Source organism: Haematobia irritans, chromosome 1, assembly GCF_050003625.1.
Source record: "Haematobia irritans isolate KBUSLIRL chromosome 1, ASM5000362v1, whole genome shotgun sequence".
Lineage (NCBI taxonomy): Eukaryota > Metazoa > Arthropoda > Insecta > Diptera > Muscidae > Haematobia > Haematobia irritans.
The window spans coordinates 240,379,479-240,667,836 of record NC_134397.1 but is presented as its reverse complement, the minus strand read 5'-3'; the positions used below and the strand labels follow the sequence as shown (position 1 = coordinate 240,667,836).

Here is a 288,358-nt window from a genome sequence, read left to right as displayed (position 1 = left end):
TTTTAATTGATTCAATTGATGTTGATTGCAAAACGCATTTAAATTTATTAATTAAAAAAAGGTAACTATTTTTAATTACTTAGTTAGATTGGCTTAGAGTTTTTATTTGGATTAACAAATGATTGTTTGAAATACATTTTTAATTAAAAAAGTAAAAAAAAAAAGTCAGCACTTTTTATAACTGAATTAGTCTTCCGAATTTGATTAAAAAGGTAATTTTATCAATTAATTTTTTAATTAAACATTTTAAAAATTTCAATCATTGACTTAATCAACTTAATGTTTCTATCATGATTAAAAAGTTAATTGTATCAATTAATTTATTAATTGAAAAAATTTTCAACTTCAATTAACTTTTTAATTGAAAATATTTTGGTGATATTTTTTTCTGTGTGCATATGGGACTATAAACCTTTATATAGCTCGCAACAAATTTAAAGGATTAATAATTTTGGTCCACAAATACATAAACTGTTGGTATCTTCTCATATTATGATGGGTATTTATATCATTATTTTATTTATTAAACATTGCCCTAAATTTGAAATATAGAGTTCAATTGGCATCTAATGTGAAATTAAGACCTTTTTTGCACACATAAATAAATACGATACTTTATATCGATCCACTTACGGTACCCCCACAGTAGAACTACAAATTAGTGGTATTAAAATGAGATTTAGTTATATTACCCGGAGTCGACTCCGGAGTCGGAGTCGAGCTGATGAAAAATGCTGGAGTCGGAGTCGAGCAAAATTGGCTCGACTCCACAGCCCTGCTAACAACCATGCAAAAATTGGTCCGATGTGGACCAATTTTTGCATGGTTGTTAGAGACCATATACCAACACCATGCACCAAATTTCAGCAAGATCGGATGAAATTTGCTTCTCTTTGAGGCTCCGCAAGCCAAATCTGGGGATCGGTTTATATGGGGGGTATATATAATTATGGACCGGTGCGGACCAATTTTTGCATGATTGTTAGAGACCATATAGCAACACCATGTACCAAATTTCAGCCGGATCGATAAAATATGCTTTTCTTAGAGGCACATTAAGCCAAATCTGAGGGTCCCTTTACATGGGGGCTATACGTAAAAGTGGACTGATATGGCCCATTTGCAACAACATCCGACCTACATCAATAACAACTACTTGTATCAAGTTTCAAGTCGATAGCTTGTTTCGTTCGGAAGTTAGCGTGATTTCAACAGATGGACGGACGGACGGACAGACGGACATGCTTAGATCGACTCAGAATTTCACCACGACCCAGAATATATATACTTTATGGGGTCTTAGAGCAATATTTCAATGTCTTACAAACGGAATGACAAATGTAATATACCCCCTTCCTATGGTGGAAGGTATAAAAATAATTAATTTATAATATTGATTTTTAGGATTGATTTTTATTTTAATTAAAAAATTTGTTAAATCAATTAGATTTTTAAATGAATGTTTTTGAAAATTAAATTAAAATTTTGATTGGAAATATTTTGTTGAAATTTTTTTCTGTGTACGTGATGTAAATATATGCCCTCTAATAACCTTGAAAAAATTGGTCCATATCGGTACATAATTATATGTAGTCCTCATATTAACCGGTTCCCAGATTTGATCTCCGAACCCTTTAGGAAAACTTTAATCCATCGTTACAATATCTGATTTATTTTAAAGATTATTTAAATCGTAAATGTTTTTCTTTACTATAAGGAAATGGACTTTCTTCATTTTAGGGAAATTTATTCTTAATATTGTGTGAAAATGCTTATCCGAAATTTTAGGTATTACGTCAATACTTTATTCAGCGCAGTTTTTACTTCCGGAGCCTCCATGGTGGAGGGTACATAACATTTGACTTGGCCGAACATTCGTTTTATCTTGAAGTATGTGTTATAACCAGTATTTGGAAAGTGACATTTAACTCCTCGTTAATAGTTTTGTTAACATATTCTAATTTCAATTTTATTTAATAGTATTTCAATATTTCTTTTTTTTTCAGTGCACTATGTCATTTTGTTTGGAATCCATGGCCACAGTATTATTTTCGGTGTAACTATCACAACGCAACTGCCAGACCATTCATGTCAAGAGCTTTATTTAATTGAAGTCAATTACACAGCAGGAGTTACTGAGACCTTAACGAACACACATACACACACACATACACACACATACATGCTCACCTTTAGCCAGCTTACGATTTGACAGACCTCAAAGGACCTTCGACATTGTTCACAGTTTAAATTTACGTTCGATGATGATTTCAAATTACCCGTGTTAATGCAAACCACTTTCAATAGAAACTTGAAATCATTTATCCTTAATCTGGGGCGCAACATCATTCATTCAGGACATTTCAATAGATAACAGGCGGCAGCCAGAAATGGAGGGGGGGGAGGAAAATATCAAAAGCTTTTAATTAACCACAACTATTGAAAAAAAAGCAGTTTCTTTGGTAACGAAGATAGAAGTCAGTAATCTGTGCAGTCTTAATAAATACTCCTAAACACTTTTAGATTTCTTAATACCCGGATAAGTTATCGAATCAAAGGAACTAACCAACAAACAACAACAACAACAGCAACGACATCGAAATATTCAACGATGACTAAGAGGGTGGTTGTGTGGTTGGGGTGATGGTGATGCCTTTGTTTGGACTAAATTAAGTTTTGTAATAATCTCGACCACAACAAAGACTACAAAATTAAAATCTTCTTACAAGGACCAAACTTTAAGAAGAGCAATACCATCATGTCATTAGCCTTGTCCTGCATTTTAAGTATGCTAAATATCTTTGTCAATGGATTTGTGATGATTTGTAGTATTTGTAGTATGGCATCATCACCACAACATTATCCCGGATAATACCAAAGTTTCAGGTTTGACGCATTACCTTCGAAACCAATGGCTGCTTTAAACTGGGCTCATTGTATTTTGTTAATTGTTTAAAACTTAATTTTCATTTTACCTCCTCAATGGAACCAGAGAAGAAACTCACGTTTTTTTTTTCTCCCAGGAACATGGGAATGTAAGGATAAACTTTTAACTTCTACCCCCTCTATCTCTCTCTTCTTTCTGATGGCATAGAAAATAATGCACCCTTGTATTTTAATAACAAATATGAAATCATGTAGACTTATGTATGCGGGCAGTTTCCATGCCATTATTATTTTTCACTGAGGTGAAAGTGGCCGAGAAGTTCGAAACAATCGTTTATCCCAGCAATGCAAAAAGGGCCAAAGTCCCACAGTGTTTTGAAGTACAAAATATTTAATATAATCGCAACAAACAAAATTTGGAAATTCTTCTTAAGGCACAACTTTAAAAGAACTTTCAAAAATGTCCTCCCAAAGATGTTCTTTATTGTAACTGCACAGGAAGTTCTTTTAATTCAACTTCTTATAAACCGCTTTTTTCATGTTTTTAGTGGGTACACGCAGAGAAGAAGAGAAAAATGTTATTTTTGTATGGTAACCATGTAACATGTTTGTCACTAAAATGTTATTTTCTCCTCAAATATAACCTGCTTGCCGAAATCAGATACATGATTTCCGAGATTTGGCGAAAACCATGTTACATGGTCACCACCCAAAAATAACATTTTGCTGTTAAAACATGTTTGAGGTGATCATATTCCTTCTCTGTGTGTAATTTGAACATTTTTATACCCATTACCATAGAACGGTGTACCCCCATCAGTTTTTCATTCCTACATATATATATATACAGTGAAACCTCTGAAAGGTGGACACCCATGGTCGCCTAAATTTTGTCCACCTTTGAGAGGTGTCCAGGTATAAGAGGTTAATTTTAATATATTAATGTAGCAAACTTCCCCAGACAAGTGTCCATTTTTAGGAGGTGTCCAGTTTTCAGAGTGTCCACGTTTGAGAGGTTTCACTGTATATAACAGGTTGGCTGATAAGTCCCCAGTATAACAAAGAAAAACACATTTTTTTTGTCAAAATTCGTTTTTATTATTCAACATAGTTCCCTTCAAGAGCGATACAACGATTATAACGACCTTCCAATATTTTGATACCATTTTGGTAGTACCCCTTCGGTTTTGCCTCAAAATAGGCCTCAGTTTCGGCGATCACCTCTTCATTGCAGCCTAATTTTTTCCCTGCGAGCATCCTTTTGAGGTCTGAGAACAAGAAAATCGCTGGGGCCAGATCTGGAGAATACGGTGGGTGGGGAAGCATTTCAAAGCCCAATTCATTAATTTTTGCCATCGTTCTCAACGACTTGTGGCACGGTGCGTTGTCTTGGTGGAACAACACTTTTTATACCCTGCGCCACACTGTGGAACAGGGTTTTATAAGTTAGTGCATATGTTTGTACACCCAGAAGGAGACGAAATAGACACATGGTGTCTTTGGCAAAAATGCTCAGGGTGGGTCCCTGAGTCCATATAACCATGTCCGTCTGTCCGTCCGTCCGTCGGCTGTCCGTCTGTCTGTGAACACATTTTTGTGTTCAAAGTCTAGGTCACAATTTGAGTCCAATCGCCTTCAAATTTGGCAGGAACATGTGCCAATTTGGGTCAGAATAGATTGATTTTGGAAGAAATCGGTTTAGATTTAGATATAGCTCCCATATATATCTTTCGCCCGATATGCACTAATATGGACCCAGCAGCCAGAGTTTTATACCGATTTGCTCGAAATTTTGCCCCAGAAGCCAGAGTTTTGGTCCAATTTGGTTGAAATTTTGCAAAAGGAGTACAATTAGTAATATAGTCATGTGTGCCAAATATGATTGAAATCGGTTTAGATTTAGATACAGCTCCCATATATATGTTTTTCTGATTTCGACAAAAATGGTAAAAATACCAACATTTTCCTTGTTAAATCGCCACTGCTTAGTCGAAAAGTTGCAAAAATGACTTTTTCCTAAACTTCTAACACATATATATCGAGCGATAAATCATAAATAAACTTTTGCGAAGTTTCCTTAAGATTGCTTCAGATTTAAATGTTTCCCATATTTATAAACTTCACCACTACTGTGGTACAGGGTATAATAAGTTTGTGCATTTGTATGTAACGCCAAGAAATAGTGGTCATAGACCCATCTTTTAGTATACCGATCGGATTAGAATTAAATTCTGAGTCGATTTAGCGATGTCCGTCTGTCTGTCTGTCCGTCCGTCCGTCCGTCTGTCTGTATATGTAATTTTGTGCACAAAGTACAGCTCGCAATTTAAGTCCGATCGTCCTCAAATTTGGCATAGGGCCGTTGCTTGGGACAGAGACAATCGCTATTGGTTTTGGAAAAAATCGGTTCAGATTTAGATATAGCTGCCATATATATTTATCCTCGATTTGGTCATAGTTAGCGTGTTTATCAACCGATTTTCTTGAAATATCGTACATCCAAATATTTTATGAATCTCGAAAATCTTGCAAAATATCAGCCAAATCGGTTCAGATTTAGATATAGCTCCCATATATATCTTTCGTCCGATTTAGACTCATATGACCAAAGAGGCCAAAGTTTACTACCGATCTTCGTGAAATTTTTCACAGAGGGTAGAATTGACATTCTACCAATGCTTGGTAAATTTGATTGAAATCGGTTCAAATTTAGATATAGCTCCCATATATATCTTACGTCCGATTTGAACTTATGTGGCCACAAAAGCCAGAGTTTCGCCGTGATTTGCTTCAAATTTTGCACAAGGAGTACGTTTAATAGTATCGTTAAGTGTGTCAAATTTTGTTAAAATCGGTTCAGATTTAGATATAGCTCCCATATATACCTTTCGTCCGATTTGAACTTATATGGCCTAAAAATCCAGGGTTTTGCCGTGAATTGCTTCAAATTTCGCACAAGGAGTACGTTTAGTAGTATCGGTAATTGTGCCAAATTTGGTTGAAATCGGTTCAGATTTAGATATGGCGCCCATATATATCTTCCGTCCGATTTGCACTCATATGACTAGGGGGGCCAAAATTATACTCCCATTTACGTGAAATTCCGCATAGATAACAGATTTATTATTCTAACTATACATGTCAAATTAAGTCAAACTCGGTTCAGATTATATATATAAAGTCAGCCCCGTCCGACTTTAGACTTTACTTACTTGTTTTTACTAACATTGTGTTTCATACCAGGGCGTTAGCCGATTTCAATTTTAATTTTAGAGATTTTGTATAAGTAGAAAAAAATTGTCTCCATTATAAGTATTTGTATCTGGAAATGCAAACCTTTATATAGCTCCCAGCAAATTTGAAGTAGTTGAGATGGTAACACAAATGTTTGTCTACATGGTGGTGAAGGGTATAATATAGTCGGCCCCGCCCGACTTTAGACTTTACTTACTTTTTTTTACTAAAATTGTGTTCCACCCTAGTGCATTAGCCAACTTAAATTTTGAGTCTATAGATTTTGTAAAAGTCTATCAAATTCCGTCCAAATCGAGTGATATTTAAATGTATGTATTTGGGACAAACCTTTATATGTAGCACCCAACACATTTGACGGATGTGATATGGTATCGAAAATTTAGATCTACCAAGTGGTGCAGGGTATAATATAGTCGGCCCCGCCCTACTTTAGACTTTCCTTACTTATTTCTTCTTCATATGAGGCCGTTTTGCCGCGATTTCGACCTTCAAACGCTCCAATAACGCCATATAATAGTCACTATTGATGGTTTTCCCTTCTCAAGATAATCGATAAAAATTATTCTATGCGCATCCCAAAAAAACCAGAGGCCATTACTTTGCCAGCGGACTTTTGAGTCTTTCCACGCTTCGGAGACGGTTCACCGGTCGCTGTTCACTCAGCCGACTGCCGATCGGACTCAGGAGTGTAGTGATGGAGCCATGTTTCATCCATTGTCACATATCGACGGAAAAACTCGGATGTATTACGAGTTAACAGCTGCAAACACCGCTCAGACTCATCAACATGTTGTTGTTTTTGGTCAAATGTGAGCTCGCGTGGCACCCATTTTGCACAGAACTTCCGCATATCCAAATATTGATGAATGATATGACCAACAGGTTCCTTTGATATCTTTAAGGCCTCTGCTATATCGATCAACTTCATTTTACGGTCATTCAAAATCATTTTGTGGATTTTTTTGATGTTTTCGTAGGTAACAACCTCTTTCGGGCGTCCACTGCGTTCACCGTTTTCCGTGCTCATTTCACCACGCTTGAATTTTGCATACCAATCAATTATTATTGATTTCTCTGGGGCAGAGTCCGGAAACTCATTATCAAGCCAAGTTTTTGCTTCCACCGTATTTTTTCCCTTCAGAAAACAGTATTTTATCAAAACACGAAATTCCTTTTTTTCCATTTTTTTCACAATAACAAAAGTTGCTTCACAAAAGACGCTCTATCTCACAAACTAATTGACTTACAGACGTCAAATTTTGACACGATTCATTTGAAGGTTGGTACTATATAAAAACAATATGCATTTAATACTAGCGACGCCATCTATGTGTCAGACCGGGGACTTATCAGCCAACCTGTTAATCGTTGTATCGCTCTTGAAGGGAACTATGTTGAATAATAAAAACGAATTTTGACAAAAAAAATGTGTTTTCTCTGTTAGACCGGGGACTTATCACCCAACCTGTTAAGAAGTCTTAAAAAATTTGTGCAAATCAGATTTTAATAAAATATGGGAACATAAACCTTTACTCCCAACAAATTTAAAGGATTCAAGATGGTATGAAAATGTAGATCTAGAAATGTCTAAAGTCTCCCCTGACTTTAGACATTTCTTAATTGTATTTTTATACCCACCACCATAGAATGGTGACGGGGGTATAATCCGTTTGTAATACATCGAAATATCGATTTTCGACTATATAAAGTATATATATTCTAGATCAGGGAGAAATTCTAAGACGATACAACCATGTCCGTCTGTTTGTCTTTCTGTTGTAATCACGCTACAGTCTTTACTAATGAAGCAATCGGTTTGGGGGCTTATAAAACCGTAGTTTTTATCCAATTTGCCTGAAATTGGAAATCTAGGAGAAGTTTAGGACCATAAAGAGGTGTGCCAAAAATGGTGAGTATCGGTCCATGTTTTGGTATAGCCCCCATATAGACCGATTTCCCGATTTTACTTCTTGGGCTTCTAGAAACCGTAGTTTTTATCCAATTTGCCTGAAATTGGAAACATAGAGAGAACGGTGAGTATCGGTCCATGTTTTACTATAGCCTCCATAAGAACGATCTCCCGATTTAACTCCTTGGGTTTCTAGAATCCGTAGATTTTATCGGATTTGCCTGAGATTGTAAATATTCTGGTATTTTAGGCTCACAAAAACGTGTATCGGATTAAGTTTTTATCGGTACATTTGGTAAGGCCTCCATATAGACAGGGTTGGCATGTCACAAACTGTGACTTTTGCGACATACATTTGCGACGGTATAATACGTATGTCGCAAAAGTCGTAAACCTACTGTAAAAAACCTAATTTTGAATAGAAGAAATCCTGAACATTTTTTAATTTAGTTTGACAGCATTCGCTGTGAGTTTCTGCAGAAATTTGTGAAAGTTTTCCCACGGTCAAGCCTATTTTCTTAGGTGGTATCGAAATTCCCGTTGGTGAGTGTGCAAAATACCTTGGAGTTATATTGGGCAGGAGACTGAACTTAAAGCTAAGAAAGGGCGAGAAAATCCACGGTTACCCTGTACTCGTGCAAAAGCCAATAGGGAAATTTGGGGACTGAAACCGAAAATTGGTAACATTCCTAAGAATTGAAACTTCTTCGCACATACAATCGTCTTGCATATCATCGAATTTGCTGCGTAGCTGACGCGACTAAACTATTTTGAGTTTGCCACTTTTGTTACTTTTTCTACATTTACGACGTGTATGTGACGTTTACAACTTTGCGACAGTCTCAAACCTAAAAAAGTTTGATACAGACCATCTCTGCATATAGACCGATTTCACTTCTTGAGGGTATAGAAGGTGCACTGATCATGAAAATTGCTTGAAACTCAATGTAAAATTTCCAGATTTTATTTCTCGGTTGAAAATCTACAGATTTAAGATTTCAAATCAAGACGTTATTTTATAATTTTCTAGCACACTTACAAGGGATGTTAATGATTCCTCTAAAACTCAAACAAAAATGGTTCTTATAAATCCAGTATCTGATATAGTTTTCATAGGTAAAATCTTTAAATTTATCTTCGGGAAGTGTACTGATTGAACTGCTCTGTTTGATCTGTCATCAAACCTTCCTGAAATTTCAAAGGAAACTATAATATTTGATTCATGGTGGTGGGTATTTAAGATTCGGCCCGGCCGAACTTACTGCTGTATATACTTGTTTTTTAACAATTTGCTCCGTCGCAACGCATTAGCTGACTTATAAAGGGTGATTCTTTTGAGGTTAGGATTTTCATGCATTAGTATTTGACAGATCACGTGGGATTTCAGACATGGTGTCAAAGAGAAAGATGCTCAGTATGCTTTGACATTTCATCATGAATAGACTTACTAACGAGCAACGCTTGCAAATCATTGAATTTTATTACCAAAATCAGTGTTCGGTTCGAAATGTGTTTCGCGCTTTACGTCCGATTTATGGTCTACATAATCGACCAAGTGAGCAAACAATTAATGCGATTGTGACCAAGTTTCGCACTCAGTTTACTTTATTGGACATTAAACCAACCACACGAATGCGTACAGTGCGTACAGAAGAGAATATTGCGTCATTGGACCGTATTTTTTCAAAGATGCTGTGAATGGCGATCGCTATCGTTCGATGCTAACAAACTTTTTGTTGCCAAAAATGGAAGAACTGAACTTGGTTGACATGTGGTTTCAACAAGATGGCGCTACATGCCACACAGCTCGCGATTCTATGGCCATTTTGAGGGAAAACTTCGGAGAACAATTCATCTCAAGAAATGGACCGGTAAGTTGGCCACCAAGATCATGCGATTTGACGCCTTTAGACTATTTTTTGTGGGGCTACGTCAAGTCTAAAGTCTACAGAAATAAGCCAGCAACTATTCCAGCTTTGGAAGACAACATTTCTGAAGAAATTCGGGCTATTCCGGCCGAAATGCTCGAAAAAGTTGCCCAAAATTGGACTTTCCGAATGGACCACCTAAGACACAGCCGCGGTCAACATTTAAATGAAATTATCTTCAAAAAGTAAATGTCATGGACCAATCTAACGTTTCAAATAAAGAACCGATGAGATTTTGCAAATTTTATGCGTTTTTTTTAAAAAAAAAGTTATCAAGCTCTTAACAAATCACCCTTTATCTAAGAGATTTTGTAGAAGTGCACACAAAATTTTTTTTTTGTCTTCAATCACGAAATTAATTGATCCAATTAATTTTTATTTGACATGTCTTCAATAACAGAAATGATAGTATCAATCACCAAAGTGAATTAAAATTTTTTTTGATACAAGTTTTGTGATTGATTTTTGTTTCAATTAAAAACTTTGTTGAACCAATAAAAGTTTTGATTGAATATTTTTTAAAACTCATTTAAAATTTTATTTGTAAATTTGAAAATTTTTATTTTCGTTATATTTTTTTCTATGTGTAAAAATATTGTTCAAATCTATTCAGATTCAGAATATATGAACAGTGAAACCTCTCAGAAGTGGTCGACTAAATTTTGTCCACATTTGGGAGGTATCTGGTTTTCAGAGTGTTCACGTTTGAGAGTAGAGAGGTTCTACGTATCTATGTATATATAGCACGCAACAAATTTGAAGGATTTGAAATGATATCAAAAATTTAAATATACAACAAGTATATACGGCCGTAAGTTCGGCCAGGCCGAATATTATGTACCCTTTTCAACCAGATCGGATGAATTTTGCTTCTCCAAAAAGCACCGGAGGTCAAATCTGGGGATCGGTTTATATGGGAGCTATATATTATTATGGACTGATAGGAACCAATTCCTGCATGGTTGTTGGATACCCTATACTAACATCACGTACCAAATTTCAACCGAATGGGAAGAATTTTGCTCTTCCAAGGTGCTCCGGAGGTCAAATCTGGGGATCGGTTTATATGGGGCCTATATATAATTATGGACCGATATCGACCAATTTTTGCATGGGTGTTTTAGGCCATATATTAACATCACGTACCAAATTTCAACTGAATCAGATGAATTTTGGTCTTCTAAGAGGCTCCGGAGGTCAACTTTGGTGATCGGTTTATATGGGGCCTATATATAATTATGGACCAATATGGACCAATTTTTGCATGGTTGTTAGAGACCATATACTAACACCATGTACCAAATTTCAGCCGGATCGGATGAAAATTGTTTCTCTTAGAGGCTCTGCAAGCCAAATCGGGGGATCGGTTTATATGGGGGCTATATATAATTATGGACCGATATGGACCAATTTTTGCATGGTTGTTAGAGACCATATACTAACACCATGTACCAAATTTCAGCCGGATCGGATGAAAATTGTTTCTCTTAGAGGCTCTGCAAGCCAAATCGGGGGATCGGTTTATATGGGGGCTATATATAATTATGGATCGATGTGGACCAATTTTTGCATGGTTGTTAGAGACCATATACTAACACCATGTACCAAATTTCAGCCGGATCGGATGAAATTTGCTTCTCTTAGAGAGTCCGCAAGCCAAATCGGGGGATCGGTTCATATGGGGCCTATATATTATTATGGACCAATATGGACCAATTTTTGCATGGTTGTTAGAGACCATATACTAACACCATGTACCAAATTTCAGCCGGATCGGATGAAATTTGCTTCTCTTAGAGGCCTCGCAATCCAAATTTGGGGGTCCGTTTATATGGGGGCTATACGTAAAAGTGGACCGATATGGCCCATTTGCAATACCATCCGACCTACATCAATAACAACTACTTGTGCCAAGTTTCAAGTTGATAGCTTGTTTCGTTCGGAAGTTAGCGTGATTTCAACAGACGGACATGCTCAGAACGACTTAGAATTTCACCACGACCCAGAATATATATACTTTATGGGGTCTTAGAGCAATATTTCGATGTGTTACAAACGGAATGACAAAGTTAATATACCCCCCATCCTATGGTGGAGGGTATAAAAAATTGCAGTCGGCTCCGTCCGACTCTAGACTTTCCTTACTTGTTTTCCTTTAAATTTAGGACACTAAGCTGTGAAATTTTCGTTACAATGAAAACCTGATACACCATACAAACCACTGTGCATATGCATAATAAAGTAGTAGTGTTTTTGTATCGACTAAAGTAAACTTTTCTGTGGTTGATGCAAAACACATATTTAATTATGTACCCAAAGGCCAACTAGATAACCATGTCAGTGGCGACCAGTCAGCCAACGGAAGAATCAAAAGTTTTGTTGTTTTTGTTTTTTTTTTATTTCGCAACGAAACATTACCAAAGCTACAGGTTGGAATCATCATTGTTGTGGTTTTTATAGCTTAAATATTTAATTAACTAAACTAAAATTTCATTAAAACAGGCCTGGAAACGGGGATTTATGATGGTTACATCAACAAAATCTCTCAAAATTGTTAACAAGGAAAACTTAATGGAAAAATATTGTGGTCAGTGGTGAATATAAGTTCCGTGAAAATTTCCACGAATTACCAAGGGAATTAGGATAAGGAAGAAATGGAGTAGCTAAAGGTAAACTAAATTTAGGCATATGGGACTGGATGATGATTAACCCAATCACCCACCACCCATGGTGAGTGGCTTAGAAAAACCAAAACCCCATAGTGGGCTACTATTATCCGGTTAACTTTGGAAAATTTAGAGAAAATTTCATATATATACCGCAATCATAATATGTATTGTTAATGGTTTAGTGGTCACAATCCATAAGCAGAAGCGAAAAATTAATGTGGATATTTATTATAAGAAAACCAAAATCGCGGTTAACTTTGGAAAATTTTGCAATGAAAATTGCTTTTATTGCATATCCCAGCAAAAAAAAAAAAAAAAAACTTCCAAAAAAGTAGTTTGGATCCCCAATCTGTGATCCGGAAGTAGTGCAATCTTTGATCATCTCCAAAGAATTTCACATGGGCTTGTCATAGGATCCTTTGCATTGCTTTAGAAGTTTTGCCATAGAAGTTCATTTCAATGAAGAAATCAAAAAAGCAAAAACAAATTTTTTCAACCAATTTCACTTTTTTTCATCCATATTTTTTATTGCACTATTATTTTCCTATTATCTAATTTTTACAATTCGAAAAACTTTTTCACTCCGACCAAGGCTTTTTGGCACCATAGCAGAACGCCCTAGCACACTCAGCCACAAACGACATTGAACACGAAGCGTCGAAACATCAATTCAAATGTGTGTGATATGATCGTAATACGACAGAAAGGAATAACATTCTAACTGCTTCTCGAGATGTTCGAAAAAATAAGAAACGCAGATTCAAATCTCACCAGCGGCATTTTTATACCCACCACCATAGAATGGTGACGGGGGTATAATAAGTTTGTCATTCCGTTTGTAACACATCGAAATATCGATTTCCGACTATATAAAGTATATATATTCTTGATCAGGGAGAAATTCTAAGACGATATAACGATGTCCGTCTGTCCGTCTGTCTGTCTGTCTGTCTGTCTGTTGTAATCACGCTACAGTCTTCAATAATGAAGCAATCGTGCTGAAATTTTGCATAAACTCGTCTTTTGTCTGCAGGCAGGTCAAGTTCGGAGATGGGCTATATCGGTCCAGGTTTTGATATAGTCCCCATATAAACCGACCTCCCGATTTGTGGTCTTGGGCTTATAGAAATCGTAGTTTTTATCCAATTTGCCTGAAATTTGAAATCTAGAGGTATTTTATGACCATAAAGAGGTGTGCCAAAAATGGTGAGTATCGGTCCATGTTTTCGTATAGCCCCCATATAGACCGATCTCCCGATTTTACTTCTTGGGCTTATAGAAACCGCAGTTTTTATGCAATTTACCTGAAATTGGGAATCTAGAGGTATTGTAGGACCACAAATATGTGTGCCAAAAATTGTGAGTATCGGTCCATATTTTGGTATAGCCCCCATATAGACCGATCTCCCGATTTTACTTCTTGGGCTTCTAGAAACCGCAGTTTTTAACCAATTTACCTGAAATTGGAAATCGAGAGGTACTTTAGAACCGTAAAGAGGTGTGCCAAAAATGGTGAGCATCGGTCCATGTTTTGGTATGGTCCCCATATAAACCGACCTCCCGATTTTGGGTCTTGGGCTTATAGAAACCGTAGTTTTTATCCAATTTGCCTGAAATTTAAAATCTAGAGGTACTTGAGGACCATCAGAAGGTTTGCCGAAAATGGTTCGTATCGTTCCATGTTTTGGTATAGCCCCTATATAGACCGATCTCCCGATTTTACATCTTGGGTTTATAGAATCCGTAGTTTATATATAATTTGCCTGAATTTGGAAATTTATAGGTATTTTAGTACCATAAAGAGGTGTGCCACAAATGGTGAGTATCGGTCCATGTTTGGGTATAGCCCCATATAGACCGACATCCCGATTTTACTTCCTGGGCTTCTAGAATCCGAAGTTGTTATCCAATTTGCCTGAAATTGGAAATCTAGAGGTATTTTCGGGCCATAAAGAGGTGTACCGAAAACGGTGAGTATCGGTCCATATTTTAGTATAGCCCCCATAAGAACGATCTCCCGATTTAATTCCTTGGGTTTCTAGAAACCGTAGTTTTTATCCGATTTGCCTGAAATTGTAAATATTCTGGTATTTTAGGCTCACAAAAACGTGTATCGGATTAAGTTTTTATCGGTCCATTTGGTAATGCCTCCATATAGACCGACTTCACTTCTTGAGGGTATAGAAGGCGCACTGATCATGAAAATTGCTTGAAACACAATGTAAAATTTCCATATTTTACTTCTCGGGTGAAAATCTACTGACTTAAGATTTCAAATCAAGACGTTATTTTATAATTTTCTTGCACACTTACAAGAGATGTTAATGATTCCTCTAAAACTCAAACAAAAATGGTTCTTATAAATCCAGAATCTGATATAGTCCTCATAGGTGAAATCTTTCATCTTCGGGAAGTGTTCTCAAGCCCTCCTGAAATTTCAAAGGAAACCCTAATATTTGGTTCATGGTGGTGGGTATTTAAGATTCGGCCCGGCCGAACTTACTGCTGTAAATACTTGTTTTTTTTTTGTTTGGTTACTTCCGAGGAATTCTTGTTAACCCCTTGGAACAAGAAATTATTTGGCCTCCAGAACGCCGCCGCAGGCACTTTTTTATCAAATATTTTTCTAAAAAATTATTTTTTTATATTATACATCGCTTTGTTTTTGGTATATATTTTAGTTTTAGTTTTTCCATTAAAATTCAGCAAAAAAATTAAAAATTATAGTAATTTGCAAAAACTCAAAAGAACTTCCATACAAGCGAAAAAGTGAAACGATAAAGGTTCAAATCCTAGCGGGAATCACATTTATTTTATTATTACTATCTTTTTTACTCTTTTATTAATTTTCTATTTTTATACCCTCCACCATAGGATGGGGGTATATTAACTTTGTCATTCCGTTTGTAACACATCGAAATATTGCTCCAATACCCCCATAAATTATATATATTCTGGGTCGTGGTGAAATTCTGAGTCGATCTGAGCATGTCCACCCGTCCGTCTATTGAAATCACGCTAACTTCCGAACGAAACAAGCTATCGACTTGAAACTTGGCACAAGTAGTTGTTATTGATGTAGGTCGGATGGTATTGCAAATGGGCCATATCGCTCCACTTTTATGTATAGCCCCCATATAAACGGACCCCAAAATTTGGCGTGTGGATCCTCTAAGAGTAGCAAATTTCATCCGATCCGGCTGAAATTTGGTACATGGTGTTAGTATATGGTCTCTAACAACCATGCAAAAATTGGTCCACATCGGTCTATAATTATATATAGCCCCCATATAAACCGATTTGGCTTGCGAAGCCTCTAAGAGAAGCAAATTTCATCCGATCCGGCTGAAATTTGATACATGGTGTTAGTATATGGCCTCAAACACCCATGCAAAAATTGGTCGAAATCGGTCCATAGTTAGGTACTAATTGTACTCCTATTGAGGGTTTCAAAGCTTCTCTAAGTGGACTGAATAGTCTAAGTGAGTCTGATACATCGGGCTGCCACCTAACCTAACCTAGTGCAAAATTTCAACCAAATTGGGGTAAAACTCTGGCTTCTGGGACCGTATTAGTCCATATCGGGCGAAAGATATATATGGGAGCTATATCTACATCTGAATCGATTTCAATGAAATTTGGCACACTTGACTATAAATAGTACTAATTGTTCTTCTTGTGCATAATTTTAAGCAAATTAGGGTAAAACTCTGGCTTCTGGGTCCATATAAGTCCATATCGGGCGAAATATATATATGGGAGCTATATCTAAAACTGAACCGATTTCTTCCAAAATCAATAGGGTTCTATTCTGAGCAAAAATACATACTTATGCCAAATTTGAAATCGATTGGACTAAAACTGCGATCTAGACTTTGATTACAAAAATGTATTCACGGACAGACGGACATGGCTATATCGACTCAGGTGCCCACCCTGAGCATTTTTGCCAAAGACACCATATGTCTATCTCGTCTCTTTCTGGGTGTTGCAAACATATGCACTAACTTATAATACCCTGTCCCACAGTGCGGCGTAGGGTATAAAAATTTAATTTCCCTGAGGACGGACAACGATGGTGTTCGAAATATTGGAAAGAATTAAAAATAAAACACTATAACCTCAAGCCTTACAAACTCTACAAACAAATTTTATTTCTATAGAAATTTTTGTCAAAATGTTATTCCTATGACAAATGTTGTCATAATTTTATTTCTTTAGAAAATTTTGTCAACAATTTATTTCTATAGAAAATTTTGTCAAAATTGTATTTCTATAGGAAATTTTGTCAAAATTTTATTTCTATAGAAAATTTTGTCAAAATTTTATTTCTATAGAAAATTTTGTCAAAATTTTATTTCTATAGAAAGCTTTGTCCACATTTTATTTCTATAGAAAATTTTGTCCAAATTTTATTTCTATAGAAAATTTTGTCAAAATTTTATTTCTGTTGAAAATTTTGTCCAAATTTTATTTCTGTAGAAAATTTTATCAAAATTTTATTTCTGTTGAAAATTTTGTCCAAATTTTACTTCTGTAGAAAATTTTGTAGAAATGTTTTTCTATAGAAAATTTTGTCAAAATTGTATTTCTATAAGAAATTTTGTCAAAATTTTATTTCCACAAAAAAGTTTGTCAAAATTTTATTTTTATAGAAAATTTTGTCAAAATTTTATTTCTATAGATAATTTTGTCAAAATTTTATTTCTATAGAAAATTGTATCAACATTTAATTTCTAAAGAAAATTTTGTCAACATGTTATTTCTATAGAAAATTTTGTCAAAAATTTATTTTTATAGAAAATTTTGTCAAAATTTTATTTCTATAGAAAATTTTGTCAAAATTTTATTTTTATACAAAAATTTGTCAAAATTTTATTTCTACACAAAATTTTGTCCAAATTTTATTTCTATAGAAAATTTTGTCCAAATTTTATTTCTATACAAAATTTTGTCCAAATTTTATTTCTGTTGAAAATTTTGTCAAAATTTTATTTCTATAGAAATAAAAATAAAACACTTGACGAAAACATTAAAACTAAGACTATTGAAGAGCCGGACCATAATAAGGATAAGTCATACAAACCCATGACTTACGTTGAAGGATTCTCAGAGCGTTTTTTCAAATCGGACGTATATAACAAGGACAAGATTCAAATTGCTTCACGCACATCGAGAACAGTAAAGGAATTATTCAGCAACACAAAGTCAAAAATAAAGAATGAGGACAGGAGTAACATAGTGTACAAAATTAAATGTAATGGAGACAAGTCCAACATATGCCCAATGGCATATGTTGGCACTACAATGACCAAACTTAAGACAAGACTTTCGTCGCATAAATCAGACCTTAAAGCTGTAGACAAATCAGTAGAGCAAAAAACAGCACTTGCAGCTCACTGTGCAACAACAGGACACAAGCCCAACTTCACAGACGTCGAGATACTTGCTCAAGAGAATAATCATAGACGAAGATACACTCTTGAGATGCTCAATATAATAGATCTCTCTCCTGACAAAAGAATGAATTTCAAAAAAGACACGGAAGAATGCGCCAGAATGTATCGACATATTATAAACAAGCATCGACACAAACGAAGTTTAGTGTAAGGTGAATTGCGAAACAAACAGCAGCACAAGAACTCAAGTTAGTTATTTTTCGATAAAATATATTTTCAATAACAATTGTGATTTTTGTGAACATTAAATGTAATTTAATTTTTGTATTTTATGTAGATACAAAATCCCAGAAGATGGTTAGTGGCACTAACCGAAATATTGGAAATAAATATTAAAACAAATCAATAATCGATTGTTTCTATGACCTCAAGCCGAACAAAATTAATAATCAGAATAAACATAAAATAGGTCAACAACACTCAAAAATATAGAAAATTTTGTCAAAATGTTATTTCTATAGAAAATTTAGTCAAAATTTTATTTCTATAAGAAATTTAGTCAAAATTTTATTTCTATAAAAAATTTTGTCAAAATTTTATGTCTATAGAAAATTTTGTCAAAATTTTATTTCTATAGAAAACTGTATCAAAATTTTATTTCTAAAGAAAATTTTCTCAACATTTTATTTTTATAGAACATTTTTGTCAATTTTTTTCTTTAGAAAATTTTGTAAAAATTTTATTTCTATAGAAAATTTTGTCAAAATTGTATTTCTATAGGAAATTTTGTCAAAAATGTATTTCTATAGGAAATTTTGTCAAAATTTTATTTCTATAGAAAATTTTGTCAAAATTTTATTTCTATAGGAAATTTTGTACAAATTTTATTTCTACACAAAATTTTGTCAAAATTTTATTTCTGTTGAAAATTTTGTCAAAAATGTATTTCTATAGAAAATTTTGTCAAAAATGTATTTCTATAGAAAATTTAGTCAACAATTTATTTCTATAGTAAATTTTGTCAAAATTGTATTTCTATAGGAAATTTTGTCAAAAATGTATTTCTATAGGAAATTTTGTCAAAATTTTATTTCTATAGAAAATTTTGTCAAAATTTTATTTCTATAGAAAATTTTGTAAAAATTTTATTTCTGTTGAAAATTTTGTCAAAAATGTATTTCTATAGAAAATTTTGTCAAAAATGTATTTCTATAGAAAATTTTGTCAAAATTTTATTTCTATAAGAAATTTTGTCAAAATTGTATTTCTATAAAAAATTTTGTCAAAATTGTATTTCTATAAAAAATTTTGTCAAAATTTTTTGTCTATAGAAAATTTTGTCAACATTTTATTTCTATAGAGAATTGTATCAAAATTTTATTTCTAAAGAAAATTTTGTCAACATTTTTGTCAATTTTTTTTTCTTTAGAAAATTTTGTAAAAATTTTATTTCTATAGAAAATTTAAGTACCTTCGTCTTAGAGAGGAATAGTTTGCAAAATCTACCAAAACGTTAAAATTCTGTAATAGAGCCAATGTTTATATACTTTTCTTCCAAACAAATTTCCATAAAACGAAAAGAAAATGTTAAACGATGCTTGTTTGTCTATCAATTCGTTTAGAAGGAAATAATTTTTTTTTTTGTGTGTAAAAATATCAGCACTTCTTAGACTCTTAAAATATTTGAATAGTTAAGATATTTTAATACCAAGGAATTATATTAATTGTTTAATTGTTTCTTGATTACAAATATTTCACCAACTCTCCTTTCCTGACAACGTTAGTTTCACTACAAAATTCTATAACCTAACTCAATTTTTTATATCATCCTGGTACTCAGGTGCTTACGAATTGCTCATCGACACCAAACATTTTCTGACAGACAACAAGAATTTTTCCCCGAAATATAATAAAAAAACCAAAGTAAATTCTTTGATAAATGATTGACATACGAGTATGTAGTCATCCGTCAGCCAATTTCAATGGGAGGGGACATACCACACACAGTCCATCACAAGTTATCCATCAAATGACAATCTCCAAAAACAAAACTAAAACGTTCAAAATAATTACAACACGATAAGGAAATTTATACTCAACAAATATTCGATAAAAGTTTATAAATACTTTGGACATTTGAAATTCATAGCTCCATTCTATAAACGAAAATTCAAGAAACAAGAACATTATTAACGAAATGAATACAAAGTGGTCTAAATGTTTAACTACCATATTGGTTTTTGCATTTCTAACAAATCATGTGAATAGCGCCGGTGAGTTTCAATTGCAAATATATATATGGGAAGTTTTTTTTTAAATTGAAATTTTCTTTAGCTGTCGATTTTGGAGATTTTACTGATGCATATGCTGCTGTGAATTTTGGCACTGCCTTGAAAATGTTCTATATGGCATTTCAACGTATTATGCCCTGTGGCTATCCTCCAATGAATATCCCTGTTTTGGCTCCATTTACCATGGATGTGTATAACTTCAATTTATCGAATGGCTATTACAGGTAGGTGAATACACACAAAAGAAAAGTTTCTGATTCAATCACGAAATTAATTGATCCAATTAATGTTTTAATTGAATTGTCTTCAATCACCGAAATGATAGTATCAATTAAAACATGAATTGACAGCCAATTAAAAATTAATTGACAGCCAATTAAAAAACAAATTGATACTATTAATTTGTGTGATTGATTTTTGGTTCAATTAAAAAAGTTGTTGAATCAATTAAATTTTTAATAGAATATTTTTTAAAACTCAATTAAGATTTTAATTGGAAAAATGTTCGTGAGTTTTTTTCTGTGTAGGTAGTTTTCAGTAGTTCTTATTCGAATGCATAATTTAACGACGGATTTGGCTGGGGTAGAAAAGGGTTTCGGAAATGTGGTCTAACAAGAGTCCACGGATTTGTCGGGCTGTGCGCAAAGTTGCCACTCGAGTCATATATATTCTTCCAAAAATTGGAGAAAATTTTACCAAAAAACAACCAATAAAAAATGTTATTTTGCAAAATTTTATTTCTATAGAATTTTGTCAAAATTTATCCCTATAGAAAATTTTGTCAAGATTTTATTTCTATAGAAAATTGTTTCAACATTTTACTTCTATAGAAAATTTTGTAAAAATTTTATTTCCATAGAGCATTTTGCCAATTTTTTATTTCTATAGACAATTTTGTGAAAATTTTATCTTTATAGATTTTTTTCAACATTTAATTTCTATAGAAAATTTTGTCAAAATTTTATTTCATTAGAAAATTTTGTCAACATTTTATCTCTATAGAATTTTTTTTCAAAATTGTATCCCTATAGCACTTTTTTTAACAAAATGTTATCTGTATAGAAAATTGTATGTCTAAAGAACATTTTATTTCTATACACAGAAAAATTTTTCACGAAAATTTTTCTAATTAAAGTCTTAAATAATTTTAAAAAAATATTCAATTAAAAATTTAATTCATTCAACAAATTTTTTAATTTAAACAAAAAATAATAGTATCTATTAATTTTTTAATTGCATCAATTCATTTTTTAATTGACTTTCAATTTATTTTTTACATGATGCTATCATTTCTGTGATTGAAAACACTTTAAATAAAAATTTAATTGAATCAATTTCGTGATTGAATCTGAAAAAAAAATTTGTGTTTAGAAAATTTTGCCAAAATTTTATCTCTATAGAAAACTTTGTCAAAATGTTATTTCAATAGAAAATGTTATCAAAATTTTATCGCTATAGAAAACTTTGTAAAAATTTTGTATCCATCCATACAAAATGTTATCAAAATTTTATATCTATAGATTTTTTTTCAAAATTTTATCCCTATAGAAAATTTTTTCAAAATTTTATCTCTATAGAAAATTTTGCCAAAAATTTATGTCTAAGAAAAAAATTTTATCATTTCTGTGATTGAAAACATTTCAATTAAAAAATTAATTGGATCAATTTCGTGATTAAATCAGAATTTTTTTTGTGTGTAGAAAATGTTGTCAAAATTTTATCGTTATAGAAAATTTTGTCAAAATTTTATAGCTATAGAAAATTTTGTAAAAATTTTATCTCTATAGAAAATTTTGTCAAAATTTTCTGTTCATAGAGAAATTTGTCAAAATTTATTTCCAAAAAAATATTTGGCAAAATTTTATTTCTATAGAAAATTTTGCCAAAATTTATTTCTCTACAACATTTTGTCAAAATTTGATTTCTATAGAAAATTTGGTAAAAATTTTATTTCTATAGAAAACTTTGTAAAAGTTTTATTTCTATAGAAAATTTTGTAAAAATTCTACTTCTTAGAGCTTTTGTCAAATTTTTATTTCTATAAACAATTTTGTCAAAATTTTATCTGTATAGAAAATTTTGTCAATATTTTATCTTTATAGAAATTTTTTTTCAACATTTAGTTTCTATAAAAAATTTTGTCAAAATTTTATTTCTATACAAAATGTTGTCAAAATTTTATCTCTATAGAAATTTTTTTCAAAATTTTATCCCTATAGAACATTTTTTCAAAATTTTATCTGTATAAAAAATTTTATCTCTATAGAAAATTTCTATAGAAGACTTTGTAAAAATTTTATTTCTTGTCAAATTTTTATTTCTATAAACAATTTTGTCAAAATTTTATTTTTATAGAATTTTTTTTCAACACTTAGTTTTCATAGAAAATTTTGTCAAAATTTTATTTCTATACAAAATGTTGTCAAAATTTTATCTCTATAGAATTTTTTTTCAAAATTTTATCTGTATAAAAAATTTTATCTCTATAGAAAATTTTGTTAAAAATGTTCCAATTAAAGTCTTAACTGATTTTTAAAATATATTCAATTGAAAATTTAATTCATTCAACAAATATTTTTATTGAAACAAAAATCAATCAAAAAAATTAATAGTATCAATTATTTTTTTAATTGGATCAATTCATTTTTTAATTGACTTTCAATTATTTTTTTAATTGATACTATCATTTCTGTGATTGAAGACATTTCAATTAAAAAATTATTTGGATCAATTTATTTCGTGATTGAATCAGAAAAAAATTTTGGTGTGTAGAAAATGTTGTAAAAATGTTCTATCCATAGAAAAATTTGGCAAATTTTATTTCGAAAGAAATTTTTGTCAAAATTTTATTTCAATAGAAAATTTGTCAAAAATTATTTACAAAAAATATTTAAAGTTCACCACATCATAGCTATTCTAACCTAACCTATGAACCACTATGAGCTTGAAATAAAACCGCTAAAGTTCGAAAGTTAAACTGCAAAAAGCCAAGGTGTTGCCTCACTTGCACGAAAATGGTCAGGTACCGTATTTGGTCCGATGAACAGTCATTCCAAATTGAGTAGTTTGTAATCGAAATTATCGAATTTACTTGCCAATAAAATAGGCTGCAAATTTACAGACAAGACTGGGCACTCAAATATTTCGGCCGCAGACCATTGACATGCCAACAGGATTCACCACGCGTCAACCAAGAACGGCTTAAGAAGGAGGTTAGGTTAAAGTGGCAGCCCGATTAAGTTTCAGGCTCACTTAGACTATTCAGTCCATTGTGAGGGAGGTTCCTCTCTTCATTTCAACCGCTCAATGACGGATCTATATCCTTTGGAATTTTGCGCTTGCGGCATTTTGGTGAATAAGGTTGGCGCTAAAAAATACCAATCTCGATCATCTCAAGAAAGCGCTGAAATGGGCTAAAATGTCGCAGGCTTTGTCGACCGTGAGAAGGCCATAATTCGTGCCAAAGGTTTAAATTAGGACAAAAATTTATAGATATTTGCTGAAAAAAATCATAGAAATTGGTTCATAATTTGGCAGCAAAAACAAACGTTCATAACAGGTTGGCTGATAAGTCCGCGGTCTAACAAAGAAAAACACATTTTTTTGTCAAAATTCGTTTTTATTATTCAACATAGTTCCCTTCAAGAGCGATACAACGATTATAACGACCTTCCAATTTTTTGATACTATTTTGGTAGTACTCCTTCGGGTTTACCTCAAAATGGGCCTCAGTTTCGGCGATCACCTCTTCACTGCAGCCAACTTTTTTCCCTGCGAGCATCCTTTTGAGGTCTGAGGACAAGAAAAAATCGCTGGGGGCCAGATCTGGAGAATACGGTGGGTGGGGAAGCAATTCGAAGCCCAATTCATGAATTTTTGCCATCGTTCTCAATGACTTGTGGCACGGTGCGTTGTCTTGGTGGAACAACACTTTTTTCTTCTTCATATGGGGCCGTTTTGCCGCGATTTCGACCTTCAAACGCTTCAATAACGCCATATAATAGTCACTGTTGATGGTTTTTCCCTTCTCAAGATAATCGATAAAAATTATTCCATGCGCATCCCAAAAAACTGAGCCCATTACTTTGCCAGCGGACTTTTGAGTCTTTCCACGCTTCGGAGACGGTTCACCGGTCGCTGTCCACTCAGCCGACTGTCGATTGGACTCAGAAGTGTAGTGATGGAGCCATGTTTCATCCATTGTCACATATCGATGGAAAAACTCGGGTGTATTACGAGTTAACAGCTGCAAACACCGCTCAGAATCATCAACACCTTGTTGTTTTTGGTCAAATGTGAGCTCGCGCGGCACCCATTTTGCACAGAGCTTCCGCATATCCAAATATTGATGAATGATATGACCATCACGTTCCTTTGATATCTTTAAGGCCTCTGCTATCTCGATCAACTTCATTTTACGGTCTTTCAAAATCATTTTGTGGATTTTTATACCCTCCACCATAGGATGGGGGGTATATTAACTTTGTCATTCCGTTTGTAACACATCGAAATATTGCTCTAAGACCCCATAAAGTATATATATTCTGGGTCGTGGTGAAATTCTGAGTCGATCTGAGCATGTCCGTCCGTCCGTCCGTCCGTCTGTTGAAATCACGCTAACTTCCGAACGAAACAAGCTATCGTCTTGAAACTGGGCACAAGTAGTTGTTATTGATGTAGGTCGGATGGTATTGCAAATGGGCCTTATCGGTCCACTTTTACGTATAGCCCCCATATAAACGGACCCCCAAATTTGGCTTGCGAGGCCTCTAAGAGAAGCAAATTTCATCCGATCCGGCTGAAATTTGGTACATGGTGTTATTAAATGGTCTCTAACAACCATGCAAAAATTGGTCCACATCGGTCCATAATTATATATAGCCCCCATATAAACCGATCCTCCGATTTGGCTTGCAGAGCCTCTACGAGAAACAATTTTCATCCGATCCGGCTGAAATTTGGTACATGGTGTCAGTATATGGTCTCTAACAAGCACGCAAAAATTGGTCCATATCGGCCATAATTATATAGAGCCCCCATATAAACCGATCCCCAGATTTAACCTCCGGAGCCTCTTAGAGGAGCAAAAGTCATCCGATCCAATTGAAATTTGGTACGTGGTGTTAGTATATTGTCTCTAGCAACCATGCCAAAAGTGGTCCACATCGGTCCATAATTATATATAGCCCCCATATAAACCGATCCTCCGATTTGGCTTGCAGAGCCTCTACGAGAAACAATTTTCATCCGATCCGGCTGAAATTTGGTACATGGTGTCAGTATATGGTCTCTAACAACCATGCAAAAATTGGTCCATATCGGTCCATAATTATATATAGCCCCCATATAAACCGATCCCCCGATTTGGCTTGCGGAGCCTCTAAGAGAAGCAAATTTCATCCGATCCGGCTGAAATTTGGCACATGGTGTTAGTATATGGTCTCTAATAACCACGCAAAAATTGGTTCACATCGGTCCATAATTATATATAGCCCCCATATAAACCGATCACCAGATTTGACCTCCGGACCATCTAAGAGAAGCAAATTCCCATATAAACCGATCCCCAGATTTGACCTCCGGTGCCTTTTCGAGAAGCAAAATTCATCCGATCTGGTTGAAATTTGGTACGTGGTGGTAACATATGATATTTAACAACCATGTGAGTTGAAATTTGTGGATGACAGTCTTTCGTAGAAGTTTCTACGCAATCCATGGTGGAGGGTACATAAGATTCGGCCTGGCCGAACTTACGGCCGTATATACTTGTTTTTGATGTTTTCGTCGGTAACCACCTCTTTCGGGCGTCCACTGCGTTCACCGTCCTCCGTGCTCATTTCACCATACTTGAATTTTGCATACCAATCAATTATTTTTGATTTCCCTGAGGCAGAGTCCGGAAACTCATTACCAAGCCAAGTTGTTGCTTCCACCGTATTTTTTCCCTTCAGAAAACAATATTTTATCAAAACACGAAATTCCTTTTTTTTCAATTTTTTTTCACAATAACAAAATTTGCATCACAAAAGACGCTCTATCTCACAAACTAATTGACTTACAGACATCAAATTTTGACACGAATCATTTGAAGGTTGGTACTATATAAAAATAATAATACTAGTGACGCCATCTATGTGTCAGACCGGGGACTTATCAGCCAACCTGTTATAACCGGGGTGACCAACTTTCATTACATTGAACCTATTTGTACACTCATTGAAGTTTATAAGGAATTTTGTTTATAACAAAATTTTATTGGGCTGTGAATAATTTCGAAAAAATACAATTTAATTATAACCAAATAATTTTTTTGCAATACAAATAACTTAAATTTTGCAGTTCTTTCAATGTATTAATGATTTTATTTTTGTGTTTTTTTTTTTTTCATTTCAGTATCAACGGCAATGTTTCCAATCTCATGGTTCTCGGCCTAAATGATTATCACTTTTTAAAGTTCACCTTTAATGAGACTACAAATCGTACACTGTTCGATTTCATCTTTCCCGAAATTAAACTCTTGGCTGAAAGTGAATTTGATGCCATGGCATATGTGGCTGGTTATCGTACTACAATGTCCGATTCTGGCTTACTGGATATGAAACTTGTCGATTTCCGTGTCGTTGGAGAGCTAACACTAGCCCCAAATCAAAATGGAGGCTTGCAGGTATCGAATTTTGGATTGAATTTCTATGTGGGCGATGCCATTTTCAACAATTGGAATAATATATGGGATATATCGGCAAATAATTTCGTTAATAAATGGGCTCGTGAGTTCCTATTAATGTGGTCCGAACAGATTCAAGTGCAAGTGAAGCAGATCTATGCCCAATTGGTGTTGCCCAATTTAAATGGAATATTGAATGATATATCAATGACTGAATTGGTGAACTATCTATTGCAGGAGACAATGACATTCAATTCGGCCAATTGTACTTTGTAAACAAACCAAAAAAAAATTATAAAAGATTATTTTTATTAAATTGGAACATATTATACATAAAAAAAAAACTTTAAAATCCTATTTATTTTCTTTTTTTTTAAGAGTTCACATACCCCCAAGTCACATGTGAACTCTGGCCATTGTACTTCATTTCAAACCAAGGGAAAAAACCGAAATATGAAACAATTCCTCCAGGACCAGCAGCTTTTGCCGGTGATGTTAAATGCAATCGGCTTAAGAAAGTATTACAAAACAAGAGAGAATGAGAAAAAGGGCAACGAAAGAGGTAATGTTACCGGAAACATAAATCTTCCGGTTTTTTTAGATGTGCTGGTCAACATGAAGATGACAGAATTTTACCTTACCAATGAACTCTCACAAAAGTTCAAAGGAATTTAACGAATATTTACACACACACACACTCATATAAATCTTAGCCATTTACCAAAAGCTCAGAAGCCGTTCTCTATGGTTTTCATTTATTTTGGGTATTGTTCCCAGTTCGATATCCCATGAAATTGAGAAGCATGGATCGGAATGGATAACGTTAATTGAATTTTGATTATAGCAATACAACGCTATACGTATCTAGGATTCACTTTTCGTATACGCGCAGTATACTATACATGCAAAAACCGCAACAGAAACCATTTCGTCATTATCCATGGAAGTAGGACACATAAGGGTAGATCGCATTTGCTGGGAAATTATAACCAGCAAAATAAATTTGTAAATATAGGTTAGCTGATAAGTCCCCGGTCTGACACATAGATGGCGTCGCTAGTATTAAATGCATATTATTTTTATATAGTACCAACCTTTAAATGATTCGTGTCAAAATTTGACGTCTGTAAGTCAATTAGTTTGTGAGATAAAGCGTCTTTTGTGAAGCAACTTTTGTTATTGTGAAAAAAATGGAAAAAAAAGGAATTTCGTGTTTTGATAAAATACTGTTTTCTGAAGGGAAAAAATACGGTGGAAGTAAAAACTTGAGTTTCCGGGCTCTGCCCCAGGGAAATCAACAATAATTGATTGGTATGCACGCCGGAAAGAGTTGGTTACCGACGAAAACATCAAAAAAATCCACAAAATGATTTTGAATGACCGTAAAATGAAGTTGATTGAGATAGCAGAGGCCTTAAAGATATCAAAGGAACGTGTTGGTCATATCATTCATCAATATTTTGATATGCGGAAGCTCTGTGCAAAATGGTTGCCGTGCGAGCTCACATTTGACCAAAAACAACAAGGTGTTGATGATTCTGAGCGGTGTTTGCAGCTGTTAACTCGTAATACACCCGAGTTTTTCCGTCGATATGTGACAATGGATGAAACATGGCTCTATCACTACACTCCTGAGTCCAATCGACAGTAGGCTGAGTGGACAGAGACCGGTGAACCGTCTCCGAAGCGTGGAAAGACTCAAAAGTCCGCTGGCAAAGTAATGACCTCTGCACCCAGAGAAGGAATATGATCACCTCAAACATGTTTTAAGAGCAAAATGTTATTTTTGGGTGGTGACCATGTAACATGGTTTTCGCAACCATGTTATTTTCTCGGAAATCATGTATCTTATTTCGGCAAGCAGGTTATATTTGACGAGAAAATAACATTTTAGTGACAAACATGTTACATGGTCACCATACAAAAATAACATTTTGCTCTTGAAACATGTTTGAGGTGATCATATTCCTTCTCTGCGTGTGTTTTTTGGGATGCGCATGGAATAATTTTTATCGATTATCTTGAGAAGGGAAAAACCATCAACAGTGACTATTATATGGCGTTATTGGAGCGTTTGAAGGTCGAAATCGCGGCAAAACGGCCCCATATGAAGAAGAAAAAAGTGTTGTTCCACCGAGACAACGCACCGTGCCACAAGTCATTGAGAACGATGGCAAAAATTCATGAATTGGCCTTCGAATTGCTTCCCCACCCACCGTATTCACCAGATCTGGCCCCCAGCAACTTTTTCTTGTTTTCAGACCTCAAAAGGATGCTCGCAGGGAAAAAATTTGGCTGCAATGAAGAGGTGATCGCCGAAACTGAGGCCTATTTTGAGGCAAAACCGAAATGGCCAACCTTAATGCAATGCAAAAACAAATATTAATCATCGAAAATAGCTTTATTGTTCTTCAAAATACTCTACATTAAGATCTATACACTTTTGCGTGCGTTCGAACTTATTAACCACTTTGGTTGAGGTATCTCCAAAACATGCATTCTGAACGCATCGACCGGTGTCGAACAGTCGACTACCGTTTACTTTCGGGTTCATACGCGTAAGTCTATCATTCATCACCTGTCACGATGTCACAGACGTGTTACGAAAAGTACAACGGATTGAGATCACGGTTGCCACTCCAGCCCAAAATAATCTACCAAAATTTTGAGAAAATTTTGCCAACATTTTATTTCTAAAGAAAATTTTGTCAAAATTTTAATTTCAATAGAAAATTTTGTCAAGATTTTATTTCAATAGAAAATTTTGTCAAAATTTTATTTCTATAGAAAATTTTGTCAAAATTTTATTTCTATAGAAAATTTTGTCAAAATTTTATTTCTATAGAAAATTTTGTCAAAATTTTATTTCTATAGAAAATTTTGTCAAAATTTTATTTCTATAGAAAATTTTGACAAAATTTTATTTCTATAGAAAATTTTGTCAAAATTTTATTTCTATAGAGAATTTTGTCAAAATTTTATTTCTATAGAAAATTTTGTAAAAATTTTATTTCTATAGAAAATTTTTTCAAAATTTCATTTCTATAGAAAATTTTGTCAAAATTTTATTTCTATAGAAAATTTTGTCAAAATTTTATTTCTATAGAGAAGTTTGTCAAAATTTTATTTCTATAGAAAATTTTGTCCAAATTTTATTTCTATAGAAAATGTTGTCAAAATTTTATTTCTATAGCAAATTTTGTCAAAATTGCATTTCTTTAGAAAACATTGTCAAAATTTTATTGTTATAGAAAATTTTGTCAAAATTTTATTTCTATAGAAAATTTTGTCAAAAATTTATTTCTATAGAAAATTTTGACAAAAATTCATTTCTATAGAAAATGTTGTCAAAATTTTATTTTTATAGAAAATTTTGTCCAAATGTTACTTGTATTTGACGTATTTGTAGTACCAAACCCAAATAATCTACCAAAATTTTGAGAAAATTTTACCAAAAATCTACCAAACAAACAAATCTTACTTTGGAAAATGATATTTCTTAGAAAATGTTGTCAAAATTTTATTTCTATAGAAAATTTTGTCAAAACTTTATTTCTATAGATTTTTTTTCAAAATGTTATTTCTATACAAAATTTTGTCAAAATTTTAATTCTATAGATTTTTTTTCAAATTTTTATTTCTATAGAAAATTTTGTGAAAATTTTATTTCTATAGAAAATTTTGCCAAAATTTTATTTCTATAGAAAATTTTGTCAACATTTTTATTTCAATACAAAATTTTGTCAAAATTTTATTTCTATAGAAAATTTTGTCAACATTTTATTTCTGTAGAAAATTTTGTCAAAATTTCATTTCTGTAGAGTATTTTGTCAAAATTTTATTTCTATGGAAAACTTTTCAACATTTCATTTCTATAACAAATTGTGTCATTATTTCATTTCTATAGAAAATTTTATCAAAATTTTATATCTATAGAAAATTTTGTCAACATTTTATTTCTATAGAAAATTGTTAAAATGTTATTTCTATTTGTATGTGTAAAACCAAACCCAAAATAATCTACCAAAATTTTACCGAAAACCTACCAAACAAACAAATCTTACTTTGGAAAATTATATTTCTTAGAAAATAGAAAGTTTTGTCAATATTTTATTTCTATAGAAAATTTTGTCAAAATTTTATTTCTATAGAAAATTTTGTTAAAATTTTATTTCTATACAAAATATGTTTTAAAAGACACATGGACCAAATTTGAATTCGATTGAACTAAAACCGCGACCTAGACTTTGATTACAAAAATATGTTCACAGACAGACGCACATGGCTAGATCGACTCATGGGCCAACCCTGAGCAATATTTCCATGTGTCTATCTCGCCTCCTTCTGGGTGTTGCAAACGTATGAACTAACTTATAACACCCTGTTCCACAGAGAGGATCAGTGTAAAAATAAAAAAAACATTGTGTTTTACTCTCTTGCATCACATATCAGCCACCATGTATATATACACACAAAAAAATTCATGAAAATTTTTCCAATTAAGATTTTAATTGAGTTTGAAAAAATATTCAATTAAAAATTTAATTGATTCAACAAATTTTTTAATTGAAACAAAAATCAATCACAAAAATAATAGTATCAATTAATTTTTTAATTGGATCAATTAACTTTTTAATTGACCTTTAATTAATTTTTTAATTGATACTATCATTTCTGTGATTGAAGACATTTCAATTAAAAATTATCAATTAATTTCGTGATTGAATCCAAAAAAAATTTTTTTGTGTGTACACACAGCATACACAGAAAATATTTCACGAAATTTTTTTCAATTAAAATCTTAGTTGAGTTTTAAAAAGCATTCAATTAAAAATTTAATTGATTCAACAATTTTTTTAATTGAAACAAAAATCAATCACACAAATTAATAGTATCAATTATTTTTTTAATTGGATCAATTAATTTTTTAATTGGCTGTCAATTAATTTTTTAATTGATACTATCATTTCTGTGATTGAAGACATTTCAATTAAAACATTAATTGGATAAAATTAATTTCGTGATTGAATCAGAAAAAAAATTTGTCTGTATTTTGTATGTGTGTAGAGGAGAGTATTCGATTTTCTACATTTTTTAAATTTTGCCTTTTGACCGGACGCATTTTACATATGAAGACTAGATCTAATTCTGAATTTATAAGAATTTTTGCTTCTAGATGTGCGAGACCTGGACAGATGTTTCCCATTTTCGAACTTGACATGATTGCAGACAAAAAACGAATCTGTGTCAAGTTTCAGGACGATAACTATATTATTGTAGGCTGTACGTGATTACAACAGACAGATATATTTTTTACATAGTCTTATAATTTCTAACTGATCAAACTTACTAGTCTCCCATTACCATCCTAGGGTCGTAGTTATAAAAACCTCCAAATTGTTGTTCGTTTAAAAACAACATTAGACACGGACAGCTGTTCTTTGCTGACTATACCACCCTAATAGTTAAATGTGAGTTAAAATAGTTGTTGTACGAGTATACCGCCACTCCAACATCAACATTTACATTGTGAAGAGTTCTTCCGGTTGCTACTCTTCCATTTTTTCGGGTTTCAATTTTCCGAATGTAAAGAATGACGTTTTTAAGTCAAACCGGAAATGAAGACTTTATGTTACTCTTTCCTTTACCTATGCTATAGGCCACTTATAGTCCCACAAAAGCAACTCATTCACATAGACATATGTTACATCCAGTAACATATGTCTATGTACAATCAAAAAATTTAACCCATCAGGAAAAAACTATAGGTTAATTATAGAATATTATATTTTTAACTAATGATATGATAAAAATATGTCAATATCGGTATTTACCAAAAATGGTAGACTTTTTTACTGTTTGGTAGATTGGTAGAATTCTTGATGTTTTGAAAGAAATTTCTCTCCAACTAAGAGGTACTTCAATTTTCTATATAAATGGAGTTTGGACCAAATTTTCTATAGAAATGAAAATTTTGGGAAAATTTTCTATTGAAATAAAATTTTGAGAAAATATTCTGTAGAAATAAAATTTTGAGAAAATTTCCTATAGAAATAAAATTTTCAAAAAATTTTCCATAGAAATAAAATTTTGGGAAAATTTTCTATAGAAATAAAATTTTGGGAAAATTTTCTATAGAAATAAAATTTTGGAAAAATTTTCTTTAGAAATAAAATTTTGGGAAATTTTTCTATAGAAATAACATTTTGGGAAAATTTTCTATAGAAATAAAATTTTCATTCGTTTTGTTTTGTTATTGTTGGTTTTGTTCTTTAAGCATTGTTGTTGTTTTTTGATTTCAGCTTAAAACCATGCATTGACTAAACTACAAGTGTAGCTTAACCAACAGAGGAAAAGAATATTTGTCAAATTTATTTGGGCAAAGCCCTATAGACTGCAAGATGGTTGGATGGACGCATGTTTCGGAATTACCACATTCCTGCAAGTAGGGGATCCTGACTAAACATTGACTAAACACTTGTAGTTTAGTCAATGCATGGTTTTAAGCTGAAATCAAGAAATAAAATTTTGCGAAAATTTTCTATAGAAATAAAATTTTAGGAACATTTTTTATAGAAATAAAATTTTAAGAACATTTTCTATAGAAATAAAATTTTCAGAAAATTTTCTACAGAAATAAAATTTTCAGAAAATGTTCAATAGAAATCAAATTTTTAGAAAATTTTCTATAGAAATAAAATTTTCAGAAAATTTTCAAAAATAAAATTTTGAGAAAATTGTCTATATACGAGAATATGTATATTTTCTCTATATAGGAATATAATTTTGCGAACATTATTATATAATTCAATATTTTTTTTAAAATGTTTATTTTTTGTGTTATTTCATACTATGAAAGTAGGGATCATTAATTCATTCCAGAAAAAAATCCTTTTTTTATATACTAACTACAAAGCTTTGATGAACACCTTCAAAATATTTTTTTTTAATTTGATAAATTTGGGTAAAATTTTCTTAAAATTTTGGTAGATTATTTTTGGAACGAGTGTCAACCGGATCACATTTTTATATCCTCCACCATAGGATGGGGGTATATTAACTTTGTCATTCCGTTTGTAACACATCGAATTATTGCTCTAAGACCCCATAAAGTATATATATTCTGGGTCGTGGTGAAATTCTGAGTCGATCTGAGCATGTCCGTCCGTCTGTTGAAATCACGCTAACATCCGAACGAAACAAGCTATCGACTTGAAACTTGGCACAAGTAGTTGTTATTGATGTAGGTCAGATGGTATTGCAAATGGACCATATCGATCCACTTTTACGTATAACCCCCATATAAACGGAATTTAGCTTGCGGATCCTCTAAGAGAAGCAAATTTCATCCGATCCGGCTAAAATTTGGTACATGGTGTCAGCATATGATCTCTAACAACCATGCAAAAATTGGTCAACATCGGTCCATAATTATATAGCCCCCATACAAACCGATCCCAAGATTTGGCTTGCGGAACCTCTTGGAAGACTAAAATTCATCCGATTCAGTTGAAATTTGGTACGTGGGGTTAATATATGGCCTCAAATATCCATGCAAAAATTGGTCGAAATCGCTGCATAATTATATATAACCCCCATATAAACCGATCCCCAGATTTGACCTCCGTAGCCCCTTGGAAGAGCAAAATTCATCCGATTCGGTTGAAATTTGGTACGTGGTGTTAGTATATGGTATCCAACAACCGTGCAGGAATTGGTTCATATCAGTCCATAATTATATATAGCCCCCATATAAACCGATCCACAGATTTGACCTCCGGTGCCTTTTGGAGAAGCAAAATTCATCCGATCTGGTTGAAATTTGGTACGTGGTGGTAGTATATGATATTTAACAACCATGCCAATAGTAGTCCATATCAGTCCATAATCATACACGCACAGAAAAACCATGTTTGGACATGGTTGCCGCATCCATTTAATGCTTATCTAGAGCCTGTAATTGTCGCGAAAACCATGTATTTTGTCTTTGTAAAAATAGTTTTCGAGCAGAGAAAAATGTATGGTGGCAATAAGCATTTGAATGGTTCTCAAATACCGCAAACATGTGCTATCATTTAAATGATAGAATTTGAGACCATTAAATGGTCGGGAAAATCATGTACCTGACCATTCAATGTTTTTACTTTTTTACAGGGAAAAAAGTATTTTTATAGGTTAAGTATAGACATGTCTGGAACCATTACATGGCCATAAAGACCATTAACATTTTTTCGCGAACATTTAATTTTTTAAATTTTTTGCAGCGAATAGAATTTTATAAAAATATTGAGCAGGTACACACGATTTTCATTTTGCGCGTCAGTCGTGTGTTGATTGTTTCTTGGAATGGACGTAGAATACGGATTTGCTGTGTTTTGTGTTAATTTATTTATTCAGAAGTGGCACGTGGTTTTATGTGAAGACAAAAAAAGGAAAGTGTAATTGAAAAAATGTAATGTATTTTTATTTGCAGTTACAGGATGTCTGCGTTTGTACATTTGATTGGCGCGATGTAAATATGGAATAATTACTGATTGTTGAAATTGAAATAAAAAAGATTGTGTAAAAATATATGATGTTTGCTTGAACGGCATTATAAATACAAATAAACAATGAATTAGTTTATAAATAAATAAAAACAAACAAATAAATTTAATTTTGTGTTTTCTTTTTTCAAGTGGCGTCCATTTTTCCACGATGAAAAAAGTTTTTTTTAGGTTGTGACCATGTTCTTTTAACTAGGAGAAAAACATTTTTAATGAATACCATAATATTTTAAATCGTGGCCATTGTCTTTTCATTCAAACAAAATTCTTTTTATTAATATAATAACATTTTAGTTGAGGACAATTATATTTTTATTAGAACCATGTTCACTGAGCCAACATGGTTGCAGGTTAAAATGTTACATGGTCGCCGCAAAAATAGCTCCTATCATATTATTTTGCTATTCGAATATGATTGTGACAATCATGTTTCTTCTCTGCGTGTATATAGCCCCGATATAAACCGATCCCGAGGTTTGGTTTTGGAGCCTCTTGGAGGAGCAAATTTCATCCGAGTCAGTTGAAATTTGGTACATTGTGCTAGTACATGGGTAATTCGATTGTGAATGACAGTCTTTCGTAGAAGTTTCTACTCAATCCATGGTGGAGGGTACATAAGATTCGGCCTGGCCGAACTTACGGCCGTATATATTTGTTAAGAACTTGAAACTTCTATTTGTTGGGGCATCCGCCCACCGTCCGTCCTGAGTTGGCACCGTGTAACTTCTTTTTATTCCCATACGTAAGAAATAAAACGAGAGGTTTATTCATTCAGAATGCATGTTTTGTAGATACCACAAAATGGCAAAACTGCTTCGACAATTGTTTGAAACGCATGCATTTCGAAAAACAATAAAGCGATTTTCGATGATTAATATTTGTTTTTTTTTTTTTTGCTCTAATCCAAAAATATAAAAGACAAACCTCATACTTCAAATTAATAAATATTTTCTTAATTTCGAAAAACAAAAACTTTAGACCAAAGATGCAAATTGTAAAAATAAATATTAGCCGATATTTGCAATTTTTAAATTTTTAATTCAAATATTTAATATAGCTGTTAATATCAAATTTATTTCTTTAAATCAAAAAGATGACTTTACTTTAAGGAAAATTAACCTTGCTTCAGAGACATACGAATTTAACGGACCCTCAAAATTTATTGAAAACAAGTAAGGAAAATCTAAAGTCGGGCGGGGCCGACTATATTATACCCTGCACCACTTTGTAGATCTAAATTTTCGATACCATATCACATCCGTCAATGTGTTGGGGGCTATATATAAAGGTTTGTCCCAAATACATACATTTAAATACCACTCGATCTGGACAGAATTTGATAGACTTTTACAAAATCTATAGACTCAAAATTTAAGTTGGCTAATGCAATAGGGTGGAACACAATTTTAGTAAAAAAAAATATGGGAAACATTTAATTCTGAAGCAATTTTAAACAAATTTTGCACACATGTCTATATTACTAATTGTACTCCTAATGCAAAATTTCAACCAAATTGGGCCAAAACTCTGGCTTCTGGGGCCATATAAGTTCATATCGGGCGAAAAATATATATGGAAGCTATATCTAAATCTGAACCGATTTCAATCAAATTTGGCACACATGACTATACTACCAATTGTACTCCTTGTGCAAAATTTCAAGCTAATCGGGATAAAACTCTGGCTTCTGGGTCCACATAAGTGCATATCGGGCGAAAGATATATATGGGAGCTATATCTAAATCTGAATCGATTTCAACCAAATTTGGTACGCATAGCTACAATACCAAGTCTACTCCCCGTGCAAAATTTCAACCAAATTGGGCCAAAACTCTGGCTTCTAGGACCATATTAGTCCATATCGGGCGAAAGATATATATGGGAGCTATATCTAAATCTGAACCGATTTCAATCAAATTTTGCACACTTGACTATACTACTAATTGTATTCCTAGTGCAAAGTTTCAACCAAATTCGGCCAAAAATCTGGCTTCTGGGGCCATATAAGTCCATATCGGGCGAAAGATATATATGGGAGCTATATCTAAATCTGAACCGATTTCAATCAAATTTTGCACACTTGACTATACGACTAAGTGTTATGTTTGTACAAAATTTCAAGCAAATCGGTATAAAACTAGTGCATATCGGGCGAAAGATATATATGGGAGCTATATCTAAATCTGAACCGATTACTTCCAAATTCAATAGGCCCAAACTAGGGATATGTGCCAACTTTAAAGCCGATTGGACTTAAATTGCGACCTAGACTTTGATCACAAAAATGTGTTCACAGACAGACGGACAGACGGACATGGTTATATCGACTCAGGGACCCACCCTGAGCATTATTGCCAAAGACACCATGTGTCTATCTCGTCTCCTTCTGGGTGTTACAAACATATGCACTAACTTATAATACCCTGTTCCACAGAGTGGCGCAGGGTATAAATATGGGAAACATTTAAATCTGAAGCAATTTTAAGGAAACTTCGCAAAAGTTTATTTATGATTTATCGCTCGATATATATGTATTAGAAGTTTAGGAAAATTAGAGTCATTTTTATAACTGTTCGACTAAGCAATGGCGATTTTACAAGGAAAATTTTGGTATTTTGACCATTTTTGTCGAAATCAGAAAAACATATATATGGGAGCTATATCTAAATCTGAACCGATGTCAACCAAATTTGGCACGTATAGCTACAATGCTAATTATACTCCCTGTGCAAAATTTCAACTAAATCCGAGTTCAAAATTGGCCTCTGTGGTCATATGAGTGTAAATCGGGCGAAAGCTATACATGGGAGATATATCCAAATCTGAACCGATTTCAACCAAATTTGGCACGCATAGTTAAAATGCTAATTCTACTCCCTATGCAAAATTTCAACTAAATCGGAGCAAAAAATTGGCCTCTGTGGGCAAATGAGTGTAAATCGGGCGAAAGCTATATATGGGGGAGCTATATCTAAATCTGAACCGATTTGGCTGATATTTTGCAAGTTTTTCGAGACTCATAAAATATTCGGATGTACGGAATTTGAAGAAGATCGGTTAATACACACGCCAATTATGACCAGATCGGTGAAAAATATATATGGCAGCTATATCTAAATCTGAACCGATTTTTTCCAAAATCAATAGGGATCGTCTTTGAGCCGAAACAGGACCCTATACCAAATTTTAGGACAATCGGACTAAAACTGCGAGCTGTACTTTGCACACAAAAATACACCAACAGACAGACAGACAGACGGACAGACAGACAGACGGACATCGCTAAATCGACTCAGAATTTAATTCTAAGACGATCGGTATACTAAACGATGGGTCTCAGACTTTTCCTTCTTGGCTTACATACAAATGCACAAACTTATTATACCCTGTACCACAGTAGTGGTGAAGGTTATAAAAATCCATGGTCTTAAGTTTCTTTTAATTTAAATTTCTACTTTTTAAAGAAAATTTTCCTTAACGTTGTGCAGATTGGATGTCCTAAAATGTAGGTTGCATAATTTTTCATATTAAGTCATTGTATTATACCCGCTATTGTTACCAATTCCATTGTCTTATTATCATTCTTCATCCAATTGAAATTCCAAAATGAAATTGGTCATAATTACAGTGGGATTTATATATTTTATTTATAACAAAATTATAATATACATAAATATTTAATAACAAAAACCATCTGATGGTAAATTTCACTTACTCTTATTTTTGTGACCCACTTACTATATGCATGTGTTCTATCATTTATTTATAAATTAATTATATTTTGATGCTTGCGCATTATATAAATAAAATGATTTTTTATTTCCATATACAATAAAAAAAATGTTTACAATATTTTTTGTTTGTTTCATGTTTTTGTTTTATTCAATTTATTATTATTTATTAATATAACTTCATTCGCTTTTATATTGTTTTCGATAACTTGTAGTAAATGCAAACAATATTTTATTTCAATTATAATAATATTGTTGTAGTGTTTTTATTTTTGTTGTGGTTGTTATTATTGTTGGTTGGTAGACAAACATCGTCATAAAAATAATACATAATAATATTTGTTTTCCTTTTTTTCAATTAATAAATACATAGACATATTGTTTTTTTATGTATTTATTTTAATTAATTTGTTTTTGTAGGTTTGTATAAAGGTGGTAATTTTGTATTTTATTGTTTTTTTTTTTTTGTTACTTTTGTACGGATTGACAATAAAATAATTCCAAGGTTATGAATAAACAAATGAGCTTTGTTTATATTTTTTTTAAATTCTCTGCATTAGCTGTTAAATTTTACTTATACAACAATTTACGGCAATAGGTACATATTATTTTGTTTTATTATAAATTTTTATTTATATATATATATATTTTTTTTGCATTTCTTGACTTTACTATTTATTTTTATTAGCTACATAATAAGTGAGTATGTATGTATGAATGTGGTGTGGTGTGTGTGATTTGGTTATAGCATGTGAGTATTATTCGATATTCAACAAGTCTTTATTGGATAAAAAAAATATAGGTGACCTTACGGATAAAAAAAATGCAAATATGGAAAATGTGAATTTTCACGAAAATAAAATGGCAAGACGTAAACCTTTAGTAGCCATATGAATAGGATACACCAGTGTAAAATCTACTTTAATCATGGTTACAGTACACATTAAAAAAAAAATATTCAATTAAAATTTTTAATTTATTTAATTAATCAAAATTTTTAACTAAAATAAAAACCAATTTAAAAATGTATTGTAAGACAATGGCTTTAGTTCCTAGTGCTATATTTTTTTATTGTAATTTTAATTACAATAATTAAAAAAAAAATAAAATTATTTCTTAAATAGATTTTTTTTTGATTAAAATAATTTTAATTTTTACAATTAATTTTTTTTTAATTGTAATTTTAATTACAATAAATAGAAAAATTAACATTAATTCTTAAATTGATTTTTTTTATTAAAAACAAAATCATTTGTTTTTACTATGTAGATATTGTAATGCGAATATAAAAATTGGTCTTTTAAACTTTTGAAAAAACCCTTTTTTAAAATTTTGTGGTTAATAAGCCTTTATCAGTTATGACAAATGCATGTGAAATCCGAATGAATGTTATTTAAATACACAATAAAATCGATCAAACACATTCTCTTTTCCAAAATTGAACAAATTAGAAAAATGCATGAATTCAATACCCAAAAAAATAACAACAACAAACATTTTCCAATTAAAATCTTAATTAAATTAAAACAAGTGAGTAAAGTAGAAAGTCAGGCGAGGCCGACTACATCATACCCTAAACCAACCCTACTGAATTAGAAAACATAAACATTTGTGGGTTATCATTGGTATAGGTTTGGGAGATAACCCGCATTTCCATATTTCAGAACATTAAGGGATACATGTTTATAGGAGTTTTATCACAATCTGAACAGAAATGTGTGATATTAGAAGCTATAGACTATAGTTCAGTTTTCGAACAGAGAGTATGCCACTAATATTGACTCCATTATTAAACAAGTAAGTAAAGTAGAAAGTCGGGCGGGGCCGATTATATCATACCCTAAACCACCCTTACTGAATTAGTAATCATAAGCATTTGTGGGGTAACATTGATATATGTCTGTGAGATAAACCGCAGTTAAATATTTAAGAAAATTAAGGAGTACATGTTTATGGGTGCTTTGTCTCAATGTGACTATAACTCATAGTCAGTGTTGCCAGGGAAAATGTTCGGTTTACCCTACAATGACAAAAAAAGTTCCTTACTTTCCAATACTTTCCCAAACAAATTTCCCTACATTTTTCGTTAAATTTAAACAAATTTTACAAAACAAAAATGGTTCTTAGTACACGCAAAGAAAAAAAACGTTTGGAAAACGTGTACCGAAAACGTTTTTCTTTTGTTAGAGTTTTTTGAATTGCTTCGAAAAGTATACACTTTTATAACCAAAAAAAAAATTCGTTTGTTACAAAATTTTTATTTTTTCAATAAAAAAAATATTTTTGAACCAACAACACAGACCATTTCGTTTATATCAAACAGTGTTTATACCCTGCGCCACACTGTGGAACAGGGTATTATAAGTTAGTGCATATGTTTGTAACACCCAGAAGGAGACGAGATAGACACATGGTGTCTTTGGCAATAATGCTCAGGGTGGGTCCCTGAGTCGATATAACCATGTCCGTCCGTCCCTCCGTCCGTCTGTCTGTGAACACATTTTTGTGATCAAAGTGTAGGTCGCAATTTAAGTCCAATCGCCTTCAAATTTGGCACATGTTCCTAATTTGGGTCAGAATAGAACCCTATTGATTTTGGAAGAAATCGGTTCAGATTTAGATATAGCTCCCATATATATCTTTCGCCCGATATCCACTAACATGGACCAAAGAGCCAGATTTGTGGCCGAATTTGGTTGAAATTTTGCAGTAGGAGTACAATTAGTAGTATAGTCAAGTGTGCAAAATTTGATTAAAATCGGTTCAGATTTAGATATAGCTCCCATATATATCTTTCGCCCGATTTGGACTAATATGGTCCTAAAAGCCAGAGTTTTGGCCCAATTTGGTTGAAATTTTGCACTAGGAGTACGATTAGCAGTATAGTCAAGTGTGCAAAATTTGATTGAAATCGGTTCAGATTTAGATATAGCTCCCATATATATCTTACGCCCGATATGGACTTATATGGCCCCAGAAGCCAGATTTGTGGCCGAATTTGGTTGAAATTTTGCACTAGGAGTACAATTAGTAGTATAGTCAAGTGTGCAAAATTTGATTGAAATCGGTTCAGATTTAGATATAGCTCCCATATATATCTTTCGCCCGATATGGACTTATATGGCCCCAGAAGCCAGATTTGTGGCCGAATTTGGTTGACATTTTGCACTAGCAGTACAATTAGTAGTATAGTCAAGTGTGTAAAATTTGATTGAATTCGGTTCAGATTTAGATATAGCTCCCATATATATCTTTCGCCCGATTTGGACTAATATGGTCCTAAAAGCCAGAGTTTTGGCCCAATTTGGTTGAAATTTTGCACGGGGAATAGATTTAGCATTGTAGTTATGCATGCCAAATTTGGTTGAAATCGATTCAGATTTAGATATAGCTCCCATGTATATCTTTCGCCCGATATGCACTTATATGGACCCAGAAGCCAGAGTTTTATCCCGATTAGCTTGCAATTTTGCACAAGGAGTACAATTGGTAGTATAGTCATGTGTGCCAAATTTGATAGCTCCCATATATATCTTTCGTCCGATTTGGACTTATATGGCCTCAAAAGCCAAAGTTTTGCCCTGACTTGCTCCAAATTTTGCACAAGGAGTACGTTTTATAGTATCGGTAATTGTACCAAATTCGGTTGAAATCGGTGCAGATTAAGATATAGCTCCCATATATATTTTTCGCCCGATTTACACTCATATGACCACAGAGGCCAGTTTTTAACTACGATTTAGATGAAATTTTGCACAGGGAGTAGAATTAGCATTCGAGCTATGCATGCCAAATTTGGTTGAAATCGGTTCAGATTTAGATAGCTCCCATATATATGTTTTTCTGATTTCGACAAAAATGGTCACAATACCAACATTTTCCTTGTTAAATCGCCACTGCTTAGTCGATTAATTGTAAAAATGACCCTAACTTTCCTAAACTTCTAATACATATATATCGAGCGATAAATCATAAATAAACTTTTGCGAAGTTTCCTTAAAATTGCTTCTGATTTAAATGTTTCCCATATTTCTTTACTAAAATTGGGTTCCACACTAGTGCATTAGCCAACTTTAATTTTGAGTCTATAGATTTTGTAAAAGTCTATCAAATTCTGTCCAAATCGAGTGATATTTAAATGTATGTATTTGGGACAAACCTTTATATATAGCACCCAACACATTTAACGGATGTGATATGGTATCGAAAATTTAGATCTACAAAGTGGTGCAGGGTATAATATAGTCGGTCCCGCCCGACTTTAGACTTTCCTTACTTGTTTTTTTCTGACTTTAAGTCTTTAATAAGACACATTTTACAGTTCATAGTAAAAATTTAATATAGTAGAATGTAATGTTGAACATTTTTTTGGAATCTTCCGACCATATCTGGAATATATGTAAAAAAAGAAAAAAAAACTTTAGTCGAAGCAGGGATCGAACCCACGACCCTTGGCATGTAAGTCGGACGTTGCAGCCACTGCTCCACGGTGACCAACTAAATGTATTTTTCTGTTAAATAAACTTTGTTAAATCGGCTCGTGGGCGCCGCAAGCTATTCTATATAAATATAACTTATATGGGTAATTGTCTATTGATGATAATAACGGCTATATACCCTCAAAAAAAAAGTGAACTCACTATTTCACTAAAGCCAATTTAACTATATTTTAATTCATGAAATTATTATATTTGGAGAAAGTTTCATTTACTCTAATAATTTTTTGCGTACGTTAGTTAAATGAACTAAAAGACGGGAAAAAATTATACACAAATGAAGTAAAAAGTTTTACTAAATTCGTACTTCTCACAAAATAATTCATTATTTCTTTAAATTTGTAAATTTTACTACAACAGCGTCCATCATGAACTTCGTATGTCACTAAAGACATTCTTGCAATTTTGAACTCCAATTTTTTCCTTCAAACCACAAAATTTTCTTTAAAAAGTGAAAAAAAAATATTTATGTCTAATAAATTTTCTTGAATTTGTCGAAAAATATTTACTTATTTTTGTGACATCGGCGTGATACCAGCGCTTGTAATACTGTTTAGTTAAAAATTTCTAAAACTATTCAAAATTTTCTAAAATTAATCAAAAGTTTTCTTCCTGGTGGTTCACTGTTTTTTCAGTGTAGCTCAGTGGATAGTGTGTTGGCTTACAAAGTGCATGGTCCGTGGTTCGATTCTCCGTCCAGGCGAAAGGTAAAAAAAAATTTAAAAATTTATAAAATCGTATAATTTCTTCTACATTGTTTGTATTACAGAAAAAGGTGCTATTAACTAAAAAACTTCATGGAAGTGAGAAAGGTGTGAGGGAAAATGCAATTAGCTAGAAAATTTTTTTTTGAGGTAGTCTTTATGAAATTGTGTTTACATCCTGGAAAAGAATAAACGTTTATCACAAAAAGTATATACTTTTCTTCCAAATACACTTCATTTCAACGAAAAGCAAATGAGAAACGAACTTTGTTTGTCTAAAATTTCGTTTGGGAGGAAAGAATTATTTTTTTGCGTGTACTTTATTATCTTAAAACATGAAAATGCAACGTATATAACCTAGAAAATAAATTTGTATTACCCTGACGGTTGCCACAGTTGGTAGAATTCTACCAAAAATAGTATTTTTTTTTTGTTAAATCTCTATAGAAAAAAAATTTTTGAAAAAGTTTCTATAAACAAATTTTTTTGAGAAAATTTTCTATAGAAATAAAATTTTGATATTAAATTCTATAAAATAAAATTTTGGGAAAAAATTTCATAGAAATAAAATTTTGAGAAAATTTTTTATAGAAATAATATTTTGAAAAAAATTCTATAGAAATACAATTTTGATAAAATTTTCTATAGAAATAAAATGTTGACAAAATTTTCTAAAGGAATAAAGTTTTGACAAAAATTTTTATAGAAATATTTGTTTGGTTGATTTGTGGTAATCTTCAAATTTTGTTAGATTTTTTTTTTTTTTTTGGCACGAGTGGTAACTATTGTTACCACACATTGTTAAAGATCAAGCCTTGCCGGCTTCTAATTTCCTCCTCTAGAGCCACCAAAATGTAAAAATTATTACAAATTGTGTTGAATGAAAATGTCCCTACATTGTGGCCCTACACGCAAAAAAATAATTCTTTCCTCCCAAACGAAATTTTGGACAAACAAAGTTCGTTTCTCATTTGCTTTTCGTTGAAAGGAAGTGTATTTGGAAGAAAAGTATATACTTTTTGTGATAAACGTTTATTCTTTTTCCAGGATGTAAAAACAATTTCATAAAGACTAACTGAAAAAATTTTTTTTCTGGCTAATTGCATTTTCCCTCACATCTTTCTCACTTCCACGAAGTTTTTTAGTTCTTTAGCACCTTTTTCTGTAATACAAACAATGTAGAAGAAATTATACGATTTTATAAATTTTAAATTTTTTTTTTACCTTTCGCCTGGACGGAGAATCGAACCGCGGACCATGCAATTTGTAAGCCAACACACTACCCACTGAGCTATGTAGCCGTTATTGTCATCAATAGACAATTACCCATATAAGTTATATTTATATAGCATAGCTTGCGGCGCCCACGAGCCGATTAAACAAAGTTTATTTCACAGAAAAATACATTTAGTTGGGCACCATGGAGCAGTGGTTGCTACGTCTGACTTGCATGCCAAGGGTCGTGGGTTCTATCCCTGCTTCGACCAAAGTTTTTTTTTTTTTTTTTTTACCATATATTCTATTCTATGTTAGGAAGATTCCGAAAAAATGTTCAACATTACATTGTAGTATATTAAATTTTGAACTGTAAAATGTGTCTTATTAAAGACCTAAAGTCAGAAAAGAACAGTGTTTGATATAAACGAAATGGACTGTGTTTTTAGTTCAAAAATAACTTTTTTTATTAAAAAAATTAACATTTTGTAACAAACGAATTTTTTTGGTGATAAAAATGTATACTTTTCGAGGCAATTCAAAAAACTCTAACAAAAGAAAAACGTTTTCGGTACACGTTTTCCAAACGTTTTTTTTCTTTGCGTGTATGTCCCTACAAGACGCTAAATATTAGAAAAACCCTACGTATAGGGAATTTCCCCTACTTCTAGCAACACTGGCTGTAGTTGATATTGCACCTACACCCTCAAAAAAATCGCTCCTGTAACATATGCCCCAAACACATTTTGCTTCAAGCATATATATTTTCAGGATTGGTCCAAACAAAATATTGTTTGTATTGTTAAAACATATTATGTTTTACCTCAGGCATACACTGGTAGAAAAAAATTATAATGAAATTTTCTTTGTGTATATATATTTTTAAGTCGTTAATTGGTTACTTCCATTATTTCACGTGCAGAATACTCTCTAGGTCTCTCCTTCTAAACACATATATGTTTATAGGCTATTTCTAAATTAATATATGTTTGCATTCAAGCATATTATATTTACAAACATTTTAAGTCCCAAACATAATATGTTCTAACATATTAACATATATGCCCCAAACATGTTATGCTAGTTTATGAACATTATATGTTTGCACTTAAAAATATTGTGTTAAAAAATTTGACTTCCAAACATATAATTTTTACACCTAAACATATGACAAACAGTCTTTTTCGTCCGTGTACGGAGTTAGTATGCCGCTAATATTGAGCCCATTATTAAAAAAAAAGAGAAAATCGCTCAATTAGTGTGGGTAATAAATCCAAATTTGTAAAAATCGAGCAATATTCTTATGTTAGAGCTACAAGTATGTATAAATACGATACGGCTAGTACATAAAAATTTGAAATTTGAGTAACATTGGTTAATAAATAAGAGTATTATGGCCAAATTTGGGAAAATCGAGCGATGCATATATATGGAAGCTATATGTAAATATGAACCAATTTGCATAATATTTTGCGGGTTTGATTAATACCACAAAAGGTTACCTTGTGCAAAATTTGTGTAAGAAATGAGGCCTCTATGGTCAAACATAAGGTTATTAGGGGCAAATTTTTCAAAATCGGGCGATACATATATGGGAGTTATATCTACATCTGAACCGATTTCGATGAAATTTTGCACATACCGTTAGTACTATAAAGGACTGGATCTAGTCAACTTTGAGTAAGATCGGATAATAAATAAGGCTTCTATGGGCAAATTTGGGAAAATCGGGCTATACATATATATGGGAGCTATATCTCAATCGGAACCGATTTCGATGAAATTTAACAAATACAGTTAGTGCTTTAGAAGATTACATTTAGCCAACTTTGAGTAAGATCGGTTGATAAATAAGGGTTTTATAGCCAAATTTAGAAAATTCGGGCGGTACATATATATGGGAGCTATACCTAAATCTGAACCGATTTCGATAATTTTTTGCACATATAGTTAGTGCTATAGAAGATTACATTTAGCCCACTTTGAGTAAGATCAGTTGATAAATAAGGGTTTTATGGCCAAATTTAGAAAAATCGGGCGATACATATATATGGGAGCTATAGCTAAATCTGAACCGATTTGGATGATATTTTGCACGTTTGGTTGATACCAAAGAAGGTAACCTTGTGCTAAATTTGAGTAAGATCGGGTAATAAGTAAAGATTTTATAGACAAATTTGGCAAAATCGGGCGATACATATATATGGGAGCTATACTTAAATCCGAACCGATTTCGATGAAATTTTACAGACTTGAAGCGTGATGAAAAAGATTGTCTTGTGCCAAATTTGACGACGATCGGTTAGTAAAAAAGTGCAAATTGATCAAATTTATGGTTTTATGGCCAAATTTGGGAAAATCGGGCTATACATATATATGGGAGCTATATCTAAATCTGAACCGATTTAAATGATATTTTGCAGGTTTAGTTGATACCACAGAAGGTTACCTTTTGCTTAATTTGAGTAAGATCGGGTAATAAGTAAAAGTTTTATGGCCAAATTTGGCAAAATCGGGCGATACATATATATGTGAGCTATACCTAAATCTGAACCGATTTCGATGAAATTTTACAGACTTGAAGCGTGATGAAAAAGATTATTTTATGCCAAATTTGACGACGATCGGTTAGTAAAAAAGTGCAAATTGACCCAATATGTCGAAATCGGGCGATACATATATATGGGAGCTATATCTAAATTTGATCCGATTTCTTCCAAATTCAATAGCGTTCCAAATTTCATCAGAATCTGTTAATAATTGCGACCGGAATCCGGCGAACAACAAATACATGGACAGACGGACGGACGGACACCAAACGCAAGATCGACTCAGGAGGTGATTCTGAGTCGATCTGTATATATTTTATGGGGTCTAAATCAATATTTCTGGTAGGCACAAAGTTATTGTACCCTAACCACTAGGCCCAGTAAAAAAGCGTCGCCAAAAAAGTAGTGAAAATGTTCTTTTTGGATCCGGAAGTAGTTCAAAATTGGCGCAGAAGCGATGAATTTAACACGGGCTGTCCACCATTTTGACAGCCGTTGCATTAAATTTGCAGCACTTCTTACTCTGTGATTCAAATGTTTTGGATGTGAATTAAAAAATGTTGTCATATTTTGACAAATAAACAATTTTTATAATTTTTTATGATTTTTAATACATTCTAACGCTTGTCCGAAATGTTTGAATTAAAATATTTTGAAAAATTCACAATATTTCTTGAATGGATTTTGAATTTTTTTTCGACAAAATTTCAATAAGCTTATTTTGTTTTTAACCTTTTTGAAACAAAAAAAAAATAAATTTACCCATTAAAAATAAGAAAAAAAGCGAGTTATAAATATTTGAATTAAAAGAACTTCATGTGTAGTTGAAATAAAGAACATCTTTGGGAGTACATCTTTTGGAAGTGCTTTTAAAGTTGTGCCTTTGGAAGAACATCCAAATTTTTTTTTGCTGGAATGTGGTTTATTAGGTTATAAAAATATTCGATGAAAAATTTTAATTTATTTAATTCATCAAATTTGTTTTTTATTAAAACAAAAAAACAATTACAAGCCAATGGCACATACATTGAACACACTGAAAAAAAACATGCCCTGTTACAAATATTTTGTCTTGACATTAATGATTTTGGTATTGATTCCGAGCCGAAGAAGCGGAGAATTGAAGTACACCCAGAGAAGGAATATGATCACCTTAAATATGTTTCAAGAGCAAAATGTTAGTTTTGGATGGTGACCATGTAACATTTTTCCCGCAAACATGTTATTTTCTCGTAAATTATGCGTTGTTGGAAAACATGTTATGTTTGGCGAGAAAACAACATTATTGCAATAAACATGTTACATGGTCACCATCCAAAAATAAAATTTTGCTCTTGAAACATGTTTGAGGTGATGATATTCCTTCTCTGGGTGTAAGGATACATCTAAAGGCCGGTATGCACCTCTAGCGAAATTTTTGGTAACCAAAATTTATTTAAGTCTACAACAAAAAAACAGGGCTGTGTACACAAATTTTAAACCAGCTAATCGTTTTTTGAAAATTGTTAATATATGTTCCAAATATTCCTCAAATAAATTGTTTATTATTTACAGACCTTTTAAAACTTTTACGCCCACAATGATTGTAATAAATTAAATGTTTGCTGCCAAAATATGCTTTTATATGCTTTTTTATGCATTAGAGGTGCGTACCAGCTTACGAAATTGAACACTACCGAAAATTTCGCAATGCATTTTTTATGGGAATGAAATTTTTCGCTAGAGGTGCATACCGGCCTTAAGACACAATTATGGTTTTTCAATTTTCTTCTTCAAAGTGATTTAAAACCGTGTTAATGACAACTTTAATTTCTAAACTTAGACCCGAATTTAAGTAGAAATAATGCTCTGTTTCAAGTAAAAAACGTATTTAAAATATGGTACTGAAAAACATCTATTTTTGAACGTGTTTTTTTTTTGCTTTTTAGTAAAGACGATTTCATTAATTTTGAAGTTTATCAACAATGAAATAAACTTCATGTCAGAGATATGCGACTTCTATAATAAAGAAAATTCGTCACGTCCATATTTTTTTAAGGTGACTTTCCGATTTTTGCAATGAAAGCCTGTTAGTCGCTTTTAAATAATATTAAAAGTCAACTAGACAATTTTCGAAAAATATCAAAATCAATTAGTCAAATATGAATATTCGAATTTGGAAAGTTGAAATGTAATCAAAATGTCTATTTTTTTCAAAATTTGGATAAGTCAATTTTTATACCCACCACCATAATATAGTGATGGGAGGTATAATAAATTTGTCATGCCGTTTATAACACATCGAAATATCAATTTCCGACTACATAAAGTATATATATTCTTAATTAGAGAGAAATTATGATCACCCATGTCCGCATATCCTCTTCAGTTCCACTTCTGCGATAAATCCACGACCGTGAAAATTTGGTGTCATGAATTCCATGATACTTTTTGAACTTTTCTGTAATCAGCTGGGTTGCACAAATTACCAAAGAATTCACTAGGGTGGAAATCAAAATGAATGGAATCAAGAGATTTTTTTTAAATAAATTTTTTAAATTTTTTTAAATAAATATCGTGTATAATAAATCCAAACATATCAAATTTTTTATGTCACTACATTTTTTAAGCGGAAATGCATCCATTACGGAAATAATTCAACGTTCACCATGTGAATTACTTTCACAAAAATTCCGATGAATATGGTGTTTAGGACACCAAAGTCGTGGAATTTATTCACACTCACGGGGAAGTGGATTTGCGGTCATGGACGAATATAACCATGTCTATCTGTCCAGATTTTAATGTAGCCCCCATACTAATCTCTTAAGCGTCTAGATATCCGAATTGTTATCCGATTTGCCTGAAATTCAAAATCTAGAGATAGTTTCGATCCGTAAATAAGTGTGCCGGATTTGGTGTGTACCGGTCCATGGTTAGGTATAGCCCCCATATGGGCCGATCTCCCGTTTGTTTGCCAGACTATCTGTCATCAAATACACCTGAAATTCTACATATTTTCAAGTAACCCGACGAAGAGTTGTCAAAGGAAACAATTATATGAATCATGAGGGGGGTATTTAGGATTCGGCCCGGTCGAACTTAAGTCCGTATTTACCTGTGTTTTTTTTCTTTATTTTTTTTTTAATTGGGAAAACCCTGGTTTTTGAGTTTTTCAAAGTTTTAAAAATACTTTTGACTTTCTTAAAATTTGGAAGAAATGGAAATTGAGCAAATACGCAATATAGCCTTTTAACTAATGGAGACGGCCATTTTTTTGTACATGCTGTTAGTACAATTAAAAAAAGAAGAAAAATTAATTTACGATGACAACCAATTTTAAACATCGCCAATTTGGTTTGGCAAAATTATCAAATCGATTAGTCGATTTTGAAAAAATTGTTTCGAAATTCGCTGACAAAAAGTCGATATAGTCGTAATAGTCGATTTTCGACTTTTGTATCCACATAGCATTCACGAACAATATGAAATAAAAGGACCAGTTTGCTACAGGAGGTATAATCTTACGGCGAGCCACCGCGGTGCAATGGTTAGCATGCCCGCCTTGCATACACAAGGTCGTGGGTTCGATTCCTGCTTCGACCGAGCACCAAAAAGTTTTTCAGCGGTAGATTATCCCACCTCAGTAATGCTGGTGACATTTCTGAGGGTTTCTAAGTGGTTTCACTGCAATATGGAACGCTGTTCGGACTCGGAGATCCCTTGTCATGAGCTTAACATGGAATCGGGCAGCGCTAAGTGATAAGAGAGAAGTGAACCTGATACATCGGGCTGCCACCTAACCTGACCTAACCTACGATTTCGTTTCTGTAATATGGTGCAACCCTAGTATAACCACGGTTGCCACATTTGATACGATTCTGTTTTTTTTAGATTTTGCAATATCTTCCTCTCCTAGTTGGAGGTACTTCAATTTTCTACATATAGAAATATAATATTGACAAAATTTTCTATTTGAATAAAATTTTGATAAGATTTTCTATGGAAATAAAATTTTGACAAAATTTTCTATAGAAATAAAATTTTGAAAAAAATTTTCTATAGATATAAAATTTTGATGAAATTCTCTATGGAAATACGATTTTGACAAAATTTTCTATGGAAATAAAATTCTGACAAAATTTTCTATAGAAATAAAATTTTGACAAAATTTTCTACAAAAATAAAATGTTGACAAAATTTTGTATAGAAATAAAATTTTGACAAAATTTTCTATAGAAATAAAATGTTGACAAAATTTTCTATAGAAATAAAATTTTGACAAAATTTTCTATAGATATAAAATTTTGATAAAATTTTCTATGGAAATAAAATTTTGACAAAATTTTCTATAGAAATAAAATTTTGACAAAATAGAAATAAAATTTTCTATAGAAATAAAATTGTGACAAAATTTGCTATAGAAATAAAATTTTCTATAGAAATACAATTTTGACAAAATTTTCTATGGAAATAAAATTCTGACAAAATTTTCTATAGAAATAAAATTTTGACAAAATTTTCTATAGAAATAAAATTTTTACAAAATTTTCTATAGAAATAAAATTTTGACAAAATTTTCTATGGAAATAAAATTCTGACAAAATTTTCTATATAAATAAAATTTTACAAAATTTTCTATAGAAATATAATTTTAACAAAATATTCTATAGAAATAAAATTTTGACAACATTTTCTATAGAAATAAAATTTTGACATTTTTTATAGAAATAAAATTTTGACAAAATTTTCTATAGATATAAAATTTTGATAAAATTTTCTATGGAAATAAAATTTTGACAAAATTTTCTATAGAAATAAAATTTTGACAAAATAGAAATAAAATTTTCTATAGAAATAAAATTGTGACAAAATTTGCTATAGAAATAAAATTTTCTATAGAAATACAATTTTGACAAAATTTTCTATGGAAATAAAATTCTGACAAAATTTTCTATAGAAATAAAATTCTGACAAAATTTTCTATAGAAATAAAATTTTGACAAAATTTTCTATAGAAATAAAATTTTTACAAAATTTTCTATAGAAATAAAATTTCGACAAAATTTTCTATGGAAATAAAATTCTGACAAAATTTTCTATATAAATAAAATTTTACAAAATTTTCTATAGAAATATAATTTTAACAAAATATTCTATAGAAATAAAATTTTGACAACATTTTCTATAGAAATAAAATTTTGACATTTTTTATAGAAATAAAATTTTGACAAAATTTTCTATAGAAATAAAATTTTGACAAAATTTTCTATGGAAATAAAATTCTGACAAAATTTTCTATGGAAATAAAATTCTGACAAAATTTTCTATAGAAATAAAATTTTGACAAAATTTTCTATGGAAATAAAATTCTGACAAAATTTTCTATAGAAATACAATTTTGACAAAATTTTCTATAGAAATAAAATTTTGACAAAATTTTCTATAGAAATAAAATTTTGACAAAATTTTCTATAGAAATAAAATTTTGATAAAATTTTCTATAGAATAAAATGTTGACAAAATTTTCTATAGAATAAAATGTTGACAAAATTTTCTATAGAAATAAAATTTTGATAAAATTTTCTATAGAAATAAAATTTTGATAAAATTTTCTATAGAAATATAATTTTGACAGAATTTTCTATGGAAATAAAATTTTGACAAAATTTTCTATGAAAATAAAATTTTTGAATAAAATTTTGATAAAATTTTCTATTTGAATAAAATTTTGATAAAATTTTCTATTTGAATAAAATTTTGATAAAATTTTCTATGGAAATAAAATTTTGACAAAATTTTCTATACCCGTGTAAAAATTGGAGGATCCAATCCTATCTAATAATATCAAATTGGATCTAATTGGATCTGTTCAGATATTAGTACAGACATAATTAGATATGCACAGATATGCTATATATGATGCTAGATCTGGTTAGATATAATTGCAGATCTCATCATATATAGTATAATATCTAATTATATCTGGCATATCTAATAATATATGCTTGGATAGGACCATATATAGCACTATATCTAATAAGATATGGTAGATATAACATCATATCTGACTATATATGGATTTAAATATGGTCCAAAATATAATAAAAAAAAATCATGAACAAGTTAAAAAGATATTTGAAATATACGTCTAAAAAACTATTCGAGATATATACACAAAGTTACAGATGGAAAAACTCCTTCACGTCAAATAGTTTTAACAATCTAAAGCAGTTAGTTTTGGAAATGGATATAATATGATCAGCGCCAGTTTTTAAATGTTTTATCGGATACTGCTGGTTGACGTCAAAAAGTGTAATAAAAATAAATTGTTGAAAATGCGCAAAGAAGCAATTAATAGACCCATTTAGTATTTGTCGTTCCCATGCGTTTGGAGTGTAATTAACATTTCATACAAAGCATTATTTAGTATCTAAAGTAGATTGCAAAATTAATTTTTATTTTGAAGTATACTCATATAAAAAGACTGCTGTTAATAGGATACACTGACTGCTGTTTTTTCGGTAAACAAAAAAGTGCTGTTTTAGCAGTTTTTCTGCTAAAGTAGCAAACAATCTGTTGGTTTGGAATAACAGACGTACTGCCAAAAAGTTAGTAGTTTGCTTAAATAATAGAACTTCAAACATTAAAATATATTTAGTAGATTTTGATTATGCTATAACATTTCTGAGCAAGTCGCCCTTTTTAATATATGTCCCACTCGGACATCACCAAACAGTCGTACCTTGAGGATGGGGCTTCTCAACAATACCATCTTGATTTTCTAAGCAATTTTGCTTATTGACGCAGGCACCGAAGTGGATGGAGCCTCATTAGTCAAGATGATTTTAATATTTATATTGTAAATTTAATTTAATGCGTTTTACTGTTATTAATTGCGTAAATTGTACTTGTTAAGTTTCAAATAACAAAAGTTTCTTCTTTTTACGTCTATCATACGTTCTAATAAATGGGTTCTATACATTATATACAAATTATGGGCTTTTATGCGTTGAAAGATCTCGAAAGATATAATTGTATCAAATAATATACAATTATATCTAATTAGATCTGATTAGATGTGTCTCATTTTTGAGATCTGATCAGATCCAATTTCATAGTATTTAGATCTGACCAGATATAACCATTTTTCGGATCTGCTCAGATCTGACCATGTCTTGGCTCAGATCTAATCATATCAAATCAGATCCCCCAATTTTTACACGGGTAGAAATAAAATTTTGACAAAATTTTCTATAGAATTGTTGCATTGTTTATTAGAAACGAAATCGCATTTAGTGGAAGTTTGTGGGATGAGTTAAAGGAATGGTCTCTGAACGCCAGCTCGACCTTGAGGTAGTAATGACTTATTTTTATGGTGGGTACAGGGGGACCCTTCCCAATAGAATGCCGACTATCCAATCTAAACGTTGATTTTCGACTTTTTAACACATAGAAATCTAACGAAAAATATGTTAAAAATTAATAGCACTTACCTTTTCGAAAAAAGTTTTTCTTCAACACAATCAAAAAATTTGCTCTTAATCATTGGTACAACGCAGCAAAACGTCTGCTGTAAAAACTATAAGAGTGACCCTCTACTGAAATAGTAATATTGTCCATAGATTGGTGTACAAGTAAACTCATAGTGATTTCGATTTTTTAATGGATAATTGTGGGATAAAAAAGACAAAGTTGGATCGGCTCTAGCCGCCGCTTTCCAGCAAAAACGATAATTTTCTGATAAATATTAAAAAATTATGCTGACATCGAAAGAAGAAAAGGGGAAATTTTTGCCCATAAGCTTACTGAAAAATTTTGTGTATACTAAAATTTGAATTAGAAAATGTTCGTAATATATTTCTCTGTGTAAGGATATTTTGGATATTTCATTTCTAATATGGATTACATAAACCAGTTGTGCACCATGTACGTACCAATTTAAGTATACTACCAAGCCATATTTGTGAGTATATAGTCTAGTAAGCATTTAAAACAACAAAAAAGAACACAAAAATTACTTTTGGTGATAATGTGTTTTATATTTTTTTTTTTTTTGGGTATGTATTTGTGTTGAATATGTTTTCGGCAAATGGACCGAAATGCATAGTTTTGTATGTATGTACTCTCAATTAAGAAAACTACAAATAGCACTATGTATAAAAAATTTTGAAAAAATATACAACATATATATGTAATAAGATTTTGTTTTATTAGTTTTTTTTTTTGTTTTTTTAATACATTATTAAAGCTCTTTTTACTTTGAAATTTTATGTGGGGATGTGTAAAGGTGAAGATTGATTGATGAATGTTAGAGGAAACAAACAAACAAACAAATCATTTGACTATTGGCTGATGCGATGTATGTCCTATGTGGATTGCATTTACAATATCTATACAAATTCAATAACCATTTTTTCAACTAAGTTCAACGCACAAATCACAAAACTTGAAAAATGTGTTAAAATTTTTCTAAAAAATCAGTGTAGATTTCCGTTATTTTCTACCAGACTTTGGGTGTGGGAAAACTCCGATCAAGGACTAAACGACACTTGTAAAACTGTAAAAACAAATCGACTAAAATGACTTTTTAAGTTGACATAGAATATGTAATCAGAATCGAAAAGTCGAAAGCATAAGCTTTTTGAGTCGATTAAAAAAAAAACAATAATAATTTATAATTTTTGTTTAATTAGACACCTTAATGTGCAACTTATCGAATTTTCACATTTAAAAAAAATCAATCAACGTTTTAATATCATAAAAACGTTTTAACTTTTTTAATACCAAAATTTGCGGCCATCGAATTTTCATAATTTGAAAATCATCTGAAATCGACCATTTTCCTGGTCTTTATAAATAGACCACATATTTCTTTTGCTTTCACAATATTTAAATCTCGAAATCGATTTTTTAGCAAACACTTAAATTGATTGAAAAATGTTTGAATTGACATTAAAAAAAGAATTAAAAACATTCAAAACTTATTTTTTTGTAAACTGTCAATTTTTTAATTTTTTTAAATATTAATAATCGATTTTTCAAAAATTAAAAAAAAAAATCTGTGCCCGTTATTTATATTCCATTTCGAGTAATCCATTTTTCTAAATAGGTGAACATTAAATTTTATCATTTATTGCTAATAAATCAAATATTAAAAAAAAAAGATTTTTAGAGAAACATTCGAAACTTTTTTTTATAAACTGTGAAAACCCAAGTTTAGAAACGAAAATATCAAAAATCGATTGATCAAAAAATAAAAAAAAAAAACAAATCTGTGCCCGTTAGTTGTTTTCCATTTTTCACAATATTCAAAATCCGTAAAAATTATTTTTTTTTTTTTTAATTTTGATTTTTTTTTTTTGTATGTATCGGTTTCTTTATTCTTCAATATTTCGCAATTACTGATGAAGCAATTCAATGTAATTGCGAAATATTGAAGAATAAAGAAACCAATACATACAAAAAACGATCTAAAGCTTGAATAATAATTTTCTATTAATTATAATTTTATTTTTTCCTAATAAATGGTATAAATAGGAAATATTAGAAAATCGCTATGGACGAGATAAATTCAAAATTTACATTTTTCAAAGATGCGAACATCAAAAATTCTAATTTTAGGCAAAAATAAAAATACAATATACACTAAAAAAAACAGTGAACCCGCCAGGAAGAATAATTTTGTTTAATTTTAGAAAATTTCGATTATTGTAGAAAATTTTAATTAAACATAATTACAAACATTAACATCACGCCGATATCAGAAAAAAAATAAGTAAATATTTTTCGAAAAATTCAAGAAAATTAATTAAACATAATTCATTTTTTTTCACTTATTAAAGAAATTTTTGTAGTTTGAAGAAAACAGTTGAAGTTCAACTTTACAAGAATGTCTTTATTGCCATACGAAGTTCAAGCGCATTTACAGTAAAATTTACAAATTTAAATAAATAATCAACTATTTTGTGAGAAGTACGAATTTAGTAAATTGTTGTTTCATTTGTGTATATTTTTTCCTGTTTTTTGTTTTTTTTTTTTTTGATAATTTAATAAATAATTTTTTAAAATATCAAAAATCAATTTTTCAAAAATTAAAAAAAAAAACAAATCTGTGTCCGTTTTTTATTTTTCATTTCGAGTAATCGATTTTTCTAAATAGGTGAAAATTACAATTTTTCCTTATAAATCATATAATTAGGAAATATTAGAAAAAAAGATTTTTACAGAAACATTCGAAACTTATTTTTTATAAACTGTGAAAACCCAGTTTTTGAAAATATCAAAAATCGATTTTTCAAAAAATTAAAAAAAAACAAATCTGTGTTCGTTAGTTGTTTTCCATTTTTTCACAATATTCAAAATCGCTAATAATTATAATTTTATTTTTTCCTAATAGATCGTATAAATAGGAAATATTAGAAAATCTCTATGGACGACATAAATTCAAAGAGTAGAAAATTTACTTTTTTCAAAGATGCGAACACAAAAATTCTAATTTTAGGCAAAAATATAAATACAAAATACACTGAAAAAAACAGTGAACCCGCCAAGAAGAATATTTTTGTTTAATTTTAGAAAATTTTAATTAAACTTAATTACAAACGTTAACATCACGCCGATATCAGAAAAAAAATAAGTAAATATTTTTCGAAAAATTCAAGAAAATTAATTAAACATAATTAATTTTTTTTCACTTATTAAAGAAAATTTTGTAGTTTGAAGAAAACAGTTGAAACAGTTCAACTTTACAAGAATGTCTTTAGTGCCATACGAAGCTCAAGCACATTTGCAGTAAAATTTACAAATTTAAATAAATAATGAAGTATTTTGTGACAAGTAAGAATTTAGTAAATTCCCAGCAAAAACTAGGTAACCACATCTCATTACAATTGACATTACCAGGAGTAAAGCTGTCATTACACGTTCATTACATTGCGGCGACTTATAATGACTACCTTGTAATGACAAAAATAAATACTTCTCGGTAATTTTGGAATTGTTATTCTCAAATTTTTAGGCAGTTGTAGTTAACGGATTAATAAAATAGAATAAATGATGGTACCATTAGGTATAATTATTCACATAATCGAGCACTTACATAGAATATCAAAAAGAATATGTAATTTAACGGTAATTCCGAAAAATTTTCCGTTTAGAAATTTTTATCACAAATATTTCATAATAATTGTGTTTAATGACATTATCATATTATGTTTTAAATAAATGCTTTCTTATACCTCATTCACATTACACTTCCAAAATGCGCTTAAACTCAATTTCAAATGCCATTTGCCTTATAAAAGAGACTTAAAATCCACTTTTAGTAGATTTCGAAACTTATGCGAATTGGCTATTGGATATATTATAACCTAATTCACGAATCCAACTCCCTTAAACAACCTACATTTATTTCTATTTTAAGTGTGAAATTAATTTGCGTGTAATCTTATTTAGATTATTTATTAGATTTTTTGTTTATTTATACAATATTCGTTTCTATTCAAGTAGTTCTCCTATTACAGCATAACTCGCCATATTTTGATCCATTGTAATCGGCGATAGAAATCAATATTTTCGAAATTTGGTTGGCTGAGACAATAAGTGGCTATTTTGCAAACTTTGGTGTATCCACGAATAAGTCATTACATATTAGGTGATTATATGCTTTAAATGCACTACTTATTTTATGGCCGAAAGTATGCCTGGGGAGAAGTACTTTCCTTCTAGGACATGCGTATGTAAATGTAATTCGAAGCGATGCCAATTAATAAGTGGTTATTAATTTTTAAATAGGCTTACCTACAAGATTTCCGGGTAATGAGAGTTTTTGCTGGGTTGTTATGTTTCATTTGTGTATAATTTTCTCACGTTTTTTTTATTCATTTAACTAAAGTACGCAAAAAATTATTAGAGTAAAGAAAACTTTCTCCCAACATAATAATTCCATAAACTAAAATAAAATTAAATAGGCTTTAGTAAATAGAGGGTTCACTTTTTTTAAGTGTATAAAAAATCGAAATTGATTAATGAAAAAAAAATTAAATAATCGGCTTTCAAACCCCTAACAAAACCGTCCTCATCATCGGCATTTTAAATAGGAGTCAAATTCATTTACAACATATCGATGTCCTCATTCCAGAGTACGCTAAGTCGACTTAGCATGTTTTAATGGAGTTCATTGTTTTTTATTCGCATTGATGTGAATTGCATCCAGTCAAAAGATCGAATTTATTGGACACTTCTATCAAAAGTTATGGTTAATATTGTACATAGCCTGTGACTAAAGTTTTAAAAATATCCAATCCAAAAAGGGCAAAAAGCTTTGTTCGGTCTAAAGTGGTCTAAGTTATTTTTAGCCATGTTCTATTGTCACTATTTTGAATTCGTACATACTAAAAACAATCTACAATAAACATGTTTTTAAGACCGAAAAAAATTGATTTTATATCTTAAGCTGGGTACTATGTTCAGTATTCAAGCTGATAACCGGCTTGTTTTCACGGTTACTTTTTTAAATTAATTAAACTATAAATATAAAATGGTTCACAATCAATTCCTTAGATCTTTTCCATTCATTATTTCACAAGGCTTTAGAAAAATATAATCGTCTTCATATAGATTTTTGTACTTTTAATTTAGTGTTTTGATGAAAAATACGAACGTAGAACTCACCTTTATACGGTTTTTGAGAAATTCAAAAAAAAAATTCTTTTAAACTTGTTTCCTGTAAAATCAACTTTTTAGACTTAGCGTACTTTGGAATGGAGACATCGAATTTATATAAACAAATCAAATTATTTATTTTTTTTTTTAATTCAAAAGAATCGAAAATTGTCAGTCTTCAGTTTTAGAGAGTAGAAATATTCCAGGGGGCTAATCACGGCATTCGATATCGAATTCATAATCGTATCGAAAAAATTGTCGATACGATTAAAAGTTTGGATCACGGCATTCGATCGAAATTTTATGCAATTCCTCAAGCATTGCCAACAGCAAAAAACGAAGCAGAACAAAATGAAATGACAAAATTAAGTTAGCGTCACAAAATAGAATGTAGAAAAAAACATATTTTTGGAGGTTTCAAAGTAAAAAGTAAATGGTATTACATTATATCTTATGGACCCATATCTCTTTTTACATTCCTTCGAATTCCTTCCGAATTGGAGGATGAGATGAAAATAAAAAAATTCTGCAACAAATAAGGAATACATGTGCACATTGTTATTGGTGTAAGTACATGGTTTTGAAATGGTATGCACTGTCAGAAAGTCACCTTTTGCAGGCTCAATGGACGATTTCGGCTGACGAAGGAGGCGTTCAAATGGAAAATAATTTTTGGTGGCATGTCAACGTCAATTCTATCGCATTACAATTGTCTGCCGTCTTAAAACTTTTTCGAGTGGAAGCCTTCACAATTAACTATTCTTACAAGGTGGTCCAGAAGCGTTATGTTGTCACGGAATGGTACGATAATTGGTTGATCACAATCTCTAGGATATCGATCTAGCATGTGCACTTTATATATGATTCTTTGCCAAGCTAGGATGCTCACTCCCGAACTCGACTATGACCAATTTTTGTTTAACTTTTATTGGAGTTGCATTAGTCCTAAATATTCAAAATATGTTAATTATATGTAAATTTACTACAAATTAGCAACAACTCGAACTAAAACTAATATATTTACTATTCCTATATGGCGAAAACAATGTAAAAAACAAGTGAAAAATGTTTTACGATTGCAATTTACCAATCGAAAAAATTGTCGATCAAAAAAACTCGATATCGACTCCCGTGATCCGAAAAATTTAGATTTCGATCAAAAGTTCTCGATATCGAATGCCGTGATTAGCCCCCAGTTTTTGGTTTTGTATACAAACATGCTTCAACAGTAGACAAACAGAGCAAAAATAAAAACTTTAACAATATATAAGAAAATCGAAATCAATTTGAAATTACTGAAAAAAAAGATTTTTCGATCACTAACCCCCATTTTTATGAACCTCCGTTAGATCGTACAATAAATATACATATCCAGCCTAAATTAACCAGCAACGAAAATATCTACAATTTAGTGTTTGTTAACTGACAGGTTAAAGTGCAACTGGACTACATGGGCTAAATGGCCGTAAGTTTTTTTTTTTTTTGAGAACCCGAAAGTTTTAAATTTTTGTTAAAGTGTTAAATTTTATGATTCTTAGCTTGAACTTAGTTAAAAGAACTGTGATGATTTAGTGATACCATTAAGAAATGTTTAATTTTTAATTTCTTTTATTTGCTTGGTGGTAGGTTTTATATGGATGAATATGACTGAAATAGTAATTTTGTGTGTTTTCGGGGTTCAACTTTTGTGCTAGTATTTCTGTGTATATTTTATAAGATTATAGACTTGGGTTGGGTTAGTTAGTTGGTTGGTTGGTTGGTTGGTATATGCACACATTTGCATAGTTAATAACAAACAAAACATCATCTCATCAATAATATACATATAATATACAGCATTAAGCGGCAAATTGTTTTTTGTTTTTTTTTTTTTTGTGCAGAATTTTTTTTCATATATATAAATATGTATATAATGTATATAATATGTATAGGTATAGTTTTTTTTTATATATAGCATTATGAAGAATTAACAAAAAAGAAAAAAAAATAAATTGGAAATTGTAAATGATTTGGGAGAAATTATAAATTATAGCTTAAACACTAGGACAAGGGGGGCGCAGGTGGACTTTTCTTCTCTTTCATCTTTTTTGTGGGTTTTTCTTTGACATATACAAAATACAATAATATAGAAAGTGTTGAATTGAATTTAATAATGTGACATACGTACATACTACTAAGGTCTTCTTCGTCAACATCGACATCGAATTCTTGGGATTATTGTAATATTCTTTGAGTTTTTGTTTGTTTTTCTAAATTTTCTTTAGGTTTTGCTTTGCTTTTCGTTTCCTTTTGTTTTATCTAGCTTATCCGTTTAAGGAGAAAAAAAAAAACATATATATATAGAGTATGTAAAACATTCGTTTCTGTGTTCTCATTTGTTCCTAGATAATATAAATATGTATGTAGATTAGAATTCACACTTCAACTAGTAGTCCTAACACCAATTTTTCTTTTTCTGTGGTAAAAAAAAAAACATCATCATTTTTGTTGCAACAAAGAATGTGAGTGTTTCGTGGAAATATGTATATATAATCTATGATAATACACGTATTCATTACTAAATGGCATATGGCTTGGACATTCTTCTTTCATTTAGGCTTCCGTTTCGGCGCCTTTTAATCGAAGACGGGCAAAATCTTCGAAGATAATGTCATCGTCTTGGGCATCATCATCGTCTAGTTGTATTAGATTTGTGGTCGGTACTTCTTGAATGCCGGTGGCTGTATTATTATTGGTGGTGGTGGCATCATCACCACCGACCAGTACTAGTTGGGCATCACCACCACGTATACTCTGACGTGGTGACTTGTCACTGAGTAGAGGATTCTCTTCCTCCTCCGGTTTGGGATGCATTAATGTGAATGGCAATTCGGCTACCAAATCGCCACCCATTAATGGACCACTTATCAGCAATTTCACTTTCACCTTATAATGGACAATGATACCCAGACTTTCGCGTTGTGCTGGATTTGTTATGAGTGTACTTGATGCTAAATTTGTGTCTTCATGTTTCAATTGACCGTCTAGGGCTAGACCCCACTTGTCTTTATTATTGGCAAGTAGAGGACACAGTTCGAATACCTTTGATAACGTAAATCCCGGCAACACTTGACATCCATCTTCGGATTCCGTTTCGGCCACTACCGATTTGTATTGGGCCGTTGAAAACAGGCAAATATCAGCAAATTGTCGAACACATACTTTAATCTTTTTCACCGTTCGATTTGAGTTATTCGCTACGTGCACATTTATTGAAATCTTTTCACCATGATGATAGAGTTCCTTGTCCAGACTTGCCTCCAAGTGAATTTTATTTGGTTTCATCATAAACTCTTTGCTAACTTCAATCGATGGTTGTTCGCCCGCCTTGGACGGTGCGTACATAACTTTGCGTATTGTAAGGCGTACGGAATTTCGTTTGTGCGGTTTATCATCGATATGTTCACCTGTAAGAGAACAATAGTTTTTAGAATCAATTATCAAGCGTATAAAACGTTAATAATGTAAACGAAAATTTTTAAGTTTTTCAGTCTCTGATTTTTTTTTTCTAAATACTTTCAAAATGCTTTTCATTTACAACAAATGTTCCCTATCGAGTCATTTATATCTTGACGCTCACTTCATACCGGCATACCGGTAAAATGAGGTTCCTTATCATTCGTTTTAAAATTAAATTTTACTAATTTCGTTTAATTTATTTCGGGCATACTCTGTAAAAGGCTGTTGTAAGTCAAATTGGAAATAAGTAGTGCAACTAAGGCTACGTTCACGTTTGCTAAATATTTAAAAGAAATCAAAAAAAGTTTTGTTTGCACAGAAAAACCACTATTTTTATTGACTACATAAATATCCCAGCAAAAAATAGCTTAATTGGATGAAGAAATTTAAAAAAACTAAAGAACAATTATTTTCGCCAATTTATTTATTTATTTATTTTTATTTTCATTATGTAATTTGAAGCCACATAGCGGCCAATTTATGTAAATTACAATGGACTACTAATCGTGACTAAAGTATAATTGAAGTTATGACAATGTGAAAATATATGCGAGTATATAAAAAGTATAATTACATATATAAGGTATAAAATAGATTAATTAATAATATGACAAAAAATGAAATATGACAATTATAATTAATAATATGATAAAAAAAAATATAAAAAAAATGAAATATGACAAAACATTTTTAGTTCCCATTATGATTGAAAAAAGACAAAATAAGAAAATATTATTTACTCAAACAAGCACAACAAAGCAGCACTACTAACTCGAGTTTGGATAAGCTTCATACAGGTGATCCAAGATGATCGAGTAATCTTTTACGATATGTCGAATCAGAAATCGAGAAGTCCTTTAAATTAGTAGGGAGACAGTTATAAGATCTGGCGATTCTAGCCTGAAATGACTTGTCCATATGACCTCTGGCAAGAGGTACAACAATCTGATTTCGCCGCGATCGGCCAAATGAAAATAAGTCCACGAGAAATCGAGGTGACTGAGCACTGAAAATTTTGTGGAAAAGAACAAGTGATCTGAAGTCAATAAAACTCGAAAATGGGCACCCCAGGAAATCCTGGACATGAGGAGATATGTGGTCATATCGACGCAATGAATGTAGATAACGGACTATTCTATGAATTGCTAGTTTAACTTTCCTTATGTTACCAGCATTTGTGCCACAAAAAACCTCAATGCCGTATAGAATATTGTACAAGTCTCTTTTTGAATGAAAAAGGCAGCATCAAATCAGAGTTGTACAATTGGCGTAGAGTCAAATTCGTTTGACTAATAACATTGTCTATATGTAGATCAAATGAAAGTCTATCGTCAATGGTAACCCCCAAACATTTTAAATGGTGGACGACTTCAATATCACACCCATTATAAGAAAGAGTTAGTCCAATATCAGGATGAGATGAAAAAATTAATGCTTTTGTCTTATCTGCTTTTGTTAATTTCACTTTTTATATTCTAATTATCTAATTTTTACAATCTGAAAAACTTTTTCGCTCCGACCGGGTTTTGCATCTGAGTTGTTGGCTCTATAACAGAATGTCTTAGCACACTTAGCCATAAACGTCATTGAACACAAAGCGTCGAGACGTGGAAGTGAAAAATTCAACAGACACAGGTTCAAATCCCCGCAGGGCTGAAAATTTTATACCCTCCACCATAGGATGGGGGGTATATTAACTTTGTCATTCCGTTTGTAACACATCGAAATATTGCTCTAAGACCTCATAAAGTATATATATTCTAGGCCGTGGTGAAATTGTGAGTCGATCTAAGCATGTCCGTCCGTCTGTTGAAACAAGCTATCGACTTGAAACTTGGCACAAATAGTTGTAGGTCGGATGGTATTGCAAATGGGCCATATCGGACCTCTTTTACGTATAGCCCCCATATAAACCGACCCCCAGATTTGGCTTGCGGTGTCTCTTTTTGGAGGAGCAAAATTCATCTGATCCGGTTGAAATTTGGTACGTGGTGTTAGTATATGGCCTCAAACATCCGTGCACAAATTGGTCCATATCGGTCGATAATTACATATATAGCCCTCATAAAAACCGATCTCCTGATTTGCCCTCCGGAGCCTCTTGATAGAGCAAAATTCATCCGATCCGGTTGAAATTTGGTACGAGGTGCAAGTATAAGGTATTTAACCTTGCAAAAATTGGTCCATATCGGTCCATAATTATATATAGCCCCCATATATACCGATCACCAGATTTGAACTCCGGAGCCTCTTGAAAGAGCAAACTTCTTCCGATTCGGTTGAAATTTGATACGCAGTGTTAGAATATGGTCTCTAACAACCATGCAAAAATTGGTCCATATCGGTCCATAATTATATATAGCCCCCATATAAACCGTTCCCCAGATTTGACCTCCGGAGCCTCTTGGAGGAGCAAAATTCATCCGGTTGAAATTTGGAACGTGGTGTTAGTATATGGCCGCTAACAACCATGCCAAAATTGGCCCATATAGGTCTATAGTTATATATAGCCGATCCCCAATCACACAAAAATTGGTCCATATCGGTTCATAATCATGGTTGCCATTCGAGCCAAAAATAATCTATCAAAATGTTTTGGTTTTGTTCTTTTTCCTCTACTCTTGTAGTTTAGTCAACGCAATGGTTTTTAAGCTGAGATCTAAACAACAAATATGATTGAAGTACAAACCAACAATAACAAAACAAAACTAAATTTTATTTCTATAGAATATTTTGTCAAGATTTTATTTCTATAGAAAATTTTGGTTAAATTTTATTTCTATAAAAAAATTTTGTCAAAATTTTATTTCTATAGAAAATGTTTTCAAAATTTTATTTCTACAAAAAAATTTGTCAAAATTTTATTTCTATAGAAAATTTTGTCAAACTGAATAATATACGTATATAATCGGCCTTTTTTAGTTTAATATATAGCACGTATGGACTAATTTCCAATAGACTGTGTTAGGAATTTTTAAGATACCTTGCCATCGGCAAATGTTACCGCAACCCAAGTAATTCGATTGTGATTGTGGGGTGATATCTCCGGCACTGTTTAACCTTTACCTGTCCTCGATTCCACACCCACCTGACGGCGTCGAGATTGTATCATATGCGGATAACTGTACAATCTTGGCATCTGGGCCCAATGTTGATGACATCTGCGATCGTTTAAATGTCTACTTAGCTAATCTTACCAGTTATTTCACTGCGAGAAACTTGAGGATATCCCCCACCAAATCCTCAGCCACACTATTCACTACATGGACGGTCAGTGGTAAACTATGCAGCGCCAGTGTGGACACCGCAGAGTAGTGATACGCAGTGGAATAACATTCAAACCTGTGAGAACGCTGCCCTTAGAACTGCGACTGGGTGTCTCCGCAGCACACCCCTGGATCACCTTTATGTGGAGACAAAGATCATCCCTGTGCGAAGACACAACTACATGTTGTCAAAGCAGTATCTCCTGGGTTGTTATCGCAGTAATCATCCAAACCACCATCTCATGGATGCACAACCACCACCCAGGAACGTAAGGGTTGATATACATAATCTAGAGCGCGAGATCCAGCGCTACAAAAGAGAACCTCTAGATCAAGCAGCGTACCAGGCAGGTTTGAACAGGATTCATGAGGATACTGTAGCTGAAGCGGCGAGAAGCTACAAGGTTAATCCTGTTCTCGGAGTCCGTCCACCGCCCATAGCACCGGAGGAAAGACATCTCCCATGGCAGGCTATGGTAGTTTTAGCCCAGTAAAGGTACTTTTTACTATATTGTTGATTTTCTATTCCTTTTTGCGACATTTAATTTTCCAAAATTTAGATTGTGGCTTTAAACCGCCAACCAGCGTATTTTCCAAGAGTGATCCAAAAGAACTTCATCGGAAGTGGAAACAAATTGATGGAGGATTCCGGGATGCTTCCAATTGTTTCCATTTTTTTTTTTTGTTGGGTAGCGAAAACACCTCCGCAAGAACGAGGACAGAAAAGACCAGCGTTGGCTTTTTCCCTGCTAGATCTGCCTTTTTTAACAACTTTTAGTGGATAAAAATTCCTGTCATTGTCTTTTTAGCTGGCAAACTGATTTGACGAGTCATCCGCCGTATAGTTTTGGCTTGGCACCGAATGAGTTCTTTTTATTCTCAGTACGTAAAACAAAAAATGAGAGGTCAACGTATTTCGACATCTAAAAAGAAATTGATGCGTTCAGGATGCATGTTTTGGAGATACCTCAATCAGAGTGGCAAAAGGGCTTTGACAATTGGTTCAAATGCTGGCAAAAGTGTATAGATCTTAACCCTTTCATTACCGATGTCCACTTATAAGGACATTCGAAAAAGAAATTCTATTTTTACCACTTAGTTTCGATTTATTTCTCGACGTTATTTCAAGTAGAGGTTTTAATCTAAATTAGCTCTAAATATTTTCCATATTGGTGAGCACTAAAATACATTTTTATAAACTTCTTTTTTCTACTGTATGTTTCTAGTAAATGGACATTTATACAAAAACTATTGCTGATACTATTGCGGGTTCTTTTTCGTAAGGCCATTTGGCCACAATTCAAGAATCAAGTTTTCAGAACAAGCTCATATAGCTCTTGAAGTAGTTGAGGTAGGTTCTCAAAATGACAATTTTTGTTCTACATGCTCTTAGTAGAAGTAGAAACAGTTTTAAGTTTTTAATATTAGGTTTATTTCGGTAGTGAAAGGGTTAATGCGGAATATATTTTGAAAAACAACAGAGTGGTTTTCGATTACTAATGTTTCGTTTTTTTCTCTAATCCCGAAATATAAAAGGCAACCCTCCTATAAACCTTTCGAATGATATGACACGTCAAAATTGCAATTGATTGTTGTTTTCAATAAATTGCAATCAATATTATTTTCCCATTTTGAAACAATATCGAAAGAAATATCTAATATACAGTACTTTCAACAATTTGCAATAAACAGCAAAGATTTTTCAATTGAACATAAAAAAATTCATTAATCGTCATGAGTATATAAAATATAAACAAAATTTGTTTATTATAAACATTGTACTGAATTTCTTGCCGTTCAAAACGTTCAACACGATGTAGCAAAAAGTTCTATCAGACATTGAAATGTTTTTTCCAACTATGTTCCATGTTCTAATCATCAAAAAGGCAACAATATATGGTCATATCCATAGATACAAAATAAACAGTTCCGGGCCGAATCTAATTTATGTGCCACCATATATTTTATACAAGAATTGCTTCAAGAGATAACGTGTTTGTTGTGTTAATAGAAATAAAGCTTCAAGTTGCTACACAGAAAAAAATATCATATACTCCCAATATATAAATTTGATTGAAGTTTAAACCATAATCAATTAAAAAACTAGCTGATACTTGTGTGGTTTGTTGTTGCTCTCGGCGATTGCAAGGTATCTTAAATTTTCTTAACATTGTCTTCTAAATAAATTGTATTTTACTATGTAAAAGGCAGATTAAATCCCTTTATAAGCCAATTCAGTTCTTGATCGGTTTATATACACAGAAAAATCAGGGCCGTGGAGTCGAGTCAATTTTGCTCGACTACGGCTCCGACTCCGACTCCAGCATTTCTTATTAGCCTCGACTCCAGAGTCGACTCCAGGTGATGTGCATAAATCTCATTTTAACAGTATTCCAATTGTAATTTCAAGGTGTAGTGTTCCAAAAATAGACCGATTTAAGTATTCTATTTTTCCATATGTGTTTATATGTCAAAAAGAACTCTAATTTTTGATACCACTCGACGACAAATCTCAGAATTTTAGGGGTGTAGAGAACTCTAAATTTTAATTTCGGGCCAATAAATTAAAATACGACACAAGACTATATAGAGACCACATCAAAATATGGGTAGATAACAACAATCTCCAGAATATGAAGTTATAAAAACATAAAATTTCAAAAAATAATTAAGCTTCCAGAAGTTTAAGAAGTAAATTCCTGGTATTGGTCTATTTAGGCATTTTATAAAAAATAAATCTACATAAAAAAGAAAAATTCACAAACATCAAAATGTCGGGCTAATCAGACAAAAGTTTAGATATCTAAACATATGTTAAAAAATATGTGTCGGACATATAAAACAAACATAAACTGCCATAAATTAGGGCAGGTGGAATTTTAAATAACCACTACCATACAACAGATGACAGTTACGAATATTGTTTCTATAGAAGTAAAATGTTGAAACATCGATTTATAAATGGTCTATCATGGACATTAGAGGCCATCAATTTAATGTAAAGAATTTCGAGTGGCTTTGATGAAACAAACTTTCTTCCAAAAGACCGGCTCAGATGGCAGTTTGGCAGAGGTTTAATTTAAAATTATATCTGCCAAGGACATCGGGTGTATATGGAGATTTCTCAAGTAATTATCTCCATATACAAAATATGGGCCGACGGGAATTTTCCGCATTTGTTTATGGATCTCAAATCTAAATTCAAAATTTCTGAGAAATCTTATGAAAATTTTAGACTGCGAAAAATGTCGTAAACCAAATGGGAAGATGGGTTTATATGTTAGTGCTGTATCACAAAATTGTCCGGTATGACCCATCTTCGAACTCGACATGCTTACAAAAAAAAAGAACTTTAGGTTCTAATGCTATAATGCCTTAAAATTGTACCTTTATCAAGGTACAAAAAAAGAAAAATTTCACGATTTCTTTTCCAATTAAAGTCTTAATTGAGTTTTAAAAAATATTAAATTAAAAATTTAATTGATTCAACAAATTTTTTAATTGAAACAAAAATCAGTCACAAAAATTAACCGTATCAATTAATTTTTTAATTGGATCAATTAATTTTTTAATTGACTTTCAATAATTTTTTTAATTGATACTATCATTTCTGTGATTGAAGACATTTCAATTAAAAAATTAATTGGATCAATTAATTTCGTGATTGAATCAGAAAAAAAAATTTTATGTGTATATATAGGGTCATAAATCTGTAGTTTTATATGTTAAAAATGGACAATACAATTGATCAATTCAGCCCATATTCTAGTAAAACCTACTATTTATATCATCGTGAAATTTCACCCATACAAATACATTTTGAATGGCCTGAAATCCAGTACTTCGTTTTTCATTGTTCGATTAAAAACCCTAATGGAATCTAATTTGTCGAAATATTTCCTTAATTACAAAGGTATGAAGTATTTTCAAATTTTGTTTCGCCGGAGTCGTAGTCGAGCAAAATTTTTACGACTCCGGCTCCGGCTCCGACTCCAGCAAAATCTTCAGACTCCGACTCCGGCTCCGACTCCACAGCCCTGAGAAAAATATCGCCAAAATATTTCGAATTAAAAATGTAATTGAAGTTTAAAATGTTTTCAATTAATAAACTATTTGATACAATCAACTTTTTAATCAAGTATAGAAACATTAAGTTATAAAGTCAGTGATTGACATTTTAAAATGTTTAATTAAAAACTTAATTGATACAATAAACTTTTTAATCATACTCGAAAGACTAACGGCCATTTTCATGTAGCTCCGTTAAGCTTTAAGTCTCAGTTAACAGAAAGAAAAATGGAAATATATTCTCTCCGGTTGCATTTAACTGGAAAATGTTCAGCAGTTAAGTGCCTAACTGGTATATGGAATATATAGGCCATATAACAGATATGTGCATAGTACGGTTTAAAAGTTCGTTATTTAACGTAATACTAACGGAGCTTCATGAAAATGGGGGTAAGTCAATTAAAGAAAGTAATGTATTTTTTATAGCCTCCACCATAGGATGGGGGGTATATTAACTTTGTCATTCCGTTTGTAACACATCGAAATATTGCTCTAAGACCCCCATAAAGTATATATATTCTGGGTCGTGGTGAAATTCTGAGTCGATCTGAGCATGTCCGTCCGTCCGTGCGTCCGTCCGTCTGTTGAAATCACGCTAACTTCCAAACGAAACAAGCTATCGACTTGAAACTTGGCACAAGTAGTTGTTATTGATGTAGGTCGGATGGTATTGCAAATGGCCCATATCGGTCCACTTTTACGTATAGCCCCCATATAAACGGACCCCCAAATTTGGCTTGCGATTGCTCTAAGAGAAGCCGATCCGGCTAAAATTTGGTACATGGTGTTAGTATATGGTCTCTAACAACCATGCAAAAATTGGTCCACCTCGGTCCATAATTATATATAGCCCCCATATAAACCGATCCCCAGATTTGGCTTGCGAGGCCTCTAAGAGAAGCAAATTTCATCCGATCCGGCTGAAATTTGGTACATGGTGTTAGTATATGGTCTCTAACAACCATGCAAAAATTGGTCCACATTGGTCCATAATTATATGTAGCCCCCATATAACCGATCACCAGATTTGACCTACGGAGCCTCTTGGGAGACCAAAATTCATCTGATTCAGTTGAAATTTGGTACGTGGTGTTAATATATGGCCTCAAACTCCCATGCAAAAATTGGTCCACATCGGTCCATAATTATATATAGGCCCCATATAAACCGATCCCCAGATTTGATCTCCGGAGCCCCTTGGAAGAGCAAAATTCTTCCCATTCGGTTGAAATTTGGTACGTGATGTTAGTATATGGTATCCAACAACCATGCAGGAATTGGTTCCTATCAGCCCATAATTATATATAACTCCCATATAAACCGATCCCCAGATTTGACCTCCGGTGCCTTTTGGAGAAGCAAAATTCATCCGATATGCTTGAAATTTGGTACGTGGTGATCGTATATGATATTTAACAACCATACCAAAAGTTGTCCATATCAGTCCATAATCATATATAGCCCCATATAAACCGATCCCGAGATTTGGTTTTGGAGCCTCTTGGAGGAGCAAATTTCATCCGAGTGAGTTGAAATTTGGTACATTGTGCTAGTATATGGTCGTTAACAACCATGCGTAATTAGGTCCATATCGGTCTATAGTTATATATATCCCTCAGATAAATCGATTTCCAATCACACAAAAATTGGTCCATATCAAGTTCATAATTGTATATAGCTCCCATATAATCGATCCCCATATTTCAATTCTGGCTCTCTACGTACCGTGCAAAATGTCCATATCGATTCGTAATTATTTGTAGACTTAACTATACATAACTTTTTTGTCTAATATATACCACGTATGGACTAACTCACAATTTAGAAAACGATGTTAAGAAGTTTTAAGATTCGATTGTGGATGACAGTCTTTCGTAGAAGTTTCTACGCAATCCATGGTGGAGGGTACATAAGATTCGGCCTGGCCGAACTTACGGCCGTATATACTTGTTTTTTTTTTTTTTAATTTTTAACTAAAAATTTAATTCAAAAATCAATTTGTTAATCAAACCAAAATCACTAAGTCAGTTATGAAAGTAATTAAAAATAGTTACGTTTTTAATGAAAAAATTAATTGTGTTTTGCAATCAATTAATTTTAGTTGAATCAATTAAAAAATTAATTGAAATTTGCAAATGAAATCAATTAATTTTTTAATAAAGTACCTTTTTAATGTCCAATTAAATTATGATTGATACTATCATTTTCCTGATTGAAGACATTTCAATTAAAAAAATTAATTTGATTAATTAATTTCGAGATTGAATCAGAAAAAAAATTTTGTATGTATGGTAATTAGGGAATCAAATTTAAAACGGATCAGATGAAATTTGCTCCTCCAGAATGGTTCGGAAATCAAATCTGATGATCGGTTTATATTGGGGCTATATATAATTATTGACCAATATTTGTAAGAATATTAGGGACCATAAATTGAAAGTCAAAAAAAAATTAATTGAAAGTCCATTAAAAAATTAATTGATTCAATTGAAAAATTTATTTATACTATAATTTTAGTAATTGATTTCTGTTTCAATTAAACAATTTGTTGAATCAATTACATTTTTAATTGAATAATTTTTAAGACTCAATTAAGACTTTAATTGAAAAAATTTTTGTGACATATTTTTCTGTGTATAATTATGGACCGATATAGACCAAGTTTTGCGAGCTGGTTGAATACTATACATTGACGTAACGTACCAAATTTCAACCGGATCGGAAAAAATTTGCACCTCCAAGAGGCTAGTACCCTAATCTGGGGATTGGTTTATAAGGCGGCTATACCTAAATGTGGTCCGATATGGCTCATTTGCATTTCCATCCGAGCTACGTCAATCACAACTTCTTGTACCAAGTTTAAAGTCGATAGATTGTTTTGTTGTCATTGAGCTTAATATGGAATCGGGCAGCACTCAGTGATAAGAGAGAAGTTCACCAATGTGGTATCACAATGGACTGAATAGTCTAAGTGAGCCTGATACATCGGGCTGCCACCTAACCTAACCTTTGTTCGGAAGTTAGCGTGATTTCAACAAACGGAGGGACATGGCTAGATCGACTCAAAATTTCACACTGACCCACAACAATATATATATACTTTATGGTATCTGAGACCAAGATTTTGATGTGTTACAAACGGAATGATAATGTTAATATACCCCCCATCTTATGGTGGAGGATATAAAACCAAACCAACACATTGTAATCGGTTTAAACATTTTACAAAATTGTCAACATTATACGCCCTTTTATTTTGTATATTTTCGAACTGACCACCAGTGAATATATATGGGGAAATCAATCAATTGCCCTTAACCAACATAATGTCCATAGCACATAGTAAAGCCATTTTCAATCATTGTTAAACCTTCAGTAATCGACGGGATATTCCGTAATAAAATAAACATTTTTTTATCATTTAAACATGTTTCACTATGTGTTCTTGTATGTGAGTGTAGGTCTGTGTTTGCCAAATGTTTACTTTTGTAGAATGGTAAAAGTTAATAAAGTAGAAGTGTCGGGCTTCGGACCGACAGAATATATAGATTCGGCGTGTAATTATTTATTCGGCATTAAGCAGAAATTAATGATTAAATATAAAGAATTTTGTATAAACTAATTCAACAATTAAAATTGTTTGAATGAACGACATCTAAAATCTACATCTACAAAAAATGGTAGATTGTTATTGTTTGGTAGATTGGTAAAATTTTCTATAGAAATAAAATTTTGAGAAAATTTTCTATAGAAAAATAATTTTGACAAAATTTTCTATAGAAATAAAACTCTGACAAAATTTTCTATAGAAATAAAATGTTGACAAAATTTTCTATAGAAATAAAATTTTGACAAAATTTTCTATAGAAATAAAATTTCGACAAAAATTTCTATTGAAATAAAATATTGACAAAATTTTCTATAGAAATAAAATATTGACAAAATTTTCTATAGAAATAAAATATTGACAAAATTTTCTATAGAAATAAAATTTTGACAAAATTTTCTATAGAAATAAAATTTTGACAAAATTTTCTGTAGAAATAAAATGTTTGACAAAAATTTTCTGTAGCAATAAAATTTTGATTAAATTTTTATAGAAATAAAATTTTGACGAAATTTTTATACAATAAAAATTTGACAAAAATTTCTATCTATAGAAATAAAATTTTGACAAAGTTTTCTATAGAAATAAAATTTTGACAACATTTTCTATAGAAATAAAATTTTGACAACATTTTCTATAGAAATAAAATGTTGATATATGTAATATATTTTCTATAGAAATAAAATTTTGACAAAATTTTCTATAGAAATAAAATTTTGACAAAAATTTCTATCTATAGAAATAAAATTTTGACAAAATTTTCCATAGAAATAAAATTTTGACAAAATTTTCTATAGAAATAAAATGTTGTTGTTGTTTTTTTTTTGATTTCAGCTTAAAACCATGCATTGACTAAACTACAGGTGTAGCTTAACAACAGAGGAAATCATGCATTGACTAAACTACAGGTGTAGCTTAACCAATAAAGGAAAAAAACCCAACAATAACAAAACAAAACGAAATAAAATTTTCTATAGAAATAAAATTTTGACAAAGTTTTCTATAGAAATAAAATTTTGGCACAATTTTCTATAGAAATAAAATTTTGACAAAATTTTCTATAGAAATAAAATTTTGACAAAATTTTCTATAGAAATAAAATTTTGACAAAATTTTCTATAGAAATAAAAGTTTAACAAACTTTTCTATATAAATAAAATTTTGACAAAAGTTTCTATAAAATAAAATTTTGACAAAATTTTCTATAGAAATAAAATTTTGACAAAATTTTCTATAGAATTGAAATTTTGACTAAATTTTCTATAGAAATAAAATTTTGACAAAATTTTCTATAGAAATAAAATTTTGACAAAATTTTCTATATAAATAAAATTTTGTCAAACTTTTCTATATAAATAAAATTTTTACAAAGTTTTCTATAGAAATAAAATGTTGACAAAATTTTCTATAGAAATAAAAGTTTAACAAACTTTTCTATATAAATAAAATTTTGACAAACTTTTCTATGTAAATAAAAGTTTGACAAAATTTTCTATATAAATAAAATTTTAACAAAATTTTCTATAGAATTGAAATTTTGACTAAATTTTCTATAGAAATAACATTTTGATAAAATTTTCTATAGAAATAAAATTTTGACAAAATTTTCTATATAAAAAAAAATTTTGACAAAATTTTCTATATAAATAAAATTTTGACAAACTTTTCTATATAAATAAAATTTTGACAAAATTTTCTATAGAAATAAAATTTTGACAAACTTTTCTGTGTAAATAAAATTTTGACAAAAATTTCTATCTTTAGAAATAAAATTTTGACAAAAATTTCTATCTATAGAAATAAAATGTTGACGAAATTTTCTATAGAAATAAAATGTTGACAAAATTTTCTATAGAAATAAAATTTTGACAAAATTTTCTGTAGAAATAAAATTTTGACAAAATTTTCTATAGAAATAAAATTTTTTTGTTATTTTTTTGATTGCAGCTTTAAACCATGCTTTGACTAACCCAGCAAAAACTAGGTAACCACATCTCATTACAATTGACATTACCAGGAGTAAAGCTGCCATTACACGTTGCATTACATTGCGGCGAGTTATAATGACTAACTTGTAATGACAAAAATAAATACTTCTCGGTAATTTTCGAATTGTTATTCTCAAATTTTTAGGCAGTTGTAGTTAATATAATTATTCACATAATCGAGCACTTACATACAAAATCAAAAAGAATATGTAATGTAACGGTAATTCTGAAGATTTTTCCGTGAAGAATTTTTTATCACAAATATTTCATAATAATTTCAACATGTTTAATGACATTATCATATTATGTTTTAAATAAACGCTTTCTTATAGCTCTTTGATAAGCTTTGGTGTATCTACGAATAAGTCATTACATATTAGGTGATTATATGCTTTAAATGCACTACTTATTTTATGGCCGAAAGTATGCCTGGGGAGAAGTACTTTCCTCCTAGGACATGCGTATGTAAATGTAATCCGAAGCGATGCCAAATAATAAGTGGTTATTAATTTTTAAATAGGCTTACCTACAAGATTACCGGGTAATGAGAGTTTTTGCTGGGAAACTACAGGTGTAGCTTAACAACAGAGGAAATCATGCATTGAATAAACTACAGGTGTAGCTTAACCAATAAAGGAAAAAAAAAAACAACAATAACAAAACAAAACGAAACGAAATGAAATTTTGACAAAATTTTCTATAGAAATAAAATGTTGACAAAATTTTCTATAGAGATAAAATTTTGACAAAATTTTCTATAGAAATGAAATTTTGACAAAATTTTCTATTTGACAACATTTTCTATAGGAATAAAATTTTGACTAAATTTTTATAGAAATAAAATTTTGACAAAATTTTTATAGAAATAAAATTCTAACAAACTTTTCTATATAAATAAAATTTTGACAAAATTTTCTATATAAATAAAATTTTGACAAAATTTTCTATATAAATAAAATTTTGACAAAATTTTCTATATAAATAAAATATAAAAAAGAAGTTCTTTGTCATTGACCTTAATATAGAAACGATCTGCAATCATTGATAAGAGAGAAGTTCACCACTAGTGGTATCACAATGGATAGTCTCACTCTCTAGATTCATCTACAGAAATACATCAGATTAAGAAAAGAATAAATTTTGATCACTCTCCTACATATTTTGAAGCAATAAATGTCGGAAGTTGATATCAGCCATATAATTTTCCATATTTTTTTTGGCAAAGTTATTTCCTATCTCCTACGTTCAATATCTTCAGAAAACGTTGGTACCCTTCTAAAACATTGTAACCATCTTATTTATGTTGCTCTCTTCTAAAACATTGTAACCTCTACATTGTCTAAATTTCTTTATGTTTGACACAAAACCTTTATTGTTAGACCTTTATTGTTATTTATTATGAGTGTAATTGATTTAATAAATAAATATATGGATGAAAAAAGCTTGGTTGCAACAGAAAGTCAAACGATGCCGAAGAATGGCCTCAATATATCGTTTAATGAAGATTTTGTTCTACATAAGAATCTACTTAAATGATAAACCTAACCTTTGGATTCGGTTTCAAATTTGTGATTTTCAATGAAATATTACTCTTTACAGATTATTTCGGTCAACACTATGAGAGTTGTGTAATTTTATACGAAAGTAAACTCCCATTAAATATGTTAGCGTTTATGTTTCATCGCAACTATTAAAAGAAATACCCTCAATTTGTCATACAAATCTCGCGGGATATTAATAACACTTGCTGACTCTAGGCGAGGGAGTATCCACATAAGCTTTGCTTTTCAGATAGCAAGAGGACGCAACAACAACTGCAGTGACGTATGAAAATACAAACGGTATGGATTAAAACGGTTCTTGATTACACATACGACATACCAAGGAGAATGTACTACGTAAATAGGTGTGCATATATGTGAAATTATTTATTAACTAGCAACAGCAATCCCATCTACCCCGGGGCAGCAAACGTAAGCAAAAATTCCATAAAATTAGCAACAAAAACAACAAAAAAAGTAAATAATGTTTGCTTTTATGGATACCACTGAATATTGCTGTTGTTGTTGTTTTGCTATTGTATTTGTATTTTATAGCATGTATGTATGATAATAATGATGTTGTTAATTGGAGGATTCCAAAAAGATCACCGAAGAAAAACAATTCATTGAGAAAACCAATTAAGAATTTAAACAACCAACGAGTAGCCTAGTAGAACCAACAAGCACCAAACAACCATCCAACCAAAATACAGTAATGATAAATATAGTAGCTGCGTCAACAACTCGCATACCAATACTGCTAAACCTTCAACACAGGAATAAGACGACCGGCCATTGGGGCGGGCAAAAGAGGTATGGTAGGGTGTTGCGTCTGCTTGTATTGTTATTGTTGTTGATCGTCGTTGTCGACATGAGTAAGCGCATAATTTAGATGGAAAGAAACAAAAACAACAACAGCAACAAAACAATATACCATGTATATGAACTCTCCATGTATGAACTGCAGCAGCTATGGATGGATATACGTTGGTGATACGGCGGCATAATTCATGTACACATGGAATTGTTGTTCATTTGGAGAAGGGGGGGGGTAAACATGGATGGATGCTAAAGGCCACCGCCACACGCCGGCGGCCTTTTGTTTGCCTCATTGGCGATGACACACAAACGCCATCGCTGCATGCATGTGTGTCACATACAACAAAATTGTTTATCATATGAGGCTGTTTATTTGATGTCGTCGTGGGCTTTTTGGGGCGCTCAGCGTAGATGATTGATTAATTGAACTTTTTTTCATTATATAGCCTGTCCCATTGTGATCTTATGACTTTAGATAGCTTGACCTTGGTTGATCAAATCTAACATTGTTCATCAAAAGTGTAATTTTAATAAAAATTTCTAATTGAATATAGACAAGGAGGGGTGTCTTTGCCTATGATGCTTACCTACAAATGCTTTGAGTTCATAGTCCACTCCGCAGGATTTTCCAGTATCGCCCGGTGCTGGCTGTAGTGACACAGATGCCGGACAATAGGGAGGAACTTCAAAGTAAAATGGATATGCATTTGGGCCCAACTTTTTGATCAGCCTCTCCTGCAGCCGGGTCAAGGGTCTATCATTTTGTGCCGGTGGATAGATTTGTTCATTGGCAAGATATAGATCTTTGCGGAATGTTAATCCCAAGACATCCAAATCTTCGCGTCCGTATCTAAATGCAGCCAATACCTGGCCAAAGACTTTACGATCTTTAACATATTCCGGATCTATGAACACAACCCCATCGATGGGATCCACATGTGTACTATGATCGACAAAATCACGTTTTCCCAAATACACGGTAATTTTACCATTTGATGAACTTTTCTTGAAGACACGTGTTGCTTGCCTCCTCGAATTGGCATCTGCATCGCCACCCGTTGCTCCATTACCGCCATCATCATTGGCCCCAGCTGTTCCGCTATTATTACCACTTACGTTAGTGCTAAGGTTATTCATTGCTCTATTACTCTATACTTTATAGGATGATGATTCAGGCTACTTTTATTGGCTTGGCTTTTTTGTTATTGCTTCAAATTAAATTGAATCCAGTTCCGCAAGATGTCCTGTGAAAAGGAGAAAAAAAATAGATTGAGTATTTTATCCAAAATCCATTATTGCAAAATGTTTCTGTTTATATTCAGAGTACGGAATTACTCATCATACTCATAAAAATGTATCATCACACATAAAGTTTTGCGATTGGTAATTTTAATCAAATATTGTTGAAATCTCAATCTGCATTGCTGATCTATACTTAAAAATTCTTTATGCTTTATTTTCGGAAACATTTCTGAACAATCATTTAAAAAAAAATATGGCCCTGCCCTTTTTGATTGGTATCCTTCACATCAATCGTAATAAATGCCTCAATAACTCCAAAACAAAAAAAAAACCGAATGTTAAAAAATCAAAGGATTCCACTACGTATGTGTGTGTGTACCTGTTCCTTTCCACTCCTAATCGTCCTCGCTGCTAGTAATAATCTAGCACCTGTATAGTATTCCCGACGTGTGTGAACTTTATTCTTTTTAGCCGAAGCCAATTACTCACTATTTTGTATCTACTGAAATTCATTGATAAACTAGACCACGTTTAAATTCGGCATTTAATTCCTTGCTACTGTTGTGATTTGCATTATTTTTTATATTTTTTATTGTTGTTACTTTGCTACTTTTGTGTGTATTTCATGTTTAAATGAATGTCAACTCTCACTGACATTAGGTTAACACCAACCCTGTCATAGTTGGTCGGGAATATTTTTAAAATCCAACAACAACAAAATTTTTCGAAAAACCAAACCAAGATGGCGACAAATGTCAAATGAAAGGGTTGCCATATCCATAGCATATAATCGAAATTGAAATATGAAAAACGCTTAAAATCGTCAATAACACAATGATGCAATAAAAGCTCTAGTCATCATTACATAGCCCGATTTATCTACTATAGAAATTTTTTTCGGCATGCAAAATAAAGAAGTCCCGTTAAAATTTACAGAAGAATGTCTGCCAGCAATGTTCGAGCTTATACCCATCCCCTGCCAACATTTTTTGAATTTGGGGGCGCTTCTGAGAATCCCCACTACGTCGAAAACAATCATATACGACATCAAAAACTCGTCGGAAAAGCGCCGTCACTATTGAGAAGTTGCACCACGCCAAGTTACTACGAAAAAGTTTCTCATCAGTGCAATTATTAGGTGCCTATTTAGATCAATTTCGAAGGACGCCAATAAGAACCCCTGCAAACTATCAGAAAAAGTGCATTTTAAGGTAATTGTAGCAGAATCATTGTGGTCAAGTAAAACACGATTGTGTAGATGTTTATTGATTTGATTAAACATTTATAATTTCTTATAAATATAAAATTTTTCGGTTTATCTCATCACATTTAACATAATTTTTTGCATTAATAAAATAATGATGTTGAGTTTTAAGTAGCAAGTTACATATTGCATCGTCTATCAGCCAGTTTGTTTATTTTCGATGGAGACAGCGTGCCTGGAAAAATATTTGAAAAACGATCACTTTATTCTATTTGGAAAGTCGAAAATTGTTCACCATATACCTTTCACAATTTTAAGCGTAATATCTAAGTTTTCAGAACTTTATTTTCGTTTTTATTTAAATAAAATATAACAAGCTGGTTGCGCTTGGCGTTTCACAAAAAATAAAATGGCTCTTCTAACAGTAGTGATGGCAAAATACTTTCATGTACATGTTGTACTTTTTGATATGCTTCCCCCATCACAGTTCGTGATGGTGTGGTGACATTTACGAGTCTGTGGTAGCGATGAGGATAAAATGGAACTTTGAAATGCTGGCAGGGTCGCTACCATAGACTCTTATGGCAAAATACTACAGAATTTTTGATACATTTTTTATTGAAAACACTGTCAAAATTATTTCCAGAAAGAATTGCAAAGAAATCCGTCATTTGTGCATACTATGCATCCAATAACAGGTTGGCTGATAAGTCCCCGGTCTGGCGCATAGAAGGCGTCGCTAATATTAAATGCATATTATTTTTATATAGTACAAACCTTCAAATGATTCGTGTCAAAATTTGACGTCTGTAAGTCAATTAGTTTGTGAGATAGAGCGTCTTTTGTGAAGCAAATTTTGTTATTTTGATAAAATACTGTTTTCTGAAGGGAAAAATACGGTGGAACCAAAAACTTGGCTTGATAATGAGTTTCCGGACTCTGCCCCAGGGAAATCAACAATAATTGATTGGTATGCAAAATTCAAGCGTGGTGAAATGAGCACGGTGGACGGTGAACGCAGTGGACGCCCGAAAGAGGTGGTTACGGACTAAAGCCTAGTACTAAGATCACGTTTTCGCGCGAAAAACTGTTATACTCCATACAAAAAACGTTAGCGCGGAATATATACGAAATCTTTGTTTTGAGCATTTTCAAATACTAAATTTGTATTTGAAAAAAATACAACCCTGGATTTTTCGCCCGAAAAAATAGGCAGGCATATTATTTCGCATAAATAAGTTAACATCCCTGGGTTTGAACCCCTATTTACGGAGATAGATGAATATATTCGTTTTTCGCAGAAACGAACTTAGTACTAAGCAGAAAACATAAAAAAAATCCACAAAATGATTTTGAATGACCGTAAAATGAAGTTGATCGAGATAGCAGAGGCCTTAAAGATATCAAAGGAACGAGTCGGTCATATCATTCATCAATATATGCGGAATGCAAAATGGGTGCCGCGCGACTCACATTTGACCAAAAACAACAACGTGTTGATGATTCTGAGCGGTGTTTGCAGCTGTTAACTCGTAATACATCCGAGTTTTTCCGTCGATATGTGACAATGGATGAAACATGGCTCCATCACTACACTCCTGAGTCCAATCGACAGTCGGCTGAGTGGACAGCGACCGGCGAACCGTCTCCGAAGCGTGGAAAGACTGAAAAGTCCGCTGGCAAAGTAATGGCCTCTGTTTTTTGGGATGCGCATGGAATAATTTTTATCGATTATCTTGAGAAGGGAAAAACCATCAACATAAACAACCATGACTATTATATGGCGTTATTGGAGCGTTTGAAGGTCGAAATCGCGGCAAAACGGCCTCATATGAAGAAGAAAAAAGTGTTGTTCGACCAAGACAACGCACCGTGCCACAAGCGATTGAGAACGATGGCAAAAATTCATGAATTGGGCTTCGAATTGCTTCCCCACCCACCGTATTCTCCAGATCTGGCCCCCAGCGACTTTTTCTTGTTCTCAGACCTCAAAAGAATGCTCGCAGGGAAAAATTTTGGCTACAATGAAGAGGTGATCGCCGAAACTGAGGCCTATTTTGAGGCAAAACTGAAGGAGTACTACCAAAATGGTATCAAAAAATTGGAAGGTCGTTATAATCGTTGTATCGCTCTTGAAGGGAACTATGTTGAATAATAAAAACGAATTTTGACAAAAACAATGTGTTTTTCTTTGTTAAGGCCGGTACTCTGTTCGGTTTTCGCGTTGAAACTCCATACAAAATTAAAAAATGCGAAAAACTAGCGAAATTTTTCCATTTGTGGTACTTTGTTTTTTTCGAGTTGAAAAACTGACGTTTATAGCATGGCGCCATTTGCAATGTGAATTAAGAAATAATTTATTTATTAAAACTATTTGTGTGGGTTTATAACACAAACACGGATTATATTTTTGTTCCGAAACTATACAAAGGATAAAAGGAGCAGCAGATCAATTGCCCAAGGAAAATAAAATGTTAATTTTGTAATAACAAACAGCAACCACCAGCTTAATTCAATATCGCTCCCTGTAAAATAGCGCTCCAAGTTACCTAAATAAACACCGCTTTCTATGTGCGAAATAATGGTTTCTATAAAAATTTTTCGCAAGAATGAACATAGTACCGGCCTTTAGACCGGGGACTTATCAGCCAACCTGTCTTAAGTCATAATGTTTATATAATTTTGTATTCTATATTTCGGAGTGGTTTTTATTGTAATTTGACCTATATCGGCCCATGGCTGTAATTTATGAGTGCATAAATGGGAATACAACCAGCTTTAGGCAGAGGCTACCAAAATATGATTCTAAATTTCCGCCATGGATGAAGTGATGACAGTTGTGAACTTTCACTGAACAACTTTTGTAAAAGTAACACTTCAGTGGATATTTACTCGAAGCTTTTTAAAAATATAATATCCCAGCATACTGATTGGGTCTTTTTGTATACAGATGCATCAAAAAATGGAGACAATATAGCCTATGCGATTGTTGACAAAGATGGTATTGTTCTAGGCGCTAAAATTATGTGCAACATTGCTTCAATTTTTACAGCCGAAACGGCTGGCATAATCCACGCCTTAATATTGGCGAACAATCGAAAAAGAAAACTATAATTTTCACGGAAGTCTATCAGTAATCAAAGCCGTGACAAATATCGGTGACCTCAGTTGGTACACTGTAAATAAAAAACGCGATATATTGATAGCTAACAGGGGGAAAATCAAGTTCTGCTTGGTTCCCGGCCATGCCGGTCTAGTTGGGAATGACCATGCTGATATAGCCGCCAAAACGGCTTCTTCTGCTCCTTTATTTACTGATAACACTATCGAAAATCGCGATTTAAAGATACACGTTATGATGAATTTTCTACATTCTTGCAGTAAATACTTCCAACATCACCATTATAATACAATTAACCCGAATTATTCCACTCCTCAATATCCTGGAAATACAATAAAAACGAAAACACGAAGTTTTTCCCGACTACGGATGGGTCATACTATTTCAACGCATCAACATCTTATGAAAGTCAACTTGAACAACAACTGCCCTAAATGTGGAAATACCTTATCAGTATCTCATATTATAAAGAACTGTTCTCATCTCACCCACTGGCACACCACTATACTCGACAATAAAGGATTGGATATCCTAAAATCTACAACAGCAGATAATATAAATATAATTTTTAATTTCATATCTACTATCAAATTTCCAATCTAAAATTGTTTTCTAAAATTTTTAGCTGATAGCCTAAGTAGCTAATGCTAGATTTTTCTCTATTATTCTTATATTTACTATAAGTTTAATAAATAAATAAATAAATAAAAACGAATTTTGCAAAAAATGTGTTTGTCTTTGAAAGAGCGGGGACTTACCAGCCAATATGTTTATTGATCAATGGATTTTATGTGGTTTAGACATAGGTGGACTAAGGCGCGGCGCGATTGGCCACAGCATTTTTAAAGATTTTGATGGCAATATATGGCGTTTGAAAATCTTTATTGATAAAAATTAATCAGTAAAACTCAATTTAAAGTGTTCCTATAAGGTATGGGCAATGTTTAACATTACGGTCTCTGGTGCCAATTGTTTCAAGTCTACTAAACTAGTTCATTTCTCGCCACGAGAAGATGTAGAAAATATCGGTTTCAACAAAAGCAAGTTAAGTGAATTGAACATCATATACATTCTAATACGAATTGATACAGTAGAACAAGCGGATTCGTCACATGAACGAGATTTTTCTCAGTTATTAGAAAAAGGTCTGCACAGCGATTTGATAGTGAAAGTTGGAACAGTACAATTCAATGTCCATAAAGCAATATTATCGGCCCGCAGTACGGTTGTTGAAGCGATGTTTGATCATAAGTTGGCGGAGAAGATTAGAGGCTAAGAAGTTTTAGATGACATTAAACCCGATGTCTTCAAGGAGGTGTTAACATTCATTTATACTGGAAAATCACCAAGAATCTGCCAATTAGCTGATGAAATGCTACCAGCATTTCACGCTAATAAAACAAATCGACGTCGGCTAAATATCTAGTTCTGGCGGATATGTATAATATACCAGATTTGAAAACGCAAGTCGTAAAGTTTATTAACGCAAATAAAGCTCAGGTGGCCTGTACAAATGGATGGAAAGAACTTCGGGAAACCCATTCTTCCCTTATAGTTGAGTTTTTAAGGTAACGGAAAAGGAGTAGGGCTTGAAAGTGCATATTTTTATAATTCAATGATAAATACTCGACGGACAATTAACAAACGAAATAATATATTTTTTATTTCAATATATGTCCCTATATTGTTGTATTAAACGTAGGTTAGGTGGCAGCCCGATGTATCAGGCTCACTTAGACTATTCAGTCCATAGTGATACCACATTGGTGAACTTCTCTCTTATCACTGAGTGCTGCCCGATTCCATGTTCCATGACAAGGGACCTCCTTTTTATAGCCGAGTCCGAAAGGCGTTCTACATTGCAGTGAAACCACTTAGAGAAGCTCAGAAATGTCACCAGCATTACTGAGGTGGGATAATCCATCGCTGAAAAACTTTTTGGTGTTCGGTCGAAGCAGGAATCGAACCCACGATCTTGTGTATGCAAGGCGGGCATGCTAACCATTGTGCAATAAATGTTGTATTTAAACAAGGTTAAGAATGTAAAATTTTTACAACACATATAAACGCAAAAAATTTTTACTTTGCAATTTTGTCTGTTGTCTAAATTGAAAAATTGGTAAACTCCAGACCATGGTATACAAATGGTCTGGAGTTTAGTTTCGGCCATAAAGACCCAAACTTAGTACCGGCCTTTAAACAGAAAGCTTTCATGTGTTGGTTTATCTCCCAGCAATACTGACAACATTTCAGGCAGGTAGTGTCCGGTAGAACATTGAGAGTGCGCTAGTCTTGCATGACGGAGGTGCTGAGTGGAGCGGACAAAAATAATTTACATGAAGGATTGGAAGTCCTTCATATATGCAGATAACTTTTTCTAGTTTTCGGTGGTAATCGTTCTGTCCCTGATTTATTGGAAGAAACTATAAATAAAACTTAATGGATTCTATTGCCATGGAATATGAATAAGGTCCGAAGGCGTGACCACATCTCTGGTCATGTAAAGAACTTCTTGGGATGTATTTTTGAGGGCCTTTTATAATATCTCAAGAATGGTAGACCTCATCACAGTTGGTACACAGATGCCAATCATCCGTAATTCAGTGTCTATGAGATCCTTTGTTGTCAGGATTGCCAGGTAACTTATGTGTTTTCTCCTATAGTAATAATTTATTTCGCTTTAGTAACACCAACAAAGGGTTAACCAGAAGCGCCTCTAGTGGAGAATAATGGCGAAACTAAAAAAAAAACATTACCTTTCACCAACAAAACGGCCGTTAATCTAAATCTTTAACGGCCATTTTCATGTAGCTCCGTTAGGCTTTAACTGCCAGTTAACAGAAAGTAAATTGCATATATCATGTCTCAGGTTAACTTTAACTGAAAAATTTCCGTCATTTAAGTTCCTAACTGGCCTATAGAATATAAAGGCAAGATGACAGCTTCGTCCATAATACGGTTCTAAAGTTGGTTAGTTAACGGAACACTAACGGAGCTTTATGAAATTGGGGGTAAAACTCACAACTTTCCAATTTCAGTGCAGGACTCATATTCCAACAATAAGAACCTTATAACATTTTCAAGTGGTAAAGTAAAAAGACGTCAGTAGCCATTTATGTACTATACCGTAGTAAATTGCTCTTTCGATACTACTGTGGCAGACGGCGAGGAAAAATACTTGTCGGACTACATTCGTGAGTCCATAACATTACTGATTTAAATATTTTATTAACCAAACATACATACATATTTTAATTCATGTAAAGAATATGATTTCGATTTTTAATTTTTCCCCTGTCTTTAATTCCCATTATTTGTATTTCCTTCTGCAAGGGAGCTTGGCTAACTGCAGTCAATAATTCTTTGCATTTCACGGAGAGATTATCTAAACCAATGGCAGCATGCAAGCGCATTTTTTCATCTTCATTGGCATCTGATGCCAAATATTTTAAAAGTCGATATATGGGGAGTAGCATTTCTTCATAATCAACCAAATTTTCCATACCGGCTAGAAGGTCGCTTAAAACCATTACAGCTGCCCGCTTTGCTGGCATATATTTACCAAAAGTTAGTTCGCAGTTTATTAGATGTAAAAGCTAAATTGAAACATTACAATAACAAAGAGTTCTAAGTATGACAAATTGGTTCTTACCTCTTGAAAGTAATTATGAACATCGAAAGATAAAATTTTACATAGCTGAGCCAAGTTAGAAAATGAGGAATATCGAAACTCATCCAAAGTAGATCTACAACCGTTCATGTATGTGTTTAACAACATACCTTTGTATTTATAGCAAAGTTTGTCTAAAAAGGAATAATTAAATAAATAAATAAGCCGATAGCCTTTGTAGCTAGTGCTTTAATGTTTATTATAGTTTTTAAAATTGTAATAAATATATAAATAAATAAATGAAATTAAAGTTTAAGAAATTCAAAAAAAAATGATCACTAAGGGCATAGACCAATTAAAATAGGGACATACCTTGATAATTCACCATGGTTTTGTTTATTTGCAGAGCGCAGTTATTCCACTCAATTGCGCAAACAAGAGATTCAATTTCTTTTTGAAAACCGAGAATTACCGTACAAATCAGTACATTTGCATTACAAAAAAGGTGTGGACGGATAGGGTTTTATAAGCTTTTATAATATTTGGTGTCTCGTCAAGAGAACAAAGAAAGGAAAACAAAAATAAAGCCAAATTAAAAAATCACTCAATTGCAGACCAAAAAGAGCCCTCTACGGTGTGCAGACAAACTACAGCGCTGTGAATTCAATTGAGATGTCCTATATTTAATTGGTCTATGCTAAGGGTTTCAACCATATTTGGTGGCTAGAATGGACATATTTTTGAAATTTTTCTTCATTACCTTAAAAAAAAAAAAAGTATCAGTATCAGGCTGCTGATTACTACTATTGATATGTATTTTTTTAGTAGGCAATACCAAGAAATGCCAAGCCCCACTCTTATGACTTTCTTACCCAGCAAACAAATTGGACGTACTTCTAAAGGCATAAGTTTAAAAGCATTTGCAAAAATGTTCTTTATTTTACCTACTCAGGATGTTCTTTAAATTCAATTTTTTATAACTCGCTTTTTCCATATTTTTAAAGGGTGATTTTAACATTTTTTGTCTTGTTTCAAATAGGTTAAGAACAGAATAAGGATTAAAAAAAATTCTACAAAAAATTTGAGGTCAAGTGTTTTTGACAAGCGTGCATTAAACATCATAAAAAAATTAAAAATTATTTAGCAAAATATCACAAAATTTTTTAATTCACATCCAAAACACTGAATTCAGATCACACCCAAAGAAGTGATGCATATTCAGTGCAACGGCTGTTGAAATGGTGGACATCCGTCCTATGACAAGCCCAAGTTAAATTAATCGCTTCTGCACCACTTCCGGATCCAAAACTAATATTTTCACTAATTTTTTGGGGACGCTTTTTTGCTGGGTAGCTACTCCAATATATGCTTGGTGTATTTGTTGATTGACTACTTACCAATTTCTTTTGAAACCTTTAACAACGCTTCTCCTACAACTAATCTATAATCAATAGCTGCTGAATCGTTCAAATAAACATCGGATAAAATTTCCAATATCGTTGATTCTTCGACATACACCAGTGATGCAAACAGACGAACACAATTCAGGAATGTATAGGATTCTGACGATTTTAAGGTATTCAAGGTTAAAGCAGCTATTATATGGACACCATTGAGCGTATAGGGATCCTTCTCTTTTATAAGTTTAATGAATTTTTCTATTCCTTCAACTTGTATATAGGGTTCATGTGATTCCAATAATGTTCTGGCTTCTTCAAATTGTTCCTTGGATGCTTCATTGTCGCCTAGATTGTCAGTCTCATTATTGACCTCTTTTATAAGACAAGAAATCTGATATTTTATATTCTTATCCTGGATATTGGCAAGGAGTTTCGTTAAATGCCTTGAAATTTCACATTTAACTTCTGGTAAATGATGATCTGTAGCATTAGCCAAAATTTCCCGTATTAAAGTTAGAAGAAGTTTTATCACATTTGTATCCATTTCTTTGTCACACATTGCCAATAAATCCTTGAGAACCATTAGAAATGCTTGGATATTTTCAATAATCATATTTTTGAAATGTTTGTGTTCCATTAGTAATTGCAAAGCATTAACGATTTGTATTCTGCCATTATATTTTTTGGCAACATCTATCATGATTTTATTTTCCATTTCTTCTTCTGTTAGAAGCAAGCCATTTGTGGTTGATCCAACGACTTGTTCTTGATCGAATTTCACCAACGAGGGAAATAAGCGTAATAGTACAATAAATACTTGATAACAAAGTGTGCTAAATGTGGACTGCTGAAGAATCACAGCTAAGGTATTCATGTAACTTTCAAATAACGAATTTGTTTCAGGTTCTTCATCCTTTTGTACAATTCTCATTTGTTCTGAATTCAAAGGATCTTCTTCAATTTTTATATACGGATGCAAGGACATCCAACTTTTGGGATAATCATTTAGAGCTATGCTTTTTATAATACTCTGAAGTTCCTCCTTTCCTCGATTGTTCAAAATCCTTAATATTAGCTGTGATATATGGTTGTATGTAATAAGGACACCTGGTCTATTTTTATGAATATTAATTTCTTGATGACAAGCCATTAGTAAAGGCAAATACGATACTAGCAATTCACTTGGCATACATTCTATGGTGGAAGTGCAAAACATATGAAAGAATAGACTTATTATTGTAGCGAAACTTGTCCACTCCATTACCATGATACGATTTTCAGTAAACTCCAATAGTGGTTGCAGTTGCATGCGGAGCCATTGTTTTACCAAATCTTTGTTCTCCTCATTGTTATTGTAGAGTTTTTGCAGTGTAACCAAAGCGGTTCCCATATAGGGCGCACAATCTTCGTTATCCACACTTTTTGTGAGAAAGCGCAATATTTGTTGCACAAGAGATTCTTGTGCTCGTCTGGGATATGTAGGTTGTGCTACTAATTTCTCTACAATTTCTGACATATTCTTTTCATTTTTTTCAGATTTTTGTATGGCAAAGAGCAAAGCTACAAATCCTCCACCGGACCACAGTTTCACCAACATTTCTTTGTGTACTTTAGGCTTTTGTTGAATGGGCAAAATTCCATAGAAAAGCATAAGATTTCTGTAATAAACAACTTTTGGCATTTCGCTCCATATTTTGTTTAGTTTAGTATGGAGTTCAGCTACACGTAGCCGCTGCAATGCTGGTTCATCTAATTCACTGGCAAATAGTAAACTAAAGATTCCTGCCATATAATATAGGATGATATCTTCAGAAACTCTTAAACACGGAGCATGGACTACAGATGCTATAGTCTCTATCAAAATGTCAACTCTATGAAAATTTTCGTGGCCTTCAGCTTTCCCGCTGAATATAGAGCCTTTGGTTTTATAAAAGGCCGAGTGCAAATTGGGTTTTAATCCCTTTTCTACTATATCTTCCGTTAATGCGATAAGCAGTGTCTTATGATGTTCCGATATTAAATCTTCCACAGCATTGCTTTTTAAATTAACATTTTTACATATCATCCGAAGTATCATTAACGAGTATAGAACATATTCCGAAGCGTTATCCAAATGTTTGATAACTTCACTCTGTTTTTCCTTTAAATTACATTGATCAATGTCATCCACTAAGGCTTTGATAACTTCTTCTTGTGACAGTTTTAGGAATTGCCTTATCTGTTTTGTGTTCGTTTCAATTCGTTCATTTTCATCTTTGAGGGAAACATTTTGGGCTATACCTGTTAATACAATGTAGTGTTTTATTAAAAATACTCTAAATCGATGTTATTTAAGAAGTAAAAATATACGTAGCTGCATTTACCAGGGATATTTAGAGATTCTAATAATGTCCAATATTTCATCACGTTGGCGGCCATAGTAAATAAATAAGCATTGTTGTCCAATTCTTGTAAACAAATAAACAGCTGTTTTACAAGCTGAGGGTGCCACTTAATTGAAGTGTTTGACGTATAATTTGTGGCAATCGTGATGAAATGCCAAGGTGCGATCGCGGAACCAACTGAATACAATTGATGACCGGAAACCTTTTTCCAAATTTATGGTATTTTCTTTTCCCCTGAAAAAATTCGCACTTTTTTGTGTTTTTTTAAAAAAACTGGCAAACCTGCAACAAGTCTTCGAATTCTTTTGTGATAATAGTGCCACGCAAATTGCTGGAATTTTCAGCATTGCCGACAAACGAGAGTGCTGCGATTGTCCTATTCGCTTCGTTCGAATTCTTTTCTGTCCGCTGATATGATAGCATTTTTTAGGTTTTAAAAATGCACATTCTGTACAGACAAAATAAAAGCAAAGCAATTTTTTCAGAAAAGAAACACCAATAATTTATTGGCGTTTTTTGTAATAAGGATAACGTCCCTGCCAGCATTTCAATGTTCCATTTCATCCTCATCGCTACCACAGACTCGTAAGTGACACTGCAACAATCGCCAACTGTGATAGTATTTTGCCATCACTACCCTGCCAACATTTTTTGAATTTGGGGGCGCTTCCGAGAATCCCCACTACGTCGAAAACAGTCGTATACGATATCTAAAACTCCTCGGAAAAGCGCCGTCACTATTGAGAAGTTGCAGGGCATAAATCTGATCAGAAAGCCACTGATAAGCCCTTGGAGCAAAAGACGGCACTTGCAGCACATTGCACTTTAACAGGACACAAACCAAACTTTAAGGACGTAGATATTTTGACGCAAGAAACCAAGTATAAAAGGAGATTTACTCTGGAGATGCTACATATTATAAATGTACCTGCAGAAAGACGAATGAATTTTAAGACTGATACGGACCATTGTGCACATATTTATAGAAATATTGTACAAAAATATAGAAAGACAGATTAGCTTTTAGTTGTAAATATACTCCCTTGTAAAGAAGTTCACTGTTCTTTAAATTTAAATGTAATTATCTGTGTTTTTCATTTAATGATATATTTTTTTTTTGTTAATGTGTTAAATGTTTTTTTCTTTTTGTTTAAAGTAATTTCCCTGAAGACGAGCATCGGAGATGTCTCGAAATATTGGAAAATTTTAAATATAAAAATACAACTCAAAAAACAACAACATCTGTTTTTATTCACATGACCTCAAGCCGAACTAAGAAAATATAGTTGGCAGGGATTTTGACAAAGTGACATTTCCTCGATTCACAATAGCAATTTATTGTGATTAATTTGCCGAATATCCCAATAAACAGCGTTTTTCAAATGCAACACCTTTTAAGGGTAAATATCATTTTCAACATATATTCAACTTGACTTAAAAGAGCTCAACTTCAACTTCAAATTGTTTGAGAATTACTTCCAAATCGCCAAAATGTTGACGAAATCTTTGAAAATTTATTGAAAATAATTGGTGAAAACTTTGACAAAACACTACCCAGCGACTTTCGTGCTTAATTGGAAGAATAATTGGACAATTTTAGACAAATAATTTAATTTGCTCCAAATAGTTTATAATAATTGGTAAGTCAAAATAAAAAATAAATAAAACTTCAAGAAAGTCAATAAATCTCTTTGCAGAAAAATGAAATTGTTTCAAATCGTTCATGATAATTGGTAAGTCAAAATAATAAATGAAATGAAAACTTTATGCGCTTTACAGATTATCAGTTATTCCGGACGACAGTTTTCGTGTCGATCATATCCCATGTATTGTGCACATTATAAGTTAAGTCCGAAGGCATAATCGATACTGCTGCATGTTTATGGGATCGATAACACATCTACCGATTATTTAGTCATCGCCCACAAGTCGTATTGATCTGACACACTGTAAGATTCTTTACAAACACCGACATTCCGTCCGGAATAACTGATACTCTGTAAAGCGCATTAGGGAATCTTTGGATGCTACATTCTTAGAAACATTAAGAAGCAGACCGAAAAATTAAGGTGGCCTATCGACAAGAAAAAGTTTCCAGAAACTTTTGAAAATACCATCAATTAAAATTGGTAAAAACTGTTTTTCCACTTCAACATCTTCTTGATGAAAACGTGAATTACATCTTCAGTTTAATTTACGTCCTGTTATCAGTTTAAAATGGTTATTTTGTGAATTCATATTGCTGGAAATTTAAAAAAATAAATATAATTGCAACAATGGTAATTGTTAATTTGCCTCACATCAAGTAGCTATGCATTTCAAATTCAAACTGTTGAGTGTAATTTCTGTTTTCGTTGAGTACGAGGTTCTCTCAACTTGAGTATTACCCTAATCTTTTGAAAATAGGCTTGAAAAATTGTTGAAATTTAGCATTTTTCAAACGTTTGTGTTGATAACATTAATAAGCTATTTTACTAACAGGGTTGTTAAATAGCATTGACACCATATTAAAAGGAGCTCCAGGCAGGGTAGTTTCATCAGCCGCCCGCGTCAAGATTTTATTTTCTATCGTTTTCACGTTTCATTGAAGAGTTTGCTGTCTATTATACCACCAGGAAAAAAAACAAAATGGCTGTAAGTAAATAATTTAAAATGATGAAAAATGTACAGGTGAATGACACATTTCACATCAACGAATCTTTAACTTTTATTGGATAACCTTCGGCAGACTAGAGATACTAAGTTCATAATACCTCCATAACAAAAGCGTTGTTTTAGCCACGATTTTTATTTATGTATGTATATTTTCTAGCAACCTATCAAAGTTTTTGTCGGCAGTTTACCTCCAGGCACAAAGCCGGAAGAACTTCGTCATTTATTTGAAGAATTTGGTGTAGTCGTTGAATGTGATGTCATGAATCGTTGCGGCTTCGTTCACATGAAAAATGCCGCAATGGCGGAGAGCGCCATTCAGGCCTTGAATGCTAGCGATTTCAAGGGACAATCAATTGTTGTTGAACATGGTAGGCCGAAAGAGCGTGGCGGTCCTCAAGGTGGGCCTAATCAAGGAGGAAGACCTCAGAGAGGTGGACGTGGTGGTGGAATGGGAGGCGGTCGCGGAGGCGGTGGTAAGTTTCAATTTAATTATTTGAATACAGTGAACGACGAAAGTATTAGCACAATGGATAAACGGTTATTTATGTTGTTTATTCTTTATAAAGATTGGGTTTTTTGTTTAAAAATTGAAGGAAAGAATGAAAATATTAACATTTTCATGGGGCTCCGATAGTCTCTGTGAGTTATTTATTTATTTATTTATTTATTTAATCAACCAACGCCCTTCTGGACAACATGTTGATAGAAATTCAATCAATAGAGCTCTAGTATTCCAAATAAAAACTTAACCTTATAATTAAAACGAAACTAAAAAAAACTTAAAATTAAAATCCTAACGCACAACCCTTTATACATAGCAAACAAGAAATTAAAACGCATTGAGTTTGAATTTGAGTTATTCAAAAGAAAATTAAAGACATTTATGTTGTCGGTTAATTTTAACTGAGCAGTTCACATTGTTTTTAGCAGTTACATTCCTGACATATGACTGTATAGGAAGGATTACATATCTGTAGCGCAGTTTAAAAGTTGGTTAGTTAATTTTGTTTTAAAGGAACACTCTACGTGCTGTAGAGACAAACTTACAAGATAAATGATAAATCTGAATTGCAAGTGGACTGAGAAGACTCATACGTGCAGAATACAAACTATGCTAGCGTAATTATTTTAATACTGAAGAATTTACTGGAGCGGCTCCATGGGCTAGTAGTCTGAGTAAGAGGGGCAAGAGGTTTGAGTTACATGCCACTTTATTTCAGGCTCACTTAGACTCTTCAGTCCATTGTGATAGGTTTGGTTACGTGTCAATGATAAAAGAGAGAAGTTCACAACCTGTAGTATCATTGTGATAGTCTAAGTGAACCTAAAATATTGGGCTGCCACTATGCCTAACGTAAGGCCGCACTTATATGGACTTTAAAACAATTCTGGGCTTAAATCTACTTTAGTACAAGTGTTCCGATTGGTCAAATTTTTGGCCAGCGTGTAGTCTTTTCGATTCTAAGCACAAAATGTAATATACCACTTTTTGGCGGAAAGACCTATTTTTGGAGTTACGGTTTTTCATGATCACGTATATTGGATTTAGTATCCATCGCACATAATCATTCTAAAAGTAAAATATTTCGAATAACATGGACCCGGAGAGGTCCTGGGTTCCCGTTAGCCCACTTTGGACTTTGTCCATAGGAGAAAGTCTCAAACCCCGGCCGAAGGCCCGCCACCTGTCCACTTTGGGTTCGCGTTAACCCACTTTGGACTCTGTCCATAGGAGAAAGTCTCAAAACCCTGCCGAAGGCCGGCCAACTATACCCAATTTTTAAGGGTCGATATCTCGAAAACTACGCTCTGCCGACAAAATTTTTACTTCATATTTTCTGCTTAAAATGTACTATTTATACCAAATATGCACAAAAAACTGAATTTTATTGATTTCATGAAAAATTGCTGTCAGAATTAACAAAAATATAAAGGAAAATACCGATTTTTAGATGTCGATATCTCAACTAGGCTTTTCCGACAAATTTTTTACTTTGCATTTTCGATTTAAAATCCCTTCTCCTACACTCAAAAAAAAATTTTGTTTATTTTTAACAACTTGTGCTAAAGTAGATTTGTTCCCAATTCTGAGTATGAGAACTAAAATGTGAGTTTAGATCGGAGATAGAGGATGCGGGAAGATCTATAGCAAGAGCTATCGTAGGATTTAACAATGTTAAGGTTAGGATTTAAATAATAATCCAAACGGCATGTCACATTTAATGAAAGTTTGAAACACTATTATTATTGGGATGACGACAGAGGTAGACTCCCTCCCGACCATTCCCGATTTTTTTTTAGTGTGCTTGCGTTTTACAGGACTTAGATGTTGGTTATTGGGCAGAAACAATGTATATATTTGTTGATATAGCTATTCATCTTCGGGAGGGGATTTCCTTACTTGAAATACCAACTTATTTGCTAGGATTAGCTATAACTTAGTTTGGGAAAAGTGGCGTTGATTTTTGTGTAAGACACACTTATAGAATCTATATAATTCTCCAATTAAAACTTAACGGGAGGAGAAACCATCAGTTAGTGTATAACGATAACTAGCAACATTGAGAAAATCCCACATACATTGAAATATTTTTTATCTTTGGCTTTGCAATCGAATCCGAACGGCAAATAAAATAATATTTAGGAATGCTTAAAAATATCAGAAATCTATTTGGAGTGTTTCCCTACTATTGTTTTCTTCGATACCATGTCTCCCTTTACAATTCTGATTAAATTGAATTTTGTTCTGTAAATTAATTTTTCAACAAATAGGCCATTTAATTTCTTTTTCAATAATGAAATCAATTGAAAGTGTTTGTATCAATCATAGATTCATTTTGATATAGAAAATATACTTCATAATTTTCCTTATAGATCTATTACGTTACGTTGAAACTGATTGCTTCCACACTTTCAATTATTTTTTATTAATTTCAACCCGCGGGTTGATTCATCTAAAAATATAATTAATTTTGATCACGAAATTCATTTAAGTTTTTACTCGAGACAAATTATTCACCTTCTATTTATTTCAATTAATTTTTTGATCGATTCATGGATTTGGTAAAAGTTTGATGAGTCATTGAATATACACATGTGGTCAAATTAATAAGTACAGAATAGTTTTTTTTTATGTTCCATGGTAAATTTAAGAAATATATTTATTGAAAAGCAAAATAAAGTCTATAATTCATATTAATGACATACATTTAACTTAAAAGTAAATAATTTTCTGGAAAAGACAAGTGAAATGAAAAACTAATCCAAATAAGGCAAAGTCAGTAATAGTCAAAAATTAATGGGCAAAATAATAAGTACATTTTCTAAATCGTGAAATAGGTCTACTTAAAATTTTTTGGTTTAAATTGAACATAATTTTGTTACAATTTCAACAACCAGTGTACCCAACTTTATTTTGATAACATTTTATACTTGCTTTGACATACTCGTACTGCTTACAAGCTTCCGACTGGTTTCATCTGAGTTTTCATACCATGTAATCTGCACAAAATTCCAAACTTGTTGTTTATTTTTAAATGTTTTATTCCCAATTCTGTATTTTAACTCTCCCCAAAGGTTTTCAATGGGTTTAGGGTCTGGTGGCTAAGTAGGCCAATATAGAAGGGTTATGTCATTGTCTTGGAACCAATTTCTAATAAAGCGAGAAGTGTGTTTAGGATTGTTGTCTTGTTGAAACACCCACCTTTGAGGTATGTTTTCTTCTGCGTACGGCGGCATTGTGTTCTACAATATATTTCTATATTCGAACAGTGTCATTTTATAAGTAATGCGATAAATTCGACCTGGGCCATGCCAGAAATACAGCCCTGTACCACCATGTTCCCGCTTCCATGCTTGACCGTCATTTTTGTGACGGTCAAGCATGGAAATGTTTTATTCCCAATTCTGTATTTTAACTCTCCCCAAAGGTTTTCAATGGGTTTAGGGTCTGGTGGCTAAGTAGGCCAATATAGAAGGGTTATGTCATTGTCTTGGAACCAATTTCTAATAAAGCGAGAAGTGTGTTTAGGATTGTTGTCTTGTTGAAACACCCACCTTTGAGGTATGTTTTCTTCTGCGTACGGCGGCATTGTGTTCTACAATATATTTCTATATTCGAACAGTGTCATTTTATAAGTAATGCGATAAATTCGACCTGGGCCATACCAGAAATACAGCCCCATACCACCATGTTCCCGCTTCCATGCTTGACCGTCATTTTTGTGAAGCGCATATGAAATTCGACGACTACTACCATTTCAGAATATTTTTTGTTTTTAGTTTCATCGTTCCACATGATATTGCCCCATTTCCTGACCACCTATAATGTTTTCTGGCGAAGCATAGTCTCATCTTACAAATTTTTTTCCGTAGCATAGTCTCATCTTACAAATTTTTTTCCGTAGCATAGTCTCATCTTACAAATTTTTTTCCGTAGCATAGGAACTTTTCTGACTGTTCGGCCGGGTAATTTGGCATGCACTAATTGCTGCCAAATAGATCGTGCAGATATCCCACTGCCTATTTCAGCAGAAATTTGTCTGTGTTTGGAAGGGTCTTTTTTTGGGAGAGTGACAAAAAGATTATCTCTTTTTCGAAGTGTCTTGCTTGGTTTTCCACGTGTTTTCGCAGAACTTCTTTTCTTTAGGGCTTTTTGGACACAAAGTAACGATCTCTTAAAATATTTGACGGTCGTTCAAAGAGATTTTCCCTCAATTCTTAGAGCTAAAACCAGTCTTTTCTACTACAATGACTTTCGTTTCATCTAGTAACTAGTTTTGATTAATTTTTTTATTATTTGCATTAATTCATCGCCACTAAAAACCCAATAAAAAACTTTCTGAAAAATTTAAACTTTTTCATATAAAAACGCACAATGTACTTATTTTTTTGACCAACCAAATAAAGCGCTTCATCACAAAGAGAACACAGGAAACAAAAATAATGACATTTTTGCGTTTTTTTCTTATTGAATCAGTGCTGCCAATATTGAACTTTAGTTACATGACGTAGTTACAACACCAAATTAAAAAATATGTTAGAGTTAGGACAAAGAAGAAAAAATGCCAACGCGTTCTTATTAATTTGATTATATGTGTAATAGTATAAATTCTATTTTTTTGAAATGGGATAATTAATATTTTAGTTTAAAACATAAAAAATTGCAATCTTTTTCTTACCTTTATTTTCATTAAAAAGTTAATCATGTCAGTCAATTATTTAATTATCATCAATCAACGTTTTCAACGATTTTGATAGAAGTCGAAGATCTAACTAGGCATTCCAAAAAAAATTTTTGTATTTTACGTTGTCACGTCAATCACTGTATTTAGATTTATTTCAAATATTTCATAAAAATTTTGTGGCTTAGAGGGAAGCCAACAAGATGCAACAGCAGCAGCAGTAATATATCACTTGAGCATGACATTGACATTACATGATAAAATTCTATTCCTTTTCATTGTCCATTTCATTAATATTTTAAGTTGGCTTCCCTGGCAATGTACAACAATTTAATAACGCGAAACAAGCCGCCACATTGCAATTGGCCGGCGTCATTTTGGATTTGTTAAATGACCAAAACGAAAACCAAAATATTGCAGGTGGTGGCGGCGGCGGTGGCGGTTTTATTATCGGCAGTGGGCCAGGACCCATGGGCCGTGGAGGCGGTGGTGGTAATTTCCCAGGTGGTCGTGGTGGTGGAGGTCCTCAAAATATGAATGGCGGTGGTCCAGGTCCCATGCGCCAAGGCTTCAAACATGATCGTGATCGTTCGGCTCCTTACCCACAACAGAATATGAATATGGGTGGACCGCCAAATGCCGGCAAATTCAACAGAGGCGGCGGTGGTGGTGGTGGTAACTTTGGACCCAACCGAGGCGGTAATTTCAATAACTCATATCAAGGCAACAATGGTGGAGATAGTGGAAATTGGCAGAATAATATGGGTGGCGGTGGTCCAAATCGTGGTCCCAACCGTGGGATAAATGCGTAAGTATAAAATTCATTAATTGATTATGGCCTTAATTCAAAATATTCGGCAAGTACTCATTAGCAAACTGTGGTGTTACAATGGACCAATAATTCGTTTGAGTATCTCCGAGTTTATGATAGGTCTGCTGACGTTTTTCTCTAGTTAAAACTTCTAGTAAAAACTAGCAAGTTATAATATTAAATATGAATGATAAATTTTGAGCACTTGGAACATATAAATAGACACAATACACTCTAGATAGAGCTCGATCGAAGCGGTTTTTTTTTTGGCTGAAGACCAATTCAAAGCCGTTGTCGTCCAAAAAGGCCGAAGACGAAGTCTAGTCAAATCTTTTACAATGTATTGCTAAATAATATTCCGAGTGTTTAAAGTTAAAATATTTTATTATTATTATCGACCGAAGCGGTTTTTTTTTGGTTGAACACCAAGTCAAAGCTGTTGTCGTCCAAAAAGGCCGAAGACGAAGTCTAGTCAAATCTTTTACAATGTTGTACTGCTGTCATGTTTATGGGACTTTTAGCGTCTAAAATTCAACAGTTTGTTTCTTTATATTTATTCCATGAAAACTCGAGTTTCATTTTTTTTTTTTTTGCTTAATTTCTTAATTTTTCTTTTCTAGCACATAAGAAAAACCAGTGATCGACAGCAAACGATCATGGAAGTCTACCTATGTACTAAATATTTTTGGCATAAAAAATTCTTTAGAATACTTCTTAATATCCAAATTTAAAGCTACCATAAAAAATGTTGCAAAATTTTTCGATTGGTCGGCCTATAACACCAGAACGCAATAATCGTTTTTTTGCCAAATGACAAAGTCGATTATTCTTTCGAGATTTAATAACCTCCTTGCATATGAAATAGTCATGAGATATATTCCAGTTTGGGCCGAAAGTTCTAACTAGTTTTTATACCCTTCACCACTACTGTGGTACAGGGTATAATAAGTTTGTGCATTTGTATGTAACGCCAAGAAGGAAAAGTCTGAGACCCATCGTTTAGTATACCGATCGTCTTAGAATTAAATTCTGAGTCGATTTAGCGATGTCCGTCTGTCTGTCTGTCTGTCCGTCTGTCTGTCTGTCTGTTGATGTATTTTTGTGTGCAAAGTACAGCTCGCAGTTTTAGTCGGATTGTCCTAAAATTTGGTATAGGGTCCTGTTTCGGCTCAAAGACGATCCCTATTGATTTTGGAAAAAATCGGTTCAGATTTAGATATAGCAGCCATATATATTTTTCACCGATTTGGTCATAATTGGCGTGTATATCAACCGATCTTCCTCAAATTCCGTACATCCGAATATTTTATGAGTCTCGAAAAACTTGCAAAATATCAGCCAAATCGGTTCAGATTTAGATATAGCTCCCATATATAGCTTTCGCCCGATTTACACTCATATGACCACAGAGGCCAATTTTTTGCTCCGATTTAGTTGAAATTTTGCACAGGGAGTAGAATTAGCATTGTAGCTATGTGTGCCAAATTTCGTTGAAATCGGCTCAGATTTAGATATATCTCCCATATATAGCTTTCGCCCGATTTACACTCATATGACCGTAGAGGCCAATTTTTAACTCCGATTTAGTTGAAATTTTACACAGGGAGTAGAATTAGCATTGTAGCTATGCGTGCCAAATTTGGTTGAAATCGGTTCAGATTTAGATATAGCTCCCATATATATGTTTTTCTGATTTCGACAAAAATGGTCAAAATACCAACATTTTCCTTGTAAAATCGCCACTGCTTAGTCGAAAAGTTGTAAAAAGGACTCTAATTTTCCTAAACTTCTAATGCATATATATCGAGCGATAAATCATAAATAAACTTTTGCGAAGTTTTCTTAAAATTGCTCCAGATTTTAATATTTTTTTACTAACATTGTGTTCCACCCTAGTGCATTAGCCGACTTAAATTTTGAGTCTATAGATTTTGTAGAAGTCTATCAAATTCTGTTCAGATCGAGTGATATTTAAATGTATGTATTTGGGACAAACCTTTATATATAGCCCCAACACATTTGACGGATGTGATATGGTATCGAAAATTTAGATCTACAAAGTGGTGCAGGGTATAATATAGTCGGCCCCGCCCGACTTTAGACTTTCCTTACTTGTTTGGTTACTGAGATTTCTAAAATTTGCAAAGCTTCTTTGATTTTTCAAAATGATTCCTCCAACTAAGAGGTAATTAATAAATATACATTTTCGACAAAAATAAAATTTTGAAAAAATTTCCTATAAAAAAGGTTACTGAGATTTCTAAAATTTGCAAAGCTTCTTTGATTTTTCAAAATGATTCCTCCAACTAAGAGGTAATTAATAAATATACATTTTCGACAAAAATAAAATTTTGAGAAAATTTTCTATAGAAATAAAATGTTGAGAAAATTTCCTATAAAAATAAAATTTTGAGAAAATTTTTTATAGAAATAAAATTTTGAGAAAATTTTCTATAAAAATAAAATTTTGAGAAAATTTCCTATAAAAATAAAATTTCGAAAAAATTTTTTATTGAAATAAAATTTTCAGAAAATTTTTTATTGAAATAAAATTTTCAGAAAATTTTTTATTGAAATAAAATTTTCAGAATATTTTCTATATACACTATCTCAAACGTACACCAAACTGTAAAACTATATTTCATCGTATCTCAGAAACAAGATAATTTGATTTTATTCGATCTTTTTTGGTATCAAATAGAAAATAATTATTCAAGTTTGATTTTTAACATACAATTTACTTTAAACGAATCCGCCACATAGTTTCTGAGATACAATGAAATATAGCTTTAACAGTTTGGTGTATGGACAATTTTTTGAGATAGTGTAAATAAATCTTGAGAAAAAATTTTTTAGATCTATATTTTTTAATTGTTAGTTATATATTTTTATATTTAAGTGTTTCTAGTAGTAATGCTGTTGTATTATAATCGACATCGATCTGATCGACATTCATGCAGAAATAAATAAAAAATAAATGAATAAAATAAAAATTTCTATAGAAATAAAATAGACATTTTCGACAAAAATAAAATTTTGAGAATATTTCCTATAAAAATAAAATTTTGAGAATTTTTTTTTATAGAAATAAAATTTTGAGAAAACTTTCTATAGAAATTAAATTTTGAGAAAATTTTCTAATGAAACAAAATTTTGAGAAAATTTTCTATAGAAATAATAAAATTTTGAGACATTTGTTTGAAGAGTGCACCTCGTTTCTATAACCCATGTTCCAATATTCGGAATCACAATTCACAATTTTCAGTTGGCGATATGTTCTTAATCCTAAAGTATATTTTGGAAATATTTTTCTCTAAGGCATCATTTCGTTTTGTTATTTAAAAATTGTGTTCTTCTTATTTTTCAGTGCTGGAGGCTTCAATGATAATTTCTCCAGTGGATTCAGTGGCAATATGAATAGCTCCTCAGGTGGTAACTTTGGAGGTGGTCAACAAGATCGCCGTGGTTTTACATTACCATCGAATCAACCTCCTAAATATGGTGGAGGCAATCAAGGCGGCGGTTTTGCAGCGGATGTTGATTTTGCAAGTGACGATACCATCTTTCAGAGAAGAAGTAACAATGGGCCAAATGTGTAAGTACAGCAATTTATTTAAAATTGTTATGTTATGAAAATAGTCTTGCTAGAACTGAATTTATTTTATTTTTTTTTTATTTATTTGCTCGATGTTGTAATTTGAAGCCATGGGCCGATATAGGTTAAATTACAATAAAAACTACTCCAAAATATAGAATACAAAATTATATAAACATTATGACTTAAGACATTAACATCTGTTCATGAACTTTGGTATATCGATGTTTGTTGAAAAGTATGCTTTTTGCTTCGAATGATTTAACCTCCCCAATCATACCCTTGTCATGGAGCTGATTGAATTAAGAGCCTTTATATCTGGTTTATAACTTCCTTTTCCTCCAGTTATATTCTACCTATTCAGGAAAAATAAAATAATATATGTACTTGTGTTTATTAATTGCAGAGGAGGTCCCATTGGTCCAAATATGGGTGGCGGAAATTTCAATGGAAACCGTGGAAATCGAGGTGGTAGCCGAGGAGCCGGAAATTTCAATAACAATCGTGGAGGTCCTGGAGGACCTCCTGGTCCCAATCCACAAGGAGGTTTCAAACGTAATTTCCCTGGTCGCAACATGGATCCCATTGATGATGATTATCAACAACAATTTCCACCTCTAGGGGGTGGCGGAAGGGGAGGAAATGCAGTTAATGATTTCCAACAGGATGATTTTGGACATAATCGGGGAAGTGGTGGTCGCGGTGGTTTTGGAGGTGGATTTGGTGGTGGTCGAGGTGGAGGAATGGGTGGAATGGGTGGAATGGGACGTGGAGGTTTTGGCGGTGGCGGTCCAGGTGGCAATATGAATCGGTAAGTTTTGTTTACAAATATTCTGTCATTCTATTATTTGTTTTTAGAATTTATTGCGAAGGAAGAATAAATATCCAATTTTATGTCTTCATTAACAAAACGTACACTATTATATGATAGAAAATGTTTCTCTAATTGTTTTGTTAAACATTTTTTCTCCATAGTTTCATGTATCTATGTTGCACTTGAGATCAATTTTAGTACGAACAAATGCGTGTATACGAAATCTTCGTACATATAATAAACAAATTAATTTATTAACGTCGCAATCCTATTGTTTATTTAATTGAAAACGAAACAGTCGGTCTACGATATAGTCGCCCTATTTTTGATACTTGCCTTTTCCCATTACACTCAATTAACCTAAGCTTTGGGTGGTTAATAAATAAGCATGCTTTGTCTCGTAGTCTCTCTCTCTCTCTTTTGATCTTAGTAAAGCTTAATGCTATAATTTTTCAAAGATTCCTAAAAAATAAGAGACTCAATATATGAACATATATGTTTTTGGGAATATATTTTTTTGGGCTTATATTCCCTAAGGATTATATCCTTGTACGCTATATAGGAAACACTAACAAGATAGCCAACTGCGAGCATATATTCCTCAACAAAATAATAATACACTATTCATTTCAATAAATATGTCATTTAAATCGATATTTTGAGAAATCGTTGAACTAGTTTAGGCTTATCCATTTTAGGATATATTATCCGCGTTCAGGATATTCCAGACGTACTCGTAACATAAGAAATAAAAAGATATTTTCTATATATTTAACCGAAACTAATTGAAATAATTTTATATATTCTTTCAAACAGCAATGCGCCCAGACAAAATATGCCAAATCGTCGCTATTAAAACGAAAGACCCTTTCTGAATATCCAGAAAAATTAAAACAAAATTAAACGAAATAAAGCGAAAAACTTGAAAAATCGCGCTTAAGAGTGAAGGAGCAAAAAGAAACGAAAGCGTAAAATTAGAAATAATGACAACATTTCATAAGGATAACATCTAGAATATAATATTAATATAAATTAAAAAAAAACACAACCTACATGTAATAATCTAACAAAAGTATATGCGGCCCTCATTAGACCAGAATTTTTAGTGGGTCTGGAGTTTTAAGTTTTTGTAATATGCGTCACGTATACATAGCCAACTTTGGTACTTATCCACAAACTTGGGCATGAAAACATCTATGAAAAACAAATAACAAATTTTAAAATACATTAAACGAAAATGTAATTTTTACGACACATTTCCCCTCTAAAGATAGTGTAACATAAGTTGTATAGTCCACAAGAAGTTGCTAGAACTAAAACAATTCCAAGTTATCATTGGAGAAATAATCGAATTTCTTTACATTACGTGCGTTTATGTCGTTTTGTTTTTTTTTTTTTTGTTTACCAAATGCCAGCCCACATAATATAAAGGTAGATTTACATACACTTAAGTTAAATTCCTCTGCCGATGTAAGTGTAGTTCATTTGAATGAATATCCTGTATTTAGTTAATTATTCTTCTTCACAAAAAAAAGAAAAGAACGAAACCTAGTATTGGTAGATGAAAATAAATTCTTTTTTTTTAACTGACGAATGAGAGATATTGTAAAAATTCGTAGACTTGAGAAAATCAATAAATAAGTTTTTAACCTATTTGAAAATACAAAACCCCAATACAGAAAAAAACCAAAAAACATAAAAATAGAATAAAATGCGTTTTACTTTAAAATAACAATCAATGGAGAGTACCACAAACGGCACAGGTCATATGTTATAATGATGCAAGGTGTAACTTTTTCTACAGTGGACTGCGTTCTCTTCAATATTTTGCGGAAAAATTTATGCGTAGAAATTTGCGGCCCACTTGTTTTTAGATCAAACAAAGCAAGAATATTTTCGTAAGTACAACCCATTTTAATATATAAGTACATGCCAATTTGTTCAATATGAAAATGAAATAAAATTTGCGATAAATGAAAAATTCAAACAAGTTAGAAACCATCGAAATAAATCAATCATGGATTAGATGATTGTATTGTATGATTTAGTATTACCTTGCGGAGAAATAAATTTGGAAAAGGTTATGAACTGACGTGTGCGACATACACACCAGAGAACGGCTGCGATCTAACGCAACCGACCAGTGTATTTAATAAACACCAATATTTGCAATCTTAAAACACCAATTGGTAATAAAAATTCAACCACCAATATCCAATGCAACCGACGATTGTCGTTGTTTGTTAGTATGAGTGTTGGTCTCTCGAAAACACCGTAGTAAAGCAATCGCATAAATTGGTTACCCATCAGCGTTGCCACTACAAAATTTTATTTTGGACCAAATTTTTTCCAAAATCGGACCAAAATTCCCTCCAGCGGACCAAATTTTCAATTTTGAAGAAACATGCTTTTAAAAATATTTTATTGTTGTACATAGTGCTTTTATTAAAAAAGTATAGTAAATCACAAAGGACTGATATGATTTAGTGGTTGACATAAAAACATCGACTTTTAAACTTTTTTTAATTTTGAAAAAATTGACTTTTTGAAAAGGTTGAATTTTAAAGTCAATTTTAGTTGACATCAACGCGAATTTTCATTCTAATCCCACACTAAAAAAAAAGCATTTACGGCTCCAAAGACTTTGTCTAATGATTTTGGTATTGATTCCGAGCTACACTCAAAAAAAGTGAACTCTCTATTTCACTAAAGCCAATTTAACTTTATGTTATGCCCATGTTCTCAAATCCACTTCCAGGTGAATGTGAATCAATTCCACGATTTTCGTGTCCTACAATCCACTTTCACCGGAATTTTCGTGAAATCAATTCACTTGCAAAAGTCTTGGTGAAAGTTGAATTATGTCCAAGATGGGTGTATTTCCGGTTAAAAAAGTACTCGCGTAAAAATTTGAAATGTTTTATATTTAATACATGAGTTTTATTAAAACTGCGTCATTTTTAATTAAAAAAAAAAATAATAAATTATAACAAGTCTATTGATTCCACTTATTTTGATTTCCGCCTTAGTGAATTTTTGGGTGATTTGTACAACCCAGCTGGTTACAGAAAAGTTCAAAAAAGAACATGGAATTAAGCACACCAAATGTTCACGTTCGTGGATTTGACGTGCATAATGGAAGTGGAATTGAAGTGGATATCGGAACATGGGTGTTAGTTCATGGAATTATTATATTTTACTCTAATAATTTTTTGCGAACATTAGTTAAATTAACTAAAAACAGGAAACAATTATACACAAGTTAAGCATTAAGATTTACTAAATTCATAGTTCATTATTTATTTTTATTTCTTTAAATTTGTAAATTTTACTTCAAATGCGTCCATCATGAACTTCCTATGTCACTAAAGACATTCTTGCAATTTTTAATTCCAATTTTTTCCCTCTTTAACAAATGAAAAAAATAATTATGTCTAATAAATTTTCTTGAATTTGTCGAAAAATATTTACTTTTTTGTGATATTGGAGTGATGCCAGCGTTTGTAATACTGTTTAGGTAAAATTTTCTAAAATCAATCAAAAGTTTTCTTCCTGGTGCGTTCACTGTTTTTTCAGAAGCAGAGAATTGAAGTGAGGACACATTTACATCACAATTCTCTTTTACTACAAGTGAAAATTATTTTATGTTTCAATTAAAAAAACGACTTTAAAAAATGTGTGTTTTTAAACTATTTTTAAACGCTTTCAGTTTTACAGTCAAACTGCAAAACGTCAACAATATTAAAGACGATTTCATTAATTTTGAAGATTTTTTCAGAAATATTAAAGCCTTTAGGATACTTAACTATAAGGATTTCATTGAAAAGTTTATAGACTTTTGGACATGGAGAAAACTTTATTTCAGAGAAATACATCCTATGCTAGTCAAAATTCGCATTCGTATTTTAAGCACATGAAATCTTTGGCTTCACGACAATATTTTTTTCAGTGCACATATACTATTGAATATGTGATAGAAATATTAAATACTAGAAACAATTTATAAATTTGACCAAATTTATGAAAATGGACCAAAATGGGCCAAATTTCGTTTGGTCCGACCATCGGACCAAATTTAAAAATTAGAAATCTTTTTTTTTCAGATTTAATTTTTATTGTTTTTGATTTCAGCTTAAAACCATGCATTGACTAAACTACAAGTGTACGAGTAGCTTAACCAACAGAGGAAATGTATGCTTGTCAAATTTATTTGGGCAAAGCCCTATATATAGACTGCAAGATGGTTGGATGTACAGCTGTTTCGGATTTCCACATTCCTCAGCTGTACATCCAACCATCTTGCAGTCTATAGGGCTTTGTCCAAATAAATTTGACAAGCATACTTTTCCTCTGTTGGTTAAGCTACACTTGTAGTTTAGTCAATGCTTGGTTTTAAGCTGAAATAAAAAAAACAACAATAATGATTGAAGAGAGACGAACAATAACAAACAATACGATTTAATTTTTAAATAAAAATGTTACTCAATTAATAACAAAATTTTTTGTTTAACCAGAAAATGATTTTTATGGAACGTTATTTGTATACAAAACTGATTTTGGTAGTATCCTTCGGTTTTGCCTAAAAATAGGCCTCAGTTTCGGCGATCACCTCTTCATTGCAGCCAAATTTTTTCCCTGCGAGTATCCTTTTAAGGTCTGAGAACAAGAAAAAGTGCTGGGGCCAGATCTGGAGAATACGGTGAGTGGGGAAGCAATGCGAAGCCCAATTCATGAATTTTTGCCATCGTCCTCAATGACTTATGGCACGATGCGTTGTCTTGGTGGAACAACACTTTTTTCTTCTTCATATGGGGCCGTTTAGTCGCGATTTCGACCTTCAAACGCTTCAATAATATTCACTGTTGATGGTTTTTGCCAGCGGACTTTTGAGTCTTTCCACGCTTCGGAGACGGTTCACCCGTCGCTCTCCACTCAGCCGACTGCCGATTGGAAACAGGAGTGTAGTGATGGAGCCATGTTTCATCCATTGTCACATATCGACGGAAAAGCTCAGGTGTATTACGAGTTAACAGCTGCAAACACCGCTCAGAATCATCAACACGTTGTTGTTTTTCGTCAAATGTGAGATCGCGCGGCACCCATTTTGCACAGAGCTTCCGCATATCCAAATATTGATGAATGATATGACCAACACGTTCCTTTGATATCTTTAAGGCCTCTGCTATCTCGATCAACTTCATTTTACGGTCATACAAAATCATTTTGGGGGATTTTTTGATGTTTTCGTCGCTAACCACCTCTTTCGGGCGTCCACTGCGTCCATAAACTCATTATCAAGCCAAGTTTTTGCTTCCACCGTATTTTTTCCCTCCAGAAAACAGTATTTTATCAAAACACGAAATTCCTTTTTTTCCATTTTTTTCACAGTAACAAAAGTTGCTTCTCAAAAGACGCTCTATCTCACAAACTAATTGACTTACAGACTTCAAATTTTGACACGAATCATTTGAAGGTTGGTACTATATAAAAATAATATGCATTTAATACTAGCGACTCCATCTATGTGTCAGACCGGGGACTTATCAGCCAACCTGTTATATGAAATAATACTTTTGTTTTATGTTTACCCAAAAAACATGTTTAATTTTATTATTATTTATATTGCCGATTTTTTGACGATTTTTAAGTGCCGATTATGACGATTTTTATCAAAAAAAAGGACGATTTTTCTTGAAATTTTATTGGCAGCCCTGATCTCAGCAGTTTGGTATTCTCTTATTTGGTACTCTCTCAATTCTCTTGAGCTAATGCCAACTGCTGGTAATTGTTGTTGTTGAGTGCAATCACACTTAAGTGCCACACTCGTTTTTGTTTACCGAGCGTTGTTACGATGTCGATTGGTTTAAGATTGCAAGACACTGCATACGAACATTGTTATAATACTAGTGGTGTTTTTGTTATGGCATTTGTATCAATGTAAAATATCGCATGATAATTGGTGTCTTACTCACTGCCACCGGTTGCAGTTCTCTGACACACACCGTAAAATTTCTCTAATGTTGTCTCATTAGAACCAATTCATTATATATAAATATTTATCACCAGATATAAAAATTGTTCCGGATCACTTAAGATCCTAATACATTAAATTATATATAAACTGTAGTGTCGTCATTACTCCGTATTATCATATCTAAATTTACATATAAATATGGTAACATTGTTCTTTATTATCCATTTGCTTTAACTATGACATTTCATATTCACGACTTGTATGTATGTAAGTTCATCTTAATATTTGAATAAAGTTCAGTTATCTGTTGTCTACTGAAGTAAAGACATAACAATTTAATGGCGACGAGGATCAAAACGTCAAAGTGCAAAGATAACTAAATTTACGCTGTGCAAATCAAAAATTTGTATCAAATCAACATCGATCAATTAAATAAAAAGGACTTTAAATATGGAAGAACAAATGCATAAATTATTAGAAGCGATTACGGCAATGACGACAGCTATGAGTGGGGGAAGCCAAAGTGCACTTCCAACAACAAATGTCAGCGTGATTTCAAGCTTCGAATCGTTCGATCCAAAAGTGGAATCATTCAAAAATTATAAAGAACGTCTTGAAATACATTTCCAACTTAAGAAGGTTTTTACAGATAAAGAAATGTGTGCGAAACTTCTTCTGCAATACATTGGTTCATCGAATTATGCTCTATTAACATCTTTGGCAGCGCCAAAAGCTATAAGTGAACTAAATTACGAACAAATAATTGAACTGTTGGAGTCGCATTTTTGTCCCAAAAAGAACATTTTGGTTGAGCAACATAAATTTCTGTCCGAATTACAAAATGAAGACCAGTCAATTGCGGAATTCGTTTCGGTTCTCCAAAAAAGAGCAGCAGATTGTGCATTTGTGTGTGATTGCCAGAAATCCGTGTCTGATATTTTTCTTAGAGCTCAATTTATAAGGGGCTTGCGTAGCAGCCACATAAGAGAACAGTTACTTCAAAATCCAACGGCATCTTTCTCGGATATTGTGCAAAAATCATCAGCATTGGAAGCAGCGAAAATAGACAACACCGCAATAGGGAATAATGAGGCAGGTTCTTCGACAAATGTGAATCAAATTCGAAAGGCAACTCAAAAAAACGACAGCGTTGATCATAGCCGAGGCAGAGCAAGCAGAAACAGTGTTTATAAAAGCAGAGCAGCAAAGTCTAAAGTAAATTACAGCGAACTAGGATTGGATGGTTTATGTCTTAGATGCGGAAAATCCAACCATATTGCGAATGAGTGTAAAATAAAAAAGAATAAGGTAAAATGTTTCGCCTGTGGAAAGTTTGGCCATGTAAAATTAGTGTGCATTAAAGAAAGAATGAATAAAAACAAAACAGAAATGTCTGCCAATACTCTGGAAGTTTGCGAAACAAACGGTTACGGCATAAACAAAATATTCAATATTTTCAAAACATCATCCTCCAATGTAGAGATGCAGAAATTTTTTGTTGATGTTTTGATCGAAGGGAAAAGACAACGGTTTGAAGTAGACTCAGGTGCGGCGTTCACGTTAATTCCCAAAAACGACTTCGACAAACTTAACATCAGCTCACCTTTAAAACCAACCAGTGTAGCTTTTCGAACGTACACCGGGGATATTTTTAAGCCATTGGGTGTTGTGGATGTACAAGTGCAGTTCGATAAAACTTTATCAAATGAGCAAATGTATGTAGTAGCTTCTAACCATGCTGCACTTCTGGGCCGCGTTTGGATAAGGCATTTAGGAATAAATCTAAATGAAATTGATAATGTCACAACAAGTTTTGATCAAGGTAAGCTGTATTCAAAATATTCAATTGAAAAAATAATGCAGAAATATCCTGCAATTTTCGAACCAAAAATTGGTTGTGTACCTGGATTCCTTTGTAATCTTAAATTGCAAGATGGGGCTAAGCCAATATTTGTGAGAGAAAGACAAGTTCCTTTTTCACTGCGCGCGAAGGTAGAAAAGGAGCTTGACAATTTAGAAAGAGATGGGATAATAACTAAAGTTAATACCAGCGAATGGGGGTCGCCTTTAGTGGTAGTGCAAAAACCAGATGGCAATGTCAGGCTTTGCGTAGATTACAAAATTGGAGTGAATCAACAACTACAGTCTGCGCACTACCCAATTCGGCGTATAGACGAAATTTTTAACAGCTTAAAAAACGCAAAGTATTTCTGCAAAATTGATTTGTACAAAGCATACCTCCACATTCAAGTTGACGAGCGCAGCAAGGAAATACAAACTATATCTACCCATCGTGGCACCTACAAAATGAACAGACTTTCATTTGGAATTAAAACGGCACCGAGTGAATTCAATAGAATTCTAGACCAGATACTACAAGGGCTAGAAGGTACCATATCGTATTTCATGTGTGTGAAAATAAATTATAATGGATCTCGTTATAAAATCACAAAATGAGCGCCCCCTATATGTCAAATTTGGAACTAAAGTTACATTATAATGGATTTATGGTCAAAAAATAATTGTAACAAAATGCACAAAACGCGCAAATTAGTTAAGATAATATATCAAATTGTATAATATAAGTCGAACTCTATCCAAAAAGGTGTTCCAATACTCCATAACAATCATTGGTATGGAGATATAGTACCTTTTATACCTTGTGTCTCAGAAAGCAAACAAACAAGTGTGGGCTGTCAAAACCTACGGGGACTGGAAGTAGAAATCGGGATCTACTCAAAAACACAAACCTTGTGTTCCAGACCCGTTGGGGAGCCGAGATATTGGTCACTTTGTGTTATGGGCCACTCATCCTGGAGAGAAATTTTCAAATTTAATCCAAATGGAAATATGTGGGCTGTCAAAACCTACGGGGAATGGAAGTAGAAATCGGGATCTACTCAAAAACACAAACCTTGTGTTCCAGACCCGCTGGGGAGCCGAGATATTGGCCACTTTGTGTTATGGGCCACTCATCCTGGAGAGAAATTTTCAAATTTCATCCAAATGGAAATATGTGGGCTGTCAAAACCTACGGGGAATGGAAGTAGAAATCGAGATCTACTCAAGCACATAACTCATGTGTTCCAGACCCGCTGGGGAGCCGAGATATTGGCCACTTTGTGTTATGGGCCACTCATCCTGGAGAGAAATTTTCAAATTTCATCCAAATGGAAATATGTGGGCTGACAAAACCAACGGGAAATGGAAGTAGAAATCTAGATCTACTCAAAAACACAAACCTTGTGTTCCAGACCCGTTGGGGACCCGAGATATTGTCCACTTTGTGTTATGGGCCACTCATCCTGGAAAGAAATTTTCAAATTTCATCCAAATGGAAATATGTGGGCTGACAAAACCAACGGGAAATGGAAGTAGAAATCTAGATCTACTCAAAAACACAAACCTTGTGTTCCAGACCCGCTGGGGAGCCGAGATATTGGCCACTTTGTGTTATGGGCCACTCATCCTGGAAAGAAATTTTCAAATTTCATCCAAATGGAAATATGTGGGCTGACAAAACCAACGGGAAATGGAAGTAGAAACCGAGATCTACTCAAAAACACAAACCTTGTGTTCCAGACCCGTTGGGGACCCGAGATATTGTCCACTTTGTGTTATGGGCCACTCATCCTGGAAAGAAATTTTCAAATTTCATCCAAATGGAAATATGTGGGCTGACAAAACCAACGGGAAATGGAAGTAGAAATCTAGATCTACTCAAAAACACAAACCTTGTGTTCCAGACCCGTTGGGGACCCGAGATATTGTCCACTTTGTGTTATGGGCCACTCATCCTGGAGAGAAATTTTCAAATTTCATCCAAATGGAAATATGTGGGCTGACAAAACCAACGGGAAATGGAAGTAGAAACCGAGATCTACTCAAAAACACAAACCTTGTGTTCCAGACCCGTTGGGGACCCGAGATATTGTCCACTTTGTGTTATGGGCCACTCATCCTGGAAAGAAATTTTCAAATTTCATCCAAATGGAAATATGTGGGCTGACAAAACCAACGGGAAATGGAAGTAGAAATCTAGATCTACTCAAAAACACAAACCTTGTGTTCCAGACCCGCTGGGGAGCCGAGATATTGGCCACTTTGTGTTATGGGCCACTCATCCTGGAAAGAAATTTTCAAATTTCATCCAAATGGAAATATGTGGGCTGTCAAAACCTACGGGGAATGGAAGTAGAAATCGAGATCTACTCAAGCACATAACTCATGTGTTCCAGACCCGCTGGGGAGCCGAGATATTGGCCACTTTGTGTTATGGGCCACTCATCCTGGAGAGAAATTTTCAAATTTCATCCAAATGGAAATATGTGGGCTGACAAAACCAACGGGAAATGGAAGTAGAAACCGAGATCTACTCAAAAACACAAACCTTGTGTTCCAGACCCGTTGGGGACCCGAGATATTGTCCACTTTGTGTTATGGGCCACTCATCCTGGAAAGAAATTTTCAAATTTCATCCAAATGGAAATATGTGGGCTGACAAAACCAACGGGAAATGGAAGTAGAAATCTAGATCTACTCAAAAACACAAACCTTGTTTTCCAGACCCGTTGGGGACCCGAGATATTGTCCACTTTGTGTTATGGGCCACTCATCCTGGAGAGAAATTTTCAAATTTCATCCAAATGGAAATATGTGGGCTGACAAAACCAACGGGAAATGGAAGTAGAAATCTAGATCTACTCAAAAACACAAACCTTGTGTTCCAGACCCGTTGGGGACCCGAGATATTGTCCACTTTGTGTTATGGGCCACTCATCCTGGAAAGAAATTTTCAAATTTCATCCAAATGGAAATATGTGGGCTGTCAAAACCTACGGGGAATGGAAGTAGAAATCGAGATCTACTCAAGCACATAACTCATGTGTTCCAGACCCGCTGGGGAGCCGAGATATTGGCCACTTTGTGTTATGGGCCACTCATCCTGGAAAGAAATTTTCAAATTTCATCCAAATGGAAATATGTGGGCTGTCAAAACCTACGGGGAATGGAAGTAGAAATCGAGATCTACTCAAGCACATAACTCATGTGTTCCAGACCCGCTGGGGAGCCGAGATATTGGCCACTTTGTGTTATGGGCCACTCATCCTGGAGAGAAATTTTCAAATTTCATCCAAATGGAAATATGTGGGCTGACAAAACCAACGGGAAATGGAAGTAGAAATCTAGATCTACTCAAAAACACAAACCTTGTGTTCCAGACCCGTTGGGGACCCGAGATATTGTCCACTTTGTGTTATGGGCCACTCATCCTGGAGAGAAATTTTCAAATTTCATCCAAATGGAAATATGTGGGCTGACAAAACCAACGGGAAATGGAAGTAGAAACCGAGATCTACTCAAAAACACAAACCTTGTGTTCCAGACCCGTTGGGGACCCGAGATATTGTCCACTTTGTGTTATGGGCCACTCATCCTGGAAAGAAATTTTCAAATTTCATCCAAATGGAAATATGTGGGCTGACAAAACCAACGGGAAATGGAAGTAGAAATCTAGATCTACTCAAAAACACAAACCTTGTGTTCCAGACCCGTTGGGGACCCGAGATATTGTCCACTTTGTGTTATGGGCCACTCATCCTGGAAAGAAATTTTCAAATTTCATCCAAATGGAAATATGTGGGCTGACAAAACCAACGGGAAATGGAAGTAGAAATCTAGATCTACTCAAAAACACAAACCTTGTGTTCCAGACCCGCTGGGGAGCCGAGATATTGGCCACTTTGTGTTATGGGCCACTCATCCTGGAAAGAAATTTTCAAATTTCATCCAAATGGAAATATGTGGGCTGTCAAAACCTACGGGGAATGGAAGTAGAAATCGAGATCTACTCAAGCACATAACTCATGTGTTCCAGACCCGCTGGGGAGCCGAGATATTGGCCACTTTGTGTTATGGGCCACTCATCCTGGAGAGAAATTTTCAAATTTCATCCAAATGGAAATATGTGGGCTGACAAAACCAACGGGAAATGGAAGTAGAAACCGAGATCTACTCAAAAACACAAACCTTGTGTTCCAGACCCGTTGGGGACCCGAGATATTGTCCACTTTGTGTTATGGGCCACTCATCCTGGAAAGAAATTTTCAAATTTCATCCAAATGGAAATATGTGGGCTGACAAAACCAGCGGGGAAATTAGAGGTGTGCACGTGACACGAAATTGTCGTGACTCACTCTGACGGTAACGGCGTGAGTGAGCGTGATTCACGAAAATAATGTCTTCGTGAGCGTGCGGGAATAATGAATTTCGGAAAAACACGCTCACGAAAATAATCTCGATTACGAACAACAAATATCTCGGGTCCCCAGCGGGTCTGGAACACAAGGTTTGTGTTTTTGAGTAGATCTCGATTTCTACTTCCATTCCCCGTAGGTTTTGACAGCCCACATATTTCCATTTGGATGAAATTTGAAAATTTCTTTCCAGGATGAGTGGCCCATAACACAAAGTGGACAATATCTCGGGTCCCCAACGGGTCTGGAACACAAGGTTTGTGTTTTTGAGTAGATCTAGATTTCTACTTCCATTTCCCGTTGGTTTTGTCAGCCCACATATTTCCATTTGGATGAAATTTGAAAATTTCTTTCCAGGATGAGTGGCCCATAACACAAAGTGGACAATATCTCGGGTCCCCAACGGGTCTGGAACACAAGGTTTGTGTTTTTGAGTAGATCTAGATTTCTACTTCCATTTCCCGTTGGTTTTGTCAGCCCACATATTTCCATTTGGATGAAATTTGAAAATTTCTCTCCAGGATGAGTGGCCCATAACACAAAGTGGCCAATATCTCGGCTCCCCAGCGGGTCTGGAACACATGAGTTATGTGCTTGAGTAGATCTCGATTTCTACTTCCATTCCCCGTAGGTTTTGACAGCCCACATATTTCCATTTGGATGAAATTTGAAAATTTCTTTCCAGGATGAGTGGCCCATAACACAAAGTGGCCAATATCTCGGCTCCCCAGCGGGTCTGGAACACATGAGTTATGTGCTTGAGTAGATCTCGATTTCTACTTCCATTCCCCGTAGGTTTTGACAGCCCACATATTTCCATTTGGATGAAATTTGAAAATTTCTTTCCAGGATGAGTGGCCCATAACACAAAGTGGACAATATCTCGGGTCCCCAACGGGTCTGGAACACAAGGTTTGTGTTTTTGAGTAGATCTAGATTTCTACTTCCATTTCCCGTTGGTTTTGTCAGCCCACATATTTCCATTTGGATGAAATTTGAAAATTTCTTTCCAGGATGAGTGGCCCATAACACAAAGTGGACAATATCTCGGGTCCCCAACGGGTCTGGAACACAAGGTTTGTGTTTTTGAGTAGATCTAGATTTCTACTTCCATTTCCCGTTGGTTTTGTCAGCCCACATATTTCCATTTGGATGAAATTTGAAAATTTCTCTCCAGGATGAGTGGCCCATAACACAAAGTGGCCAATATCTCGGCTCCCCAGCGGGTCTGGAACACATGAGTTATGTGCTTGAGTAGATCTCGATTTCTACTTCCATTCCCCGTAGGTTTTGACAGCCCACATATTTCCATTTGGATGAAATTTGAAAATTTCTTTCCAGGATGAGTGGCCCATAACACAAAGTGGCCAATATCTCGGCTCCCCAGCGGGTCTGGAACACATGAGTTATGTGCTTGAGTAGATCTCGATTTCTACTTCCATTCCCCGTAGGTTTTGACAGCCCACATATTTCCATTTGGATGAAATTTGAAAATTTCTTTCCAGGATGAGTGGCCCATAACACAAAGTGGACAATATCTCGGGTCCCCAACGGGTCTGGAACACAAGGTTTGTGTTTTTGAGTAGATCTAGATTTCTACTTCCATTTCCCGTTGGTTTTGTCAGCCCACATATTTCCATTTGGATGAAATTTGAAAATTTCTCTCCAGGATGAGTGGCCCATAACACAAAGTGGACAATATCTCGGGTCCCCAACGGGTCTGGAACACAAGGTTTGTGTTTTTGAGTAGATCTAGATTTCTACTTCCATTTCCCGTTGGTTTTGTCAGCCCACATATTTCCATTTGGATGAAATTTGAAAATTTCTTTCCAGGATGAGTGGCCCATAACACAAAGTGGACAATATCTCGGGTCCCCAACGGGTCTGGAACACAAGGTTTGTGTTTTTGAGTAGATCTCGGTTTCTACTTCCATTTCCCGTTGGTTTTGTCAGCCCACATATTTCCATTTGGATGAAATTTGAAAATTTCTCTCCAGGATGAGTGGCCCATAACACAAAGTGGCCAATATCTCGGCTCCCCAGCGGGTCTGGAACACATGAGTTATGTGCTTGAGTAGATCTCGATTTCTACTTCCATTCCCCGTAGGTTTTGACAGCCCACATATTTCCATTTGGATGAAATTTGAAAATTTCTTTCCAGGATGAGTGGCCCATAACACAAAGTGGCCAATATCTCGGCTCCCCAGCGGGTCTGGAACACAAGGTTTGTGTTTTTGAGTAGATCTAGATTTCTACTTCCATTTCCCGTTGGTTTTGTCAGCCCACATATTTCCATTTGGATGAAATTTGAAAATTTCTTTCCAGGATGAGTGGCCCATAACACAAAGTGGACAATATCTCGGGTCCCCAACGGGTCTGGAACACAAGGTTTGTGTTTTTGAGTAGATCTCGGTTTCTACTTCCATTTCCCGTTGGTTTTGTCAGCCCACATATTTCCATTTGGATGAAATTTGAAAATTTCTCTCCAGGATGAGTGGCCCATAACACAAAGTGGACAATATCTCGGGTCCCCAACGGGTCTGGAACACAAGGTTTGTGTTTTTGAGTAGATCTAGATTTCTACTTCCATTTCCCGTTGGTTTTGTCAGCCCACATATTTCCATTTGGATGAAATTTGAAAATTTCTTTCCAGGATGAGTGGCCCATAACACAAAGTGGACAATATCTCGGGTCCCCAACGGGTCTGGAACACAAGGTTTGTGTTTTTGAGTAGATCTCGGTTTCTACTTCCATTTCCCGTTGGTTTTGTCAGCCCACATATTTCCATTTGGATGAAATTTGAAAATTTCTCTCCAGGATGAGTGGCCCATAACACAAAGTGGCCAATATCTCGGCTCCCCAGCGGGTCTGGAACACAAGGTTTGTGTTTTTGAGTAGATCTAGATTTCTACTTCCATTTCCCGTTGGTTTTGTCAGCCCACATATTTCCATTTGGATGAAATTTGAAAATTTCTTTCCAGGATGAGTGGCCCATAACACAAAGTGGACAATATCTCGGGTCCCCAACGGGTCTGGAACACAAGGTTTGTGTTTTTGAGTAGATCTAGATTTCTACTTCCATTTCCCGTTGGTTTTGTCAGCCCACATATTTCCATTTGGATGAAATTTGAAAATTTCTCTCCAGGATGAGTGGCCCATAACACAAAGTGGCCAATATCTCGGCTCCCCAGCGGGTCTGGAACACATGAGTTATGTGCTTGAGTAGATCTCGATTTCTACTTCCATTCCCCGTAGGTTTTGACAGCCCACATATTTCCATTTGGATGAAATTTGAAAATTTCTCTCCAGGATGAGTGGCCCATAACACAAAGTGGCCAATATCTCGGCTCCCCAGCGGGTCTGGAACACAAGGTTTGTGTTTTTGAGTAGATCCCGATTTCTACTTCCATTCCCCGTAGGTTTTGACAGCCCACATATTTCCATTTGGATTAAATTTGAAAATTTCTCTCCAGGATGAGTGGCCCATAACACAAAGTGACCAATATCTCGGCTCCCCAACGGGTCTGGAACACAAGGTTTGTGTTTTTGAGTAGATCCCGATTTCTACTTCCAGTCCCCGTAGGTTTTGACAGCCCACACTTGTTTGTTTGCTTTCTGAGACACAAGGTATAAAAGGTACTATATCTCCATACCAATGATTGTTATGGAGTATTGGAACACCTTTTTGGATAGAGTTCGACTTATATTATACAATTTGATATATTATCTTAACTAATTTGCGCGTTTTGTGCATTTTGTTACAATTATTTTTTGACCATAAATCCATTATAATGTAACTTTAGTTCCAAATTTGACATATAGGGGGCGCTCATTTTGTGATTTTATAACGAGATCCATTATAATTTATTTTCACACACATTCGTATTTCGACGATATCGTTGTATGTGGGTTTTCTATAATGGAATGTTTACAAAGACTAGAAAAATGTTTTGAAAGGCTACACAAATTCGATCTTCATGTAAACCAGAGCAAATGTGAATATTTTAAAACAGAAATAACATATTTAGGCTATGTTATAAGCCATAATAAAATTGCAAAATGCAAGAGCAAAACAAAAGCCATTTCAGAGCTACCACATCCCAAGGATGCTGACGGTGTAAAACGTTTCTTAGGAATGATAACATATTATTCAAAATTCATTCCGAATATATCAACCCTAACCCATCCATTACGTGAACTTTTACAAAAGCACAAAAAATTCGTATGGTCGAAAGAATGCCAAGATGCCTTTAATGCTCTAAAACGTGAAATAGTTTCGGATAGAGTTCTTCGGCCTTATGATGAAACATTGCCGATAACGGTCGCGTGTGATGCTAGCCCTACGGGCATTGCTGCAGTTTTGTCGAATGTAGTAGAGGGCGAAGAACGGCCAGTGGCTTTCATTTCACGTGCGTTGACAAAAGCCGAGCAGAACTACAGCCAATTGGACAGGGAGGCTTTAGCCATCATATTTGCAGTAGACAAGCTTTTTATGTACTTATACGGCAGAAAATTCACGCTAATAACCGATAATCAACCTTTATCAAGAATTCTTCATCAGTCGTCCAAAATACCAGCTATGACTTCAGCAAGATTGTTAAGATATGCATCGTTTTTACAAGGATTCGACTATGAAGTGAAACACCGTAGCGCAGATGAAAATGTGAATGCTGATTGTTTGTCAAGAGCACCATTAAGTCAAAATTCGGAATATATACATTTTCTCGATCAAGAAATTAATATTGTTCAAGAACAAATTTTTAACGAAATTTCAACTAATTCTATAACTGCTTTAACTATAGCAAAAGCAACGAACGAAGACCCGGAATTATCAAAATTAAAATCTGATTTGACGAATGGAAACATTAATGAAGCTGAGTATTCTATTCAAAATGGCATAATTCTAAAAGCAAATCGGATTATTATTCCAAAACAGCTACGAGAAAAAATGTTACAAGAATTGCACCACACCCACATAGGAATTGTAAAGATGAAGCAACTGGCCCGCAGGTATGTGTTTTGGAACGGCATCGATATGGATATTGAAAGAATGGTAAGAGCTTGTGCAGATTGTGCAAAAGTAAGGAAAAGTCCCCCAAAAGTTACAGTGCACCATTGGGAAGAGCCTGAGGAGAATTTTTCTCGAGTTCATGTCGATTACGCCGGACCATTTATGAACCATCACTTCCTGGTCCTAGTAGATGCTAAATCCAAATGGCCAGAAATACGGATTTTGAAGAATGCACCAACAACACAATCAACAATATCTTTATTGCAAAATATTTTTTACACGCACGGATTGCCTCGAATTCTAGTTTCTGACAACGCCACAATTTTTACAAGCATTTTGCGAAGCCAATGGAATTTTACAGAAATTTATTGCGCCAGGGCATCCGGCAACAAACGGCCTTGCTGAAAGATATGTTCAAATCTTGAAGACCAAACTCAAGGCTATGGAAAATGATACAACACCATTATATCAAAAGGTTCAAGAAATTGTATGGCGCTACCGGGCAACACCATTGGCCAGCGGTGATACACCAGCAAAATTATATTTAAATCGAGAAATTAGATCCAAGCTAGATGTCATCCGACCAAGTAAACCAGAAAAGTCTAAACCATCTGAATCCAAAGTTCGTCAATTTTGCATTGGTGATACAGTACAAGTACATTGGTATGAGAAGGGGAAGACGGTATGGAAGTTTGGTATCATCACAGCAAAGTGGGGACATCTACACTATGAAGTTTTATTGGATAGTGGTTACAAGTTAAAGAGGCATATCAATCAAATCCAAAAGACTGAGGTTCAAAGAGATGATGAAGCCGTAGAAGAGCAGGTCCAACCAAGTAGTAACTCCAAGCCATTAAAGGATGAAATCTGGATTGAGACATCAACCAATAAACCACCAATTGAACCGGCACCATCTACACCTCCAGTGCGCATCCCATCAGGTAGTAATGCAAGCATCATTAGACGATCTAATAGGACGAGAAGACCGCCTGCTCACTTTTCGGATCATGTCCGTTATTAAGCCTGGGAGAGTGTAGTGTCGTCATTACTCCGTATTATCATATCTAAATTTACATATAAATATGGTAACATTGTTCTTTATTATCCATTTGCTTTAACTATGACATTTCATATTCACGACTTGTATGTATGTAAGTTCATCTTAATATTTGAATAAAGTTCAGTTATCTGTTGTCTACTGAAGTAAAGACATAACATAAACAAACAGATATAAAATGTGTTGTTGATTGCTGTCACAATGCCCCTCTTGAAATTAGAGGATTTGTAATGTTATGGCTTGATCGACCTTATTTGAGAAATGTTAAATGAAAAAAATATTCGGTTAGATTTTTTTCACAAAGATTTATTTGAAGAAAAAACGTTAATTACAAAAATAAATTAATCGATGATGTATACAGCATTGCCGTTACTAGCTCTAAAGGGCTAAATCTCTCTTTTTTGAACTCCTGGTCCTTTTCTGGTTCCAAATTTGTTCCGATATTTTAGCCAGAAAGTTAGCCGTTGCAAATAAAGGTAGGTGGTTATAAATTAACATTGTGCTACTTGTGCTATATCGGTGAATTTCAGACGATACTTATACATGTGAGCTATATCCGAAGTGGGCCGATTTAACCGGTACTCTGCAAATATAAAAGCAATCGTACTGATAAGATATATATGATAGTTTTGGCAAATTGAATTAAAAAATTGACAGCTACAAGAAGATTTTTATTCCGTGGTACCCATGTGGGCTTGAAAATAAAAAAGCTACGATTCCTTCGATAACTATAAATTATTATATATAAATAAAATGTGGATAAGATATATCATATAAATAACTAATTATTATTAAACTATTTTTTACAGGAATCGTTTTTAAAATTTTGATATTTACGTCCAGTACTGAAATGCTGTGCTCATTAGCATGTGTATGTGTGTTTAAAAAATGTTTTTACGTTTTAGTATTGAATTATATAGATCACTTATTTAAATTGTATTCATACTTGGAATGCAAACGGTATCACCCTCTTACCCTTTTGATGACAATGACAATAGTTTGAGCTGATTATGGATGCAACCTGGACAAATGTATTGATATTATAAGACTGTGTATTGTTTAAGTATTTTATTTTATATTTAATAAGAAAAGTGCCTAACCTAATGCAATAATTCGATGATTTTATAAAAAAAAAAAAAATTTTTTTGTTTTTAATTTGACTTATGGTTTCTATACAATATATATATACAAAATAAATAAATAAATTTAAATATAAAATAATAAACATATAAAAGACATTTTTTATATATCATATAATTTTAAAACAAATTATTCATTACGAATACTGCTTTTGAAAGAAACATTGTGTTCCCAGGTTAGGCTAGATGGGCCATTATTCCACAGAAAACCCTTACATTTCGCCTCAGTAAGAAAATCGTGATATTGGTACGTATGTATATCAAAAAATAGACCTAACTAAAATGTCTAATAGTACAATGATTCAAAGAACATATGGGATAGCAAAATTCAAGGAGTGCAGAGTTTGGTCAATTGTTTGCTATATCAAAAGACGGACGTTTCATGCATCTAAAATAATATTGCATGACGTATGTGCCGGGTTCGATTACCAGCCAGGATTGTCAGATTTTTGGTATCGTAATGAGAGTCAAAAATTTGATTTTTCGACTTTTGGTCTTTATCAAAATTTGGAGGTCGATTTTGACACTTTTGAATATATTTAAGTTATAGGCTTTTGATATTATTGAAATGTCTATTTCTGACGCCTGACGTCTATAAAGATTTGCATCATATTTCGCTTTCAATTCCATATCGTCGTAAAGTTAGGTTATGTATAGTGACAGACCGATATATTTTATAAACCTTCACATTAATGTGGGTAGTAAGTTCGAGTTTAAGGTGGGTACTATGTTCGGTTTTCGAGTTGAAAATCACATTATTTTCGCGAAAATAATCAATTTTAAGGAATACAAATATTGTGAAAATTTGCTTTGGCCTATTCCCTATCAAGTTATAATAAAATTTGCAACAAATATGTATAATTTTATGCCTTTTTAAACTGCTTTAGTTTTCAATTTAGCGGCTAAACTCGAACTTAGTATTCACCTTTATGCTCGAAATCTACTAAAAGTGGATTCCAAATCCCTTTTTATAAGACAAATGACTGTTGAAAACTATTTAAAAGGGATTTTGGAAATATAATGTGAATGAGGTATTAGGCTCACTTGACTATTCAGTCTATTTAATTCCACAGGTAGTGAACTTCGCTCTTATCAATGAGTGCTGCAACAAGGGATTTCCTTTTTATAAACGAGCCCGCACGGCGTTTTATATTACGACGACCCATTTGGAGAAGCTTTGAAACACTCAGAAATGTCGTAATTTTTACAGAGAAGGGAAACTTCTTGGTAATTGATCGAAACCGGGATTGAACCCATGTTTCTTCGTCTTGTCTTTGTGTCTATCAAAAATCGTTTATTTTTTCTTTTTTTGGCCAGCATCATAATTTGTTTAGATTTTCCAAAATATATATGTAAACTCAATTAGTCGAATTTGAAGATTACAAAAATTTACGTTTTTGGATAAAAATGCGAATTATTGAAGTTGGTTTTCGACCTTTTAGCCCTATATCCCAGTCGAATTTTAAAAAATTGTAAAAATAAAATAATAAAAAAAGACTGAAATTATTTGTGCTTGGATCAGATATGAGAATATTTTATATCATTTTCGTACTTAATAAATAGTTTAATTCACTTTGCCTCACTACAATTTCAATCGTTTTAATTAATCGCCACATATCCATATTTTTTCTTTATTGTTTTTGTATTGTCGATTTCTGTTGGTAAAATTCTAAGAATGTCATCCCTGTACACCCTAGAGACATCTACATATTTTACGATAACTAAAACTGTTAAATTGACCATACTCAAAAACGCAGTGATGCCAACTCCCGTCTTTTGTCATTTTAGTAAAACAAGACATAAAATCTTATAAATAACTGTACTAATATTCCAGCCATATACAATTCAGTCTGCTTATTGAGAAATCCACAAGCATTTTCTTCTTTTGTGTAAAAACCAAAAATAGGTTGATAGAAATAACTAAAAATTTTCGTCAATCAAATTAAACACTGTTCAAATTGGAAAAAGCAAAAGAAAAAGCGGCGCAAAGCACCAGGCATAACCACCAAATTGGCAACACTGATACTCAAACATTTATCTCTCCGAGAGAGACTGCTATGAACAACAACAAAATGTAAGGAAATCTTAAGACAGTTTCAGTGTTACCAAATAATTCTTTAAACTTCCCCCAAACCTTTAAAAAAACCTAGACTTTTTTTCAAACCACCCAAACAAAATTAGGAATGTAAATAGGTACAAAATTGATTTCAAAAAATAAATTGAACAAAAAAATATGTATACCAATTTAAGAGGCAGGTAAAACAGCTTAATTCAATATATCATCAAATTAATTAAAAAATTGTTTGATTAAGGTGGGTACTATGTTCGATTTTTCGAAGTTGAAAATCACTTTATTGTTGAAAGTTGAAAATCACTTCATTTTCGCGATTACTTTTCCTGAAATAACCAAATTATAAATGAAAACTGGGGCTGTCACCCGGGATAAATCCCGTCCCGAAATCGCGGGATTTTCGGGACGGGATTAATCCCGAATACCGGGATTTTTTATATTGAATCCCGGGATTTTTCGGGATCCCGAAAAACTAATTAAAATCCCAATAAACACAAGATGAGCGTTTTTCAAATGCAACAACTTTTCAGTTTGAGAGTAAATATAATTTTCAACATAAATTCAACTTGACTTGAAATAGCTCATCTTCAATACATCTTCAAATTGTTTGCGAATTACTTCCAATTTGCCAAAATGTTGACGAAATCTTTGAAAAGGTGTTGAAGATAATATGAGAAAACTTTGACAAAACACTACCCTAAAATGCAACGAAAAAACCATGTGGTTTTCAATACTTATTTGTGCAACGAAGTCCGTGGTCAATTGCAAGAAATAAAAAAAAAATGGAAAATTTTAGACAAATAACCAAATAGTTTATAAAAATACGTAAGTGAAAATAATAAATGAAATAAAACTTTAAGGAAGTCACTAAATGTATATCTCTTTGCAGAAAACTAAAATTATGGATTCTACGTTCTTGAAAACATTAAAACGCTGACCGATGAAAAAATGGTGGACAATTAACTGGAACTGCTTTAAATAGTTTATAATAATTGGTACGTCAATATGAAAAATTAAATCAACACTTTAGAGAAGTCACTAAATTTAAATCTCTTTGCAGAAACCTAAAATCTTTGGATGCAACATTCTTGCAAACATTAAGAAGCTGACCAATGAAAAATGAGTGGCTTATCGACAAGAAAAAGTTTCGAGAAATATTACAAATGCAACCAATTAAAATTGTTAAAAACAACAAATTGTTGAAATCAACAACTTCTGGATGAAAATGTGCATCACATCGTCAGTTTAATTCATATGCTATTATCAGTTTAAAATGGATATTTTGTGAATTCGTTCTGCTGGAAATCAATTCTAACACGCGGTCCAGTACGTTCATAATTTCAAATTGCCCGTGTGTTAATAAATTTTAATGCTGTGTTTACTAATAATGTTTAAGATATTTAAAGTTTTGTTGTGTTTTTTTTTGTTCTTATTTGTTGATATATTTAATAAGATTATTATTTATCAATTGGTATTGTAGTGTATTATGTAGTGTAGTGTATTATTATATATTTTATTTTGATGAAAATGAATAAATTATACAAAATTCATAGAATTTTGGCTTTGACTTTCAATTTGAAGTGGGGATATCATTCATACAAATTTAGGTTGAAAAGTATTTGCAACGATGTTAATTTTGAATTTGACTCGCATCGAAAATTGTTTGACAAATTATTGAGTAGCGATGCATTTCAATTTAAGGATAACACTTGAGATATTATTGCTAATGTGTTGAATTTCACTGTTGAGGGTAATGTCTGTTTTTTGTTGAGAACGCGATTTTCTCAACAATTTCTCAACTTGAATATTACCCTAATCTTTGGAAAAATGTTTGAAAAATTGTTGAAATTTATCATTTTTCAAACGTTTGTGTTTATTGGGATATGTTGAATTTTTGGCTTTTTTGCATTATTTATTAATAAATTGTAGTTTTCATTCAGTGCAAACGGCCCTTAGATTTCATACCAGACAAATTGAGTTAATAAACATCTGTAGTACACCTTGAGTAAGTATTTAATATACATGAGGTATACTCCCTGCCAGCATTTCAAAGTTCCCCCAATAAACACAAACGTTTGAAAAATGATAAATTTCAACAATTTTTCAAACATTTTTTCAAAGGATTAGGGTAATATTCAAGTTGAGAAATTGTTGAGAAAATCGCGTTCTCAACAAAAAACAGACATTACCCTCAACAGTGAAATTCAACACATTAGCAATAATATCTCAAGTGTTATCCTTAAATTGAAATGCATCGCTACTCAATAATTTGTCAAACAATTTTCGATGCGAGTCAAATTCAAAATTAACATCGTTGCAAATACTTTTCAACCTAAATTTGTATGAATGATATCCCCACTTCAAATTGAAAGTCAAAGCCAAAATTCTATGAATTTTGTATAATTTATTCATTTTCATCAAAATAAAATATATAATAATACACTACACTACATAATACACTACAATACCAATTGATAAATAATAATCTTATTAAATATATCAACAAATAAGAACAAAAAAAACACAACAAAACTTTAAATATCTTAAACATTATTAGTAAACACAGCATTAAAATTTATTAACACACGGGCAATTTGAAATTAGGAACGTACTGGACCGCGTGTTAGAATTGATTTCCAGCAGAACGAATTCACAAAATATCCATTTTAAACTGATAATAGCATATGAATTAAACTGACGATGTGATGCACATTTTCATCCAGAAGTTGTTGATTTCAACAATTTGTTGTTTTTAACAATTTTAATTGGTTGCATTTGTAATATTTCTCGAAACTTTTTCTTGTCGATAAGCCACTCATTTTTCATTGGTCAGCTTCTTAATGTTTGCAAGAATGTTGCATCCAAAGATTTTAGGTTTCTGCAAAGAGATTTAAATTTAGTGACTTCTCTAAAGTGTTGATTTAATTTTTCATATTGACGTACCAATTATTATAAACTATTTAAAGCAGTTCCAGTTAATTGTCCACCATTTTTTCATCGGTCAGCGTTTTAATGTTTTCAAGAACGTAGAATCCATAATTTTAGTTTTCTGCAAAGAGATATACATTTAGTGACTTCCTTAAAGTTTTATTTCATTTATTATTTTCACTTACGTATTTTTATAAACTATTTGGTTATTTGTCTAAAATTTTCCATTTTTTTTTTATTTCTTGCAATTGACCACGGACTTCGTTGCACAAATAAGTATTGAAAACCACATGGTTTTTTCGTTGCATTTTAGGGTAGTGTTTTGTCAAAGTTTTCTCATACCCTGCCAACATTTTTTGAATTTGGGGACTCTTGAGAATCCCCACTACGTCGAAAACAATCATATCCGACATCAAAAACTCGTCGGAAAAGCGCCGTCACTATTGAGAAGTTGTACCACGCCAAGTTACTACAAAATTGTTTCGCATGAGTGCAATTATTAGGTGCCTTTATAGATCAATTTAGAACGACGCCAATAAGGGACCCTCCAAACAATCAGAAAAAGTGCATTTTAAGATAGTTGTAAAAGAATCATTGTGGTCGAGTAAAACACGTTTGTTTAGATATTTATTAATTTGATTAAACATTTACAAATTCTTAAAAATATAACATTTATACCACTATCACATTACATTTAACATAATTTTTGGCATTAATGATGATGTTGAGTTACAAGTAGCGAGTTACATGTTGCTGCGTCTATCAACCAGTGTTTTTATTCCATGGAGGCAGCGTGTCTGTAAAATATCTGAAAAACAATCACTTTATTCCATTTGGAAAATCACCAAATTGTTCACCAATATACCTTTCACAATTTTAAGCGTATAATCTATGTTTTCAGAACTTTATTTTCGTTTTTATTTAATTAAAGTATAACAAGCTGGTTGCGCTTGGCGTTTCACAAAAAAAATGGCTTTTTTAACAGTAGGGATGGCAAATTACTTGCATGTACTTTTTGATGTACCTTTTCATGATGGTTGAAGTGACATTTACGAGTCTGTGGTAACGATGAGGTTGAAATGGAACTTTGAAATGCTGGCAGGGTATTATCTTCAACACCTTTTCAAAGATTTCGTCAACATTTTGGCAAATTGGAAGTAATTCGCAAACAATTTGAAGATGTATTGAAGATGAGCTATTTCAAGTCAAGTTGAATTTATGTTGAAAATTATATTTACTCTCAAACTGAAAAGTTGTTGCATTTGAAAAACGCTCATCTTGTGTTTATTGGGCCATTTCAACCTCATCGTTACCACAGACTCGTAAATGTCACTTCAACCATCATGAAAAGGTACATCAAAAAGTACATGCAAGTAATTTGCCATCCCTACTGTTAAAAAAGCCATTTTTTTTTGTGAAACGCCAAGCGCAACCAGCTTGTTATATTTTAATTAAATAAAAACGAAAATAAAGTTCTGAAAACATAGATTATACGCTTAAAATTGTGAAAGGTATATTGGTGAACAATTTGGTGATTTTCCAAATGGAATAAAGTGATTGTTTTTCAGATATTTTACAGACACGCTGCCTCCATGGAATAAAAACACTGGTTGATAGACGCAGCAACATGTAACTCGCTACTTGTAACTCAACATCATCATTAATGCCAAAAATTATGTTAAATGTAATGTGATAGTGGTATAAATGTTATATTTTTAAGAATCTGTAATTGTTTAATCAAATTAATAAATATCTAAACAAACGTGTTTTACTCGACCACAATGATTCTTTTACAACTATCTTAAAATGCACTTTTTCTGATTGTTTGGAGGGTCCCTTATTGGCGTCGTTCTAAATTGATCTATAAAGGCACCTAATAATTGCACTCATGCGAAACATTTTTGTAGTAACTTGGCGTGGTACAACTTCTCAATAGTGACAGCGCTTTTCCGACGAGTTTTTGATGTCGTATATGATTGTTTTCGACGTAGTGGGGATTCTCAAAAGAGTCCCCAAATTCAAAAAATGTTGGCAGGGTAATTGAGAATTATTTAACTTCTTAACTTTTTACTCCCAAAAATTTCCCCCAAACATGAAAAAACTCTAACATGGCAACACTGGGTAGTTTGGCGAATAACAAATATAGCGGTCACTTCTGAAATTTGTTGTGTGTGCTCCGCGCTCTGAGTTGGATTGTTTTTGCGGTACTGCGCTTTCGTTCGTTCGCTACTTGCCGAAGAGTAAAAGAAGAATTAAACAAATTTGTGGACAAAAGGCAATAAACTTCTCTCGGAAATGCAATAGCTTAGTACACAAGAAAATTTAGCAACAATTTAGTAGAGAATTTAGAAAAACAAAGTTGCATAGTGCTTTGCTTACTTTTTGCTTTATTTTCTTTTTATGAAAGCCAAAGTGTTTTACGGCAAGAATTATGCAAAATAAAGTTAGACCAACAACAAAAGCATCCAAGTTGCTGTTAAAATGTCAAAGTTGTTGGTGTCTATTGGTGTTATTTTTGTGCATTTTCAATTTGGCTGGGGCCACAACAACTGAAGACACAGCTGGTGGAAGAGTAGGTGGTGGGGATATTGGGAGGGAATATAATGAAGCAACAGCTGCTACAAAATTGAAAGGAAAATTGGTTTTTGCTCATGTGGTAAGTCTTGGGAAGGAACCTCGTCTGAGGTAAATCATCCTATCACAATATAACACCTAATACCTTTCCAATGTTTTTGTTTTTTTTTTAAGCTCTTCCGTCATGGTGACCGTACACCTATTGATCCGTATCCCACGGATCCTTGGAAAAATCCTGCGGACTGGCCCACTGGATGGGGTCAATTGACGAATGTAAGTGTTGTTTACCTTAACATGGATGCGTTAGCCCAAATTAATTTAGGTAGCCTACTTTTTTTATTTAACCACTGCCATTGACATTCTGCAACACCCTCTTTAAGATATGGGATATAGACTTCAAAGAAAGGGCAATGATTTGTTACCATTTGATAATATACAAACAAGTTTTTTTTTATTATGTTTGAGGTGTGTGTATCTTGATATGTTTGTGTGTACGCCATATGAGCGGCTGGCTGCTTGGTTGATATTGAAGACAACAACAACCATACCGAATTGCATGGACGTGAGTTTTTGGATCGACCTTCACAGAAGTGAAATGTGATTTCTTTAGTTGAAAGTTTATTTACATTGCTTAATGAGTAGAGCGACAATTTGGGAAATTAGATTGACGCTTCAGCGTATCATTTGGCTTTGGGGGGTCAATACTGTTACTACCGTCAAGTTAAAATAATATAGGCCCCATGCTTCGATATTGAGAATAGTAAATCGCAAGAATTTATATTTCTTATAACGAAACAAATCTTAATATTCTCTGACCTGAATCTAATTTTACTTTGAACTAGAGGTGTGTGACACGAAATGTTCGTGACATGCGTGAATCACGTGAGTCGTGAACAAAATCTGAAGCAACTCTCGTGAATGGGACTAAAACAAATATGTCGTGCGTGAGAAATAAAATCGGTTCGAAACTGGAGTGGGTGCTGCGATAATTCCTAAAAAGCGTAATTCCCATGTTGGTATACTACCCAAAAAAAAACAAGTAAGTAAAGTCTACCACTATATAGACAAACATTTGTGTTACCATCTTAACTCCTTTTTGCTGGGAGCTATATAAAGGTTTGCATTTCCAGATACAAATACTTTTAATGGAGACAATTTTTTATACTTCTACAAAAACTCTAGAATTAAAATTTAAATCGGCTAACGCCCTGGGATGAAACACAATGTTAGTAAAAACAAGTAAGTCTAAAATCGGGCGGGGCCGACTATATTATACCCTGCAACACTTTGTAGATCTAAATGTTCGATACCACATCACATCCGTCAAATGTGTTGGGTGCTATATATAAAGGTTTGTCCCAAATACATACATTTAAATATCACTCGATCTGGATAGAATTTGATAGACTTCTACAAAATCTATAGGCTCAAAATTTAAGTCGGCTAATGCACTAGGGTGGAACACAATGTTAGTAAAAAAATATGGGAAACATTTAAATCTGAAGCAATTTTAAGGAAACTTCACAAACGTTTATTTATGATTTATCGCTCGATATATATGTATTAGAAGTTTAGGAAAATTAGAGTCATTTTTACAACTTTTCGACTAAGCAGTGGCGATTTAACAAGGAAAATGTTGGTATTTTGACCATTTTTGTCGAAATCAGAAAAACATATATATGGGAGCTATATCTAAATCTGAACCGATGTCAACCAAATTTGGCACGCTTAGCTACAATGCCAATTCTACTCCCTGTGCAAAATTTCAACTAAATCGGAGTTAAAAATTGGCCTCTGTGGTCATATGAGTGTAAATCGGGCGAAAGCTATATATGGGAGAAATATCCAAATCTGAACCGATTTCAACCAAATTTGGCATGCATAGTTACACTGCTAATTCTACTCCCTATGCAAAATTTCAACTAAATCGGAGCAAAAAATTGGCCTCTGTGGGCAAATGAGGGTAAATCGGTTGAAAGCTATATATGGGAGATATATCTAAATCTGAACCGATTTCAACTAAATTTGTCACGCATAGCTACAATGCTAATTCTACTCCCTGTGCAAAATTTCAACTAAATCGGAGCAAAAAATTGGCCTCTGATGTCATATGAGTGTAAATCGGGCGAAAGCTATATATGGGAGCTATATCTAAATCTGAACCGATTTAAATAAAATTTGACACGCATAGCTAGAATGCTAATTCTACTCCCTGTGCAAAATTTCAACTAAATCGAAGGTAAAAATTGGCCTCTGTGGTCATATGAGTATAAATCGGACGAAAGATATATATGGGAGCTATATCTAAATCTGAACCGATTTAGCTGATATTTTCCAAGTTTTTCGAGACTCATAAAATATTCGGATGTACTGATTTTGAAGAACATCGGTTGATAAACACGCCAATTATGACCAGATCGGGGATAAATATATGTAGCAGCTATATCTAAATCTGAACCGATTTTTTCCAAAACAGTCAGACAGACAGACGGACATCGTTAAATCGATTCAGAATTCAATTCTAAGATGATCGGTGTTCTAAACGATGGGTCTCAGATTTTCCTTCTAGGCGTTACATACAAATGCACAAACTTATTATACCCTGTACCACAGTAGTGGTGAAGGGTATAAAAACGTAGCTTAAAAAGAAATGAAAATCTTTTTCGAAATTGGTTCAGAAACAATACAGTTTTCTTCGACTTTTATCTTTACATAAGGAAGTTTCCAACAATACCGCACATTTTTTTATGCCAGTATTTTGCTGGGTAATTAAACAAAATAGCACTCTTCTTTATAAAAAAAATGAAATTAAAATAACATTTACACAAGTTTCTTTTTTCTATAGAATTCTGAAATCAGATCTAAATAAAGCCAGCGAAAACTTTCATTACCCTGTAATGTAGTGGATAAGCCTACATAAAATTAATACACACATGTGCACGTCCTAGGAGAAAAATACTTCACCCCAGGAATTTATTAGTTTTTTGGCTTTTTTCTTCATGTGCTTTGGAGTCCTTTAAAAACGTTTTAACAACAACTTAAATGTCGAATTCACACTAGATTTCAAGTAGAAAATATGATGTTTTAAAAGTTATTTCATTAGAAAATGTATACACTGAAATGAAATGAAAAATTAAAAAAAAATTAATTGTTACTTTATTGAAGTTGTGGTAACTTTGAAATGTTGGCAAAAAATCATTCTCGATATTGACGCTATGAAAATCGCTTATCTTTCGAAGAAAGTTATAGTCATACTATGCCAAAAGCATAGCGACCAGACAAAATTAATAAAATAACAATGAAAAAAATTATTAAAAAACATCAAAAGCTTTTCGATTCTTAGACAGAAAATACGACTTTTCCGATTGCTGTTTGAATTTCGACGAATGTTAAAGGACTTCCTATGGTACAATTATTTATAGGGTACCTTTAATTCTGCAGGTAACTGCAAAGGGCTCAGCAAAATGTTGTTAAAAAAATTAAATTAAAATTCGAAAATAACTTAAATACAACGGAAAATGCGTAAGTAGTGTATGTTTTATAAGCGGGAAAATGGTGAACATGGCCAAAAATCTTGCACCCAGTTGAATATGTTTCATTTAAGATGTATTTTCATACATCGCAAAATTTCAACAAATGATTTTGCATTTGTTTATTTACTTTTTAGTGATATTGAGCTGATATGTTTTTATATTTTTGTTATTTTTGGGCTGGTGAGGCTACCTTATAAATACCCAGTCAGAAATTTACGATGGTTATAAATATTGAGCGTTGTAACAGCGTTGGAAGCCAACGTTGAAACAACGCTTGCTAAACAAATTAATTGACGGTTTTTAAATAGTAAATTTTCCATAAAATTATCGTTGAAAATGCATGTTTCATCAATGTCCAATGGTTTTTAATGAGTAATGGATGTATTATTGTTGATATGAATTGATTTATAATAGGATAATGTTCCTTTATTATATAAAGTGAATATGTACATTAACAGTGAAACCACTAGGAACAACAATTTTGGTTAATTTTACAAATGAGGCAATTGTAGAAAGTTTTAACTAAACTAAACGCTGACATCACGCCAAACCCCAAATATAAGTACTTATTTATCGACTAATTGAAGAAATTTTGTTAGACATAATTACTTTTTTTTACATGTTAAGGTGAGTATTAACATCGAGTTTAGCCGCTTAATTCGCTAAAGTGAAAACTAAATCAGTAAGAAAAATGCATAAAATTATACACATTTGTTGCAAATTTTATTATAACTTGATGGGGAAAAGCCCAAAGCAAATTTTCACAAAGTTTGTATTCCTTAAAACGGATTATTAAAGAAAAGTAAGTTATAATGAAATCTGCAAAAAATATGCATAATTTTATGCCTTTTAAGATTTAGTTTTCACTTTAGTGAAAAAATGCGACTAAACTCGAACTTAATACTCACCTTTAGTGTCGGGAATTTTCTTTGTATAATTTAGGAATTTGAGATGGTAACACTGAAAAAATGCAACTCTGTGTACAAGAAACAACAATTCATAAACAAACGTGAAACAGTTATAACGGCGAAAACAAGCGTCACTTCGAAATAAGAAAATAAAATAAAGAATAAATATTGGTAAAATGTCTCAAAATCTTAACAAAAGGAAAATTAACACACTTGGTACAACTGAAGGTAAGAAAAATGTCGTGCACTAAAGAATTCATTTCTTTATATTTTCAATTTGTTTCTACAGACACTGATAAAAGTTTGGACTCCATTGGAACGATGCCTTTCGTAGGAAAGAATCAAGCAAAGCGACAAAAGCTAAAACACAGAAGAGGTACATTTTGAAATCCTGAATTTATATAATTGTTTTAATTCATTTTTCACTTTACAGATGCTATAGATGATAATTTGGATTTTTTTCGAGACGGAGGATCACAGTATGCCATCCCATTCCGTAAATAAGGATGACGAGAGTAAGGAAATGTATTTCGCCCAATAGAGGCCATTATCAACAAATGTTATTCTTTATCTTTCTATGTAGCTTCATTCAGGGATGAAGTTAGGAGAGAGTTAAGGGCTATTAAGGACGAAATTCGAGAGATAAAAAATGAGTTGAAGAATGAAATTTGCAGTTTACGGAGAAGTTTACTTTATAACTTCAAAAAATGGAGGAGTCTATTATTTCCAACGTGAACACCATATTAAATAACCATATTAAAATATTTTTTTACCAATTAGAAATGTCAATCTTAATCTTAATTATGTATTTTTCCTATTAATTGTTAATTATTAAGTTTTCTGATGTTCCTTTGTAAAGTGTAAAACACTAATATAAATATAACAATAAAATATTCAACGTATTTTGTTTTGTTTCAATAGCGGTTTTAAGGTACTGTAAAATTATAATTCTAACCCTCCTAAGGCATTCTAGAAACAATTGGTAAGACGTATGAAATGTTGTTTTTCAGTGCTTTTTAATGGTTGTAAAAACCAGTTATACACCGTATAACGATGTTATCATTTTGGGGTTGTCAAAGTGTTCGTTAAACCATCGGAAAAGCGTATAAAATATTGTTTTCATGACGCTTTGAAAACGTTGTTAAATACAATCGATACACCGTGGAATGATGTTATCATTTTGGGGTTGTAACAACGCCTTTTCCCACCGTGTATCAACCGTTCACAACGCTTTTACAACGCTTTTCCGATGGTTTTTTTCTGACTGGGTAAATGTACCACGCGGCTTCCTAATAAGAGGATACTATGTCACTTTTAAAGCTGTTTTTTTTTACAATTGACACGTAGAAAATACGTCACTTAAACAAGATTTTAACTGTCATTTGCCTTCAATAAAGGGATTTTGAAACCACATTTAGTAGATTTCGAGCCTAATGTGAATGAGGTATTAACAAAAGGAAAAGAATTTTTCAAACTTTAGATCGTTTTTCTATTTGATACAAAAAATATTGAATCAAACCAAATTGCCTAAAAATTTAACGATACACATCTCAACAACACATTAAAATTCACTCAAAAAGGTAAAAATCGCATATGCACACAAAAAAATTTCACGAAAAATTTTCCAATTAAAATTTTAATTGAGTTTTAAAAAATATTCAATTAAAAATTTAATTGATTCAACAAATTTTTTAATTGAAACAAAAATCAATCACAAAAATAATGGTATCAATTCAGTTTTTAATTGGATCAATTAACTTTTTAATTGACCTTCAATTATTTTTTTAATTGATACTATCATTTCTGTGATTGAAGACATTTCAATTAAAAATTAATTGGATCATGATTGAATCAGAAAACATTTTTTTTGTGTGTAGAGCAGGACTATATTTCTACTTCCTTCCAATATTTACTTCCTTCTTCCATTGGAGCCACGTGATTGTGGTGGGCATATATAGCCGTTATTAATTTTTGTCATTAATGAAATTGATTATCATACCAAAGCTTTTCTTAACATATTGTTAATTGAAATTCAGGTTATGTATTTAAAATTAGAGTAAAGTTGAGTTGATCTGACGCATATAAATGAAGTCCCACAAAAATATTTGCCATATATTATTTGTTCAAATTTCGATATCATGTTTTTTGGTGTTTAATTTCATTGTGTGTCCGTTTACATGACTAATTCATTTATTAGACAAATTTGACAAACATTTGTCTAATCGGTGTCGGACAGCAGCTATCCATAGAAGATACTACGAATTAATTTTTGAATTATTATAATTGCCATTAAAATAATGCTTAAAATTTTTAAACCAGTGGGCGTTAAAAACATTGATTTAGCAAAAAGGTGTTTCTGTAGTCAAAGTTGATAAATACTTATTTTATTTTATTCGCATTGCTAAAGCCCATTGTAGTCACCGCATTTGCGGAACATCTTTGTAGTGGATGTCATTGTTCACTTTCTTTTAAATTCCTTATCATTATCGATACGATGATAAGAATATATTGATTTTTTTATTTTCCGTTGAACAGACTTACGAAAAATATATCTTTCTTAAATATAGTAGTATATACATTTTCAAACGATATATGACAGTCGATTTAAATTGAAAAGATTAATTAAACACATAGGTCGAGCCTTAAATACCCATCACCATACAAAAATTTGCTTTGAAAACGTTTCCTCAAAATGGATTATTGTTTACAGTACATATATATTACTGTGTAATACACTATATGGGCCACTAGGCCTTTGTATTATATTGAATGAATAAACAAACAAACAAACATATATATATATGTAAATAAAATGGTAAATTTTGTTGAGGGTAAAAAAATCTTGTAAATTCTATTGATATTGGGTCTGTAGTAAATTCCATATACTTATGGATTATGCTATGGACATTTGACGCCATACATCGGTCCCAATGGTATAGTTTCCAAAGTTTTATTTGAAATTTGTAACATTATCACAATGGACTGAGCCTGAATAAAATCGGGCTGCCACTTTAACCTTTAACATTAGGTTAAAATGAAGCAGCTGAAGCTGCTGAGGAAAAGGAATCAATTAAACACCTCTTGTGTGAGTGTCCTGCAAATTTTAGGCGCATATATCTTTAGATTACTGGCGGACCTGGAAAACGTTAACTTAAGCAGTCTGCTAATGTTTTTGGAACAATATGGTTGATTCAACAGAAGAAAATAATCGAAAAGGTTCAGCGGTTAAAACTAGAAGTGCCCATACACAGAAAAAAATATCACCAAAATATTTCCAATTAAAAAGTTAATTGAAGTTGAAAATTGTTTCAATTAATAAATTAATTGATACAATTAACTTTTTAATCATGATAGAAACATTAAGTTAATTAAGTCAATGATTGAAATTTTTAAAATGTTTAATTAAAAAATTAATTGATACAATTAACTTTTTAATCAAATTCGGAAGACTAATTCAGTTAAAAAAGTGCTGATTTTTTTTTTACTTTTTTAATTAAAAATGTATTTCAAACAATCATTTGTTAATCCAAATAAAAACTCTAAGCCAATCTAACTAAGTAATTAAAAATAGTTACCTTTTTAAAAATAGTTACCTTAATAAATTAATTGCGTTTTGCAATCAACATCAATTAAATTTTTAATTGAATCAATTAAAAAATTAATTGAATTTTGCTGAAAAAATCAATTAATTTTTTAATCAAGAATTTTTTCTATGCCCAATTAAAACTGTGATTGATACTATCATTTTCGTGATTGAAGACATTTCAATTAAAAAATTAATTGGATCAATTAATTTGGTGATTGAATCAGAGAAAAATTTTTTTGTGTGTATGTAATAGGTACTTTTAGTTAATGTGGTATCACAAAGGACTGAATAGTCTAAGTGAGCCTAAGTGAACTTAATCGGGCTGCCACTTTAACCTAACCTAACCTAACCTTTAACATTAGGTTAAAGTGGCAACCTGATCACTTTGACTATTCAGGCCCTTTGACATTAGATTTTACATTTGTAAGTAAAATTTCAAATTCAAACAATTAATACATTTAAGCCCATACAAGCAGTCAAATTGGTATGAGGATTATATCAAAATATTGACCAACATAAATCAAATTTACGACAGGTCGTTATGGACCTAAAATACCCTCGCGAACAGTGTTGCAAGAATTTTCTCACTCTTGTCCCAAAGTTTCACTTTCGTCCCCCAAAAATCCCCCAATTAAAAAAAAATTAAGCTCCTCACAAAAAGTAGGAACAAATTGTTGACAAGTTAAAAAAAGAAATAGGATCTGTTGTGGAAAATCAAACAAAATTAAAAAAATATAAAATTTTGCCATGCCTGCCTGCGAGCTGCAATAAGATCAATATTTCGAAACACAACATCAGGAGACAGACCGGTGATCGTCCTCCAAATGCTCAAGAAATGAAAATTCAAATTCGGTCACCATGAACGAAAATTTGCTTCTAAATACTCAAGTAATAAAATTGGGTGGTAGAAAGTGGACCATCAACACCATTTCTATATGAGGGAGCAATATTTAGGTCCAAGCCCTTACGAAATGATTTTACACACTGTTAGAAAAATATGTTTTTCATATGTTCCGATATAAACAAAATGTGTTTCGGGCACGATTTTAAACCACAATATATTTAAGTGCGAACATGTAATGTTCCTAAACTAACACTAAATGTTTGGGACATCTATGTTAATATGTTAGAATATATTATGTTTGGGGCATCAATGTTTCATAAAAATCATATGTGTGAATACAAACATATATAAATTTACAAATTTCGACTAAACATACATATGTTGTGATATTTTATTCAAAGCGACAGAGAGAGTATAGAGAGAAATAGAGATGGAAACCGGGAGAGTTGACGAAAGATATCAATATAACACAGCAAAAGAGTCAAAAGAGAACAATTTCTGTGAAACCGCTTGTATGTTGTTTCGGAAAACTGTTTTACGATAAGGCCAAAAATTTGATATGTTTAAGTCTAAATATTATTTAATTTGAATAAAGAGAATAGACATTCTGAACCAAGAGAATAGACATTTGAAAAACAAACAGCTTATGTTTTCGCCTTGAGAGCAGCATTTTATGTATGTGTGGACATGTGTTTTGTTTATCATTTTGGCATTATGGGCACAATTTTTTTCTTGGTTCGTTAAAAGAAATCAGGGGTCTTCATAAAAATAACGAAAGGGCACTATACTCTTTTTAGAGTTGGGACAGTAAAATGAAATAAGGAGGAAATAGTGAAAAATTACACAGTAAAATGTAAAAAAAACAAACTTTAGTTCCTCTTTATTAAAAAGTAGTCCACGAGGAGTTGACGGACACCATCAAATATAAAAGCGGGCATTAAGTTCGAGTTTTACAGCTAAAACAATTTAAAAAGTTTATTTTCTTTAAAATTAATTATTAAAGAAAAATAAAAGGAATTTTAGAGCGATGGTGTTAAATGCTAGTAAAAAACTGTTCACTCCTAAATAAATTTATGTTTATATTATAACATTATGTATGTATGACTGATTTTTTATCCAAAAATCAGTCAATTTCGTTTATATCAAGCACTGTTACTGACTATAAATCTTTAATAACGCACATTTCGAAGCTTCATTTAAAAAAATTAATATAGTATAAATATAAATGTGTAAATTAAAAAAAAAAAAAAAAAATGTTCGGTCGGAGCAGGGATTGAACCCACAACCCTTTGCATGCAAGGCAGACATGCTAACCACTGCTCCACGTGGCAAACAAATGTATGTTTCTGTTAAATAATGTTATGTTTGCATGGGCTCGTGGGCGCTGCAAACTATGCTATATAAATGTAACTTAAAACGATAATTATCTACTGGTGACTATAACAGCTACGTAGCCCAGTGGATAGTGTGTTGGCTTACAAACTGTATGGTCCTCGGTTCGATTCTCCGTGCAGGCGAAAGGTAAAATTTAAAAAATTTATAAAAGTGAATAATTTCTTCAACATTATTTGTATTACAGAGAAAGGTGCCAATAACTAAAAAATTTCGTGGAAGTGAAAATTACGAGTATGTTAGAGAATGAGCACAATCGTGTTTGGGAAAAATTCTTCCAAGCATATAATATTTTTGGCTCAAAATGCTTCCAAACATATAATATGTTCACATAAAACAAACATATTAATGTTTCGGCAGTATGCAATAATATATGTGCTTCCTGCAAAATATGTTTGGAACATATGTTAAAGAAGCGATTTTTTTTGAGGGTGCAATTATAGAAAAATTCCTTAGCTAATTTGAGTAAAATTATAAATTAGCCCTTCAGCCTCCAAAATAAAATCCAGCGTTCGTTTTTAGTCCAAATGTTCCTTTTACATCCTTTTGTGCTTCTGTGTTTTTTTAATAATCAAGTAGATATAAAAATAATTGTAAACTCGGCTGTCACAGTTTGTAGAATTCTACCATAAATGATAAATTTTTTACTGTTTGTTAGATTGGTAGAATTCTTGATGTTTTGGTAGGCTTTGCAAATTATTCTATAGAAATAAAATTTTGACAAAATTTTCTATAGAAATAAAATTTTGACAAAATTTTCTATAGAAATAAAATTTTGACAAAATTTTCTATAGAAATAAAATTTTGACAAAATTTTCTATAGAAATAAAATTTTGACAAAATTTTCTATACAAATAAAATTTTGACAACATTTTCTATAGAAATAAAATTTTGACAAAATTTTCTATAGGTTTAAAATTTTTACAAAATTTTCTATAGAAAAAAAATGTTGACAAAATTTTCTATAGAAATAACATTTTGACAAAATTTTCTAGAAATAAAATTTTGACAAAATTTTTTATAGAAAGAAAATTTTGACAAAATTTTATATAGAAATAAAATTTTGACAAAATTCTCTATAGAAATAACATTTTGATAAAATTTTCTATAGAAATAAAATTTTGAAAAAATTTTCTATAGAAATAAAATTTTGACAAAATTTTCTATAGAAATAAAATTTTGATAAAATTCTCTATAGAAATAAAATTTTGATAAAATTTTCTATAGAAATAAAATTTTGACAAAATTTTCCTATAGAAATAAAATTTTCTATAGAAATAACATTTTGACAAAATTTTCTATAGAAATAAAATTTTGACAAAATTTTCTATAGAAATAAAATTTTGACAAAATTTTCTATAGAAATAAAATTTTGACAAAATTTTCTATAGAAATAACATTTTGATAAAATTTTCTATAGAAATAAAATTTTGACAAAATTTTCTATAGAAATAAAATTTTGACAAAATTTTCTATATAAATAAAATTTTAACAAAATGTTCTATAGAATTGAAATTTTGACAAAATTTTCTATAGAAATAAAATTGTGACAAAATTTTCTATAGAAATAAAATTTTGACAAAATTTTCTATAGAAATAAAATTTTGACAAAATTTTCTATAGAAATAAAATTTTGATAAAATTTTTTATAGAAGCAAAATTTTGACAAAATTTTCTATAGAAACAAATTTTGACAAGATTTTCTATAGGGATAAAATGTTGACAAAATTTTCTATAGAAATAAAATTTTGACAAAATTTTCTATAGAAATAAAAATTTGACAAAATTTTCTATAGAAATAAAATTTTGACAAAATTTTCTATAGAAATAAAATTTTGACAAAATTTTCTATAGAAATAAAATTTTGACAAAATGTTCTATAGAAATAAAATTTTGACAAAATTTTCTATAGAAATAAAATTTTGACAAAATTTTCTATAGAAATAAAATTTTGACAAAATTTTCTATAGAAATAAAATTTTGACAAAATTTTCTATAGAAATAAAATTGTGACAAAATTTTTAGTGGATGAAGACGAAATTTTTGATTTTTGGCGATTTGGTGGGGAATTTCTATAAATTTGGAGATTTTTTCGGGTCAGTATAATAAATCAGGTTTAAAATGACGTTTTAGAATCACGGTTGCCACTCGACCCCAAAATAATTACCAAAATTTGGAGAAAATTTTACAAAAAAAAAAATAAAAATAAAAATCAAACAAATTAAATCTTATTTAGAAACAAATTAAATCTTATTTAGCAACTCAGAAATTTTGTCTCCATCTACTAAAAATTAAGGGGTTTTCCCCAAATCGGGGGTAGTCTAATGGTGAGATCGGTCTATATGTGTGCCATGTCAAAAATGGGCTGACATAAATACTTTTAAATTTAAAATCTTAGAAAAATCGCATCAAATTCGCGTCATCTTTATTTATTATTTTATATGGTAGCTATATCGTAACGTGGACCGATGTAGCGATTTTGTGATTCTGTTCACAGCCCTTATAGCATGATAAATAACATTTTCATAAGAATTATGTTCTGATCCGTGTATGAAGTTTGTTTAACAGTTCGTTGAACATGTTTGGTGGGGCAACAAGAGATTTTGGATAGTAGTTATTTTCAATTGTTTTTAGATTTGAGATAATTTAACCAGATAAAAAGATACAACATTGACCTTGATTGAAGATCGTCACTACACATAATCACCATCATCAGCATAGTTCATATATAAAATTAATCATGGCTGTGGTTAAGTATCGTTATATTCTGCACGTGACTTTAATCATTTGTCTATATACAAATGAGTATATTTTGTTTACATATGCCGTTGTTATTATTAAATATAAAATAAACGCCTGAAATGTAATCAATAACAATAATTACAAAACAAAACATAAATACGTTTCCAGGAACCAAGTTTCCCCCTTTAACAACTGATAGCCCATAGGCAAACGTAAAACAAAATGCAAATATTAAAATACATGCGAAGAAATTGATTGCAGTTTATAAATAAGAATAATGCATTGTAATGGCTTCGAAGAGACCCAATTGATAGATCTTCTAAAAATATAAAATTGTTTTCTTCTAAAGATGTTGATACATTGATAACATACATACATATATATATATATATAGATTTATTAAACAAAAGATTATTGTTGCCTCAGTTATTTACACTTGTTTTATTGCTTTTAAAAATAGTAATGTTAGTGGGTGGGGGTGGGTAACGCACAATTGATAATTTCTAATGTTAATGTTTCACTTCTTAGTTTTTAGTTGCTCTCAATAAATAAAGTCTTTTTTTATCATAACATGGTATATGAAATATGACATCAAGAAAATTGATCAATAAATTTACATTTGTTTTAAACGTATTGTATATTTTTCGCAGATAAGAAACGAAGTTAATAGATTTTTTTGCAGAAAAAAAACTTAATATCTCTAACTAAACAAACAAGCATGAGGCGTAAAAAATCGTGAGGGACTGACTTTATGAAACTGTTCAAAAACTCTTTATATAGTAGACATCTTCATTGTAACCTTTCAGACATGAAAATCCAAGGTAGCCTAAATTCTATCCACATTTTGGAGAGGTCCACTTTTGAGAAGTGCCCTCTTTTCTAATGTCAAGGTTTGAGAGGTCTGGAAAAGTTGCCCAGTTTAATAGAATCTTTCGTTCTAACATAGTCATATTTTGCTCTATTAGTTTGTTGAGATCATTTACATATTAAGAAAGATTTTGGAGGCTTTATCTAAATCTGAACCAAATTAGATCAAATTTGACACATTTAAATATCATATTAAATATATTCTCTGTAGAAACTATCCAGTCAATTGGAGGAAAATCCCATTGAAAATGGGTCTAAAATATGAAATAGTCTACCATATTTCCTCAACTCTGGTGTACACATATATGTGGGAGCTATATATAATCTGAACCGATTTTGACATGATTTGACATGCATAGTTAGAATAATAATTCTGCAATCTCTGCAAAATTTCACGTAAATGGGAGTATAACAGGTTGGCTGATAAGTCCCCGGTCTAACAAAGAAAAACACATTTTTTGTCAAAATTCGTTTTTATTATTCAACATAGTTCCCTTCAAGAGCGATACAACGATTATAACGACCTTCCAATTTTTTGATACCATATTGGTAGTACTCCTTCGGTTTTGCCTCAAAATAGGCCTCAGTTTCGGCGATCACCACTTCATTGCAGCCAATTTTTTCCCCTGCGAGCATCCTTTTGAGGTCTGAGAACAAGAAAAACGTCGCTGGGGGCCAGATCTTGAGAATACGGTGGGTGGGGAAGCAATTCGAAGCCCAATTCATGAATTTTTGCCATCGTTCTTAATGACTTGTGGCACACTTTTTTCTTCTTCATATGGAGCCGTATTGCCGCGATTTCGACCTTCAAACTCTCCAATAACGCCATATAATAGTCACTGTTGATGGGTTTTCCCTTCTCAAGATAATCGATAAAAATTATTATCCATGCGCATCTCAAAAAACAGAGGTCATTACTTTGCCAGCGGACTTTTCAGTCTTTCCACGCTTCGGAGACGGTTTACCGGTCGCTGTCCACTCAGCCGACTGTCGATTGGACTCAGGAGGGTAGTGATTGAGCCATGTTTTATCCATTGTCACATATTGACGGAAAAACTCGGATGTATTACAAGTTAACAGCTGCAAACACTGCTCAGAATCATCAACACGTTGTTGTTTTTGGTCAAATGTCAGCTCGCGCGGCACCCATTTTGCACAGAGCTTCCGCTTATCCAAATATTGATGAATGATATGACCAACACGTTCCTTTGATATCTTTAAGGCCTCTGCTATCTCGATCAACTTCATTTTGCGGTCATTCAAAATCATTTTGTGGATTTTTTTGATGTTTTCGTCGGTAACCACCTCTTTCGGGCGTCCACTGCGTTCACCGTCCTCCGTGCTCATTTCACCACGCTTGAATTTTGCATAATTTGACACGAATCATTTGAAGGTTGGTACTATATAAAAATAATATGCATTTAATACTAGCGACGCCATCTATGTGTCAGACCGAGGACTTATCAGCCAACCGTTAATTTTGGCCCCCGTGGTCATATGAGTGTAAATCGGGCGAAAGATATATATATATAAATCTGAACCCATTTCAACCAAATTTGTCACACTTACCGATACTATTAAACGTACTCCTTGTGCAAAAATTGAAGCAAGTCAGGCAAAATTCTGGCTTTTGAGGCCATATAAGTGCAAATCGGACGAAAGATATATATGGGAGCTATATCTAAATCTGAACCGATTTTAACCAAATTTGGCACACATAACGACACCGTTAAAGCTACCTCTCGTGTAAAATTTTAAGCAAGTCAGAGCAAAACTCTGGCTTTTGAGGCCATATAAGTGCAAATCGGACGAAAGATATATATTTGAGCTATATTTAAATCTGAACCGATTTCAATAAAATTCAAGCATTGGTAGAATGTCAATTCTACTCTCTGTGCAAAATTTCACGAAAATCGGTAGTAAACTTTGGTCTCTGTTGCCATATGAGTCTAAATCGGACGAAAGATATATATGGGAGCTATATCTAAATCTGAACGGATTTGGCTGATATTTTGCAAGGTTTTCGAGACTCATAAAATATTCGAATGTACGGAATTTGAAGAACATCGGTTGATAAACACGCCAAATATGAACAGATCGGGGATAAATATATACGACAGCTATATCTAAATCTGTACCGATTTTTTCCAAAATCAATAGCTTTGTCTTTGTTCCAAAAAACGACCCTAAGCCAAATTTGAGGACGATCGGACTTAAACTGCGACCTGTACTTTGCGCACAAAAATACATGAACAGACAGACAGACGGACATCGCTAAATCGACTCAGAATTTAATTCTAAGACGATCGGTATACTAAACGATGGGTCTCAAACTTTTCCTTCTTGGCATTACATATAAATGCACAAACTGTACCACAGTAGTGGTGAAGGATATAAATATGGGAAACATTTAAATCTAAACCAATTTTGAGGCAACTTCGCAAAAGTGTATTTATGATTTATCGGTCGATGGTTCGGTTAAGTTAGGTTAGGTGGCAGCCCGATGTATCAGGCTCACTTACACTATTCAGTCCATTGGTGAACTTCTCTCTTATCACTGAGTGCTGCCCGATTCGATGTTAAGCTCAATGACAAGGGACCTCCTTTTTATAGCCGAGTCCGAACGGCGTTCCACATTGCAGTGAAACCACTTAGAGAAGCTTTGAAATTCTCAGAAATGTCACCAGTATTACTGAGGTGGGATAATCCACCGCTGAAAAATTTTTTGGTGTTCGGTCGAAGCAGGAATCGAACCCACGACCTTGTGTATGCAAGGCGGGCATGCTAACCATTGCACCACGGTGGCTCCCCCTCGGTCGATAGATATGTATTAGAAATAAAGGACAATTTGAGTCACTTTTAAAAGTTTTCGATTTAGCAGTGGCGATTTCGATATATATGGGAGCTATATCTAAATCTGAACTGATTTCAATAAAATTTGACTATAGTACTAATTGTTCTCCTTGTACAAAATTTCAAGCAAGTCAGGGTAAAACTCTGGCTTCTGGGTCCACATAAGTGCATATCGGGCGAAAAAATATATATATATATGGGAGCTATATCTAAATCTGAATCGATTTCTTCCAAAATCAATAGGGTTCTATTCTGACTCAAAACAGAAACTTGTGCCAAATTTGAAGTCGTTTGGACTAAAACTGCGACCTAGACTTTGATCACAAAAATGTTTTCACAGACAGACGGACGGACGGACATGGCTAGGGATCCACCTTGACCATTATTGCCAAAGACTCCATGTGTCTATCTCGTCTTCTTCTGGGTGTTGCAAACATGTGCACTAACTTATAATACCTTGTTCCACAGTGTGGCGCAGGGTATAAAAAGTCGCATGACGTCAGAAAGGTTGCAAAATGCGACTAAAGTCGCACAACGGTAACACTGGTTTCGATGAGTAATTAAGCTAATCTCCATTTGGTTGTGTGAAGAATGTTTGGCCACCAATATTAAATTACCTTTTCCTAAAGGCAACGAGAGACAAGTAAAATGGGTCATTTGAAAAATTTGTCAATTCAACAATGTCACTATAATTGGCCTAAAAAAATTAGCCTTTAACTCATAGAAAGTGAATTCATAGAAATATAATAGCACTTGTATAAATAAATTTTTTTTTTGTTCAACAAAGAACTATTGAATGATGATTTCTTTCAACGTATGCTGTTGAAATTTCTTTTAAAAGTAGTTCATTTGTATTTCTATTTCAGATTGGAAAACAACAACACTATCACTTGGGTAAATGGCTGCGCCAACGCTATTCAAGTTTGTTGAGCAATACCTATAGCAAAGATGAAATCTATGTACGCTCAACTGATGTTGATCGAACCTTAATGAGTGCCTTGTCAAATTTAGCCGGTTTATATGAACCCTCAGCCAAAGATGTATGGAATCCAGCCATTGACTGGCAACCTATACCGGTACATACATCACCAGAGAAACTAGATTCGGTGAGAAATCAAAATGAGAAATTTTGTTAAAAGAAGAAACTGATTTTAATTTACTTTTTCAGATTCTTGCCGCCAAAGCTCCTTGTCCAGCCTATGAATATGCATATTCGGCTCTTATGGATTCACCAGAATTTGAAAAACTAAATGAACACTATGCCTACCTCTATGATTACCTTACAAAGAACACTGGACGTACCTGTGATTCTTTGCTCACACTTCAAAATCTAAATAATACATTTTTCATTGAAGAACTTTACAATAGGACATTGCCCGAATGGACCAAAAAGATTTATCCCAGTGATGATATGACCTATGCAGCTGCTTTTACTTTTTCCATAGGCACTTATACACGTCAGTTGGCCCGTTTAAAAATGGGTCCTTTAATTAAGGAAATGTTACAAAGATTTGTTGACAAATCCAAAGGTAAATTAAATCCTGATCGTTCATTGTGGATATATTCGGCCCATGATACTACGGTGGCAAGTGTTTTGAATACATTGAATTTATTTGAGGTATGTTAGTGAAAAGTAATTCCAATTTTGTGTACTATCTGTTACATATTTTTGTTTGCCTTTATTTTCAGATCCATAGTCCTCCTTATACTGCTACTATTTTACTTGAGATGCGTCTTCATGAGAAAAACGAGCCATACATTTCGATTTTCTATAAAAATACCACTAAAGAGCCAGAACCTTTGTACATACCAGATTGTGGTATTGAGTGTCCTCTTAATAAACTTTTTAATATATACAGTGATATATTACCACAAGACTGGGATAGCGAATGTAAACTTTCCACTTTAATGATGACTTATGAAGAAGCAAACATTGGTACGGCTATGGGTGAGTTTTTAAAGTAGAAGAATTGAGAAAGAAAGCTAGAGTTGGACGAAAACGACAGTATTATTACCATGAAAGATATCTTGTTATAACTTTTTCTCGTATAACAAATATGTACGGAAATCCATTATGGAACAATAAAGATGAATGTATCGGATTTCCATATCCTCATCAGTTCTCCTTATTGGACAAATCATTGCTAATTAACGGTGCCAATATGTCTGAAATTAGAATCAAAAGTTTTCCATGAGTTTATTTCTCTGTAGACATTTTCAAACCTTTGTTACCAACAGTTATGGCCCCCACTATGTGTGCGCATGTTATTCTTACGAAACAGAGATTTGAACCCCATAGTCGGTAGGGTTGATGGGGTCAAGAAAAAAAATTAAACAATACTATGCCAATACATGAACAAAAAATGTACTTTTTATACCCGCCACCATAGAATGGTGATGGGGCGTATAATAATTCTGTCATTCCGTTTGTAACACTTCGAAATGTCGATTTCCAAGTACTTATATATCTTCTTCATCAGGGAAAAATACTAGGACGATATAAACATGTCCGTCTGTTTATCTGTTGTAATCACGCTAAAGTCTTCAATAATGAAGCTATCGTGGCAGACGGGTCAAGTTCGAAGATGGACTATATTTTGGTCCACATTTTGATATAGCCTCTATACTAACCCGACTCCCTGATTTTGGATCTTAGGCGTCTAGACACCGCAATTTTTATCCGGTTTGCTTGAAATTCAAAATCTAGAGGTATTTTGGGTCCACAAATAAGTGTGCCGAATATGGTGCAATTTGGTCCACATTTTGATAAAGCCCCCATTTAGCCCGATTTCCTGATTTGATTTCTTGGGCTTTTAGACACCGCAATTTTTATCCGAATTGTCTGAAATTCAAAATCTAGAAGTATTTTGGGTTCATAAATAAGTGTGCCACATATGGTGCCTGTTTCGGTATAGACCCCATATAGTCCGATCTCCTGATTTGTTTTCTTGAGCTTCTAGAAACGTCGATTTTTATCCGATTTGAAATTGGAAATCTAAAGACATTTTAGGACCACACATAAGTGAGCCGAAGATGGTGTGTATCGGTCCATGTTTTGGTATTTCATATAGACCTCATATAGACCGATCTCCCGCACAGAAAAAAATATCACCAAAATATTCCCAATTAAAACGTTGATTGAAGTTGAAAACTTTTTCAATTAAAAAATTAATTGATACTATTAATTTTGTAATCAAACATAAAAACATAAAGTCAATTAAGTCAATGATTGAAATTTTTTAAATTTTCAATTACAAAAATTAATTGATACAATAAACCTTTTAATCAAACTGGGAAGAGTAAGACAGTTAAAAAATTATGGATATTTTTTTCAAAATTTTTAATTAAAAATGTTTTGAAACCAAACATTTTTGAATCAAACTAAAAAATAGTTATAAAAAGTGATTGGAATATAGTATAGCGATTCAAAAAAGTTTCGTTTTTAATTAAAAAATTAATTGAATTTTCAACTGACTCGGATGAAATTTGCTCCTCCAAGAAGCTCCAAAACCAAATCTCGGGATCGGTTTATATGGGGGGCTATATATGATTATGGACTGATATGGACCACTTATGGCATGGTTGTTAAATATCATATACTACCACCACGTACCAAATTTCAACCAGATGGGATGAATTTTGCTACTCCAAAAGGCACCGGAGGTCAAATCTGGGGATCGGTTTATATGGGGGCTATATATAATTATGGACTGATATGAACCAATTCCTGCATGGTTGTTGGATACCATATACTAACATCACGTACCAAATTTCAACCGAATCGGATGAATTTTGGTCTTCCAAGAGGCTCCGGAGGTCAAATCTGGTGATCGGTTTATATGGGGGCTATATATAATTATGGACCGATGTAAACCAATTTTTGCATGGTCATTAGAGATCATATACTAACACCATGTACCAAATTTCAACCGGATCGGATGAAATTTGCTTCTCTTAGAGGCTCCGCAAGCCAAATCGGGGGATCGGTTTATATGGGGGCGATATATGTAATTATGGACCGATGTGGACCAATTTGTGCATGGTTGTTAGAGACCATATATTAACACTATGTACCAATTTTCTGATTCAATCGCGAAATTAATTGATCCAATTAAGTTTTTAATTGAAATGTCTTCAATCACAGAAATAATAGTATCAATTAAAAATTAATTGATCCAACTAAAAAATTAATTGATACTATTAATTTGTGTGATTGATTTTGATTTCAATTAAAAAAAAATGTTGAATGAATTAAATTTTTAATTGAATATTTTTAAAAGCTCAATTAAGATTTTAATTAGAAAAATTTTCGTGAATTTTTTTTCTGTGCATGATATATAGACCGATCTCCCGATTTGATTTCTTCGGCTTCAAGACACCGCAATTTTTGCCCGATTTGCTGAAATACAAAATTTCCATAAGTAGGTGTAGCGAATATGTTTTGGTATAGTCCCCATGTGTTAAGTCTTCCGTTTTCCATGTTGGTATATATGTTTGATTGACAGAGTATCTGTCACCAAATCCACCTGAAATTCTATATAAGTAACCCGACGAAGAGTTTTCAAATGAAACAATTATATGTGTTAATATAGCAAACGTCCCCAGGCAACTCTCCATGTTTGGGAGGTGTCCGGTTTTCAGAGTGTCCAAGTTTGAGAGGTTTCACTGTATTTGATTCACGGTGGTGGGTATTTAAGGTTCGGCCCGCCGAACTTAAGTCCCTATTTACTTGTTTTCGTATCAGTTATTTACAAGCCGAAATGCTGGCGTATAATTGAATTGAAATAATCAAATTTAATAGCTTTATTAAAAAATAAAAATGTTTGCGATACCAGGTACCAGAACGGAGGAGCTTCAATCCAGTCGAACATATTTAAAAAAAAGTGAAGTGCGATCCCGTTTTTTTTAATCGGCTGCACACAAAAATTCAAAACCAATCACGAAAGTAATTAATCCAATTAATTTTTTAATTGAAATGTTTAAATTAAGTAAAAAACAAGTATATACGGCTGTAAGTTCGGCCAGGCCGAAGCTTATGTACCTTCCACCATGGATTGCGTAGAAACTTCTACTGAAGACTGTCATCCACAATCGAATTACTTGGGTTGCGGTAACACTTGCCGATGGCAAGGTATCTTAAAACTACCTAACACCGTCTTCTAAATTACTAGGTAGTCCATACGTAGTATATATTAAACTAAAAAAGGCCGATTAAATATGTATATATTTAAGTTTAAAGTTTCTATAGAAATAAAATTTTCACAACATTTTCTATAGAAGTAAAATTTGGAAAAAATTTTCTATAGAAATAAAATTTGGAAAAAAATTTTCTATAGAAATAAAATTTGGAAAAAATTTTCTATAGAAATAAAATTTTGACAAAATTTTCTATAGAAATAACATTTTGACAATGTTTTCCATAAAAATAAAATTTTTGTAGATTATTTTTGGCTCGAGTGGCAACCATGACCAATTTTTGTGTGATTGGGGATCGGCTATATAACTATAGACCGATATGTACCAATTTTGGCATGGATATTATCGGCCTTATACTAACACCACGTTGCAAATTTCAACCGGATCGGATGAATTTTGATCAAATCTGGAAAACGGTTTATATGGGGGCTATATATAATTATGGACCGATATGGAGCAATTCTTGCGTGTTTGTTAGAGACCACATTCTAACACCATGTTCCAAATTTCAACCGGATCGGATGAATTTTGCTCCTCCAAGAGGCTCCGGAGGACAAATCTGGGAATAGATTTATATGGGGTCTATATATAATTATGAACTGATGCATGGTTGTTAGAGACCGTATACCAACACCATGTACCAAATTTCAGACTGATCGGATGAAATTTTCGTTTCTTAGAGGCTCCGCAAGCCAAATCGGGGGATCGGTTTATATGGGGGCTATATATAATTATGGACCGATGTGGACCAATTTTTGCATGGTTGTTAGAGACCATATACTAACACCATGTACCAAATTTCAGCCGGATCGGATGAAATTTGCTTCTCTTAGAGCGATCGCAAGCCAAATTTGGGGGTCCGTTTATATGGGGGCTATACGTAAAAGTGGACCGATATGGCCCATTTGCAATACCAATACATCAATAACAACTACTTGTGCCAAGTTTCAAGTCGATAGATTGTTTCGTTCGAAAGTTAGCGTGATTTCAACTGACGGACGGACGGACATGCTCAGATCGACTCAGAATTTCACCACGACCCAGAATATATATACTTTATGGGGTCTTAGAGCAATATTTCGATGTGTTACAAACGGAATGACAAAGTTAATATACCCCCATCCTATGGTGGAGGGTATAAAAATTAATTGATCCAATTAAAAAATTAATTGATCCAATTAAAAAATTAATTGATACTATTAACTTTTGTGATTGAATTTTGTTTCAATTAAAAAATTTGTTGAATCAATTAAATTTTTAATTGAATATTTTTGAAAACTCAATTAAAATTTTTATTGGAAAAATTTTTGTAAAAATTTTTTCTGTGTGGCATGTTTGATAGGTTGACTGTGGCGAATAATTATTTGTTGATTTCTGGTAAATATTTGTTGTCACTACCATCCTGGGAATCGAGCGAAACGTACTAAGTGCAGTAATTGGCATCGGTAATGATGTAGGGACAATTTGGCATTTTTTTACTTATTTTATTATTAAAGAATACATATCTTGCTATAAAACAATTTCCATATATTTGAATTTTATTTTTATTTTTCAGGTATTTTGGTAGCCATTATAACCATAATGCTCTTCTTATCCTATGTGGTTATGGTTTACTATCGAAGACGCAGTTACAAGAACTATTTCTCCTATTCACAGGTGGCTTAATTTTTATTTCTAAATTTCAAAAATTCTATTATCTTTTGCAAAGCACTTGACTAACAAAATTATTTGTCTTTTTTTAAATATATTCTCGATCATTTTCGGCCTAACTAAAAAACTAGCAACATAAATTGGATGCCTAAAAGTAAACAAATCACGGAATGTCTTTTTTACCAGAAAGCTATCACAAAATCTCAAGCACAACAACATTGTCCTCATTTTCATTTACATAGTTTCTTTTTCTGTTCTATGATTTATTTTAGATATAGAAGTTGTTAAAACATATATAGTTATTTGCATTTTTTTATTATAAATAATTGTTGCATTTATTGTATAAAAAAACGAAAAATCTTTATTAACAAGTCTGCTTTGAAAAATCAAATAATTTCATATATACATATGTGCATATTACTAAAGATAGGATCATTAAAAATAAATAAGAAGAATGTGTCAGGCATGAAAGAAATCAAAGTCATTTACATTGTGATTCACATTTTCAATATTTGGTAGTAATTAAAAAAAGAATACGGACATTTTATCTTAAAAAAATAAGTATACCAAAAAATATTTATTCAGGAATAAAACAAGAAATACCTAAAGATGTCAAATTTTATTAAAATTATTGTTAACATATTTGAAATTAAATAGTTATGTATGGGATTTTTGTTTAATTGTTAATCATCGAATTAATTTGTTCTCAAATGATATAAAAAATGTTTTAGGGATGTAACTATTTTTATATTTTCGGATCTGTTATTTATTAAAACATAAAAAAGAAATTATATAATACTTCTTCCTTGGAAGAAGAATAGATTTTTTCTCTCCTTTCCAATTAATATGATTTCATTTTCAGTTGATTTTTTCTGTCTCCATTCTTCTTCTTTGATAAGACTGTTAATTTTTTTCAAAAATAGTTTTTAATCGTACCTCTCTACATCATTTATATATAATATATACATAAAGTTATTACATCTTTTTTTAAATAATAAAAAACAAACAAAAATAAAAAAGTATTGAAGAATATTAAATATTGGAAAATATATTAATTGAATTAAAGAAAACCCAAAAGAAAATTTTGTTTTAATTGGTAATTTCATAATAGGCCTTAAGGCCTCAGACAATTGGATGGTCAATCAAAACTAAAACGAACGACGATATCATAAAAACAAGTAAACTTTCTTTTTTTACAAATTCAAGAAAATTTACTAGACGTAATTATTTTTTTCACTTGTTAAAGAAATTTTCGTAGTTTGTAGGAAAAAAAATGTAGGTTCAAAATTTGCAAAAATGTCTTTAGCGCCATACGAAGTTCAAGGTGGACACAATTGTGTTAAAATTTACAAATGTTAAGAAATTATGAAGAATTATGAAGAATTTAGTAAATCTTTACACTTTATTTGTGTATACCTTGTTCCCCTTCTTTAGTTCGTTTAAATTTACCCAAGTAAACGCCTAAATACTTGGCAAGATTTTTATTGGTGTTTTTTGCTGATTGAGAGATTTAATAGTACACACAAAAAAAATTCTTATTCAATCGCGAAATTAATTGATCCAATTAATTTTTTAATTGAAACGTCTGCAATCACGAAAATGATAGTATCAATCGCAGTTTTAATTGGGCATCAAAAACATACTTGATTAAAATATTAATTGTTCTCATTAGGAAATTCCAATTAAGTTTTTAATTGATTCAATTGAAAATTTAATTGATGTTCATTGCAAAACTCAATTGATTTTTTAATAAAAAAATAACTATTTTCAATTACTTTCTGAATTGTCTTAGTGTTTTTAATTGATTGTTTGAAATAAATTTTTAATTAAAAATTAAACAAAAATGTCCATCACTTTTTATGCCCTTCACCATCTGGGTTGGCATGTCACAAACTGTGACTTTTGCGACGGTATAATACGTATGTCGCAAAAGTCGTAAACCTAATTTTGAATAGAAGAAATCCTGAACATTTTTTAATGTTCTGCAGAAAGTCACAGCGAATGCTGTGAAAGTTTCCCACGGTCAAGCCTATTTTCTTAGGTGGTATCGAAACTCCCGTTGGTGAGTGTGCAAAATACCTTGGGGTTATATTGGACAGGAGACTGAATTTAAAGCTAAGAAAGGACGAGAAAATCCACGGTTACCCTGTACTCGTGCAAAAGCCAATAGGGAAAATGTGGGGACTGAAACCGAAAATTGTGAACATTCCAAAAAATTGAAACTTCTTCTCACATACAATCGTCTTGCATATCATCGAATTCGCTGCCTAGCTGACGCGACTGAAGTATTTTGAGTTAGCGACTTTTGTTGTTTTTTTCTACATTTACGACGTGTATGTGATGTTTACAACTTTGCGACAGTCGCAAACCTAAAAAAGTTTGGTACAGACCATCCCTGTTCACCATAGGATGGGGGTATATTAACTTTGTCATTTCCGTTTGTTACACACCGGAATATTGGTCTCAGACCCCATAAAGTATATAGTGTGGGTCGTGGTGAAATTCTGAGTCGATCTAGTGTTGTCCGTCCGTCCGTCCATCCGTCTGTTGAAATCACTCTAACTTCCGAACGAAACAAGCTATCGACTTCAAACCTGGCACAAGTGGTTGTAAAGTTTTTACTGTAATTTCATCCATTTTGTTCTATCCTTTGGTAAGTCAACTGGTGTCGAGATCTAGCAACTCTGCGACAACGGTGGGGTGCGTCCTGAGTAATCTGGTGGTGAGTCGGGTAGGTTTAGCTGGACAAACGAAAAGGTGACGTGTGTCATGTGACCCTTGGTTACAGATGGGACACACGTCAGCTACGCTGTTATCAATCACTGATAAGTAGGAATTGAGGCGGCTGCACTTGCCTGATCTTAATTGGGCTAACCACCCTAGTCTGCCGTGGGAGGTCTCTTTCCTCCGGTGCTCTTTCCTCCGGTTAATCCTGTTCTCGGTGAATCCGAGAACAGGATTAACCTTGTAGCTTCTCACCGCTTCAGCTACAGTATCCCCACGAATCCTGTTCAGAACTGTCTGATATGCTGCCTAATCTAGAGGCTCACTTTTGTAACGCTGGATCCTGCGCTCTAGAAGGTGAAGACCAACCCTTACATTCCTGGGTGGAGGTTGCCTATCCACAAGATTGCGATTTGGATGACAACTTCGATAGCAATCCAAGAGGTTCTGCTTTGACAACATGTAATTGTGTCGACGCACCGGGATCATCTTGGTCTCCGCATAAAGATGATCCAGAGGTGTACAGCGGAGACATTCTGTTGCAGTTCTAGGGGCAGCGTTCTGACAGGTCTGGATACTATTCCACTGCCTGTCGCTTGTTTGAGGTGTCCACACTGGCGCTGCATAGTTTACCACTGACCGGCCAATAAGTAGTCAGCAAGGTTTCTTTTTCCGCACCCCAAGTGCTGCCGACAAGTGACTGGAGGACTTTGTTTCTACCGTGGAGCTTGTTACAAATTCCAGTGGCATGGGCAGACGACTTAAACAAGCTGTCGAATGTGACTTCGCGTATCTTGAGGTAGTTTACTGTCGGAATTATTTCGCCATCGACTCTAACATTCAACTGCCTGCGTACTTCCGCCGTCCATTTAGTGAACAGTGTTGCTGAGGATTTGGTGGCAGATATCCTCAAATTTCTAGCCGTGCAATAACTGATAAGATCAGCAATGTAGACGTTTAAACGATCGTAACAGGTTGGCTGATAAGTCCCCCGTCTGACACATAGATGGCGTCGCTAGTACTAAATGCATTTTATTTTTATATAGTACCAACCTTCAAATGATTCGTGTCAAAATTTGACAAAATACTGTTTTCTGAAGGGAAAAATACGGTGGAAGCAAAAACTTGGCTTGATAATGAGTGACAATGGATGAAACATGGCTCCATCACTAGTCCATCCTGAGTCCAAGCGACAGTCGGCTGAGTGGACAGCGACCGGTGAACCGTCTCCGAAGCGTGGAAAGACTCAAAAGTACGCTGGCAAAGTAATGGCCTCTGTTTTTTGGGATGCGCATGGAATAATTTTTATCGATTATCTTGAGAAGGGAAAAACCATCAACAGTGACTATTATATGGCGTTATTGGAGCGTTTGAAGGTCGAATTCGCGGCAAAACGGCCCCATATGAAGAAGAAAAATGTGTTGTTCCACCAAGACAACGCACCGTGGCAAAAATTCATAAATTGGGCTTCGAATTGCTTCCCGACCCATCGTATTCTTCAGATCTGGTCCCAGCGACTTTTTCTTGTTCTCAGACCTCAAAAGGATGCTCGCAGGGAAAAAATTTGGCTGCAATGAAGCGGTGATCGCCGAAACTGAGGCCTATTTTGAGGCAAAACCGAAGTAGTACTACCAAAATGGTATCAAAAAATTGGAAGGTCGTTATAATCGTTGTATCGCTCTTGAAGGGAACTATGTTGGATAATAAAAACGAATTTTGACAAAAAAATGTGTTTTTCTTTGTTAGACCGGGGACTTATCAGCCATCCTGTTATATTCCCGAGAAATTAATTTCTATCTAATGTACACTCAGACAAAGTTTACTTGGATCGAAAGATTTTGACCTGTCAGCACTATGTTTGCTATGTTCTTAATGCCAGCAGAAAACTTGCATCTTAAACTGTTAAATATATATGATAATTATTTTCAGTGAATCCCTCAGAGAAGTGGACACCCACGGTCGACTAAATTTTGTCTACATTTGGGAGGTGTTCAGTTATGAGAGGTTAATATTAATGCGTAAAAATAGCAAATGTCCCCAGAATCTTTCCGGTTTTCAGAGTGTCCAAGTTTCAGAGTTTTCATTGTATAAGGGAAATATTTTGTTTTAAGCAAACAACAATTCAATTATTATCTTTAATATTTCACTTTTATTTTTATTAAATATTACACATTGTACTTAAATATTTGCACATAATTATGTTACATACATAAATCTCTTTTTATAACATATGCTAATAATGATATTATTATTATTATTGTAATTTTTACAACAATGTCATAAAATTTAAAATAGTCTTATAGGCTAATAGAAATATTATCTAATTAAATTGGAATAATATTAGATATAAATATAAATTTATTAGGTAAAATTAAAATTTCCGAAATAGTTTACCCTAAAGGTTAATATTAAGATCGAGTTTAGCCGCTAATTTTCACTAAAGTGAAAATTAAATCAGTAAAAAAAGTCATAAAATTATATATATTTGTTGCAGATTTCATTATAACTTGATGGGAAATATCCCAAAGCAAATTTTCACAAAGTTTGTATTCATTAAAATGGATTATTAAAGAAAAGTAATTGTGAAAAAAATTACGATTTTAGCGGCTAAAATCGAACTTAATACCCACCTTAATAGATCATTTCAGAATACTTTAGGTAAATTTATAAAATAATTCGTTGTAATAAATCCTTTACGTTATTATTTAACAATTTATGGAGGGATTTAAAAAAATATGAGTTTTATGAATATAAAAAACAAAACTATTGTTTTAATATATAGTCTTAATGATATATTTTTATATATCATGATACATTGACTTTTTGTCCATCTGATAGTTAAGAACTACAATTTTATTTGAACTAAATCTTAGATTATATACAAAATAATATCGAATGATTGTGATAGAGTTCGATAAGTCAGAAAAATTCATATCCATGGAATGATATTGAAACTAACAAATAGTTTCATTTAGCGAACTTTATCTAAATTTCGTTGTTTAGTGTTATTTTTTTTTTTGGAAATTACTTGAAATATCTATAATAAGCGCAAATGTTACGCTATATAATTGACTGTCTGACAAAATTTGTCGGGGCTAAGAAATAAAAAAAATTTACTTAATTAAGTTGAGCTTTAAATAGGGTTAAAATAAAAGATTTAGTTTTATTAAGTTTGGTTTGTTAAGGTTTTTAGACCTTTGCTTTCAAAGCTTTACTCAATGTCTATTCCCCAAAAGTTTTTTCCCTACACTCAAAAAAATTGGACACACCAGGGCACTAAAGCCAATTTAACTACATCTTAGTTCAAAGAAATAATTATGTTTCAGTTAAGATTTCCACAATATGAGAAAAATTCCTTGATTTCGCACAAAAAATAATTTTTTGAATTCCATCACGAAATTAATTGATCCAATTAATTTTTTAATTGAAATGTCTTCAATCACGAAAATGATAGTATCAATCACAGTTTTAATTGGGCATAGAGAAAAATCTTGATTAAAAAATTAATTGATTTTTTAGCAAATTTCAATTAATTCTTTAATTGATTCAATTAAAAATTTAATTGATGTTGATTGCAAAACTCAATTAATTTATTTTAAAAAAAGGTAACTATTTTTAATTACTTTCTGAATTGGCTTAGAGTTTTTTGGATTAACAAATGATTGTTTGAAATACATTTTTAATTAAAAAAAATCAGCACTTTTTTAACTGAATTAGTCTTTCGAATTTGATTAAAAAGTTAATTGTATCAATTAATTTTTTAATTAAAATTTTTAAAATTTTCAATCATTGACTTAATTAACTTAATGTTTCTATCATGATTAAAAAGTTAATTGTATCAATTAATTTATTAATTAAAAAATTTTTCAACTTCAATTAACTTTTTAATTGGAAATATTTTGGTGATATTTTTTTCTGTGTTAGGACTTTGCGTTCAAAGCTTTATTCAATGTCTACTAGCAAAAATTTTTTCTCTGCACTCAAAAAAATTGGAACCACCAGGGTACTATTGCCAATTTTACTATATCTTAGTTCAAAGAAATTATTACATTTCAGTTAAGATTTCCACATTATGAGAAAAGTTCCTTGACTTCGCACAAAAAATAATTTTTGGATTCCATCACGAAATTAATTAATCCAATTAATTTTTAATTGAAATGTCTTCCATCATAGAAATTATGGTATCAATCACCGAAGTCAATTAAAAAATTAATTGATCCCATTAAAAAACTACACAGAAAAAAAATTCACGAAAATTTTTCCAATTAAGACTTTAATTAATTGAGTTGTAAAAAATATTCAATTAAAAATGTAATTGATTCCAAAAAATTTTTTTTATAATTGAAACAAAAATTAATCACAAAAATTAATAGTATTAATTAATTTTTTAATAGTATTAATTAATTTTTTAATTGGATCAATTAATTTTTTTAATTGATACTATGATTTCTGTGATTGAAGACATTTCAATTAAAAACAAGTATATACGGCCGTAAGTTCGGTCAGGCCGAATCTTATGTACCCTCCACCATGGATTGCATAGAAACTTGTACTAAAGACTGTCATCCATAATCGAATTACTTGTGTTGCGGTAACACTTGCCGATGGCAAGGTATCTTAAAACTTCTTAACACCGTCTTCTCAATTGTAAGTTAGTCCATACGGGGTATATATTAAACAAAAAAAAGGCCGATTAAATACGTATGTAATTTAGTTTGACAAAATTTTCTATAGCAATAAAATTTAGACAAAATTTTCTATAGCAAAAAAATTTTGACAACATTTTCTATAGAAATAAATTTTTCACAAAATTTTCTAAAGAAATAAAATCTTGACAAAATTTTGTATAGCACTAAAATTTTGACAAACTTTTTTATGGTAATAAAATTTTTTGTTGTTTTTGATCTCAGCTTAAAGCCACGCATTGACTAAACTACAAGTGTAGCTTAACCAACAGAGGAAAAACAAAACGAATGAAGATAGAGGAAGCACGCTCAAAAACAAACCCAGCCAAATACATTCAAATCGATGATTTGAGTTTGGCAAAGGAAAAGAGATAGGCTGGCAAATTTGTTTTAGGCAGTAGCCGACTATCAAACCCTTTTTCGGGAGGTTCAAGTGTAGTTCACTTTGGGTTGAGTGAATTACCCGAATTTATTCTGATAATTGGTTGATAGTTTTGCTGCAAGTAGAGGATGCTGATGAGGAATGTGGTAATTCCGAAACAGCTGTACATCCAACCATCTTGCAGTCTATAGGGCTTTGCCCAAATAAATTTGATAAGCATACTTTTCCTCTGTTGGTTAAGCTACACTTGTAGTTTAGTCAATGCATGGCTTTAAGCTGAGATCAAAAACAACAATAACGATTGAAGAGAAGCCAACAATAAAAAACCAAACGTAATAAAATTTCGACAAAATTTTCTATAGTAATAAAAGTTTGACAAAATTTTATATAGAAATAAAATCTTGACAAAATTTTGTATAGCACTAAAATTTTGACCACATTTTTTATAGTAATAAAATTTAATAAAAGAAATAAAATTTTGACAAAATTTTCTATAGAAATAAATTTTTCACAAAATTTTCCATAGAAATAAAATTTTGACAAAATTTTCCATAGAAATAAAATTTTGACAAAATTTTCTATAGAAATAAATTTTTCACAAAATTTTCTAAAGAAATAAAATCTTGACAAAATTTTGTATAGCACTAAAATTTTGACCAAAATTTTTATAGTAATAAAATTTAATATTTTCTATAGTAATAAAGTGTTGACAAAATTTTCTATAGAAATAAAATTTTGGTAGAATTTTTTTTGGGGATCGGCTAACTATAGACCGATATGGACCAATTTTGGCATGGTTGTTAGCGGCCAAATACTAGCGCAATGTACCAAATTGCACCAAGTACCAAATTTCAACCGTATCGGATGGATTTTGCTCCTCCAAGAGCTCCGGAGTTCAAATCTGGGGATTGGTTTATATGGGGCCTATATATAATTATGGACCGATATGGACCAATTTTTGCATTGTTGTTAGAGACCATATACTAACACCATGTACCAAATTTCAACCGGATCGGGTGAATTGTGCTCTTCCAAGGGGCTCCAGAGGTCAAATCTGGGGATCGGTTTTTATGGGGGCTATACATAAAAGTGGTCCGATATTGCCCATTTGCAAAACCATCCGACCTACATCAAAGACAACTACTTTTGCCAAGTTTTAAGTCGATAGCTTGTTAGCGTGATATCAACAGAATGACAAAGATAATATACCCCCCTATCCTATAATTAATTGCCCAGCAAAAAAAGCGTCGCCTAAAAAGTGGTGAAAATTTCCTTTTTGGATCCGGAAGTGGTGCAAAATTGACGCAGAAGCGATGAATTTAACACGGGCTTGTCATAGGACGGATGTCCACCATTTCTACAGCCATTGCACTGAATTTGCATCACTTCTTAAGGTGTGATGCGAATCCAGTGTTTTGGATGTGAATTAGGAAATTTTGTGATATTTTGACGAATAAATAATTTGTAAAATTTTTTAAGCTTTTTAGTGCATTATATCGCGTGTCTGGAACATTTGACATCAAATATTTTCACAAATTCGCAATTTTCCTAGAAAGGATTTAACATTTTTTTCGGCAAAATTTAAATAATTTGCACTATTTTATTATTTCTTAATGTGTTTTTAACCTAATTGAAACAATAAAATGTTAAATTTCACATTAAAAATATGAAAAAAGCGAGTTATAAAAAATTTCGTGATTGAAGACAAAAAATATTTTTTTTGTGTGTAATTGATACTATTAATTTTTGTGATGAATTTTTGTTTTAATAACAATTTTTTTTTGAATCAATTTTTGAAAATTCAATTAATATTTTAATTGGAAATATTTTGGTGACTTTTTTTTCTGTATTTAATAATTTTTTGTCTAAATTAACTAAAAGAGGGGGAAAGATTTACTGAATTCATATTGGCCACAAAATAGAAAAAAAATTTAAAATTTATAAAGTTTACCACAAATATGCCCATTTTGATCTTTGTATGACGCTAAAGACATTTTTGCAATTTTGAACTCCCATATTTTTCATTCAACTGCATTAGGGAGGAAGTTTTAAACATCCTCTGCATTGATTTCGAATTAATTCTTCAAATGTGAAGCAATTTCGGGTTTTTGGATTTAATTTTTAAAAAATAAGGAAACAATATTTTTCTACTTTTATCCCTACGTAAACCCTCTTGAAAATACTGCACCAAAAAAATTTTTTGTTATTTGTAACAGCAAAAATGTTTGCTAAAACAGCAGTTTTTGTCTGCTGAAAAAGGCAAAGCAGTTAATGTAGTTATTTCAACAATCATGAAATAGAAAACATTTTTCTCGGCTGAAATATCAAATTTTGGATTTCATTAAAAAAAAAATATATAAAAAAAATTTTTTAATTTTTTTCTACTTTTATTCCTACGTAAACTTAGAAAATTCTACACCAAACTTATTTTTTGAATAACGTCTCTGCTGACATATCACACTGCATTAGGTGAAATAGCTGACATTTTTTTCCTGGCAACAACCTTTGTCATTTTTTACGTGATTTCAGATTTCATAAAAAAATAAAGGAAAAAATTAAAAAAAATATTTTTATTTTTTTTTCTACTTTTATTCCTACGTAAACTTAGAAAATTCTACACCAAAAAAAAATGTTTTTGGTAACAGCAAAAATGTTTGCTAAAACAGAGTTTTGTCTGCTGAAAAAGGAAAAACAGTCAATTTAGTTATGTCAACAATCATCCGTTAAATCAAAAACATTTTTCTCTGCTGAAAAAACAAACAAATACTGCTTGAATTAGCAAACGTAGGTTTTGAAAAACATCTCTGCTGACATATGACACTGCTTTCTGACCTTTGTCATTTTTTACGTGAAATAAAATCAGGCTTTTGCAGAGCAGCAATACACAAGAAAAAATATTTTTTGTCTTCAATGACAAAATTAATTGATCCAATTAATTTTGAATTGAAATGTCTTCAATCATGCAACTGAGCAAAGTCAGCAAAGTCAATTAAAAAATTAATTCATCCAATAAAAAAATTAATTGATGCAGTTAATTTTGTGATTGATTTTTGTTTGAATAAAAAAATTTGTTGACTCAATTAAATTTTTAATTGAATATTTGTTAGAATTCAATTAAAAATTTAATTGGACTAATTTTGGTGATTTTTTTTCTGTGTATATGCGATTATCGAGGATTGTGAGGAGGCTTTTGCAGATCAGCAATACACAGAAAAAAATATTTTTTGTCTTCAATCCCTAAATTAATTGATCTAATTAATTTTTAATTGAAATGTCTTTAATCACGAAAATCATACCATTAATCACCAAAGTCAATTAAAAATTTAATTGATCCAATTAAAATATTAATTTATGCCATTAATTTTGTGATTGATTTTTGTTTCAATCAAAAAAAATTGTTGAATCAATAAAATTTTTAATTGAATATTTTTAAAAATTCAATAAAAATTTAATTGGAAAAATTAAATTTTTAATTGAATAAAAAAACGTAAATTAAAAATTTAATTGATCCAATTAAAATATTAATTTATGCCATTAATTTTGTGATTGATTTTTGTTTCAATTAAAAAAAATTGTTGAATCAATTAAATTTTTAATTGAATATTTTTAAAAATTTAATTGGAAAAATTAAATTTTTAATTGAATTAAAAAAAGTCAATTAAAATTTTAATTGATCCAATTAAAATATTAATTTATGCCATTAATTTTGTGATTGATTTTTGTTTCAATTAAAAAAATTGTTGAATCAATTAAATTTTTAATTAAATATTTTTAAAAAATCAATTAAATATTTAATTAGAAAAATTTTGGTGTTATTTTTTCTGTGTATATGCGATTATCGGAGTCTGCGACATCGGTTAACCGATTAACCGAATTCAATTACACAACCTGAAACCGTATAGTAAAAAAATTGGCATTTTTTGGCGGTTAATCGTGAAAACCGGGTTTTAAAAACCGGTTAACCGATGTTTTCAATGAAATTTCTATCCACTTTCTCACATTTTTTTGTAGAGAGGTGCTGAAGATGAAATTTTCTTTCAATAACTAATTTAATTAAAAAACAAACATCAGCAAACTACTGACTTTTCAGTAGTATGTCTGCTTTTCCAAAATAGCAGATTATTTGCAATTTCGGCAAAAAATACAGTATTTTTTCTATGAGTGTAGCAAATATTTTATAGCAAATTCCACATTTGTCGAGAAACTGATCTGTGAATTTTTCAATTATTTTTTTGGAAATTTCCTGCATTTTATATACAGTAAAAATCATAAAATTTATTTTTTTTTTTTTGCGAAAACTACAGGAAAATAAAGTTTTTTTGTATAACACCTCAAAAAAAACTTCTTTGGAAGTGAATATTAAGTCTATCTCTAGGAGAGAACTTTTCATTAGATGTATGTCATTACAGAAGAACTTCCAAATTTTTTTGCAGGGAAGCAAATTTTTCTTGAATAAATAACAAAATATTATTTTTTGTTTTAACCTTGGATCGAGCCTTATGCTTTAAGTTTCCCAATTATTATATCAGTAATTCTCCCTATTAAAGCTCAACTTATAAAATAAATCTACAATAAACAATAATTTCTTTGAGTAATTTTTAAATTCAACACAATTTAAAGCAATAACATTTGAAATCGAGTTGAATTCAAGCATTTCTCAAATGTATATGTGTTTTCTGCAACATAAGAAATTTCTTTAACTCTTGTTTTACTTCTAACATCTAAATTTTTAAAGCTTATCTATAAGCTTTATCATCAGAATAAATTATATACGGTTGATTATTCGAAAGATTCGATGATGCCTGCTGATGTTGCGGTGTTGAACCTCCAAAATAGGACATTCTCGATGAATAGGTTTGTTGTTGCTGCTGTTGATGTTGCTGCTGCTGCTGTTGATGTTGCTGCTGTTGACGTTGTGACAAACTTTGTGTGGACTGATGTATGGAAGCGGTCTTATGTGGTAATGTGGCATAATTTTGTGCTGCATAGGGTGGTACAGCATATAGGGCTGCCGCAGCTGCAGCAGGTGTTCCTTTATAACTCAATGGAACACTTCCCGGTCCCATAGGCATAGGTGGTATACCAATCATGGTCGGACTATTGTGATAATCAGCATTACTCATGCGTAAACGGACAATACAAATGATGATGATGAGAATGGCTATGAATGCTACCACACCACCAACAATTCCTATAATCAGGGTATCATCATTGGTCATTATGGGCGCCTTCATAAGAGGAGCTTTAGTTTTAATTTTCATTGGGGGTGCTTGGGTGGGTTCCATACTCCAAATAATCATGGGAGGTTCTTCGGTAGTGGTAACTGCTGGTCGAGTTACCAGGCGTGAAGAGGATTTCAAAATTTGTGTGGAAGTGGTGCGTGCAGTGGTCGATGTCATTTTACGTGGATCACAAGTCAGCTCATCATCACCAACTTCAATGAGTTTTTTCCCTGCTAAATATTCGGGGGAATGACAGGCAAGATCAGTCATATGTGAGTTGGGAAGCCAACGGCGTAAAGCCCGGGCATTACAATCACAGTGTATGGGATTGGAGGAGAGACCCTTCAATTGCAAACTGGAGCGGCGATCTTCCAAGGCATTTAGAAATTGAGGCATAAGCACACCGACTTTGGAACCTTCAATGTCCAAAGTTAAATGGGAAGATCTGGGCACGGGAAATAGTAGAGCTGGTGGTAAAGAAGTCAACGAGGTATTTTGTAATTTCACCGTGAGTTCGGAACCCTTTAGACCAGCTAGCGTACCAGAGGATATGGTTTTCAAACGATCACCCCGTATACCAATGGATCGCAAACGAGGATGTTTAGCCGGTTGGATTTGTTCAGTACCTATGGCAGTATCCTTAACCTCAACATCCAACATTTCCAAACCAGGCAATAGCTCCAGAATTCCTTGCAAATCCAAATAACCTACAGAGGGTAAATTATAGGCCTCCAGTGACGAAAGATTGGGTATGTCCTTGAAGGCATTCTTTTCCAAACGGGTACATTTGGCCAAATCATTAAGCTTCAAGGATCTTAAGGCTAACAATTTGCCAAAGTCTCCTTGGGCCACTATTTCAAAACTGTTGTTGGACAAATCCAGATTCTGCAGAACCTGCAATTTTGGCCAGGCCGATGATAAATCCGTTAAATTCTCCAAGAGATTGCTACCCAAATCCAAATTTTCCAAAAGGGTAGTACGTTCAAAGACCTTGGGTTCAATGGTCTTCAATTGATTATGCGATAGATTTAGATATTGCAAGAAAGGTGTCTCCAAAGCATCCAAATGTTCAATACCAGTACCGGCCAGATTCAATTCGCGCACAGTCTTGGGTTCATTGAGAATATGACGGACCGCGTCCTTGGATAAGGGATTAAAGGATAAATCCAAAGTCTTAATATTCACCATGATATTGTCATCACTGGGTATGGCTGTGATTTTATTGTGACTCAAATCTACCGAAGACACAAAGAAGTATTGCCTTTGTAAAGCCTTAAGGGGGGCATATTCGAATTCATTGCCTGCCAAATTGATACTTTCCAAGAGTTGAACCTTGGATCTTTCGAATATACCATCAGCCAACTCATTTAGTTTATTATTCTCCAAGTTTAGCGATTCCAAACGTATGAGACCTTCAAAAGTTCTTTCACCTATGCGGTCCAAGCTATTGTGGGAGAAATCCAAAACCTGTAACTGGGTGGTATTGTGGAAAGCCATTTCACTTAACATATCCAGCTGATTGTGGGCCACCTTCAATACCCTCAAACGTGGCAAACGGGCAAAGTCCAATTCTTCAATAGTTTTCAATTGATTGTACGATAAATCCACATGTTCCAAATATTGAAGAGATGAAATCAATTCGGCCGGGAAGAAACTGAATTTATTGTGGGCTCCCAATATAACTCTCAATCTTGGATGTATACGGAATGATGAAGGGAATAGATAGCTCAAATGGTTTTGCGATATATCCAATTCCTCCAGGCCAGTTCCTGTATTAAAGAACTCGCCTTTGAAGGCCGACAATTGATTGCCTCTCAAATTTAGCTTCTTCAAATGCATGACATTTACAAAAGCCCCTGGACGTATAGAGGTTATCTGATTATTGGATAAATCTATTGAGCTGATATTCCACAAATCCATAAATGAGCCATCATTGATCTCTTGAATACTATTGTCATTCAGATAGATATGTTTCAAGTCCTGCAGTGTGGCAAATAAATCTCCCGACAATTGTTTCATGGCACAATGACTAAAGTCCACGATTTGTAATCTTACCAGGGGTCTTATGAGCGCTGCTGGTATAGGCGACAAATGATGATTACCACTTAAATTTAAATATTGTAAATTTTCCAAGCCTTCCAATATATTCTTGGGTATATCCGCTAGATTATTGTAACTCAAATCCAAACTTCTTAGTTCTGTTAAAGCCCAGGGCATTGACCCCAAACCGGTGAGACGATTTTGTCCCAATTTCAATTCGTTTAGTGAAGTCTCTAGACCCTGGAAAATATCTGCACTTATAACAGCCAAAGAATTACCCGATAGATCCAATGATCGTAGATTACTAAACATTTGGAAACTACCCGAGGGTAATTCACGTATAACATTTCGTGATAGTGTTAGAGTGGTTATATCTGAAGCCTGGATGGATCCTAGGATTTCTGCTGATAAAGCTGCTACACGATTAAAATCCAAATGTAGGGCATTCAAATTGGATAAACGCCCTAGGGCATTTCCCGGTACCAGTAGAATATTATTATCGCGAATAATCAATGTCTGTAAACTGTCCAAACCTTCGAGGGCATCATCTTCAATCTGAAAATAGATAAAACATATTCAGTAATTAGTTTTTTTCGAAGAAAATATTAAAATATTTCGCGTTGCGCATAATAGAGACTGAATTTTCTGAGAAATGAAACGAAGTTTTTTCGCTGAAAATATGTCTTTAAGAAAACAAAACGGGTTCGAAGCAGACCTTGCATCGGTTGTTATATATTCGATTTTATTTATGTTCGCTTAAAGAAAGTACTTTATATCAGAGGGAAATTTTGTTTGACTGAAATGTCATTCCTGGGGAAAGTACTTTTTCTTTAGGAGTAGTCAGAATGTAAACATTTGTCTCCAACGGGTTTTATTTGTTCTAATTGAAAAATGTTTAGGAACCGAATATATCTTCGTTGGTATAAAATTTCTTTTTTTTCGGTTGCCTGTATTTTTATTGATCTTCTGAATCATGAATCAATTAAATCAGACAAGTTACACTAAAAAAAAAGAGTTTTCTTTTCTGAGGAACGAAATTTTAGACAATCAAAGTTAACTTTTAACAATAAAAAATTGTTTATAAAAGCAAATAAAAAATGAGAGACAATCATTGAATCGATTGTCGTAAATTTTAGGTTGATTTTCTTTAAAAGAAAATACTTTATGGGGAAGCAGAATTTCGTTATATAAGGCTATTATGACCAAATTTTGGAAAATCGGGCATTACATATGAGCGCAATCTGAATCCATTTATCGAAATCGAGCAATACACATATAAGGGAGCTATATCTAAATTTGGTCCGATTCAATAGCGTTCGTCCCTGTGCCAAAACAACGCCATATACCAAATTTCATCAAAATCGGTTAATAATTGCGACCGGAATCATGCGAACAACAAGTGAATGGACAGACGGACGGACACCAAGGGCTAGATCGACTTAGGAGGTGATTTTGATTCTAAAATCAATATTTCTGGTAGGCACATTTTTTGGCAGATCAAAGTTATCATACCCTGACCTCTATGTGGTTTAGGGTCTAATAACTGAAGGACCGAGTTTGTGTCGTGAATCTACACTCACAATTCCCTGACAAATTCAAATAAGTAGGAAAACCTGATTTTTCAAAAATTCAGGGCTAGGGATGAATCTCCCTCGCCAATCCCATGCAAACTTTAAACTTTGGCTAAACTAGAATTTTTTTCCAATTTAAGAATTTCGATTTGCAAACATTTAAATTTTCAGGAAAGGATACTAAACTCTACTTATGAGATTATTGACTTATCGAATATATCATCAACGAAGTCATTCAATTTATTATTTTCCAAATGTAGGGATTCCTATAGGGGTTGTATCTATCCTAATTGAAATTAGAGATTGGAATAAGACCCAAAAATCAATTTTTGGAATTATTGAAGAAGTCTACCGATTTTTACGGTCAAATTTACTTTTCTTGTTTTCGTTTCAATCAAAAGTTGACTTTGGCCACATCTTAAGTCAAATTAGCCATCAGTTAATTCATTCAATTTCAGTGTTCAAAGTTTAAGGAATTCATTGGGGATTGGTTGCACTTCATTTCAAATTAGAAATTTGATTGAAAATCAAAACCAATTTTTTTGACTTTTTAAATTTTTTAAAGCCTTTCCAATTTTTTTTGTTAAAATTCAATTTTTTGATTTTGCGCCAATCAATAGTCAATTATTTCGATTTTGGGAACATCTTAAAGCAATTATTCTATTTTCTTGAGCTCCCTTGTGATGCAATATTAATCCGATCCACTTGAATAATGATACGGAAGCCAACGTGGTGCAATGGTTAGCAGCCCGTCTTTCAATCCCAGTTTCGGATGAACATCAAAATGTTTTTTTGTCAGTGGTTTATTCCGTATCAGGGATGACATATCTGAGTATTTCAAAGCGTCTCTAAGTGGTTTCACCGTAATGTCATTGAGGTAAACATGGAATCGTGAAGAGGCGTTCACCACTGGGGAACCACAATAGACAGAATAATCTAAATGAGCCTAAAATAACGGACTGCCTATAATTTTATATAGCGTCTACATCTCGATATCCGCTTATATGGAAGCTCTTGCGAACCAAATTTTCTACCAATCCGGGTCCAATATTGTTATATTGAATGGGGAACATGGAACATATTTATCGCAAACAATATTGTTTTCTCTCCAAACATAAACTTGCATGCCGAAATCATTTACATATTGTAAATAGAAAATAATATGGTTGGTTGCTCGCTTAAAAATAACATTAGGCTCTTGAAGTATGTTAGAAGTGATCGGATTCAAAGATTTTGACCTTTCTTTAACCCTTTCATTGCCGAAAAACCCTGATTGCAGCTTATTTAGATTAAAGCCCCTACTTTAAAAATTAACATGGAGAAATAAATAATAACAAGTATATACGGCCGTAAGTTCAGCCAGGCCGAAGCTTATGTACCCTCCATCATGGATTGCGTAGAAACTTCTTCTAAACACTGCCATCCACAATCGAATTACTTAAGTTGCGGTAACGCTTGCCGATGGCAAGGTATCTTAAAACCTCCTAACACCATCTTCTAAATTGTATGTAAGTCCATACGTGGTATATATTAAATCAAAAAAGATCGATCCAATACGTATATAATTCAGTTTGACAAAGTAGACATAAAATTTGACAAAATTTTCTACAGAAATAAAATTTTAACAAAAATTTCTATAGAAATAAAATTTTCACTAAATTTTCTATAGAAATAAAAATTTTGACAAAATTTTCTATAGAAAGAAAATTTTGACAAAAATTTCTACAGAAATAAAATTTTAACAAAATTTTCTATAGAAATAAATATTTGACAAAATTTTCTATAGAAATAAAATCTTGGTAGATTATTTTTGGCTCGAGTGGCAACCATGATTATGAACCGAATAAAATTTGAACAAAATTTTCTATAGAAATAAAATTTTGACAAAATTTTCTATAGAAATAAAATTTTGACTATGATGAAAATTTTATTATGAACCGAATAAAATTTTAACATAATTTTCTCTAGAAATAAAATGTTGACAAAATTTTCTATAGCAATAAAATTTTGAAAAATTTTCTTTAGAAATAAAATTTTGACAAAATTTTCTATAGAAATAAAATTTTGACACAATTTTCTATAGAAATAAAATTTTGATAGATTATTTTTGGCTCTAGTGGCAACCATGATTATGAACCGATATGGACCAATTTTTGTGTGATTGGACCAATTTTGGTATGGTTGTTAGCGACCATATACTAACACCACGTTCCTAATTTTAACCGGATCGGATGAATTTTGCTCCTCCAAGAGGCTCCGGAGGTCAAATCTGGAGAACGTTTTATATGGGGCCTATATATAATTATAGACCGATATGGACCAATTGTGGCACGGTTGTTCAAGATCATATACTAACACCATGTTCCAAATTACAACCAGATTGGATGAAATTTGCTTCTCTTGGAGACTTCGCAAGCCAAATCTGGGGATAGGTTTATATGGGCGCTATATGTAATTATGGACCGATGTGGACCAATTTTTGCATGGTTGTTAGAGACCATATACCAATACCATGTACCAAATTTCAGCCGGATCGGATGCAATGTGCTTCTCTTTGAGGCTTCGCAAGCCAAATCTGGAGATCGGTTTATATGGGGTCTATATATAATTATGGACCGATGTGGACCAATTTTTGCATGGTTGTTAGAGACCATAACCAACATCATGTACCAAATTTCAGCCGGATCGGATGAAATTTGCTTTTCTTTGAGGCTCCGCAAGCCAAATCTGGGGATCGGTTTATATGTGGGCTATATATAATTATGGACCGATGTGGACCAATTTTTGTATGATTGTTAGAGACCATATACCAACATCATGTACCAAATTTCAGCCGGATCGGATGAAATTTTCTTCTCTTTGAGGCTCCGCAAGCCAAATCTGGGGATCGGTTTATATGGGGGCTATATATAATTATGGACCGATGTGGACCAATTTTTGCGTGGTTGTTAGAGACCATATACCAACACCATGTATCAAATTTCAGGCGGATCGGATGAAATTTGCTCCTCTTTTCGGCTCCGCAAGCCAAATCTGGGGATCGGTTTATATGGGGGCTATATATAATTATGGACCGATGTGAACCAATTTTTGCATGGTTGTTAGAGACCATATACAAACACCATATCCCAAATTTCAGCCGGATCGGATGAAATATGCCTCTGTTAGAGGCTCCACAAGCCAAATCTGAGGGTCCCTTTATATGGGGGCTATACGTAAAAGTGGACCGATATGGCCCATTTTCAATACCATCCGACCTACATCAATAACAACTACTTGTGCCAAGTTTCAAGTCGATACCTTGTGTCGTTCGGAAGTTAGCGTGATTTCAACAGACGGACGGACGGACGGACATGCTTAGATCGACTCAGAATTTCACCACGACCCAGAATATATATACTTTATGGGGTCTTACAGCAATATTTCGATGTGTTACAAACGGAATGACAAAGTTAATATACCCCCATCCTATGATGGAGGGTATAAAAATTAACGTGGGGAAATAGAGTTTGGTGTTGTTTTAGAATGTCCTCCTAAGCGCACGTCGGTAGTCAAAGGGTTAAAGATTTTTGTTTTGACTACGAAACAAAGATGCGGCTTCTTTAAAATAAAGTATTTTTTTTGGGAACCTCTCAAGCTTTAAATTAAAAAAAAATGTTAAAGAGTATACAGATCTCGTTTATCAAAGCGTTTTCTCATTTTCCGAAATATTAATAAAGCCATTGCGTAAAAAAATCAGGTTTAAAATTCCAATGTATAACAGATACTTCAAAGTAAAAACATTTTAATTCCAAAAAGTATGTTACGGCCGTAAGTTCGGCCATGCCGAATCTTATGTACCCTCCACCATGGATTGCGTAGAAACTTCTTCGAAAGACTGTCATCCACAATCGAATTACGAGTACTTGGGTTGTGGTATCTTAAAACTTCTTAACATCGTTTTCTAAATTGTGAGTTAGTTCATACGTGGTATATATTAGACAAAAAAGGTATGTATAGATAATTAAGAATCGATATGGACTTTTGCACGGTACTTAGAGAGCCAGAATTGAAATATGGGGGTCGCTTATATGGGGGCTACATTCAATTATGAACTTGATATAGATCAATTTTTGTATGATTGGGGATCGATTTATCTGAGGGCTATATATAACTATAGAACGATATGGACCTAGTTAGGCATGGTTGTTAACGGCCATATACTAGCACAATGTACCAAATTTCAACTGACTCGAATGAAATTTGCTCCTCCAAGAGGCTCCAAAACCAAATATCGGGATCGGTTTATATGGGGGCTATATATGATTATGGACTGATATGGACCAATTTTGGCATGGTTGTTAAATATCATATACTACCACCACGTACCAAATTTCAACCAGATCGGATGAATTTTGCTTCTCCAAAAGGCACCGGAGGTCAAATCTAGGGATCGGTTTATATGGGGGCTATATATAATTATGGACTGATATTAGGGTTTTCTTTTTCCCGGACTTTTTGCATTCCCGGGATGTGGAATACATTTAGACATTTGAATAAATTAGAAATCGCCTAAAGCTACGGTTATAAGGCGCTCTCTGGATAACTAACAATATATATTATGTTGTTCTCTTATATCAGCCATAAATCATACTAAACTACGAAATATTTTTTAATACAAAACATTTTGACAATGGTTAAGGCAGTCTCTTTCAGTATAGTTTTCGAAAGACCACTATTAATATAGTGGGATTTTGGAAAGAAACTTATTTCGATTTCACCATCGTTAAACTGGTCAATAAATGCATATGTGCAGCCAATATTCCCAAAAGGGAAACACTACCATGTAATACGACATTCACATTACACTTCCAAAATACACTTTAACTAGATTTCAGTTGTCGTATGCTTTAAACCCCAATTTTAATAGATTTCAAGCCTAATGTGTATAAGGAATAAATTTGAAATTAAAGTAACTATTTTAATAAAAAAGGTTGGAATTTTCTTATTTCATAAAAAAACATCCTTGCAATAATTATGAAATTTTGAAATTATGCAATTGCCAACGTGAGTTACATAAGGTAAAATGTCCCGTTGTTTTTAAAGGTTTACTCAGTCTACCAGTCTATCGGAATGTCGGTTTACAGAGAGCTCGAGCTCGTTTCTATCAATAATTCATTAATTGGAGAAATATGACATTCATAAATTAGGAAGTGCAAACTTCTTTTTAACAATTGGGAGCCCGTTGGATTCTGGATTAGAACCCACGACTATGTATGTTCACATTACACTTCACATTACACTTCCAAAATCCACTTTAACTACATTTCAACTGTCATTTGCCATATAAATCCCTCTATTATACATAAAATATTGTAAAGAAAATTTCACGGGAATTCCCGCACTTCATTCTCGGGAAAGCGGGAGCGAAAAGATAACAATTTCCCGGGAACTCTAACTGATATAAACCAATTCACGCATGGTTTATATGGAGGCTATACGTAAAATGGACCGATATGGCCCATTTGCAATACCATCCCACCTACTTCAATAACAACTACTTGTGCCAAGTCTCAAGTCGATAGCTTGTTTGGTTCCGAAGTTAGTGTGATTTCAACAGACGGTTTTGAAGATGGTTTTCTTTATTTTATGGAAAATTTGGAAAATATGGGTGGATACATATAAAGTGATCTCAACATATGATTTATTGAGGTATTAGCATGTCGTTTTTTTGACAGCTTGAGCGAAAGTCAGATTTAATTGCTACATACACTGAAAAAAATATTTACGTGATATTAAACGCAACCAAAATTTTAGGATGCACAATTTACAAAATATTAGGGACAATTTCTTTAAAATAATGAGATTTTAATTAACACATTCAATTAAAAATTAAAATAAAAATTCATCAAATTTAGGACGCAAATTTTGTAAATCTGCATCCCTCCATTAAAGTCGCATGTTTTTGAACTAAGGAAAATGTTCCTTAAAATAAAGAAAAACATTTTTGATTTAAAGAAATCGTCCTTAAATTAACTGAAATATTGAATTTGTAGATTTAAAATAAAAAAGGTTTAAATATAGGCTAAGATTTATTTTGAGGATTTAGCGTCTTTGATTTAAAGTTTTTTTTTTGGAATTAAGAAAACATTTTTTTACTTTGAAGTATCCGTTATAATTTGGATTTTTAAACTGGCATTTGTTTGTACGTGAGTACCTCTATTAAATATTAAACCGCGAAAAGAGAATGAAAATTTGATAAATGAGATATGTTATGTATCCTAATTTTTATTTTATTGGTCCTAGATTTAAAGCCAGATAGGTCGCTAAAAAATTTCTTTATTTTGAAGAAGCTGCATCTTTGGCTCGGAATCAATACCAAAATCCTTAAGGGAAGGTCAAAATCTTTGGATCCAAGTAAACTCTTTTTTGAGTGTATACAAGGATATTTATGTTCTTAACGCATTCAAAGTTGTACTTACTGTTCGTAATGAATTTAAACTCAAATCCAAATATTTCAAAGAATTTAATTCACGGAATGTTCCAGAAGGTATAGTTGTAATGCTATTACGACTCAAATCCAAAGATTCCAAAGTGGTTAGTACTTGGGTATGACTGCTATCGAAACGCTAATATTAAACAAAAGAAACACATAATTAAAATAAAATCTTATATAAACAAAATAAATGTTTCCTTACCTGCAACATATTCGATGATAAATTCAAGGATTTCAAATGCTCTATAGCGGCCAAGGCCACTGTGGGGAATTTTTGTATGAAATTTTCCGATAAATCTAATCTTTGTAATGTAGGCATATCTTCAAAAACATCACTATTTAGATTGGTTATACGATTTCCTGCCAATTTAATTTCACGGATTTTTCTCAAACCCCTAAAAGCTCCACCTACTACTGTGCGAATTTCATTATAACGTAAATCGATGATTTCCAATTCAGCTTGGGCAATGAAAGAATCGCGGTTGAGGAAAACTAAAGAAAAGGGATAACGATTAGTAATTATAAAATATATTTCCTATATTTTGGTGAATTTCTTACATATATGATTGTGCCTTAGTGATAAATGCCTTAAAGATGTGGGACCATTTAGAGAATGTGATGGTACTGCTGTCAAGCTATTACGATCCATGTAGAATTCCTAAAAAAAAATTAAAACAAAAATTCATTCATTATGATTACATTTTATATATTTTTAATATTTTTTTCTATTTATTAAATTTTTATAAAATATTTTATTTTTTTTTATAAAAATAATTATTTTTATATTTTCTTTATTTTTCAGTCCTCCAAATCCTCGTCATCTAAGCAGAAGACTGCTAATGTTAAAACTCAGTCAATTCCTAAGCGCCGAACTTCCGATGAAGGTCCGCATTTGCGTAAAAAGAAATAAATAGGTTATGGAAAACACGAACAAAGATTTCGTTCTTACTCCGTTAAACAGAGAATTAAAAGGGAATATTTCGAAGAGAATAAATCAGGGAATATTTGAGTATTATAAATACTTCACTATAATTCTAGTCAAATTTAGATAATTACTGCTTTAATATAAATAAAATAGCTTATAATTGTAGCCTTATGGAGATACACAGAAAGAAAATATGTTTTTCATTAAATTAATTTATTAATGAAAATTAAAATAAAAAATTAAAAATAAAAATATGAAATAAAGCCTTTGTTTTTGCATATATAGATTCCGTTTTATAATTAATCTAAGAAAATCCAATAAAATGATCTGACTATATACTCAAAAAAGTGAACCCTATTGAGCCCTATAAGTCAATTGAACTCTACATTAGTTGAAAGTTTACTTTGAAAATTTTTTGTGTAAGTTCATTAAATTAAATGAGAAATTGACTTTCCCGACGAAGCCCCATTTTGAGATGATTGACACTATGGCATTTTTTAGTGTCCCTTACACTCCAAAATTTCCCAGGCGCAAATATTTTACTGATTGAGATTTGGAGATTTTGGTGGTCATTGTGTAGCAATAACGGCGTTTATTTTGATCCCACGTTCGATAAATACGAGAGGTGGCGAAAATAAAAATCTCTCAATAGCGAATGACTGTTTTACTCGCTTTCCTTTTTTCTAAAATTGGATGTTGTCCGCTTATGAGACATTAATTTTAGTGGGATAATATACACAGAAAAAAAATTCACGAAAATTTTTCAAATTTAAAGTCTTAGTTGAGTCTTAAAAAATATTCAATAACAAGTATATACGGCCGTAAGTTCGGCCAGGCCGAATCTTATGTACCCTCCACCATGGATTGCGTAAAAACTTCTACGAAAGACTGTCATCCACAATCGAATTAATTGGTATCTTAAAACTTCTTAACATCGTTTTCTAAATTGTGAGTTAGTCCATACGTGGTATATATTAGACAAAAAAAGTATGTATAGGTAAGTCTACAAATAATTACGAATTGATATGGACTTTTGCACGGTACGTAGAGAGCCAGAATTGAAATATGGGGGTCGATTATATGGTGGCTATATACAATTATGAACTTGATGTAGACCAATTTTTGTGTGATTGGGGATCGATTTATCTGAGGGATATATATAACTATAGACCGATATGGACCTAGTTGGGCATGGTTGTTAACGGCCATATACTAGCACAATGTACCAAATTTCAACTGACTCGGATGAAATTTGCTCCTCCAAGTGGCTCCAAAATCAAATCTCAAGATCGGTTTATATGGGGGCTATATATGATTATGGACTGATATGGACCACTTTTGACATGGTTGTTAAATATCATGTACTAAATTCACGTACCAAATTTCAACCGAATCGGATGAATTTTGCTCTGGATGTTTGAGGCCATATATTAACACCACATACCAAATTTGAGCCAAATCGGTTGAATTTTGCTCTTCCACTGGGGATCGGATTATATGGGGGCTATATATAATTATTTACCGATATGGACCACTTTTGGCATGGTTGTTAAATATCATATACGTATCATACCACGTACCAAATTTCAACCAGATCGGATGAATTTTGCTTCTCCAAAAGGCACCGGAGGTCAAATCTGGGGATCGGTTTATATGGGGGCTATATATAATTATGGACCGATGTGGACCAATTTTTGCATGGTTGTTAGATACCATATACGAACACCATGTATCCAATTACAGCCGGATCGGATGACATTTGTTTCTCTTAGAGGCTCCGAAAGCCAAATCTGGGGATCGGTTTATATGGGGGCTATATATAATTATGGACCGATGTGGACCAATTTTTGCATGGTTGTCAGATACCATATGTCAACACCATGTACCAAATTTCAGCCGGATCGGATGAAATTTGCTTTCCTTAGAGCTCCGCAAGCCAAATCTGGGGATCAGTTTATATGGGGGCTATATATCATTATGGACCGATGTGGACCAGTTTTTGCATGGTTGTTAGAGACCATATACCGACACCATGTACCAAATTTCAGCCGGATCGGATGAAATTTGGTTACCTTAGAGGCTCCGCAAGCCAAATCTGGGGATCGGTTTATATGGGGGCTGTATGTAATTATGGACCGATATGGACCAATTTTTGCATGGTTGTTAGAGACCATATCATAACACTATGTACCAAATTTCAGCCGGATCGGATGAAATTTGGTTCTCGTAGAGGCTCCGAAAGCCAAATCTGGGGATCGGTTTATATGGGGGCTATTTATAATTATGGACCGATGTGGACCAATTTTTCATTAGAGACTATATACTAACACCATGTACCAAATTTGAGCCGGATCGGATGAAAATTGCTTCTCTTAGAGCAATCGCAATCCAAATGTGGGGGGGTCCGTTTATATGGGGGCTAAACGTAAAAGTGGACCGATATGGCCCATTTGCAATACCAATACATCAATAACAACTACTTGTGCCAAGTTTCAAGTCGATAGCTTGTTTCGTTCGGAAGTTAGCGTGATTTCAATAGACGGACGGACGGACATGCTCAGATCGACTCAGAATTTCACCACGACCCAGAATATATATACTTTATGGGGTCTGAGAGCAATATTTCGATGTGTTACAAACGGAATGACAAAGTTAATATACCCCCCATCCTATGGTGGAGGGTATAAAAAATTTAATTGATCCATCAAAATTTTTAACTGAAACAAAAAACAATCACAAAAATTAGTAGTACCTATCAATTGTTTAATTGGATCAATTAATTTTTTAATTGAATTTCAATTAAATTTTTAATTGAATTTCAATAAATTTTTTAATTGATACTATCATTTCTGTGATTGAAGACATATCAATTAAAAAATTAATTGGATCAATTAATTTCATGATTGAATCTTGAAAATTGTCGTGAAAATTGTTGTGACTCACGCGTGAGTCGTGAGTCACGCTCATGGCAACGGCGTGCGTGTGCGAGAGCGTGATTAACAAACCCAAATGTCGTGCGTGAGCGTGATTCACGAAAATGTTATCTCCGTGAGTGTGCGTGAGTAAAGATCTTGGAGTACGCTCACGAAAAAATATTCCGCTCACCAACAAAACGCTTAAGAGTTAAATTCATTTACAATTTTAGTGACACCTTGGATGTGGAGAGTGTAATAACGCTCTCGATTTTAATAATTCTCATGTTTTCAGACACGTCACTAAGGCAAATTACTCAAAAAATTGTTCGTGAGTCACGACATTTTTCGAGAGACACGATATTTTTCGTGAGTCGCGGTATTTTTCGTGAGTCACGAAATTTTCGTGCGTGAGTGTGCGTGAGCGTGAGTCCTACCAAACAATATCGTGCGTGAGTAAGATTTTTCCGTCGTGAGGGTACGTGAGCGTGAGTGAACTATTACTCACGTGCACATCTCTAATCTCAAAATTGGCCACTTTAGATCTAAGCACACGGTTGAAAAAGACTGTTTTTCATATGTTTGGCTATAAACATTATATGTTTGGAACACAAATTTTTAAACACAATATTTTTGAGTGCAAGCATATAATGTTCATAAACTAGCATAACATGTTTGGGACATATATGTTAATATGTTAGAACATATTATGTTTGGGACATAAAATGTTTGTAAATATAATATGCTTGGATGCAAACATATATTAATTTAGAAATAGCCTATAAACATATATGTGTTTAGTAGCTTGGAGCGCTATTTAACAGGGAGCGATATTGAATTATGTTGGTGGTTGTTGCTTGTTATTACAAAATTAACATTTTATTTTTCCTTGGGCAATTGATCAGCTACTTCTTTGATCCTTACAAACTGTGTGGTCCGCTGTTCGAATCCCCGTCCGGCAAAAGGTAAAATTAAAATAAAATAAAAATCATAAAATTGAATAATTTCTTCTACAATGTTTGTATTACAGAAAAAGGTGCTAAGAACCAAAAAATCTCGTGGAAGTGAGAAAGATGTGGGGGAATATGCAATTAGGCAGAAACAAAATTTTGAGCATTCAGGTCGAAAACCTATGTTGTTAGCACCTATATTACCTGTTTATTTTCATAATTCATTATGATTGTAAATATATAAATAAATAAATAAAATTTTGAGCACAATATTGTTTGGGAGAATTTTTTTTAAGCATATAATATTTTTGGGTGCAAAATGCTTCCAAACATATTATATGGTCACATAATAACATATTGTTTTTTGGAAGACAACATTATTGAATTTGGATGCAAAAATACAAAATGTTTGGAACTTAGACTACCCAAACATGTATTGTTTAGACCAATATGCTTTCAAACATATTATATATTGGTAGAGATCAAACATATAAATGTTTGGGCAATACCCAAAAATTTATATGTTTGAAGCAAAATATGTTTGGGAGTATATGTTACAGAAGCGATTTTTTGTGAGGGTGCAGATTTACCTAAATATGATGAAATATTAGATATAATTATATATAATTCCACATATGATGAGATCTAATATCAGATCTAACTATATATAGGGATATATATATATAATCATATCTAATACATTAGATCTAGGCCAATATTGAGATCTGATTAGATCTAACTCCATAGTAATTAAATATGATTAGATCTTACCATATTCGGATCTACCCATATTGAATTGTATCCAATTAGATCTCTCCATTTTTACTCGGATACTCAGAAGTGAATACTTTAGAAATATGGGCAAAATTTAGGCGTCTTTGGATGTCGACTTTTGAGAGGTTCCACTATAAATAAATTCTTGGCGATGAGTTTACTATTTACGATTTGCCTTTTTGGCAAATACAATTTAATGAGATTTGTAAAGAAACTGTATATAAAAATTCCTACTTTCGACACAAGTTGGTATTCTACAAAACACATCATGATATCATGTAATTTATAAGTGAAACATAATACCACTTGAAATTCCACAAAAAGCAAAATAAATGATTTATTCATGTGGAAGATCAATTTATTATGTATTTTTATGCATGCCAATTAATTTACACATATGCCAAAATAAAAAAAATGAATAAGAGATTCAAGCCAATAAACTGAAAATTCCAATTAGGTAGGCATTAAACATAAAACTAAAGATAACCAACTAATTAAATAATCGGATATATAATATTTGTGCTTGGCTCTATCATCACTTGATTTAATTGAGAGGTTCGTTAATAAATCAATGAACTTAACATCGATGGAAGCGAACCACCAACAGGCAAATAACCATTTTACACGCTAGAATTCAAAACTAAAATAATATCTGAAAAAAACAACAATCCAAGAATGAATAGCTTAGATAGACTTTATAATTTATAATTCAATTTCTTTTTATTTTATGATTACATTAATTTAAACACATGAACGGTTATGCTCTTGTGCTTCTAAATTACAAAATATGATTAAAGTGAACACTTTTTCCACTCGTTGCATAAATTATCTATTATTATGATAGTTTAGAAAATTTGAAAAGAATACAAAAATTAGAACAGCATATTAGTGGGTATAAAGATATGTTGATATTTTATAAGAAATTGCCAAAAATTTAAGAAAAAATACAACCATTTCATTGTGTCTTGTCAAGGAGCCAGTCTCGAGCCAAAAATAATCTACCAAAATTTGGAGAAAATTTTACCAATAAACTACCAAACAAAAAGATCTTATTTTGTCAAAATTTTACTTCTATAGAAAATTTTGTTAAAATTTTATTTCTATCGACAATTTTTTCAAAATTTTATTTCTATAGAAAATTTTGTCAAAAATTTATTTTCATAGAAAATGTTGTCAAAATTTTATTTCTATACAAATTTTTTTCAAATTTTTATTTCTATAAAAATTTTGTCAACATTTTATTTCTATAGAAAATTTTGTCAAAATTTTATTTCTATAGAAAATTTTGTCAAAATTTTATTTCTATTGAAAAATTTGTCAAAATTTTATTTCTATTGAAAAATGTGTCAACATTTTATTTCTATAGAAAATTTTGTCAAAATTGTATTTCTATAGACAATTTTGTCAAAATTTTATTTCTATAGAAAATTTTGTCAAAATTTTATTTCTATAAAAAATTTTGTCAAAATTTTATTTCTATAGAAAATTGTGTAAAAATTTTATTTCTATAGAAAATTTTTTAAAAATTTTATTTCTATAGAAAATTTTGTAAAAATTTTATTTCTATAAAAAATTTTGTCAAAATTTTATTTCTATAGAAAATTTTGTCAAAATTTTATTTCTATAAAAAATTTTGTCAAAATTTTATTTCTATAGAAAATTGTGTAAACATTTTATTTCTATAGAAAATTTTTTAAAAATTTTATTTCTATAGAAAATTTTGTAAAAATTTTATTTCTATAAAAAATTTTGTCAAAATTTTATTTCTATAGAAAATTTTGAAAAATTTTATTTTTATAGAAAATTATGTAAAAATTTTATTTCTATAGAAAATTTTGTCAAAATTGTATTACTATAGAATATTTTGTCAAAATTGTATTTCTATAGAAAATTTGTGAAAATTTTATTTCTATAGAAAATTTTGTAAAAATTTTATTTCTATAGAAAATTTTGTCAAAATTTTATTTCTATAGAAATTTTGTCAAAATTTTATTTCTATAGAAAAATTTGTCAAAATTTTATTTCTATAGAAAATTTTGTTACAATTTTATTTCTATAGAAAATTTTGTTACAATTTTATTTCTATAAAAATTTTTGTCAAAATTTTATTTCTAAGATAATTTTGTCAACATTTTACTTCTATAGAATATTTTGTCAAAATTGTATTTCTATAGAAAATTTTGTCAACAAAAAATGCCTTCTCCTAGCTACATTCGTGTAAATTGTATCATGCAGTTTATCTCAACTTCAAGACATTTGGACCCAATTATTTATTTATTTCTATAGAAAATTTTGTCAAAATTTTATTTCTATAGAAAATTTTGTCAAAATTGTATTTCTATAGAAAATTTTGTCAAAATTTTGTTTCTGTAGAAAATTTTGTCAAAATTTTATTTCTATAGGAAATTTTGTCAAAAAATTTATTTCCATAGAAAATGTTGTCAAAATTTTATTTCTATAGAAAATTTTGTCACAATTTTATTTCTATAGAAAATTTTGTCAAAATTTTATTTCTATAGAAAAATTTGTCAAAATTTTATTTCTATAGAAAATTTTGTCAAAATTTTATTTCTGTAGAAAATTGTCACAATTTTATTTTTATAAAAAATTTTGTTAAAATTTTATTTCTATAGATAATTTTGTCAACGAAAAATGCCTTCTCCTAGCTACATTCGTGTAAATTGTATCATGCAGTTTATCTCAACTGCAAGAAATTTGGACCCAATTTTAAAAGCTGAGAGAAATTAACAATTTTAATATGCTAATACAGTCTGTAAAATGTATGGAAACAACATTCCATTCCACCTTAGTAACGTACACTACAAAAAAAAAATAAAATAAATCTTTACCTCAAAGATAATGGACGACGGGTTTTAAAACAAAATATTTATGCTGCTCAAAAAAAAAAATATTTTTTTTTATATTTTTCTTTTATATATTTTCTTTTCAAAAGAATAAAAAATGCGCTAAACTAAAGCTAAACTTGTTGTTAAAGATGACAAAAATTCAAAATAAGATCACTAAAAATATTACCAAATTTTTCCGTAAAAATGTTGTTTTCTCGCCAATCATAAAAGTATCATTGAAATCATATACATAATGTCCGAGAAAATAACATGTAAAATACATGTTCACTGTCCAAAAATAACATTTTTCTCTAGGAGGAGATCATACTCCTTTTCTGGGTGTGATACTGGGAAACAAGTTTTAAGGAATTTTTTATGTACATTTCACCAATTTTTTTTAGTAAAACAATTGTGACAAAATGTTCTATAGAAATAACATTTTGCAAAATTTTCTATAGAAATAAAATTTTGCCAAAATTTTCAATAGAAGTACAATGTTATTGTTGTTTTGATTTCAGCTTAAACACATGCGTTGACTAAATTGAACCAACAGAAGAAAATCATGTTTATCAAATTTATTATTATATGCTACTCTTGTAGTTGACGCCTGGTTTTAAGTTGAAATCAAAATAACTATAATGATTGAAGAATAAATAAACAATAATAAAAACGGAAGAAATACAATTTTGAAAAAATCTTCTATAGAAAAAAATGAAATAAAAACTTCTATACATTCTTTTTAAATATTATGTAGAAAAAATATAGACAAAAATTTTCATAGAAAAATTTTTGAAAAATTTTCTACAGAAATAAAATTTTGTCAAAAATTTCTATATAAATAAAATTTTATCATAATTTTCTATAGAAATAAAATTTAGACAAAAATGTCATCAAAAACTTCAAAATAATATATAATTATATATTTTTAATTTGGTAGATTTTTGCCACAATTTTGGTAGATTATGTTTAGCACGAGTGGCAACTGGTCTTACTACACATCGTAAGCACAGTTGCAACTCCAGCCTAACATATAATAATCTACCAAAATTTGGAGAAAATTTTACCAAAAACTACCAAACAAAAAAATTTTATTTTGCAAAATTTTATTTTTTGTTAGAAAATTTTTTCGAAATAGAAAATTTTGTCAAAATTTTATTTCTATAGAAAATTTTGTCAATCTCTTACTTGCATAGAAATTTTTGTCAAAATTTTATTTATATAGAAAATTTGGTTAATATTTTAGTTTTGTCAAAATTGTATTTCTATAGAAAATTTGTTAAGTTCCTCTTAGGTGGGAGGAATATTTTGCAAAATCTACCAAAACGTCAAGAATTCTACCAATCTACCAGCTTTGGTAGAATTCTAGCAACTATGTATGGCGATATATGGGGATGGTTATGGGAACTAAATTCGTTCGGATTTGGAACAAACTCAATAGCGGTAGTCTCTGTCCCAATAAAATGTTCTATCACCTACCCAGCAAAAAAATGTAGTAGTTCTTCTAAAGTCACAACTTTAAGCACTTCCAAAAATTTTCTCCCAAAGGTGTCCTTTATTTTAACTACGCAGGAAGTTCTTTTAATTCAATTTTTTATAACTCGCTCTTTTTATATGTTTAATGGATAATTTTAACTTTTTTGTTTGAAATAGGTTAAGAACAGAGTAAAAATTAATAAAATGGTACAAATTATTCACATTTTGTCGAAAAAAAAATGCTAAATTCATTCTATAAATATGGCAAATTTTTGAAAATATTTTAGGTCAAACGTTTCAGACAAGCGTTAGAATGCAGTAAAAAATTATAAAAAAGTACTTATTTTGCAAAATATCACAATTTTGTTTTAATTCCCGTCCAAAACACTGAATTCGGATCACACCTTAAGAAGTGATAAAAATTCAGTGCAACGGCTGTTGAATTGGTGGACATCGGTCCTATGACAAGCCCATGTTAAATTCATCGCTTCTGCGCCAAAAAGAACATTTTCACTACTTTTTTCGCGACATTTTTTTTAATGGGTAGGTATATTTTATTAAATCTAAATCACTTTGTAGGGTTTACTATAAAAATACAGCGAACCACACAAATACAATTTTCGTTGATGTAAATAACAGGCATGGCTAGAGGTAATTCTCAGTTAATCCATTGTGTGAGTCACTCTTATTGACAGTGTTTTCTTACGGAATGCATAATAATTGACCAGGTCAATTTTTTTTCCCAGTGTACTTAAAATGTCGACATGCTGATAAAAAAGATTTAGTTAAACCACCTCCAGGCTCATGTATAAAAGCAGGAATTTGTGCGTAGTCTTTGATAAGTAGTTAAGCCATGCCCCATTTGCCTATACAACTTGCGAGTTAACTAAATGGAAGATAATGTGCAATCAGTTGTTTGGCTATTCATGCTTGTATACACGTAACATAATTACAACAACAACATCAGAACGCAGTAATATTGGCCATAAATGTGCAATATTTATTATAGCAAAATTCAACTATTCTATGGTTATTGAAGAACTGGTTAGCTGACATGTAAACGGCTGCATAACTAATGCCAAAATGTTAACTGACCGAAACTAACTGCCTTTTTTGTGGTATAGGCGTGAATTGATACGATACGTTTGCAATCTTACAACACTGATTTGCAGCAGGGCGAGGTGGTAAGAAATGCTAACATAAAAATGGAAATTCCGATATTCCTTCACTCACGGCCATTTTCATGTAGCTCCGTTAGGCTTCAACAGTCAGTTAATAGAAAGTAAATTGCAAATATCTTCTCTCCAGTTAACTTTAACTGAAACATTTTCGTCAGTTAAGTTCCTAACTGGCATAAAGGGTGATACGGTCAATATTTGGTCAATATAAACTTGACGTATTTCTTTCAATTTTGCATTTAAAAAACCTGAACACCCCTCATTTTGAAGGTGTGTGTATGTAAAATGTTGCTCTTATTTTGATTTTGGAATTCACTCTTCAGTTGTCATAATGCCGTCCAAGCAAGAGGAGCAGCGTATCAAAATTTTGCTCGCGCATCGCGAAAATCCGAGCTACTCGCACGCAAAGCTGGCAAAATCGCTAAAAGTTGCCAAATCAACCGTTACAAATGTAATTAAAGTGTTTGGGAAACGTTTGTCGACAGCCAGGAAGTCTGGATCGGGGGGAAATCGAAAACCGGAAGCCGCTGAGACGACAAAGAGAGTTGCCGGTAGTTTCAAGCGAAACCCTAACCTCTCTCTCCGAGATGCCGCAAATAAGCTGGGTGTATCGTCTACAACCGTGCATCGAGCCATCGACTTACAAGAAGGTAGTGACTCCAAATGGCGATGATAAACATAATACGACGGTTAAAGCGCGATCCCGGAGGCTGTACACGACGATGCTGATGAAGTTTGACTGCGTGGTAATGGACGACGAAACCTACGTCAAAGCCGACTACAAGCAGCTTCCGGGACAGGAGTTTTATAGGGCAAAAGGAAGGGGAAAGGTAGCAGATATTTCCAAGCACATAAAACTGTCAAAGTTCGCAAAGAAATATATGGTTTGGCAAGCCATCTGTACCTGTGGCTTGAAAAGCAGCATTTTCATAGCTTCCGGGACTGTCAACCAAGAAATTTACGTGAAAGAGTGTTTGAATAAACGTCTGCTGGCTTTCCTGAAGAAACACGGTTGTTCCGTACTGTTTTGGCCGGATTTGGCATCTTGCCATTACGGTAAAAAGGCCATGGAGTGATACGCCGCCAACAACGTGCAGGTGGTTCCCAAGGACAAGAACCATCCCAACACGCCAGAGCTCCGCCCAATTGAGAAATACTGGGCTGTTGTCAAGCGCAAGGCCGTATTCAGGGGGGGGGGGGGGTGAGGGGGATCAACCCCCCCCCCAAATGAATGAATATTTTTATATAAATATATATTTTTAGCTGCATAGATCTTATCGAAGATGTTGAAGAAAAGGTGGAGGTTTTATTTTGAAAAACGCTTACCTATAAAACTTGCACAGATCATAGAATACTAGTTGAAACGTCCGTCAAACGACGGTCGAAAAAAAACAAATTGTTTTTGTTCTCGCACCACAAATTTCATTTTTGGAAAATGTCTTTCTGCTTTTTATTTGAGTTTGTTGTTCTGTTTGTGAACATGACTCGCTTTGTTTGGTCATAGCAACAACAACGAAACAGCCAAACACACATGTGTAAATGAAATGGCGCAAAACCTGCGAAAAGAACCTGCCTAATTCAGCTTCCTAATGGAAGCTCTTGGAGAGTGCAATAAAGAGATATTTCCAAACGTGCATATTCTTTTAAAAATTTTGGTCACTTTGCCAGTTACTCAGGGATGGAAAATACAATTTTTAAGAAAGTACAAAAAAGGTATTTTTTGAGCGGAAAGGTACTTTTTACTAAATTTCAACAAAAATTGCACTGGAAAATTATTGTCAAGAGACTAAATTTTAAAGAAAATAAAATTTTGACAATATTTTCTATATAAATAAAATTTTGCAAAAATTTTCTATAGAAATAAAATTTTGCAAAAAAAATTCTGTAGAAAAAAATGTTGCAAAATTTTTTCTATAGAAATAAAATTTTGCAAAAATTTCCTATAGAAATAAAATTTTTACAAAATTTTCAATTGAAATAAATTTTTGACAAAATTTTCTATAAAAATAAAATTTTGCAAAAATTCTATATAGAAATAAAATTTTGACAACATTTTCTACCGAAATAAAAATACGATAATATAGAATCGCATTCTTTTTTCGACTAAAACATTCTTGACGATCAATAAAATCCTGTTTTTGACTATATCTTTTACAAAATCGAGATTTTCTTCCCACATGAACATGTCTGTTTTGCCATATTTGTAAAAGATTATTAGCAAATAAGGTTGATAAATACTTTCTCAAAATATTAAAATATTTTGTCAAAGCTATTGTACCTTAAATCTGATATCGACTCAAAAATGTCTACACAAAAGGTACTAAATCATTCGCGGGGGTACTACGGTACTGACCGGGTTGAAAAAGTATTGAAAAAAGTACTATAGTACTGCATTTTCCATCCCTGCAGTTACTACGTACTCATCCGAACTTTCATTTTCAACAATGAAGAGAATAAAGACGTATCTTAGAAATTCGACTAGCGAGAGTAGACTCAATGGATTGGCATTAATGTCGGTTCATCGCCGAATAAATGTGCCGACTGAAGAAGTCATTGATTTATTTGCTGCCCAAAAGCCCGTCGGCTCAATTTAATATTATAAAAATATTTTATACATACATATGCATAAATAAAATTTTCTACTCATGAGATTATATGAATATTTTTTTTTTTAAGTTGAACCCCCCCCCGAATTAAAATCCTGGCTACGGCCTTGGTCAAGCGGAACCTAAAAAAGACCAAAAAACTGCTAAGAACGAGCAGCAGTTCAAGGCAAACTGGCTTTCTGCGGCGAAGAAGGTGGACAAGGTGGCTGTACAAAATCTGATGGCAGGTGTCAAGCGTGAGGCCCGGCAATTCGGATTTGGAAAAGCGAAAGCCTAATTGAATATTTTTCCTGAATTTTATACTAATTGAACTTGAAAAAGAAATTTAATTTGATTTTTAAATAAACGATTTCACCGATTTACATGCGTTTTCCCTTGACCAAATTTTGACCGTATCACCCTTTATGGAATATATATGCAAGACGACAGCTTCGTCCATAATACGGTTTAAAAGTTGGTTAGTTAACGGAACACTAACGGAGCTTTATGAAAATGGGGGTCAAAGATATTATTTAACTGTGTAAGCAATTTTATTTTGTAAGCAATTTGTTGTTATATCCTTTAAATTTTAACCAATATTGTCATTATTTTATTTCAGATCTCGAAGCCAATGGTGAACTTAAATTTTGATAAGTTATCTCCAGATTCTTCTTAGATGAAATTAATTCAAATAAACAAATTTCGCTTTCAAAGGATCATCTCACTGGGTGAAGTCGAATAGTTGACTATACGAAATTATTTATCGTATATACATCATCAACCCTACGATTTATATTTATCCATGAGGTGGAAGCATTCTCAGAACATAGACTTAAATTACTTGAATTCATCACCAGAAGGAAAAATTTTTCACCGAATTGATATCTTACGTTCGTTCATTTTTGATGAAAATTTCATCCAGAGGATGTAAAATTTCGTCATTATGACGTACTTTTTTCAGTGTTTGCGACTTATTATTTTTTGAAAATATCGATAAAAGCCAACATCTATACACTTGTCTCTACGATAAGTAAAATTTTGCCAATTTGATTCTAATTTGGTTTAAAAATTTAAACCACAATCTTCATAAAAATCTTGTGCATATGTATATAAGTTCGATAAACGATATATGTGTTGTAGTTATATTTAATTTTGAACCGAATTGAAGCTATTTTGGTTCACGAATGATGATGATGCATGAATGAGCCAAAGATTATCATTTTTATGGTTTGACTTCTTAGTTTTCCGAGAGCCAATTAACTTTATGATGGCATCCATTAATTATTAAATTAATTTTGCAGCTAATCCATGTAAAAATTAATTAAATTAATAAAATTCGTGACTTTAGCGCTATAATGCCGTAAGTAAGCTTTTGTCTTTATGTTATTAAGAAGAATAAAACTATTACGAAGAATAGATATATTAATGATTAATTCAATACAAACCTTCAAATCACCACATCCTTTGAGTAGACCTTCTTCTATTGATTTAATTTTATTCGCTGATAAATCTAATAATTTTAAATTATTCAGATGATGAAATTCGGCAGTTGAGAATATAGGATTTAAACTATCGCCCAATAGATTATTGGCCAAACGAAGACTTGTTAAGGTTTCTCTTAGGCCATCGAAAGCTTTTTCAGGTAGACGTCTTATTAAGTTGTTTGATAAATCCAAATCTTCGATGGGTAAATTTAGATGGCCAAAGTGCTGTACAGAAAAGAAAGAAATTTAGAAATTAAGTAATAAAATAATAAAACTCAATTTTAAAAATATTTTATATTTTTCTATCAAAAGTCGTTCAAATACACTAAAAAACCATATCCGGTTCCAAAGATTTTAAGAAGGTTATGTTTAAGACACAATGCTCTTTCAAATGTGAGTTTTACGTGCTTCATGCCAGGAGAAAATTTTGAATTTATTTGTTTATTCTGTTTTTTTTTTCGTATAGTATCAGAGTCCGTAAAAACGTGTTAACGACAACAACGACAAATCTTCAAATTCAGACCCGACTTCAAGCAGATATTATGTCATGTTTCAAGTAAAAAATGTCTTTAAACTAATATATAGATTAACACATGGAAATATTGATTTCCGACTATATAAAGTATATATATTCTTGACCAGGGAGAAATTCTAAGACGATATAAGCATATCCGTCTGTCCGTCTGTCTGTATGTTGTAATCACGCTACAGCCTTCAATAATAGCGCTGTCCTGAATTTTGGCACAGATTCGTTCGAAGATGGGCTATATCGGTCCATGTTTTGATATAGTCCCCATATAAACTGACCTCCCGATTTGGGGTCTTGGGCTTCTATAAACCGTAGTTCTTATACAATTTGCCTGAAACTGGAAATCTAGAGGTATTTTAGGTCTATCAAAAAGTGAACCGAAAATGGTGCCTATCGGTCCATGTTGCGGTATAGCCCCCATATTGACCGATTTCCCGATTTTGTTTCTTGGGCGTCTAGAAAGTGTATTTTCTATCCGATTTGCCTGAAATTGAAAATCTAGAGATATTTTAGACCAGAAATTGGCATGTCCAAAGGGGGGGGGGGGTATCGGCCCATGTTTCGGTATAGACCGATCTACCGATTTTACTTCTTGGGCGTCTAGAAATTATATTTACAGTCCGTTTTGCCTGACATTTGAAATCTAGAGGTATTCTATGACCATAAAGACGTGTGTCGAAAATGGTAAGAACCGGTCAATGTTTAGATATAGCTCCCATATAGACCGATCTCCCTATTTTACTTCTTGGGCTTCTAGAATCCGTAGTTTTTATACAATTTGCCTGAAATTGGAAATCTAGAGGTATTTTAGGACTATCAAAAAGTGAATCGAAAATGGTGCATATCGGTCTATGTTGCGGTATAGCCTCCATATTGACCGATTTCTCGATTTTGCTTCTTGGGCGTCTAGAAAGTGTATTTACTATCCGATTTGCCTGAAATTGAAAATCTAGATGTATTTTAAGACCACAAATTGGCGTGTCGAAAATGGGGGGTATCGGTCCATGTTTCGGTATAGCCCCCATATAGACCGATCTACCGATTTTACTTCTTGGGCGTCTAGAAATTATATTTACAGTCCGTTTTGCCTGAAATTTGAAATCGAGAGGTATTCTATGACCATAAAGACGTGTGTCGGAAATGGTAAGTACCGGTCAATGTTTAGATATAGCTCCCATATAGACCGATCGCCCGATTTTACTTCTTGGGCTTCTATAAACCGTAGTTCTTATACAATTTGCCTGAAACTGGAAATCTAGAGGTATTTTAGGTCTATCAAAAAGTGGACCGAAAATGGTGCCTATCGGTCCATGCTGCGGTATAGCCCCCATATTGACCGATTTCCCGATTTTGTTTCTTGGGCGTCTAGAAAGTGTATTTTCTATCCGATTTGCCTGAAATTGAAAATCTAGAGATATTTTAGACCAGAAATTGGCATGTCCAAAAGGGAGGGTATCGGCCCATGTTTCGGTATAGACCCCATATAGACCGATCTACCGATTTTACTTCTTGGGCGTCTAGAAATTATATTTACAGTCCGTTTTGCCTGAAATTTGAAATCTAGAGGTATTCTATGACCATAAAGACGTGTGTCGAAAATGGTAAGTACCGGTCCATGTTTAGATATAGCTCCCATATAGACCGATCTCCCTATTTTACTTCTTGGGCTTCTAGAATCCGTAGTTTTTATACAATTTGCCTGAAATTGGAAATCTAGAGGTATTTTAGGACTATCAAAAAGTGAATCGAAAATGGTGCCTATCGGTCCATGTTGCGGTATAGCCTCCATATTGACCGATTTCCCGATTTTGCTTCTTGGGCGTCTAGAAACTATATTTACAATCCGATTTGCCTGAAATTGGAAATCTAGAGGTATTTTGGGACCATAAAGAGATGTGTCGATAATGGTCAGTATCGGTCCATGTTTTGATATAGCCACCATATAATTCAGTCCATGACGGCTATGAATTTTTGTGCGGTAAAGGAGAGGCAGAATTGAAATATCAGTTTATATGGGGGACCTATATGGTCCAATTACATAAATATGAAACGATATGGACTATGGAAGGGTTGTTAGCGACCATATACAACGTACCAAATTTCAGCCGAATCGGATGAAATTTGCGCCACCAAGAAATTTACTTTTCCAAGAGGCTCCCGAGGTGAAATCTGGGGATCGGTTTATATGGGGGTATACATAATTATGGACCGATATGGACCAATTTTAGTGCGAATGCTAGAGACCATATATTAACACCACGTACCAAATTTCAGCCGAATCGGATGAAAGAAATTTCCATTTCCAAGAAGCTCCCGAGGTCTAATCTGGGGATCGGTTTATATGGGGGCTATATATTTTATTATGGACCAATTTTTGCATGGTTATTGGACACCATATACTAATATAACGTACACAATTTTAACCGAATCCCACCAAATTTGCTCCTCCAAGAGGCTCCGGAGTTCAAATCTGGGGATCGATTTATAAGTGAGATATATGTAATTATGGACCTATATGGACCAATTTTAGTGCGAATGTTAGAGACCATATACATCCAGAAGGAGACGAGATAGACACATGGTGTCTTTGGCAAAAATGCTCAGGGTGGGCTCTTGAGTCGATATAGCCATGTCGGTCTGTCCGTCTGTCTGTGAACACATTTTTGTGATCAAAGTCTAGGTCGCAGTTTTAGTCCAATCAACTGCAAATTTGGCACAAGTATGTGTTTTGGCTCAGAATAGAACCCTCTTGACTTTGGAAGAAATCGGTTCAGATTTAGATATAGCTCCCATATATATCTTTTGCCCGATATGGACTTAAATGGCCCCAGAAGCCAGAGATTCACCCTAATTAGCTTACAATTTTGCACAAGAAGAACAATTAGTACTGTAGTCAAGTGTGCAAAGTTTTATTGAAATCGGTTCAGGTTTAGATATAGCTCCCGTATATGTCTTTCGGCCGATATGGACTAATATGGTCTCAGAAGCCAAAGTTTTACCCCAATATGGTTGAAATTTTGCACTAGGAGTACAATTAGTAGAGTAGTTAAGTGTACCAAATTTTATTGAAATCGGTTCAGATTTAGATATAGCTCCCATATAAAGGGTGATTTGTTAAGAGCTTGATAACTTTTTTTTTAACAAAAACGCATAAAATTTGCAAAATCTCATCGGTTCTTTATTTGAAACGTTAGATTGGTCCATGACATTTACTTTTTGAAGATAATTTCATTTAAATGTTGACCGCGGCTGCGTCTTAGGTGGTCCATTCGGAAAGTCCAATTTTGGGCAACTTTTTCGAGCATTTCGGCCGGAATAGCCCGAATTTCTTCGGAAATGTTGTCTTCCAAAGCTGGAATAGTTGCTGGCTTATTTCTGTAGACTTTAGACTTGACGTAGCCCCACAAAAAATAGTCTAAAGGCGTCAAATCGCATGATCTTGGTGGCCAACTTACCGGTCCATTTCTTGAGATGAATTGTTCTCCGAAGTTTTCCCTCAAAATGGCCATAGAATCGCGAGCTGTGTGGCATGTAGCGCCATCTTGTTGAAACCACATGTCAACCAAGTTCAGTTCTTCCATTTTTGGCAACAAAAAGTTTGTTAGCATCGAACGATAGCGATCGCCATTCACCGTAACGTTGCGTCCAACAGCATCTTTGAAAAAATACGGTCCAATGATTCCACCAGCGTACAAACCACACCAAACAGTGCATTTTTCGGGATGCATGGGCAGTTCTTGAACGGCTTCTGGTTGCTCTTCACTCCAAATGCGGCAATTTTGCTTATTTACGTAGCCATTCAACCAGAAATGAGCCTCATCGCTGAACAAAATTTGTCGATAAAAAAGCGGATTTTCTGCCAACTTTTCTAGGGCCCATTCACTGAAAATTCGATGTTGTGGCAGATCGTTCGGCTTCAGTTCTTGCACGAGCTGTATTTTATACGGTTTTACACCAAGATCTTTGCGTAAAATCTTCCATGTGGTCGAATAACACACTGTTAGAAAAATATGTTTTTCATATGTTCCGATATAAACAAAATGTGTTTCGGGCACGATTTTAAACCACAATATATTTAAGTGCGAATATGTAATTTTCCTAAACTAACACTAAATGTTTGGGACATCTATGTTAATATGTTAGAATATATTATGTTTGGGGCATGAATGTTTCATAAAAATCATATGTGTGAATACAAACATATATAAATTTACAAATTTCAACTAAACATACATATGTTGTGATATTTTATTCAAAGCGACAGAGAGAGTATAGAGAGAAATAGAGATGGAAACCGGGAGAGTTGACGAAAGATATCAATATAACACAGCAAAAGAGTCAAAAGAGAACAATTTCTGTGAAACCGCTTGTATGTTGTTTCGGAAAACTGTTTTATGATAAGGCCAAAAATTTGATATGTTTAAGTTTAAATATTTTTTAATTTGAATAAAGAGAATATACATTCTGAACCAAGAGAATAGACATTTGAAAAACAAACAGCTTATGTTTTCGCCTTGAGAGCAGCATTTTATGTATGTGTGGACATGTGTTTTGTTTATCATTTTGGCATTATTTTTTTCTTGGTTCGTTAAAAGAAATCAGGGGTCTTCATAAAAATAACGAAAGGGCACTATACTCTTTTTAGAGTTGGGACGGTAAAATGAAATAAGGAGGAAATAGTGAAAAATTACACAGTAAAATGTAAAAAAACAAAGTTTAGTTTCTCTTTATTAAAAAGTAGTCCAAGAGGAGTTGACGGACACCATCAAATATAAAAGCGGGTATTAAGTTCGACTTTTACAGCTAAAACAATTTAAAAAGTTTATTTTCTTTAAAATGAATTATTAAAGAAAAATAAAAGGAATTTTAGAGCGATGGTGTTAAATGCTAGTAAAAAACTGTTCACTCCTAAATAAATTTATGTTTATATTATAAAATTATGTATGTATGTTTATACTCGACTCCACGTTCTTCTTTTGTTAGTTTTTGAATTCCTTCCAAATTTTAAAGTTTTGTACAAAAACAGTTTTTTATTACAAGATTGTTATTTTTGCAATAAAAAATAATATTTTATCCAAAAATCATTCAATTTCGTTTATATCAAGCACTATTACTGACTATAAATCTTTAATAACGCACATTTCGATGTTTCATTTAAAAAAAAATTAATATAGTATAAATATAAATGTGCAAATTAAAAAAAAAAAAAAAAAACAAAAAAAAAATGTTCGGTCGGAGCAGGGATTGAACCCACGACCCTTTGCATGCAAGGCAGGCATGCTAACCACTGCTCCACGTGGCAAACAAATGTATGTTTCTGTTAAATAATGTTATGTTTGCATGGGCTCGTGGGCGCTGCAAACTATGCTATATAAATGTAACTTAAAACGATAATTATCTACTGGTGACTATAACAGCTACGTAGCCCAGTGGATAGTGTGTTGGCTTACAAACTGTATGGTCCTCGGTTCGATTCTCCGTGCAGGCGAAAGGTAAAATTTAAAAAATTTATAAAAGTGAATAATTTCTTCAACATTATTTGTATTACAGAGAAAGGTGCCAATAACTAAAAAATTTCGTGGAAGTGAAAATTACGAGTATGTTAGGGAATGAGCACAATCGTGTTTGGGAAAAATTCTTCCAAGCATATAATATTTTTGGCTCAAAATGCTTCCAAACATATAATATGTTCACATAAAACAAACATATTAATGTTTCGGCAGTATGCAATAATATATGTGCTTCCTGCAAAATATGTTTGGAACATATGTTAAAGAAGCGATTTTTTTTGAGGGTGCACAAACCCAATTGCTGCGAACGGCGACGAATCGACATTTCACGGTCTTCAGCAACACTCTCAGAAACAGACGCAATATTCTCTTCTGTACGCACTGTACGCATTCGTGTGGTTGGTTTAATGTCCAATAAAGTAAACTGAGTGCGAAACTTGGTCACAATCGCATTAATTGTTTGCTCACTTGGTCGATTATGTAGACCATAAATCGGACGTAAAGCGCGAAACACATTTCGAACCGAACACTGATTTTGGTAATAAAATTCAATGATTTGCAAGCGTTGCTCGTTAGTAAGTCTATTCATGATGAAATGTCAAAGCATACTGAGCATCTTTCTCTTTGACACCATGTCTGAAATCCCACGTGATCTGTCAAATACTAATGCATGAAAATCCTAACCTCAAAAGAATCACCCTTTATATCGTTCGCCCGATTTACACTCATATGACCACAGAGGCAAATTTTTTACTCCGATTTAGTTGAAATTTTGTACAGGGAGTAGAATTAGCATTGTAGCTATGCGTGCCAAATTTGCTTGAAATCGGTTTAGATTTAGATATAGCTCCCATATTTTCGACAAAAATGGTCAAAACACCAACATTTTTCTTGTAAAATCGCCACTGCTTAGTCGACAAGTTGTAAAAATGACTCAATTTTTCCTAAACTTCAAATACATATATATCGAGCGATAAATCATAAATAAACTTTTGCGAAGTTTCCTTAAAATTGCTTCAGATTTAAATGTTTCCCATATTGTTTTTTTTACTAACATTGTGTTCCACTTTAGTGCATTAGCCGACTTAAATTTTGAGTCTATAGATTTTGTAGAATTCTATCAAATTCTGTCCAGATCGAGTGATATTTAAATGTATGTATTTGGGATAAACCTTTATATATAGCACCAAACAGATTTGACGGATGTGATATGGTATCGAAAATTTAGATCTAAAAAGTGGTGCAGGGTGTAATATAGTCGGACCCGCCCTTACTTGTTTTTGTGATTGTTTTCTGTTTTGATTAAAAAATTTGTTGAACCAATTAAAATTTCAATTGAATATTTTTGAAAATTCAATTAAAGTTTTAATTGGAAATATTTTCGTGAAAATTTTTGTGTGTAAGATAAATTGTTCAGCAGTATCTTCAAAATAAGCTCGAAAAAATATTAATTTAAACTCAGCAAACCATAAATACTTATAGGCATCTCACTTCTGGTCTAATCGAAAGAATGATATTTACCTCCATACAAATAAGAGATTTTTTATTAGTTTTTGTTTATGTCATCCCACTATGGGTTAACTTAATGTCAAATCTATGAAGTATGAACCGCATTCGTGTATTCGATTATCTAAACCCTATTAGCGTAGCCATATATATAAATATGATACACTTTGCGAACGACTGCAATGATTTACAATACGAAATAAGTGTGCTACATTTCAAATTGAACTCTCCAGCCGTATGACAAGATCGACTCAGGAGGTGACTATGGTATCTACGGAGTCCCATCTACCAGGAGAAATAAAAAGTAAATTTTCTGCATGTGCCTTGAATATCTCATTTGTAGGAGATTGTTGCAAAAACTCTTGCACATAATGGTTTATTGCTTCCTAAGGTCAAACGTTTCAAAAGCAAATGAAAGAGTCGTAAAGTTGTCATAAAACTACGTTTGTGTCTTAAGTCTTTTGTTTTCTTTATTTTTCCACAAAGTACGAGTACATATCGCAAAGAAAGTTTATCATTTGCTACGATCTTGTCAAGGAACTACTAATTACCCATGTGATTAACGAGTCCATACGAGTTTGATCAATGATTGCAATACTCTAACACATACCATCTGATCATTGAAGGTAATTGCCATAACAGATTTTTTGTTTGTTTGTAATTTCCATATGTGTTAACATTCTCGGTACTTTGTATAATATTTCTGACTTGTTTACCTAACTTTTCACTTTCATGTCAGTGGACCAAGTGAAAGTGTTTTTATTTTTATCGTCCAGGTTGTTTACTTTCATTCATATTTCTTTTATATATGTATGTAGTGCTCTTTCTTCGGCTTCTTTTTCTGTTTCTGACAAAATAAGAAAAATTACAAAAAGTACAACAATAACGACAGCAACAACAAAACACTATTAAAAATCTTTTACCTCCAAAAAGTACTTGGAGTGTTTACTTTTTTGTGATCATTCGAAAAAAAAAAATACATGGAGCAGCAAATATGTGCAGATAAGAAACTATCCAAAATGGAACTACCAATTGAATGACTAAGCTTAAAAGTAAAAGTTTTTTTCTACTCTGTGACGTTGTTGAAACTCTTTTGTTGCCACTGATCTTTTGTAGTGCAGCCTCTATGTAGTGCACTACTTTGTTACTCTGTTTAAATGGGAGTTGTTTTAATCGTGTCTACTGGAAATTTAAACCTTAATTATTTCAATTTTTTTTTGATAAAAAAAAGTTGTGAAACTCTCTCATATTCATAACAACAGAGCCATTGGAGTTTTGTGACAATGCCAAGGGAAATTTATTTCAATTTTTGTTTATTAACAAATATCACTCTATTTGGAAATTTCTTTCATTATCACGAAAGGGGGGGTTTTCAAAACAATATAAAAGAAAAAACACTTTTCGAAAAAAAAATCTTAATTAAATTAAATTTGTTGCGCTGCCTTTTGTTTGGCGGTATGTTTTCATTGTTTGAGATATTTGGTTTTTTTCATTGTCTTTTAATGCAACTATTCATACAACCTTGACTCTTTTGTCTGGCAATCATTGGATATTAGTTTGTCGAGTGTCTATTTTTTTCTATCATACTCTTTGATTTTTTGTCTTATACAAAGGCAGCGTTGAGCTGTAAATCGAATGCTTAACGGCAAAAATAATTTATTAGATATTTTTTCAACTTTAATAACCCCTTTATTTAATTAATTGCAATCATGATTGAAAGCAATAAAATCCATGTTAACCTATGATATATGCTAATAGGAATTGGCGGTGAGAATTTAATTGCTCTTTAAAGTTCTTGGAATGTTTGTTCGGCCTTCAATGGAATTTCATTATATTGTCATATGTTCGATTATTTGTAATTGCGAGATTTCAACTTCTTTTCAAAAAAGGAATAACATTTAATATAATTGGTATTAGGAAATATTGACAGTGAAAGTGAGGATTGAGATTATCAAATTTATTGCTGGAGTAAGTCTTGATATTTTCTCGACAATAATTGTTAATACCTTTAAACAACGGTGCCAGATGCCGAATCTCTTCAGAGTAACATAATTTGACGAATTTTCACGTTTTAATAAAAACAAAGCTTTTATTAAACTCAATACATTCGATTTTAATAAAACTAAAATTCAAATTTTTGTTTAAAACAAGTAAGGAAAGTCTAAAGTCGGGCAGGGCCGACCATATTATACCCTTCACCACTATGTATACCAACATTTTTGATACCATCTTAATACCTTCACATTTGTTAGGAGCTATATAAAGGTTTATATTCCCATATACAAATATTTTAATTTGAACCGATTTGGACAAAATTTTTTAAACTTTCACAAAATGTCTAGAATCAAAATTTAAATTGGTTAATGACCGGGGCGGACCACAATGTTAGTAAAAAACAAGTAAGGAAAGTCTAAAGTCGGGCGGGGCCGACTATATTATACCCTGCACCACGTTGGAAATCCACATTTTCCATAATATATCAAATCCGTCAAATGTGTTGGGTGCTATATATAAAGGTTTTTGTCCCAAATACATACATTTAAATCTGACTCCATCTGAACAAAATGTATAATCTATAGACTTAAAATTTAAGTCGGCTAATGCCCAGGGATGGTACACTATGTTAGTAAAAAACAAGTAAGGAAAGTCTAAAGTCGGGCGGGGCCGACTATATTATACCCTTCACCACTATGTATATCAATATTTTTGATACCATCTTAACATCTTCAAATTTGTTAGGAACTAACCGATTTGGACAAACTTTTTTAAACTTTCACAAAATGTCTGGACTTAAAATTTAAATTGGTTGATGACCGGGACGGACCACAATGTTAGTAAAAATATCGGAAATATTGAAATTGCATAAAATTTAGCGAATCTGCATTTATGATTTATAGGTCGATATATATTAATTAGAGTATAGGTAAATTTGAATCATATTTGCGAGTTTTCGACTTAACAGTGACGATTTTACAAGGAACATGTGGGTATTTTGGCCATATTTGCTAAAATCGGAAGAACATATATATGGGGGCTTTGTCTAATTCTGAGCCGACTTTGATAAAATTTGGCACACATTGCTAAAATTTTAATTGAACGCTCAGTGCAAAACTAAAAAATTCGTGGTCATATGAATCTAAATCGGGCGAAAGATATATATGGGAGTTATATCTAAATCTGAACCGATTTCAACCTAATTTGGCATGTGTTGCAAGAATGTTAGTCCTACTCTCTGTACAAAACTTCAAGTAAGTCGGCATGTAATTTTGACCTCTGGGGCCATATAAGTTCGTATCGGACGAAAGATATATATGACAGCTATATCAAAATCTGAACCAATTTCAACTAAATTTGGCATGCATAGTAAAAATTTTATTTGCATTTCCTGTGCACAATTTTAAGTAAATCGGAGGAAAATTTTGATCTACGGTGGTCATATCTGTAAATCGGACGACAGATATATATGGGAGCTATATCTAAATCTGAACCGATTTCAACCAAATTCGATGTGCATATTTATAATATTAATTTTACTCCCTGTGCAAAATTTTACGTAACTCGGGGCCTCTGGAGCCATAGGAGTCTGGAGCCATAGGAGTGTAAATCGGGCAAAAGCTATATATGGGAGCTATATCTAAATCTGAAACGATTTCAACCAAATTCGGTGTGGACATTTATAATGTTAATTCTACTCCCTGTGCAAAATTTCACGTAAATCGGAACAAAAGATTGGCCTCTGAGGCCATAGGAGGGTAAATCGGGCGAAAGCTATATATGAGAGCTATATCTGAATCTGAACCGATGTGAATGATATTTTGAATTTCTCACAAAATATTCGATTATACGAAATTGGAAGAAGATCAGTTGATAAATACGTCATTTCTGACCAGATCGGTTATAAATATATATGACAGCTATATCTAAATCGGAGCCGATATATATGGCAGCTATATCTAAATCTAAACCGATTTCAACCAAATTTGGTGCACTTACCGATACTATTAAACGTACTCCTTGTGCAAAATTTGAACTAAATCACGACAAAACTCTGGCTTTTGAGGCCATATAAGTGCAAATCGGACGAAAGATATATATGGATGCTATATCTAAATCTGAACCGATTTCAATTAAATTTACTAAGCATTGGTAGAATGTCAATTCTACCCTCTGTGCAAAATTTCACGAAGATCGGTAGTAAACTTTGGCCTCTGTGGTCATATGAGTCTAAATCGGACGAAAGATATATATGGGAGCTATATCTAAATCTGAACCGATTTGGCTGATATTTTGCAAGATTTTCGAGATTCATAAAATATTTGGATGTACGGTATTTCAAGAAAATCGGTTGTGAAACACGCTAACTATGACCAAATCGGGGATAAAAATATATGGCAGCTATATCTAAATCTGAACCGATTTTTTCCAAAACCAATCTGAACCGATTTTTTCCAAAAACTGTCCCAAGAAACGGCACTATGCCAAATTTTAAGACGATCGGACTTAAATTGCGAGCTGTACTTTGTGCACAAAATTACATATACAGACAGACGGACAGACAGACAGACTGACATCGCTAAATCGACTCAGAATTTAATTCTAAGCCGATCGGTATACTAAAAAATGACCATTATTTCTTGGCGTTACATACAAATGCACAAACTTATTATTCCCTGTACCACAGTAGTGGTGAAGGGTATAAATACATAGAACCATTTTAGTTTTGTAAAATTTGTTTAAATTTAACGAAAATAGTGTAGGGAAAATTGTTTGGGAACGCATGGGAAAGTAGGGAACTTTTTTTGTCCATGTAGGGTAAACCGAACATTTTCCCTGGCAACACTGACTATGAGCTATAGTCAGATTGAGACAAAGCACCCATAAACATGTACCCCGTAATTTTCTTAAATATGCAACTGCGGTTTATCTCCCAGACTTATATCAATGTTACGCCACAAATGCTTACGATTACTAATTCAGTAAGGGTGGTTTAGAAAATCGGCCCCGCCCGATTTTCTACTTTACTTACTTGTTTAGTTTAATATATACCACGTATGGACTATGTGGTATATATTACGGTGTTAGGAAGTTTTATGATACCTTGTCATCGGCAAGTGTTACCGCAACCCAAGTAATTCGATTGTGGATGACAGTCTTCAGTAGAAGTATCTACGCAATCCATGGTGGAGGGTACATAAGCTTCGGCCTGGCCGAACTTACGGCCGTATTTACTTGTTTTTCCTTGGGTAGATGATAATGTCACACTAGTAATACGAGGACCATTAGCTGATATTAAAAGTCTAGAGGTTCTTAAAAGCTAGATAACAAGATCCGAAAGAGGTATGTGAGTCTAACTCTATAGAAAAGTTTTTTGCCTAAAAATGCAGTGAAATTACTAATGCTGGTATAACTTGACAACATAAAGTACACAATTGTGTTCTCTTTGGTGCAAATGAAAATATAGAAAATATAGACCACCCTCGGATGCATATCTTCAAAATGAGTAATTTATTTCTACAATGATAATGCCAACAATCATAAGTAAAGGGTGATACGGTCAAAATTTGGTCAAGGGAAAACGCGTGTAAATCGGTGAAATCGTTTATTTAAAAAATCAAATTAAATTTCTTTTTCAAGTTCAATTAGTATAAAATTCAGGAAAAATATTTAGTTAGGCTTTCGCTTTTCCAAATCCGAATTGCCGGGCCTCACGCTTGACACCTGCCATCAGATTTTGTACAGCCACCTTGTCCACCTTCTTCGCTGCAGAAAGCCAGTTTGCCTTCAACTGCTGCTAGTCCTTAGCAGTTTTTTTGGTCTTCTTTAGGTTACGCTTAACAATAGCCCAGTATTTCTCAATTGGGCGGAGCTCTGGCGTGTTGGGAGGGTTCTTGTCCTTGGGAACCACCTGCACGTTGTTGGCGGCGTACCACTCCATGGCCCTTTTACCGTAATGGCAAGATGCCAAATCCGGCCAAAAAAGTACGGAAGCTGCTTGTAGTCGGCTGTGACGTAGGTTTCGCCATCCATTACCACGCAGTCAAACTTCGTCAGCATCGTCGTGTACAGCCTCCGGGATCGCGCTTTGGCCGTCGTATTTTGTTTATCATCGCGATTTGGAGTCACTACCTTCTTGTAAGTCGATAGTCCGGCTCGTTTTTTGGCTCGATGCACGGTTGTAGACGATACACCCAGCTTATTTGCGGCATCTCGGAGAGAGGTTAGGGTTTCGCTTGAAACTACCGGCAACTCTCTTTGTCGTCTCAGCGGCTTCCGGTTTCCGATTTCCCCCCGATCCAGACTTCCTGGCTGTCGACAAACGTTCCCCAAACACTTTAATTCCAAAATCAAAATAGGAGCAACATTCTACACACACACACACCTTCAAAATGAGGGATGTTCAGGTGTTTTAAATGCAAAATTGAAAGAAATACGTCAAGTTTATATTGACCAAATTTTGGCCATATCACCCTTTATTTCCAGTTGTCTGGTGATCAATTTTTGTCTTCATTAAGGATTTTAATGTAACAGTTATAACCTAAAGTGTTTTGTGCTTCCTTCTATAAGCATTTCAGAATTTACATTATTTCCAATTTCCGTTTAATTAATTCTGATAAATTATTACGACATTGCATTGCATAGTAGCACTTGCTTAATCGATTGAAATAAAATAAAAAAAAAGCAAAACTAAAATATTCTTGCATCTCACCTGTGTTGGTAAAACCTGTTGGCCACTGTAACGTTGAGAATACGATACGATGGGAGCACCGTATGGCAACTGTGGAGCTTCACCATGAAATACTGCACGATCACAATCCATAGCCACAGCGCCAAGTTGTCCCGTTGAGCCAAAGGCAACAACATTGCATCTATTTAAGATAAAATAAAAATAAAATAAAAACGGGATTTTGTAAAACAGACACCATAAAAATTCTTAGTCATTGTCGTCAAAGAAAAGAAAAAAAATAAATAAAAATAATGTTAATATTTAAACTTCAACAAATCTATGGAAAATCAATCGGCCATAGGCGGAAATCGTTAGTTTTAATTTAAATTTAACTTGTTGACTTGATGTTGTGTTGATGTTTTTCTTTCATTCATGATTTCAAGTTTTCCATCTACAGAATTTTATTTTTAGTTTCTTGTTTTCCATAATCTTGTTTGAATTCTTTAGAATTTTTATTGCTTCTCTTATTAGCATAGTGTATCTGCTAGGGATATGTTTGAGCATAATTTTAGTGTAATCGTATAATACTGAGCATGGCTAGCAGCGAAGATTGGTCAGATGAAATCCGTCCTTTAATTTTTTTCTAGCTGCTTGAAAATCGTTTGTGGTCCAAGTGTCACAGTGTTCATTTATTTTCTCTTGTTTTTTATACCCTCCACCATATGATGGGGGGTATATTAACTTTGTCATTCCGTTTGTAACACATCGAAATATTGCTCTAAGACCCCATAAAATATATATATATATATATATATATATATATATATATATATATATATATATATATATATATATATATATATATATATATATATATATATATATATATATATATATATATATATATATATATATATATATATATATATATATATATATATATATATATATATATATATATATATATATATATATATTCTGGGTCGTGTTGAAATTCTGAGTCGATCTAAGAATGTCCGTCCATCCGTCTCTTGAAATCACGCTAACTTCCGAATGAAACAAGCTATCAACTTGAAACTTGGCACAAGTAGTTGTTATTGATGTAGGTCGGATGGTATACCAAATGGGCCATATCGGTCCACTTTAACGTATAGCCCCATATAAACGGACCCCCTGATTTGGCTTGCGTATCCTCTAAGAGAAGCAAATTTCTATGAACTATGCAAAAATTGGTTCACATAGGTTCATATTTCCCTAGATTTGGCATGCGGAGCCTCTAAGAGAAGTTAGTTTCATCCGATCCGACTGAAATTTGATACATGATGTAAATTTATGGTCTCTAACAACCATGCAAAAATTGGTCCACATCGGTCTATAATTATATATAGCCCCCATATAAACCGATCCCCCGATTTGGCTTGGTCCACATCGGTTCATAATTATATAGCCCCCATATAAACCGATACCCAAATTTGACCTCCGGACCTCCGGAAATTTGACCATCCGGTTGAAATTTGGTACATGGTGTAAGTATATGGTCTCTGAAAACCATGCAAAAATTGGTCCACATCGGTCCATAATTATATAAAGCCCCCATATAAATCGATCCGCCGATTTGGCTTGCGGAACCTCTAAGAGAAGCAAATTTCATCTGATCCGGCTGAAATTTGGTACATGGTGTAAGTATATGGTCTCTGAAAACCATGCAAAAATTGGTCCACATCGGTCTATAATAATATATAGCCCCCATATAAACCGATCCCCCAATTTGGCTTGCGGAGCCTCTAAGAGAAGCAAATTTCATCTGATCCGTCTGAAATTTGGTACATGGTGTAAGTATATATTCTCTACCAATCATGCAAAAATTGGTCCACATCGGTTCATTATTATATATAGCCCCCATATAAGCCGATCCCCAGATTTGACCTCCGGAGCCTCATGGTTGACCACAATCATTAGCGTAGCTAGACAATTTTCCTAGGGGGGGCTATAGCCCCCCTAGCTAAAAATTTATAGACTGAACTTATAGGTTCAATTAATGTTTTATTTCGTAAAATTGAATAAAAAATTAGACATCAAAATAACTCGTCAATTAATTTATAATAAAGCAACTAAAAGTAGTTCCACACTTTTACCAGCAAAAAAAAATTGTGAGTTGTTCTAAAGGCACAACTTTAAAAGAACTTCCAAAAATGCCCTCAATTATTTTAACTACACAGGAAGTGTTTTTACTTGATTTTTTTTTCATATTTTTATGTGTTATTTTTTGTTTTCTTTTTTTCAAATAGTTTAAGAAAAGAGTAAGCATAAATAAATTGGTACAAATTATTCAAATTTTGCCACAAAACTGCTAAATCCATTATAGAAAAATCGATAATTTTGGAAATTGTTCGAGGAAAAACGTTTCAAACAAGCGTCAGAATCGTAAAAACAATATAAAAATTATTTATTTAAAATATCACAAAATGTTTTAATTCACATTCAAAACACTGAATTCGGATCTCACCTTAAGAAGTGATGCAAATTCATTGCAACGGCTGTTGAAACGGTGGACATTTGTCCTATGACAAGCTCATATTACATTCATTGCTTCTCCGCCAATTTTGCACCACTTCTATACCCAAAAAAAAAAACATTTTCACTACTTTTTTGGCGACGCTTTTTCGCAGCATTATTAAGATATTAATTTATGAAAGAATAGTTTTAATATCAATTACTATTTTTTTAAATTAAATTGACTAAACTACATCAATCATAAGTTCAACCCCTGCTTTATTTCATAAATATCTGACTTCAAACATTGCCATCGGCAACTGCTACCACAAACCAAGTAATTCGATTGTTCATGAAAGTTTAGCGGAACTTTGTGCGATTGTATATACTTGTTTAATTTTTATAAAAATTAAAAAAAAAACTATTGACATTTATTGAAAAATGGAAAATCATAAATAGAGTTTCAAATTCTGGGGGGGGCTAAAATTTTTCTGGGGGGGTCTAAGCCCCCTCCCCAGAGGCCTTCCTACGCTTATGACCACAATTCATCCGATTCGGTTGAAATTTGGTACGTGGTGTTAATATATGGTGTATAACAACCATGCAGGAATTGGTCTATATCGGTTCATTATTATATATAGCCCCCATATAAGCCGATCCCCAGATTTGACCTCCGGAGCCTCATGGTTGACCACAATTCATCCGATTCGGTTGAAATTTGGTACGTGGCGTTAGTATATGATCTCTAACAATCATGCAAAAATAAGTCCACATCGGTTCATAATTATATATAGCACCGATCCCCAGATTTGGCATGAGGAGCCTCTAAGAGAAGCAAATTTCATCCGATCCGGCTGAAATTTTGTACATGGTGTAAGTATATGGTCTCTAACAACCATGCAGGAATTGGTTCATAATTATATGTAGCTCCCATATAAACCAATCCCCAGATTTGACCTCCGTAGCCGCTTTGAAGAGCAAAATTCACCCGATCCGGTTGAAATTTGGTACGAGGTGTTAGTATATGGTCTCTAACAATCATGCAAAAATTGGTCCATACCGGTTTTCACTATATAAAACCCCCATTTAAATCGATTCCGGTTGAAATTTTGTACATGGTGAAATTTGGTACATTGTGGTAGCTAACAATCATGCCAAAATTGGTCCATATCGGTCTATAGTTATATATAGCCGATCCCCAAAAATAATCTACCAAAATTTTATTACTATACAAAATTTTGTCAAAATTTTATTACTATAGAAAATTTCGCAAAATTTTATTACTATACAAAATTTTGTCAGGATTGTATTTCTATAGAAAATTTTGTCAAACTGAATTATATACGTATTTAATCGGCTTTTTTTTTGTTTAATATATACCCCGTATGGACTAACTTACAATTGATAAGACGGTGTTAAGAAGGTCTAAGATACCTTGCCATTGGCAAGTGTTACCGCAACCCAAGTAATTCGATTGTGGATGACAGTACATGTTTCTATGTAATCCATGGTGGAGCGTACATAAGATTCGGCCGGGCCGAACTTACGGCTGTTTACGAGTATATGTACTTGTTTTTTATTAGTTTTACACACCTGCATGGTAAACGTAAAGCTGGACTCAGTTCTGGACATGGTCGCCAGGCTTTGATTTGTGACAAATAGAGCAGCAGCAAGAGGAATATGCTTATGTGTCGTATTCTTTGTATGTGCTGTCGCCGATGGTGATAGAGGAACATCTGTCAAAGAGAAAATTGAATACAAATAAAATATTAGTAAAAAATTATAATTTTAAATTGCACCAAGTCATCACAGAATGTGGCTTAACTAGTTTTACGATACATGGCAATTGTGTCAGATACTGACTTGAAATTAATACCAATGGGTTTGTTAAATGGTAATGACATGTGAATAAAGGGTAAATAAATGCAAAGGTTATTGCAGGAAGACATATATGTCATAATTAATGCTTCAATGTTGGTTTTATTTCTTTTATTTAGTTACTACCCAGTAAAAAAGCGTCGCTAAAAAAGTAGTGAAAATGTTCCTTTTGGATCCGCAAGTGGAAAATAAAAGAAAAAAAAACATAAAATTCAAAAAATTTAAGAAATCTTTATTCAACATTTGTTTCATGCAAATGTTGACAACTACCGCGTTTCAAATTTCGGCCGGTATCACACGAATAAATGCTTCAATATTGTCTTCCAATACACCAATTGCAGCGGTGTATTGGAGCGGTACCAATTGACCGGTCCCGAATGTGAAATAAAATATTCACCGAAATCGCCTCTCATTAACTCCATTGTTATGCATGCTCTATGGCATGTGGCACCGTCTTGTTGAAACCACATGTCATGCAGGTCATGCTCTTGCATTTGGGGCCAAAAAAAAGGTGGATACATGAAATGAAGTGATTCTGTTACGTTGTTATAAAACCAGATGAGATTCTACACCATCTCCAAATTAAATTTGAATTTGGAAATTTGAGGTAAATTTGTTGAGACAACTTTCATTTAAATTTAATGCGGGTCATTTTTCTCCTTCCCTACGACATAACTGTAAAGTTATAACATTTTTCAAAACGCCGAATACGACGGAGATGGCCTACCCGAACGTATATCGGAAAATAAGGCACCGTATTTTTACCCTATACTTTGCCTGTCAAATTCATGTAAAATTAAACTTATTACTTTAAAAAGTCTAGCAGGGGAAGTTCCTTTTCTCGTGCACATATCAACAAATTTGTTAACCCATTTTTTGCCGCGATGCAAAAATGTTCGAATCTATACGCAAAAGTTACTTTTCTAGGGTAATTAGTACCCAATAAATACAAATCCATCGTCAAAATTGTTCTACCTGTGACAGTTTTGCCAGGTGAGACTGTTCGAGTAGTCGAACAGCAAAGTTTTTGTTTCTCTGAGAGTAATTGGATGTACAAAACTAAAACTCAAAGCTCACTTACTGACTATTTTCAACCTTTGCCTACAATTATAAAGCACTTTTGGGAAAAAATAATTTACAATTAAATTCTAATTTATTAAAGGGAAATAAGTCATAATGTAAGTTATTTTTCAACCCCCCTGGAGACTACCAAAGGGATGGGGGTATGCGCTTTATTATTTTCCTGAAAGCCAACAAAATTTACTATAATAATGCGTCATTACATAAACCGTCGAGAGTATTTCTTCATTGAAAAAATGTATGTGCAAATCGACAAATTTGTTGTTCGAGTAGTCGAACAGCGGCCAAAAATGGGTTAATGATTTTCCATTTAAACGACGCCATCTACCTTCCCTGCCAGGTTTAAAAAATTCTGAGGACTTTACATTTTCAAAAATAGAAAAATTAGGTGCACAAACTTCCCCAGGTTTCCTATGAATTTCAAGTAAATCGGAGAAAACTCGGGTTTCACGAATAATAATAAAACGAATTGTTCTCTAGGGGAGAGGGTGGTGCCCAGCTTCCCAGCTCCTCTGTAAATATCATAGTTATGAACCGATGTGGGCCAAATTTTACATGGTTGTTAGAGACTATATACCAACACCATGTTCCAAATTTCAGCAGGATCGGATGAAATTTGCTTTTCTTAGAGGCTCCGCAAGCCAAATCGGTTTATATGGGGGCTATATATAATTATGGACCGATATGGACCAAATTTTGCATGGTTGTTAGAGACCATATATCAATATCATGTACCAAATTTCAGCCGGATTGGATGAAATTTGCTTCTCTTTGAGGCTCCGCAAGCCAAATCTGGGGATCGGTTTATATGGGGGCTATATATAATTATGAACCGATGTGGACCAATTTGTGTATGGTTGTTAGAGACCATATACCAATATCATGTACCAAATTTCAGCCAGATCGGATGAATTTTGCTTCTCTGTGAGGTTCCGCAAGACAAATCTAGGGATCGGTTTATATGGGGGCTATATATAATTATGAACCGATGTGGACCAATTTTTCCATGGTTGTTAGAGACCATATACCAATATTATGTACCAAATTTCAGCCGGATCGGATGAATTTTGCATCTCTTTGAGGTTTCGCAAATTTGGGGATCGGTTTATATAAGGGCTATATATAATTATGGACCAATTCTCGCATGGTTGTTAGAGACCATATACTAACACCACGTACCAAATTTCAACAGAATCGGATGAAATTTGCTTCTCTTAGAGGCTCCGCAAACCAAATCTGGGGATCAGGTTTATATGGGGCTATATATAATTATGAACCGATGTGGACCAATTTTTGCATGGTTGTTAGAGACCATATACCAACACCATGTACCAAATTTCAGCCAGATCGGATGAAATTTACTTCTGTTAGAGGCTCAGCAAGCCATATCTGGGGGTCCGTTTATATGGGGACTATACGTAAAGATGAACCGATATGGCCCATTTGCAATACCATCCGACCTACATCAATAATAACTACTTGTGCCAAGTTTCAAGTCGATAGCTTTTTTCGTTCGGAAATTAGCGAGATATCAACAGACGGACATGCGTAGATAGACTCAGAATTTCACCACGAAAGGGTCTGAAAGTTTATATACGTACCCCCCTCCTATGGTGGAGGGTATACAAAAATTTGCTATGAGAGTTAAAATTTTGAAAAATGAGAACTGGGTTGTGTACAAAAACTATTGAGTAGTTAGAAATGATGAGCCAGCAGATCAGACTACGGTCACAAATGACAGACCAATGGGAAAAAATTACCCATTCCATGATAATCTTAAAAATTAGTTAGCGAACATTTTATGACAATTCTAAAAATTATTTTGTTAATATGGGTGAAAATAGGTGTCAATTATTTCTTATTGTTGGAATTTTAATGCTGTGAATATTTTGAATTCTGTATCAAAGTTTTAATAAATTTATTTTTTTTTAGTTTTTTTTTAATATTAACTTTATTCCCTTCCAAAAGTGTTAACATGGAAGAAAGTGTTACTTTTAACAAAATCATTAATTATTAAATGAATATGTATCTTTTGTAGATATTTTTATACTGCATCGCTGCTTGATGTTTACCGCCAGTAATTAACGGTCAAGTTTGTTGCTTAAGTCTTTCGTTTGCCTTGCTCTATTGTCTGAACATTGTGTATTGACCAGAAAGAATACTTCTAATTTCTTTTCTTAAATAATTTTTAAGCGTCTTTATGTATCTTCAAAGGTAACATATATATATGTTTGCCAACTAGTAAATATGTTTTTGATTTTGATTAATTGATTTTATTAAATTTCAAACAAACCAAATGGAACTTTTCCCAAACAAGTTGAAAAATCCATTAGAGTCTGCCTCTCTTCCACTCTCTCTCTCTTCTGAAGAAAGTTGAGTAGTAGTTCTGCTGCCTTTTTCAATGATAATGTTCATTTAGGTTGGTGGAAAGGTGTCGATTGGGGGCAGCTACCATAATATTTTATGGGTGGTTTTGGTTCTGGTATTAGCTTGGCAGTTAGCATATTGCCAATACAGTTATTTTCTTTGGTCATAATGGATAAGAGTAGCCAATGTGAATATGTTGTTGGATAGCACTTTATATGATTTCGTGCTTAACGTACCAAAGTAATTGTATGTCTGAGTCTCTCTAGTCAGCTAGCATCTTACAATTGAAGCTTGACGAAGCATAACAAAAGCAAAAGAAACAAAAAACGAATTCCATTCATTTCATGAAAGTCTAAGTTATGACCACTGATGATGATTACAATAAACATTATCTTTGGAATTTGAATAGAGCTGGTTTTTTCTTTATTTAGAAAAAAATTGTCTGCTTTAGTCTCAGCGGGTGAGATTGTTTTTCAATTACCCTGAACTTTAGGTGAAATAGAAACCAAGTTGCAAAAAAAAAATAACTTGGAGGGTTTTCAAACTACAATTAACTATGAAGCCTGACTTGATTTTGTGAAACATTGTGCGTCTCACCGTTGAACTTCCAAGTTTAATTCGAAATATTTCACTGCTTATGTTTGTTTTGTACCCTACATCATGAAGTGGTCGAGAAATTCATAGAAAATATTTTCGATTTTTTTTTTTTTTTAAGGAATATGTTACCCTCCATGTTGAGTGTAGGTTAGGTTAGGTTAGGTGGCAGCCCGATGTATCAGGCGTACTTAGACTATTCAGTCCATTGTGATACCACAGTGGTGAACTTCTCTCTTATCACTGAGTGCTGCCCGATTCCATGTTAAGCTCAATGACAAGGGACCTCCTTTTTATAGCCGAGTCCGAACGGCGTTCCACATTGCAGTGAAACCACTTAGAGAAGCTTTGAAACCCTCAGAAATGTCACCAGCATTACTGAGGTGGGATAATCCACCGCTGAAAAACTTTTTGGTGTTCGGTCGAAGCAGGAATCGAACCTACGACTTTGTGTATGCATGCTAACCATTGCACCACGGAGTGTAAGTTTGGAAGTTTTTGTATGATAACAGTTGCTATTGTCTACAGGAGAGTAGAGTGCAATTTAATCATTCCGGCTCTTCATCTACATTTTCTTGGTCAAGAAATTCATAGAAAATTTCTTCGGAATTTAATTTTTTTGAGAGTAAGTTCAACTCCCCTTTGGTTGCAAGTTTACAAGTTTTTGTCTGTTAATTGATGTTATTGTCTGTAAGGAAGTAGGGTGTAATTTAATCGTTCTGACCCTTCAACTACAGTTTCTTGATCGAGAACTGAATGGAAAATGTCAATTTTTTTTGGGACAAAGTTCAACTCCCCTTTGGTTGCAAGTTTTGTCAATTAATTATTTCTATTGTCTACAAGAGAGTAGGGTGTAATGTAATCGTTCCGAGCCTTCATCTATATTCTCTTACTGCTTTAATTTAAATTTCTTTGCTAAATATTAAAATGACGTATTTTAATTTAACCCATTTTATGTTTTTTTGGTTAAAGCTTTTGTTTATTTCTCACTCGGCCATTAATCATGGGTTGCAACGTAAGCTTACTTGGCTTGGACCATTGTAAAATGATTAAAGGGCTGGTTTATTTAGTGGATGTTATGGTTTGTTGATTTTCTCACGTGTCTATTGTTTGTCACAGTGCTTGCACAGATAGTTAGGGAGGATCACTGGAAAATAAATGGACTGACTACTGTGGCATAGATTGGATTCACATAAAATCTTGTCACAGTCTTTGTTCAAAGAAAAAGACCACAACTTTTACGAAAAAAAGTGACAGTTTCACATGCCCACAAATATGCCATCCCAAAAGAAATTGCAACAAACAGTTTTTTTTAAGACCATTCCATGAAAATTGAGAAAAAAGCGAGAGTACCCAGTGAAATTATTTATGGCCATTTTTGTGTTTCATGGCTTTCCAGACAATGATGCGCTTCGATCGACATGCTAATTTGTTTTTATAGAAATTATGACAAAATATATGAAATCGACCAAAAACCCTGGAGAATAGATGGATGGTAAAATAGATAGATAAACAAACAGAGTGATCGAGCTTTTTGTGATGATCAAACATCAGTCAGTCTGCTATAAAGATTTCGCTAAGATTTTGATTATTGGGATTTGTAAGGCAGCGAACTTGTTTTTTTGCATATTAATAATGATTTTGTTATTGGAGAAGATCCAATGGATGTCTAAGTTGTTGGTAATTATATCTATACCCCTGGGAGGTGTACCATTTCAACATGAAACTCCGTTGCTTATAATATGTTTACAGACCCAAAGATATACATATAAACTAGAAATTTGGAATATTTAAAATATCTAAATATAAACGAAAGCGAAATTCGAAAGTAAAAGTGTGGAAATGGGCACAATAATGTGAACATGAAAAAGTCCCAAGATCTCTAGACGTTAAATTTTATTTTTTAACTACGATCTGTTATGTTTTAAGTGACATGAAATTATTATAATAATTTAAGGATTTTTTGGAAACATACTAAATGAAGGATTTGAGATGTATATAATTTTGAAAAACGAATCCATATTTAAGACATTTTGCTCCAAGCAAACAAATGTTTAGAAACTGAAATTAACTATTTAGGGCCTTAAAAAAAGATGTGGATCAGGTTGAAACGTAATATGTTTGCACAGAGCAAACAATATTTTGTTTGAACACATTCTTAAAATATATATGCTTGAAGCAGAATAAGTTTGTGAGAATATGTTACAAAGACGAGGGTGTCCTCACCAGCTAATGCCAGAGTAAAAAACAAATGATTTCATATAGTGAAGTGCGTTTTCGTTAACAGTTTAGGGATTGTAATGAAGATCAAAAACCCATATTTTAGTTTTTTTTAATTTAAAAGACGACTTTTGATTATGCGAGTCGCGAAAGTTGAGTTTTCCACTTTGCTGCAAAAACACGGTTGCCACTCGGGAAAATTTTGTCCAAATTTTATTTCTATAGGAAATTTTGTAAAAATTATATTTCTATAGAAAATTTTGTCAAAATTTTATTTCTATAGAAAATTTTGTTAAAATTTTATTTCTATAGAAAATTTTGTCAAAATGTTATTTCTATAGAAAATTTTGTTAAAATTTTATTTTTATAGAAAATTTTGTTAAAATTTTATTTTTATAGAAAATTTTGTTAAAACTTTATTTCTATAGAATTTTTTGTCAACATTTTATTTCTATAGAAAATTTTGTCAAAGTTTTATTTCTATAGAAAATTTTGTTAACACTTTATTTCTATACAAAGTTTTGTCAATATTTTATTTCTATAGAAAGTTTTGTCAAAATTTTATTTCTATAGAAAATTTAGACAAAATTTTATTTGTATAGAAAATTTTGTTAAAATTTTATTTCTATTGAAAACTTTGTTCAAATTTTATTTCTATAGAAAGTTTTGTCAAAATTTTATTTATATAGAAAATTTAGTCAAAATTTTATTTCTATAGAAAATTTGTTAAAATATTATTTCTATTGAAAATTTTGTTCAAATTTTATTTCTATAGAATGTTTTGTCAAAATTTTATTTATATAGAAAATTTAGTCAAAATTTTATTTCTATAGATAATTTTGTCAAAATTTTATTTCTATAGAAAATTTTGTCAAAATTTTACTTCTATAAACAATTTCGTCAAAATATTATTTCTATAGAAAATTTTGTTAAAATTTTATTTCTATTGAAATTTTGTTAAAATTGTATTTCTATAGAAAGTTTTGTAAAAATTTTATTTCTATAGAAAATTTAGTCAAAATTTTATTTCTATAGAAAATTTTATCAAAATTTTATTTTTATAGAAAATTTTGTCAAATTTTTATTTCTATAAAAAATTTCGTCAAAATTTTATTTCTAGCCAAATTTTTAAATGTTAAAATTTCTATAGAAAATTTTCTTAAAATTTTATTTCTATAGAAAATTTTGTCAAAATTTTATTTCTATAGAAAATTTTGTTAAAACTTTATTTCTATAGAAAGTTTTGTCAAAATTTTATTTCTATAGAAAATTAAGTCTACATTTTATTTCTATAGAAAATTTTGTTAAAATTTTATTTCTATTGAAAATTTTGTTAAAATTGTATATCTATAGAAAGTTTTGTTAAAATTTTATTTCTATAGAAAACTTTGTCAAAATTTTATTTCTATAGAAAATATTGTCAAACTTTAATTTCTATAGAGAATTTTGTCAAAATTTTACTTCTATAAAACATTTCGTCAAAATTTTATTTCTATAGAAAATTTTGTTAAAATTTTCTTTCTATTGAAAATTTTGTTAAAATTTTATTTCTATAGAAAGTTTTGTCAAAATTTTATTTCTATAGAAAAGTTAGTCAAAATTTTATTTCTGTAGAAAATTTTGTCAAAATTTTATTTCTATAGAAAATTTTGTCAAAATTTTATTTCCATAGAAAATTTTGTCAAAAATTTATTTCTATAAAAAATTTCGTCAAAATTTTATTTCTAGCCAAAATGTTATTAAAATTTCTATAGGAAATTTTCTTAAAAATTTATTTCTATAGAAAATTTTCTCAAAATTAGTTTCTATAGAAAATTTTGTCAAAATTTTATTTCTATATAAAAATTTTTTGTAAAAATTTTATTTCTATCGAACATTTTGTTAAAACTTTATTTCTGTAGAAAATTTTGTCAAAATTTTATTTATATAAAAAAATGTTGTCAAAATTTTATTTCTAAAGAAAATTTTTTCAAAATTTTATTTCTATAGAAAATTTTTTCAAAAATTTATTTCTAGCGAAAATGTTCTTAAAATTAAAATTTTCTAAACTTTTTTTTCTATAGAAAATTTTGTTATTATTTTATTTCTATAGAAAATTTTGTTAAAACTTTATTTCTATACAAAGTTTTGTCAATATTTTATTTCTATAGAAAGTTTTTCAAAATTTTATTTCTATAGAAAATTTAGTCAAAATGTTATTTCTATTGAAAATTTTGTTAAAATTTTATTTCTATAGAATGTTTTGTCAAAATTTTATTCCTATAGAAAATTTTGTTAAAATTTTATTTCTGTTGAAAATTTTGTTAAAATTTTATTTCTATAGAAAGTTTTGTCAAAATTTTATTTCTATAGAAAATTTAGTCAAAATTTTATTTCTATAGAAAGTTTTGTCAAAATTTTATTTTTGTAGAAAATTTTGTCAAAATTTTATTTCTATAGAAAATTTTGTCAAAATTTTATTTCTATAAAAAATCTCGGCAAAATTTTATTTCTAGCCAAAATGTTGTTAAAATTTCTATAGAAAAATTTCTTCAAAAATTTATTTCTATAGAAAATTTTGTCAAAATTTTATTTCTATATAAAAATTTATTGTAGAAATTTTATTTCTATTGAACATTTTTTAAAACTTTATTTCTATAGAAAATTTTGTCAAAATTTTATTTATATAAAAAATGTTGTCAAAATGTTATTTCTATAGAAGATTTTTTCAAAAATTTATTTCTAGCGAAAATTTTCTTAAAATTAAAATTTTCTAAACTTTTTTTTTATAGAAAATTTTGTTTTAATTTTATTTCTATAGACAATTTTGTTATAATTTTATTTCTATAGAAAGTTTTATTAAAATTTTATTTCTATAGAAAATTTTGTCAAAATTTTATTTCTATAGAAGATTTGGCCAAAATTGTATTTCTATAGAAAATTTTGTCTAAGTGTTATTCATATAGAAAATTTTGTCAATATATTTTTCATATAGAAAATTTTTTCAAAATTTTATTTCTATAGAACATTTTGTCAAAATTTTATTTCTATAGAAAATTTCACTGCAATCGGGCAGCACTCATTGATAAGAGAAAAGTACACCATATTTGGTGAATACGTTTGCAACTCCCAGGAGGAGACGAGATAGACACAGGGTGTGTTTGGGAATAATGATCAGGGTGGGTCCTTGCCTTGATGTAGCCATGTCCGTCTGTCCGTCCGTCCGTGATCAAGGTGTAGGTCGCAGGTTTAATCCAATTGGTTTAAAATTTCACACAGATTTAGATATAACTGCCATATATCTTTCACCCGATATGAACTTATATGGCCCTAGAAGTGAGAGTTTCCCTCCGATGTACGGGAAGTTTTGCACAGGGAGTAGAGCTAACATTCTGACTATTTAGATATAGTTCCCGTATATATCTTTCGTCCGATATACACTCATATAACTACAGAAGCCACAGTTTCAAAATGATTTACGTGAAATTTTACTCGTGGACTATTAATTAATTAATTAATATGCAATGGGTTTGAAACCATGATTCTATGTATGCAACTATTGTAATGCTAATTATTACACCGCGGTGACTCCCATGCTACGTATTTTGTTCAATGAATTTTATTATAAATTTGAAAATATGGGTTTGATTTGAAAATACTTTTTCGACTAGCCATATTTGGGTGTATTTCACATTACACTTCCAAAATTCACTTTAACTAGATTTCAACTGTCGTTTGCTTTATTAAAAATGGATTTCAAATCCAATTTTTGTAGATTTCGAGCCTAATGTGTATCGGTTATAAGAGGAAGAACTTCGTTGGAGTGTCTCACAAGGCAAAAATCAAGCCTACCGTCAAGGCACGGATTACTCGTAACGTATGGCATGTGATTCTACCTTTATTCCATCAATAATAGAACTAAAATATATAATTCTACCATAAACAATCAAATGAACTTTGGTAAACATGTTCTTGAATTTTGTCTTGTCTTCGTAAATTACAATTAAATATTTTCTATACTAATTTAAGATTTCATTTTATTGCGAAACTTTGAAAAAAATAACAATAATGAGCGAATGAAAATTTAAGAAAGAAATATGTTTTTTTATTTATTAATAAATAAAAAATATTATATTAAATAGTTATCACTGGAATTTATTATAAACAACGAAATTCAATAAATCTCTACGTGAATCATTGTATAGAATTATGTGTTTTTGTCATATGACAAATCCACAAGATATTAAAATACAGCATATCTATATGATTGCCAAGTTCAAGATCGTAAAGAGAAACCACATAAAAGTTAACGCGTTAAAAACTAAATACCATAGCAATACATAAAGATATACACAAACATCAGTATAAATAAAGTTATGATCATATTTTAGTGTTAACACATTCTACAGACGAACACAAATAAAGATTAAAGTAAATACGAATTCATAAAAAATAAACAAATGTATCATTTATCATAAGAATCATAATAATTAAATAGATGAAAACGGAAAAAGATATTCATAGAAGAAGAATATTTTTTTTTTATGAATATCGAGAATATATTTATACCTGTTTCATCTAAATTACCGTTTATGGTAACCACATAAAAACTGAGATATAAAATATATGATTAATAAAATAGAAAACTATATGGAAATAAGTAAGAAAAGGCATGAGCAGGGCGAATTATATCTAAACCCATACCATACACATCTTTACACCTTAACTCTATTTTGGAGAAAGAACTAAATACGAATTATTGTCGCCAGTAGTGAATTTTTTTCTAAATCACAATGAGCTACGTTAATTAATAACATGTGTGCTATGCCACAATCATTTCGTATATTGTAATACAAAAATTGTCCATTTTCCTCTATAATCCGCTATGATTATGTATACATAACGTGATATCTCTGTAATTATCATATGATGATCAAAACTACATAATTATTTTAATTTGTTTATTTATCTACTTGTGTATGATTATGTTTAAATGAAATTGTCGGAAAAATGCCGGTCATTTTATTTAATTTTAATATGAGGCTTCCTTGAGTCTATTGTTTTGTGTTATATTTTTTCTATTGTTTTATTTTGATTATGACACACTGGTATTAGAGCCATCCCATCTTATCTCCATCTAGTCCATTGTAACCATCAATAGGTAGCAGGAAGTAGGTTTTGTCCACTATGCACGCAATTAAATTTTCTTCGCATAACCCAAAAGAGATAGTAATATGAGTATGTAAGACCCCATGCACTATTCGAATATTACTCTTGCATAAGAAATAATATCAGGTAAGGATTTTTTATTAATTTCTATATAATTGAAACATATGTGTGCTTTATGGAATTTGCACATTTTGGTACTAATTAGTGCATAACTAGTCACTTTATACATTTCTTACCGAATCAAGAAATATCATGAATTTGGACTTTGTGGTACTCAATAAGTGTACTAACATGAATTGCAGACAGAATTATTTACAAAGAATGAATTTTGGAGATAGTCTTTCTTAGTAATTTTTTTTGGGAAGGTACTAATTAGTGCAAAACTAGTCACGGTATATATTTTGTACGGAAGCAAGGAAGGTCATAAATTTGTATTTTATGGTACTCACATAAGTGTCCAAAATAATAATTGCATACCCGTATAGATTTCTCATCCTCCGGATACAAGAATCAATTTTGTAAAAAATAAGAGGAAGTGGGATATTTCTTTTGGGAAACAACAGGGATTGTATGTGCTTTTTGGAAATTGGTACAATTTAGTACTAAATTTGACAAAACAAGTTCGAGAAAGTTCTATTCTTCTTGTATCATCTCAAATTGAAAATATCGATCCGTTCGGATGAAACTTCACAAACAGGCTGATTTATGGAAATCTGCACATTTTGGTACTGATTAGTACATAGCAAATATTATTGAATACCTTTCATACGGGATAAAGGAAGATAATGAAATTGCAGACCTGAAAATGAGGTGTTATACGAGGTACTTTTGATGGCAGAAAAAGAAGAAAATTTTACCAACATTAAAAAATCTTATTTTTAAGTTTTTGATCGAATGTTTGTGGTTATTATGAAAAACTGTTTTTCTTCCAAAGAATTGTTTCAAGATTTTATTTTAGAAGTTTAGTTGCGTATTTGCAATATTATATAATATGATCTCTCCTATTATCGACAATTTATTGGGTGTACAAATATCCCTTGAATTGTAAATGTGTCCAATTTAAAATGTTTTTACGATTTAACTTGCACCAAAAAGGGAAAGTAACTACATCTTTAAAAGAACTTACTAACAATGGTATATGGCTCAACACGAAAAACGTTATCGGAACTTCTTATTATAGAACATTTTGTCAACATTTTATTTCTATAGAAAATGTTATATAAAATGTTGTCAAAATTTTATTTCTATAGCAAATTTTGTCAAAATTTTACATCTATACAAAATTTTGTCAAAATTTTACTTCTATAGAAAATTTTGTCAAAATTTTATTCCTATAGAAAATTTCGTCAAAATCTTATTTCTATAGAAAATGTTATCAAAATTTTATTTGTATAAAAAATTTTGTCAAAATTTTATTTCTATAAAAAAATTTGTCAAAATTTTATTTCTGTAGAATTTTTTTTAAATTTTGTCAAAATTTTATTTCTGTAGAAAATTTTGTCAAAATTTTATTTCTACAGAAAATTTTGTCAAAATTTTATTTCTATTGAAAATTTTGTCAAAATTTTATTTCTATAGAAAATTTTGTCAAAATTTTATTTCTAGGAAAATTTTGTCAAAATTTTATTTCCATAGAAAATTTTGTCAACATTTTATTTCTATAAAAATATTGTCAAAATTTTATTTCTGTAGATTTTTTTTAATTTTGTCAAAATGTTATTTTTATAGAAAATGTTGTCAAAATTTTATTTCTATAGAAAATTTTGTCAACATTTTATTTCTATAGTAAATATTGTCAACATTTTATTTCTATAGAAAATTTGGTCAAAATTTTATTTCTATAGAAAATTTTGTCAAAATTTTATTTCTATAGAAAATTTTGTCAAAATGTTATTTCTATAGAAAATTTTGTCACAATTTTATTTCTATAGAAAGTTTTGTTAACATTTTATTTCTGTTGAAATTTTTTTTTTAAAATTTGTCAAAATTTTATTTCTACGGAAAATTTTGTCAAAATTTTTTTTATAGAAAATTTTGTCAAAATTTTATTTCTATAAAAAATTTTGTCAAAATTGTATTTCTATAAAAAATTTTGTCAAAATTGTATTTCTATAGTAAACTTTGTCAAAATTTTATTTCTATAGAAAATTTTGTCAAAATGTTTTTTGTATAAAAAATTTTGTCAATTTTTTATTTTTATAGAAAATTTTGTCAAAATATTATTTCTAAAGAAAATTTTGTAAAATTTTATTTCTACAGAAAATTTTGTAAAATTTTATTTCTACAGAAAATTTTGTCAACATTTTATTGCTATAGAAAATTTTGTCAAAATTTTTTTCCTGTAGAAAATGTTTTCAAAACTTTATTCCTGTAGAAAATTTTATCTCTATAGAAAATTTTGCCAAAATTTAATTTCTATAGAAAATTTTGTTAAAATATTAATTCTATAGTAAATTTTGTGAACATTTTATATCTATAGAAAATTTTGTCAAAATTTTAATTCTATAGTAAAATGTGTTAAAATTTTATTTCTATAGAAAATTTTGTAAAAATTTTATTTCTATAGAAAATTTTGTCAAAATTTTATTTCTATAGAAAATTTTGTAAAATTTTATTTCTACAGAAAATTTTGTCAAAATTTTATTTCTATAAAAATTTTGTAAAATTTTATTGCTATAGAAAATTTTACTTCTATAGAAAATTTTTTCAAAATTTTATTTCTATAGAAAATTTTGTCAAAATTTTATTTCTATAGAAATTTTTGTCAAAATTTTATTTCTGTAGATTTTTTTTTTAATTTTTGTTTCGAATTTATTTTTGTTTGTTTCGAATTTATTTCGGCATAAGCCGGCTATCATGCAAATCCTTTTTTCGGAAGATTCAAGTGTGGTTCATTGTTGGGTTTAATGAACTGCCTGAATTTATTCTGATAATTGGTTGATAGTTTTGCTGCACGTTGAGGATGCTGATGAGGAATGTGGTAATTCCGAAACGTGCGTCCATCCAACCATCTTGCAGTCTATAGGGCTTTGCCCAAATAAATTTGACAAACATTCTTTTCCTCTGTTGGTCAAACGACACTTGTAGTTTAGTCAATGCATGGTTTTAAGCTGAAATCAATAAACAACAACAATTTTGTCAAACTTTTATTTCTACAGAAAATTTTGTCAATATTTTATTTCTATAGAAAATTTCGTCAAAATCTTATTTCTATAGAAAATGTTATCAAAATTTTATTTGTATAAAAAATTTTGTCAAAATTTTATTTCTATAAAAAAATTTGTCAAAATTTTATTTCTGTAGAATTTTTTTTAAATTTTGTCAAAATTTTATTTCTGTAGAAAATTTTGTCAAAATTTTATTTCTACAGAAAATTTTGTCAAAATTTTATTTCTATTGAAAATTTTGTCAAAATTTTATTTCTATAGAAAATTTTGTCAAAATTTTATTTCCATAGAAAATTTTGTCAACATTTTATTTCTATAAAAATATTGTCAAAATTTTATTTCTGTAGATTTTTTTTAATTTTGTCAAAATGTTATTTTTATAGAAAATGTTGTCAAAATTTTATTTCTATAGAAAATTTTGTCAACATTTTATTTCTATAGTAAATATTGTCAACATTTTATTTCTATAGAAAATTTGGTCAAAATTTTATTTCTATAGAAAATTTTGTCAAAATTTTATTTCTATAGAAAATTTTGTCAAAATGTTATTTCTATAGAAAATTTTGTCAAAATTTTATTTCTATAGAAAGTTTTGTTAACATTTTATTTCTGTTGAAATTTTTTTTTTAAATTTTGTCAAAATTTTATTTCTACGGAAAATTTTGTCAAAATTTTTTTTATAGAAAATTTTGTCAAAATTTTATTTCTATAAAAAATTTTGTCAAAATTGTATTTCTATAAAAAATTTTGTCAAAATTGTATTTCTATAGTAAACTTTGTCAAAATTTTATTTCTATAGAAAATTTTGTCAAAATGTTTTTTGTATAAAAAATTTTGTCAATTTTTTATTTTTATAGAAAATTTTGTCAAAATATTTTTTTCTAAAGAAAATTTTGTAAAATTTTATTTCTACAGAAAATTTTGTAAAATTTTATTTCTACAGAAAATTTTGTCAACATTTTATTGCTATAGAAAATTTTGTCAAAATTTTTTTCCTGTAGAAAATGTTTTCAAAACTTTATTCCTGTAGAAAATTTTATCTCTATAGAAAATTTTGCCAAAATTTAATTTCTATAGAAAATTTTGTTAAAATATTAATTCTATAGTAAATTTTGTGAACATTTTATATCTATAGAAAATTTTGTCAAAATTTTAATTCTATAGTAAAATGTGTTAAAATTTTATTTCTATAGAAAATTTTGTAAAAATTTTATTTCTATAGAAAATTTTGTCAAAATTTTATTTCTATAGAAAATTTTGTAAAATTTTATTTCTACAGAAAATTTTGTCAAAATTTTATTTCTATAAAAATTTTGTAAAATTTTATTGCTATAGAAAATTTTACTTCTATAGAAAATTTTTTCAAAATTTTATTTCTATAGAAAATTTTGTCAAAATTTTATTTCTATAGAAATTTTTGTCAAAATTTTATTTCTGTAGATTTTTTTTTTAATTTTTGTTTCGAATTTATTTTTGTTTGTTTCGAATTTATTTCGGCATAAGCCGGCTATCATGCAAATCCTTTTTTCGGAAGATTCAAGTGTGGTTCATTGTTGGGTTTAATGAACTGCCTGAATTTATTCTGATAATTGGTTGATAGTTTTGCTGCACGTTGAGGATGCTGATGAGGAATGTGGTAATTCCGAAACGTGCGTCCATCCAACCATCTTGCAGTCTATAGGGCTTTGCCCAAATAAATTTGACAAACATTCTTTTCCTCTGTTGGTCAAACGACACTTGTAGTTTAGTCAATGCATGGTTTTAAGCTGAAATCAATAAACAACAACAATTTTGTCAAACTTTTATTTCTACAGAAAATTTTGTCAATATTTTATTTCTATAGAAAATGTTGTCAAAATTTTATTTCTATAGAAAATTTTGTCAAAATTTTATTTCTATAGAAAAATTTTGTCAACATTTTATTTCATTGAAAATTTTGTCAAATTTTATTTCCATAGAAAATTTTGTCAAAATTTTATTTCTGTAGAAATTTTTTTTTAAATTTTGTCAAAATTTTATTTCTATAGAAAATTTTGTCAAAATTTTATTTCTCTAGAAAATTTTGTAAAACTTTATTTCTACAGAAAATTTTGTCAAAATTTTATTTCTATAGAAAATTTTGTCTAAATTTTTTTCTATAGAAAATTTTGTCAAAATTTTATTTCTATAGAAAATTTTGTTAATATTTTATTCCTATAGAAAATTTTGTCTAAATTTTTTTCTACAGAAAATTTTGTCAAAATTTTATTTCTATAGAAAATTTTGTAAAAATTTTATTTTTATAGAAAATTTTGTCAAAATTTTATTTCTATAGAAAATTTTGTCAGAATTTTATTTCCATAGAAAATTTTGTCAAAATTTTATTTCTATAGTAAATTTTGTCAACATTTTATTTCTATAGAAAATTTTGTAAAATTTTATTTCTACAGAAAATTTGGTAAAATTTTATTTCTACAGAAAATTTTGTCAACATTTTATTTCTATAGAAAATTTTGTAAAACTTTATTTCTACAGAAAATTTTGTCAAAATTTTATTTCTATAGAAAATGTTGTAAAATTTTATTTCTATAGAAAATTTTATCAAAATTTTATTTCTATAGAAAATTTTGTCAAAATTTTATTTCTCTAGAAAATTTTGTCAAAATTTTATTTCTCTAGAAAATTTTGCTAAAAGTTTATTTCTATAGAAAATTTTGTCAAAATTTTATTTCTATAGAAAATTTTATCAAAATTTTACTTCTATAGAAAATTTTGTCAAAATTTTATTTCTATAGAAAATTTTGTCAAAATTTTATTTCTATAGAAAATTTTGTCAAAATTTTATTTCTATAGAAAATTTTGTCAAAATTTTATTTCTATAGAAAATTTTGTCAAAATTTTATTTCTATAGAAAATTTTGTCAAAATTTTGTTTCTATAGAAAATTTTGTCAAAATTTTATTTCTATAGAAAAATTTGTCAAAATTTTATTTCTATAGAAAATTTTGTCAAAATTTTATTTCTATAGAAAATTTTGTAAAATTTTATTTCTATAGAAGATTTGTTAAAATTTTATTTCTATAGAAAATTTTGTCAAAATTTTACTTCTATAGAAAATTTTGTCAAAATTTTATTTCTATAAAAAATTTTTTCAAAATGTTTTCAAAACTTTATTTCTACAGTAAATTTTGTCAACATTTTATTTTTATAGAAAATTTTGTCAAAATTTTATTTCTATGGAAAATTTTATAAAAATTTTATTACTATAGAAATTTTTTTCAATAGTTTATTTCTACAGATTTTTTTCAATATTTTATATCTATAGAAAATATTGTCACAATTTTATTTCTATAGACAATTTTGTCAAAATTTTATTTCTATAGAAAATTTTATCTAAATTTTATTTCTGTAGAAAATTTTATCAAAATTTTATTTGTATAGAAAATTATATCAAAATTTTATTTCTATAGAAAATTTTGTCAAAATTTTATTTCTATCGAAAATTTTGTCAACATTTTATTTCTACAGAATTTTTTTTTAACATTTTATTTCTATTGAAATTTGTATTTCTATAGAGAAATGTGTCAAAATTATATTTTTATGGAAAATTGAAGACTTGTTTTTTTGGAGAGAAATATTTTGCAAAATCTACCAAAACATCAAGAGTTCTACGAATCTACCAAAGAGTAAAAAATCTTCCATTTTTGGTAGAATTCTACCAACTATGGCAACCGTGTTTGGCACATTCAGCCACAAACGCAATGTAACACGAAACATCGAAGCGTCAACTTATATTTGTGATTGTTTGCGATATGATGAACACAGGTTAAAATCTCCCCAACCGTAAATTTTTTATCAAACATTTTTTTAAATAGCGTATTTTCTACGACAGGCCCAAATACTTTCATCGGAGGTGGGCAAAAATTGATGGAGGATCTCAGGATGCTCTTAAAAAGGAACGTTTGTGGAACAGCGTCCTCTCCACCTATATGACCAAAGTTTTCCATTGATTTGCTTCAAATTTTGCAAAACTTTAATAAAAAATGATTTGTAATCCAATGAATAGAGGTACTGAGATTTATATTACTGGATCATAGCACAATCCAACAGCAGGCACAAGAAAATTTATCGTGCAATAACTTGATCTGTGAATTGAGAAACTTTATTTGGGAAATACTACCATTATAGTGCGTGCGCGTACTAAATAGGTACAAATTAAGTACCAAAAATACTATTATATATATTCCGCACAAGAGCAGAATCTAAGACTCGTTGAACTATCTGACATTGATGGAAATTCTGGGAGTGGCTCCCATAGATTATTAATCAGTCGTTGAAAGCTATTGTCTTCAGAAGAATATCTGGTATACGAGTTCTGGCGAACAATCTATAAAATGGGTTTTGTTATTTTCGTTTCCATTTTTAATGTTGTCTAGTTTTTTTATTTTATTTTATGAATTAAAACATTTTTAAATATTTCATTCAGGGGAATCTTGAATGAATGTTTAATTATTTGTATTTTTTTATTTTGCAAAAATCCACCCACGTAAACTCATCACACTCTATTAATTTTATTTTGACCAATATCGGAGAGGTTAGCTAAACTGGTTTGGTTTAATTGTTGTCTGTTTTGGTTTTCAATTACATTGGGGATTTTTTTTTCATGTGCATTCTGTGGTTTCCAACGTGATTATGGTCAATGACAATGACGTGTGGCTGGGAGTGCAGAGTATTTGCAGAGCTATTAAAATGTATTCTGAGTTATTGTTGTAATGCATCAAAGCCAACGTATTGGAGTTGCGGGGCCAAACTAAAAACCCATAAAAAGCAACGGAATTTACTAACTACTATTGCACAATGGGGCCAGAGAGTACGTTAGAAATTCTAAACTAAATCTTAAACCGCAAAGCTGATGCTTTGTTTTTGTGAGTATTCAAACAAATTCTTTATACCACATTTGAAAACAAACTTAATAAATATCGGATAAAAAATTCTTCCTCAAACTTGGGAACAATAACATAGACTCTGAAGGTATTTCTCATACGATCACTGTAGACAATGTTAAATTTTGGAACATTTTACATAAAAATAAATATTTCCATTTAAAAAGTTGATTGAAGCTGAAAACTTTTTCAATTTTAAAATTAATTGATACAATAAACTTTTTAATCAAACTAGAAACATTAAGTCTGTTTTGAAAATTTTTAAATTTTTTATTAAAAAATTAGTTGATACAATTCAATACAATTTTTTAATCAATCTACGAAAGTGATTAAAACTAGTTACGGTTTTTAATTTAAAACAAGTATATACGGCCGTAAGTTCGGCCAGGCCGAATCTTATGTACCTTCCACCATGAATTGCGTAGAAACTTCTTCTAAACACTGCCATCCACAATCGAATTGAACCGGATCGGATGAATTTTGTTCCTCCAAGAGGCTCCGGAGGTCAAATCTGGAGAATGGTTTATATGGGGGCTATATATAATTATAGACCGATATGGACCAATTTTTGCACTGTTGTTAGACACCATATACCAACACCATGTACCAAATTTCAGCCGGATCGGATGAAATTTGATTCTCTTTGAGGCTCCGCAAGCCAAATCTGGGGATCGGATTATATGGCGGCTATATATAATTATGGACCGATTTGTACCAATTTTTGCATGGTTGTTAGATACCATATACCAAATTTCAGCCGGATCGGATGAATATGCTTCTCTTAGACGCTCCGCAAGCCAAATCTGAGGGTCCCTTTATATGGGGGCTATACGTAAAAGTGGACCGATATGGCCAATTTGCTATACCATCCGATCTACATCTACAACAACCGCGGTGCAATGGTTAGCATGCTCGCCTTGCATACACAAGGTCGTGGGTTCGATTCCTGCTTCGACCGAACACCAAACAGGTTTTCAGCGGTGGATTATCCCACCTCAGTAATGCTGGTGACATTTTTGAGGGTTTCAAGGCTTCTCTAAGTGGTTTCACTGCAATGTGGAACGCCGTTCGGACTCGGCTATAAAAAGGAGGTCCCTTGTCATTGAGCTTAACATGGAATCGGACAGCACTCAGTGATAAGAGAGAAGTTCACCACTGTGGTATCACAATGGACTGAATAGTCCAAGTGAGCCTGATACATCGGGCTGCCACCTAACCTATCCTACCTACCCTACATCAACAACAACTACTTGTGCCAAGTTTCAAGTCGTTAGCTTGTTTCGTTCGGAAGTTAGCGTGATTTCAACAGACGGACGGATATGCTCAGATCGACTCAGAATCTCACCACGACCCAGAATATATATACTTTATGGGGTCTTAGAGCAATGTTTCGATGTGTTACAAACGGAATGAGAAAGTTAATATACCCCCCATCGTATGGTGGAGGGTATAAAAATTATTGAGTTTTGTAATATCAATTAAAATATTAATTGATTTTGATTAATTTTCCATTTAATTTTGTTTCATCAAATATTTTTTGCTTTCCTAATTAAAACTGTAATCAATTAATTTCATGATTGATTCAGAAAAAAAATCTGTCTATTATGTCCCAAAAAATATATATGTAAAAAAATATTAAATTAAATAATGATAAATTAATAAATTGAAGTTAAAAATTTTGAACATTAAATTAACTCGACTGTGTCACTAACACTATTGCAACATTTATTACGGGTGCAGGTGCTATGGGTTTTTTCTTTGGTGCGTTGCATTGATTACTTTTTGTTGTTATTCTCTGTTATGATGTGGAATACTTCAAGTTTTCTTTTGATGGAGGCTACATGGCATGGAGTTACATGCGAAAGGGGCTATTGCTGTTATTGACGTTGATGGGAGTGTTATAGTCTTGTCGTAGTACTGTGGTTTGACCACCCATTCACTCATTTCAATGAATGGACGGACAACGCATACACAAATCAGTAAGTGCTGGCTTAGATTGTAAATTGGTTATCGGGAGAGGCGAGATGCTTAATGAAATTAATAGAGGTAGGTTTTCTTTATTATTTTTCAAATTTTAACATTTACATATTATACACTTTATTAAATTTAATTTATTTTAAAACTAGGAGAATCAAAAAATGTATGAAAACACCATTACTTTATGGTAAGTTTGCCCACTTTGATTTTGTTTAATCTGAATTTTTGTTTTTGGCTTGGTAGCTCACCGAAGGTAGTGGGTATACTTCATTGAATACAAGAGAAAATTACAATGAATAAGAAGCGTATTGAAATCATATGTATGGTTGGTCGAAATTCGCTTAATAATTTCTTGATTCAGAGTGAACTTGTCCGAATTTCTGGCAGGTTTTCAAGATGTAACTAAAAAATTGGATTTCAAATAGGGTATATTTTAACCACGGACAAAGATCGGGTATTTTTTCTGCACTTTCCGTGAAAGAATCAAATATTCTTTTCCTAACCGAATGAGATACGTATTTGATACGAAAAAAAAAAACAAGTAAGTAAAGTAGAAAGTCGGGCGGGGCCGACTATATCATACCCTAAACCACCATTACAGAATTAGTAATCATAAGCATTTGTGGGGTAACATATAGGTCTGGGAGATAAACTTAGAATATAAATTTGTATTACCACCACGGTTGCCACAGTTGGTAGAATTCTACCCAAATTAGTAACCTTTTTTGTTAAATCTCTATAAAACTAAAATTTTGGAAAAAGTTTCTATAAACAAATTTTTGTGAGAAATTTTCTATAGAAATAAAATTTTGACAATAAATTCTATAGAAATAAAATTTTGAGAAAAAATTCCACAGAAATAAAATTTTGAGAAAATTTTTTATAGAAATAATAAAGGGTGATTCTTTTGAGGTTAGGATTTTCATGCATTAGTATTTGACAGATCACGTGGGATTTCAGACATGGTGTCAAAGAGAAAGATGCTCAGTATGCTTTGACATTTCATCATGAATAGACTTACTAACGAGCAACGCTTGCAAATCATTGAATTTTATTACCAAAATCAGTGGCAGAAAATCCGCTTTTTTATCGACAAATTTTGTTCAGCGATGAGGCTCATTTCTGGTTGAATGGCTACGTAAATAAGCAAAATTGCCGCATTTGGAGTGAAGAGCAACCAGAAGCCGTTCAAGAACTGCCCATGCATCCCGAAAAATGCACTGTTTGGTGTGGTTTGTACGCTGGTGGAATCATTGGACCGTATTTTTTCAAAGATGCTGTTGGACGCAACGTTACGGTGAATGGCGATCGCTATCGTTCGATGCTAACAAACTTTTTGTTGCCAAAAATGGAAGAACTGAACTTGGTTGACATGTGGTTTCAACAAGATGGCGCTACATGCCACACAGCTCGCGATTCTATGGCCATTTTGAGGGAAAACTTCGGAGAACAATTCATCTCAAGAAATGGACCGGTAAGTTGGCCACCAAGATCATGCGATTTGACGCCTTTAGACTATTTTTTGTGGGGCTACGTCAAGTCTAAAGTCTACAGAAATAAGCCAGCAACTATTCCAGCTTTGGAAGACAACATTTCGGAAGAAATTCGGGCTATTCCGGCCGAAATGCTCGAAAAAGTTGCCCAAAATTGGACTTTCCGAATGGACCACCTAAGACGCAGCCGCGGTCAACATTTAAATGAAATTATCTTCAAAAAGTAAATGTCATGGACCAATCTAACGTTTCAAATAAAGAACCGATGAGATTTTGCAAATTTTATGCGTTTTTTTAAAAAAAAAGTTATCAAGCTCTTAACAAATCACCCTTTATATGGAAGCTATATCTAAATCTGAACAAATTTACATAATATTTTGCGGGTTTGATTAATACCACAAAAGGTTACCTTGTGCAAGATTTGAGTAAGATCAGTTAAGAAATGAGGCCTGTATGGTCAAACATAAGGTTATTAGGGGCGAATTTTTCAAAATCGGGTGATACATATATGGGAGCTATATCTACATCTGAACCGATTTCGATGAATTTTTGCACATATAGTTAGTACTATAGAGGACTAGATCTAGCCAACTTTTAGTAAGATCAGTTAATAAATAAGGGTTCTATGGCCAAATTTGGGAAAATCGGGCTATACATATATATGGGAACTATATCTAAATCTGAACCGATTTCGATGATTTTTTGCACATATAGTTAGTGCTATAGAAGACTACATTTGACCAAATTTTGGTAAGATCGGTTGATAAATAAGGGTTTTATGGCCAAATTTAGAAAAATCGGGCGGTACATATGTATGGGAGCTATAGCTAAATCTGAACCGATTTCGATGATTTTTTGCACATATAGTTAGTGCTATAGAAGATTATATTTAGCCAACTTTGAGTAAGATCGGTTGATAAATAAAGGTTTTGTGGCCAAATTTGGGAAAATCGGGCGACACATATATATGAGAGCTATATCTAAATCTGAACCGATTTGGATGAAATTTTGCAGACTCGAAGGGCGATGGAAAAGATTACCTTTTGCCAAATTTGGTGACGATCCGTTTGAAAAAAGCGCAACGTGACCCCATTTGTTGAAATCGGGCGATACATATATATGGGAGCTATATCTAAATTTGATCCGATTTCTTCCAAATTCAATAGCGTTCGTCCTTGTGCCCAAAAACCTCCCTGTACCAAATTTCATCAAAATCGGTTAATAATTGGGACCGGAATCCTGTGAACAACAAATACATGGACAGACGGACGGACGGACACCAAGCGCTAGATCGACTCAGGAGGTGATTCTGAGTCGATCGGTATATATTTTATGGGGTCTAAAATCAATATTTCTAGTAGGCACATTTTTTGGCCGATCAAACTTATTATACCCTTGACCACTATGTAGTTTAGGGTATAATTAGATTTCAAATAGAGTATATGTTAACCATGGACAAAGATCGGGTATTTTTTCTGCGCTTTGCGTGAAAAAATCAAATATTTTTTTCCTAACCGAATGTAGAGATACGTATTTGATACAAAAAAAAAAAAAAAAACAAAACCGAATGATTATGTCCGTAAAAGAAAAAGAAATATTCGAGAGGCGCAATCGATTTTAGTCTAGTGGTAGTGGTTTTGTGCAATTGTGGGTTTCTTCTGCCGAAAATTTTTTGGGATGTCTTTTATTCGGCGAGATTTAGCAATCTTAGTGATGCAATCTGCCAACTGACAGTTCTATCGTAAAGATGTTTAAAATTTTTGAGCTAATTGTATTGTTTACAAAAACTGGAATTAAATCGTGAACATTTTCGTGCGATTATTTTTATACCATGCGCCACACTGTGGAACAGGGTATTATAAGTTAGTGCACATGTTTACAACACCCAGAAGGAGACGAGATAGACATATAGTGTCTTTGGCAATATTGCTCAGGGCGGGTCCCTGAGTCGATATAGCCATGTCCGTCTGTCTGTGAACACATTTTTGTGATCAAAGTCCAGGTCGCAGTTTTAGTCCAATCGACTTCAAATTGAGCACAAGTTTCTGTTTTGGGTCAGAAAGAACCCTATTGATTTTGGAACAAATCGGTTCAGATTTAGATAAAGCTCCCATATATATCTTTGAGCCGATATGCTCTTATATGGCCCCAGAAGTCAGAGTTTTACCCCAATTTGGTTCACAAATTTCGCACAAGGAGAACAACTAGTACTGTAGTCAAGTGTGCCAATTTTTGTTGAAATCGGTTCAAATTTAGATAAAGCTCCCACACCCAGAGAAGGAATATGATCACCTCAATCATGTTTTAAGAGCAAAATGTTATTTTTGAGTGGTGACCATGTAGCATGGTTTTCGCAACCATGTTATTTTCTCGGAAATCATGTATCTGATTTCGGCAAGCAGGTTATATTTGACGAGAAAATAACATGTTAGTGACAAACATGTTACATGGTCACCATACAAAAATAACATTTTGCTCTTGAAATATGTTTGAGGTGATCATATTCCTTCTCTGCGTGCATATATATCTTTGGGCCGATATGCTCTTACATGGCCCCATAAGCCAGGGTTCCACCCTTATTAGCTTGAAGTTTTGCACTAGGAGTGCAATTAATACTGTAGTCAAGTGTGTCATTTTTGTCGGCGGCGGCTGACATTAATTTTTTGCCTCCGGCGGCATCGGCTGGACGTCTAAGCCGATATAAATTTGTCTATTCGGCGGCGGACAATTATCCATTATAAAATCAAGTTGAAGTTATCCGAATGGTAATGAGATTAGTTGTACAACCAATCTTACAATCACATTTACATTCAAATTTTCTGAGCTAAATTTTTGTAAAATTATTATAGCAACTTTATACTGACGGATTGGGGGTGGAAAGTTAGACATTTTGACAAAAAATACAACAATTACACTAGTTTACACTCAAAATTTACACTTGATGAAAATCAACTTTTTTTATGTATTCTGAGCTGCTGAATTCGAAAAAAATGTTTAAAAAAGGTGGAAAAGGTCCATTGTAAAATACGATTTTTTTTTTAAATTTTGAACTTTCGCATTGATATTTTTTGAACCACTTAACTTATCACAGATCCAATTACACATGATTATTTGTCATCTTATTACCTTTCATTTAAGTACCAACAATCGGACATTTCTAACTCCATATATATTGTGTTTAGTGAAAAAAGAGCGAAAATTTAAAAATAACGGGATATCTCAAAAACTGTTCCATAAAAAATTGTTAAAAATTTTTTTTCGAATTCAGCAGCTCAAAATATATAAAATATTGTCGTGAGGCCAAATGCGAATGCGTTTTTTGCTTAGCATAGAAGACGCATTTCTCTGATAGAACGTTTTTTTCCTTGCCCGAAAGGCGATAAACTTTTCTAAAAATTCGGTTTTTCCTTACAGTTAAGTGATTCAAATGAAAAATGGATATCTTAAAATGAAAGAAAATTTTGTATGGCTAGGGTCAACTTGGCTTTGTGAAAAAAAAACAAATTAAATTTGTTGTCTTTTTGCATAATTTCTACTTGAAGTGGAGTCTGAATTTGAAAATTTATATTCACGTTAACACGTTTTTAAAGGACTTTAATTGTACATGAAGAAAAAAAAAACAGAAAAAACGAATAAATTAAAATTTCCTGCCTAGGATCAAGTACGCAAAACTTAAATTTAAAAGAGAATTCCTTCTTAAAAGTATCCTTACTTCAATTCTTCGCTTCTTTGGCTCGGAATCAATACCAAAATCATTAGTGTAAAGAAAAAATCTTTGGAACCGGGCATACTTTTTTTCAGTGTGGACCGGTGTATACTTTATCACTTTAAAGACCTAAAATATCTCTATATTTCCAATTTCAAGCAAATCGGATGCTCTCAAGTAATCATATTGGGAGATAAGTCTATATAGCTATATCCAAACATATACCAAAGTTACCATATCACCTAATTGACCTAAAATCGGATCAAAATTGCAGCTTCCATGCCCTCAAGAAGTCACATTGGGAGATCAGTCTATATGGGGGATATATCCAAACATGGACCGATGTATACCAAATTTGGCATATATCTGTAATTCTACTCTCTGTGCAAAATTTCAACAAAATCGGAGTAAAAAATTGGCCTCTGTGGTCATATGAGTGTAAATCGGGCGAAAGTGGAGCTATATCTAAATCTGAACCGATTTCAACCAAATTTGGTACAATGTTGAAATGTTAATTCTACTTCCTGTGCAAAATTTCACGTAAATCGGAGTAAAAGATTGGCCACTGTGGTCATATGAGTGAAAATCGGGCGACGATATAAATGGGAGCTATATCTAAATCTGAACCGATCAATAAAATTTGGCACACTTGACTACACTACTAATCGTACTCCTAGTGCAAAATTTCAACCAAATTGGGGAAAAACTGTGGCTTCTGGGACCATATTAGTCCATATCGGGCAAAAGATATATATGGGAGCTATATCTAAATCTGAACCGATTTCAACCAAATTTGGCATGCATATATGGGAGCTATACCTAAGTCCGAACCGATTTCTTCCAAAATCAATAGGGTTCTATTCTGAGCCAAACACATACTTGTGTCAAATTTGAAGTCGATTGGACTAAGACTGCGACCTAGACTTTGATCACAAAAATGTGTTCACAGACAGACGGACGGACGGACAGACACAGAAAATTGTGTTCCACCCTAGTGCATTAGCCAACTTAAATTTTGAGTCTATAGATTTTGTAAAAGTTTATCAAATTCTGTCCAAATCGAGTGATATTTAAATGTATGTATTTGGGACAAACCTTTATATATAGCACCCAACACATTTGACGGATGTGATATTGTATCGAAAATTTAGATCTACAAAGTGGTGCAGGGCATTATAGTCGGCCCCGCCCGACTTTAGACTTTCCTTACTTGTTAATCTGACATTTTATCACAAATTGGACTGAATAGTCTAAGTGAACCTGAATCAAATCGGGCTGGTACTTTAACCTAACCTTATCTGACATTTGAATGCCTTGCAAAAGCATTTGGTATCCCTCACTGAAGAGGGTATAGGTTATATTAATTCTGCTGAGGTTGTAATATTATTTCACAAATACAAACACTTTTCTACGAAAAAAGGTGATTGAAATGTTACATTCATTATGTCACATTAGGTATGTATTTTAAGCTTACCATCCTAGTATTTAACTGTGTATGTGTTTATAGCTTTGAAGAGTTTGTTGCAAGTTTGTTTCTTAAGTCTTTTGTTTTGCCTTAGCTTTGTGCATACACACAATACGCATTAGTGAACCTAACTACTCATTTACAATTGCAAAATGAAGTATATTTCATATTGTCGGTTACAATAATTAGTTGTGTCATAAACATTTCCTACATGCTGTCATAAAATTAAAATGGTAGATCTCACAAATATCATAAGCATGGCAAATTTTCGGTATAAATGAAACAAAGCAAAACTCCCCTTAATAGGAGACAAATATGAATGTGATGAGAATAAAACCCAAAACACAATAGCAATTAACTTTTATTTTGTTTACATTTAAAATTCCTTAAAGTCTTTGAAATAAAAATGATTTAGGAAAAGAGAAAAATAAAAACCTAGAATACAATACTCTAAACAAAGATACAACTTGTCGTTGAAGTTCAGCGAACTTTCTGTAAAGTAACTAATGAAAATAATCATCCCAAAGATTAACCATAATCTTAAGACATTGGCTTTCCGGAGATGCTAGTGATTAGAATAAATGAATCTCATTATAATTGTCTTGGTAAATTTTTGGTTTCTTTACTTTGGTTGATGTTTTTCTCCCTGTTGGCCCATTTTGGTTTTGAAACTTCTTGTAAAGAATTTTAATGCTGCTAGTATTTTTGCTTCCTTGAGGTTTGTGTACATTTACATTCGGAAAAAAACTATAGCCTTTGGCTGTAATTATCGGAGACGTTTTGGCTTATTTTTGTTTTGTGAGTCTTACCACAAAAAGTGATTTAATTTCTATGGGTACCGTATTCTACTGTCGTTTGTCTGATGATCATTGCTTGTTGTTTTTGGTTTTCGTGTAGCCACAGACACAAATGTTTATGACCCATTTTTTCTTCTCCCATCGAGACTTGAGAAGAATTTCTAACAGCCACAAAGTAGAAATTTTATATTGGGGCTTTGTGTTTGGCTTTTTGCGATGATGAACTAAGCCTTTAGAATTATGCGTTATTTGAAACTTTTATCTTTACAGTTGATTTATCTCGATGGCTATGTTATATGATGTGTTTATTTATTATTTATCATAATAATGATGAAATTTATAAATATTTATAAAACTTATACATACACTGAAAAAAATATTTCGTCAGTCTGAAAACTTCATATCCTTAAAACACTAATGCAATTTTTGCCTGTTTAAATCAGAGAGCATTTTATTCCCTTATCCCTTTTTGACATTGTCTGTTTATTTCTTAATAAGCCTTCATTTCTGTCCGGCTGTAAGGCGAAATATGCTTCGTCATCTAGTAGATACTAGGGATCTTTCTAGTAGATACTTGCCTCCAAAAATGATATGGTTTCAGGCATATTCTCGGAGAATGCAGTTAATATAACAGATAACAACGACGTGGATATGTATCCAAACTCGGTTAATAAATATGTAGTGAGTAGGACCCCTGTGCGATAAGACTCCTAATGTCGTAATTTTGCTTTGAAGACACTTACAGAATGTAAAATGAGTCTCCATGCTGAGAGTATATCAAAGGGATTGGCCAGGCAGAATTTTCTATATTGACGTACTTCAATCTAGGATTTTTTACAAATATTTAATTAAATTGATTTACTACCTCTGTTATATAGTGAAATTGTTATGAACTAAAATGAAGAAATAAGGAATTTAATCCATAGATTAATTATTATTGTTTCTTCAAAATAAATCTCTAAAATATTGGGGATTTATTTTGGGAATTTTTTCCAATTTGGGGAAATTGTTTTATTTGTGGTTTTTGGGCACTTATTTCTTAGAACCATAGCATAGAAGACGTCTTTCGCTATAAGGCGTTTAAAGTTAGGTTAGGTGGCACCGTAGAGCCACCGTGGTGCTCTACGGTTAGCATGCCCGCCTTGCATACACAAGGTCGTGGTTTCGATTCCTGCTTCGACTGAACACCAAAAAGTTTTTCAGCGGTGGATTATCCCACCTCAGTAATGCTGATGACATTTTTGAGGGTTTCAAAGCTTCTCTAAGTGGTTTCACTGCAATGTGGAACGCCGTTCGGACTCGGCTATAAAAAGGAGGTCCCTTGTCATTGAGCATAACATGGAATAATCGGGCAGCACTCAGTGATAAGAGAGAAGTTTACCAATGTTGTATCACAATGGGCTGAATAGTCTAAGTGAGCCTGATACATCGGGCTGCCACCTAACCTAACCTAACCTTAAGAGCTCGCATTGTCGTGGTGAAAATTGATCCGTCTTTGGGGGTTGGTTTTCCCTATTTATTGGAAAAAAACAGGTACGACTTCGTCAAGACCAGTTTTTCCGAAAAAATCATACGGTTATGTGCTTTGGAAATGCTTCGTGCGCGAGGAATTTTTGTTGGATTCGGCTCTTTTTGAAATACCCATACTGTCGACTGCTTTTTGCTTTTGAACTCATACAAAAATTCACAATTTTTATATCGTGTTTCGATGGACCATGATCGTTTTTTTTTTGAGGGATTGACAAAATGTGTGGGATCTAACACATTTCTAATTTTTTTGACGGTCTAATGTTCATACAATATTGAATGTAGACTGGTCCCTATAATACGTAAGGTTGTTTCAATCACACGATATATCACAGGATAACCTTGCAATATCAGTTGGCGTACAGCATCAATGGTTTCCGGAACAACAACTGATTTAAGACGACCTTCAAGAAATTCGGCTTGGAGTGAATTACGACTTCGGTTGAATTCACCACACCATCGATAAAGACTGTGCCCTGACGGAGCTTCAGGGTCAAAAATTGAATTACGTTAATCGATCCACTGTTGTTGACTTAACTCACGTCAAAAGTGGTAAAAATGAATGCGCGAAATGGGCAAGATGAAACTTTTAAGTTGCTGCACGCAAAAGAAAAAAAAAACGTGTACCGAAAACGTTTTTCTTTTGTTAGATTTTTCTGAATTACTTTGAAAATTCAATTTTTTTTGATTACAAAATATTTATTTTTGCAATAATTTGTTTTATTGCAAAAATAAAAATTTTTGATCCAAAAACACAGTTCATTTCATTTATATTAAGCACAGTTATTTTCTGACTTTAAGTCTTTAATAAGACACATTTTGAAGTTTCATAGTAAATATTTAATATAGTAGTATTTATGTAATGTCGAACTTCTTTTCGGAATCTTCCGATAATTTTTGGAAAATGTGTAAAAAAAACTTTTTAGTATTCGGCCAATGCAAGGAATGAACCCACAAACATTTGTACCACCATAGGATGGGGGTATATTAACTTTGTCATTCCGTTTCTAACACATCGAAATATTGCTCTGTCCGTCCGTCTGTCCGTCCGTCTGTTGAAATCACGCTAACTTCCGAACGAAACAAGCTATCGACTTGAAAATTGGCACAAGTAGTTGTTATTGATGTAGGTCGGATGGTGTTGAAAATGGGCCATATCGGTCCTCTTTTACGTATAGCTCCCATATAAACGGACCCCAAATTTGGCTTGAGATTGCTTTAAGAGAAGCAAATTTCATTCGATCCGGCTGAAATTTGGTACATGATGTTAGTATATGGTCTTTAACAACCATGCAAAAATTGGTCCATATCGGTCCATAATTACATATAGCCCCCATATAAACCGATCCCCCGATTTGGCATGCGGAGCCTCTAAGAGAACCAAATTTCATCCGATCCGGCTGAAATTTGGTACATGGTGTTAGTATATGCCAAAATTGGTCCATATCGGTCCATAATTATATATAGCCCCCATATAAACCGAACCCCAGATTTTGCCTCCGGAGCCTGTTAGAGGAGCAAAATTCATCCGATCCGGTTGAAATTGGGTACGTGGTGTTAGTATATGGTCTCTAACAACCATGCAAGAATTGGTCCATATCGGTCCATAATTATATATAGCCCCCATATAAATCGACCCCCAGATTTTCGGTCTATAGTTATATATAGGCGATCCCTAATCACACAAAAATTGGTCCTTATCGGTTCATAATCATGGTTGCCACTCGAGCCAAAAATAATCTACCAAAATTTTATTTTTATAGAAAACGTTGTCAAAATGTTATTTCTATAGAAAAATTTGTCAAAATTTTATTTCTATAGAAAATTTTGTCAAAATTTTATTTCTATAGAACATTTTGTCAAAATTTTTATGTCTATAGAAAATTTTGTCAAAATTTTATTTCTATAGAAAATTTTGTCAGAATTTTATTTCTATAGAAAATTATACCCAAATGTTATTTCTATAGAAATTTTTTTCCAAATTTTACTTCAATAGAAAATGTTGTCAAAATTTTATTTTGTCAAAATTTTATTTCTATAGAAACTTTAAACTTAATTATATACGTATTTAATCGGCCTTTTTTAGTTTAATATATACCACGTATGAACTATGTGGTATATATTACGGTGTTAGGAAGATTTAAGATACCTTGTCATCGGCAAGTGTTATCGCAACTCAAGTAATTCGATTGTGGAGTCTTCAGTAGAAGTTTCTACGCAATCCATTGTGGAGGGTACATAAGCTTCGGCCTGGCCGAACTTACGGCCGTATATACTTGTTTTTATTACAGAACAAGTATATACAGTAGTAAGTTCGGCCGGGCCGAATCTTAAATACCCACCACCATGAATCATTCTAGAAGCCCAAGAAATAAAGTCGGGAGATCGGTCTATAGGGGGGCTATACCAAAACATGGACCGATAGGCACCATTTGCGACACCCCTATTTGTGATCTTAAAATACTGCTAGATTTACAATTTCAAGCAAATCGGCTAGAAAATATAGTCTCTAGACGTCCAAGAAGTAAAATCGGGAGATCGGTCTATATGGGGGTTATACCAAAAAATGGACCGATACACCTCAATATCGGCATACCTATTTGTGGTCATAAAATACTTCTAGATTTCAAATTTCAGGCAAATGGGATAGTTAATACAGTTTCTAGAAGCTCAAGAAATAAAATCGGAAATCGGAATCGGGAAATGAATAAAAATCGGGAGATCGGTCTATATGGCGGCTATACCAAAACACCGACCGACACACCTCTTTATGGTCCTAAAATACCCCTAGATTTTCAATTTCAGGCAAATCGGATAGAAAAATACAGTTTCTAGACGCCCAAAGAGCACAATCGGGAGATCGGTCTATATGGAGGATATACCAAAGCATGGACCGATGGGCAACATTTTCGGCACACCTTTTTTGGTCCTCAAATACTTCTAGATTTCCAATTTCAGGTAAATTTTACTACTACTACGGTTTTTATAATCCCAAGACCCCAAATCGGGTAGTCGGTTTATATGGGGACTATATCAAAACTTGAACCGATATAGCCCTCTTCGAACTTGACCTGCCTGCAAACAAAAAACGAATCTGTGCCAAATTTCAGGACGATAGCGCCATTATTGAAGGCTGTAGCGTGATTACAACAGACAGACAGACGGACATGCTTATATCGTCTTAGAATTTCTCCCTGATCATGAATATATATACTTTATGTAGTCGGAAATCGATATTTCGATGTGTTACAAACGGAATGACAAACTTATTATACCCCCATCACCATTCTATGGTGGTGGGTATAAAAAGGTGGTAAAAACCAAAAAACCTCGTGGAAATGAGAAACATGTGAGGGAAGATGTAATTAGCCAGAATTTTTGTTTTGAATTTTTTTTTGTCTTTATGAAATTGTGTAAAATAATCTACGTTTATCACCAAAAGTATATACTTTTCTTCCAAACAAACTTCCTTACAGCGAAAAACAAATGGGAAACGATATTTGTTTCTCTAAAAATTTTGGGAGGAAAGATTTTTTTTGCGTGTGAAAGCAACACAAATATCGCTCGTATGTAAAAACGAACTGAGTAGGTATAACCTCAAAAATTTTAGGTTTCGCTATAGAGCTAGATAGCAACATTAGGGTCGCACAATCCCGCCCAATAAAAGGCCTACATTGGCCCTACAGTCCCACCAGTGGAACCTTCGGGCCTACAGTTTCCCCACTGAGACCATCGGACTCACCGCTGGGGCTTCAGCACAATAGGTCCACATACCAGTATCAACAGACCATACTTATAAATATTTCACTCTAGAGATATAAATCCTTCAACGGTATCGTAAATAAAGTAAACTTTAAAGAAAATCTTTAAATAACATCACGGTAAACAGAATATAATAAACATTAAAACATATAGCTGCAATAAACAATTTAAAAAAGACTTAAGATAGAAACATGTGCAAAATCTCTCACATAAATCAAAAGATTTAAGACACAAACGTCACATCCGCTAATGAAAGAGCCAAATCTTCACAAATTTCCGAATTATATCAAAGAAACAAATAAGTTAGTTGGCGGATGTGAATATCTACATCTAAATTATGATATGCAGATTTCAAAAAGGATTGCAGGCAAATTAAGAAAGAAGTCTTTCATACTGAAAATACATTACCCAGAAAATATAAAATATTATCTTTCATGGATATTGATAAAATAATTTATTTGCTTGAATTTCGACAACATAATCGTAAGCACAACATTTCTTTGCGAAAAAATCTCATAAAAATGTTGCCTACAAAAATATCAAATAAATTTAATTTTGTATCGTAACGTAGATAAAGTTTAAAGTGAACCCTCATATAAAGTCATTGTGAACAAGATATAATTAAAGACAAAATATATTGCAATAGTGAATAAGTCATTCAATGATATTTTTGCAAGAAATCTTATTAAAATCAAAAGACTTAAAACACGAACACGAACAAAATCTTTCACCTAAATCAAAAGATTTAAGACACAAACGTCACATCCGCTAATGAAAGCCACATATCAACATCAACTTCCGAAATACATCAAACCCACAAATCAATTACATAATTACGCCCTATCCACACATAAATCAACGCCATGAAAACCAATGTTTACATTCCGAAATAAGCTTATCGTACAAGAGCTTAATTATCATTACCCCGAAAAAAAATAGTATTTCAAAAATGTATGCATTTCTTATCGGTAAACATTAATCTCAAAGCGACAAAAAATAAACATTTTCAAGCCAAATTCATTTCAAGACAAGCTAAACAGAAATAAAGAGACATGACACAATTGATTTTACACATGCGTGTGAACAACCATTATATGATTTTCATTAGCATACATACATGAAATAAAAAATGAAGTGTTGAACTCGAAGCAATTTGCAATTCAATTTGAAAGAAAGTTTGCCATCTTTAATGCAATTTCCTTTGGAGAAAATTAAGGTAGTTTGGAAATATCTAAGCTTAAAAAAAACCTTCCTACAAAAAAGACAATTTAAATTTTATAAAATATAAAATAATTATAGTTTACCATAAAACCTCTTCACTTCAGCCACTGTGCCCAGAATATATACCAGGTAATTATTATTCTCTCTGCATTGTGGTTATTTTTAATGAGAGGCAATAAAAACTCAGTAACCGCCTTAACCATAGGATTCAGATTTGTGACTCTACGGGTCCCACAAGATAAACAAATGAAAAATTATTGCAAAAAAAGCCTACATGGATTGTCATTAACAACACTACACTCGCTGCTGTAATTTACTGTCAAAAACAAAAAACCATTGAATGCAGTTGCACTTGATACTGTTGTGGCACTCTTAAGAAAATTGTTTTGTGATTTTAAATTAACTGCAAATTACCATGGGCCATTGAAGACGCCACAATATAATTATTATTTACTTCATTGGCAAGGGCTATAAAATAGTTTTTACTTTGTTGTTTTGTTAATTAGCCAAGTGCCTTTGGGCAAGGAACTATGTAAATTAAATTAGCTCTATTAAATGTGGCTTTTAAGAGAATATATTTTAAGTGTTTATTTTTAATTAAAAACTAAATATTTTTATAGATAAAAACAAGTAAGGAAAGTCTAAAGTCGGGCGAGGCCGACTATATTATACCCTGCACCACTTTGTAGATCTAAATTTTCGATACCATATCACATCCGTCAAATGTGTTGGGTGATATATGTAAAGGTTTGTCCAAATACATACATTTAAATATCACTCGATGTGGACAGAATTTAATAGACTTTTACAAAATCTATAGACTCAAAATTTACGTTGGCTAATGCACTAGGTTGGAACACAATTTTAGTAAAAAACAAGTAAGGAAAGTCTAAAGTCGGGCGGGGCCGACTATATTATACCCTGCACCACTTTGTAGATCTAAATTTTCGATACCATATCACATTACGTCAAATGTGTTGGGTGCTATATATAAAGGTTTGTCCCAAATACATACATTTAACTATCACTCGATCTGGACAGAATTTGATAGACTTCTACAAAATCTATAGACTCAAAATTTAAGTCGGCTAAAGCCCTAACACAATGTTAGTAAAAAAATATGGGATAAATTTAAATCTGAAACAATTTTAAGGAAACTTTGCAAAAATTTATTTATGATTTATCGCTCAATATATATGTAATAGAAGTTTAGGAAAATGAAAGTCATTTTAACAGCTTTTCGACTAAGCAGTGGCGATTTTACAAGGGAAATGTTGGTATTTTGACCATTTTTGTCGAAATCAGTAAAACATATATATGGGAGCTATATCTAAATCTGAACCGATTTCAATCAAATTTGGCGCGCATAGCTACAATGCTAATTCTACTCCCTGTGCAAAATTTAAACTAAATCGGAGCAAAAAATTTACCTCTGTGGTCATATGAGTGTAAATCGGGCGAAAGCTATATATGGGAGATATATCTAAATCTGAACCGATTTCAACCAAATTTGGCACGCATAGCTACAATGCTAATTCTACTCCCTGTGCAAAATTTCAACTAAATCGGAGCAAAAAATTGGCCTCTGTGGTCATATGAGTGTAAATCGGGCGAAAGCTATATATGGGAGATATATCCAAATCTGAACCGATTTCAACCAAATTTGGCACGCATAGCTACAATGCTAATTCTACTCCCTGTGCAAAATTTCAGCTAAATCGGAGAAAAAAATTGGCCTCTGTGGTCATATGAGTCTAAATCGGGCGAAAGCTATATATGGGAGCTATATCTAAATCTGAACCGATTTCAACCAAATTTGGCATGCATAGCTATGATGCAAATTCTACTCCCTGTGCAAAATTTCAACTAAATCGGAGCGAAAAATTGGCCTCTGTGGTCATATGAGTGTAAATCGGGCGAACGATATATATGGGAGCTATATCTAAATCTGAACCGATTTCAATAAAATTTGGCACACTAGACTACACTACTAATTGAACTCCTAGTGCAAAATTTCACCCAAATTGGGGTAAAACTCTGGCTTCTGGGACCGTATTAGTCCATATCGGGCGAAAGATATATATGGGAGCTATATCTAAATCTGAACCGATTTCTTCCAAAATCAATAGGTATCTATTCTGAGCCAAAACACATACTTGTGCCAAATTTGAAGTCGATTGGACTAAAACTACGACCTAGACTTTGATTACAAAAATGTGTTCACGGACAGACGGACAGACGGACAGACGGACAGACGGACATGGCTATATCGACTCAGGAGTCCACCCTGAGCATTTTTGCCAAAGACACCATGTGTCTATCTCGTCTCCTTCTGGGTGTTGCAAACATATGCACTAACTTATAATACCCTGTTCCACAGTGTGGAGCAGGGTATAAATATGGGAAACATTTAAATCTGAAGCAATTTTAAGGGAACTTCGCAAAAGTTTATTTATGATTTATCGCTCGATATATATGTATTAGCAGTTTTGGAAAATTAGAGCCATTTTTACAACTTTTCGACAAAGCAGTGGCGATTTTACAAGGAAAATGTTGGTATTTTTACCATTTTTGTCGAAATCAGAAAAACATATATATGGGAGCTATATCTAAATCTGAACCGATTTCAACCAAATTTGGGACGCATAGCTACAATGCTAATTCTACTCCCTGTGCAAAATTTCATCTAAATCGGACCAAAAAATTGGCCTCTGTGGTCATATGAGTGTAAATCGGCCGAAAGCTATATATGGGAGCTATATCTAAATCTGAACCGATTTCAACCACATTTTGCACGCATAGCTACAATGCTAATTCTACTCCCTGTGCAAAATTTCAACTAAATCGGAGCAAAAAATTAGCCTCTGTGGTCATATGAGTGTAAATCGGGCGAAAGCTATATATGGGAGCTATATCTAAATCTGAACCGATTTCAACCAAATTTGGCACGCATAGCTACAATGCTAATTCTACTCCCTGTGCAAAATTTCAACCAAATTGGGGTAAAACTCTGGCTTCTGGGACCGTATTAGTCCATATCGGGCGAAAGATATATATGGGAGCTATATCTAAATCTGAACCGATTTCAATAAAATTTTGCACACTTGACTATAGTACTAATTGTTCTTCTTGTGCAAAATTTTAAGTAAATTAGGGTAAAACTCTGTCTTCTGGGGCCATATAAGTCCATATCGGGCGAAATATATATATGGGAGCTATATCTAAATCTGAACCGATTTCTTCCAAAATCAATAGGGATCTATTCTGAACCGAAACATATACTTGTGTCAAATTTGAAGACGATTGGACTAAAACTGCGACCTAGACTTTGATTACAAAAATGTGTTCACGGACAGACGGACATCGCTATATCGACTCAAGAGCCCACCCTGAGCATTTTTGCCTAAGACACCATGTATCTATCTCGTCTCCTTCTGGGTGTTGCAAACATATGCACTAACATATAATACCCTGTTCCACAGTGTGGAGGAGGGTATAAATATGGGAAACATTTAAATCTTAAGCAATTTTAAGGAAACTTCGCAAAATTTTATTTATGATTTATCGCTCGATATATATGTATTAGAAGTGTAGGAAAATTAGAGTCATTTTTAAAACTTTTCGACAAAGCAGTGGCGATTTTACAAGGAAAATGTTGGTATTTTTACCATTTTTGTCGAAATCGGAAAAACATATATATGGGAGCTATATCTAAATCTGCACCGATTTCAATCAAATTTGGCACACATGACTATATTACTAATTGTACTCCTAGTGCAAAATTTCAACCAAATTGGACCAAAACTCTGGCTTCTGGGGCCATATAAGTACATATCGGGCGTAAGATATATATGGGAGCTATATCTAAATCTGAACCGATTTCAATCAAATTTTGCGCACTTAACTGCAATACGAATTGTACTCCTAGTGCAAAATTTCAACCAAATTGGGCCAAAACTCTGGCTTTTAGGACCATATTAGTCCATATCGGGCGAAATATATATATATATGGGAGCTATATCTAAATCTGAACCGATTTCAATCAAATTTTGCACACTTGACTATACTACTAATTGTACTCCTAGTGCAAAATTTCAACCAAATTCGGCCAAAAAGCTGGCTTCTGGGGCCATATAAGTCCATATCGGGCGATAGATATATATGGGAGCTATATCTAAATCTGAACCGATTTCAATAAAATTTTGCAGACTTGACTATACGACTAAGTGTTATGTTTGTACAAAATTTCAAGAAAATTGGTATAAAACTCTGGCTGCTGGGTCCATATTAGTGCATATCGGGTGAAAGATATATATGGGAGCTATATCTAAATTTGAACCGATTTCTTCCAAAATCAATAGGGTTCTATTCTGATCCAAATTAGGAACATGTGCCAAATTTGAAGGCGATTGGACTTAAATTGCGACCTAGACTTTGATCACAAAAATGTGTTCACAGACAGACGGACATGGTTATATCGACTCAGGGACCCACCCTGAGCATTATTGCCAAAGACACCATGTGTCTATCTCGTCTCCTTCTGGACGTTACAAACATATGCACTAACTTATAATACCCTGTTCCACAGTGTGGCACAGGGTATAAAAATCACCCCTTAGGCTTCTTAAATTAAAAGATGAACTCAATTTTTTACTTCATAAGTATATTGCACTTATTTCGAAGGGTTTTCATTATTGTTTAATACCTAGACCAAAAGCCGGTAGTTGTTATCTTGAACCGGTCCAGCAATAATCTGAATTCATCCAAAGCGACAGTCGGTGTAAAAAATCGAAACGGATCACCAGTTTTGATCACCTTATTCCAGGGATCCGGAGCGGTCCATTTTTTTCGCTCCGCTCCGCTCCCGCTCCGGAGAAAAAAAAACCGCTCCGCTCCTCGCTCCGCTCCGAGAAAAAAAAAATCGCTCCGCTCCGCTCCACGCTCCGCTCCGCTCCTCTTCGAGAAAATTATAGTACAAACATTGTATTATTTGTTCAATTGAGTTTTATTTTATTTAGAAAAATCGGGCGGTACATATATGGGAGCTATAGCTAAATCTGAACCGATTTCGATGATTTTTTGCACATATAGTTAGTGCTATAGAAGATTACATTTCGCCAACTTTGAGTAAGATCGGTTGATAAATAAGGGTTTTATGACCTAATTTGACAAAATCGGGCGATACATATATATGGGACCTATATCTAAATCTGAACCGATTTCGATGAAATTTTCAGACTTAAAGGGTGATACAGAAGATTATGTTGTGCTAAATTTGACGACGATCGGTTAGTAAAAAAAGTGCAACGTGACCCCATTCGTCGAAATCGGGCAATACATATATATGGGAGCTATATCTAAATTTGATCCGATTTCTTCCAAATTCAATAACGTTCGTCCTTGTGCCCAAAAAAACTCCCTGTACCAAATTTCATCAAAATCGGTTAATAATTGCGACCGAAATCCTGTGAACAACAAATACATGGACAGGCGGACGGGTGGACGGACGGACGCCAAGCGCTAGATCGACTCAGGAGGTGATTCTGAGTCGATCGGTATATATTTTATGGCGTCTAAAATCAATATTTCTTGTAGGCACATTTTTTGGCAGATCAAACTTATTATACCCTAACCACTATGTGGTTTAGGGTATAAAGACTTTAAAACAATGTGTTGAAATATTTTATTAATTTTGAAGATTTTTTCAGAAATATTAAATCCATTTTGACTTCATTAAAACGAAATTTGCATTCATGTTAGGATACACATTTTTATGTCGAATCACTTAGCTATAAGGACAACAGACTTCATTGAAAAGTTTAGAGACTTTTAGACAAGGAAAAACTTTTTTTCAGAGAAATACGTCTTCTATTCTAAGCAAAATTGGTATTCGTATTTTAAGCATGTGAAATATTTGGCCTCCCGACAATATTCTTTGCGGTGCACCATCTACTATTTAATATGTGATAGAAACCAAATTTATGAAAATTGACCAAAATTGACCAAATTCTGTTTGGTCTGACCATCGGACCAAATTTAATTTCGCTTTTTTCCCCTTTATTGTATAATAAATGTATATGCGCACATTTTTCAACCAAAATTGAAACTATCCATAATTTTAATTAAATTTTCGAGAACTAATATCAGAAATAAGAGAATGCTAGGATATAGTACAATAGTAAAGCAAATGTGAATGAAAACAAGTAAGTAAAGTAGAAAGTCGGGCGGGGCCGACTATATCATACCCTAAACCACCATTACAGAATTAGTAATCATAAGCATTTGTAGGGTAACATATAGGTCTGGGAGATAAACCGCAATTACATATTTAAGAAAATTAAGAGGTACATGTCTATGGGTGCTTTGTGTCAATCTGACTATAGCTCATAGTCAATGTTGCCAGGGAAAATGTTCGGTTTACCCTACAAGGACAAAAAAGGTTCCCTACTTTCCCATACATTCCCACAATTTTCCACACTATATTTTTCGTTAAATTTAAAAAATTTTACAAAACAAAAATGGTTCTAAGTACTTTATTATCTTAAAACATGAACATGCAACGTATATAACTTAGAATATAAATTTGTATTACCACCACGGTTGCCATAGTTGGTAGAATTCTACCCAAATTAGTAACCTTTTTTGTTAAATCTCTATAAAAATAAAATTTTGGAAAAAGTTTCTATAAACATTTTTGTGAGAAATTTTGCTATAGAAATAAAATTTTGACAATAAATTCTATAGAAATAAAATTTTGAGAAAAACTTCCACAGAAATAAAATTTTGAGAACATTTTTTTATAGAAATAATATTTTGACAAAATTTTCTATAGAAATACAATTTTGACAAAATGTTCTATAGAAATAAAATGTTGACAAAATTTTCTACAGGAATAAAGTTTACCACACATTATTAATGATCAAGCCTTGCCGGCTTCTAATTTCCTCCTCTAGAGCCACCAAAATGTAAAAATTATTACAAATTATGTTGAGTGAAAATGTCCTACATTGTGGCCCTACGTCCCTACAAGACGCTAAATATTAGAAAAACCCTACATATAGGGAATTTCCCCTATTTCTAGCAACACTGGCTGTGTTGATATTGCGCCTACGGAGTTAGTATGCCACTAATATTGAGCCCATTATTAAAAAAGAAAAAATCGTTAAATTTGTGTGGGTAATAAATACAAATTTGTAAAAATCGAGCAATATTCTTATGTAAGAGCTACAAGTACGTATAAGTACGATCGGCTAGTACATCAAAATTTGAAATTTGAGTAACATTGGTTAATAAATAAGGGTACTATGGCCAAATTTGGGAAAATCGAGCGATGTATTTATATGGAAGCTATATCTAAATCTGAACCAAATTGCATAATATTTTGCGGGTTTGATTAATACCACAAAAGGTTACCTTGTGCAAGATTTGAGTAAGATCAGTTAAGAAATGAGGCCTGTATGGTCAAACGTAAGGTTATTAGGGGCGAATTTTTCAAAATCGGGTGATACATATATGGGAGCTATATCTAAATTTGATCCGATTTCTTCCAAATTCAATAGCGTTCGTCCTTGCGCCCAAAAAACTCACTGTACCAAATTTCATCAAAATCGGTTAATAAGTGCGACCGGAATCCTGTGAACAACAAATACATGGACAGATGGACGGACGGACGGACAACAAGCGCTAGATCGACTCAGGAGGTGATTCTGAGTCGATCGGTATATATTTTATGGGGTCCAAAATCAATATTTCTGGTAGGCACATTTATTTGGCCGATCAAACTTATTATACCCAAACCACTATGTGGTTTAGGGTATAAAAACCATGCCCGGTTCCAAAGATTTTGTCTTTACTTTAACAGTTTGGGTATTAATTCCGAGCCAAAGAAGCGGAGAATACAAGTAAGGATACTTTAAAGACGTAATTCTCTTTTAATTTTGGGGGTTATGTACTTGCTTCTGGGAAGCAAATGTTAATTTTTCATTTTTTTAGATTTTTTTCGTCAGTTGTTATCAAAATCCTTTAAAAACGAGTTGTTTTTTTTTCCATATTAAGACTCGACTTCGAGTAGAAATTATGCTATGTTTCAAGTAAAAAGCGTCTTTAAAATAAAGTGTTGAAAAACATGTCTTATTTTTTAACGATTTTTTGCTTTGTAGGCAAGATGCAAAAAGGAAACAAATTTAAAGACAATTTTATTAATTTTAAAGAATTTTTCTTAATTGTTAAAGTCACGTTGACCTTACCTCAAAAATTTTATCTTTCATGTTATGATACACATTTTTAAGTAAAATCACTTAATTATAAGGACATTACAACTTCATTCAAAAGTTTATTGCCTTTTGGACAAGAAAAAAAACTTTATTTTAGAGAAATGCGTCTTCCATGTTAAGCAAAATTTGCATTCTTATTCTAAGGACATGGAATCTTTGACTTCACGACAATATTTTTTTCAGTGTAGAAAACTAAAAAATTAAATATAAATAAGATCGTTTAATTGCATTTATTTGGCGTTCATTACAAACATCTTTGTAGTAATACGGGATGAAATTGATCGAAAGTACTGTTGTTACTTTTACAACACATACTAGATATATATTTTGACATTTGCCGTTTTTGAAAACAATTACTAAAAACACGTTGTGTTTTCCCCAATGTACGTACGTACAAAAATACATATCGTACATTTTAAACGTTTACTCACACTGCGCTAAGTACTAGCTAAATTTGAAATTACCTACACAGTGTAATTTCAAAGTTACACATTTCATTCAAGTAATATTTTATTCGGAGCGGAGCGGTTTTTCATTTGGAAACCGCTCCGCTCCCGCTCCGCTCCGGATTTTAGAAATGCCGCTCCCGCTCCGCTCCCGCTCCGGCAAAAAAAGGGCTTGCTCCGCTCCGCTCCACGCTCCGCTCCGCTCCGCTCCGGATCCCTGCCTTATTCACTATATAATGGTGTGGAGAATATACAGATTTCGCATCATATACAGAGTTCCTCATAAGAAAAATCTACTAGAAATTTTACTAAAGCATCGAAAAATTCTCCGAATTCTACAAATATGTAATCATTAATTCTAAACCATTAATTATGGTATCAATAAAATGTATCGACAATAGCAATTTATCTGTGTGTTTTCCAAGAAACGAAAGAATTTAAAAGATCTTGTAACGTCAATGTCATCTTTTAGTTCGATGTCAAGTTCGTTGTCTAAGTCTTTTGTTTTCGTATTCCCTCCGCTGTAGCATCTTCAAAAAGAAATCATAAAAATTTAAAACAATACTCACAAATGCAATGGAATCTTCGAATAAATTCATTAAAGTACCTACACCAACCGACACTGCCAACTATGGAGCTGACATTAAAACCATCCATGAAACTGTGATGTTTTATCAATAATACTAGTAAAACAACAGCTTCCAGCGCCCATAAAAATAGCAATAGCCTTGGACAACTAGTTTCTTGGTTTTGTGAGATTTTAACTTGGTTTGTTTTTTACAAGACGGATGCAACAAGAGAAGCCACCACTATTACAACCAAAAGAAGAAAAACAACGTGCAAAAAAAAAAAAGTTTCTTTACTATGAAAACCTTTTGCCGCGTACAGGTATAATACAAACAACAGCAACAACAACTCTCCAACAATATTACAACCATTTATTGGCAGATGCTATTGTGCCGATAAAATGGGAAAAAATAATGTGCCAGAGATCATCAGCTACTATGAAATGCTCATAAAGAAGTTAACGATGATGGTGATGATGATGACGGTGACGATGATGTTTTGTTGTGCTATACCACAATCATCGATGGCATTTCATACCGGACGTTTAGTTTGAAGTGGGAAGTAAGACAGCTTGAACTGAAAAAAATTGAATAGATGGGTAAACGACTTTTAAGGTCAGCTAATGAAGGGGTTTGGGGAGAGGGTGATTGGAGGAATTACATCGGGCCAACAATAGCAACTTTTGGCAAGTAGCTGTTCAATATATATAACCCCTCCCCCCTCTACGATAAAAGAAACAAGCTTACAAATTTTTGTTTTTTCTGTTTTTTTTTTTTTTGGTAAAGTTGGAGGGAAAATGGAAAGCTGGTAAAACGGGTTGACCAAGGAATTACATTGGCAAATATTTTGTTAAATCAAAATAATAAACGTTTTTGGGTATATTGTCAAAATCCATGCTGAAATATTGCCAAGTCGTTATGGACTTTGAACGAAATTAGATTTTATCTATTGGGTCACACTGGGTCTATGAAAAATGAAAAATTTTTATAAAGCATAGCTGGTTTCATATTTCATGAAATATAATTCTATATCATTTTGTTGTAATCATAATTTCGTCCAGATTTGTTGGCTAAAAAGTAGAGATTTTAAAAATGGGGTATTCAACTGTATGAGGGTTGACATCTGCCAACTGACAACTCTATTTTGACAGTGGATTAACTCAACTATAGAGCATCAATTAATTTAATTAAATTTTTGGCGATGAAGCTCCATCAAGGACCAGTGTTTATCGATGAATAAAGTGAATTCAACAAAGATCGTTGTTCACTCCAAGACAAATTTCGTGAATTTGAGTTAGATTATGTTAGGTATACACTCAAAAAAAGTGAACCCCATATTTCACTAAAGCTGATTTAATTCAATTTAAATTCATGGAATTTTTACGTTTTAAGAAAGTTTCCATGAAGTTAATAATTTGTTTGCGTACGTTAGTTAAAATAACTAAAATACAGGAAAATATTATACACAAATGAAGCATAAAGGTTAACTAAATTCGGGTCTCCCACAAAATAGTTCAGAATTTCTTAAAATTTGTAAATTTTACCAGTAAAGAGCCCACTATGAACTTCGTACGGTACTACACACAAAAAAAAATTTTTCTGATTCAATTACGAAATGAATTGATCCAATTAATTATTTAATTGATATGTCTTCAATCACGAAAATGATAGTATCAATCACAGTTTTAATTGGGCAAAGAAAAAATTCTTGATTAAACAATTAATTGATTTCATTCATTAGCAAATTTCAATTATTTTTTTAATTGATTCAATTAAAAATTTAATTGATGTTGATCGCAAAACTCAATTAATTTTTTAATTACAAAGAGGAACTATTTTCAATTACTTTCGGAATTCAATTAAAAATTTAATTGATGTTGATCGCAAAACTCAATTAATTTTTTAATTACAAAGAGGAACTATTTTCAATTACTTTCTGAATTGGCTTAGAGTTTTTATTTGGATTAACAATTTACTGTTTGAAATACATTTTTAATTAAAAATTTTAAAAATGTTCATCACTTTTTTTAACTGGCATAACAGGTTGTCTGATAAGTCCCCGGTCTGACACATAGAAGGCGTCGCTAGTATTAAATGCATATTGTTTTTATATAGTACCAACCTTCAATGATTCGTGTCAAAATTTGACGTTTGTAAGTCAATTAGTTTGTGAGATAGAGCGTCTTTTGTGAAGCAACTTTTGTTATTGTGAAAAAATGGAGAAAAAAGGAATTTCGTGTTTTGATAAAATACTGTTTCTGAAGGGAAAAATACGGTGGAAGCAAAAACTTGGATTGATAATGAGTTTCCGGACTCTGCCGCAGGGAAATCAGCAATGATTGAGTGGTGAAATGAGCATGGAGGACGGTGAACGCAGTGGACGCCCGAAAGAGGTGGTTACCGACGAAAACATCAAAAAAATCCACAAAATCATTTTGAATGACCGTAAAAAGAAGTTGATCGAGATAACAGAGGCATTAAAAATATCAAAGAACGTGTTGGTCATATCATATATCAATATTTGGATATGCGGAAGCTCTGTGCAAAATGGGTGCCACGCGAGCTCACATTTGACCAAAAACAACAACGTGTTGATGACTCTGAGCGGTATTTGCAGCTGTTAACTCTTAATACACCCGAGTTTTTCCTTCGATATGTGACAATGGATGAAACATGGCTCCATCACTACACTCCTGAATCCAATCGACAGTCGGCTGAGTGGAGAGCGACCGGTGAACCGTCTTCGAAGCGTGGAAAGACTCAAAAGTCCGCTGGCAAAGTAATGGCCTCTGGTTTTTGGGATGCGTATGGAATAATTTTTATCGATTATCTTGAGAAGGGAAAAACCATCAACAGTGACTATTATATGGCGTTATTGGAGCGTTTGAAGGTCGAAATAGCGGCAAAACGGCCCCATATTAAGAAGAAAAAAGTGTTGTTCCACCAAGACAACGCACCGTGCCACCGTGTCATTGAGAACGATGGCAAAAATTCATGAATTGGGCTTCGAATTGCTTCCCCACCCACCGTATTCTCCAGATCTGGCCCCCAGCGAGTTTTTCTTGTTCTCAGACCTCAAAAGGATGCTCGCAGGGAAAAAATTTGGCTGCAATGAAGAGGTGATCGCCGAAACTGAAGCCGTTTTGAGACAAAACCGAAGGAATACTACCAAAATGGTATCAAAAAATTGGAAGGTCGTTATAATCGTTGTATCGCTCTTGAAGGGAACTATGTTGAATAATAAAAACGAATTTTGTCAAAAAAAAAATGTGTTTTTCTTTGTTAGACCGGGGACTTATCAGCCAACCTGTTATAACTACTAAATAGGGAAACCAAAAAGTCTGCGTTCAGTCAAACAAAATTGTATAAAACATTTAAAATATATAAACGAATGTTAATATTTGTTTCGTTGTTTTAGAACTTCATAGCATTTAACAATTTTTCTGTTTCCTCCGCTGTTATTTTGGGCCACTCCATTTGCATAGTACTGCTAACGCTTCCTTGCAGGAAATATTAACTATGTTGCCGTATCCTTTTCTCCAGTAGGTCCCGCAGGTGCTCTATTAGGATAAAATCAGGTGATTGTGGGGGTATTTTAAGCTGTCTTGGGACATTATATAGAAGCCAAAGTCCTGCGATCTCTGCAGTATGCTTTGGATCGTTATCCTGCTGGAACCAAAACGTCTCTGCTAAGTCAAGTACGATATTTCGGCACTTTGACGACAATTTGACGTACATTTATTCAATATATACAAAAATTGATTTCGTCTGAAAATACAACTTTCCAGAATTCTGGGGGCTTGTTTATGTATTTATGAGCAAATTCTATGCGTTTTTGTTTGTTCACAAACGATATGTATGGTTTTCGACGGGCAACCCTACAATGGTATCCAGCTTTTTTGCAATACTTTTCTGGCTGTTTCTGCAGAAATACTTTTTGTAAATGACACTTTAACATTTTCCATAATTTTGGAAGAGGTTATCCAGGGATTAGCCTTCGCCATATTAATAATTTTATGCACTTCCCTTATTGATAATAGTTTCGGGCAAACAGACCTGCACTTTGGTGTTAAAATTCCGGTTTCTTTAAAATTATATATAACTCTTTGTACAAATGAATATGATCTACTTACAGTTTTACCAATATTTCGAAAATTTTTGCCTTCTTTTCATAATGTAATTATTATTTTTCTTTCGTCGACGCTAATTTCTTTACCCTTTATTTAAATTTTTTAATTTTTCTACTTTTGTGAGTTAAATGAGGAAACGATCTCGCAAATCAAACTTAATAACTAAAAAATGTAACGATTCAATTTCATTTCATTTCATTTCATTTCATTTATTTAACAATTAGTAATACAAAGCCTTTCATAGGCCAATATATATATATTACTTAGCAAGAATACCTGAATACAAAACAAAATTCTTAACTGAATATAAAAATAACTAATTAAAATTATAATATATCTAACTTAAATGATTTAAATAAAATCAAGTACCAAAATACATTATAAGTTGTTTTCTTTTTTCTGCACTCTTAACAAATTTTTGTAACAGTATTCAATTTGTCGGCTCCCCAGCCTAACTATAAATTAGCAGTATTAAAAATGTAAAAAATAAATAAATAATATTAGTCCCGCACGAGGTAGACATATACAAATAGACCAAGAGAAGTTTCAATGTGGCAAGATCGAATCCATATATAGTGCATCAGTTTCAACCGAAAGGAGTTATTACACTGTGAAAATATTCGCAACTGAAGCGGTAACCCATTCCAACAACGTATAATTCTCACTTGAAAAGATTTAGCAAAAATACTTCTCCTAATACGGGGAACAAATAGCTGTGGATTCCTAGACGAGCGCGAAAAGGAGAAGGAAGAGCGTAAAGATACAGGCCTAGAGCAATATATAACCTTATAAAATAAAATCAGATTCCGATAGTCAACAAAATTGCGAAAAGAGAGACCAAGAAAACGCCTTACGAACCCAGAAATAGAATCCCTCCTTCGAACATTGTAAATAAAGCGCACAATCACATTCACAGTTCGTCTTAACTTCGCAAAAAGTTGTCCAGAGCAGCCTGAGATAACTTCAAGACCATAAAGAACTGGAGACATTAAGAGCGATTGAGCCAATTTGAGTCTGACATTGAGTGGTAAAAATAAATTCGATGAAGAAATCCTACGCAATGTAGACCAGATCCTACCAGACAGAACATCAATATGGAATTGAAACGAGAGCTCCGAGTCAAGTACAACACCCAAACAACGATGCCTATCAACAAATTCAATGCGTTCACATCCAAGGAACAAATTGGGTAATTGAGGGAGCCCCCTATTCGACCCAAACATTAAGGCTTTAGCCTTAGCCACATTAACCAACAAATCATTCATCAATGCCCAATGTCTAAAACGATCCAACACGGCATTAATCTCAATCTCAAAGTTCTCAATAGAAGAACCACAACCGCTAAACAACAAGAAAACGTCATCCGCGAAAACGAACGTTCTACACACCCTAGAATCAGTGTAGCAGTGGATACCATTAATATACAGGATGAATAAGAGTGGGCCCAAGACCGAACCCTGAGGTATACCAGAAGCAAGCGGAAGAATGCTAGATTCTGCACCATTCATAGCAACAAATTGTTCCCTATTTCTCAAATATGAATAAATAAGCTTACACGCCGATAACGAAAATCCAAACTGCCCACCAAGTTTAGCAACTAATCTAGCATAACTCACGGAGTCGAAGGCCTTAGATAGATCAAGAGAAACAAGAGAGCTCGAACAACCATTGTTAATATCTGTGCGGACATGATCCGTCAGTGACAAGAGCAGATGCGTAGTATTTAGACCTTGGCGGAACGCATATTGAGACTCATGAATAAGATTAGAAGTAGCCATAAGTATCTGCCCCTTCATAATATGCTCAACAATTTTAGAAATTGCAATTTAAATAGATATAGTGAACCCAGACTTTTTGGAAGCAGTTTGCACTCGTTGATTCGATTACGTGGCACTGTTATTAATGTGAGAACAAGAATATGCATTTTGTCGTATATTTATGAACTAACGGATGCAAATAATAAATTCACCATAAACATTTTGTGCTTTGTTATAACAATAGAATTCTTTGTTATAACCGTGGTGCAATGGATAGCATGCCCATATTATAAAATAACGTTGGCTGTATATACTTGTTTTGTTTCAAATTGTTTAAAAACAGTTTAAGAATAAGAAGAAATGGTACAAAATGGTCCCTTTTTCCTTTTTAAGATTGTGTCTCGAAATATATATAAAACTTTCTGCTTCACTGTACGAACCATGAGATTAGGGTTTTCTTTTTCCTGGACTTTTTTCATTCCCGGGAATTTTTTTCGAATTTCCCGGGATCCCGGTCAAAAGGAAACAAATTTTGATGTGGCATACATTTAGATAGTTGAATAAATTAGAAATCGCCTAAAGCTATCGTTATAAGGCGCTGTCTGGACAATGGACAATATATAATGTTGATCTGTTACATGAGCCATAAATCATACTAAAATACAAAATATTTTGTAAAACAAAGTAGAACACTATTAATATAATGGGATTTTTGTAACATTAAAAAACTGTTTGGAAATGAAAGAAACTTATTTCGATTTCACTATTATTCACACTCATTCACATTATACTTCCAAACTCCACTTTAACTAGATATCAACTGCAATTTGCCTTATAAATAAGCGATTTAAAATCCACTTTTAATAGATTTTGCGCCTAATGTGAATGAGATATAAATTTGAAGTTAAAGAAACTATCTTAATAAAGGTTGGAATTTTCATATTTCATAAAAACATCCTTGTACTCGTAATAATTATGAAATTATGCAATTGCAAACGTATGTCACATAAGTTGAAATGTGTTTTTGTTTATAAATTTGGTCAAAATCGGTTGTTCGATGGGGGAAATATACGCACAAAGGCTAAAGTTTTACTCCAAAAATTCTGAAATATTGCGCAGAGAGTAAAATTATAAAATTGTATTCGATGGGGGAAATATGGTTAGAGTCCAATTGACTTCATATTTGACATAGAGAGTAGATTTAAAATTCTATTTAAATATGCCGAATTTTATCCATATCGGGTCAGATTTAATTAAATAAGGCAAGTATAGACATAATACCAACATGTTACATATAATTTCAATAATGATTTATTCATAATGTAGTCATATCCTACACACCGCAATTACATACTATCCACGGAATCTGTTAAAATTAAGTTAATCCGCCGACTGCTATAAATGTCGTTCGATTTGGTCAAATGTTGTCCAAATACCCACAAGTCACCACCTATTTTGCCGAAATTCAGTCCATTTCGTCACTGCTAAGTAAAAAATTGTAAAAATGCCTCAAATTTACTTATACCTCTCAGGGATGGAAACACACAATTTTTAAGAAAGTACAAAAAAGGTACTTTTTTGAGCGGAAAAGTATTTTTCACTAAATTTTAACAAAAATTCCATTGGAAGATTATTCTCAAGAGCTCCCTTAAATTTAATTTTAAAGAAAATAAAATTTTGTTTGCCAACTCCTAAATTTTAAATATTTTCTTTTTTTAGTCTTATATTTGCTTACAAAGACTACCGTAGTATTGTAATCGCGGCTGCCACAGCTCTACTTTATGGTACTACATACATTTTCTCTGGATAAAAAAAAAAAAAAAAACAAATTTTTGACAAAATTTTCTATAGAAATAAAATTTTGACAAAATTTTCTATAAAAATAAAATTTTGACAAAATTTTCTAAAGAAATAAAATTTTAACAAAATTTTCTATAAAAATAAAAATTTAACAAAATGTTCTATAAAAATAAAAATAAAATTTTCTATAGAAATAAAATTTTGACAAAATTTTCTATAGAAATAAAATGTTGACAAAATTTTCTATAGAAAAAAAATTTTTGTTTTTGATCTCAGCTTAAAGTCATGCATTGACTAAACTACAAGTGTAGCTTAACCAACAGAGGAAAAGTATGCTTGTCAAATTTATTTGGGCAAAGCCCTATAGACTGCAAGATGGTTGGATGTACAGCTGTTTCGGAATTACCACATTCCTCATCAGCATCCTCTACTTGCAGCAAAACTATCAACCAATTATCAGAATAAGTTCGGGTAATTCACTCAACCCAACGTGAAATACACTTGAACCGTCCGAAAAAGGGTTTAATAGTCGGCTACTGCCTAAACAAATTTGCAACCATATCTCTTTTCCTTTGCCAAACTCAAATCATCGATTTGTATTTAGTTGGACGGTTCAAGTGTATTTCACGTCTATAGAAATAAAATTTTGACAAAATTTTCTATAGAAATAAAATTTTGACAAAATTTTCGATAGAAATAAAATTTTGACAAAATTTCCTATAGAAATAAATTTTTGACAAAATTTTCTATAGAAATAAAATTTTGACAAATTTTCTATAGAAATAAAATTTTGACAAAATTTTCTATAGAAATAAAATTTTGACAAAATTTTCTATAGAAATAAAATTTTGACAAATTTTTCTAAAGAAATAAATTTTTGACAAAATTTTCTATAGAAATAAAATTTTGACAAAATTTCTATAGAAATAACATTTTGACAAAATTTTCTATAGAAATAAAATTTTCTATAGAAATAAAATTTTGACAAAATTTTCTATAGAAATACAATTTTGACAAAATTTTCTATAGAAATAAAATTTTGACAAAATTTTCTATAGAAATAAAATTTTGACAAAATTTCCTATAGAAATACAATTTTGACAAAATTTCCTATAGAAATACAATTTTGATATAATTTCCTATAGAAATACAATTTTGACAATATTTTCTTATCTAGATAGTGTTCGTGTGGAAGCGTAATATAGAATCACGTGCTTTTTCGACTAAAACACTATTGAAATTCAAGCAAAAAATAAAATTTTGACAAAATTTTCTATAGAAAGAAAATTTTGACAAATTTTTCTATAAAAATAAAACTTTGACAAAATTTTCTATAGAAAGAAAATTTTGACAAATTTTTCTATAAAAATAAAACTTTGACAAAATTTTCTATAGAAATAAAATTTTGACAAAATTTTCGATAGAAATAAAATTTTGACAAAATTTCCTATAGAAATAAATTTTTGACAAAATTTTCTAAAGAAATAAAATTTTGACAAATTTTCTATAGAAATAAAATTTTGACAAAATTTTCTATAGAAATAAAATTTTGACAAAATTTTCTATAGAAATAAAATTTTGACAAAATTTTCTATAGAAATAAAATTTTGACAAAATTTTCTATAGAAATAAAATTTTGACAAAATTTCCTAAAGAAATAAATTTTTGACAAAATTTTCTATATAAATAAAATTTTGACAAAATTTCTATAGAAATAAAATTTTGACAAAATTTTCTATAGAAATAAAATTTTCTATGGAAATAAAATTTTGATAAAATTTTCTATGGAAATACAATTTTGACAAAATTTTCTATAGAAATAAAATTTTGACAAAATTTTCTATAGAAATACAATTTTGATATAATTTCCTATAGAAATACAATTTTGACAATATTTTCTTATCTAGATAGTGTTCGTGTGGAAGCGTAATATAGAATCACGTGCTTTTTCGACTAAAACACTATTGAAATTCAAGCAAATCGTATTTGTGACTATGGCTTTTACAATATCGAGATCTTCTCCCCGCATGAACTTGTCTGCTTTGCCAAATTTGTAAAAGACTAATAAGTTTGTTAAAAACTTTCTTAAAATATTAAAATATTTTGTCAAAACTGTAGTACCATATATCTGATATCGACTCAAAAATGACTACACAAAAGTTACTAAATCATTCGCGTGGGTACTACGGTACTGACCAGTGTGAAAAAGTATTGACAAAAGTACTATAGTACTGCAATTTCCATCCCTGATACATCTAATTCATATGTATTTCCGGATAAATCATAAAGCTTTTGCAAAATTTTTATTTTTTTTGCAGAAGCTTTAGATTTTAATATTTCTCATATTTTTTGTTCTGCTTCGTTCCAGGACACTAGTCGGTTTCAATTCCAAGTCTAGAGATTTTGTGGAAGTTTAAAAACATTGTCCAAATCGCTTCAGATTGAAATATATGTATATGGGATAAAGCTATATGAAGCACCCAAGGATTTTGAAGGATTTGAGATGGTGTCGAAAAATCAGATCTACAAAGTGTAATATAGTCGGCCCCACCCGACTTTAGACTTTTCTTACTTGTTTAAACTCCGCTTCGACTGTTACACAGTAAAAATACTATTGACAATAGCTTAGAATAATAATCATCTAAATTTCCCAACATTCCGAACATGTTTAAAAAACATTGTAAAATCTTTGACAGTGTATTTCTAATACGACAAACATTGTTCTTTGTCTTAGATTATTTTTAGCGCTTTTTTTGTTTTAATTTATGGGAATAATATTCGAGTGAGAACAAGTTTCTGCTATGTTTGTTTAAGGCAATATTTCTTTTAAAGCTGAGAGCTTTGTTGAGATATGGGTTTCTTTTCTTCCACTTACCTTGAGATTTGTTAGGTTTTCAGCAGCAGTGTTGTTTCCGATATCAAAAGAAACAGGAAGAACTTTAACTAAAAATCAGACAAAACACACGTTTAGGAATAATTCGAATAATAATATTAAATATTTAAATTTTTTGTTTGTATTATTTTTATATTTCAATATTTTTTGCTATTTAAATTATGGTTTCAATAAATTTATGCTGAACTCATTTGATATTTGCACTTTATTTCATTAATCAAAATTTTCACTAGAAATCCCCATTTTTTTGGATTTGTTTTCGCCCCCTTTTTTATTGTTGAAGTCAACAAAGATAATTAATTTATTTATTTTCTTTTACTATTATTGCTATTTCTTCTCCATTTTTGTGTGTTATATTTCTTTGCAATTGCATCCACAATCTTAGGTAGACAAGGCAAAATAGAGTAGCATTGTAATATAGATAATTTCTATTACCGAGAAGCAGACGCGTCACGAAAGTTGACTTGATTGTTTTAAGACACAAAAATGCAGACAAACAAGTCTCTTTCTTCGTCTGGGCTATTCAGAACCAAACCAAAACAAGACTTAATACAAATACATTTAGCCAAACAATCTAGCCAGGTATTAGTAGCTGAGCACAAGTTACACAGTAAGCCCGTTGATTTATCCGTTATATGATATCCAAACGTACACCACGTACCACAGTCTCGCGACAACTGAAACTTTAATGTTACCACCAAGCATCATTTGGAGCACATGGTAGAGTGTGAGCGTGCGTGAGTGTTGGCTGCCATACAATGGCTGAGTATAAGCATTGTACTCTTTTATTCTTTGAAGCGATATCTAAACCACTTGGTTAAAGCGCCAGAGCAAGCAGGTGTTAAAAATCTCACGAGTTAGTCTTTTGACCATAATAAAAACGTGTTTATGGTGCATAAAAAGAGTTAGAGAGAGAGAGAGAGGGGTGATTATGCTCTTCGAATTTGTACTAAAATTTTGGAGAATGTACTAAAAGAGGGTTTAATTGTAAGCTTAGTGTTTTGGTTTTATGAATGATTTGCAAGCATGCACAAAATTTAGATATTTTCTCAGGTTTGTTGCTTAAGCCTTTCGTTTCTATTTGGAGTAATTTAATGATTTAAAATATCAATATTTTTATATTGATATTTTAAATTGTGTTGTAATTTAATTTTAGTACACTAGAGTCTAAATAAATTTTAACGAAATAGTTTCTTGAATCCATATTTGCTGATAAACAAAGGCGAGTTTGTTGCTTAAGTCTTTTGTTTACATTCCATGTGATACTATTTACCATTATCTGAAAAGATAATTCATTATTGCATTAACAGATATGGATACAAAGTCAATGTCTACCACATTAGCTTCTATTTTCGGCCTTTTCATATGGTATAAGATGATCATTTCGTTTCCTCATTGGATAAGCCAATGGTTGGTGTTGTCTTTATAGATCAATGTTTGCATGGGGGTGAAACTGTGAATTTTGTTTTTGTAACATCGAATCGAAATACCTGTATGTGACGATATAGAGTATCCCCCATATTCATAAAAGTTAACGTACACTTTAAACCTACTATTACCATATAAATTCATTCGATAAACTATCAGTAAATTATTATGAATATCGGTATATAAATATATTTCATCAAGATCAATTATTTTAATAAGACTAATATTTAATATTTTTGACAAATCCACACAGAAAAAAATATTATGCAATGTTTTCTATTAAAACTTTAATTTAATTTTTGAAAATATTCAACTAAAAACTTAATTGATTCAACTAATATTTTAATAAAAACAAAAATCAATCTCAAAAAAGAAAAAAATAATAATATTTTTCATCAAGGCGATATTCTAAGATACACAAAAAAATCACTAAAGTTTGCAAATTAAAACTTTAAGTGAATTTAAAAAAATACAATCAAAAATTTAATTGATTCAACAAATTTTTTTATTAAAACCAAAAATCACTCACAAAACTTAATTATATCAATTAATTTCGTGATCGAAGACAATTTTTTTTCTGTATAAAATTGACATTGCATGTTTGACAAAAATATAAAAACGGGGTTAGGTATATATATGAAGTCTTCACATTAATTGAATGTGCCGAAGAAATCAAAAATATTTTGTGTTTTTTTATACCCTCCACCAAAGGATGGGGGGTATATTAACTTTTTCATTCCGTTTATAACACATCGAAATATTGTTCTAGGACCCCTTAAAGTATATATATTCAGAGCCGTGGTGACATTCTGAGTCCATCTAAGCATGTCCGTCTGTTGAAATCACGCTAACTTCCAAACGAAACAAGCTATCGACTTGATGATGGCACAAGTAGTTGTTATTGATGTAGGTCAGATGGTATTGCAAATGGGCCATATCGGTTCACTTTTACGTATAGCCCCCATAGAAACGGACCCCCAGATTTGGTTTGCGGAGCCTCTAAGAGATGCATATTTCATCCGATCTGGTGCATGGTGTAAGTATAGGGTCTCCAACAAACACGCAAAAATTGGTCCACATCGGTCCATAATTATATATAGCCCCCATATAAACCGAACCTCAGATTTGGCTTACGGAGCCTCAAAGAGATTGTAATTTCATCCGATATTGCTTAAATGTGGTACATGGTGTAAGTATATGGTCTCCAACAAACATGCAAATTTAGTCCACATTGGTCCATAATTATATATAGACCCCATAAAACCGATGGCCAGATTTGGCTTGCGGAGCCTCTAAGAGAAGCAAATTTCATCCGATCCGGTTGAAATTTGCTACGTGGTGTTAGTATATGGTCTCTAACAACCATGCCAGAATTGGTCCATATCGGTCCATAATTATATATAGCCCTTATATAAACCTATCCCCAGATTTGACCTCCGGAGCCTCTTGTAGGATCAAAATTCATCCGATCCGATTGAAATTTGGTACATTTCGCTAGTGTATGGCCGATAACAACCATGCCTAAATTGGTGCGTATCGATCTATATTATATAAAGCCCCCAAATAAACCGATCCCCAATCAGAGAAAAATCACGATTGCCACTCGAGCCAAAAATAATCTACCAAAATTTTATTGCCGTAGAAAATTTTGTCAAAATTCTATAGAATTTTGACAAAAGAAAATTTTGTCAAAATTTTATTTCTATAGAAAATTTTGTCAACAGTTTATGTCTTTATGACATTTTGTCAAAATATAATTTCTATAGAAAATTTTGTCAAAATATAATTTCTATAGAAAATTTGTTGTTTAATAAAAAAAAAAATACTTTGTTATGATTTATTTTTTGAATTTGATATATCAACTTTTCATGGTTTTGTTTCGTACCATATCATTACCAGTGTTTTTGGAAAATTCCAAATATTTCATTCTAAGTTCATAGAAGTGTTAGAATGATTTTTATTGGATTTTTTTGTGATATTCATTTGAGCATTTTTATACCCTGCGCCACATTGTGGAACAGGGTATTATAAGTTAGTGCATATGTTTGCAACACCCAGAAGGAGACGAGATAGACACATGGTGTCTTTGGCAAAAATGCTCAGGGTGGACTCTTGAGTCGATATACCGATGTCCGTCTGTCCGTGAACACATTTTTGTAATCAAAGTCTAGGTCGCAGTTTTAGACCAATCGACTTCAAATTTGGCCCAAGTATGTGTTTTGGCTCAGAATAGATCCCTATTGATTTTGGAAGAAATCGGTTCAGATTTAGATATAGCTCCCATATATATATTTCGCCCGATATGGACTTATATGGCCCCAGAAGCCAGAGTTTTACCCTAATTTGCTTAAAATTTTGCACAAGAAGAACAATTTGTAAAGGGTGATTTGTTAAGAGCTTGATAACTTTTTTTTTTAAAAAAACGCATAAAGTTTGCAAAATCTCATCGGTTCTTTATTTGAAACGTTAGATTGGTCCATGACATTTACTTTTTGAAGATAATTTCATTTAAATGTTGACCGCGGCTGCGTCTTAGGTGGTCCATTCGGAAAGTCCAATTTTGGGCAACTTTTTCGAGCATTTCGGCCGGAATAGCCCGAATTTCTTCGGAAATGTTGTCTTCCAAAGCTGGAATAGTTGCTGGCTTATTTCTGTAGACTTTAGACTTGACGTAGCCCCACAAAAAATAGTCTAAAGGCGTCAAATCGCATGATCTTGGTGGCCAACTTACCGGTCCATTTCTTGAGATGAATTGTTCTCCGAAGTTTTCCCTCAAAATGGCCATAGAATCGCGAGCTGTGTGGCATGTAGCGCCATCTTGTTGAAACCACATGTCAACCAAGTTCAGTTCTTCCATTTTTGGCAACAAAAAGTTTGTTAGCATCGAACGATAGCGATCGCCATTCACCGTAACGTTGCGTCCAACAGCATCTTTGAAAAAATACGGTCCAATGATTCCACCAGCGTACAAACCACACCAAACAGTGAATTTTTCGGGATGCATGGGCAGTTCTTGAACGGCTTCTGGTTGCTCTTCACTCCAAATGCGGCAATTTTGCTTATATACGTAGCCATTCAACCAGAAATGAGCCTCATCGCTGAACAAAATTTGTCGATAAAAAAGCGGATTTTCTGCCAACTTTTCTAGGGCCCATTCACTGAAAATTCGACGTTGTGGCAGATCGTTCGGCTTCAGTTCTTGCACGAGCTGTATTTTATACGGTTTTACACCAAGATCTTTGCGTAAAATCTTCCATGTGGTCGAATAACACAAACCCAATTGCTGCGACATTTCACGGTCTTCAGCAACACTCTCAGAAACAGACGCAATATTCTCTTCTGTACGCACTGTACGCATTCGTGTAGTTGGTTTAATGTCCAATAAAGTAAACTGAGTGCGAAACTTGGTCACAATCGCATTAATTGTTTGCTCACTTGGTCGATTATGTAGACCATAAATCGGACGTAAAGCGCGAAACACATTTCGAACCGAACACTGATTTTGGTAATAAAATTCAATGATTTGCAAGCGTTGCTCGTTAGTAAGTCTATTCATGATGAAATGTCAAAGCATACTGAGCATCTTTCTCTTTGACACCATGTCTGAAATCCCACGTGATCTGTCAAATACTAATGCATGAAAATCCTAACCTCAAAAGAATCACCCTTTACTATAGTCAAGTGTTCCAAATTTTATTGAAATCGGTTCAGATTTAGATATAGCTCCCATATATATTTTTCGCTCGATATGGACTAATACGGTCCCAGACGCCAGAGTTTTACCCCAATTTGGTTGAAATTTTGCGCAGGGAGTAGAACTAGCATTGTAGCTATGCGTGCCAAATGTGGTTGAAATCGGTTCAGATTTAGATATAGCTCCAATATATATCTTTCGGCCGATTTAAACTCATATGACCACAGAAGCCATTTTTTGCTCCGATTTAGTTGAAATTTTGCACAGGGAGTAATATTAGCATTGTAGCTATGCGTGCCAAATTTGGTTGAAATCGGTTCAGATTTAGATATATCTCCCATATATAGCTTTCGCCCGATTTACACTCATATGACCACATAGGCCAATTTTTAACTCCGATTTAGTTGAAATTTTGCACAGGGAGTAGAAATAGCATTGTTGCTATGCGTGCCAAGTTTGGTTGAAATCGGTTCTGATTTATATATAGCTCCCATATATATGTTTTTCTGATTTCGACAAAAATGGTCAAAATACCAACATTTTCCTTGTAAAATCGCCACTGCTTAGATGAAAAGTTGAACAAATGACTTTAATTTTCCTAAACTTCTAATACACATATATTAAACGATAAATCATAAATAAACTTTTGCGAAGTTTCCTTAAAATTGCTGCAGATTTGAATATTTCCCATATTTTTTACTAACATTGTGTTCCACCCTAGCGCATTAGCCGACTTAAATTTTGAGTCTATATATTTGTATAAGTCTAAAAAATTCTGTTCAGATCGAGAGATATTTAAATGTATGTATTTGGGACAAACCTTTATATATAGTCCCCAACAGATTTGACGGATATGATATGGTATCGAAAATTTAGATCTACAAAGTGGTGCAGGGTATAATATAGTCGGCCCCGCCCGACTTTAGCCTTTCCTTACTTGTTTTAATTGTATATTTTACAAAGTGACAAATACACTTGGAATGTCAATAGTAAACACTTGGATTTGTGTATGAACAAAAGTAATAAATTTGCACAGCATTAATCAGTGTCAGGAGAAAACTAAACAATCATTAAATAAAAAATTCTAAATTTATTCTTAATTTTTGCTATTATATTGTTTCTATGCCGCAAAAGATCTGATCTAAATTTTTTATATTAAAGCCATAAATGAAGTATATGCTAACATTTCTCCCCAATTTTGTCAAAACTGGTATATAATTTTTTTGGGAAGTAACCATATGTGACCCTATTCATAATATATGCTTGTAAATTCTTTTAATTAATGATATTGTCTAGATAAATTTACAAAATGTTATACATTGATTGATTGTAGTTGTATCAAACATAATTAATTTGTTTTACAAATGGCTAACGTAAGTCGCCAATGGTGATAGAAATATTGAAATAAACACATAAAATAACCATTTTTAAATTGTAAATATTTATTCACAATACCATAGAATGGTATAAGTTTGTCATTCCTTTTGTCCGACTATATAAATTATATATATTCTTGATCAGGGAGAAGTTCTAAGACGATATAACCATATCCTTTTTTCCGTCCGTTGCAATCACGCTACAGCCATCAATAATGGCACTATCGTCCTGAAATTTGGCACATATTCGTTTATTGTTTTCAGACAGGTCAAGTTCGCACGTTCAAGTTTTGATATAGCCCTCATAAAAAATGATCCCCCGACTTGGGGTTTTGGCTTCTAGAAACCATAGTTTTTATCTGAAATTGGATTGTTTTGTATAGACCGATATCCCAAATTGGCTTCCTGGGCTTCTGATGGTGGCCAAGTTTCGTTGAAATCGGTTTCAGATAGCAGATCCTGAGCAATAATGCTCCAGGTTGGCACCTGAGTTGATCTAGCCATATTCGTCTGTCTGTTAACACATTTTTGTAAACAAAGTTTAAGTTGCAGTTTTAGTCTGATTGATATCAACTGAGGCACAAGTATGTGTTTTTGGTCAGAATAAAACCCTATTGAATGGAACAAATCGGTTCAGATTTAGATATAACATAACTCCCATATATATCTTTCGCCTGATATGCACTTAAATATATGACATCAGAAGCAAGAGTTTTTCACTGATTTATTAAAGGAGTAAAATTAACATTATTACTAGGCATTTGGTAAAGATCGATTCAGATTTAGATATAGATCCCATATACATCTTTCGCCTGATATGCACTTAAAGTCCAAAATTTTACTCCTATTTACATGAAGTTTTGTATACGAAATAGAATTAATTTAAATTTAGATATAGCTTCCACATATATCTTTCGCCCGATTTACACTCCTATGACCCCAGAGGTCAAAGTTTTACTCCGATTTACAGGAAGTAGAACTAATATTTCGTGTTATGCGTGCAAAATTTGTTTGAAATCGGTTTAGGTTTAGATATAGCTCCCATATATATATATTTCGTCTGATCTAGAATCTTAGACCACCGGTGGTCAAAATTTCACTTCGATTGACTTGATTGCACAGAACTTTTAGTTAATATGTGAGCAATGCACCGAATTTGGTCCAAATCAGCTGTGATTTAGGCAAAGTCCTCATATGTATGTTCCTCCAATTTGGGAAAATATGGTCAACATATACACAGAAAATAAAGTAAACTACATTATGGAAAAAATTGAACTATCTCGTGCGAAAATTGAACTAAATTGTATTCCAAATTTTGAAATTCATTAAATTAACGTAAAATTTGGACATTTTTGGATTTTTAATTACCATTTACGAAATACATCTTTCTCGAAAAGAAAAAAAAATGAACTAAAAATAAAGAAAAAAGTGCCAGATCATTCCCATTTTAACAACGCTGTAGTTCATTCTTACTATTTTTGAGAAGTGTACGAAAAACTTCTTCTGTTTTAGTTAGAATTGAACTAATTTATATGTCTTTGAAATTTTACTGCCATTTAGTTCATAACATTTTTGAGACATATTTGGAATAAAGAAAAAATCGTTGGATTGGGGAAAATTTTTCAAAATAATCTAAAACAAAACAAGTATATACAGTAGTAAGTTCGGCCGGGCCGAATCTTAAATACCTACCACTATGAATCAATTATAATAGTTTCCTTCGAAAATTTCAGGGGGGTTTGATGACAGATATTTTCCCAAGTACGCTTCCCACAGATAAATGTAAAGATTTTTACCTATGAAGACTAGATCAGATTCTGAATTTATGAAAACCATTTTTTGTTTGAGTTTTAGAGGAATCATAAACATCTCTTGTAAGTGTGCAAGAAAATGATGAAATAACGTCTTGATTTGAAATCTAAAATCTGTAGATTTTCATCGCAATTATTTAAATGATTACGAGAAGTAAAATCTGGAAATTTTGAATTCAGTTTCAAGCAATTTTCATGATCAGTGCGCCTTCTATACCCTCAATAAGTGAAATCGGTCTATATGGAGGCCTTACCAAATGGACCGATAAAACTAAATCATGGGTCTATAATGCCAGTATATTTTCAATTAAAACAAGTAAGTAAAGTCCAAAGTCGGGCGGGCCGACTATATTATACCCTTCACCACTATGTAGACCAAATATTTGTGTTACCATTTCAAATCGTTCAAATTTGTTGGGAGTTATTATGAAGGCTTTTATTAGAAATATTTATATAATTAATATACAATATGGAGACAATTTTTTGTACTTCTATAAAATCTCTAGAATTAAAATTTAAATCGGCTGACACCCTGGGATGAAACACAATGTTAGTTACAAAATATGGGAAATATAAAGCTAGAGCAATTTTAATGCAATTGTACGAAATAATATTTACGATTTATCGAGGGAGAAATACGTATTCGAAATAAAGGAAAATTTAAGTAATATTTAAAATTTTTGCTACAGTGGCGCTTTTACAAGGATATTGGTTAAATCTCGGCATTATATGTGGTCAATTGTGGGTTGTGATATATTATTCGGCCTAGTTTATTTAAAACTCGACCGTTTTGTGGAAAGTGTGGTATTACAGTGTGAAATATGACTACGAAATCTGAACCAATTAGATCAAAAAGCATATTAAATATATTCTCTGTGGAAACTATCGAGTCAACTGAAGGAAACTCCCATTGAAAATGGGTCTAAAATATGAAATATTCTACTCAACTCTGGCGTATATATACAAAATTTGAAGCAAATCAGGCTTCACCTCTGGCTTTTGTACAAATCGGACGAAATATATATATGGGAGCTATATCTAAATCTGAACCAGGTTCAAACAAATTTGGCACAGTTAACCATACTATTAAACCTACACTTTGTGCAAATTTTGAATCAAATCAGGGCAAAATTCTGGTTTTTCAAGCCATATAAGTGCAAATCGGACGAAAGATATATATGGGAGCTATATCTAAATCTGAACCGATTTAGCTGATGTTTTGCAGGTTTTACGTGACCGACAAAACATTCAGATGTACAAAAATTGAAGAAGATCGGTTTATAAATACGTGAATTATGATCAAATCGGTGATAAATATATATGGCAGCTATATCTAAATCTGAACCAAAATCAATAGCGATCGTCTTTGAGCCGAAACAGGACCCTATACCAAATTTTAGGACAATCGGACTAAAACTGCGAGCTGTACTTTGCACACAAAAATACACCAACAGACAGACAGACAGACGGACAGACAGACAGACGGACAGACAGGCAGACAGACGGACATCGCTAAATCGACTCAGAATTTAATTCTAAGCCGATCCGTATACTAAAAGATGACCATTATTTCTTGTCGTTACATACAAATGCACAAACTTATTATACCCTGTACCACAGTAGTGGTGAAGGGTATAAAAATGTGTTTTTCTTTGTTAGACCGGGGACTTATCAGCCAACCTGTTATATGGCACACAGCAAATTTGAAGGATTTGAGACGGTATCGATCGAAATGTAGAACTACTAAGTGGTGCAGGCAGGGATCCGGAGCGGTCCATTTTTTTCGCTCCGCTCCGCTCCCGCTCCGGAGAAAAATAAACCGCTCCGCTCCACGCTCCGCTCCGAGAAAAAAAAATCGCTCCGCTCCGCTCCTCTTCGAGAAAATTATAGTACAAACATTATATTATTTGTTCAATTGAGTTTTATTTTATGGGGGCACAGCGTGACCCCATTTGTCGAAATCGGGCGATACATATATATGGGAGCTATATCTAAATTTGATCCGATTTCTTCCAAATTCAATAGCGTTCGTCCTTGTGCCCAAAAAACTCCCTGTACCAAATTTCATCAAAATCGGTTAATAATTGCGACCGGAATCCTGTGAACAACAAATACATGGACAGACGGACGGAAATTTTGACAATTATGAAAATTTTATTATGAACCGAATAAAATTTTAACAAAATTTTCTATAGAAATAAAATTTTGGTAGATTATTTTTGGCTCTAGTGGCTAGTTGTGTGATTGGACCAATTTTGATATGGTTGTTAGCGACCATATACTAACACCACGTTCCTAATTTGAACCGGATCGGATGAATTTTGCTCCTCCAAGAGGCTCCGGAGGTCAAATCTGGAGAACGTTTTATATGGGGGCTATATATAATTATGGACCGATATGGACCAATTCTGGCACGGTTATTAAAAATCATATACTAACACCATGTTCCAAATTACAACCGGATTGGATGAAATTTGCTTCTCTTGGAGACTTCGCAAGCCAAATCTGGGGATCGGTTTATATGGGGGCTATATATAATTATGAACCGATGTGGACCAATTTTTGTATGGTTGTTAGAGACCATATACCAATACCATGTACCAAATTTCAGGCGGATCGGATGAAATTTGCTTCTCTTTGAGGCTCCGCAACCCAAATCTGGGGATCGGTTTATATGAGCGTTATATATAATTATGGACCGATATGGCCAATTTTTGTACGGTTGTTAGAGACCATATACCAATACCATGTACCAAATTTCAGCCGGATCGGATGCAATTTGCTTCTCTTTGAGGCTTCGAAAGCCAAATCTGGAGATCGGTTTATATGGGGTCTATATATAATTATGGACCGATGTGGACCAATTTTTGCATGGTTGTCAGAGACCATATACCAACATCATGTACCAAATTTCAGCCGGATCGGATGAAATTTGCTTCTCTTTGAAGCTCCGCAAGCCAAATCTGGGGATCGGTTTATATGGGGGCTATATATAATTAAGGACCGATGTGGACCAATTTTTGCACGATTGTTAGAGACCATATACCAACACCATGTACCAAATTTCAGCCGGATCGGATGAAATATGTTTCTCTTAGAGGCTCCACAAGCCAAATCTGGGGATCGGTTTATATGGGGGCTATATATAATTAATTACCGATATGGACCAATTTTTGCATGGTTGTTAGATACCATATACCAACATCATGTACCAAATTTCAGCCGGATCGGATGAAATTTGCTTCTCTTTGAGGCTCCGCAAGCCAAATCTGGGGATCGGTTTATATGGGGGCTATATATAATTATGGACCGATGTGGACCAATTTTTGCATGGTTGTTAGAGACCATATACCAACACCATGTACCAAATTTCAGCCGGATCGGATGAAACTTGCTTCTCTTTTAGGCTCCGCAAGCCAAATCTGGGGATCGGTTTATATGGGGGCTATATATAATTATGGACCGATGTGAACCAATTTTTGCATGGTTGTTAGAGACCATATACCAACACCATATACCAAATTTCAGCCGGATCGGATGAAATATGCTTCTGTTAGAGGCTCCACAAGCCAATTCTGAGGGTCCCTTTATATGGGGGCTATACGTAAAAGTGGACCGATATGGCCCATTTTCAATACCATCCGACCTACATCAATAGCAACTACTTGTGCCAAGTTTCAAGTCGATAGCTTGTTTCGTTCGGAAGTTAGCGTGATTTCAACAGACGGACGGACGGACGGACATGCTTAGATCGACTCAGAATTTCACCACGACCCAGAATATATATACTTTATGGGGTCTTAGAGCAATATTTCGATGTGTTACAAACGGAATGACAAAGTTAATATACCCCCATCCTATGATGGAGGGTATAAAAAGTTAAAATTACCCATTAAAAGTATGAAAAAACTATGTTATACAAAATTAAATTAAAAGAACTTCCTGTGTAGTTAAAATAAAGAACATCATTGGGAGTGCATCTTCTGGAAGTGCTTTTAAAGTTGTGCCTTTGGAAGAACTTCCAAATTTTTTGCTAGGATATGATTAGATCTTCCCATTTTTCGGATTTACTTGTATCCATTTGTATCAAATTTTATCCCCCAATTTTTACTCGGGTTGCTAAAATTGGTGATTTGCGGTTCTAGATATTGATATTCTTTTATCCAACAGAGATGCTCTTAGATTAAAATTTTCCTATTTAAAATCGTACTTTATTGGATCGAGCTTCAATTAAAAAACTCCTTCTCCACTTAATGCCAGTGATTGTAATTGATTGAAAATGGTTGCTGTTAATAATAGACTTCAAACGGACGAATTACAGGTCCATATTTAAAATATTTGCTGACCATTGAATACTACTCAGTTGAATGGACGATTGGTCTTCGGTCGATGAAATATTCAACTATGATATTGTTGCTGTTACTGGTAGTACGGGTACAACCATATTGAATTTGCTATAGCAAAAAGCATGGAAAGATGCAACAATTATGGTCGTTGTTGCATCGAAGCAACCGACAAGTGCCAGACATGAAATAATAATTATATAATTTTTTTTTCTTCTTTGCCAATGAAACAGAAGAAGGAAGACTAACATCTCTAGAGCTTATCAAAGGAAAACTTAGGAAAAAGAGCATAGCAAAGATGTTTTTATTGCAGCAATTTTATGTAAATTTTGATAGGAATGTGTTTGTGTTTTTTGCCTTTGTGTTGTTGTATTCGATTCTGATACTCGATGTCTACAAACACACATTTTTGTGGAGTTACCAAAAACTTGAAATGGTTAAAATGATTGTGAGATACAAACAGGGTAATTGTTTGAAGATCAACCATAGCAGAAAATAGACTCTATGGTAATAATTTCAAGTATTTGGTTGTTGTTAAGTCTGCAGTGATGGAAATAAAAATTACACGAAAATATAGAATTGTATCTTTAGCAGATACAAGAAATCAGTGCACAAGTGTCCGAAAAAGGGCATTGGCGTAGGTTAATAATGCTTTGGGGGAGGGTAAAGTGTAACATAGCTTGTAGTGGCAGATTGCTTGAAGGTAATTTTGGTACACCAACTACACTTAAAAAAGTTTACTTGGATCCTAAGATTTTGAACTTCGTTATTGTTGTTTTTGATCTCAGCTTAAAGCCATGCATTGACTAAACTACAAGTGTAGCTTAACCAACAGAGGAAAATTATGCTTGTCAAATTTATTTGGGCAAAGCCCTATAGACTGCAAGATGGTTGGATGTACAGCTGTTTCGGAATTACCACATTCCTCATCAGCATCCTCTACTTGCAGCAAAACTATATACCAATTATCAGAATAAATTCGGGTAATTCACTCAACCCAAAGTGAACTACACTTGAACCTCCCGAAAAAGGGTTTGATAGTCGGCTACTGTCTAAACAAATTTGCCAGCATATCTCGTGTTTGTAACATATGATATCAGATCAATATTTTATACTCGACCTATATTTATAAGTTTTTGCAGGAGTCGGTTTAGGTATATCTCTAATATGGAGTGTACAATGTATTCGGTTCGGTGCCACTTTTCTTATTATCTTTTTGTGTTTTTTGATAAAGTTCTAACTTTGCTATTTGGTTACATTTCCATTTAGTCCTGTTTGTAGAATATTCTTGTTACAATTGTCTTTTTATACCCACCACCATAAAATGGTGACGGGGGTATAATAAGTTTGTCATTCCGTTTGTAACACATCGAAATATCGATTTCCGACTATATAAAGTATATATATTCTTGATCAAGGAGAAATTCTAAGACGATATAAGCATGTCCGTCTGTCCGTCTGTCTGTCTGTCTGTCTGTCTGTTGTAATCACGCTACAGCCTTCAATAATGGCGCTATCGTCCCGAAATTTGGCACAGATTATTTTTTTGTTTGCAGGCAGGTCAAGTTCGAAGATGGGCTATATCGGTCCAAGTTTTGATATAATCCCCATATAAACCGACCTCCCGATTTGGGGTCTTGGGCCTATAAAACCCGTAGTTTTTATCCAATTTGCCTGAAATTGAAAATATAGAGATATTTGAGGACCATGAAAAGGTGTGCCGAAAATGGTTCTCATCGGTCCATGTTTTGATACAGCCCCCATATAGACCGATCTCCCGATTTTGCTTCTTGGGCGTCTAGAAACTATATTTACCATCCGATTTGCCTGAAATTGGAAATCTAGAGGTATTGCGGGACTATAAAGAGGTGTGTTGAAAATGGTCCATATCGGTCCATGTTTTGGTATAGCCCCCATATAGACCGATCTCCCGATTTTGCTTCTTACGCGTCTAAAAACAGTATTTTCTATCCGATTTGTATGAAATTGAAAATCTAAAGGTATTTTGGGATAATAAAGAGGTGTGTCGAAAATGGTCTGCATAGGTCCATGTTTTGATATAGCCCCCATATAAATCAACCTCCCGATTTGGAGTCTTGGGCCTACAAAACCCGTAGTTTTTATCCAATTTGCCTGAAATTGAAAATATAGAGGTATTTGAGGACCATAAAAAGGGGTGCCGAAAATGGTTCTCATCGGTCCATGTTTTTGTATAGCCCCCATATAGACCGATATCCCAATTTTGCTTTTAGGGCTTCTAGAAACTATATTTACCATCCGATTTGCCTGAAATTGGAAATCTAGAGGTATTTGAGGACCATAAAAAGGTGAGCCGAAAATGGTGCTCATCGGTCCATGTTTTGATATAGCCCCCATAGAGACTGATCTTGGGATTCTATAAACTATATTTTCTATCTGATTTTTCTGAAATTGAAAATGTAGAGTTCTTTTGGGACCATAAAAAGGTGTGCCGAAAATGGTGCCCATCGGTCCATTTTTTGGTATAGCCCCCATATAGACCGATCTCCCATTTTGCTTCTTGGGCTTCTAGAAACTATATTTAACATCCGCTTTGCCTGAAATTCTTGAGCTACAATAAACTGTATTTATTACATGATTTGCCTGAAATTCGAAATCTAGAGGGATTTTTAGACCATAAATAAGAGTGCCGAAATTGAGGTATATCGGTCCATTTTTTGGTATAACCCCTATATAGACTGATCTCTCGATTTTTACTTCTTGGGCGTCTAGAGACTATATTTTCTGGCCGATTTATTTGAAATTGAAAATCTGGAGGTATTTTAAGATCACAAATATGTGAGTAGCAAATGGTGCCTATCGGTCCATGTTTTTGTATAGCCCCCATATACACCGATCTCCCGGCTTTATTTCTTGGGCTTCTAGAATCCTTAGTTTTTATCCGATTTGCTGGAAATTAGTAATTTATAATAAAATTTTAGACAAAAGAAATGTCTTTTTCTTATAAAGTCTTTTCGTTTATTCAACGATTGTCTCTAAAATTTGTGTCAAAAGAAAACTTTGCTTTCTCAAAAAAGAAAACACCTCTTTCAGGGTATAGCAGGCGCACTGATCATGAAAATTGCTTCAAACTGAAAGTAAAAGTTCCAGATTTTACTTATCGTATTTAAATAAATGCGGAAAAATCTACAGATTTAAGATTTTAAGTCAAGGCGTAATTTCAACATATACACGATTTGTTTATATTTTCTCTAAAACTCAAACAAAATTGGTTCTCATAAATCCAGAATCTTATCTGGCCTTCATAGGTAGAATCTTTAAAGTTTGTCTTAGGGAGCTGGCTCGTTTGGGAGAAGATTTGTCATCAAACCCCCTACAATTCTATATATTATCAAGTGACCCACTACGACGAAGAGTTTTCATAGTAAACTATTATACTTGATTCATGGTGGTGGGTATTTAAAATTCGGCCCGGCCGAATTTACTGCTTTATATACTTGTTCTCTATGTCTATTCGCTTTGCATTGTATTGTGTCATTTGCATAAACTTTTATTTTATTTGAGCTATCCCGCACTTTGGGATTTGTTTTACTGATTTTTACTGCCCCTTTGGATTTCTCATTGTGATTGCCTTTCTTTGGTTTTCCTTCCTTCCCCAATATCCTAAATATCTTCTAATATTAAAATCGCAAAATAGAGGGAGACATGGAGACATTGTTCATTGTATTAAGGAAATTTCTTTGCCAAGGTAAGGTTATAGCACTGCCATTAGATAGACCATCATCATCATCATCATTCTGGACATCTTCCTAGCCGACCACCATTGAAGTAACCTTTGGCTTATCATCCACACACTTTAGTATTGTGTGTGTTCGGTAGGTGTGGTGATTCCACACAGCTGCTTGAAATTCAATACCTTTTCCAGGACCTTTGGGTTTCCTCCTCCTCCCAGCCAAATACATTCAAATCGATGATTTGAGTTTGGCAAAGGAAAAGAGATATGCTGGCAAATTTGTTTAGGCAGTAGCCGACTATCAAACCCTTTTTCGGGAGGTTCACTTGGGTTGAGTGAATTACCCGAATTTATTCTGATAATTGGTTGATAGTTTTGCTGCAAGTAGAGGATGCAGATGAGGAATGTGGTAATTCCGAAACAGCTGTACATCCAACCATCTTGCAGTCTATAGGGCTTTGCCCAAATAAATTTGACAAGCATACTTTTCCTCTGTTGGTTAAGCTACACTTGTAGTTTAGTCAATGCATGGCTTTAAGCTGAGATCAAAAACAACAATAACGATTGAAGAGAAGCCAACAATAACAAACAAAACGAATTTTGAACTTCCCTTAAGGATTTTGCTATCGATTTTGAGCCAAAGCTGTTGCTTCATTAAAATAACCAAGTTTTTTTATTGGACATTAAAATTAAGACACAAAACCCATTTATCGAATTTTCATCAACAACGCTACGTGAAAGTAAACAAGTAAAGGGTGGTTAAATTGTAAGGGCCGATATTAAATGTGAACCACACCTAAACGCCAAGTTTTTTCCGAATTTTATTTGACATTTCTCTATTTCAGACTTACTCAGTTTGAACCATGGACGTCGTGAATGGGCAGAATGGTTCAAAGAAATGGCAACAGTGGATGATCAATTTTCGAAGAAAATCATCTTCAGTGATGAGGCACATTTTAACCTCAGTGGATTCGTCAATAAACAGAATTGCCGCATTTGGGCGAATGAGAATCCAAGAGTGATTGTCGAAAAACCAATGCACCCACAAAGAGTGACTGTTTGGTGCAGTTTATGGGCTGGCGGCATCATCGGGCCGTATTTTTACCAAAATGAGGCCGGTCAGGCAGTTACTGTGTATGGTGTTCGCTATTGTGAGATGATAACGAACTTTTTATGGCCCGAATTGGAAGATATGGATGTGGACGATATGTGGTTTCACCAGGACGGTGCCACTTGCCACACAGCTACCGAAACAATGGCTCTTTTACGCAACAAATTCAATGGCCGTGTTATCTCACGTAATGGCACCCATTTAGCCGATATTTTCTTCCATACATAATTGAGTAATACCAATATATCATAATAAAATAAAATTACAATAATTTCCTAAATAGTTTGTGTTTTATTCAAAAACAACATCGGCCCTTGCAATTTTAACCGCCCTTTATATACAGCAGTAAGTTCGGTCGGGCCGAATCTTAAATACCCACCACCATGAATCAAATATAATAGTTTACTTTGAAAACTCTTTGTCGTAGCGGGTTACTTGATAATATATAGAATTTTAGGTGGTTTGATGAGAGTTAAATCTGGAGATCGGTCTACGTGGAGGCTATACTAAAACATGGCTGACAATATTCTGCTGACCTATTTGTGGTCAGCCGGATTCCAAAAGTCATGGAAATAAATTCGGGAGTTAGGTCTATATCAGGGTTGGCCTGTCACAAACTTTGACTTTTGCGACATACATTTGCGACGGTATAATACGTATGTCGCAAAAATCGTAAACCTAGTGTAAAAAACCTAATTTTGAATAGAAGAAATCCTGAAATTTTTTTTAAATTTAGTTTGACAGCATTCGCTGTGAGTTTCTGCAGAAATTTGTGAAAGTTTTCCCACGGTCAAGCCTATTTTCTTAGGTGGTATCGAAATTCCCGTTGGTGAGTGTGCAAAATATCTTGAGGTTATATTGGACAGGATACTGAACTTAAAGCTAAGAAAGGACGAGAAAATCCACGGTTACCCTGTACTCGTGCAAACGCCAATAGGGAAAATGTGGGGACTGAAACCGAAAATTGTGAACATTCCTAAGAATTGAAACTTCTTCGCACATACAATCGTCTTCCATATCATCGAATTCGCTGCCTAGCTGACGCGATTAAAGTATTTTGAGTTTGCGACTTTTGTAACTTTTTCTATATTTACGACGTGTATGTGACGTTTACAACTTTGCGACAGTCGCAAACCTTAAAAAAAGTTTGATACAGACCATATCTGGTCTATATGGGGGCTATACCAAAACATGGACCAATACTCACCACCTCTTAATGTTCCTCAAATACCTCTAGAATTCCACTTTCAGACGAATTGGGTGAAAACTACGAATTCTAAAAGCCCAAGAAGTAAAATCGGGAGATCAGTCTATACAGGAGTTATACCAAAACATGGACCGATAGGCACCATTTGCGACACACCTATTTGTGATATTAAAATACCTCCAGATTTTCAATTATCTGAGGGCTATACATAACTATAGACCGATATGGACCTAGTTAGGCATGGTTGTTATCGGCCATATACTAGTACAATGTACCAAATTTCAACTGACTCGGATGAAATTTGCTCCTCCAAGAGGCTCCAAAACCAAATCTCGGAATCGGTTTATATGGGGGCTATATATGATTATGGACTGATATGGACTACTATTGGCATGATTGTTAAATACCATATACTAACACCACGTACCAAATTTCAACCAAATCGGATGAATTTTGCTTTTCCAAGAGGCTTCAAAACCTCGGGATGGGTTTATATGGGGCTGTATATAATTATGGACTGATATGAACCAATTCCTGCATGGTTGTTGGATACCATATACTAACATCACGTACCAAATTTCAACCGAATCGGGTGAATTTTGCTCTTCCAAGGGTTTATATGGGGGCTATATACAATTATGGGCCGATGTGGACCAATTTTTGCATGATTGTTAGAGATCATATGCTAACACCATCTACCAAATATCAGCCTGATCGGATCACATTTGCTTCTCTTAGAGGCTCCGCAATCCAAATCGGGGGATCGGTTTATATGGGTGCTATATATAATTATGGATCGATGTGGACCAATTTTTGCACGATTGTCATACGCTTACACCATGTACCAAATTTCAGCCGGATCGGATGAAATTTGCTTCTCTTAGAGGATTCGCAAGCAAAATCTGGGGGTCCGCTTATATGGGGGCTATACGTAAAAGTGGACCGATATGACAATACCAACCGACCTACATCAATAACAACTACTTGTGCCAAGTTTCAAGTCGATAGCTTGTTTCGTTCGGAAGTTAGCGTGATTTCAACAGAAAATCGGTCTATATGGGGGCTATACCAAAACATGGACCGATACACCTCATTTTCGACACACAAATTTATAATCCTAAAATACACAAATGTATGATCCTAAAATTTCAGGCAAATCGGATAGTAGATACAGTTTCTAGAAGCCCAAGAAATAAAATCGCTAGATCGGTCTATATGGGAGCTATACCAAAACATGACCGATAGGCTTAATTTTCGGTATACTTTTTTACGGCCTCAAAATATC

At 32.6% G+C, this 288,358-nt stretch overlaps 6 protein-coding genes and 3 long non-coding RNA genes across 16 annotated transcripts; 4 read left to right on the top strand and 5 right to left on the bottom strand.

Moving 5' to 3' along the window:
- Positions 1–20,215: 20,215 nt before the first annotated feature.
- Positions 20,216–27,338, top strand: LOC142219589 (uncharacterized). Its single transcript, XM_075288509.1, has 3 exons — positions 20,216–20,319; positions 20,381–20,561; positions 26,731–27,338. The coding sequence occupies exons 1-3, from the start codon at positions 20,244–20,246 to the stop codon at positions 27,275–27,277; spliced, it is 804 nt and encodes a 267-aa protein (XP_075144624.1). The 5' UTR covers positions 20,216–20,243; the 3' UTR covers positions 27,278–27,338.
- Positions 27,339–62,454: 35,116 nt separating this feature from the next.
- krz (beta-arrestin protein kurtz) lies at positions 62,455–81,606 on the bottom strand. 2 transcript variants are annotated; one of them, XM_075308800.1, is made up of 3 exons: positions 81,296–81,606; positions 80,262–80,918; positions 62,455–64,333 (listed from the first exon to the last, which is right to left on the bottom strand). In XM_075308800.1, exons 2-3 carry the CDS (start codon positions 80,809–80,811, stop codon positions 63,480–63,482), a joined length of 1,404 nt encoding a protein of 467 aa, XP_075164915.1. In that variant the 5' UTR covers positions 80,812–80,918; positions 81,296–81,606; the 3' UTR covers positions 62,455–63,479. The 2 variants fall into 2 exon arrangements, with proteins under 2 accessions (XP_075164915.1, XP_075164846.1); XM_075308731.1 differs by having other exon boundaries at positions 81,406–81,606.
- Positions 81,607–82,145: 539 nt separating this feature from the next.
- LOC142219588 (uncharacterized) lies at positions 82,146–82,528 on the bottom strand. The gene is made up of 2 exons (XR_012717646.1): positions 82,423–82,528; positions 82,146–82,355 (listed from the first exon to the last, which is right to left on the bottom strand). It is a non-coding gene; the product is annotated as an uncharacterized LOC142219588 (long non-coding RNA).
- Positions 82,529–88,449: 5,921 nt separating this feature from the next.
- On the bottom strand, positions 88,450–92,728 carry Tango6 (transport and golgi organization 6). Its single transcript, XM_075308461.1, has 4 exons — positions 92,615–92,728; positions 90,249–92,531; positions 88,894–89,045; positions 88,450–88,837 (listed from the first exon to the last, which is right to left on the bottom strand). Exons 1-4 carry the CDS (start codon positions 92,667–92,669, stop codon positions 88,493–88,495), a joined length of 2,835 nt encoding a protein of 944 aa, XP_075164576.1. The 5' UTR covers positions 92,670–92,728; the 3' UTR covers positions 88,450–88,492.
- A 2,426-nt stretch (positions 92,729–95,154) lies between these two features.
- Positions 95,155–125,226, top strand: LOC142237164 (uncharacterized). 3 transcript variants are annotated; one of them, XM_075308623.1, is made up of 6 exons: positions 95,155–95,269; positions 95,448–95,763; positions 100,777–101,281; positions 104,652–104,879; positions 105,286–105,690; positions 124,802–125,226. In XM_075308623.1, exons 1-6 carry the CDS (start codon positions 95,264–95,266, stop codon positions 124,812–124,814), a joined length of 1,473 nt encoding a protein of 490 aa, XP_075164738.1. In that variant the 5' UTR covers positions 95,155–95,263; the 3' UTR covers positions 124,815–125,226. The 3 variants fall into 3 exon arrangements, with proteins under 3 accessions (XP_075164738.1, XP_075164807.1, XP_075164673.1); XM_075308692.1 differs by lacking the exon at positions 124,802–125,226 and adding an exon at positions 106,510–107,405 and having other exon boundaries at positions 100,894–101,281; XM_075308558.1 differs by lacking the exon at positions 124,802–125,226 and adding an exon at positions 106,510–107,405.
- A 5,498-nt stretch (positions 125,227–130,724) lies between these two features.
- On the bottom strand, positions 130,725–131,233 carry LOC142219587 (uncharacterized). Its single transcript, XR_012717645.1, has 2 exons — positions 130,996–131,233; positions 130,725–130,938 (listed from the first exon to the last, which is right to left on the bottom strand). It is a non-coding gene; the product is annotated as an uncharacterized LOC142219587 (long non-coding RNA).
- A 198-nt stretch (positions 131,234–131,431) lies between these two features.
- LOC142219586 (uncharacterized) lies at positions 131,432–131,892 on the top strand. Its single transcript, XR_012717644.1, has 2 exons — positions 131,432–131,641; positions 131,699–131,892. It is a non-coding gene; the product is annotated as an uncharacterized LOC142219586 (long non-coding RNA).
- A 392-nt stretch (positions 131,893–132,284) lies between these two features.
- Acph-1 (Acid phosphatase 1) lies at positions 132,285–180,551 on the top strand. 5 transcript variants are annotated; one of them, XM_075308081.1, is made up of 7 exons: positions 132,285–132,786; positions 132,879–132,977; positions 150,296–150,535; positions 150,598–151,047; positions 151,119–151,365; positions 156,181–156,281; positions 180,177–180,551. In XM_075308081.1, the coding sequence occupies exons 1-7, from the start codon at positions 132,562–132,564 to the stop codon at positions 180,282–180,284; spliced, it is 1,470 nt and encodes a 489-aa protein (XP_075164196.1). In that variant the 5' UTR covers positions 132,285–132,561; the 3' UTR covers positions 180,285–180,551. The 5 variants fall into 5 exon arrangements, with proteins under 5 accessions (XP_075164196.1, XP_075164121.1, XP_075164361.1 ...); XM_075308006.1 differs by having other exon boundaries at positions 132,286–132,786; positions 151,119–151,377; XM_075308246.1 differs by lacking the exon at positions 180,177–180,551 and adding an exon at positions 156,407–156,680 and having other exon boundaries at positions 132,286–132,786.
- Positions 168,737–269,056, bottom strand: LOC142236641 (uncharacterized). Its single transcript, XM_075307907.1, has 9 exons — positions 268,827–269,056; positions 268,374–268,441; positions 212,797–212,939; positions 208,753–208,912; positions 194,463–194,726; positions 179,933–180,032; positions 179,577–179,866; positions 179,361–179,507; positions 168,737–171,883 (listed from the first exon to the last, which is right to left on the bottom strand). Exons 3-9 carry the CDS (start codon positions 212,937–212,939, stop codon positions 168,803–168,805), a joined length of 4,185 nt encoding a protein of 1,394 aa, XP_075164022.1. The 5' UTR covers positions 268,374–268,441; positions 268,827–269,056; the 3' UTR covers positions 168,737–168,802.
- Positions 269,057–288,358: the final 19,302 nt, after the last annotated feature.

What these genes read in the sequence shown, in the direction of transcription:
- LOC142219589 (XM_075288509.1), top strand. Translation starts at nt 20,244, where the DNA reads ATGAATACAAAGTGGTCTAAATGTTTAACTACCATATTGGTTTTTGCA. An exon ending in AAATCATGTGAATAGCGCCG is followed by an intron (nt 20,320 to 20,380) that starts GTGAGTTTCAAT and finishes AATTTTCTTTAG; the next exon opens with CTGTCGATTTTGGAGATTTT. An exon ending in TTATCGAATGGCTATTACAG is followed by an intron (nt 20,562 to 26,730) that starts GTAGGTGAATAC and finishes TTTTCATTTCAG; the next exon opens with TATCAACGGCAATGTTTCCA.
- LOC142237164 (XM_075308558.1), top strand. An exon ending in CCCAACCGTGGGATAAATGC is followed by an intron (nt 101,282 to 104,651) that starts GTAAGTATAAAA and finishes CTTATTTTTCAG; the next exon opens with TGCTGGAGGCTTCAATGATA. An exon ending in AGTAACAATGGGCCAAATGT is followed by an intron (nt 104,880 to 105,285) that starts GTAAGTACAGCA and finishes TATTAATTGCAG; the next exon opens with AGGAGGTCCCATTGGTCCAA.
- krz (XM_075308800.1), bottom strand. Translation starts at nt 80,811, where the DNA reads ATGAATAACCTTAGCACTAACGTAAGTGGTAATAATAGCGGAACAGCT. An exon ending in TGAACTCAAAGCATTTGTAG is followed by an intron (nt 64,334 to 80,261) that starts GTAAGCATCATA and finishes GTTCTCTTACAG; the next exon opens with GTGAACATATCGATGATAAA.
- LOC142236641 (XM_075307907.1), bottom strand. Translation starts at nt 212,939, where the DNA reads ATGTTCCTCTATCACCATCGGCGACAGCACATACAAAGAATACGACAC. An exon ending in GCTTTACGTTTACCATGCAG is followed by an intron (nt 208,913 to 212,796) that starts GTGTGTAAAACT and finishes TATCTTAAATAG; the next exon opens with ATGCAATGTTGTTGCCTTTG. An exon ending in ACTAAGGCACAATCATATAT is followed by an intron (nt 179,867 to 179,932) that starts GTAAGAAATTCA and finishes CCTTTTCTTTAG; the next exon opens with TTTTCCTCAACCGCGATTCT.
- Acph-1 (XM_075308006.1), top strand. Translation starts at nt 132,562, where the DNA reads ATGCAAAATAAAGTTAGACCAACAACAAAAGCATCCAAGTTGCTGTTA. An exon ending in AATTGGTTTTTGCTCATGTG is followed by an intron (nt 132,787 to 132,878) that starts GTAAGTCTTGGG and finishes TTTTTTTTTAAG; the next exon opens with CTCTTCCGTCATGGTGACCG. An exon ending in CACCAGAGAAACTAGATTCG is followed by an intron (nt 150,536 to 150,597) that starts GTGAGAAATCAA and finishes TTACTTTTTCAG; the next exon opens with ATTCTTGCCGCCAAAGCTCC.
- Tango6 (XM_075308461.1), bottom strand. Translation starts at nt 92,669, where the DNA reads ATGGCCGCCAACGTGATGAAATATTGGACATTATTAGAATCTCTAAAT. An exon ending in AGAATCTCTAAATATCCCTG is followed by an intron (nt 92,532 to 92,614) that starts GTAAATGCAGCT and finishes TTGTATTAACAG; the next exon opens with GTATAGCCCAAAATGTTTCC. An exon ending in AAAGGTTTCAAAAGAAATTG is followed by an intron (nt 89,046 to 90,248) that starts GTAAGTAGTCAA and finishes ATTCCTTTTTAG; the next exon opens with ACAAACTTTGCTATAAATAC.